The following is a 246,439-nucleotide window of genomic DNA, read 5'->3' on the forward strand; positions in this document are numbered from 1 at the left end:
TGTTGTAGCGACTCTAGTGTTTATGTCACCAGGAAACTTCTGCAATACATTCAATGAGCCAAATAAATGTCATTTTGTGAAAATGTAAGTATAGTAACGTGATGCTATGAGACCAGGATGATATTTTTGGTCCAAGAAACCTTTACTAACATTATACCTAGACTACTAAATGTGTATAATATGGCTTCTTTAAATCAATCTTCTGTTCACGAGGCAAATAAATGTAATAATAAAGTTAAGAACCCAATAAACTCCAACACACATATTACAGCTGTGAATATTGATATGATATTTCCTCCGTCTCGACTCATTCTTGCATTAGATTGAGTGCAGTTATTTAGGTGAAGATGTTTGCTGTGTTTATGAGCCCTTGCTGTAGTCATCGCTTCTAATGACTGTCATAGCGCCGCAGTCCGCCTACTCTCCCTGCCTCGTTAGGGCCCGACATTGACAAAATAGGTCATTGTAATTCAGTATATGCTAAAGGACACAGGGTCGCTGGAGCGAGACAAAAGGAACCCATGAGAGAGAAAAAGAGAAAGAGAGAAATAAGGATCACTGCAGGATGCTGGTTCATGTTAGATTTTAAATTCATCTAGAGCAGTGCGTCTGAAAACCAAGCATTTATATTGTACTTAATTAAACAAAAATAATCCTTGAACTGCATAGGCACAATAAAATACAAATGATTAACATAACAGGATGAACAGGATGATCGAACATTTTGGTTTCTAAATGGTTTTAAAAGCCAGAAATGACCACAAACCATACTTTTTCTCAAGAGAACTTGTATTAAATGCAGTCTGGTTTGTATTTTCTTTCAAGTTACACGAGGATGAGGACAGGTTATGCAACCTGTCCATGTTGGTATCTGCCTAATTTAGCTAGTTCTACCAAGTGACATGCATTTGCACAATGCATGTCACAACATTTGACGCAAACAACAAAAAAATGGGAAACATTTTCTCTTATTTGGTTGTTTTTGTTCACTGTTGGTGACCCAAACAGACCTGCGACTCATTTTTGGGTCAAGACTGATCTAAAGTTTGACTATGCAGAGAATAAGATTTTCTTAAAGCAGTCTCCTTTTCTTGTCCCTTCCCCTCTCCACTCTCATTTTGGATGTACATAGGAAAAGGTCATTGCATAAGTGGCACAGGAAAGTATGACTGCAGAGCGGGAGTATTATACCTCTTGTGAAAGCGATATTCAGACTCTAATTAGGCTTGCTGTCTCAGGCTTTTCAGAGACCTGCTCGAAAATGACAGATTAATTATAACAGGATGAGCAATTTAAAAGAGATTTTTAAATTAATATGTCAAGCAAATTTACATGTCATCATTCATCACCATTACAATTTAACTGGGTATACAGAATTAAACAAATTCTAAGTTTTCCTTTTATTACGACCTAAATATCATGATATATCAATATACAATATATATATATATATATATCGGTCCCTCACTTTCAGCTGTGCTGTCAAATTTCCCCCTTTGGTTTCATTTTTCTGACAACAAAAGTTTTGACCACAAGTTTCAAAAAGAAATACGTTTTTATTACAGTATCATTATTTCACTGTTTAAACTAGAATCCCTACTTTTTCATTCATGGTTCCGGAAGTATTTTTCCCATTTCCCATTTCATAAAATGCTTCATAAAAGCGTGTACAGTAAGCCATGAACCAAACCATCCCGCTCTGAGGTGAATCACAACATTAAAAACTTTGATTTGAAGCAAAAATCTGTTTGAAAATCAGACAAAAGTATATCAAGTATGTACAAAGGTATAAGATTGTGTACTCAAAGGAAGTTCACCCCCAAATTTTCATTTTCTCATCATTTACTCACTCTCATGCCAATCAATATGCGTATGACTTTCCTTCTTCTGCAGAGCACAATTTAAGATTTTTAGAAGAATATCTCAACTCTGTAGGTTCATACAATGCAAATTAATGGGTGCCAAAATGTTGACACTCCAAAAAGCACATAAAGGCAGCATAAAAGTAATCCATGACTCTAGTGGTTAAATCCATATCTTCAGAAGTGATATGACAGGTGTGGGTGAGAAAAAGGTCAATATTTCAGTCAGTTTTGCTAGAAATTCTTCACCCTGCCAGTAAAAAAAAAAAGAAAAGATCACCAAAAACACAAGAACAAGACTAAGAATAAGAAAATGAAAGTTAAAGTGGGGATTATAGTAAAGATGGACTTAAATACGGATTCGTTTCTAACCCACACTTATCATATCACCTTTGAAGACATTGATTTAATCACTAGAGACATGGATTACTTTTATGCTGATTTATGCGATTTTTGGAGCTTCAAATTTTTGGTACCCATTATTTCCATTGTGAGGACCACAAGATCTGAGATATTCTTCTAAAAATCTTTGTTTGTGTTCTGCTGAAGAAAGAAAGTCATATACATCTGGGATGGCACATGGGTCAAACTTTTCTGAGCTTGCTTTTCCCCTGCAGTTTAGTGCCGCCTCAACGTGGGTGGGATTATAGGCTGATCGTCATAGTTTTCAACTGCCGTGACATCATCTTAAACGCGACACAAAACAAGCTGCATAAAGCAGTTGTTGCATGGTGATTTTACACAGTTAAATTGGCCTGGTTGTTTTCGAAGCAACCTTCCAGTAGCTGGTCAACTAAATAAAGTTAAGCTTTCAAGCAGAATATCAATGTAGAGTTAATGTAACGAAACGTACCATCCCCCACCGTGGACTCCAACAACGCCGTGGCCGAGTTCAGGGCACTCTTGCTCCCATTGCTCACCGGTCTATTACCATAGATAGCGTCCATTTGGTAGAACCACTTCCACTTTCCTCTGTTTGAACCACTCCGGCTGTTGTGGTCCTTGATGGTTCTGTAGTCACTTTTAATTTTTTATTTTTTTTACTTTTCCCTACTCTGTTGGTAGGCCCAGTGGTAGCTGTGTGCAGCCAAGAGCTGAGACGCTTCCTGAAAGACTTTTTCGTTTTGCGTCGTTTTGTTTGTCGCTAACGAGAGGAACGTCTGCACCTCGTTTATTGACCATGGCGTGGTTTTGCGCACAGCCATTTCTTTTTACATTCCGAAAGCCACGTGAACAAATGATACTGCTATCGCTAACTTTAAAACTAGCGGGTTGATGTCCAGTGTCGCAAATCCAGTTAAGTTGGTAGTGACGATTCTCTCTGACCAATCACTATTCGTCAGGGTTTTGACGTCACATATAGTATCGGCTCGGCTCGCTTGGAACCTCGACCGAGGTGGTACTAAAAAAAGTACCAGGTACCAGGTACAATCCACAGTGAAAAACCCCAAAAAGTGAGCCGAGTCGAGCTGTACCGTGCAGTGGAAATTCCCACGAGCAGACAGAGAAATAAGTTTGAAGTATGTTTGGAGCAGCAGAAATAGAAATAAACCTTGTGTATAATGTTAAGTGAAAATTTGCCTTAGCTTTATGCTAAGCTAAACATGCTATTTCTTGCCATTTTACAAGAAACTCCACGTTGGATCATATTTTTTTTGTCTTTATATTAAGACCTTTGAAATTAGGGCAAAAATCTTATTCTTGATGAACATTTTTTTATTGTTTTCTGTAAAAATATAAAAAAGAAATCCTTAAAACAAGATACATTTAATTAATCTTGTTTTAGAAACAACACTGCATAAGATATTTAGGTTTTTCAGAGAATGTGTTTTTAACATGTGTATTTTGTCTTACTGTACTGCAAGAGTTTTTATAGTCAAAACAAGTGAAAAAATCTACCAGTGCTGAAGAAGTAATCCAAAGTATTTAGATTACATTACTGACCTTGAGTAATCTAACAAAATACATTAAAAATTACATTTTACAGCATGTATCCTGTAATCTGTAGTGGAATACTTTTTAAAAGTAACCCTCACAACCCTGCTCAATAATTATTCAAGCTGGGAACACCAGATTTGAAAAGTTAATTAAAATGTACTTATTTTATTTACCAGTGAAATTTACTCAAATTAGCGAATAAATATGACAACGTACTTTAGGAATAATACATGATGACGCATTGTATAAAAAAACAAAAAAAAAACAATGATGAATAATATTTACGTTAAAGCATTTATTTTTACATGTTTGGAGTGACGTTCCAATGCAGAATTTGCGTAATATTTTCAAGTTCACGTTTAAACTAACTTCATATTTTCTACTATATTTACTTCACAAAATATTTGTATCAATTCTTGTAAATTGAATAAGTATAGTGAGCTATCTTTACAGCTTTGACTGAAGTTTTTATAAACTAAACATCAACAGTTAGCAAACCAAAAATAAGTCATGAATCCAGTCCCTTTGTACTAACAAACACACAGAGTACACTTTTACGTCCACTTTGTTGTGTGCCCAGTTAATCTACAGGATTGTTGTTGCTGTAGTTGTGAATCCATGTTGAACAGACATAAGGCGTAACAGAGCGAGTGCTTACAGGTGGTGTTGTTAACAGACGGTTAATTGGGAGTTAATGAGCCTTACTAAATATCTCCATCAGTGGGACCCTGGATGAGGTGCAATTATGGCAAACCTGCAGTACAGAGCTACTGAAGTCCATTCTGTGCAATAAAAACCAGCGACCCGATGCACAGGTCTCTTATGTGCCATCTGCAGCTGTGCCCAAGGCAACAAAACAATAAAACAGGGCCTTATGCTCTCAAACAGCCCTTATTCAACTAAAACAACAGTCTGTGGTTTGTTATTTGATACTGTGGAGAGAATACTACAATTTTTGACCCTACACTTGATTATATGTTATGGTGTACTGTGAAGCGATTGGCTATACTAGTGTACTGCGTAATGCGTACTGCACAAAATATATATTATATACTGCGGAAATATTGAGAATAGTACAGTTCATGAACTAAAAAGTTCCCAAACTTTCTAAATAATGCTGGTTTAGAAGGTTATTTCAGTTTTGTGTCCCGGAATCCAGTCAGTGTCTGCATCTGTTCATAATATCAACAGTTCTCTCCCCGAACGTCTCTTCGTAGCTTACGGGGGCAACATCCTCAGCAGCATGTTAAAGGAAGTGTGCAGCTTTCATCATTCTTTCTGTATTTATTTAAACTCTCATTCATGAGAACTGAAAGAGGGTTTGAGGAGCATTCAGTGTTTTTGGGTTGGAGTCTTAACCTAGCTTTAATTAATATCTCTGCTCTCATCCCGGAGGGCTGCCTTCCTGGAAGAGGGTTGACACACAAGACAAGAGTACCTCAGGGATTTGGTTTTGGAATATTTATTTTGTTAATTTTCATGTTCCTCCACAAGGAAGAGGCATTTATTTTATGAATACGTTTTTAGATTGAGGAAAAGAGGATATGCAAGGGTTATTTACGGATGTCTTGCTTTACTTTAAAGAATGTAGAATTATGACCCGCTCATTGCTGATGTAAGATCAGGTGTTGTTTTAGGCTGTTTGTAGAGAACCTTTTATTATTTGTGTCTATACAAGTTAAAGACCGATATATCAGCGAATATCTGCCCATTTTGAGATTATCGGCATCGACAGCTAAATAAAAGGAATGTTCCGGGTTCAATACAAGTTAAGCTCAATCGACAGCATTTGTGGCATAATGTTGATCACCACATCAAATAATTTTGCCTTGGCCTTCATTTGTTAAAAAATAACAGTAAGGCACTTACAATGGGATTGTAGGCACAAGATGTAAATATTATAATTGTTTACATTATTTTAATGTGATATAATCTCTATTCGGCATGATTTCAGTGTAATAAAAATCACTTACCTGCGTAATGTATAATAATTATAGGGTTAATCGGCGTTATGTTGTCATGACAACAAAGTTGTAATATTAGATTTTGCCAATACAAGTGATTTTGTCACACAAATCATGTTAACACAGTGTTTACATCTTGTGGCAATACAACATTGTAAAACAAATTAAAGCAAAATAACTGTTCATTTAAATTCAGCAAATTTGCTGATTTTATTTGCTATCATTAAATTGTATAACAAACATCAGCCACCTTGCTCACTAGATACTGGTATCAGAATTGGCATTAAAAAAACTTGCTTATAATCATGCATATCCTTACTACTAGAGCACAAAGTTGTTAATTGATCGAGCCTCTTAATTTTGCTCTCAAAGTGCACCAGATTGATGCATTTGAATTTAAATTGTACAAATTTTCAGTGTCAAAAACTGGACCTTGGAGCATTGGAAGAAGGTCACCTGGTCCGGTGAATCCCATTTTCTTTTACATCACTCGGACAGCTGTGTACATGTACACTGTTTACCTGGGGAAATTATGGCACCAGGATGCTCTGTGGGAAGACGACAAGGAGGAGGGAGTGTGATGCTCTGAGCAATGTTTTGCTGGGAAACCCTGGGTCCGGCAATTCACGTGGATGTCGGTTTGAATCATGCCACTTACCTAAACATTGTTGCAGCCCAGGTACACCCCTTCATGGCAATGGTTTTCCCTGATGACAGTGGCCTCTTTAAGCAGGATAATGTGCCCCTGCCACACAGGAAAAATTGTTCAGGAATGGTTTGATGAACATGACAAAGAGTTCAATGTGTTCCCTTGGCCTCCAAATTCCCCAGATCTCAATCCGATTAAGCATCTGTGGGATAAGCTAGGGTGACCATATGTCCTCTTTTTTGGACCTTAAAAAAGCATCCGGCTGGGAAATTTGTGAAAATATCCGGGATTCTGCTTTAGTTACATTATGACGTGCATCTGGTCAAATACTTCATTGTGCGCGCACACATTTTTGCATTGCTTTAACGTCCCGCCTTTTTGCACACCAATTGGTCGATTTACAAGAGGCTTGCAGCAACTATTGGCCAAGTTTCCTGCCTGTCAATCTCTTTGTGAACACACAAAGTGCTGTTGTGTTCAGCATCAAACAGTTGCTTGACAGTAGCAGCAAATGACAGCTGAGTGTAAACAATGCCCAAACGAAAGTGCAAATTTACAGAAGACTTGCACAAAATATTCCCATGCTTTTGTCCAGGTTGAGATCCGTGGAAAGCAGCATGCATGACATGTAAAGATGGCATGTGTCAGTTGTTAATAAAAGTGCAAGTGATTTAGAGGCACACATTAGCTCTGCGAAGCATAAAGGGTCAGCAAAAGGTGAAAGTTCATCAGGTAAAATAACGGACTACTTTTTGCAACCAGGTAAAATCGTTATTGCATTGCTTCATTTTTCATGGCCATTAAAAATAATAGTAATAGTAAATGAAGGTATGGCATCAAATATTTTATTTTAATACATTACATTCAAAAGAACATTGGAAATTTGTATTTATTTATATATATATTTGCTCAGTCCCTCCTACAGCAAAGCACCCATGCAACATGATGCTGCCACCCCTATGCTTCATGGTTGTGATGTTGTTCTTCGGCTTGCGAGCCTCAACCTTTTTCCTCCAAACATAACAATGGTCATTATGGCCAAACAGTTACATTTCTGTTTCATTAGACCAGAGGACATTTCTACAAATAGTAAAATATTTGTCCCTATGTGCACTTGCAAACTGTATTCTGTCTTTTTTATGGTGGTTTTGGAGTAGTGGCTTCTTCCTCGCTGAGCAGCCTTACAGGTTATTTCGATAAAGGACACGTTTTACTGTGGATATAGATACTAGTCTACCCGTTTCCTCCAGCAACTTCACAAGGTCCTTTGCTGTTTTTCTGGGATTGATTTGCACTTTTCACACCAAACTACATTCATTTCTAGGAAACATAATGTGTCTCCTTCCTGAGTGGTATGATGGCTGCGTGGTCTCATGGTGTTTATACTTGAGTGCTACTATAGAGTACTATACTTGGAAATTGCTCCCAAGGATGAACCAGACTTGTAGTGGTCCAAAATAATTTTTATGAGGTCTTGGCTGATTACGTTTGGTTTCCCTATGATGTTAAGCAAAAAGGCACAGAGTTTGAAGGTAGGCCTTAAATTACATCCACAGGTACACCTCCAATTAGCCAATCAGAAGCTAATTGTCTAAAGGCTTGACATCATTTTCCTAGCTGCTTAAAGGCACAGTTAACTTAGTGTATGTAAACTTCTGCCCCACTGGAATTGTTACTATAGTCAATTAAAAGTGAAACAATCTGTCTGTAAACAATTGTTGAAAAACAATTGAACAAATGAAAAATGATCTGTGTCATGCACAAAGTAGGTGTCATAAACAACTTGCCAAAACCATAGTAGTTTTAATGACTTCAACCTAAGTGTATGTAAACTTCTGACTTCAATTATACATATACACATCCACATACATATATATACACATACACACATACACACACACACACCCCCCGATCAGCCACAACATTAAAACAACTTGCCTAATGTTGCGTAGGTCCCCCTCGTGCCACCAAAACTGCACCAATTCGCATCTCAGAATTCTTCTCACCTCAATTGTACAGAGTGGTTATCTGAGTTACTGTAGACTTTGTCAGTTCGAACCAGTCTGGCCATTCTCTGTTGACCTCTCTCATCAACAAGGCATTTCCATCAGCTGAACTGCTTCTCACTTGATGTTTTTTGTTTTGGCACAATTCAGATTCATTTTAGAGACTGTTGTGTGTGAAAATCCCAGGAGATCAGCACTTACAGAAATACTTAAACCAGCCCGTCTGGCACTAACAATAATACATGTGATTATCTAATCAGCCAATTTTGTGGCAGCAGTGCATAAAATCATGCAAATACAGGTCAGGAGCTTCAGTTAATGTTCACATCAACCATCAGAATGGGGAAAAAAGTGATCTCGGTGCTTTGGAATTGGTTTGAGTATTTCTGTAACTGCTGATCTCCTGTGATTTTCACACTCAACAGTCTCTAGAATTTACTCTGAATGGTGCCAAAAACAAATAACGTCCAGTGAGCGACAGTTCTGTAAACGCCTTGTTAGGTCAACAGATCTAGCTCAGATAACTGCTCTGTACAATTGTGGTGAGAAGAATAGTGTCATAATGCTATTCTGAGATGCGGATCGGCGCTGTTTAGAGGGATTTTGGTGGCACCTACACAATATTAGGCAGGTGGTTATTAATATTGTGGCTGACCGGTGTGTATATAGATACTGTTTAATGACTGTTGACATAAGACTGTTGCATGATTAAATTCATTTTAAAGTCATACATATGATTCATAAATAACTATTCTTTTTTTTTTTGCCAAAATTTTTCATTTTGAATTAACAATTAAAGCTGATGTAACTTTTTCAGTGTTAAAATATTTTTTCCATCCCAGGTTAATATGCAGAGAGAACTATTAGTAAGACATTCATAGGATCATTCTAACTTTATGGTGTATAATGCATTAAAACACATGATCACCCCAAATGTCATGTTATATCACGTTATAATGCATTAAACATATTGAAGGTATAGCCATGTATTCAAACGTATTATAGTTATGGATACAATATTTACTGCCTGTATAAAAAGATACAATACATTTCAATGTTTATTAAAAGGCATTATGAATACCTTAATAATACATTATTTTTACAGCCTTCATGCAAAGTCTTTTCTTATTTTACAGGTTATGTACAATAAGCTGTGTCTGTCCCACAGCTGTTACTGCTAAACTCGGATAACCAGGCAATAATGCTGACGTCTAATTTGGCCCCGTTTTGATTGCAATAAATACATTGAAAGACATAAAGAACAAAATAGCATTTATTTACTTTTCCTAGGAGTTCCAGGTCTCTTTTGTCTTTAGAAAACAAGATTAATATCTATCACATACACAAAGTAGAATGTGCAGATGAAAAATAGTTTAGTCTCTCTTTCCAGTACATATAATATAGTATTTAGACAGTTCAGAAAAATAAAAGCCTCTCCGTCCCTTTACGAAATAAACCCCCAGAGAGTTATTCTCATCCAGGGAAAAGGGAGCTCAGGCCACAAAGACCTGCTTCCCAACAGTCCAAGAGTCCGTGGGTCGAACAGGGCTGTATGCTTTCTTCACACTAATAGTGGACAGTTTTTACACAAATATACGCATAGCGCAAAATTTCCCAACACGTTATTGAATATAGAGTTATACAACACATAACTGTTCCCACGTAACATTTCAAAGAGAAAAACAAGTGAAACGACTTATTACAGCATCTGACAGGGCAGATGTTCAAATTCACTAACTTCAATAACTAAAGCAAAATGAGGCAAATATGTCTTAACAGTTTTGAGCCACAATGGTTTCAACTCCATCATCTCAAGTTTGGTGCTTGGGTTTGTTACTACATAAGCAGATAACAAGCATTTAACAGGCTTTTCTCAATAAGAAATATTGATAACTCTTACAATGGCAACTTTTACATTAGCGGCAAGAAATGCTGGTATTTTGAAATAATTGTCACAAAAACATTCCTTCACAATGGAAACACTGTGCCAATGGTCACATCAATGATTCAAGGTTTCAGTAACTAGAACAATTACTACATGCTGGTCACCACAATTTTTTTGCACAATTAAAACTTGCACAAATACAGTTTTTGCACAATTCTGATAGGGAAAATGAGATCAATTCAATTAATATTATTTTCATTAAAAAGAGCTTTTCTTGTAATAAGCACAATAAATATGACCGATGTCCACATCCCAGAAAATAATATTCTGGGAGGTCTTTTGAACAAAGAACAAAGTTAGGAATTTGTAATTGGATGAGCACATAATCAGGAATCCAACTTTAAGGCTTATTTTAATGTGGTATAAGGATACCCAAACAGTCTTTGTAGGTTCAGAGACATGCAGCATTAGTTTTATCATCTGAAAAGAGGCAGCTATTTCATCAACATGACAAAAGCTCATTAGAATTACAATATTAAACCTCTTTTTCTTCTCAGACAACAGCAAAAATGTCTTAAGTCAGAGCATAACCCATCTTTAACACTATTCTAATGTCTTCAAAACATACATATTTATGAATAATACATTTTAGATCATATCTATATTCTATCTTTTTCAAAAACAGAAAAGGTTTTAAACACATATGGCTTGCCATTTTAATCTTTTGAAGTTATTAAGGGTACTTGCTTTGTAAACATCCCTTGTTTAGGTATAAATGAAGTCATCACTATCTAATAGTTGAATTCAGGGAATTGTGCACAGTATATTGATCTGTTCTGATGTACAGTAAAGGTAACAGAAGCAACAACATCATCATCATCATAATGGGAAAGGAGGAGTCAAGCTCAAAGACATCAGCTGTTAAAACGCATTTGCAGTGCATTACAGAGCATTGGAATGAATCAGACATTCTCAGGCACAATCAGTCCGATCCACTTCCCGGAATTCCGGACAAGCTTAAGAGAAGAAGTGACAGATGGCTGACAGCAGACATTATATTTCAGTACTGCAGGCTTACCACACCACACTAAAGATTAAGAATGGGGAAAATTATTACTCGCAAATCACTAAATTCTAATCACAGTGAGCTATTTGATATTGCAGGCTTAGTTATTATTTTGCCTAATATATATATATTACAAAGGAACCACAAGTAAATTAACTATGAAAATCAATGTGTGTAATTCGATCCAACTTAACCGAAATACTGATACTAGGGCCTGGCTGCTCAGTGGATATAAAGGGATAGCAAAACCAAAACTTATGTCATCATTTACTCACCCATATGTCATTCCAAACCAATATGACTTTCTTCTGTGGGACATAAAAGGAGACGTTAGGCACAACATTAGACTCATTCACTTTCATTGTATTGAAAAAGATGCAATGAAAGTGAATGGTGACTAAGGGTAACATTCCGCCTAATTTCTCCTTTAGTGTTCTATGGAATGAAAAAAGCCACATTGCTTTTGGATCAACATGAGGGTGATTAAATGTTGACAGAATTGAAATTTTGGGGCAAACTATTCCTATAAAAGCAATGTTCATTGTTCAATACAAGTTAAGCTTAATTGACAGAATTGGTAGCATACCGTTTTAACTCGTCCCTTGCTTAATTTTTTTAATGATTATTGTGGTTATAGGAGTGGAAATGATTTGGGAAAGTCCATAAACGTTAAATACCCCAAATAAAAAGCTTATAACTTGCACAAAAAATGTAAATCAAGGAGAGTGTTTGGTTAAAGAAAACTAAATTTTTTTCATGATATAGATTATGATCATTTCTGAGACTCAGTCTAAGAAACTGCTGAAACTTATTTTACCCCCTCTTATTTTTCTTATTTGACATTCAATATTTCTGGGTTTAAATAAGGTAGCTCAGAAAAACTGATTTTGTTTTTCCAATCATGTCAACTGTATTTGAGAAAATGTTTGTGTTGAAAAGCAATCAAAAGTTTTAGCACTAATTTATAAGTGAAATTGCATCATATAAGCAACACAAACATAATTATCAACGACATATACTTATGGCTGGTTATATTTGACTCTTTTAGAGCTTTCAAAAACATATGACACATGGCTATTTGATCAGTTTGATACTTTTACTGATTGCAATAATATGCATAGTGCAAAATTATTAATAAATGATCAAAACGGAAAACTTCACATTTGTCTGCAAATTTCAAAGCATTTGTTCAGTTTTGGTGGTAATGCCTTCATGCTTTGTAAAATACAGCTTCTAATCTTTAAAACCATACTTGTTTTGTTTTGGTCAAGACTGTAGTATTTTGAGCATTATTTTTCTAGCTTAAAGAATTAACATGATTTTAGTGTGATAAAAATAGCTTACAAGGTTTACCGGCATTGCGTTGTTATGGTGACGAAGATGTAATATTTGAAGATGTAATTATATATATATATATATATATAGACTCGAAAGCGATTTTATCACACTAAAATCATGTTAAAATGTATAATGTTTAACTCTTGTGGCTATACTTTTGAAACTGTATTTTATTGTTTATGGATTGACCCAATTAACTTCCATTGTGAACAACTTACTGAAACTGCAATTTTTATCAGAGCCCACCAAGATCTGCGGTGAACAATCAGTGATCTACATACTGATTCTTCAAAACTCTTCTCAAGAGCTTTGCTTAAAGCAAACAGTCATCATCTGAAATTAATTCAGTTTGAATTGGTTTAAAATGTAACAAATCAGTCATGGGGTGTATCATGCTTAAGAAATACATACTTGTACCCCAAGAAGAGCAAAAAACACAATCTAAGAACTTGAAGAGGAGGCACATGAGAGCGAAAGCTCCATACAATGAGCAAAACCTCCCAATTCATTACAATTACGCAGATATCAAACAAGAAGTCCCTTTAAAACAATTAAAGTACAGATATAAATAGCGTAAATGTTCCAAAATGCAAAGACACTGATGGTTTAAATCTAAAATAAGGATGACAGTGTGAGCTAGGCAGAATCAGGCTGCATGGCATGGAGGCAGTTATTGTCCATAAATAATACAGCTTTCTATAGAATTCTATATATAACATCATGATTTCCTACCAGGAAACTTGAGCTTAAAGGAAACCTATTATGCCCCTTTTTACAAGATGTATTCAAGTCTCAGGTGTCCCCAGAATGTGTCTGAAGTTTCAGCTCAAAATACCCCACGGATCATTTATTATACCATGTTGTGAATGCCTCTTTTTGGGTGGAATCAAAAACACGTTTGTTATTGTTTTTCTCCGTGTGTGTCTCTTTAAATGCAAATGATCTGCTGCATCCCGCCCCCAACATAGCTCTGGTCTCCGTGAATATGATCAGAGAAAATTGTAAATTTAGCTGCATTAGACGTGGAATCAGCTAACAAGCACATTCACAGGTGATTTGCAAACATCCTGCTTTATACTGACACTCATTCACAAAGCAGTCCGGTGTAAAATGATTTGCACAAACATACACTAATTTTTGTTTGTTTTGGGGCACATTTCCTTCAAAAACAACACTTGTTCATAGCGTCTTCAGTGGCTCTGATGCCGGGAGTACATGAAGAATCTTATGTTCACTTTTACAGCCAACAACAGAACACTTATTACGCTTATGAAGCTGAGACATTATTCTTCTCTCTGTATTTGCTCCAGTGTGGAAAAAAATGGCAGACTGTGTGTAGATCACTCAGGGGAGGATCTAGGATAATAGGGTGGAGTCCGTCACCAGTCGTGGGCGAGGCCTGCTCTAATGTGATGTCATGTTAGAGCAGAAACGAAAACCACTAATTTTGACACACTGTTTTTGATTAATAGAAATATAAGAAAAAGGAGTGGGTAGACTTTTAACAATGTAGGGTGGCTGTGTACACACACTGCTGACTCACATGTATGTACAAACACCCTGTAAAAGTGAATTTTGCATAATAGATCCCCTTTAACACACTTGAAAACTACAAGCACAAAAATATATGCAAATAATTGTTGGCTTGCTTTGTGAGTAAAAAAAGTCATTTGCGTGCCTGCCTCGACTTTCACTTTGACACATCGAGCTGTTGACAGCTTTGAAGTGACAACCGTACGTGTGATTTTAACACATTAGACAAACATAGCATAAGAGGCACCCACAGTTAACACAAAATTACTAACAATATCAAAAGCAGTAGAAGCTACAAACCTCTCATTCTGCCATAAATTACTTAAAATATTTACAAAGAGCATTACACATGTAGCTGGCGTGTCAGATGTATAAGCTATATATACAATGTTTGTTTGAACGAGAGTTTTGTTAGCATGAAGGTTATAGCCCTTTGATGCGGCTGGTTAAAAATAGAATGACAGCAAGATGGAGAGCGAGAGAGACTGAGAAAGAACAAAGAGAAACATTTTGACAAAAAGAAAAAGATGCGGAGATGGATTGTATATAAACAGCTGGTCTTTGGTCTCCTCTGGTGTTTTCGTAAAATAACGAAACTGCAAACGTTTTGACGTGACACTTTTAAAACTTTGTCTTTTTAGATGCTGCCAGAGAAAGGGCTCCTTTATAAAATTATTTAAAAAAAACAACAAAAACAAAATCGTTCAAAACTTGGAATGGGTGCAAAGTGTATTTACAAGACGAAAGTTTTGAAATAAAGGAATGATCTAAGAAGAAATAGATAATATCAATACATTCCAGATCTTTATATTTGAGCAATCATTCTGTATCTTTTTCTCCCTGGTTCCGCCTCTTCAAATGCTGGGAATGGCCATGACATTCCTTGGGCATTTTCAATGCCTCTTCAGCAAAAGGACTCCTCTGTCCATGGAAAAACAATACAGAATGTATAAAACAACATTGTTGCTTCTTGTGCAAATTGAGTTTCTGTAATGGCAAAGAATGAACTGAACTTGCAATAACCCGTGCGAGTGAATGTCTTCTGTCAGACTTCAAATGCATGCTTTCCATTTTCACAAAATAAAGAAAAGGTTTTTGAGAAAGCAATGTGCCATCTGTAAAATATTCCCTTTTTCAGTGAAAGGTTACCTTGTCTGGTCCATAACTCACTATGCTATGGTGAAAAAATATATTTAAAAAACGAGACCGCCAAAGTTCTCGATTCAAAATGTCTTTCAGAAAAGTGCATCTCAAGATGCACTAGAATCATACTGTCTTGAGACAACAAAAATAAATAAATATATTATAAAATGAGAAATAAAAAGAGCAAATACTCTTTAGAAACACCACCAACAAGCCCAGAACCAGGCTGCTCCGTCAACCAATCGTGAAGGACAGCTGAGAGTGCACTCCTCTTGCAGAGTCATCATTGGAGCAGATGCTCCGCCCAACATCAAGCAGAACTTGTTATGGAGTGTTCCATCTTTTCATCACTGGTCCTCAGCATCTCACTGGCTGGGAAGGGAGCAAATAGCATCAATAGAATTTAAGGGAATTAATCCCATGTTATGGTTTCTGTGGTCCAGGGGAGAGAACGACAGGCGTGGACAGGCCATCCACACTCAGTGCTGGGATCTGGATCTGATTGCTTCCGTTGGAAGGGAACTGTAAGAATAACCAAAAGTTAATAAATAGGACTGAAATTCTACTCAAACAAATATACAGAGTTACTTGCAACCAAATGCCTTTGTACTGCAAGTGTGGCATGCTGTTGATTACCACAGACTTAAAAGTGTCTATAAACAAACAGGATGCGTATTTACAGTAAAACACTTACAACGTAAGCTTGACAGGAAAACATGCAGCACTACAAATAAATTAGACAAAGTGTATAACACTTAACATTACTTGTGTTAGCATAAGACTGGTGTGATGAAATCGCTTATCAATTTATAAAAGGTTAAACCTGGTACTTATTGCTTGGGTGTCTGTGCAGGAAGGGACATAATCATTTAAACTATCCATTCACCATCAGTAACGTTGAAACAAAATTTACTCCACCCTCAAAACGGAAAATGTAGACAACTCAAAAATCAAACAACCCAGAATACTAAACAATATCAGGGTGATTCTCATGAAACCAGTCAAGAACATTTCTTATTTATGTCATATTTAACCCCAAATCAATACCAAAAAATGAATACAAATAATAATAAATAAATAAATTACTATTTGCATAAAGAAAATGATTGATTTGATGATTGGAGTAAAATAGGACCAGCACCTTTTGCTATTATACATATGCAAAACTAGTCAATCGCTTGACTATGAAGACAAGATATCACCCATGTTGAGTTGTTTAATTCACCTGTTCATGTAAAACTAACAACATATGTGCATTCAAAACTCTGCACTGCGGTCACTGTCCACCAGAGGATGCTCACATGCTTTTCTGAGAAGCAGTCCAGCTAAACAAAACAGAACAATCACAGAGACTCTTTGGTAAGATATCAGCTACCATAATGATCAGAAAGTTTGAAAAACAAAAATGGAGCAATATATCAGATATTTGTAACTGTGTATGTTGAGATGCTTTTGAAGGTTTTGAATGGTGCAGGCAGAGAGGAATATCTCAGTCATGTGATGAGCAGAGTGTGCGTGAGGAGACAGATGGTTTGCTGCTGCCATGCTGTGGATAGAAACTGTGTGGACAGGATGTCTCACCTGGAAGGAGAGCTTTGCAGGGCTGCGTGGAGCGATTGGACTGAGTGTGCTCCAGAAGTGAATGGTTGATGGGAGAGGGCTTGGTGTCAACATCACTGGAGTCTAAGAGAGAGTGTATGTAAACCATTTTACAAGGTCATTGTGTTGTATCTCTTTGTTCTTGGTTATCTGGTAACACAAGCACTTATATCGGTCTGCTTTGCCCATGGAAACCTTTGTTAAATCATATTGAGACTATGTGATCATGAGCTTGTATGCAAGTATGAACCATACAAAGAGTGTGAATGATGAGTGAATCAAAGGCCAGTGTAATAAGTTCTCCAGATCTTAGCATTATCTCACCAGGGCATGCGAGGTGATCACTGTGGGTGTTAAGGTGTTAGTGGCACTGCCAGGGGCCAGCAGACTGTTCACCGCTGCATTGACTTTGTCCAGTGAGAGTCCAGGAGGCAGCAGCATGGACGAGGATGGCAGCTCCAGTACACGTGGCTTCTTTGATTTTGGAGGCTGAACTTCCTGTTGGGTTGCTGGGAGGGATATTGATGCAGTGTTGGTGTCCTCTGAAAACAAAGTTTTTAACATTGAGTTGAAATCAGCTGTAGAAGGTTTTCCCAAGGGGTTCAATTATGTTATAAGCCACCTAAGGTAGGCTGAGCATTAGGGGTGAAATGGTTTATCGTGGCATGATACAAAGGCATTAAAAGATGATTTTAGTGTCTGTTCTATCAAATATGTGCAACGTCCTATGCCTATGTAATGCAGGCATACAAATGGAAATCGCTTCATTGCACACAAGGAGCTCTTAAACACGATTGCACACTAGCAGCCACAGATGTTGAAGGATGAGTTCATCTAAAACCAGGAACGGGAACTTTTAGCGTGAGAGATTGAATGTCTGTTTTTATAAATACATTATTACATTATTATTAGTGCTGTCAATAGATTGAAAATGTGTATTAAATGAATTACCGGTACACAATATAATGATCAAGTTAATTGACATCAATCATACATATCAATATTTACTTTGAAAAGCCCAAAATAAAGTTCATTCAAAAACATTACATTTTTGTGTCAGACAAGTCAATAATTGAATAGAAATGACAATAAGTGGCTTTATAAGTCAGGTATATAATATGTTGTCATATATAATTTTTTTGTTTTTTATTTGTCCATATAGCCGAACAGAGGCCAACTGACCTACAGTCCACAGCAATATATGTTCTGGATTGAAAGGCTTTTTTAGTGCAGATACAAGGAGTACATTGGACTAACCAAGGAGTTCAGGCTTCTCTTTCACCTCTCCTTCCCAGACGGGCTGGGCTGAAGGCTCCACACAGGGTGATGGGGTGTCTACATGGATCGGGGCGTCTGTAACTCCAGGCACAGGTACTGTTGAAACTGGCTGAGCCTGGCACAAAAAAAGAGAGATGCTGTCTCATGAATATAAGCTAAACTAGTTGATCACTTGTTTTACTATTCACTCAATGCACTTCTCCTGTGCCAGTATTTAATTAAAATAAAACACGATTTATATATATAAAACTGACTGTGACACATCTGTTCACCTCAACATCTGATTTTTCTTCCAGATTGACAATCTCCAGCTGGTCAGGTGGGGAGCTGGACAATTTGGGCAGCCCTACAGAAGGTTTAATAACCACAAACACAGGCTGAGAGGGGTTGACCACACACTCTCCATGAGCCAGAGGAATGAGGGAAGTCAGAGAGCTGGGATCAGACAGGAAAATCTGTGGTGGATCACCCAAACTCTGGCTCTTCTGTGCTTGAGCATTCGGTGGAATGGAGAGCTGAATTCAAAACAGAGTTTAGAATTATGACACGACCAAATTTCAAGACCTAACCCTAACAGTTCACGCTAATCTCGTTGCAAGATGTGTCTGGGTTCATGTATTTGCGTGGAGTATCTTTCGGCCCGAACTCTTAACACGCAGTGAAAGGATCCTAAACTTCTCCACTACTAATCAATCACTGGTGAGTGAAACCTGAACATTTAACAGCCAAGAGCTAAATCACAGAAATTTCTAGTCGCCTAGCACAAAATTTGGTCTCATTTGCAAGAGATTTACTCGCTTTGTAGAGTTGCACATAAAGTAAAAGATCTATCTTGAAGAATCCATATCGAAAACACAATGCATCGGAAAACCGAAATTTTTACCCAGTCCTAGTATATATATGGCTGGTGTAATTTCCAGGAATCAGGGTGCATGCAGGGTTTTTATACAGTACTGTGCAAAGGTTTTAGGTACTTAAGATGTTTCACGAAAACATTTGTCTTAAGATGGTTATTTATATCTTCAGCTTTAGTGTTTCAATAGCAAATATACATGTAAGACTCCCAAACATTCCTTTTGCCAATAGAATAGATTGGAATAGAAGAACAGGGAGCCCTGCAACAGATGGCATGGTCCCCACAGAGCCCACCACTGAACATCGAGTCAGTCTGGGATTACATGAAGAGACAGAAGCAAGACCAATCCTTTGGCAATGTCACCGCTTGTGTCACACACGGAAGTGGTGGCAGAAACCATCTGCAAACAGTCAACTTTTATTAAATTCCATTGTTGAAAAAATATTTCAAGGGTTCTTGTAGACAGCTGCGGCTTCAAGTCATCAACAAAGCTGACTGGACTGAGGAGATCATTTCAACTCACTGCTTTGCAGCAAACATATAAAGCGAACATTATTACATACATGTTATTTCCTCATAGCATTATAATATTTGTATGGCTAAGAATTTGTGTGTATTTACGATGGTTTTGTGCTGTACTTTCTTTGAATCATCTAATCTGTCAAATCTAACACAACAGTCTATCGGCTTTCTACCACCACTTACTGCGCATGCGCAGAACTTTTTGTAAACAATAGAATTGATCTATTGAAACAGCAAAAATAAAAGAAGCTTGGAACATCCACCTGTATCTGCCAACAAACAAGAAAATCTGTGTCCAGGTATACCTAGGTGAATTGGCGTTGTTTAGAAAGCAACGGTGGTCACGCCAAATATACATTTATTTTTATTTTTTTTATGTTTACTGGAAGTTGTATGAAGTTAATTGATAATTTTAAACTATCTATAACTTTTGCACAGTACTGTATATCCACCGGAAAACAATGTCATGTCTATAAGGTGGCTAAAATCAGCAAAGAATAAGAACTAGTTTATGGAAGTTTGTAAAGTTCATGGCACTGAAAATTAACATGACAGTCTTCGCCGACCATTTTTTCGTCGACCATATCTATTGACATTTGACTGGAAACGTGGTCTCTATATGACAGGTGGTTGGTGGGGGAGGGGTCTTTTCAAAAGCGAAACTATCAAGACATTTTGATAAAAGATTATGAGGACAATTGTTTTCTTTGGAATAAAATCCATCAATGAATCACTACCAGTAAGAACAGGAACACATTTTAAGAAAGTACATATGGTCGATTTTGATTTTATGTTGACTTGTTTGAAGTCTGTTGTTCCATTATTTTAATTAGCTCCCAGTTTGTTTATTGTCTATTACTGAGGTTTTATTTAAGATTTACAGAAACTTAAACTTCACATAAAGCAGCAAACTGTGGTTGGCCATTTTACAAATTGGTCAAGCACTCATGTCTATGTGCGTTAGTGTTGACAGAACAAGTTGCAAAGTGGACCAGACTTTTTTTATAGTATGGCTCTGCAAGACCATACACTAGTCTACACCATTAATAGCAGCATGTCAAGACTCCCTCTAGATGAGTGTTAATGATCAAATTCATACCGTGGTTGCAGTGGTAGTGCTGGAGGGTGTCTGAGGGCTGAGGGCAGGTGTAGCGCATGGAGATGGGTGGGTGACGATCACCTGCAGGCTACTGTTTTCTACAGTTGACTGGGCCTGAATACTACCCTGCTGTCCTTCTGTCTGACAGACACGCACCTGCAACATACACATAACGCACATAATAACAGTGATTCAAATACACAGCAGCAACACACACTGTGTGCCTCACACTAATGCACTGACACACATGAGCCTCTGAAGGTGATAACCTCAGTCAATCACTAATTTAACTAATGACCAACATCATCTGAAAGGACTTATCACAGAATTAAAATCAACAGCTCAGAGACATAATGGATCATTTTAAAGCAGTATTCATACTGCAAATAGAACTTCCATAATGTGACATCTTTCTGAGAGAAACAGAAACCAATTTCTTTAGAATATTGTGCATTGATAATTGTACTCAGAAAGATGTTTTTAAAACAATGTTCATTGTTGCAATTCTGTTTGGTGGCACAGAAATTCCCCTCTTTGGCTTTAAAGGAATATTTCTGGTTTAATCCAAGTTAATGGGATAGTTAAATGTAAAAAAGTTTTTTAAATGCTTTCATTATTTACTCACCATAATGCTATCCCCGATATGTACGACTTTAATCTGCTGAACACAAACAAAGATTCTTAAAATAATATTTTAGCTCTGTAGTGAGAAACAGATAAATATTTAAGTCGTTTTTTTACTATGAATCTCCACGTTCACTTTTGTTTTTGGTGATTTGCATTCTTCGTGCATATCACCACCTACTGGGCAGGGAGGAGAATTTATGGCAAAAAAGGACTTCAATATTGATTTGTTTCTCACTCATTGTATCGCTTCTGAATATATGGATTGAACTACTGGTGTCTTATGGATTCATTTTATGCTGCCTTTATGTACATTTTGGAGTTTCAAAATGTTGGTACAGATTCACTTGCACTGTGTGGACCTACAGAGCTGAGATATTTGTCTAAAAATATTTTTTGTGTTGAGCAGAAGTCATACACATTTGAGATGGCATGATGAAATGAGAGAATTTACATTTTGGGTGAACTATCCCTTTAAGCTCAATTAAAAGTTAAAGGTGCTATGAGCCGCTTTAGATGTGCTGGAACTTCCACGACTGAGCCGTTAATTAGACAGACCCCCTCTTTTCAAAACGCTGCCTTCTAAACATAGCGTTGAGACTGTCACCAAACAATAAAGCAGTGCATCTTCTCACAATTGTAAAACACAACAGTAGTAAAATAGCACACTCAGCTGATAACTATTTTCAATTTTAATATGATATCAAACCTGAATGCTCTGCTTCAACTACTACACTATGAGAATGTGGAAAATGATTGAAAGGCAGAAAGCAATAAGTCTTATATCTGGCTGATCAAAGAACGTCTCTGCAGCCTATGGTCAGATTTTTTGTTTGCTGTTTACACAGTTTAGTGCCGTTACAGAGATCAGTGAGATTTGACAGTTATTTTAGTGATAACATTCAGCAAGAAGGAACATTTTCTGCACAGCATTCCATAAAAATAGAAACCTTTAAGCATTTGTGGCATAATGCTGATTTCCCAAAAAATTATTTGGACCCGCCCTTCGTTTATTAAAAAACCAAAAATGAACCAAAATCTTAGTTTCATTAAGGTTGTTTTCAGTGACATATAGCCACAAGACATATATATAAAACATGTTAACATGGTTTTTGTGTGATAAAATCACTTACTAACCAAATTAATTTCCAATATTGCTACTGCGTTGTCATGAGAAAGAAACCATGTAGCCCAGTTATTGGATCTAAATTTACTCATATAAATTAAGCAATTTTATCACAATAAAATCATGTTATGTATAATGTTTACAATGTGTATTTTAGCATTTATAGTCTGGCCCCATTCACTTCTATTTTAAGTGCCTTACTGTAACCACTGTTTAATAAACGAGGGTCAATTCGAAATAATTTATTACAGTAATAAACTTAATGCCATAAATGCTGTTGTTGTTGTTGCATTTCTTTTATAGGAATATTTATAGGTATGTCGTCTTAGCGTTAACATTTACTACATCCCACATTTGAACACACAGAAAAAAGTCCTTTTCCTTCTCGACCAATGATATACTAAAAGAGGCTGACCTCGTGTACTGTCCGGTCCAGATGGGTAGCTTTGGGGCTGCCATCACTCAGTATATGCTCAGTTTTGATGGGTTTGGATGTGTCTTTGCAAGGCATTTGCAGGGACTGGATAGTAAAGGTGGAGTAGAGGCCAGACTTCATGTAATCGTTGCGGGAGCTGCGCTGCACTGAGCTGGGGGAGGAGCGCTGTACCTGCAGGTTCTTGCTCAGACAAGTGGTGGTGGTGTTTGTGCCATCTACAGATTTGGTCTGGATGGACAGCTCCAATTTTTCCCCTGCAGTGGCCTTCTGGGCATCCTCAGTCCCTTTCTGCCCATCAGTGGAGTTGGGGTCGGGAAAGGTCACAAACTTGTAGACGAACTTCTGTCCACTAACCTTCTTGATAATATTCTGTGGGTTTATGAAAGCTTGATGAACAGTGGCTAAGCAAAAATATGCACATGACATTAGACAGTAATACAAGCACTTCTTTTACTCCCATTCTAATGTCAGTACTAAGACGATTAAATCAATTACTAATATAATACTGCTGAACACACCTTCATAAAACTAGACCAATATATTGCCCAGGCCCATATTCTGTCATTTGTTTTAGCCAACATTTCTGAGTCATAGGAAAACTATTTTACAGTACACACCTTGTCGTAGTAGTAACGAAGTGCCCTGCTAAGCTTATCATAGTTCATATTGGTTTTATTCTTGCGCAGCCCCCAGAGTCTGGCCACCTCCTCAGCGTCCAGCAGCTTGAATTCCCCATCCCCAGACGTCCAGGAGATCAGGTGCTTCTGACTCTGATCATCCAGCAGGTGTAGCAGGAACTGCCACAATGTAATGGATGGGTCCATCGCTGTAGGAGACATAAAACGTAGTCAACTTATTAGGATAACATTTCTTACTCATTTGGTTTCCTCACACAAAGCTATTATGGCTACAGAAGACTAGCACACTAGTCATACAGGCTACATATGTGTTTATTTTTGTTTTTTGGAGCTTAATAAGCTGCATCACTTTCATTACAAGAGTGGCCATTACATTTCTCAATTTCTTCTTTTGTTCTCCACGTAAGACAAAATGTCATACAGGATTGTAACAACATGGGAGCGAGTCACCAAATGCTGACATCATTATTTTAATTTTGGGGTGTGATGTTCGAATTATCTAATTTGAGTTTTTAAATGCATCTATTTTGTGCAAACTAGGTAAAATGTTCCTTGAGGGTCTGAGCAAGATACAAAACCTCAGGTTACTACAAGCAATGGAAAATTTCTTCTAAATGGCAACATTTAAAAAAAAAAAAAAAACACCTGCATTCAGTAATATTCTTTTACTGAAATACATTTAAAAACATAGTCTAAAATCTCTCTATTTGCTGTGATGCTTGCCAAATATTGAACACAAGTTGATAAGTGCTGTAAAAAAAGAGATATGAGCTTTCACTGAGGAAAGTCAGTGCAATATGTAAAGAAAAGAAGCTGCTGGTAAAACATTAAAGCTTTACTTTTTCATAAGATCAAACAATGTTTAACCCTGTAAAGCCTGACTTGAGAATATGAGATTCTATATTTTTTTTACATTAAACTGTTTTTAGTACCATTAGAAAAACAATTTATTTGATACATTGAGCTTTAAAGGTCATTATCCCAGGTCATGAGGCCATGCAATTAATTTTTGTGTAGGACATTTGTGTGGGACAAGTTTTTATTAGCCCATACATGCTACAGTGGTAAATCTTGGGGTATTTTCAAGAGGACTCCCTGAGCTTTTCAGAGAGACCAAATGTTTGAGTTTGGTCATGACATCTTCCTTAAATATGGATTGAAATGTATCACAGTTCAATTAAGCACATCAAATAAAATATGAATAAAACATCATTCTTTCAATAAACAATTTTTATCATATGTATTTTATGCAACAAACACTCTACTGACATTTTAAAAAGGGAAATTGTAAAACTTTTTTTCCTGGGTTATCAGGTACTTAAGGTAAGATGACATCATAACAGCTATTAATGTAAAATAATGAGATCTTTATAATGACAGAGCAGACTGCATATATGAAAATACACAGAAATATTAGTTCACACTTGAAATCTTATAAAAAGTATGATAGAATTTTCAAAGCTCTGTGATAGTTTTTTTTATTTTGGGGCATGAATGTAATGGTGATTGAGAGAGACCTCAAAAGACTGTATTTTAAAGTGGAGCTTTCAATAAAATAAAGTACACAAGTTGCTTATATTCAGCAAATACTCATTTTAAAACATCAGTAATAGGGGGGCGCTATTGAAAGCTAAAAGTTAAGTGGAGAGGTTGTATTATTTTGCTGAAAATACTGCATGAAAAAATACCTAGGTTTAGTTGTAACTAGGACTGGGTGATAGGTTTACAAAAATTATATTATTTTTCAGCCTATTGACAATATTCAATATATATCTTTTTTTACAACCATTGTAGCCAAGTAGATATAATATTGTAAAACCTTGAATATAAATTCATTTAAAAATAATGAAGACATAATTTTTCCAAATATTTTCCACTAAATAAACACAAGGGAGAATGAGATTTTAATTTTTTCTTTGATATGCACTTTTATATTTAGATAAATTGTAGCTTAATATAAGCATTATTGACCTTCATATATTTTTACTAAAAAATATCTGTGAATTAACAAGATGTGAAAAAATTACTTCACTTAATTTTTGGAACCAAGTTGACTATTATGGTGCATCCTGAAAGTATTCACAGCGCTTCACTTTTTCCACATTTTGTTAAGTTACAGCCTTATTCCAAAATTTATTAAATTCATTATTTTCCTCAAAATTCTACAAACAATACCCCATAATGACAACGTGAAAGTAGTTTGTTTGAAATCTTTTTAAATTTATTAAAAACAAAACAAACAACAACAAAAAAGATCACATGTACATTAGTATTCACAGCCTTTGCTCAATACTTTTTGAAGCACCTTTGGCACCAATTTCAACCTCAAGTATTTTTGTGTATGATGCTACAAGCTTGGCAAACCTATATATCCCCACAGCATGATGCTGCCACCACCATGCTTCACTGTAGGGATGGTATTGGCCAGGTGATAAGCGGTGCCTGGTTTCCTCCAGACATGACACTTGACATTCAGGCCAAAGAGTTAAATCTTTGTTTCATCAGAACAGAGAAGTTTGTTTCTCATGGTCAGAGTCCTTCAGGTGCTTTTTGGCAAACACCACGTGGGCTGTCATGTGCCTTTTACTGAGGAGTGGCTTCCGTCTGGCCACTCTACCATACAGGCCTGATTGGTGGAGTGCTGCAGAGATGGCTGTTCTTCTGGAAGGTTCTCCTCTCTCCACAGAGAAACGCTGGAGCTCTGTCAGAGTGACCATCGGGTTCTTGGTCACCTCCCTGACTAAGGCCCTTCTCCCCAATCGCTCAGTTTGGCCGGGCGGCCAGCTCTAGGAAGAGTCCTGGTGGTTCCAAACGTCTTCCATTTACGGATGATGGATGTCACTGTGCTCATTGGGACCTTCAATGCTGCAGAAATGTTTCTGTACCCTTCCCCAGATCTGTGCCTCAATACAATCCTGTCTCGGAGGTCTACAGACAATTCCTTGGACTTCATGGCTTGGTTTGGTTTGTGCTCTGACATGCACCGTTAACTGTGGGACCTTATATAGACCTGTGTGTGTTTTTCCAAATCATGTCCAATCAACTGAATTTACTACAGGTGGACTCCAAACAAGTTGTAGAAACAGGAAACAGGATGCACCTGAGCTCAATTTTGAGTGTCATGGCAAAGGCTGTGAATACTAATGTACATGTGACTTTTTTTTTTTTTTTTTATAAATTTGCAAAGATTTCAAACAAACTTCTTTCATGTTGTCATTATGGGATATTGTTTGTAGAATTTTGAGGAAAATAATGAATTTAATCAATTTTGGAATAAGGCTGTAACATAACAAAATGTGGAAAAAGTGAAGCGCTGTGAATACTTTCTGGATGCAATGTATATAATACTAAATTATTACTGTGGGATCCAGTCAAGTTTATTATAATAATATAATATTGAATTATCAGTATTATTTTGAGGATTATATTTGTTTTATTTACAAGTAATATATTTTCTGTCCTATTTACTAGTATTTTTCTTTCATTATGCCCGCGAACTGCCCTAAAAGCACTAAAACTCAAGCCCATAAGCCCCGCACGTGCACAGAACAGCACGTCACCTTTTTAATCTGAAGCGCACACAGACATGTTTATCTGTCTTTAATTAAAGCCTTTTGCTCTTTCACATATGACCATATAACAATATTTTGTTATTTTGATTAATTGTGCAGCCCTAATGGATAGTGAAACTCTTTATGAAACTTAATAGCCAAATTAAAAGCACATTTAAATCATCGCGATATGCTTGATTTTGTATCGTCATCGCTATTAGTCACAGGATTTGTTTGTCTAAAACTGAAGCAATGCTGAAAAATCCATAGAGATTTAAACATTTCCAACAGACTTTGAATCTCATTCTTAGTAAAGTAAATTAAATCCTCTTTCTACAGACAGTCTTTAGTGCTGGACTGCTTAAACAGAGGAACACTTTCACATGTGCAGTGAAATCAAGGGAAAACAGGGAAGAATAAATGGTGCTACAGTCAGCAGAGGACTTCTATCACAAGTTCAGGAAGAACATGTTGAGAATGCAAATTAATCGTATCCCCCCCCAACCCCCCCTTCATTTACGCAACTCATAAGCAAAACCTTAGAAACCATCACCATGGTAAAAACGTTTAAGCAGCAGCTTCTAAGGAATAGAAAGACCCTACCCCCACTCTAAGCACACTGACCCAAAGAAATTGCAGGGAATTGCTGATGACAATTAAAGTAATTTTTTTCCAATTCAAGTAACCTGTGCATACAAACTCTTTAATTAATAATCACCATTAAAATTAGCTGAAATCAAATTAATTAACAGAAAAAAATCTTCAATAAATGGTGTTGCCAAAATCTAATACTTTTGGGTCAATTCTAAACTAAACACTTACTGTTTTTAAATGTCATATTCTCCTGTAAGCCCATCATTAACACTCTCTCATTAAATCAACATCCCACAGCAAGACCCTATAAGACTGCTGAAATTTCGGTAACATTTCCATTACGGTTTCCATAATTACTATCAGCTCTGTAACAAACATTTGTATTAATTACAAGTAATTTACTTGGATTTTAAGGACTGCAATTTTTGCAAAAACACAAAAGAAAAAGAACACTAAACAGTGACAAAAATGACTTTGTTTTTATTAAAAAGTATGAGCAAAAAAAAAACAAAAAAGGGGGAGAGAACCAGCTCCTATTCGGAATCGGAACTGGTTCCATGTTTTTAAAAATACAGGAACCATATCATTTTCATGACTTTCAGTTCTGCTAAAGGTTCTTGAATGTGCATTTCTCCACTTATGGACAAAAAATGCAACAAAAAGAAGTAAGCTAGAAGTACCAGGATGATGTATTTCTTGAACCTTCAAAACGGAGTGTGGAATGTTGGACACTTCATGAACGTAGTGGAAAGGGTGGAGTTACCTGGTTGCTGAAATTAACTTTTTAACCCACCAGCCAAGGTGGCTGGTATAGATGAAATCATTTACCAGCCAGTTCGATTTCTAACTGGCCATTTTTATAAAAAAAATAAAAAATATTGCATTTTACAAAAGGATTTTACAAACTTGAGACAAATAAACAATACTGTATGTTTAAAAGAATTGTATAGTTTTATTATTTATGAAATATTTAATTGCCAGATGGTCCATTTAGCATTATTTTTCAGATTATTCACTTCTTACAACAAAACTACATTTCTATTAATCACTAGCAGTTTACTTGGATTTTAAGGACTGCAAATTTTGCAAAAACATCTACGACCAGTAAGTAACTCTCATGAGTCTCATGAGACTTAATTACACATAACATAGATGGAACTGACTGAATTAATTGACTCACTTCCTGTTACTGATTCATAAGTCTTTTTGATCCAGTAAAAAGAGCCAGCTCATAGATTTACTGCTCACTAGGATGTCCTCATACCATTTTTGTTTAGAACAAGTACAGATACTTCCTTTTCAGTACTCGCCGATGCCTGTTTGTTGTTTTATTTTTTTCTGAAATCCATATCAACAGTTTATTTCAGTGATATCCTTAAAATTAAGTTAATTTAATTCAAACTTTAATAAAAAATAAAAAAAATAGAACAACAAATTTAATCAAATGCTATATTTTTATCATGAGGTGGTTTTATTCAGAACCTCACAGCACAATCCAAAATATGGGGATGTGTGGTAATGTAATAATTATTAGACCTTCCAGTTCTCAGTCATTTTAATCTTGTGTGAATCGGACATGTCAGAAATTTTCCTGGGCATTTTACGGAATGCACGTTCCCGTGCTAGTAAAAATTACAGCATGTTTTACCAACTACAAAATGGCCTGTATAAATAATCCCTGGTAATATTAATCCAGTGCAAACTGACATGTTAAAAAAAGCCAGTAAATCAGCACTTTCCAGCACTTGAGCGCTTTAAATATTGTTGTTTCTCAAGTGCTCCGAGTGTCTGAACTGGATGTTGGTCAAGAGAAGACGCCAGAAAATATTAGACCCGTTTCACAGCTTTGCGTTTGGACTGATGCATGTTTTTCTCAAGCTCTATATGCTGTTGAGTGTTTATTTACCCATGCAAAAGAGAAATGAGCAGCTTTTAAGCAGAGTGCGGGAAATTGTGTTGAGCCCCATGTTTCAAAACATAAAATTACATAATGTGAAGAGATTGTCCATATTTTTAATTCAAGGGTAATATAAGATTACAGGCTCGTTAATGTCACCAGTTATGTTGTATTGAGCCAGATATTCCAATCAATTCCTTCTAATTATCACAGATATACAGTATATGCTCATGTTTAATATTTCATGCATAATTAATTAGCATAGTATTTTCTAATATGTCAGTCACACGTGACAGCAGTTTAAATGCTGTAGACACACCCTACATAAGTTTTCACCTCTGGAAAAGCCGGTTGCTATGTGTGCTCAAAGTGATTTTTAAACTGCAAATGGCTGCTATTTAATGAAATAAATATGTAGTCTGAAGTGAATTAAAGCTCTGCTTGCAGTAATCGGCTACAAACAGAGCGTGAGTGTGAGCCAAGGAGTTCGTAAGAGCAGCCGGATTCAACACAACACCGGCTCCACACATACAAGTACATGAGCGCAGCATCCCTACTGCTAACTCAGACTTTCGATAAGCAGCGGAACTAGCTAATGAGAGCTGACTGAAGACCTACAGAACCCTCCTTGATGACAAAACTGGAACATGTTACATTATTTTACAAGCTGACACAAACTGACAAAAAAAGCATCCGCCAAAGTGGTGTATGACAACGTGAAATTCACCAGCCAAATAGAAAATTTCCCCGCATTTGGCTATTGGCGGTTGTTAAATTCATTGTAAATAATGGAGAATATAGCCACCAGTGAAATTTCAGTGAAGACAGCACATTACAACTGTAAGTTGAATGCTTTACCATCACCCCACGTTGTGTGAATATGTACAATGTTTGAGACACAAGTGTTAAATTGAGGATGGCTAATGTGCTAAAGCTAGCTGCAACATATCACATACTATTTAAATGTCACTTCCGTCAGCTTGTAAATTGGTGAATGCTTCTGTGCGGTAGAAAAATAAAATGTTAAGTGTTCCATTTGGGACTATACTACACTTTGAAAAATCATACACTACATGGCCAGTGTAACGCAGTTCCTGAACAAATGACGTTTAAGCCCCTTTCCCACATACAGTCCTGGTACTTTCTAGATGAGAACTATTAAGAGGAACGGGAGACTTTACCCTCTATTGCGTTCATGCGCACACAAAGAAACCCACGTAGTGAAGTGTTGACCATTTTTCTTCTGAAGTGTTTTAACTCGTGATTAAACAACAACAACAACAACAACACAAATTGACGGATGACAGGCTCGGAGCTACAATTATGTTAGGGGTGTTTTACACAAACTGTGTCTTCAGGTTACCGAATAGTCGTTTGATCTCATTTAACGTAACATGAGATCACATTAAACTCTAATGATAACATGCAAGAAGAGCACTGCAGCTCGCGCCTGACTGAGGAGAGGAAGAATTACATAGTCCAGAGGCACACCAAACTTTCCAAAAAGCTTCAGGTGATGTAGATCGCAAAGTATGAGGGAATAATACAATTCCAGAAGCACAGAATACAGAAGCACTCTTGTTATGGAATAAGCCGAGCCAGAGCTTTTTAAAGGAAACAAAAATGTTTCTTAAAATGCAGTTATATTTAATGAGTTGCAAGAATGTCCCAATCTAATGGGGGAGAGATTGAAACTGCACCCGGCTGATGCACACTCTGGCGTGGGGAGGCTCATCCCTCGAGCATGCACGCTTAATGCAGCTAGATTATAACATGATGGCTTGTGACTTATTGAATCATAATATACTGTATGTCACTGTGCATTTTTTATTGTAAAGGAAATTGGCAATGTGCAGCTTTATTAATAAGAGCAAGTTTTTTTTGAGAATTAAAGATGGATTGAAGTGAACAGAAAAGTGAGAGAGGAAGTCTTCGCCCCATTATACACTGCAACAAAATACGTTTTTGATTTGTTTTGTTTTGGCTTGTTTTCCAATATAAATATCTAAAACTCCTTTAAAACAACGTACATTTTCTTTAACAGCTATACTACAGAAGAAAAAATTGTTATATGAGAATTTTGAATATAATGTTAAAAATACAAATATTTAAAAATACCTAAAAATCCTTAAATAAAATGCATTCACCTGAGAAGCAGCATATAAGATATTTATACTTGCTTTTAGAGAATAGATCTTGAATACAAGTATATTTTGTAGGCACTCGCAGAAGTATGGACAAGTGAAAAAATATACTTACATACAAAATACACTTAATGTATATTTAAGATACATTCTCCGACAGCAATTCTTAACATCTTATATGTTGCTTCTCAAGTAAATGTATCTTGTTTTAAGGATTAGACTATTTTTAGACTATTTTAAATGGAAAACAAGACAAAAACACTTGATAACAATAGGATTTTTTGCAGTGAATATCTTTACTGAATTAAACTTAATAAAAAGTATTTTTCCTTTAATTCAGTGAATGTTATTTAGAGGCATTTTTAAAAGATGATTTTGTCCTCATTATTGTTAGTAAGCACATTTAATAGAACCATTTAAATAGGGACACAAGCAGAATAATCGGTTAAGAGCTAATGATGAATCATTGCAATAATCACAGAATAGTCAAATAATCGTTCTAATAATCGTTAGATTAATCAATTATCAAAATAATCGTTAGTTGCAGCCCTACCCCATATTTAAACCTAACCATAAAATCTGTAAGGATGATTTGAAGCATAAAGAGTATGTTTTGTTTGATGGAATAAAAGTAATTGTCACATTTTAGAAGGAGACGAGGGAGAGTCACCTGATTGGCTGTTGCAAAAGTCGTAAGAATTTGTATGACCCTACTCGTACAACTTCATACAATTTAGCCAACTTGTAGCCAACTCATACGAATCTGTATGATTTCTATGTGAGAGTGTGTTGTATGTTGAAAAATTCCCAGTGGCCAGTGTTTCAGCAATTACATGCTGAACCCCTATAAGACAGGATGCTGAACACTACACATCTAGAGCATCATTAACAATGTTGGCTTGAGAACAGAACACAAAAGGAGAAATCACCAGAGGGCTACCAGAAATAAAAATATTCGCTAAAGTGCAGCCAGAACCAAAAGACCAGATGTACATTTGTGTAATTTACACTTTAATTATTCCCTAATTTTCCTTGCAGAGTTACATTCTAGCTGAAGAGCTATAGCATGACTAATCAAGGGACTAACACACCACAGCTTGCCTTGGTCTAATGCATCATAAATCACAGCCTGTACAGCTGAGAAAGGCAAACAAAGACAGGCACTGAACAAGGAAAAACACAAGATCTGTTTTCTCCCCGTCAGACCTTATTGCCTTAAGACTGTTTGGGGACCTCAATGCTCAATAGTCAATTATCTTGAGTTCTCAGGCTTCACGGCCTACGATGACTTATAGCCCATGAATGAATTGCCTTCCCACAGGAGGAAAGAGCCAGACAGGGCTGGGATGTGAGGAGAATTAATTCAAAAGGTAAAATACCACATAAATCCCTAATAAACACATCCACATCCAGGCCATCCATTTGAAATATGCAAATTATAGCTTGTAAGTAGTGCTCTCAATAGTTCCTAGTGCAGGGGTCGGCAACCTTTTTGACATGGAGTGCCATTTTTTATTTTCCTGGTCAATGGCTGTGTGTTTCCCTAATTACATCATGTGTTGTTCTGAAAGCAAAAAGAAACAAATGAAACACAGAATGTAGGCTGTCATCCTACAGTCAACATGCATGGAGTGCTGGTGGCGTAGTGGGCTAAAGCACATAACTGTTAATCAGAAGGTTGCTGGTTTGATCCCCACAGCCACCATCATTGTGTCCTTGAGCAAGGCACTTAACTCCAGGTAGCTCCAGGGGGATTATCCCTGTAATAAGTGCATTGTAAGTCGCTTTGGATAAAAGTGTCTGCCAAATGCATAAATGTAAATGTCATCCGCGCAGACTGACCAATGCAAAGTGGGTGCGTTTACTCGCGCAATTAACTGAAAGTGAAGCGCTGCCAGCTTGTGAATGTGTGAATGGATTGCACACGCTGCACGAGTCTGTTGGGTATACAGCAGTCTCGTCACATTTTTACTTTTGTTTAGCCTCCCATTCAGCTCATGAAAACATGCTGCATGATCATGAGGAAGGATTACATCAAGATGTATCCTGTAATGGTGCGGAATTTCATTTGAATAAAATGGTCTACTCTCTCGCCGTTGCTGGGGTGCCAGTGATTACCCCTCCGTGTGCCAATTCTGGCACGTGTGCCATAGGTTGCCGACCCCTGTCCTGATGGTTAATCAACAAGGTGCCCGCCCTATCTCTTCAGGTTGGCTACTGTCTGCTGATTAATCTCAGTGGTTTGGTTTGATTTACACACACAAATAAACAGACAGCTCAAGGGGAGCAAATGCTGACAAAAGCATTGCAGATACTGCATTGGGCAAGTATTTTCAATCACATCTTCAATATTCAATTGTGATCACTGCACAATTGTAAAGCAGAATCACTTACCTTATCATAACAGTGAAAATGTTTTACTTTTATTTTCTAGTAACCCTGTCCTCAGAGCAAACATATAGTCTAGGACTTGTACTTTTGAGTACAAAAGGTATTAAAAAACAAAGGAACAAACAAGTGGCTTTGACTAGTAAAGACTATAATTCTTTCATAATTTTGTCATTGTAAACATAGATATGTCTTTCTTTCTTAAGTCCCGTTTACAACGCCAGAGATATTAAAACTAAGATATCATTATAATATGACAAGGAATCAGTGCCTCTAAAAATTTACATTTTACATGGAAGAGTGTTTTTGTATAACCTGCAGTAGTGCTCAATGCATCATATCATGAACAAGACAAACAATCTATCAATGTATGAATCAAACTCAAACTTGAAAGTAGACATGATTTTCCACACATCATTTTTATTAGGCTATATCCATGTATGTAGGTACAGACAAAAGATATATAACAGTGAAACCTTTTAACGACTCCATCTTGCCTGCACTCATCTCCAGTATCTCGCACAATCACTGGAGATGGATGGGGTGAGCTCCACTGTCTTCAATTTCATTGGTAATCGCTCCCTCAAAGTCACTCGTCATTTGCATAAAGTTAAAATTTTCTCAACTTTGTCTTGTCATTGCCAGGCGACCTCTGTCACCAACGATCACTGCAGCTCATGTCACCGGAAGTCTGGCAGTGTGAACGAGGCTTTGTGCAGAACACAAAAGAAAATGTTTTTATTAATATCCAGGTCTGTCTTTTAAATTACAATGGCAGCTGATAGTTACTCACTTTAAAGATTAATAAATGTCAAAAAAGTGTCACAAACGGGGTCCGAAACAACCAAAATGTCTCTTTGGCGAGTGAATTTTGTGGTCAAATTGGACAGATAACTTATTCTATTTATTAAGAGGATATAAAAATATTGAATATTTTAGAGCCAACTATAGAGGAAATCTTGTATTGTTTGATGCTCCACAACTCAACTCTGAAGTCATGTAGACCTTATTCATAGCACCGCCATCTTTGATTTTAGGCGTGAATGTAAACAAGGCTGTGAGGGATAGACTTACAATGACAATTTAATCAAATAAAAATCTTGATATGGCCAAGTGTGATCATTAAACAGTGGAAGGATGTAATATTTAAGCAATATCACATGAGCAAGAGTGCGTTATGGCCCTATACCAGCACTGCTGTGATTCGGCCTTAGGTAATTACAGCAGTGCTGATGTAGGGCCATATAGCACGATTGCGAGTGTGATATTGCTTATATACAACAGTTCAATGAACAAGAACATTTTCTAAAATTAGGAAAAACTGAGTACGGTCATAAAAACGCATTTGTGCATGGAACTACTTTATTACCCGACCGATCAGAATCTGCCGTTGCTGGTTCAAAACAAAAGATGCGTCCAAGCCTCCGTTAGTAATTCAAAATGTTCACTTAAGAAATAGTATCAGGGCTTGTGCTGTTTCTAACAAGTCATTGGATAAACAAAGACAGACGGATGGATATGTGTGTGTGTGTGTGTGTGTGTGAGAGAGAGAGAGAGAGAGTTATGGAGCGTGTGTGATCACGTTGCCACACCCAATCAGAGATGCTTACAGCTTTCTGAAGGTCAGCTTTCTCAGTGGAATATAGATGTCCAAGCGGGATATTCCTCTCTATTTCGGGGTAGCCAGTGCGCAAATGTCATTCACTATAGAAACAGCGATGTCCTCCGCCATTTTAAAAAGTATGTATCCAATGTGGAAACTCACAGAGCGCTCTTCTATGTAAACAATGACTAACGGATTCACTTTACGTCACCAACTGGCTCATAATACACACAAAAATTATCTTTTGCCACCACCTGCTGGCTAACATATGTAATTTAAAAACTAAAGACAGTAACTCTTAACACATATGCACTGTGCAGCACGAACACAAGCAGAGTGATGCACACAGTGAAGCGTCCGAGTGCTGATGCTGTCACACCATTAGTGCTCATGGAACGTCTCTCGTCCAATCAGATTCGAGGACCGGAAATAACTGTGGTATATAATTAAATAATATGCAGTTTACATGCACTGCATGCTTCAGAATGAATGAGATGTGCTGCTGTTGTCACACACACACACACACAGATTGCACGTGATGCACATAATGCTATTGTGTATTTCAGCATTTCATTTAGAATGTGGACCTTATTAAAAATACAACCCACTGGAGTCACTGAAAGGTGCATCAAAATAAAAGCTCTATTTAACTGGATACATGAAATTTAAGATATTACGACAGAAAAAACACTACTATTGTATAGAAAATCTTTATAATAAAAGTAACAATAATAATATAATAATAAATGTTTTTATTATTATCATCGTAATTTTATAATAATTATTATTATTTATAAAATTATTATTAAAATGTAAGCAATATCCCAAAAACAAGTGTACTGAACATCAGCACACTGTGATTCAGCCATTGCAGCCTTGTGCAAAAGTTCATTAATTTCAGTAATTCAACTTAAAAGGTGAAACTAATGTATTATATAGACTCATTACAAGCAAAGTAAGATATTTCAAGCCTTTATTTGATATAATTTTGATGATTATGGCTTACAGCTTATGAAAACCCCAAATTCAGAATCTCAGAAAATTAGAATATTGTGAAAAGGTTCAGTATTGTAGTCTTAAAGTGTCACACTCTAATCAGCTAAACACCTGCAAAGGGTTCCTGAGCCTTTAAATGGTCTCTCAGTCTGGTTCAGTTGAATTCACAATCATGGGGAAGACTGCTGACCTGACAGTTGTGCAGAAAACCATCATTGACACCCTCCACAAGGAGGGAAAGCCTCAAAAGGTAATTGCAAAAGAAGTTGGATGTTCTCAAAGTGCTGTATCAAAGCACATTAATAGAAAGTTAAGTGGAAGGGAAAAGTGTGGAAGAAAAAGGTGCACAAGCAGCAGGGATGACCGTAGCCTGGAGAGGATTGTCAGGAAAAGGCCATTCAAATGTGTGGGGAGCTTCACAAGGAGTGGACTGAGGCTGGAGTTACTGCATCAAGAGCCACCACACACAGACGGGTCCTGGACATGGGCTTCAAATGTCAAACGTCTTACCTGGGCTAAAGAAAAAAAGAACTGGTCTGTTGCTCAGTGGTCCAAAGTCCTCTTTTCTGATGAGAGCAAATTTTGCATCTCATTTGGAAACCAAGGTCCCAGAGTCTGGAGGAAGAATGGAGAGGCACACAATCCAAGATGCTTGAAGTCCAGTGTGAAGTTTCCACAGTCTGTGTTGGTTTGGGGAGCCATGTCATCGGCTGGTGTTGGTCCACTGTGCTTTATTAAGTCCAGAGTCAACGCAGCCGTCTACCGGGACATTTTAGAGCACTTCATGCTTCCTTCAGCAGACAAGCTTTATGGAGATGCTGACTTCATTTTCCAGCAGGACTTGGCACCTGCCCACACTGCCAAAAGTACCAAAACCTGGTTCAATGACCATGGTATTACTGTGCTTGATTGGCCAGCAAACTCGCCTGACCTGAACCCCATAGAGAATCTATGGGGCATTGTCAAGAGAAAGATGAGAGACATGAGACCAAACAATGCAGAAGAGCTGAAGGCCGCTATTGAAGCATCTTGGTCTTCCATAACACCTCAGCAGCGCCACAGGCTGATAGCATCCATGCCACGCCGCATTGAGGCAGTAATTAATGCAAAAGGGGCCCAAACCAGGTACTGAGTACATATGCATGATTATACTTTTCAGAGGGCCGACATTTCTGTATTTAAAATCCTTTTTTTTATTGATTTCATGTAATATTCTAATTTTCTGAGATTCTGAATTTGGGGTTTTCATAAGCTGTAAGCCATAATCATCAAAATTATATAAAATAAAGGCTTGAAATATCCTACTTTGCTTGTAATGAGTCAATATAATATATTAGTTTCACCTTTTAAGTTGAATTACTGAAATTAATGAACTTTTGCACGATATTCTAATTTTTCGAGTTTCACCTATATATACTGTGAAGCTCTGTTGTGCAGCATTTTATTTCAGAAAAAAATTGCTTTTTTTTCTGCTGAAAATTATTATATTTTATATTAAAGCCTTCATATAATATATTATATGAAAGCTTTATTAATTTGATGAAACAATGTTTTGATGATAACATTCAATTAAAAGGCTATTTATTTGTTGCCAAAGTATCAATATCAAGGTTCTAGGGCTGGTAACCCTATTCTGAACACACAGTAAGGGATGAAATGGTTACCGGTTTCATGGTAAACCACGATAAAATTATCTGACGGTTAATATTACCGTTTCAAATTTAATTATCATTAAAACCAGCTCGATTATCGTGATTTGTAAAACTGCCGGTAAATGCTTTTCTCACTCACTCACTCTCACACACACACACACACAGCATGATTTTGACGCATGGGCACAGCATGCAATATTGTTATTGTTGTAGTTTTTTTTGCGTGAAAACATGGCGTAAGGCAATGACAGTGCTCGAGAGAATTTCCAACCTTCCAAGAAGACCAAATCAGAAGTGTGGTCATATTTTGGATTTAATAAGAATGCTGAGAGAAAATTAGTAGAAGATGTAATTTTCTGCAGAGCTTACAAGAGGAAAGTCGCTGCGAAACGGGGCAACGCATATTTCAAATAATTACGGGGACATGAAATAGTGATTTGAGATGAAAGTTTTAAAAACGTTCCTGTTAATTATTAAAAAAAAAATGTATCATCTGTGCGGTCTACAAAACAATCGTCCAATAGAAATACTTAAGTCCTCCAATTTCATTTTCAATACAATCAATAACTATAACAGAGATGCACGATGGCACCCGTTGTGTTTGTATGAAAAGAGAGCATGTGAGACATGAAAGAATCCAGAATTTCAGGATGAGCGACCAGAATCAAGATTTTCAGAGAGATATGTAATAACATGTTGTGTAGTTTAGTTATCCAACCAACATATTTTGATCATTTAAAATGTAAGTTCCTAATAATAAAACCACACAAATAATAATAATATTATTATTATTATACTTCATTTGATATTCCCTTGTTTACTAATTGTATTTGTAGTTTGTTGATTTTCAAATATAAAACCTGTTTAAATTATTTACATGTATGCATTTGGCATATGTATTTCAGTTTGTGTATCTGTACTTTTTGTACATTTTCAGTATATTTTCACAATACCGTAATAATACATCTCAAAATGCAGTGTATGTGCATGCGTCTGAATTTATTTATGTCTCATGACATATACAACATGTAGTTTTTAATTAAATGTTTTATTTTATCCCCCTTTCTCTCAATTTGCAATGCCCAATTCCCACTACTTAGTAGGTCCTTGTGATGATGCGGTTACTCACCTCAATCCGGGTGGTGGAGGACAAGTCTCAGTTGCCTCCACTTCTGAGACCGACAAGCTGTGCATTTTATCACGTGGCTAGCTGTGCATTACACCGCTGAGAATCCCAGCACATGGAGGGTCATGCTACTCTCCACGATACACACACAACTTACCACATGCCCCATTAAGAGCGAGATCCCCTAATCATGACGACGAGGAGGTTACCCCAAGTAACTCTACCCTCCCTAGCAACCGGGCCAATTTGGTTGCTTAGGAGACCTGGCTGGAGTCACTCAGCACGCCCTGGATTCAAACTCGTGACTCCAGGGGTGTTAGTCAGCATCAATACTCACTGAGCCACCCAGGCCCCAACAAAATATAGTTTTAAATATGCATTTAGTTTTGCCGTAATAAGTAAACAATCTAAAAATTAAAATGTAAAAATTTAAAAAAAGTCTAAATTGACTTCCAGGCTAAAATAATAAAATTCTTTAAAAAAAAAAAAACATGTGTACAGTATTGTATATTTGTCTCTCATGTCGGTCAAATCCACTTGTGAAATGCTTGTAAATGTATTCATCTAAAAGCCTGAAAGGTTAATTTCGGACCATGATCATCAAAAGTAATCCATACGGCTCATGCATCATTTTTCAAATCTTCTGAAAGTATCTTATCCAAAATACTTCTAATCCAAGGTTTGGAACGACGTGAAGCTGAGCAAAATATGACAGAATTTTCATTTGTAAAACACACACTCCAAGTCCAAATATTTTGTGTGAAACAAATGCAAAATCTAATACACTTTCCAAATTGCACAGCTTCGGTGATTGATTAGAAGTGCTGCTAAGGAATAACCATGAGACATGCAATATTATGATACATTGTTGCTGATGCAGAGGCATAATCTCAGACATTTGGATTGCAAAACACACAGACACGCATGCAAACACAGTTTAGGTGCATCGAGTTTCCAACAGGTAGGAGTCACGTCAACCAAACGTAAATAAGAAGAGCAAGGTGTGAATACCACTCATTTTCAGTTACTTCCTACTTAAGGGCAATCATATGGATTTGAACAAAATGTTCTTTTTAAATATCATCCAGCTCATTTACAAACCAATAGTAAATGAACAGCAAGCTGTGAATGTATTTACATTTTATTCTACAAGCATAAATCAGTCCAAAACTCTGCATTCACTAATTACTAATACAATCACCTACATGGCCAAGCTCCTTCAACAGGAATAAACTTACCACTGATGAGCGAGTTGGACTCCATCTCTCCCTAAAACAAGATGTGTTTGCGAATATGTTACTCTTTGGCGATTAAATCACATCCATAACTGTGCTTCAGGGGTGTCAAAAGTCGATGATAAAATTGCGGTTTGATGTTATGTAACACATGCACCTCTCCTTCCATGATTTAGTTGACATTAGCGGCTAAGTCGATAGCTTGCGCGCTAGCTCTGCCTGCCTGCGCATGCATTCACAATTGGAAAGTCCAATAAAATGACGTTAAGTTATGGTTCATTCCTTTGTGGTGAGCGGCCAGGGGGAGTAAATAAACCGAGCCCCCTTATCTGGTTGCCGTTCGTCCGTCCACTTCAGCGCGAGCGGGTGTCCAGGCAACGGACGGAAAGTCCTCGCGCTCTAAACAACCGCGAGTGCGGCGGCTGCAGTGTTGACAGCGTTCAGAGCTTTACAGTAACGACCGAATTGTCCCTTTCTGAAAGTTTTTCACCTGCTTGGCGTCATCCACTCTTTGCTTCCTGTTTCTACAAGCGCCTCGACTACTTCTGTTACACTTTCTTTTCTTTTTCTTTTTTTCACCTCTCTTTGGTCTGAGAGTCCCTGTGCGTCCGTGATGTCACCGCACAGGCATGACGTGGGTCGGCTGTGGAGGAAAATGAATGAAAACACTAACTTTTGTGAGGATTTTTATTTATTTATTTATGTGTGCTGCTTTTTTCCTTTGAAAAGAGGACCAAGGCCGAATGAAAATCTTTGCACAGATAATGGGCCTACTAAATTAATTATTAAATTAAATTATCACACACACACACACACACACACACGAGAGAGAGAGAGAGAGAGAGACAGTGAGGAGCGCAATCCACAGGTTCTTGGTGCGGGAATGTGTCTTAAATGTTGCTTTCCATGCACATACTGTAAGTGGCATGATATGTAGCAGGGCCAAAATTATGTCAAGCATCTTTAAAGGTGCACTCAGTCATTTTTTCCCTCATTAAAACAGTTTAATTACTAAAGACATGAATTGTAATTTTGCAATATATGCAGGAAATCATGAACACTCATATTAAAATGAATCCTCCAGTCATATCAGTAACCTTATAAAAGCTGTTTTAATCTACATGGAGACCAGCCGAATACTACTCACTTAATCTCAGTAACCGTTGTGTTATTTGAATCTTTCACTTACGGATTAATGCAATCATGTCTGACTGTGAATACTAAATATCTACAATAGATTCTGAAACTGAAAACTATTGATTTTAAATTATGCTGCATCCAAGCCACTAGGTGTCAGCCTAAGTCCAAGATGACACAAAGACAAAAGTTACTGAGTGCACCTTTAATTCCATAATATTGGAAGCATAAAAGCTCTGCAGACATTTTTCTTAACCATTAAATTCCCTCTAAATCCTGAATTCTTGAAGTTTAAAACTCCAATCCGTAATTTCAGATCCAGTGCTGACAACGTAACATTATAATGATTGTATTGTGTGTCATTGTGCCCAAATGCGGCAGTGAGTCTTTCTACAAAGAAACATAATCTATTTCAGGGAGCAAGTCTAACACTGCTGCCACAATTCAACATCCAGTTTCCATGGCAACTGTTACTAGTGTGACAGGGTAGCCGTCACATGGATGCTGCAGAAACTTCAAATTAACCAGAGTCTTCATCGATAAGAAGAACTAAAATAGAAGTTAAATTAATGATCAGTCAATTAAGCATCACTTTAATCCCAATGGCAGCACCACGGCAGATTAAAACTGGTTTGAAAGCATTTCACATATGTCATAGATAGGTTGAAGAACTGGACATGAAGACAAATTATTCTATAGTTTTGCTCTTTTTATTTGTAGATATAAGATAATGTTAAATACATTTTGAATTACAGTAGAATTTTTGCTCAAATTCATTTAATATACTTAATTCACAAAGACAAATTCTCAAATCTCACATCTTTAATTTTAGATCTACAAATAATGGTGTTGTAGTATTATCTTAAAGGTGCACTCAGTAACTTTTGCCTTTGTGTCATCTTGGACTTACACTGGCACCTAATGACTAATGGATGCGGCATAATTTTAAATCAATAGTTTTAAGTTTCAGTTGCCATTGTAGATATTAAGTATCATGTCAGACATGATTAATGTAATCAATGAGTGAAAGTATACCGCAACAGGATGGTCACTGAGATTAAGCGAGTAGTATTCAGCTGGTCATGTGATTCTAACATGGCAGCCCCCATATGTGGACCCTCTCCATGTAGAATAAAACAGCTTTTATAAGGTTACTGATATGACTGGAGTCTTCATTTTAATATGAGTGTTCATGATTTCAAACATATATTGCAAAATTACAATTCATGTCTTTAGGAGTTAAAATTTTTTCAATGAGGAAAAAATTACTGAGTGCATCATTAACATAGAAAAAACAGCATATATGTAAATAGTAATATATAACTATGAATGTCATGTCATTATCCATTAATATGCATGATTTAAATTGTCTGCCTTTAAATATACAGTTGTGGCCAACAATATTGGCCCCCTTTGTGAATATGAGCAAAGAAGGCTGTGAAAAAAATCTGCATTGTTTGTCCTTTTGAAATTTTATTACAAAAATTCCCAAAAATCAAATCTTTAATTGAAGTAAAACATTTGAAAGGGGGGAAAAATCTATTTTTTTCTCCAAAATGCATTGGCACCCTTTTATTCAAAACTATTTGCAACCTCTCTTTGTCAAGACAACAGCTCTGAGTCTTCTCTTATAATGCCTAATGAGGTTGAAGAACACCTGGCAAGTGATCTGAGACCATTCCTCCATACAGAATCTCTCCAGATCCTTCAAATTCCAATGTCCATGCTGGTGGACACCCCACACATTTTCTAAGTGGTTCAGGTCAGGGGACTGGGATGGCCATGGCTGAACTTTGATATTTTAGTCAGTGAACCATTTTTGTGCTGATTTTGATGTTTGGTTTAGATCATTGTCCTGCTGGAAGATCCAACCAGGGCCCATTTTAAGCTTTCTGACAGAGGCAGCCAGGTTTAGATTTCTATCTGTTGGTATTTGATAGAGTCCATGATGCCATGTATCCAAACAAGATGTCCAGGACCTCTGGCAGAAAGACAGCACCACATTTAACCGTGGGCATTGGGTACTTCTTCATCTCTGTGTACGCCAAACCCATCTCTGGTGTTTGTTGCCAAAATGGTCTTTTTTTGTTTCATCTAACCATAGAACCCGGTTGCATTTGATGTTCCAGTAGTGTCTGGCAAACTGAAGATGCTCGAGTTAGTTGTTGCATGACCAGAGAGGCTTTTTTCCCTTGAAACCCTCCCAAACAGCTTGAGGTTATGTAGGTGATGTCTGATATTTTTTTTTAGACTTTCTGACCCCAAGACCCAATTAATTTCTGCAGTTCTCCAGTTGTGATCCTTGGAGATTCTTTGGCCACTTGAACCATCCTCCTCACTGTGCATGGAGACAATATAGACACACGTCCTTTTCCAGGCCGATTCTTAAGATCTCCAGTTTATCGGAACTTCTTAATAATTGCCCTGATGGTGGAATTGGGCATTTTCAATACTTTGGCTATTTTCTTACAGCCACTTCCCATATTGTGAAGCTCAACATCCTTTTGCAGCACATCAGAACTATATTCTTTAGTCTAACTCATTATGATTAAGGGAATTTGGCCTGTAGGTTACCCCTGTGAAACAGGAAGTCAATTACAATTTCATGTTCCTAGTCACCCAGGTGCACTTAAAATGCACTTTTGCTTTTTTTTAAAAAATATGAATGGGAAAATACTTCAGATATATTTTACTCGTAAGAATTTCTAAGGGTGCCAATAATTGTGGCCAATGTGTTCTAGAGAAAAATATTTAATAATAAAAAGTTTCCCCTCTTTCATTAGTTATACTTCAATTAAATAGTAAATGGTCTGCAATTATATAGCGCCTTTTTAACCTTAGCGGTATTCAAAGTGCTTCACACTGCTTCTCATTCACACACACACACTAATGACAGCAGAGTTGCCATGCAAGGCGCTATTTTGCCATTGGGAGCAACTTGGGGTTCAGTGTCTTGCCCAAGGACACTTCGGCATGTGGAGTCATGTGGGCCGGGAATCAAACCGCCAACCCTGCGATTAGTGGACAACCCGGTCTACCACCTGAGCCACAGCCGCCACAATTAAAGGCTAGATTTTTGTGAATTTTTAGAATGAAATATCAAAGGCGTAAACAATGCAGATTTTTTTTCATAGACTTCTTTGCACATATTTACAACGGGTGCCAATATTTCTGGCCACCACTGCACTATAGAATGACACATGATAATCTCACGGTCTGCATTTAATATAATTCTCTTAACAGATTTCTAAACCTTTTTAAGCAGTATCCTTGTGCTTTAGATATGAAAAGAGGCCTCGTACATGTTCACATTTCTATGCAGAAACATCTGCATCCATATAAACTACATGATCTAAAAGGGGTTTAAGTAATAAAATGAGTAAGTGTATTGCATGCACAAATAGTGGCATAGCTAAAATGATTAACAAATGGCACAGAGGTGTTCTGAAAATGTTGCAATTTATTCAGCTGACTTTTTTTTTTTTTTTTTTTTTAAACAACAGTATAACCTGTTAAAAGGCAAGATTCATCTTAACCTAATTGCCATAATGTTTACATCGTTTGAAACAAACATCAAGTCATATGCACAAAAAGAATACACCATGCTTTTATGAGTTTTATTATACTAAAACACCTCTCTCCTTCTGGTCTCTGGAAGATCTTTCAGACCATGCAATTCCCTTAATCCCTATAAAAGCAGAATGATTTTGTATGTCACCATGCATAGTAAATATAAGATATAAATAGTGCATCATAATAATTGTACCTCCAGAACCATCCGAATATTGGCCTTTATCTTTGCTGCATCTTTGGTAAGAACCTCAGTATATCTGAAAAAATTCAAATAGTAATAAACATCTCAAGGTGAATAAAAAGGACACACACAAAGATATTTGAAAGTTAAAGACAAACGCTCACTCTGTTAGCTGATTCGTCTTCTTTTCTAAGAACTTCAAAGCCTCAGTGTGTGTGAATTCGACAAAGAATCCATAACCAACTGACACAAATATTTTTGATGTATCAGGCCTAAAGAGGAACAAATCCTTTATGAGACTTCTCTTTTAAGAAGCACTGACACACATTTGTTTGCTGAGGCATCAGATTTGCGTTACTTACACATGAGCTTGAACATAGAAATTGCAGCCAAGGTCAACATCTGTTTTGAGTTCTTTACTGTCAGATTCCTAAAGATGCGTAAAGGGAATACAGTGAAGCAACATCTCATTATCGCTTCTGAAGATTGGTGGAGAAATGCTGCAAATCTCCTACCTGAATGCTTTTAATTGTGTTCTTCAGCTGAAGGTATTGTGATATTTTCTCATAAACACCATCTCTTTGCTCCAACACCCTCCTGTCAGAACAAACACAAGAGAGAAATGATAGTAGTAGACCACCCTTAAAGATATATACCATGGTATGGAAATATTACAGAATACATTTATAATGGCATTTAAATGGTACTCCAAGGAATATTTTAGTATTACCATTGTATTTGTTTAAAAAAAAAAAACACCAGATTTCCATGATACCATGGCAACACGTCATAAATATCAAGTTATACTTACTGTAAGTCTCGCCTCAATACATCATTGATGAAAGTCTCATACTGCAAAGCTTTTTCGTTAATATTGGATGCCTCGGAAGTCATGATATGTAGGGAAAATATGGTTGCAGATCGACTATAATGAGATAAATACACAGCGTCAGAAACGTTCTTAAAAAAGAGGTCAATATTTAGAATATTAACTCGCAGTAAACATCGCCAGTTAACTGCTGGGAATATGCGGCGATTAAAGTCTGACACTTTTTTAGCGCAATAACTTTGTTTTTAACTGAAAAACCTATACTTTTCCCTCAGTGCGTCACGTGGTTTCTTCTTCTTCTTCTGTTGTTTTATGGCGGTTGGCAATTCAACTTAAATGGTGCATTCCCGCCACCTACTGGATTGAAGCGTGGAGCGCTAAATAGTTGGAAAGTTAAAAAAAATCTTATATTCTATTGATCAATCATGTATCTTTTAAGAAATTAAATAATTCTTGATTCATTCTTGATTGCTTTGGGCCATTTCCTAACAAAACCTGAAGTGACACATAATTTACTCTCAGAGATCTTAAAGCTCGAGTTAGATCGAGTTCTTGCTCTTTCATATGCATCACATTTTATAATTACATGTTCTACAAGACCACATTTATCACATTTACCATTCTCATGTTTCCCTATTCTGTACAAACACTTATTTAATGCACAATGTCCAATACACATTCTAGAAATTAAAACATCCTCTTTCCTGTTTCCAAATTTTCTTCTTTCTAGTCCAACTATTTCTTGAATGTGATGCAAGCGTCTACCTTTAGTTCCACTGTCCCACTCTTTCTGCCATATCTTTCTTATTTCACTCGCTATAAATCCTTTAACTTCTTTTTTACTTAATGACACTTTTATGTCAATTTGTGAACGTTTCAAAACCTGTTTAGCCAGATGGTCTGCCTCCTCGTTTCCTTTTACACCCACATGTGATGGTACCCACAAAAACTTTACAATAAGTCCAGATTGTCTTATTCTAAATTTATCACTTCATATAATCAAATCTTGACTTGCTACCGATACTCCACTTGACAAGCTATTGATAGCTGAATGTGAATCTGTGCTGACACAGATATCTCACTGACCTAGTAGGTTGTATTTCTTCTAGCCATTGAAGTGCTAGTAAATACAGAAATATGATCAGATATTCTCTATGAAATGTTAACTTTAAAAACAGGTATGTAATCTTCTGCTGCTGTAAATCCAGAATCTGGATCCTTTGATCCATCTGTATAAATTTGCACTGCATTATAATATATTTTATCAATATATTGTTGTATTGTTAAACTTTCCAACAAATTTATTTCCTTGTTACGTTTATCTTCATACAACTAAATGTCCACTAGAGGCATAGGGAAAAGCCAAGGAGGTTTTGCTGACATAGCGACAGAAGTGGCAATGTTGATATCACTTATTCCTATGTTTTGTGCCTCCTTATTGGCTGTCCATCCAAAGCTTGTTGATTTTTTATACTCATATTCTCAGCAATCATTCAAGACTTTCTTAACTGGATGACTATCCGAATGACCTTTAATATTAGTCTAATATCTCATCTTTAATTTCCATCCATCCATCTTCAACCACTTATCCGAAGTCGGGTCGCAGGGGGCAGCCGCTCCAGCAGAGGGCCCCAAACTTCCCTATCATCTTTAATTTGAGCCTTCTAATTTCTAGAGGCATTTTATCCATCTTTACTTGTACTGCTGTTACTGGAGATGATCTTATTGCTCCACAACATATTCTCAATGCTTGTGATTGCCATGCCTCAACTTTTAAAAATACATTTACATATTTACATTTATGCATTTGGCAGATGCTTTTATCCAAAGTGACTTACAGTGCACTTATTACAGGGACAATCCCCCCCGGAGCAACCTGGAGTTAAGTGCCTTACTCAAGGACACAATGGTGGTGGCTGTGGGGTTTGAACCAGTAACCTTCTGATGACCAGTTATGTGCTTAAGCCCACTACGCCACCACCACCACAAAGTAGCATTTTAGATGCAGGACTGTACACCATACATCCATACTCAATAGCAGCTCTTATTAGTGCACAATATATACTTTTAAGAGACTGACGGCATGCTCCCAATTCAATTCCTGCCAAACACCTCATTATATTTATTGCTTTTTTGCAATAAAATAAAAATCAATTTTGAACTCATCCACATTCCCAGGAATCTAACTACTGATGTTTGCTCCAATTGTTGTCCATACATATTAATATTTATTGTTGGGTTAATTTTTCTTTTTGTAAAACAGATCACTGGAGTTTTTGCCACTGAAAAATGAAAACCCCATTCAAAAGCCCAATTCTCTACCTTTCTTACAGCAGTTTGAATACACCTCTCCACATGCCCAACATTGCGTCCTCTCTTCCACAGTGCCCCATCATCTGCATATAAAGACCTCCCTATGCCTGAATCTATCTGTGAAAAATGTAATTGATTATTATGTTAAACAGAATTGGACTGCTAACACTTCCCTGTGGTGTTCCGTTCTCTACTTGATATACCTGAGAAAAAGCAGACCATACTCTCACTTGTATTGTTCTTTTAAACAAAAAATTCATAATCCAGATATACATTTTACCTTTTACTTCCATTCTATCCAGTTTAATTAAAAGTCCCTCTTTCCACATCATATCGTAAGCTTTTTCAACGTCAAAACATACTCCTACTAACACCTCCTTGTTTACTTGGGCCTTTCTAATTTCAGCTTCCAGGCATAAAACAGAATTGTGCTTCTCCCTTTTCTGAAACCACTTTGGGATGCAGAGATAAGGTTTTTCTTTTCAATAACATATATCAATCTGTTCATGACCATATGCTCCATTAGTTTGCATAAATTCGACGTTAATGTTATGGGCCTGTAGTTAGTGGGCTACGAACAATCCTTCCCTGGCTTTGCAATTGGCACTATGATCCCATGCTTCCAGTCACCTGGTAATTTCCCTGATTCCCACACCTTATTAAAAAGACTCAATATAATATTTAGAGATGTTTCTGATAGGTGTTTTACCATCTCATAACAGATGTCACCCCAGCAAGCGCTTTCTTCAGTTCAAACAGTGTAAACTCTAAATCTAATGTAGATTTAGCAATCGAGCTCAGATCCCTATATCTCCTCATTTCTTCTGTTATATTTGAATTACTACATTAGCAAATGTTTCTGCTAACACCTCTGCTTTTTCACTGTCTGATATTACTGATCTATTGTTATATACGAAGACAGGAATGTTACTGTTTCTTTGTCTCCCTCCCATCTTTCTTATCATACTCCATACTTCATTAATTTAAATTTCTTCTCCAATATTATTACAAAATTCCCTCCAATATCTTTTCTTAGATGTCCGTATGACTCTTCTCACTATAGCCTGTGCTCTTTTATAATTAATAAAATCATTAGTAATTGAATGATCTTCGTACTCTCTTAAGTGCTTTATTTATTTTTTTAATTGCCTCATTGCATTCCTCATTCCACCATGGGACATCTTTTCTCCTGCTTCCTGTCCTCTTCTTACCAATTACTTCTTCAGCTGTACTCCGAAGAACTTCACTTACATTATAATTAAAAGCTTCTACATCCTTTATAGAATTACTAATTTCTGCCATTTTATTTTGACATAATTCCTTATATTTATCCCAGTCGGCTGTTTTAAATGTCCACCTTGGTAATCTTTCCACCACTGTTTGAGCTATGTCCACACTGATTTCACTACTGATAGGAAAATGATCACTACCTATTGTACTTTGATTTAAAACTTTCCAATCACATTTTCCTGCTACATTTTCAGAAACAAGTGTCAAGTCTAACATTGAATTTTTTCCCTGTGTCAAATCAATTGCGTCACGTGGCTCTCCACTTGTTTACAAGATACCCGGAAACGCTGCGATGGGAAATGACGTCAAAGCAAACGTTTTAAAAAATAATATTTTTTATTTTAAAATAAATATATTAATTTATGTTTGAGATATATACAAATATTTTATATAACATAATGACAGAGAAGAGAGCTGTAATAAAATACGAATGTATTTTAAAATATGTAATTAGGTTCAAAGGTTAAACAGCAGCTGCGCAGATGGTACGTGTCCATGCAGCAATGTGCTTTTACTGTCACATGAAGTGTATTACTCTAAGCATAGTTTGACTTTTAAGCAAGACAGACACCGATACATATTAAAGCGTTATAATTAGCTTTAAAAGTGTCTCGTGTTTAGTTTCTAGGGTTACAGTTTCGTTTGTTTATTAGAAATGCTTGTTTAAATTTGTTATTTGACTTCAGACAGTTGTTGGACGGAAATGGCAGGTCCAGAGCTGTTGTTGGACTCCAGTATTCGCCTGTGGGTTGTTCTGCCCATAGTTTTCATCACTTTCTTCGTTGGGGTTCTTCGGCATTACGTTACTCAAATTATTCACACGGATAAAAAAGTTGATCTGCAGCAGGTATCAGACAGGTGAGATGAATGACACTTGTTTACTCTAAAAATTATGGAATAATAACTGATGATCCATTTCTTATATTTGATGTTATTAGTATTTTTTAGTAGTACTCTTTTTGTTTTGTTTTTCACAGCCAGGTGTTGCTGCGCAGCCGTATACTGAGAGAAAATGGAAAGTATATTCCCAAACAGGTATGCATTTTTTTTAAATTATTTTGCACAGCATGTTTACAAGAAATCCCTGATCACCAATTCTGTCCATTTTCAGTCATTTGCCATGAGAAAACAATATTTCAACAACCCTGAGACTGGATTCTTCAAGAAAGTTAAGAGAAAGGTTATCCCCAAAAACCCCATGACAGGTAAATGCCACTTAAACATGTAGTGCAATTCCTTGACATCAAATAAATCACCTGTAACATGCCTTCTTTATAATGTCTGTCTGTTATGAATTTCCAACCTGTCCCTTTTTCACTCTCAGACACCAGCATGTTAACGGACATGATGAAAGGCAATCTGACCAATGTGCTACCAATGATCCTGATTGGAGGATGGATCAACTGGGCCTTTTCTGGTTTTGTCACAAGTAAGGGCAGCTGGACGTGCCCTGCCCACCTAGAGTTAAAAGTTCATCCTAAAATGAAAATCCTCTCATCATTAACTCAGTCTCATGTCATCCCAGATGTGTATGACTTTCTTTCTTCTGCTGAACACAAATGAAGATTTTTAGAAGAATGTATCAGCTTTCTAGGTCCATACAATGCAAGTGAATGGTGGCCAAAACTTTGAAGCTCCAAAAATCACATAAAGACCACATAAAAGGAATCCATAAGTGGTTTAATCCATGTTGTCTGAATCGATCCAATTGGTTTTGGGTGAGAACAGACCAAAATGTAATTCCTTTTTACTATAAATCTTGACATCTGCAGTCTCCTTGCGATCATGATTACACTTCCTAGTGCTCTGCGTGATGCGTCAAGCACTAGGAAGTGTAATCAAGCTTGAAATCATGATCGTGCCTAGATACACAAGTAAAATTTTGGTCTGTTCTCACCCAAAACCAACTGGATCTCTTCTGAAGATATGAATTTAACCACTGGAGTCATGTGGATTACTTTTATGCTGCATGTATGTGCTTTTTGGAGCTACAAAGTTTTGGACCCCATTCACTTGCATTGTATGGACCTACAGAGCTGAAAAATTATTTTAAAAGTCTTTGTTTTCAGCAGAAGAAAGTCATCACATCTGGGATGGCATGAGGGTGAATAAATGATAAGATGCATTTTATTGGGTGAACTATCCCTTTAAAGAGCATTCAGAAAGCTAGTGGAAGGTTTTTACCTGTATCTCACCATACAAGGGCTGCACCTTGTGATGTGTCTAATAATTTTAACACGGGTGAAATATTCAATAACAAGTAGGACTCAACATTTTCATAAACTAAGAGAGAGAAAGAGGGGTTTGTGTTAAATGACCATCACACAATAATTTGTATATGTGAGTAGATTACATGTAGGCTTGTTTCATTGAATTTAACTTTGTGATACATGTTTCCCATGCAGCTAAGGTTCCGTTTCCGCTGACGCTCCGATTCAAACCCATGTTACAGAGAGGAATTGAACTGCTCTCTCTGGACGCTTCATGGTACAGTATTGACACATCTGCTTGTATCTGCTTTTCCTATTGTTTATCTGCTAGGCGGCACGTGATGTACTCCTATTGGGAATATCTTTTTTTATCTACATGCCTTTAATTAGGTAATGTGCCCGATGTTGTCTTCTGCTGTTTTAGCCCAACTGCCTCAAGTTTCGACGTTTTGTGCATTCTGAGACGCTATTCTGCTCACTACAATTGTACAGAGCGGTTATCTGAGTTACCATTGTCTTTCTGTCAGTTCAAACCAGTCTGGCCATTCTCTGTTGACCTCTCTCATCTACAACGTGTTTCCGTCCACAGAACTGCTGCTCACTAGATGTTTTTTTGGTTTTGGCACCATTCTGAGTAAACTCCAGAGACTGTTGTGTGTGAAAATCCCAGGAGATCACAGTTACAGAAATGCTCAAACCAGCCCATCTGGCACCAACAATCATGCCACAGTCGAAATCACTGAGATCACATTTTTCCACATTGTAATGGTCGATGTGAACATTAACTGAAGCTCCTGAGCTGTATCTGCATTATTTTATGCATTGCACTGCTGCCACACAATTGGCTGATTAGATAATCGCATGACTATGTAGGTGTACAGGTGTTCCTAAGGTGCTCAGTGAGTGTATGTTGCTCTTCTAGGGTGAGTTCAGCTTCATGGTATTTCCTAAATGTCTTTGGGCTCCGAAGCATGTACACCCTCATCCTAGGACAAGATAATGGTTGGTTTATTTTTTCCATTACTTTTTACCAAAGTTTGAGTAACTATTTGTGGCTATGTGTTTTTATGCAGATAAACAATTGTTATGTTTGTGTTTTAGCTGTATTCGCAGCCATTTAAATCTTGCTAAAAAAAAAATTGTTTATTTTTAGCTGCGGATCAGTCAAGAATTATGCAGGATCAAATGACGGGGGCAGCGATGGCTATGCCCCCTGATCCTAATAAAGCATTTAAGGTGAGTATAATGTGAACTCCACCTGTCTTTTTTTGTGATATTTTTCTACTTATGTATTATCTTAATGATTAGAAGAGGCTTATTTTCTTAACATAATATGAATCTCTTCCATGATAAACATATATAGGGAAACAAATTTTTTAACAGAAGTTTTAAGTTAGAAATGCACTTCAGTTGCATTTATTTATGATGTGAAAATGCCGTTTTGAAGTACAAATGAAGTCGATGAAAACTCCACAGACTGAAATAAACACCCTTGGTTTGCCATAATTTCATTAAAATCCCAAAATACATTTTTTCCAAACCAATATGTCAGATTAGGACTGGACGTTATGACCAAAATCTTATATCCAGTTTGACACATTTTTTATCGCAATGTGGTTATTTTTGCTTTTTGAAAGTCAACCCAAAATGTTTTGTAATAATGCCTACTTTTTTAATACAGTAATTTAAAGGGATAGTCCACCCAAAAATGAAAATTCTTTCATCAATTACTCGCCCTTATGTCATCCAGATGTGGATGACTTTCTTTCTTCTGCTAAACACGAAGATTTTTAGAACAATTTCTCAGTTCTGTTGGTCCATACAATGCAAGTCAATGGGTACCAAAACTTTTAAGCTCCAGAGCACATAAAGGCAGCATAAAAGTAATCCATAAGACTCCAGTGGTTAAATCCATGTCTTCAGAAGTGATGTGACAGATGTAGGTGAGAAACAGATCAATATTTAAGTCCTTTTTCCACAATCAATCTAAACTTTCACTTATACATTCTTCACAGGGAGGAGAATCTATAGTAAAAGGAGTTAAATATTGACCTGTTTCTCACCCACACCTATCATATCACTTCTGAAGACATGGATTTAGTCTCACAGACCACTGGAGACTTACTTTAATGCTGCCTTTATACAGTATGCATTTTGGACCTTCAAAGTTCTGGTCAGCATTCACTTTCATTGTATGGACCTTCATAGCGGAAATATTCTTCTAAAAATCTTATTTTGTGTTCAGTAGTAGAATAAAAGTCACACATCTGGGATGCCATGAAGGTTAGTAAATGATAAAAGAGAATTTAAATTTTTGGGTGAACTATTCCTTTACCTTACAGTTGGAAAAATAAACTTCCATCTCATTTGATTATTTTCTATTTTTAATGGGAACTGCTAGACAAGTTTATTCATAACAAATGAACTAGTCTGTCATCAGTGCAAAATCAGCTACTTCATGTAACACTTGATGGATATTTCAGAGCGAGTGGGAAGCCCTGGAGATTGTGGAGCACAAATGGGCCCTGGAGAACGTTGAAGACGAACTAATGTCTCAGGATCTGAACTTCAGAGAAATCTTCAGCCAAGAAATTAAATCAAACCTGTTCTGATGTCTCTCTGATTGCTGAAAGATTGTAAGCTGATTTCAGCCAGTGCATTTAAGATTATACATGTTACAAGAAGCTGTGATTCTTAACATGACTTGGTACTTCAAAGCTATTTATTTCAATGATCCTAAAATGAGTTTTTGAATGTTTAATACTACGTGAATGTCTTGAGAAGTATTATGAAGAAACTGCATGCACATATATTTGCACAGTATGATTGAAATGAAGCATAGTTGAACTGTGAGGACAGTATATGAACATGGAATTTAATATAAGCACAGTAGAGATCTAAATTGATGATTGATTTGTGTCTTGGTATCTGTGCCTTGAATTTGAGTACTTTCTGGCCAGTTCTTAAAGCAACAATGTTTTGTTAGTGCTTTGATTGTGCCAGTCAATATATGGTTGTGAAACTGCAGGTATTTTATTCTTTTGTGGTTTGTTATTTTCATGCACAATTCTTTAACAAGCCACCCTGTCAGCAGCAGAGATATTATAACAGCTAATTGAATGCAGCGAACAGGTACTCTTTTTCAACACTGTGCAAGAGCTGGAGATGTCAATGAGAATTGTAATAATTTAATAAACATTGCAGTGAGAAGGTTGTTATCTTGCTTCTCTGATTGTATCTGAAAATTATCAAGTCGGAAGATGGTTTGTGAATCACACATTTAACACTTAAATGGACTAGACATCTAAAACAGCTGAACATACATTTTCAATGTTTGCATGGGACTATAAGTGGAGAAGATATTACACACACAATTCAAATAATCTTTTATTTGATTACGTATTTACAATGTTTTATTTCTATACAGAAAGTGCTCCCACACTGTAAAATCATAAATATGAAATTTGACTCAAGGTGGGATATACTCTGGCAGTGAAATGGGCTTTAAAATATTGTTACAAAAACAAATCATTAACAGACTATTTTTGAGATCAAGAAAAATGAATTGTTCTGATATTTGCAATTATTCATATACAGCCAAACATCCCCTTATGAATATCACTGAAATAAATGAAACCATTGGAAGTTACATTCACAGAGGCTCTTAGACATATTTAAATTTCTATTTTAAATGCTCTGCATTGGCATTTGTCATAAAACTAAAACTCTATATAAAAAGTAAAGTTTTTATTAGGTGGATTGTTGCATTATGTAAACCTTGTACAAAATGGAAGACTTTAGATGTGAAATGAATTTGCTGTTCATTTTGAGGTTTCATCTTAGGAACTGTTTTATAAAAAATAAAATAAACTGTCTCTGTAAAGTGTAAAGGACAGACGTATCAAAGCAAGTCTTCATCACAAATGTGTGGATGAATCTCATGTAACCTGTCAAGAACATGTACAGGTCATATTTCACCCCAACTTAAAAATAAATTCAATGTGGTTTTATTTTTGTGACAATTTGAAGCCCAGCAACCTTCTCATTACAGCAAATTGTACAGTTGTTTTACTTTGAGTTTTCACTTCTCACAGTTCAGTCATTTCTACGGTTTATTTTCCACTGTATTACAGTAGAATTACAGTAATGATTTTGCTTAAATCATTGTAATTGAATTATTTTAATTAATGATTTTCAGTTGGTCAGCATAAATTAATGGCAGAACAACAAAAAAGGAGATATTTGCACATTACTGTAATTAGAATTCTGGGAAGAACATAAGCTTAATTGTCATAAAATTATTTTGAATACGCAAAATAAGCACAATATAATTTCTGCTTTGTTCCGCTTTGATTTTGGAAAGAAATATGGCCAGTATTTTCTTGACAGGTTTTGTAAGATTTACCCATGTTTCCTGTAGGTGAGAGCATTTGAAAAGCACTGCCTAAAAGACTTGCATTTTACTGGGCAGGCCAAATAAAATACAATACTGCAAACAGCCGAGAAACATTTGCAGCTGCCCCTACATGCCCCTTTATTCAGAGGTTAAACAATGCAATGAAAGCCAAATGTGTCCAAAGTGTAAAATCCTTAACTTTATAGTCATCATTTATTCATATCAAAAGATGTGTATACAATTATATATTCAATTTAGAATTCCTAATAAAATAAAATGAAAGCTCCCCCATTCCCAGCATCTGATCCAGATGATCAAAGATAATACAACATATTACAATACAAAAATACTGTACAGAGGCACCTTAAAAAAGAACACAATAAAGAGCTCTATCCAGAAAGCACTTTGCTGAAATATTCTCATTGCTCCAAAGAGTTCAGTATTAATTGCACACAATTAGTCCAATAGAATGAGATATTAAAATCCTACTGTTTATTTTCCTTTTGTTTACAAAAAAATTTAAATTCTCGCCTCCGTTTGTGTCCCGCAACAGAGGGCCATCACCAGTCTTTACGACAGCAGAATAAAAACCATCACAAGAATGAAAAATAAAAATGGAAGATCTTTAGAAGCCTTTAGACACCACTCTTCAGAATTAGAATTACAGCTCCATATTAGCATCAAGCATTTATAAAAATAAATATTTCACCAGTGAGTGGATAGAAAGCCTTTTTTTTTTTTTTTTTAACCTCCACCTTATTTCCGACATTTTACAAGAAGACTGCAGAAATCAAATATCAAATTGCAATAGCTGGATTTCTGACTATGATGTCCCTGATTGAGAAACGAGGCTCCTCCATCCCTGCTAATAACTACCGCACTAAATGTTGCTGCTCGGAACAACTAGAAATTCTGTTAGACCACCCAAAAGGTCTGATGGAAAAACCAAACTTTTTAATGGACCAACTAAAGTTTCTGATGAAAGAATAGTTTCTGATGGAAAACCACAAGTTCTAATGGAACAACAAGAAGTCTTGAAAGAAAACCCAGTTGGAATACATAGCAAACTGGTTCTTGATGCTAAATTCAACAAAAGCAGTAGAGCAGTGGAACTTGGCCCAGGTTTGTGCATGTAGATCAAACAGCACTGTAGACAGTAGCTTAGCTAGATCAGAAATGCAAGCTTATGAAAAAAAACAACAAGGAAATGCATTGATGTTAGCATGTTATGATGAACTCCAGTGCAAACGACAATATGGGTGACCACAAACTCTGCTGCGGCGCAACGTCATTCACCAGATTCTCATCATTGTTGGAGCAATTCAAACAAATCAGCGTGTAATCTCTAAATTCGGCCACAAGCCTAACCTGTTTCCTTGAGTTTGTCGTTAAGAAAACAAAATAATCTGCATTCCCACCCCATGATGCTCTCGCACCAGCCTGAGAAAGTAGCCCCTGCCACCCTCTTCCTGTAGGAGTCAGAGCACAGGCAGAGGTTCAAGTTTCTGTTAAGTAAGATTAAATTAAACAAAAGAGGGTGATCAAAAAATGTGAAGGAGGAAGTGACAAGCGATTGAAAGACAGAAGTGGAGTAAGAAAGCAGAGGAAAGGATGGACGAAATTAGTCAGTCTCCATGCTGACACAGGAAGTGGCTCCATCCTCTCCATCATGGCTCTGGAATTTGGTGTGGTTCTCTGGTTGGGTGGAAGATGGTACAGGTGGAGGGGCGGTGGGTTGGCGGATCTTGTCTTGGCGCTGATAGAACAGGAGGTAGGCGGCATTTGTCTAAAAGAAAAGAGGGTACCTGAATGTTTTTATGGTCTTATCAGCTTCAATGACCCGCACTATGAACAAGACCAACAATTAGGGTCAGAATTTATCTTTTTTTTTATAAATATATTTATATTTTATTTTCTGTTTTCATGAAAGGATCTTCCCACATAAAATAATAAATGATGACAACCTTTTAAGTCATAAAGCTCAGCATTAAAAACACTGTTCAGGCTGAAATTGGTATCTGGGACACTGCTTATATTAGGTTTTATATTTAGATGAAAGACTGAATTTTTCTTTTGAATAACACAATGCTGTATTCTGCATGTGTAAATATTCATTTTGAAGCTCAATTATGTAATTTATGAGTGATTGTGTCATTTTTAAACAGCTGAATACTCTCTCCATCTGCCATTAGTAAAAAAAACAGATATCCCAAATTGGGTGAGCCAATGTAGGCTGGTTGGGATGCTAACCTAAATACAGCCACGTGTTTACACTTTTCAAGGAACTCAACCTACAAATGGTTTGCTTACAGTTGCATTATAAGCTGGGACAGGAGAAAGTATTTTAACATCAAAAAAATATATACATGAGCTTTAACAAACCAAACCACATAAATATGCAATAATCTTACCACAATTTGTTCCTCCCTTGCATAGGTCACCTTGCTGTCATCAAAGTAATACCACTGGCAGTTGTCCTTGTTCCTGGCATAACTAGTATCTAGTTTGTAGGAGAAAAAAACTGAAATTAAAACAGTTTATGCTCAATCGTAAAACAGTCATTTATAGAAAAGAAATAATTTTTACAATGTCCGTCACGGAGTCCGCCATAGTGGTTGGACACAGAAATGAGGTCGTATCTGCAGGGAGGTTCAGCACTGTTCACCGTCTTCTTCAAGAGAAAATCTGAGAAGTCCAAATTCCTGCAAACATACAATGAGAGCTACTTTTCACAAATACTGTAACCACATATGCAGGACCAAATGTACTGTAATAGTTTAAGGGTGCTTTCACACTTGCACTTTTGGTGTGCACCCTGGTTCGTTTTATGTCAAAGTTCAGTTCGTTTGGATGATGTGAACGCTGTTTTCTGAACCCACGAAATGAGTCCGCTTGAAAGGGTGGTCTGGGGTACAGTTCTTATGGCACCTGCTTGTCTCCAAATAAAATCGCCTTCAAAGAGCACCTTACATTCTTAACATTTACATTTATGCATTTGGCAGACGCATTTATCCAAAGCGACTTACAGTGCACTTATTACAGGGAAAATCCCGCCGGAGCAACCTGGAGTTAAGTGCCTTGCTCAAGGACTCAATGGTGGTGGCTGAGGATCGAACAGACAACCTTCTGCTTAACAGTTAAGTGCTTTAGCCCACTATGCCGCCACCACTCACACGTTTTCCAAAGCATCTGCAGGCTTGCGGCAGACAAACGCTAACATTCGTCACGTCATTGCACATTCAGTGCATCAGTGACGGACAAACATAAATGTAATTCCGTGCATGTAATGTTTTGGTGGTAAATCCAAAGAAATTCATAATTCAATAACACAGTGAAGCTGATGTCTTTTTAAATTGTTGTTACCTAGTTACAGTGGTAAACAGCTTCCAGCTTCAGGGGAAGTGAGGATGAAACAAACTCTGGTTTGGACCAAGCAATCGAAGACCATTGATAATGGTCAACCACTAATCTGAGTATTATTAGGTATAATAGTTCATCTTACCGAAGAGGAAAATCCACAATTGTGTCCAGTTTCTCTCGAGAGTACTTGGTGTAGGAGAAACGCTTTAAATGGATGATAATAACTTCTGGCAAAGACCACAGATCCAATTTCTTAGTGGCAAGCTGATGCTTCTTACATGTAGGACAATACCTAAAGACAACATAAACAAAAACTTGCTTAAATTCTATTTGCAACACTGTGTATCGATTGCTTCACTAGAAATTATACAACAGATAGTTACGGCCAGTGTTGGTGGAATCTAATTACAAAGTAATTAATTACTGTAATCTAATAACTTTTTTAAATAAAAAACAAATAGTGAAATGCATTACATTTTTAATTATTTTAATCAGATTACAGTTACTGACTATCAATTAATTGAATTACTTTTAAATACATTATAGGGTTATGCTTATTTCTAATATATTATTAATGTAGATTACATGAATTATGACCCCGTAATGAGTCATTGTGAAGGAGAAATGTGAGGTGCTGAGTGAATGTATGGCTTGTGTGAAACAGTGAACCAGAAAGAAATATAGACATTATTTTGAATTTGTTGAGCAGGAAAGTGTTTCAGAAAGTAACAAAAGTGAAGTCATTAGTAATCTGATTACTTTTACAATTACAGAAAATTGTTAAACACATCCTCTCATTGCTTGGCACTTTAAAAAAACAACATAAGCCATATGTTTCCCTTCATCAATTCAAGCAGTAAATGAAAGACATGAATATGTGATAGTTACCAGGGGTTTTCCTCTTCCAGTGTCTCTACCGTGGTAAAGAGTGCTATACATTCTTGCAGTTGTACTGTTGTCTGCTGGTGAGGGACGTCCATGCTCTGATGCTTTATATATTTCTGCATAAACACACAAGCAACATGTTTGTAATAGGGATGCTTAGATATGAAATGAGTACGTAAATACTATAATGAAATTTACCAAAATCATCTTAATTATTTTTATGCTATGGACCATAACCGATAAACCAAAATAATAAACGTATAGTGTTTTGTCTGTCATCAAGTGTTCACAGTTCAGTCTAAAGCTTCAATCAAGAATGCACATGCTTCAAATGAAATCAAACCATTATATAAATGTGCAAAAGAAAAGAGAGGGGGACTTTATGTACTTCCATTATTGTCCAATTTATACTGAAAATTGGTAGACAGAGCCAGTACCATGAAAGATATAAAGAGAAATAAAAATAAGAAATAATAGAAAAGGTTACATTTAAAAAGCTTTAAAATATTGTTAGCAAAGAGTTTTAGTGATAGAGACAAATTAATAAAGATACATTTTAATAAAATACTTTTCTGGGTAAGACATATAACGCATCTAAATCAGATCAAATATTTCCATATTCACTACAGTGACACAGTCTAGAGCTATACTTAAAATGAACGCAAAATAAACCTCTGATTGAATAGCCTCAGAAATGCCTTATTTGAAAGAATACATTCATATCTTGAACAACAGACAAAACAATTTCTTAAAGAGCTCATTAGCGCTTACCTCAGCCTCGTTCTCATTGTAGTATTTCTTCTTCATGTCAGGGTCCCAGTCGATGGCAATGTATTGCTGAGCTGAACACAAACAGTGAGTCACACCATTAAGACCTGGAACATTTACGCTCATATACACTCTGAATTAAAACACAATGCAACAGCCGCTGCTCAGATATGAATAGATGTGAATTGAGTTTCCAGAGAACATAAAGGAGACCCAGACTTGCTTTATAATGACCCTCACTTGTGCGTACAAGCGACATTGAGTAAAATCTCCTGATGCAAAAGTTTAGAGAGGTCTGTCATATGTGGGATTTCTCATTAGCGTGTAACAGCCTCAGAAATGTTTTTATTAGAAGGTAATTTTGCAATTTTTTATACCCTGCCTTCATAATGGCATACTGTTCTACCTAATAGCCAATGTAGATGCTGATAACTAGATATTTGCAAAAACTATTTAATTGTATAGTTTAAAATATGCAATAGAAACTTTCACTACAGGAGCATTGGGGCACCCAACATCTGGGGTGTTTTTGTCACTTTCTGCAGCATTTGTACTCAAGTCCTAGTTAAAGGAATATTCCAGGTTCAATACAAATTCAATTGACAGCATTTGTGGCATAATACTGATTAACACAAAAATTTATTTTTTAACTACAAAACAAATCCCAGATGTGTATGAATTTCTTTCCTCTGCAGGAAACAAACAACATTTTTTAGACGAATAGAGCTGAGATATAGGTCCATACAAAGTCAACAGAGTCCAAAATATTGAATCTCCAAAAAGCACATAAAGGAAGCATAAAAGTAATCCATAAGTGGTTTAATCCATGTCTTCTGAAGTGATCTAATCTGTTCTGGGTGAGAAGAGATGAAAGTGTAACTCTTTTTTCACAGTATAACTTCCAATTGCATTCTTGAGGAACAATCATGATTTCAAGCTTGATTACACTTCCTAGTAGAGTTCATGATTGCCAAGGAGAAATGGAGTTAAATTTTGCACCCACACCTCACATCATATAGCTTCTGAAGACATGGATTAAACCACTGGAGTCGTATGGATTACTTTTATGCTGCATTTATGTGCTTTTTGGAGCTTCAAAGTTCTGGTCACCGTTCACTTGCATTGTATGGCCCTACAGAGCTGAGATATTCTTTTAAAAATCATTGTTTCTGTTCAGCAGAAGAAAGAAATTCATATACATCTGGGACGGCATGAGGGTATAAATGATGAGATAATAAAAATATTTGGGCGAACAATCCCTTTAATTGTTAACTCCCCAAACCAACACAGATTGTAGTAATTACTTCATACTGGATTTCAAGGCAATACTATGGATACAATGTGCATCTCGCTTCAATGTCCTTCAGTCACTCTGGGACTCATGGTTTCACACATGAGATCCAACCTATTTGTTCTCATCAGAACAGAGGACTGTGGTTCACTGAGCAACAGACCAGTTCTTTTCTACTTTAGCTCCAGGTAAGACATTTGACACTTGAAGCCCATGTCAGGACTCGTCTGTGTGTGGTGGCTCTTGATGCAATGACTTCAGCCTCATTACACTCCTTGTAAAAGATTTCCACACACATTTGAATGGCCTTATTACTGACAATCGGCTCCAGACCAAGTCATCCCTGCGTACATGTGCACCTGTTCTACTACACTTTTCCTTCCACGTAACGTTCTATTAATGTGCTTTGATACAGCACTTTGAGAACATCCTTCTTTTTATTGATTTCATGTAATATTCTACTTCTTGTGGAGAGTGTCTGAATTTGGTGGTTTCTGCACAAGCTGTCAGGTCAGCAGTCTTCCCCATGATTGTGAATTCAACTGAACCAGACTTGAGAGATCTCACTTTAAAGGCTCAGGAACCCTTTGCAGGTGTTTAGCTGATTAGAGTGTGACACTTTGAGCCTGACAATTACTGAACCTTTTCACAATATTCTAATTTTCTGAGATTCTGAATTTGGGGTTTTCATAAGCTGTAAGCCATAATCATCAAAATTATATCAAATAAAGGCTTGAAATATCTTACTTTGCTTGTAATGAGTCTATATAATACATTAGTTTCACCTTTTAAGTTGAATTACTGAAATTAATGAACTTTTGCACGATATTCTAATTTTTCGAGTTTCACCTGTACATATATGCATTTAGCAGATGCTTTTATCCAAAGCGACTTACAGTGCACTTATTACAGGGACAATCCCCCCAGAGCAACCTGGAGTTAAGTGCCTTGCTCAAGGACACAATGGTGTTGGCTGTGGGGATCGAACCAGCGACCTTCTGATTAACAGTTATGTGCTTTAGCCCACTACGCCACCACTACTCCACTACTCTTGTCTAGATGACAAGAAGCCGATGGTCCAGGTTAGTTACCTTGAAATAATTAATTATTCCGAGTTGTTATGACAACTGGTGAAATTAATTTATACACCAAGTAACACTTAAATGATTGTTGTTCTTCTCTAGATCACTAGTTTTGGCAGTTTTTACTTGGCGTCTTGAGACCAGAAATAGAAAACAGGCAATTAGAATCATCACGGCGGCCAGTCTGTTGCTCCGGAAAACTGAGCAAACTTTTTTTTTGCAACATTAACTATCCACATTAGACATGGAAAAAAATAAATAACTGAAACTACAAATCATTGAGAAAACTAAACTAAAACCAATAGACAAATTGTGAAAACTAACAAAAACTAAACAAAATTGTAATGACAAATTGAATATAAAATATAAATAAAAAACTAAATTATTGTAGTTCATAATAATAAATGTCAAGAAACCCTAAAAACCTAAAACAACGATTTCAACAACTTTACAGCTCTAATAAATTAATACACAAGTTTTAAATGTTTTTTAAAAATTATCCTCCAAAAAATGGTCCCATTCACTTCCATTGTAAGTGCCTCAGAGAAACCCAGATTTTTGCTTTTTTAAAGAAAAGGATGAACAAGTCAAACAAATAATTTGTGGTAATCAACATTAATCCACAAATGCTGTCCATTGAGATTAATTTGAGATTACTGAACCTGGAATATTCCATTCATTTCTGACCTTTGTGTGTACTCACAGCTGAAAGAGAAGTTGCTGCCTGCCTCGCCCATCCCTCGCTCTGAAGTGCCATTAGAATTCACAGACTGAATCGTAAAGAGGGATTTTTTTCGCCTTTGTGTGAAGTGCCGTCTTCCTGGATGCTTCTTATTAGCCTGTGCACAAAGTGTGGCCTCTTCTCCATCTTCCTCCTCATCTTCTTCCTCTTTTCCCGAAGGCTCTGCGCCGGCACTCTGGTCCCCATCAGTGGCATCTTGTGAATTTGTGTCAGTGCTGCCGCCTGCTGATTGGCCCTCTTCTGTACTGCTGCCTCGGTCTGGTTCACTGCTTGACTCCTCCTCAGCTCTCTCCTTCCTCTCGCTGCTCTTCTTGGCTTCTGACTGGCCGTTGTTCGGTCCATCAACTTGACTGTTCTCCTGTGACTGCTCTTCCTCTTTCTTGGATGGCCCTGCCTCTACAGAGTCTTCCTGACCCTCATCTGTATTAAAAAATGAAACATTATGTATTGTATTGTAACATATTATACAGGTAGGTGTTTGGGTTATTTTGACTTTGATAAAGGAAATGGAAACATACCATCACTAACTCCATTGGTCTGAGCTTTGTACAACTCTTCCTCCTCTTCTTCCTCTCCTCCATCCTCAACCTCCTCTTCTTCCTCTACTTCTTCTGAGGGGTCTTGGGGATGGACGTATCGCCTGTGCAGTAAACACGACCCCATATAAGTTAGAAAGTAGTCATTTAGCAGATGGTTTTATCTTAAGCAAGACTACTGGTTCGATACAGTTAAGCTCTATGAATATTATAGGAATATTCCAGGTTCAATACAAGTTAAAGTCAATCGGCAGCATTAGGCATATTTTTTGAGAATTTAAAGGCAGAAATGTGAAGCTTATAATAAAAAAAAAAAAACACATTCATTCTTCTGTTAAACTTTGTGTATTATTTGATCAGTAAAGTTGTTTAAATAATTGTTTTTACGGTTTCTTTAGGGTTTTTAGGTTATATATTTACATTGTCATGGCATAGAAATTTACAAAGAAAAGGTAGGTGATTTTTATCACATTAAAATCATGTTCAATGCATTTTGTTTATGTCTTGTTGCTATACTTTTGAAACAGTGAGTATTTTATCATTTACGGATTAGCCCCATTCACTTCCATTGTAAGTGCCTCACTGTAACCTGTACATTTTTGCTTTTTTTTTTTTTTTTTTAAGAAAATTAGGGACAAGTCAAAATAAATGTTTGTGGTAATCAATCGAGAGTGAGAACCACTAATCGTGACCACAATGAGGTTACCCCATGTGACTCTACCCTCCCTAGCAACCGGGCCAATTTGGTTGCTTAGGAGACCTGGCTGGAGTCACTCAGCATGCCCTGGATTCGAACTCATGACTCCAGTGGTGGTAGTCAGCGTCAATACTCGCAGAGATACCCAGGCACCCGCAAAAGCTATTTTTGCTTGTTTTTACAACTAATGTTGTCCATGGAGCTTAACTGGTATTGAATCAAGTGAATTCCTTTAAATGTCTTAAAGAGCTCAATGTTGAGCCAGCCTGTAGCAACTAAAATAACAGATCAGTTAGACGTACGCCAGTCTTTTCAGTAGGAGCTGGTAAAGCTCTTCCTGTATGCACTGACCGCGCGGCACAGACATCAGCAGCGGGTGACCGAACAGACAGGTGCCATAACTGTTACTTCCCGAACCGTAATCTCTGTAGTGAGAGCGTTCACGCATGTAGATGGCCAGAACCACCTCCTCACCATCCTGATCCACAGAGCCACTGCTCAGCTGATACCTGCATCAACACACCCAAAACACACAATCAGAAACCAATATACAAGATTAATTAAATGTCTGGTGCCATTAAATGTATTTAACACAGCAAACACAGTTACCTAATTTAACATTGGAATTCGTGTTCAATGCACACAAAACAAATTTTCCGACTCTTGTTTATCAGAAAATGATGACAAAAGGCTTTCTTACCAGCAAAGTTATTCATAAATAAAATACGTTTTAACAAAGGTAAAGTCTTTGTGTGGAGGAATTTAATGATTATCAAAGTTCAATAGGTCTAAATTATCATCTATGAGCAAAGTAAACCAAATTACATTGTTTTGTTTTTTCTTAAAAAGAGATGTATGAATTAAAACTGAATACACGGTGTGAAAGGAAGAAATAAATGTAGAGGCAAATTTGAGATTGAGTTAACAAAAAAAATAAACCCATGAGATTAATTGTGATTAATTTAACAGCCCTAGTTATAACAGCACAGATACCTTAAAATGTCCCAATAATATTTGTTTATTGAACATTTGTTTAATGTTAATGATTATAGTTATATTTTATAGTTATCATGAATTAGTACAGTACTGTTATGAGCCAATTTACAGGAAAAGTTAGAAAAGGGAACATTGGAATATTTATGTACGTGTGTGCATGTGCTTGTTAAGTCTCTTACACAAATATGTCATCCCGGTCCAGTATACAGCTTAAGGACTCTTCAGCTTGATATATCTTATAGAATCTGTGATTGAACACATCAGCCACCATCATCTGTACAGAGCAGAGCAAATCCATTATTAGCTATGCACAAATACAAGACTTTTTCCATGACTAATTCAAAGATTACATTCATATGTGAATTGTCAATGTGTTTTTATAGTTGGCCAAAGTGTGTTTGAACCTGGTTAGGTGGGATGTCTATTGCCTGAGAGAGGGCAGTGCACAAGTCAAACACTTGGCCAGCTTTAGGGACAATCAACCGATACTGCAAGAGGGAGAGAAAACTGGATTTATCAGTCAACAGTAAAAAAACAAAAATCACAGTAACACAGTGCATCTTAAAGGAGAGAGAGGATTTATTGCTTGTCACTTTATTGCCTTCAAATGTCTGCGTCGGGTTATTATTAAGGTAACTAGCTCTATGGTTCTGATCAGGCAAATGGCCTAGGACTAGTTTGTTTGCCGAAATTTTGCTAAATGTGCTAAATGTTTTGAATTTAAATGTTCACAGCTTAAATATACACTCCTATGAAATCGCATCCCCATTTTGAAACCAAATTATTTTGTTAACTCAAAATAAACCCAGACAAGGTGATCAGGACCCAATTGCAAAGCCTCTTGTCCCACACTGAAGGGGGTTATTTTGCAATAACAACCAGCTGACTGTACATTTTGATGCTTATTACATGGATTCTAACCAGCTGGTTTTGCACTTACTGCCCCCTGACGCCCGAGAATCATAAAAACATGAAGGTGAACATTCCTTATTATGGTCCAGTGGAATGATTAATTGCATTAATTTTTATACACAGTATTTTTTTTCTTTACATAATTAATCACACTGAATTTGCCCTAGTTCTGAAACTTTCCCAAATGCAACAAGTGAAATCGAGCTAGTGTAGCTAGAAGCATTGGTGTTCATTCTATGTTAAGTATGTTTTGGACCTAAGGCTTGTGAATTTCTTCATGTGATTCCACAAGCGCAGAATACTATCTACATCAATACAAAGTGCTGTGCTAAAAACTGTTCAACAAATCTGTAAGATTACTTGGCCCTAAGCAAAACAGGTCCTGATGACATCATCACAAGCCACCAGCTGTCTTCCTGTTAACAGTCATGAACCGAATACATAATTCACATCTGCTGAACTTTTGGGCATGAGCTTACTCTCTAATTATTAGTAAGTCTGTTGAAATATACTCATAATCTGCATTTTTTTTCCAGAAATGACTGCACATTATGATATTTTTGCAGTTATTTAGTGTATATGGCATAACACACCTGGGTTGGTTTGGCTGTAGGATCGAGGGAAACATAGAAAACCTCCATGACTCTCTCTTTACTGACTGGTAAGGGCACGCTCAAGTAGCAGAAGGGGTCAAAGGTTACAGAGACCTTGTAACACTCTGGGCACACCAGGGTTGACTTGAACAACCCATGGAATGTGTCAACGATGACCGAATCGTTCCGCCGCAGATGGTTGCGCCACGCTTCCTCAGCCACTTCCTATAAACAAATTGAAATAGAAAAAGATGCTTTGGAATTCCTCTAGTGACACTTTTAGCAGGTTGATGCATGAATCATATATATGCAGCATTGGGAATTTTTGACACAATTTACACCTGGTATTTATATCTGTTTCGGGTGATCCAATCACAAGTGACCAGTGCTAAATAAAGTTGTAAACGGTGTCCAAAATTTTGATCAAATCACTCAAAAAACATTCAGAGGTAGTCAGAAACGCATGTGACCACACTACGTTTGTAGTGAAATTTGTATTTGTCCTGAAACTTGACAAAAAAAAAAAAACAGTTAAGGACAGCCTCCTCACCCGTCAACCAACCACTGTGCTGTAACAAGGTTTTAACGATTACGCGCTGCTCTAGAAAATAAACTTTCGATTGAAAAAATAGGAAAAGTATATATATATAGACTTCAAAGTATGCATGAAGCGTATCTTCAGTATTTATGTAGTGACAGATAATTTGCTTTGGATTAAAGTATCGGCTAAATGAATAAATGGTGTAGCAACTTTTTTTCAGCTTCTTATTTGCTTTTACACGGTGGCATAGTGAGCAATGTACTTATATGTAGTCCCCCCAATCACAACTGATCACAGAAGACGCATTTCAGCATGCAATATCAGGCGTTTCAGCTGACCACTTATGATCGGATCGCTCTAGATGGATGTCGATTACACAGGAAGTTTGGGAATGTAAAGAAAGTATTACAGTTTGTATGTTTGGAAAAGTATCTGGAGTTGTGTGGTCACCTGGTCTGGTCTACCGTCTGCATCCCTGAGTTCAATATACTCCTTCTTCTTGACTCGGTTAAGGTCTTCATGAAGACCGTCCAGCAGGAAGGACAGCAGCTCCTGAGAGTCATGTTGCTGGTATCCCAGAAATTGTGATGCAAAGTGGCCAACCTTAGTCTGCATACAGATGCAAGAAATGTTGGTCATTGTTAAGGGGGAACAAGTAAAAATATCAAGAAATCTTTTTTATTCATATGAAAGAAATGCCACACGAGCACCACTGATATGTGTGCTAACAGTCACAGTGCCAGCATCAACAAGAATCTTGATATCTTTGTTTATCTAAAGGAATAATTCACCCAAAAATGAAAGTTGTAATAATTTACTCAACCTCATTTTGTTCCAAACCTGGGTGACTTTCTACCATGGAATCCAAAAGATGTTAGGCAGAATGTTAGACTCAGTCACTCTTCACTTGCATAGGATCTTTATACAAACAATGAAAGCGAATGGTGACTGAGGCCGACATTCTTCCAAACATCTCCTTATTTATTTTTTTTATGGAAAAAAGGAAGTCATATGTGTTTGGAACAACATGAGTGTGAGTAAATAATGACAACTTTCATTTTTGGGTGAACTATCCCTTTAAGCGTTGTTATAAATGTAAACAGCATTTTTAAAAACTTAAACCAGCTCTATTGTCATCAAGTATTTTCCACATCCAAACCAAAAAAATGGATCACAACAAATTTACATTACCTTAAAGACACGGGGAACCACAGAATAGTGCCTCCCTGACCACATCTGTTTGATGACATCGGCGTAGGCTTCCGCAATTTCACCCTTCATGCCCAGAGGGTTGGAGAAGTTCAGTTCCTCCAGATACAAGCTCTTTAGGAAGTACTCAGTCAGTGGTGGCGTGTTACTCAGACACTGCAATATAACGGATCCCCCCCAAAAAACAGAATAATTTAATTTTAAAAGCGCTTTATAATAAATAAACATGATACGGAATGCCAACAAACAATATATATTTACAGGAACAGTATTCACCTAACATAAAATTATAGGTGACACTTTACAATAAGGTTACATTCATTAGCATTAGGTATTATGAAAAAACAATTAACAATATATTGTTTACAGCATTTATTAATCTTTGTTAATGTTAGTTAATAAAAATACAATTGTTCATTGTTAGTTCACAGTGCATTAACTAATGTTAGCAAACACAGCTTTTGATTTTAAAAATGTATTACTATATTTTGAAATTAACATTAACCAAGATTAATAAATGCTGTAAAAGTATATTTAATTGTGATACCAAATTATATTCCTTGCATGCAATCTGTTGACCACAACAGCATAATCTTTTCCTTAAGTTCCTTAAACATCTTATTTTGTGACCTCTGACCTGTAAGGCCGAATTCATGAAGCAGGTGTTGCCGAGGTTTGTAAGGCCACACACTCCCGGAGGACCTCGATACGAGTCCTGATCATCAGCAGAGTTCCGCCTGGAGACATAGAATACCACATTAATTCCCACATATCCAGATATGTAATAAAACCATGAGTGATGAGGAGGAGGGCGTGGCCGGGCCGTGAGGGTGCACAGCCAGTGCTGAGTCTTGTAATCAGTGGGAGAGAGAGAGATAAAGGGGAGACGGAGATGCCAGTTCGAGAGAAAGAGAGAGAGAGAGAAAAAGAGAGACATGCGGTCGCTGTGTGTGTGTATGTTTGTTTTATGTTGTTTTAAGTTCAGCTCCGTAATTAAAGTTATGTTGACTGTTCTGCCGGTTCCCACCTCCTCCTTGCCCATCCTGAACCTGTTACACTATGACTGACTGTGTTTGAAACCCTTGTGAAAAATATCTGCTTTTGGATGAGTGTAAAAATATAGATATTTTTTCGATTAATAGAATTAACATTAAAATACTTATTTTGTGTGGGCATTTGCATGCCATATTTTTATGTAGGCTATGCATCAAAACAACTTGAGAACTGTGTTCCAGAATTACTTTAATATTTTAATTGCATGAAAAACAAAAAGTGTTAATCACATTTTTTATAAATTGTACAAAGTATAATTAAGATCGTGAGGATTACTGAAATGCTTTCAGACTAATTTAAACGTGTTAGATTTTCCTTTGCATTAATGCACACAACAGCCCACAAAATTGAGGCACAAGGTGAGTACACCTAAACGGAATGCTGTACTTGTCAGTTGTAATTGTAATCTCGATTATTTTTTGATGAATTGTGTAGCCCTATCAGACAGGTATCTGATATTTTGCAATGCGAATTCAGTGTGAACACTCAGATAAGAATTCATGCAATCTTTATGTACATCAAACAATGCACTTCATTTATCCTTTACACACAAAATTATTTCCAAAATATATAAATACAAAAGAATGGGGCTGATGACACATATTTTATATGGACGTTTTTGAGTGTTTTGTGCTCTAGACACGTGACTTTCCATTTGCCTAAACAAAAACAGAAATGGGAAACTTTTGCTAGTGCATAAGAAAGGGAAGCTGTTGTCTCCACACTCACATGATCTGAGGCCTGGATGTGGGCCATGTACCATCTGCATTCCTGATCTCCATTATCACTGTCTGCAGAGTGAGAAGAGCATGTTAGAACACAACCAATCAAAATAACAAACTTTGTCCATGTTCCTAACCTGATGGGTGAGGTTGCTGGCAGTGCTTACATCACTAAACGATTACATAATATGATAAATGACCATATTTGACTCGTGCATATGAATGAGGAGGTGTTTATCATTGTTTGTTGCAACTCTAAAAAAACTCTAATTTTACCAGTGTAGTGAGTTTGCAGTCTGAATCAAATGAAATAAACTAAGGGTCAAGTCCTGCAAAATAAAACAAAGACAACACATTTTCTACTACATTACTGACTGTGCAAAAAAAAAACAAAAAAACAAACAAACAGCGTGACCAATGCAGTCCAAGTCATGAACAAATGATTCTGACAAACCAGTTCTTTTAAGGAATCAGACAAACAGACTCACAAACTCCTGAAGAATTGGTTTGAATAATCTTAACATATGATGTTCCATATTCTAACAGATATCACCATCACTTAAAGGCCCAGATATACATCCTATGAAATCGAAGAATGAACGAGTGTAATGTCATTTCAAACAAAATCTGGACAAAAAGTTGTTTTTGCATTTATTTCTGTGGTTCGTTACAGCTCACAGGGGTAAACGTTTAGGAAATATTCTTACCGGCTTCTAAGCTCCTTACTGCCATTGGTCCACATTATCAGTAGTCATTGATGACACATTTTAATGTCACAATAGTTAGGGTTTTACTATGCATCCTCATATTTAAATGTACATCTAAGCACCTCCCACAGTGGTGTGGCAGTTGTCTGAATGTTCGGAAACAGTATACTGTTGCTCGGCTGTTTAGAACTTCTTTTTACCCCTGAAAGAAGAATGAATAAGAACTTCTATGGAAGTATATCGGGGACTTTACGATTCTTTCACTACTATCCATCTTTCGGATGAAACGTTAAACCGAGATCCTGACTCTCTGTGGCCATAAAAAAATCCCAGGGCACCTCTCGTAGAGAGCAGGGACATAACACAGGTGTCCTGACCAAATGCCCCCTATTGGCCCCTATCTATCATGGCCTCCTAATAAACTCCATCCCTGAATTGGCTACATCACTCTCCTCTCCACCAATAGCTAGTGTGTGGTCGGCATTCTGGCGCACTATGGTTGCCGTTGCATCATCCAGGTGGATGCTGCACACCGGTGATGGTTGAGGAGATTCCCCTATACTACATGGAGTGCTTTGAGTGCCTAGAAAAAGCGCTATATAATATGCAAGTCGTTTCTTATAAATGAAGAATTATTATTGCATTTACTGCACTCAGCAGCCAGTTTATTTAATACAATTATTTTAACAAATATACAAATAATTTTAGAGACATAAATGCAATCCAATAATTGATCCTAACCTATATTAAATAAAAATATTAAACGAGAACATTTATATTATTTTATGTGAAATTTCATTCATTCATTTATTTATACAATTTCACTGCTTACAAAAAAAGCCACTTTAACTGCACATTGTCATTTGAACAAACAACTCGTAACTGAACCGCCTAATTGAAGTCTCACAGGACTGAAGTACAATTAAATAAACACAGGAACAATTTCAGAGACTGTTTAGACCGTGTTACGTAGCCTAAAGCCTTTATGCTTGTGACACTTTAACAGTTCTTATTTCAATTTGAGTTGGACATTTATAACTTGCGCATCAGTATAAGATCAATTCCATAACCGCTTTGACTGATGTACAGTATACCTATTTTTATTCACTAAAAAGAACCGGCTCATAAGAGTCATTCGTTTGGGAATAAGAATACACTGTGTATTTCACACTGCAGATTCAGTAGGGGCTAGAGCTGCCACTGAAATGTGCTGCAGTAAACACTGATAGAGTATTGTAATACAGTGTTCAATCTGCATGCGAGAACCGGAAACGGAAGTCATAAAAATCATATGATCCCAGTGTTCTGGACAAAAACCAGTTCTCGGTTCCCAACCCTCATAACCTACTTTAACCGAAAAAATGAAATGATTAAATATTAAACATTTTATACAAAACAGAACTGTTTTGTATGGAATTTAGATAGGACCTATTATTTGGAGGAGGCAGCGGGGGGTCTCTCCCCACTGTGGTGTGTTTTTACCATGCCGGAGCTGAGACAGGCATCCAGTACAGTCATGTTAAGGTTGCGTAGCCTCTCAGAGCTTCCATCTGTACTCCTCATCCACATTCGGCTTTCAGCAGTATCTGACACTTCAAATTGCTGCCGTATCTTCTGATGTATGGCATCTGTCAAACACAGACACACATTAGACATTTACACACCTACCAGACAGAGATCTGAAGCTCAGATACACCAGTCAAGACTTCCCGAAGGGGCAAAGCCTTTGTTTTACAAAACATAATTACATGGCAAACATAAAAGAGATCCTTTAAAATAACATTCTGTATATCAAACAGCAATCCAGAGTTGGATAGCATCTAAACCCTGATGCTTCACCTCATAGAAAACATGTGTAAAATGCTTTATCAGGCATAAATCACTGATTGTAGTTTTCAGTAGCTATGAGCAGAAATTACAGTATGATGTTTGAAAGCTACTTTCAGTTTGTTTGAGAGATAATTTTTAAAATCTTCATGAAATGTACTTAATGCAATAAATGTAATACATTTAAAAGCATGGCTTAAGAGTCAAAAACTTTGGGCCACTGTATACATTACAAGCCAATACTCACGAATCTTGTCTGCCCGACTGAACCATGCCTGAAAAGTATTATCCAAGTTGCTAGAAAGACAGAGGTAGATCTCCACAGTGTAGACCTCGACTTTAACAGTGCTGGGAAGGTCAATGACCTGAAAAGGAGATTTTCACATTATTCTCAATTAATTAAACTTTGATAACAAATAACTAGTGTCATTTGTAAACTTTAGAAGCAACACAGGCATATACTGCATAAATACAATCACTGAGCACCTACTTAATCATGCGATTATCTAATCAGCCAATCGTCTGGCAGCGGTGCAATGCATAAAATCATGCAGATACGGGTCAGGAGCTTCAGTTAATATTCACATCAAACATCAGAATAGGGAAAAATTATCTCTCAGTGATTTGGCCAATGGTTTGATTAGTTCTGTAACTGCTGATCTCCTGGGATTTTCATTCACAACAGTCTCTAGAGTTTACACAGAAGGTTGCCAAAAACATCCAGTGAGCGACAGTTCTGCGGACGGAAATGCTTTGTTGATGAGAGGTCAATGAAGAATAGACAGACTGGTTCGAGCTAACAGAAAGGCTACGGTAACTCAGATAACCACTCTATACAAGTGTTTGTACAATATAAATTTGAACTCCACATGAAAAGTGCTTGCAGACAAAAACTTCTCATTCTGCGTTATGGTGATAGTTAAGACTTGCAGTGCTTTTTGCTAATTAAAATGAGCCTTACTTAGGCTGAAAAATACTTTCTATCACAAGTCCTATATGGAATTTTTGTATATCAAATAGCATTATGAGCCCTTTTCCTCATCATTTTATCGCTGACATGGAATCACTGCTGTGTGCGTACAAGCGGATACACCGCAAAGGTTTCACCCTTCCTATCAGTGTTTATGCTGGTTTATGCTTTACTAATGGTAAACGCGTTAAACGCGACCAAGAAAAATTACGTGTTAAACGTTTAAATTAATCACATGCATTAACACGTTGACAGCTCTAATACGTACACATGCACGTATATATATACACATACACACATCACAAAAATGTATACAAATAATAGTTCAATTAGAAAATGGTAAGAGATAGTAAAACATAAAGTAGGCAAAGCAGTCTCCATAAGACTGATGGTATTTTACAATTATTTTCTATACAGTATAGAATAAACTAGTACTTTGACTTGGTCCAGAACAAAGCAGCAGTCTTGGAGAGACAATTTTGACTATTTAGTATGTATTATTTGCTGTTATGGCTGCTAACTTGAAAATGTACAGTGAGAATTGTCCAGTACTTCACAATGCTTATTTAATTTCATAGCCAAACAACATATTAGCTTCTGTTTGTTTGGACATTTGCTGGGAAAGAATTTCAGAGAATGGACCTCTTGGAACTTCAATTAACACCCCTGACATATAACTTCATGGTTTCTATTAACTTTCATACAAGTGTTAAGTTAAAACACTGGATTTTGGAACTCAACAGCTTAATATTTATTAACATGAATGCAGAATGTTCAATAGTCAGCAGTCTGGTTATCAATACCTTTCTCTCCAATGGAGGCTGATCATCCATCATATCATACCACAACAAGAGTTTGTGCCAGGCTTCTGCTGGGACCAGGACAAAGTCCTCATTTTCCACCAACCTCTCTTTCAGATGGTAAGAATCCAGATCTGCAGAATGCACATTAAATAACTTAAAACAGCTTCTGCACCCACATAGTTTGAAATTATTAATGGACAGATTAATGAGCTCAACGAAGAGACACATTATATAGACATTCAAGGTTTTATTGGGAAAATTGCAAACATTCTTGTGCATTGAATCATTATAACTAGACTCAATCACCCTCAAAGAGTTCTGTGTTATCAATCTTCCCAGGATAAGAGGAGGAATTTTGGTCCCCGGTCTCCACATACTCTTTCCATTGATCAAACCATCTTTTGTCCAACAAATACCTGCAATAAAGTTAGTAATCAAGATGTCACTGATGGTTAATTTAATGCAGATAAAAAAAGGTCAATACAATTCTGATATTTGCCATAATAGTCAGCAAATGAGATTGCAAATCTATTACAAAGGCAGCCAGTATATTTTGAAACTGACACTAGGTGGAATGACTGCTTCTGTTTTTTGGACAGCGTTACAAACCAAAAATATCAAATATCGCCCGCTTAATCGATATTGGTATATCGTTACTTATCATATTCAGCCCTCAACTAACTATCTTGCCATCTTAACAGATGTAAAAGATTACTGGTCAGTCTAACTTTGTTTTCTTTAAAGATAATGAGCTTTAGCACAAATCTGTTTAATGTAAACTGCGCTGGGTGTCAGGGATAGACATGCATTAAGACACCAGATGCCTGTCAACTGCCTTCAAAAAGGAAAGGAATTTAAACCAGCACTGCCTTTCCTGTCCAAGGAAGGAGCACAAACCGAAAGTAACTCATCACAGAATGACACACCTTCCAATTGTGTAAATTAAACTTATGAGAAATGTATGCTATTTTAAAACTAAGAAACAATAAAATCATCTCATGTGCAAATCTGTTCAATGAAAACAGACATAAAAAGACACTTTAAAGCAGGTACTGTTGGGGATTTTGGAATGTGACTAGACAAACAAACTGACAAAACTTTATGATGCTGAAACTGACTTAATAAGTATTAATTAAGCAGACCTGAACCACCACCTGTGTGCTTATTTTACTCAATTATTTTATTTCTCCAAATTATTTGTAACTCTATTTCACATTGGCAAGGCTGCTAATAAACTTCAAACCCACAAATAAAAATACATTTGTCAGATTTATAGTGTTAAATCACTAACGTCACTCATGAGAGCTCCCGTCGTTGTTACTGTTTACTCTTGTTTGGTTGTTTGTTTATTATTTTGGGGCTGAAGTTTCTCTCACCAACTGTCCCCGGCCCGGAGTTGATGGTTCTGGTTGAGGTTGTCTATCTCCCGCCGCTGGGTCTCCAGTCCCGGAGGCTCGGTGGCCGAACCGGTGCTGCTGTTCGCAGCCATAATCACTCACACAGCTCGGGAAAGCGCCGTTAAAGCCCACCGCCGCATAGAAACACCGGAATATTTTGACGCAGGAAGTAGGAAACGGTTGATATGACAACTTCCGCCCTAAGAGAGCGATGGAGCGTGGGCTGGGTCTAGAAGGTAACCCCAGCAGCCTAAGGATCGCGAGAGTCTAATTCGCTTTTACTAAGTATAGGTTGTTTGGAGTTAGATTTTGCGGTATGATTAATCTTATGATAATATTTAGGTTTACGGGTAGGTATAGGGGTTATGAACGACTCCAAATAAATACAGTGTGAACGACGCTTGCAGATCTCGCGAAACTTTCGACAATCTGAGGGTTACCTTCAAGACACGTCCGAAAGATGTGGTGGCGTGGCTTAAAGGAATAGTTCGCCCTAAAATGAAAATTCACTCATCATTTACTCACCCTCATGCCATCCCAATTGTGTATGACTTTCGTTTTTCTGAAGAACACAAACGAAGAGTTTTAGAAGAATATCTCATCTCTGTTGATCAATATGATGCAAGTGAACGGTGACTAAAATGTTTTAGCTCATAAAAGCACACTAAGACAGCATAAAAGTAATCCATATTGCTCTAGTGGTTTATTTCATGTCTTCTGAAGCAATCTAATCGGTTTAAGGTGAGAATAGACCAAGATTCAACTCCTTTTCTCTGCACATCTTGCCATTGCAGTCTCTAGTCTAGGCAGGATCATGATTTCAAGCTCAGTTACACTTCCTAGTCCTTAACACATGCACAAAGTGCTAGATGGTGCTTAAGTAATAGTGTTTAAAATCGTGATTGCAAATGAGACTGCAGATGTCAAGAGTTAGAGTGAAAAGGTATTTTATATTTTGGTATGTTCTCACTCAAAACCGATTGGATCACTTCAAAGGACATGGATTAATACACTGGAGTCGTATGAATTAGATTTATGCTGCCTTTGTGTGCTTTTTAGAGCGTAAACATTTTGGTACACTTTAACTTGTATTGCATGGACCTACAGACATGAGATATTCTTCTAAAAATCTTCGTTTGTGTTCGGCAAAATAAAGTACGTCATACACATATGGGATGGCATGAGGATATGTAAATGATCAGAGAATTTTCATTTTTGGGTGAACTATTCCTTTAAGGCTAGTGATAAATTGGCACATTTCGCGCAACACACATCATTGCAAAGCAGCTTTACAGAAAATTATGCTTCAACAGAAAAAAACAGTAATATAGATAAAATTAAGTAACTCAAGTTTGGAACAACATGAGCCTGAGCAAATTATGACAGAATTTAAAATGTTCTGTGAATGATCCCTTTAATTAGGCTATAATGTACCAATATTGAATTAGTTTGAATATGACCTGCATTTAGAGGCAAACATTTTTAAACTACTATATATGCATTCAGGGTTCTCAATTTTAAATTATTGAAAATGTCAAAGTGCGAAGTCATGTTTTGACTGTATGACAATGCTTAAACCACAAGGTGGCAGTGTTTGTCAATAACAGCTACTCCTAGACCACAGATTAAAATAACCAAAATCAAGCAATAAATTGACTGAACTATTGATCACTATTGGGTCTAATAACAAAGCTTAAAACTAAACGTATATGGGAAACTGCACTTTATAAATGTGCATTAAACACTACAGATTTTTTACTAATAAAAAAAAGAAACATTACATTCTGATCCTGATTATCCTGTAGATTTTAAACTAGACTGATGATGCTCCTTTGGTCCTTTTGACAGTACAGATGATGTGTAGACTAGACTGATATGTAATGGGTTATTACTGTGCAGTAGATTTTCATGTCCCCGTCATGCATGTCTAAAAACTATTTTTTAAAGCATAAAGACGTATGAATTATGTGATGTGTTGGTGGTAGTTATTAGTTTGTGCAACTCTCACTCCCTCACTGAGCAATGGCTTTAGCTGTATATAATAGCTATATATATATATATATATTGCTGTTTCTTTCCAGTCTGTTAGGTTCCATCCTGTTAATTTTCTTGCCATTGTGTAAATAATCAAGTTATACCTTTCTGATAGTCTTGCATACCCTTTTTGAGAATTAACCTCCTTAAATGACATTAAAATAAATCACAAACAGATACAGAGTTTAAAAGGTACTGCATAACAGGAGTGACATTAATATATGTCTTCACTGATTTCAGACATTTGTAGAGTCTCAAACTTAATGGAATGGAAACACTTCATTTCTAGTCTTTTATTCTATTTCCTTCCCCAAAAAGAACTTGACCACAAAATGTGTCACTATGATAACTCCATATTTCTCCTGATTGTGAGTGCTCAGCAGGACTGATGTGCAAACAGCTGATCATTTGCACCGGCTGAATGTATACACCGTGGAGTCTTTCAGTCTTTCGGTAGCAGCTGTTTGTGTTTCAACTCTTATTCCCTCATAATCAGTTGCCATTATTTCCTTACCTCCAGCGCACACGTCTGTCATCTGCATTTAGTGTTTTGGAGTTCTGACTTGAGTTGAACATACACTGAGTAAGATGTGCTGGCAATAGACTGGTTCCCCAATGGTTTCAACACAGATAAGAAGATTATATATTATAACAAGAAGAGAGGTCATATGTTGTAAAACAATTAATACAAAAAAAGGCTAATAAAATCCACTGTACTTGCGCCATCGTAATTTTTTTAACTCAACACTTTCACTCGTGATTTGGGCTCTAAAGTAAATAGAGCAGAATGATTATCTTTACTACACATTAATATTTATATCTTAGTAAAGTGATTTGTGCATTGCATTATGGGTCTACTTTTGTATGATGCATTAGAACATGGACCCTTGTGTTTTAGCATTCACTTTAAAAAGTTATAGTCATAAGAGAGAACAATATGATTTATATCTATAAATGTATATATATATATATATATATATATATATATATATATATATATATATATATATATATCTTCAAACATAATTCAAACAAAATAACATAAAATAAATAGTTTTCATTTATTCATTTATCAATTAACCTCATACAAAGTCCATACAAAGCTCATCGACGTGTTGTATGTTCAGAAATGCTTTTCTGCATAGCTCTGTTGTAACTGTTGCCTTCCTGTCAGCTTGGACCAGTCTGGCCGTTCATCTCTGACCTCTGTCATTAACAAGCCATTTTCATCCACAGAACTGCCTGATATGTATATATATATATATATATATATATATACATACAACACGTCGATGAGCTACAGCAGCAGAAGACCCTTCCAGGAACCACTACTGTCATCTTAGAACAAGAAACTGAGACTGCAGTGGGCACAGGCTCACCAAAACTGGACAGTAGACGATTTGAAAAACATCGCCTGGTCTGACAAATCTGGATATGCTGAGGCACACAAATGGTAGGCCCACAGTAGCCTCAGTTTTCTGTTCTTGGCTGACAGAAGTGGAACCCAACGTGGTCTTCTGCTGTTGTATCCCATCCGCCTCAATGTTCGACATGTTGTCCATTCTGAGATGGTATTCTGCTCACTACAACTGTACACAATTACCGTAACCTTTCTGGCAGCTCGAACCAGTCTGGCCATTCTCTGTTGACCTCTCTCATCAACAAGGAGTTTTCGTCTACAGAACTGCCGTTCACTGGTTGTTTTTTGTTTTTAGCACCATTCTCTATACACTCTAGAGTCTGTTGTGTGTGAAAATCCCAGGAGATCAGCAGTTACAGAAATACTCAAACCAGCCTGGCTTGCACCAACAATCATGTCACAGAATATATCACTGAGATCACATTTTTTCCCCATTCTGATGGTTGATGTGAACATGAACTGAAGCTCCTGACCCATATCTGCATGGTTTTAGACATTACACTACTGCCACATGATCAGCTGATTAGATAATCGCATGAATAAGTAGATACACAGATGTACCTAATAAAGTGGCCAGTGAGTGTATATATATATATATATATATATATATATACATATATGTATATATATATGATATTATATATATATATATATATATGTATATGATATTATATGATATATATATATATATATATATATATATATATATATATATATATATATATATATATATATTAAGATGAGTAAGATGAGACAAGAAAACAAGAGACAACGTATTAAAACATTTATTTTTTTCTCTGGCATGCTTGAAAAGCACACACTGACCAATAACTATTTGCTATGAATCATTTTATGAATAATTTTCAACTATTTGCTGTAGGTTTTTTTTTTAATGATAAATGAGACCATAAACACTGAACTAAGAAAATGTAATCTGCAAGATTCAGAAAACAATGAGGCTTCCTCATGTTCCTCTGTTTTAATCTAAGGACATTTAATGGCAAAGCCTCATGACCAACAGCATCCATTTATTTTCTTTGATTTAAATAACAATTGAATTGCATCACATTTGCTTGGTCTGTTAGTGACTATACCATTCAACAAACAATCCATCTTCATAGAGACAATGCCAGCGCTGTAGTGCATTTACTTATGCAATGTAGAGTATGGACTCTGGATATCCTAAACACTGATTTTTTTAAATAGCAGTCAAAAGATGTAAACTGACTAGAGATCGACCGATATATCGGTTTTACCAAATAATCGGTGCTGATAGTTGCTGTTTGGAACTATCGGTTATGGGTAGAATAGTTGCCGCTAGTAGCTGATTGTTTTTTTTATTATTATTATTCCTCCATGTTCCTCAGGAAATTATTGCTCATGCAGTATTTATAGCCCATATGACAATGTTTACATTATTTTCTTTCTATTGTAATACATTGTATATGATTGCAAGTGTCCTTGTCTTGTTTCACATATGTGTTTGTGTTAGCTAAAAGCACAGACTTTTCAAAATAAGGGTTGTTGGTGTATTTTGGGCTTGTTTAAAGTTAAAAGTAAATTATTTAACAATAAACTACATCTGGATTGGTTTTTTTTTCAATTTTCAAATGCCTGTGTCCATCACAGTAATGAAAGACTAAGAAAATTAGTTTTTACATTCAATAAATCGTTTTTTTTTTTTTAACTATCGGCCGATTAATCGGTTACCAGCATTTTTCATCACCTTAGTTATCATACCAGCAAAATCCACTATCGGTCGACCTCTAAAACTGACATATCTTTAAAGTGATATCATGGGCAAACACACAGCAGTCATGTTACTCATCATAACAAAGTAACATAACATAATGTAACATAATAAGACCTTTTATAATAAGAGTTTCCCATGCAAACCATCAGTCAAACACAGGATACTTGCCTTAGAACACACAAAATAAAACTTCCATTTCCCCTTTCTTTTACAGTCTTCTATTTACAAAGTATTATCTTTACTATGGTGCATTCTGGATCCTAAATATTGATATTTTGATATACACCTTTCCTACAGGTTTCTTTATAAAAGCACCAACATATCTTTGGCCATGGAGATCAATCTTTTAAAAACTATCAACACTAAATTCATATATTATCTGGAAAAAATGGAATTAAACAAGCTAATTAATAAATTCTTGTTGGAATAATTTAAATAAATATTAGATATACGAGATGCACACAGCTAAAATACACAATTCAAAATTTTTTGTGGTTAAAATATAAAATAAATTAGAGTATTATGAGACAATTTAAGCTAATCTGAAAAGCAGTACTTTTGCTGTATGGTTCATTCACCAGCCAAGACCTGTATTTTTATCAAAACTGGCGGTCTTTCATTGGGTTTTACTCAGTCAGTGCAAAATTCAAAACTGCACCAATGTAAACATCTCATGCTAACACCTTAACAAATCAACCACATAAATGCAAAAAATCTTTTCTGAGGTAAAAAAGTGAGAGAAAAAGAGAGATATTTCCAAACTGTGTTGTGTTATCCGCAAAAAACGTCTGGACATCTATTAAGCATGTCAACTGTTCAACAAATATGCTCAATAAACAATTTTCTGTTCGCAGTGTTTGCAGTTTGTTTACAGTCAGTGACGTTGGCTTTATTATCATCCTCATCTGGAATAAGCAAAAGTCTCTATAATGTAGTTCTTCTGTGATTTGAGTTCAACACAGCTGCTCCAAGTGTCATCTGTAAGTACACAGACAGAGTTGTAAATGTGACAAACTCAGCAACACTCAGCAATAAAATGTAGGTTGGCACTTTATGAGTGTGTGTAGTTAAAAATGAGACATGATTTTCTATGTGACATGGGTTCTATTTCCGTGGAAACCAGGAAGTAATCACATTTGTATTGACTGTTCTATATCATTTACAACTAAAATTACAACTCGCCTTTGGAGCAACTCAATGGACATTTCACCTCAACGACACTTCCAACTTCGGCCACTTGTGGCAGCAGCAGAACTTTCAAACTACTGTTACTGAATTCACAATTTCTGCATCCCAATTTGCCTACTTATACTATGCCCTTAAAGTGTGTACTCTTTTTGTGATGGAAAAGTGTCTAATGTTTAGCAAAATAGTGTGTAAGTATTTGGACATCATTAAATAGCGTCCTGAAACCAATGACCCCTTAGTCGGATTGTTACATGCATCCTGTCATCGTATCCCAACCTGTCAACTTCAGAAGCAATATGATATGTTTGGTTGAGAAACATATCAATATTTAAGTCTTTTTTTAACTTTCAATCTCCAGTTTCACTTTCTGAATCTTCCTCTTTTGATTTTGGCGATTTGCATTCTTTGAGTATATCGCCACCTACTGGCAGGGAGGAGAATTTATAGTAAAAACGGTCTTAAATATTCATCTGTTTCTCACCCACACTTATCATATCACTTATGAAGTTATAGATTTAACTATTAGTCTAATGGATTACTTTATTACTGCTTTATGTGATATTTGGAGCTACAGAGCTGAAATATTCTTTTGAGAGAGAATGTTCATTTTGAGTGAACTATTCTTTTAAGAATACACAAAAGCATCCACAATAAGCAGTACAAATACTGTAGATGGACATAAAAGAATGCATGATGGTAAGATGAGGATTATTTATCACTCATAAATATTTCTGATCACTGGATAATAATAAAACATAAATGGAGCCGCTTGATCATTTGCAATTTAATGAGCTGATCAGCATCTTCCTCCTACAGAGAGAAAGTAGCTTTTCTTCACAGCATTAAATCAAATTAATGTAATGTTTAATGATGATTTTATGTTGATGTCAAAATATGAATTTATGATGCGGCATTGGTTTCATCACCATGTTTTTAGTTTTTCCACGTATGACAATTGTAGTTCTGAAGCAAACCATTCTGGAAATAGTAGACCATCAGGGCAACTTTGGGACACTCATTTCAACATACAATGATTTGGGGCACCCTAATTCTAATCTCGAATACTATTTAGAGTGGATAGGGTGCAATTTGTGACATGAAGTGTGTGATCAGTCTGTAGCTTTTACTGTGGAAAGAGAATTCTTTTGTGGCAATTTTTTTAGCTCGAGTGTGGGCACAAAAGGTCACACAACAAAGTAAATATTGTATGACAAAGCGTAAGGGATATGGCCTTTGGACATGAAAAGTGTGATATTCTGACACATTGTTTATCTCTTCTAACAACATTCTCGTGTGAGCAACACCCACAAATGACTGATTGGGAGAGAAAGCATGATATGCCATCACATCCAGTGTGTCTGCTCTGAATAGATCCGTGCTTTTTATATATCCTGCTATTGAACGCTCCTTTGACAAAACGTGGAGTCAGTTGTTGTTGATGTGGGTGTTTTTCTTTTATAACTGAGGGATCTAAAAATTTTACATGAGTGCAACATGAATTTTTCTTGTACTTCATTTGTTTCTTTATTTCTTTCATATTATTTTCTTATATATTTTCACATTTCTTTATATTCTTTATATAACTCTGCTATTTGGATATCTTCTGACAAAGAGAGATGTCTTGTGGGAGACTGGAGCTAACATTCCTGGCACTGTCAGTCAGGATAGATTATTTAACATTCATTCGGTAGGGCTGATGATCTAACATTTCAGAAGTGTGTCATGGATGGTTTGGTCATATTTCCCATGGCTTCAGCATTTTCAGTCAAATACAGTCATCTTGTGGATACATTTCTTATCAATGTAAACTGCAGTTATAATAGCCATCTTTCATAAAGTGAAGGAATATCATAGAAAATATTGTCTTAGAGAGGGGGTGTGTCATGTGTGATAGCCATTCTTTGCAATCATATTGGATACTTTGTAAATGTCCACAGTTTGTAATATGCGTATGTAATTTGTTTTACATTTTGAAAATAATGCATGCCAAATTCTATTTTGAAAGGGTATGAAACAGCATCTATCTATCTATCTATCTATCTATCTATCTATCTATCTATCTATCTATCTATCTATCTATCTATCTATCTATCTATCTATCTATCTATCTATCTATCTATCTATCTATCTATCTATCTGACAGTCTATCTATCAAGCCAAAATAATTGTTTTGACAAACTTTATACATCTATTCATTTTTTGAGATCAGTTGTTGGAGGTAGCCACGACATTACTATCCAGCTGCTTTTTAGCAACTGGATATGCAGTTGCTAGGTCATTGCGAGGTGGTGGCTCACTGGCCCAAATCAAAAGAGCCCACCTCCAAGTTTCTTTATTCTGGTCCCTATATGACACGGGTCCTTCCTTCAATGTAAGTCTATACTTGCAAAAACATAAGCAGCCTCTCAAGACTGTACATTGCCATTCATTTGAGGTCAATAGTTCTATAGATGCCTCATTGTATACATTGATTTGTCCTATACTGTCATCAGAAACTATCTCTGTGTAGTAGCCAGGGGTAAAATCCCTTGTTTAAGTGTAGAGGATTGAAAGGGCAAGTGTAAGACCGCAGTAACTCTCCTCTTCAGGGATCAACACAACTAACAACACATATCATTGCTCATAATTGTCAATCAGCTGTCAAGTTGATGATCAGAATTAGCATTTGCTTCTTCAAAGACAGAATCGTATACTTCAGCACTACGTATGAAAATTATATTCAGTTGAACAATGTATTGCAAAAGAAACTGCGGTTAAACTTAACAGTAAGGTTGTATATTCTAACAATTGTTAACACAATCTTAAATTACACTAACAATGAACTATCTTTTATAGCATTTATTGGTAAGAGTTTACAATAAGGTTCCACTTGTTAACATTAGTTAATACTTTAGGTATCACAAACTTACAACGAAAACAATATTTTTTTAAAGCATTTATTAATCATGGTTAATGTTAACTGAATGAAACCGATTGTTCATTGTTACTTCATGTTAGTAACTATTGCATTAACTAATGCTAACAAAACATTAACCAAAATTAACAAATGCTGTAAAATTATTGTTCTTTGTTTATTTATGTTAACAAATGGAACCTTATTGTAACCTTATTGTGTTACCCATTTGTTACACTTTTAAGATTTACAGTTGTATATGTTAACATTAGATAACACATTATGAGCTAACATGAACATTTAAACTATCCAGTTTGAAAAATGAAGGTATGAAATCAGCAATCTGTGAAGCTGCATCCATGTTGTAATCTAATAATCAAAATATTACATTATACACCATGACCAAAAATATGAATGAGAGAAATATGAATTATTTATTCATATTATTAAGAGCCATTGTTTTATTAATTATTTAATAAATGCATTAAACTTCATAAATTAATTGCAGAATCAGCCTTCCTCTATGTACCTCTATGCACATAATTAATGTTCTGCACTTAACTCCATTGTTTTGCATCCAAATATCATTGCGCCACAGAGCAATATCCAAATCAACAAGCATCATTACAGTAATTTCATGCAGGCTTAGTGATTTTTGCTTCCAAAAGCTCAGTAATAGGGATGTAATGAGATGGGCTGCATCAAACTCTGTGTGTTGAAGAAGCAAAAGTCTGCTGCAGAGATAGAGAATAATAAAGTGCAAAATAACCCCAAAAGCATTTTACTGTACATTTAAAGAGAATTAGTAAGCAAGTGGAGAGAGAGAGAGAGAGAGAGAGAGAGAGAGAGAGAGAGAGAGAGAGAGAGAGAGAGCGAGAGAGAAAGGGTGTGTGCTCACTGTACGACAGGTGAGGTTGAGGCAGAGGTGCACTTTCTCCTTCACTGCCCAAAATTGAAAGATACAAGGGACATTTACATAGATACATTTACAAACAGCATAGACAAATTTATAACTATGACAGAACAAGAAAAAGTTAATATAATATTTGGAGAAGGACACACAGCAGCACTGGCCGCAAGATACACTTTAACATGTCACAGCCTGAGAGACAGTAAGTGAATATGTGTTATGTGTTATGAGAGAGAGAGAGAGAGAGAGAGAGAGAGAGAGAGAGAGAGAGAGAGAGAGATGCTACAGGTATAAAAATTGAGGGGGCGCTCAATACAGCTTACTTAGAATGATTTAAGGCACCTTAAATATTGATTTTAAAGCAATGAATTCCCTAACAATCCCATCTTGGAAGCTCTGCAGACAGTTTATAGCAACAAAATATATTACTGTGCAGTATTTCTCGGTTTATCCCCTTTATAAGTCCTTTGACAGCATCATGCTGTAAACCATAAGAGTTCTTTAGAGTAAGTGGTGCTTGCCTATGCAAAACATGCCGCCACAATGCTAGAAAGCTATAGGTGGTTGCCAGGCGTTGTAATTGTGGACTACCAAGTGGTTGGGCCAATGTGAACTTGGCAGACAATCTTAGTTAACTTGGTTAGGGCTTGTAGGCCATGGCTAAGCTTGTGAAACTTGGCTTATCTGGTTGTTAACCATATTCCAAAACACAGCTCTAAGCTAACTGGTTGACCAGTTTGTCCACTGTAATCTGATATGACCTGGTTTGTCCATGGGTATGTGAGTGGATGATACCTGCTACTGCGTCCTGTCTGGCTCAATCTTAGTCTCTCCATTCTGTTTTTCATTGATGGATTTCTGCGAGAGGCGTGTGGACATGGTTGCAGCTTGCACCGCAGCCTTGAAGCTGCGCTTGCGTTTCTGTACATTCTGCTCCGGGTGGAAGATAATGACGTAGACTTTCGGTATGTAGAGCATTCCTAGAGACACGGAAGCACTCAGACTCATTGACACAGTCAGCGTAGTCGTCTGAATAAACATCTAGATCAAACACAGAGATGATAAATCAAGGGTTAGAGACCACAGGATCATCTAAACACTGAGATTTATGCTTTCTTGGTGAACAGGTTACTTTTAGTTTGGTAGTTGCCTAAAAATTAGGATGAAATGCACTGATGTTTGTTTTCGTTCGGGGCTATTTCTGCTGTTTGACCACATCCCTGAAATTCTTGACCCTGGAGAACTCGGCTAGTTGAAAAGCATTGATGGTTTAGATGTGACCAACGTCATGAGTAGTAGAAACGCAAGCTTTGTTCGCCTTGAGTGTTTTAGTTCATTCAGGAGAAAAAAGACGTTTGTTTTTTCTATTGTAAAAACTAGGCTCAAGAAAAAAAGATCACAAATTAGATCTATTTAAAGACCCCATGATATAAAATGTGGAATTTTGAGTTTTTTAGTTCATGTCTTTTCGCTTTGAGGCCATTTATATTCTAGTGCATGGGTTTTCAAACTGGGGTCCAGTGACCGCCAGGGGGCCGCAAGGCAGTGTTGGGTGGTCCACAAAAATCCACTCAAATCAATAATTAAATATAGCCTATAGTATGCATGCACAGTGTGTTACAGTGAATCCATGCTGCTTTGTTGACACACACTCATAGCACATGCAGGGCTATCATGATGCGCAGCTGTTTTTAGCTCTCAGAGCAGCTCGCAATATGTGAGCGCTCCACATAAACTACTTTCACCAGATTTTTAATAAGAAACGTATTAAACTACTGTGAACTACAGTAGGCTAGATACACATATACTACTCCCTGAGATATTTTTTTTTTTACTGAAATAAGTGTTGCAAGACATCTCACCTGTCTCTGTGACAGCTCTAGACTCTGTAAACAGCAAACAAAAATGTGTCCGCACAATACGGACAATGCCGCTTTCGACCTGTCAATCATTTTGCACGTTCTCATAGTGTAGTAGTTGCAGCGAATTATTGAGACTTACTGCCATTTTAATGCCATCTTCTTTATATACGTTGTCAGTCGAGAACACCATTTTGCTGCTGTTGTTTTTAACAACCTTTTCTGCACAATTTCAGTCTAATTAAAGCTCATTTGGATCTTTGGAGTTCAGGGTTTTGGAAAGTGGGGCCGTGGCTAATCCAATGGCTCAGTCTCGTGGAAGTTAAACAGCTAAAATCACTTACAACACCTTCAATTCTTCTGTTAAAACTCATGTATTATTTGAGCTGCAAAGTTGTTTATATTGTTGTTTTTACAGTCATTTCAGGGCAAATACACCATGGCAATGAAATTGGCTATAATTTTACACGGAAAAGGCTAGTATGCGATTTACTCAATAAAATCATGTTTATACATATATTGTTTATATTTTCTGGCAATTCTATTGAAACGGTGAGTATTTTCATGTTTATTGATAGGCCCCCATTCACTTCCATTGTGAGTGCCTCACTGGAACCCAGATTTGTGCTTTTTTTAAAGAAAAGGAGGGACAAAAGTCCAAAGTATTTTTTGTGGTAATCAATATTACGGCACAATTGCTGTCGAATGAGCTTAACTTTTATCGAACCAGGAATATTCCTTTAATTTTGCTAGTGCATTTTCAAGCAGATTAGCTAACAATAAAGAATTTCTTAATAGGCTACACATTTGTATTGAAATAGTGTGTAGTTGGCTTGTGTCTCTTTTCATACCCCCAATAAGATCTGCACAGTGATGTATAGATATTTAACTGATTAAGAAAAAAACAACCCTGTTGCATCGGTATCGGCTGATACGGAGAGTTCAGGTATCGAAATCGGATTGGGAGAGAAAAAGTGGTATCGGTGCATCCCTAATATTATTTGACATTATTACTGTTTCATTCTAAAATCATGAGATTATACAGAATTATTTTATTCTATTGACAGCCATAATTCTATTGACAGGCAACCATAAATATAAAAGCAAATCTGCATTTAACTTAATATATAGTGAATAAATATTTCTTGATAGTAAGCTGCTTTTGGAACAATATTTACTGTGAAAGCGCTGTCCAAATAAATTTAACATTTTAAAAATGTTTCTCATTTGGCTTCAGTACAATGTCAATATAAAAGCCACTTATTACATTTTGAAAACATGTCTTTACAATTTTACATTGACTATTTTTCTCCCTCGCAAGGAGATCCTCCTATTTGGGGGTCATCTGAATTAAAAAGTTTGAAAACATTTGTGCTAGTGCACTCCTAAACGTTCATTTATAAAATGTAAAGTCCATCTCTTCCAGGAAAACTACCCAAAATTATTGATGACTCATTGTACACTAACTAATTGCCCAATAAAATGCTCTCTAGAACGAGAATTCCCTCTCATGGTTCATGGCTGTTATTGTAAACTAAAGATTAATTAATAAAGGGGATGAGCCCTTCGATATGTCCCACTCTAACTTTCAGGTTTCAATCTGAGACGCATCTAAACTAATGCTAATACTTGAGATGTTTCTGGGAAATTCTAGAGCCTCTTGAGCAATGAAAGAGCAACCTTTGAACAACAACATTTGCCTTTGGAAGGATAAGCCATGGCAATGCATCAAAAGAGACATAAATCACAGTCAAAATGCTCATATGTAGAATCCAAAACAAAATAAAGGAACATCTGCACACAAAATGGTGCACAGCAGGAGATAGCACATAATGTATTAGCTGCATGAAATAAACTGCACTCCAAGTGTGAAGCTACCTGGGTTGTTTAATCTATGCAGAAATACCTAATGCCCCAATTCGCTAATTCCCGCTGACAAGGCTTCTGTCTTTATTAAGATGGGTAGACATTGTCTTTCAGGCCTCCAAACATTCCTGTTATCAGCCTCCCTCCCACAGTCAAACCCCCGGAACCTCAATGGTGGGCGAAAGAGCCTTTGTCTCTGTGTCATGGTGTGTCTTTGGGAGATAAAAGGTAGAAGTGAAATGTTGGGGTTTTTTCTCATCTCATCCTGCCATATCAAAGGCCTCTACAAAACAGAATATGTGAGCAAAACAACTTGGAATAGTTATCATGAGGCTGGCAGGTTGTTGCTTACTTCAATACCTTCATATTTAAATGACTTCATTTCCCATTATTTTCTACTTAAGGACTGGAACGTTGACTAAGCTCTACTCTTTTGTTTATGGATTGGAGCCAAACTGTAAGAATATATTGTGGTGTAAATACTGGGAGTTGTTTCACTGTGAAGATGGTGTTGCATTGCTTTTAAGACGGGGAATGCAATATCTAAAACTCTAATGTGTAATATTGCTCTGTGTGCTCATGTACAGTATATGCATGAAAAAGCATGAAAAGCTTTGCCAAATTCACTCTCAGAGAATGTGGTATTCGTTACAGTTTTTATACATGGAAAGTAATAAAGAAATAACTACTAATGCCAGCAAAGAATGCAAAATACATGACATTAAATCAAAACAAAAGATGTTATGAAGAATGTTACGGCCTGACACCTTAAGTCACAATTTACTTTCAATGTATGGTAAAAGAAGCAATGAAAGTGTTAATGCAATGAATTCTTACTAACATCTACTTTTGTGTTATGCAGAAGAAAGTTATTTTAACTGTTCCAACAATGAAAGTGCTCCTGAATTGTGTCCAACTTGATCACGTTGTGTGCATAGAAAAACCAAGTTAATATAATGCACATCTAACCTTCTCTGTGGACTGTGCTGTGCCAAAGAAAATAGGCACGAATGCCAGCCAGACGATGCATGTGGTATACATGGTGAAGCCGATTGGTTTAGCTTCGTTGAAGGTCTCGGGTACGCCGCGGCTCTTGACAGCGTAGACTGTGCACGTGACCATCAACAGGATACTGTAGCTCAAACAACAAATGAGTGACAAATCAGACATGTCACACTTCAGGATTCCACGCGCCAGATCTGGATTTGGTGGCCGCAATTCTTCATAGTCCACAATGGTGTGTGGCGGCATCACGCCAAACCAGACAAACACACCCACCACCTGCAGAGAAAGAGAAATGGGAGGAAGCTCAAATTTACGCTGAAAGTTGAGGCTCAAACAGAAGAGCAGACTTGTTTGTCAAAAGCTGCTGTTAGATCTCATTCTTTTGATGAGACTTTAGACCGAGATCCTGACTCTCTGTGGTCATTAAAAAATCCAGGACACATCTCGAAAATAGTAGGGGTGTAACCCTGGTATCCTGGCCAAATTCCCCCCATTGGCCCTTCTCAATCATGGTCTCCTAATAATCCCCATCCATTAATTGGCTCTGTCACTCCACTCTCTCCTCTCCACCAATAGCTGGTGTGTGGGGAGCGTACTGCCGCACTATGGCTGCCATCGCATCATCCAGGTGGATGCAGCACACTGGTGGTGGTTGAGGAGAGTCCCCTGTGCACTGTGTAAAGCACTTTGAGTGTAGTGTCAAAAAAGCGCTATATAAATATAACATTCAGTCAGTCATTCATTCATTCATTCATTCATTAGTGTACTGTAGAGCAATCGTTTTTAACTGGTGTGTCGTGACTCGGGACCCAAAAATGGGTTGCAGGTCTGTTCAGATAGGGTTGTGGACTACAGGGTAACACCAAAGCTAAATGCAATTATGCAAATAATAAAAATAACAAACATATAATTATATTTATTAAACTAAATAAGTATTTAAACTTTTAAAAGGGAGAAAAAATTGTTTGCTGTCATCAAATACTGTATGTCCAATTGGACTGTACTGTATTTTGGTTCAAATTCATCTGTCACTTGGTAGAAGCTGGCCAAATTAGGCAGATGTCAACATGGACAGGTTGTGTGACATGCCCTAATCTTCAAAGACCATGAACAAAGTTAGACAAGGAAAGAGAAAACAAGACCCTGACCCAGAGGCGGACTAGCCATTGGGAGAATTGGGACATTTCCTGGTGGGCTAAGTGATAAGCTGAAGGGGGCCACAACCTAGTTACGTTATATAGTTAAAAAGTTATATTAACCCTTTAATGTATACAGCTTCCATAAATCATATTTATATGATTAATTCATATCTTTAAAAGTTTACTATCACAGGATATATATTTATTTGTATATTATAATGATTTAATGATTACTCAAGGATAAGGTGTTGAAGTGATGGCTGCTAGAATTAGGGCCTATCTAGATTTGATCAAAAATGACATTTTTCAAATACTGATGGTGCTGTTTTTACATCAATAATGTTCTGACTATACTTTGTGATCAGTTGAATGTCACTTTGGTAAATTAAAGTACCAATTTCCTTCCGAAACAGCAAAATATGTGCATAATTTTAGTTGATGTTGATACTACAGAAATTCTACCACAGAGCGATGACATCTCAGATCATTACCTCCTCTTTTGTTTGCTGCCATCAGCTAATGTCACTCAATCTACACCATGTTATCGTTCAGGTAGAACTATTCTTTCGACCATAAAGATAGTGTCACTAATAATCTTCCAGAATAGTCTAGAAGAACTTGATGTAATAACAGAAAATATAAATAGTCTTCTCAAGCACTCTTGATATTGTCACACCCCTTCAATTAAAGAAAATTAAAGAAAAAAGCCCCACATCATGGTACAATGATCACACTCATGCTCTCAAGAGAGCAGCTCGAAAAAATGGAGCACAAAACTAGAGGTATTTTGCAGTGCATGGATGGATAGTGTCTCTAGATACAGACCTTGCTATCCTTAGGACATGTCCCAAGAAACTTTAAAATGGCAGTTATCAAACCGCTTTTTAAAATGCCACAGCTTGATCCTGGCCAATTGGCTAAATATAGACCGATTTCAAATCTCCCATTTATGTCGAAAATACTAGAAAATGTAGTGTTCTCCCAACTACTCTTCACTTCTACAGAGAAACTGTATATATGAACAATTTCAGTCAGGATTTAGTCCTCATCATGGCTGCATTTCTCTTCTAGTGCTTTTAGATCTTAGTGCTGCCTTCGATACCATAGATCACGACATCCTCTTGAATAGGCTGGAGAACTATGTTGGCATTAGTGGACTTGCATTAACATGGTTCAGGTACTATTTATCAGACCGCTACCACATAGTATGTGTAAATGAAGAATTGTCAAATCAAACAAAAGTTAAGTATGGAGTGCCACAGGGGTCAGTTTTAGGACCTCTGCTTCTCTCTTTATATATGCTTCCACTGGGAGGGAATCGTGGAATAAGTTTCCACTGTTATGCCCATGATACCCAAATTACATTTCTTCTAAACCTGACAAAATCTCACAATTCTCCAAATGTACAGAATGTTTCAATGAAATCAAAGATTGGATGGCCAGAGATTTCCTTCTACTCAATTGTGACAAAACAGAGATACTAATTACTGGACCAAAAACCTCTTTCTATAATTTGACTCTCGATGGACATACTTTTACGTCGTCTTCTACAGTAAAGAACTTAGGTGTTATATTTGATACCAATCTGTCCTTTGAAAGTCTAATTTCCAGTGTTTGTAGAACAGTATACTTCCACCTCAGAAATATTAAGACACATACTCTCTGTTGCTGATGCCAAAAAACTAATTCATGCATTCATGACCTCGAGACTAGATTGTTGTAATGCATTACTGGGAGGATGTACTGCAAGTTCAAGAAATAAACTTAAATTGGTTCAAAATACAGCTGCCATAGAGCTGATTAGAACCAAGAAATATGATCATATTAGCCCAATTTTATCGTTGTTACATTGGCTACCTGTTAAATGTCATATTCATTTTAAAATTCTGTTAACTACATACAAAGATTTGAATGGTTTAGCTCCACAGTACTTAAGTGACCTTCTACCATGCTATATTCCATCACGGTCAATAAGATCACAAAATCCTGGACTGTTAATAGTTCTTAGAATATCAAAATCCACAAAAGGAGATCTTTCCTATTTGGCTCCAAAACTGTGGAATACTCTCCCTAACACTGTTCGGGATGCAGACACACACACTCAGTGTAAGTCTAGAATAAAGACTCCTCTATTTAGCCAGTCATACACCTAATTTATCCATCAACAGTTGCTTTAGTTAGGTCTGCCAGAACCAGAAACATTTCTCATAATCTTTAACTCTGCAATAAATTGAATGATATCTATGCTAATATAATTTTTTTGATTCCCTGTCTCAACCTCGGGATTCATATCCGGCAGATATCAGTTCATGAACACTTTTCACTCTTTTCCTCACACAATGCTATCTTAAGACATCTAAACACTTTTAATACAGTGCATGACTTGTAAGGTGATACATTTTGAATTAAAAGCTTGTGTAGTCGTGACCAATAGCGCAGTTGCTCAGCTGACATAGCGCTGAACTTGTGATGCAAAGGGCCAAAGTATGAGTTCTGAAGAGCTCGCAAGATGTTGCTTCAGCAATTGCGTATTTCATATCACATTTGCTTTTATGACAGTGTCAATTAGGTTTAGGTTTTGTTGATTTAAAACTCGATAGAGCATTAAGCTACAAAACCTTATCTGTTTGAGAGAAAATGTTACTTTATAGGCACCACACAGTGGACATTTCACCTTAGGAACTGCTGCGATGCCTGTAATGAACCACATAATATAATTTTATAAAAATGACGCTACAGTCAATTTTCATGATATCAGGCTGGCATTTTTTGTACAGTAAACCATCTGGAGTTTTGGGTCAACATATGATGTCCAATGTATCACCAGTTGAGAACCACTGATATAGAATAACGTAATGTAAGAAAGGTTGTATTTTAGCCAGTCTTCTCCAGGCACGAATGCATACTAAGCTATACAATGTCCTACTTGCTTTATAATGCAGCAAAGTCATTCATCGTGTAAGTGCAGAGGGTCAATGCTGGAACGTTCTTTGCACCTGTTTACAACAAGAACATTAACACTAGACAGTGACTCATCCTGATTGAAGGTGCTCATCAAATAATGTGCAAAAATTTCAGAGAAACTTCTATGGCAGGGAGGAGAACGGAACAGGAGCCGGGCAGCCGGCGTGTTGCCACAGAGACAGATGTTGCTGTCAGAATGCTCGGTGGAGTTCCGCTCTCCACACAGCATCAGTGACACATCTGCCAAACACACGCCGGAGGAGGTGCTGAAAAATGTCCTGCTGTCAATCATTCTCGTGCTAACGTCCTGTTAATCTCTTCTCCACTGCACGCTGTTTCCAGTGAGTCATACACATAATTCTGGGGTTTGCTCGAACTACAAAGGCTTTTTAAATATTCTCTTGTAAAAGTTAAAATCAGCAGTTTATATCACAGAAAAGGGTGTTTTTCAGCGGATTAAATTTATAATGCAGGAGTGGGGCTTTCTTTTCACCCGTAAATTGCTAAAACATTTATAGCCATGACTGAAGCTGAAATGGGTTGCTTTTGCACATTAGCGTGGCTGCTGTGTTTGTTGGTACAAGCGGAGTGAATTCGAGCACTCAACATGATGAGGTTTGCAGGGAGCTTATAAGCTTCCACACTGTGTCCAATCACTGGAGAATCTGCCTGCCTGGAAAACTGCTTTTGACAAAACCTCAAAAGTCACCCACATTATAGTAGCTTTAGTTACCTTAACTAGAGGCTCTATACTGCTTATGAACCTAAAAAAACAGCATAGCTGGGATGCGGGTGTGCTGGTGTTCCAACAACTATCTTAACCTGCAGGACTTCCTTTATTAGTGAGCATTACCACAAAAACCATATTGGTTACAAACTTACCATTAATTGATTTCAGGGTACAGTACTCATGTTGACAGTACCATTAGTATGTAATAGAGAAGTAAGGAACAATTGTGTTTGTAATTCTCACAAAATATTGATTTTGTTCAGATCACACTCTATTTTTTTTTTTTTTAAGTGAACAATTTTTATTCTTTTGGAACATGAAAAGAGAGGTCTGAAATCATTGTAAACTGAAGGGATGTCCCAACACCCATACTGGTATTGGCATCGGGTCCGATACCATGCTCATGTACTCTTGCTCGTAAAAATGCTAACAAAACCAATACCATTTCATGTACGAATGTCATTCTGTAAACATTCAGTGCACAAATTAAAATTACGTTATGCCCTAGTGTGATAATTAAACTGCAAAGGCTGCAATTAATGAGATAAATATATAGTTTGCATTTGCTGCGTGCTTCATAGCTGTTTTTTTTCCGACAATGTCTGCTCATACATTTTAGAGCTCCTTGGCTCTAAAATGTGCAAAAATAATGAGTATTGCATGTTCTGTTTGTAGCAGATTTCTACTTCACTTTGTAGCATGAGGCATATACAGACTACATATTTATTTAATTATATAGCAGCCTTTTACAGTTTGATAATCACACTTGGTCACGTAGTGACCTGCTTTTCAGGAATTGAGAAGCTACCATAAAAACACACAGAAACAGAAAGGGCTTCAAAATAAAAGCTTCAAACAAAATTAAAGCTCAATTTAAATGGAAAACAGTATGACAGAAATAGATCACTTCTGTAGTAACGGTTTGTAATATTTACTGTAATAATACTACTACAGATAATAATAATTATAACAATAAATCAGTTGTAATTGTATTATATTTAAGCTATATCTCACATCGTTATGCAGCACTTTTTTTCATAAAAATAATCCCAAAGCTGCATTTTGGATTGTGCTGTGAGGTTCTGTATAAAAGCACTTAATTTGATAAAAAATGATTGTTCTATTTTCATTTGATTCAAGTTTTAATGATTTAATTTATTTCAACACCATTTGGATGAATTGTTATTAAATAAAATATTGATATGAATATAGAAAAAAAAAACAGGTATCAGACTCGGTATTAGCAAAAATGGAAGTATCGGTACTTGTACTCCTTCTAAATAAAAAAGATAACGGGACATCCCTAGTAAACAGTTTAATCAAGACATATTTTAACATTTTCAACATTTTATAAAACATTTTCAAGAGCATGTTCAGAAAGATTCTCATTGCTGCAACACACAAAACCCAGGCCAAAAATCTTGAATATTTTGAAAAATAATTCAAATTGACTCTCAACTTTACATGTCAACATTAATTGTAAAATTGCTAATTACTCACCAAATTTGTTTAAAAATAAAGACACTTTTGTATTGTGCATTTTTCTGTTTATTCTTATATTTCTAATGGCTGATATAGTGTAAGAATTAATAATACGATTTTATTGTTAATATTTTCTTCTATATCTAATTTCTTAAGGTATTCGTACATGTTTCAGTAAGCTGCGATAATGAGAATTATTTATATTTTATGACTAAAAACCTACTCAAAAAATGTAAGACCATCTCTACTCTTTCTCTCACACATACCTGTATAACTAATCAAACCTCTTACACAATTATATTAATAATCTAAGATAAAACATGAAATACGTTTGTAATCTTTATGCGCACTGTGAAGTTTCAAAATAACTTTAATATAGGAATCCTCACTGCCATGGCACAAATTTCGTTTCATGACTTATGTTAACAGGTGTAATCGTGATCAAGTTAAGCTTTTTGATTTCTGATTTGCAATTTCCGCAGTTTATAAATTGTTCCTACGTACTTTAAAAATGTCTTTTGCGAAATACACCTGATAAAAATGCTTTGCAATGTCATGCCTCATTCAAGTTTTACCACTTGATTTATGCAAATGTTTCACACAAATCACATAATTCACGGATATCTCAGATTCAGATTCCTTCAGTAATGCTTGTCTGAGTGAGCAACAGTGGCCAAGGGGCACTAGGGATAGAATGGATCATGCAGGAAACATGATGGCTTAAAATAAAAAATAAATGGCTTCAAGCCTTTAATAAACAGCTATTCCATACTCACCTGTACTGAGATTAGTACGAAGGTAATTGCAAGTTGCGAAGTGGGGCTGATAAATTTCGGCGGTGTGACGGACTTCTTGCCTTGCTCGAAGATGCGGTAAATGCGATTGGTCTTGGTGAGCATGGCGGAGTACGTAATGCTCATTCCCAAACCGAGCAACATCCTTCGAAACGCACACACCACCGTTCCCGGCTCTGCGATCATGAGGAAGGTGATGAGGTAGATAAGGAAGATACCCGTTAGGAGTACGTAGCTAAGCTCACGTCCTGCAGCTCTCACTATGGGCGTATCGTTGAAGCGGATGAAGGTGATGATTATGGACAGGGTGGCCAGGATGCCCAGAATGGCTAGGAACAGAGGGATAATGGCCCAGGGCGAATGCCACTCCAGTTTGATGATGGGAGTGGGTCGGCAGGCCGTGCGGTTGGGTGTTGGCCGCATGTTGAAAGGGCACATCTCACAGTTGAACTCATCGGCTTGAAACTGATACCCGTCACAGAGCTCACAGTGCCAACAGCACGGAACACCCTTCACCATCTTCTTTCTCTCGCCCGAGTGGCACGGAAAGCTGCACACGGAATCTGGAATCACGCGGGAGCCACCGGTCCACTGCATCTCTTCCACCTGATGAAACAGGACAAATATAAAAAAAAGGCCCACAAACTCAGAGATATTCGAAATTAGCTTCAAACAGCTAATGAACATTAGAAGGGACCAAATATTTGAGGCCACTAGTGATAACACTGTGTAACAAGTGGTTCCTGGGTATTAAGTGTTATTTCCTAATTGCTTATGCCTCAGAAGTATAGAAAATGGCTATTATTCCCCACAAACTTTGCTTTTGTGACAAGGACAGAGATTTTTTTAAATGAACCTATTTCCAATGAGAAAACGGGCAAATTTGTGTCTTTTCGTTCACATAAAGTCAGAAAAAAACAACATATGCATCCAAATTATTATGTATTTATACTATAGTAATACACAAATGACTACAAAAGATTTAGAAGTGAGTAGTATGATTATACTGTAAATCACTTTCACGAATCAGCCCCTAAATGTAGTCTCCCATCATGCTCTCGTTATACTGTCCTTGGTAGCGGTGTTCAAAGTCTAGTATATCCTGATGGAAGCGCTCGCCTTGCTCCTCCAAGTACGCTCGCATATTCTCAAGTTGAGCATCAAGGATATTGACTTTGAGGGATTTCAGAGGTGGAGCTGAGGAGAGAAACCCATACTACCCCAACCAAAAAGACCTCAATGACTTGATTAGTGATCTTGGTCTCACCAAGTCCAATGCCAAGCTTTTGACATCTAGGCTCAAGCGGTGCAACTAGTTGGATGAAATTGTGCAAGTCGCAGATCAGGAAGTGTCACCAACTTTTTTCCAGCTTCTTCACCCGTCAAGATGGGCTCTGCTTCTGCCACAATGAGACCAGTCTGTTTGAGGCAATCGGAATCACCTGTAACCAGAATGAGTGGCACCTCTTCACTGACAGCTCATCCAGGAGCCTCAAAGCCGTGCTGCTCCATGATGGTAACAAGTAACTGTCTCTTCCCCTGGCTCACCCAGTGCCTCAAAGAGTATTACAACAGCATCAAGACCTTGCTGGACACCTTGAAGTATGATGCGAATGGCTGGGAGGTCATAGAAGACTTAAAAATGGTGGCATTCCTGATGGGTCTCCAAGGCGGTTTTACCAAGTTTCCCTGCTATCTTTGCCTTTGGGACAGCAGGGACATTAAGGCGCACTACCACAGGTGGGACTAGCCACAGTGGACCGAGTTCTCTGTGGGGAGGAACAACGTCAAGTGGGAGCCACTGGTGGACCCCCGGGTGGTGCTAATGCCACCACAGCACATCAAATTGGGCCTTATGAAACAATTTGTCAGAGCTCTAGATAAGGAGTCGGCAGCCTTCAAGTACCCTCAAGACTTCTTCCTTAAGAAGAATGTCAAAGCCGGTGTCTTCATCAGACCACAGATAAAGAAGATCCTTGAGTGCAATGAATTCCCCAATAAGCTCACTAGTAAGGAGAAAGAGGTTTGGAACAGATTTGTCGCAGTGGTTCGGGGCTTCCTGGGCAATCACAAAACCGAAAACTATGTGGAGCTGGTAGAGGCTCTGGTGAAGAACTACAGCACAATGGGCTGTAGGATGTCCCTTAAAGTCCATATCATTGATGCTCATCTTGATAAATTCAAGGAGAACATGGGAGCATACTTGGAGGAGCAAGGCGAGCACTTCCAAGCACAACGCCCCTACCAAGGACAGTATAACGAGAGCATGATGGGAGACTACATTTGGGGGCTGATTTGTGAAAGTGATTTAAAGTATTATCGTAAATCTCAAAAAACTGCTCATGTGTAGGTAAGATTATAACAGAGAGCATTTTTCATAGAATTTCATAGCCATAATGCAGAACACACATAAATAAAGGGGTGAGAACATACCACATTCACAATGGAGAACACACACACACAAACACACACACACACACACAGAAATTAAAGGGTGAGACAATAATACTTATCACACACCAAGCATGCTCACACACGCTCACACGCTCACACACACACACACACACACACACACACACACACACACACACACACACACATGTTGTGTTTCCATGTTTTATGGGGACTTTCCATAGACATAATGGTTTTTATACTGTACAAACTTTATATTCTATCCCCTAATCCTAACCCTACCCCTAAACCTAACCCTCACAGAAAACGTTCTGCATTTTTACATTTTCAAAAAACATAATTTAGTATGATTTATAAGCTGTTTTCCTCATGGGAACCGACAAAATGTCCCCACAAGGTCAAAAAGTTCGGGTTTTACTATCCTTATGGGGACATTTGGTCCCCACAAAGTGATAAATACACGCTCACACACACACACACACACACACACACACACACACACACACACACACACACACACACACACACACACACACACACACGGGTGGGAGCTGCACTTTTAGTGTTCATTCTTGTTGTTTTTATTGTCATTTTGTATTAATTTATTCTATTGAGTTATTGAATTGGGATGTTTGAAATAAATGATAGGTAACAAAAATCTTACTCTTAAGTCTTCTATTTGTAACCCATATGCACCCATAATAAACAGAGTATAAGAGTATAAGAGCTCAATAAAAAGTACTAATGTACAATTTAAGTCACTTTACGTTGAGTCGTAGGTTATTGGTCCACTGGCCAATGACTCTGTATCCTGGACTGGTGGTGTTGGTCATCTGGTACTGAAAGATGTCATAGCGACCAGGAGCGTCACCATTTTCATTAAACAGAACCGCAGTGCCAGCGCTACCTGATAATCACAAGAGAAACTGGATTCATATTACATAAGCAAAAAATACGACAACACAATATCATAATTTGCTTAAAACTGTAGTTTAATTTTGAAGCCTTTGCACCTTTATTGAACATTTTAATATGCTTGATAAATAAGCAATCGTAGATTCCCAACTCAAAAAGATTAAACACTGTGGTGCTATCAAAATACTTCTCTGCTAGTTAGAGCAGTGTGACATGTCACATCTGGCATGGCACGAGGGTGAGTAAATGATGAGAGAATTTTCATTTTTGGGTGAATTATCCCTTTAAAAATGTTGTTGACCATAACCATATGTAAATGTGATGTCAGGTTCCCAACATGCAATGCAGCATGAGAGCAAATTGTGAATTGATGTCTTATTGTTTGCTTTTTATTGTGATATTTGCACTGGTGGTGCTGAGTTTGTTGTCCCTTGTGGATCCATGTGGATGCATCTATTTCCATAAATATGATTGTTGAGTGTCACCGTCACTGTGGTTTGTCTGCTGTTCTCTCCTATTTCTGAGACTACAAGCTGAGAGCTTGTTATACTTACAACAACCGCCGTTTGGCAAAAATTCAGACGTGGTCAAAATTAAGTTGTTACAATGTAATTAAATGATGTCTTTGACAAATTATTATCTAGGTGATGTATTTATATCTTGAGATTGCTAAGAGCATGACCACAGTCAGAGGTATCATAAGGAGATGACAGGTGCTTAAAACCCTGATAACCCCTCTTCTTGTCAGCTCTTCTCCATTAGACTCCTCAACATCTTCACTCCGCTCTACAGCCATCTGTCATCAAGACGCCCCATTCATGCATACTTAAACCTGTTGAATATTACATGCTATCTGGTTTTAGTCTATGATTAGATTGTAAAAGGAATATCGCAATGCACTACAGCAGGGGTTCTTAAACTTACTCGGCCAAAAACTCTCAACCTGCAGGTACATGGTCATCTTAAAATGACTCGAAACTTTGAACTTGCCCACATAACGGTGTCTGTCTCTCTATCTGTCTGTGTGTCTGTCTGTCTGTCTATCTATCTGACCATCCGTCTGTCCGTCCGTCTGCCTGTCTGTCTGCCTGTCTGTCTGTCTGTCTGCGTGACATCTCTGGCCACATCAAAATGCAACTGTGTAGCGTGGCTGAATTGGGAATTTCTGTTATCCGACAGCAGAATCATCTGTCAAACTATATATGCCCTCTCAAGACCCCACATCGTCACGACAATTTATAGCGTACATTTTCCTGTGGATGACCGCTCGCTGCACGGGGAAAAAGGTGGCATTCATGGCTATCGAGGGGCTACACAGTGTTTTTATGCTGTATTTAATGCTGTATTGTAGGGTACTTCATTGTACCAACAATGGATGAAGAAATGTTCATCAACCAGGAAAAAATCAATCAATCAATCTGTCTGTCTGTCTGTTTGTCTGTCTGTCTGTCTGTCTGTCTGTCTGTCTGTCTGTCTATCCATCCTTCTGTTTGTCTGTCTGTCTACTATCTATCTATCTATCTATCTATCTATCTATCTATCTATCTATCTATCTATCTATCTATCTATCCTTCTGTTTGTCTGTCTGTCTACTATCTATCTATCTATCTATCTATCTATCTATCTATCTATCTATCTATCTATCTATCTATCTATCTATCTATCTATCTATCCTTCTGTTTGTCTGTCTGTCTACTATCTATCTATCTATCTATCTATCTATCTATCTATCTATCTATCTATCATCTGTCTGTCTGTCCGTCCATCCATCCGTCTGTCTGTCTATCTCTGTCTACCAATCACTGAGGGCAATTTAAAAGAGCACGCTCATAATACATGTCATCCATAGCAACAAGGTCAACTCCGCCTTACTCTTATTTTAAGCTTCTTAGTAAAACTTGCTCCCAGCAGTTTTGTGAGTACGTTTTAAGCAAAAACTCCTAGCTAGGAATGCTTAGGAGAACTCCTAGTGGTAAGATAAAAATCCTTGTGAATACGGGCCTTGGTATAGGAGTACAACAATACTTATCGTATTGTATTTGAGAACTTTCCAATCTGTATGATGTTATGACCATGTGTTTGACAGTACGGTGGAGTAAATAATCATATTTCAAAAGTAATGAAAAATAAACACTTTTGCATTTATCAGCAGCTCTGGGATAGAGAATCAAGGGGGAGACATCTGTATAATATTCAAAAACAGGTTGGTGCTGAGAAGGTTAAATATGGCAACAGACGAAAGGATGTTATTTGTTTGACTGCGTATTGGAAATTCTGGATTAAACCATAATTTGTAGCAAGATTCTAGTGACTATGGAAACTGTGGTCAACCAGAGACAGTAGAGAATGTACTTCTAAACTGCGATGCATATAAAAGAGAACGATTTCAACAAATTCAAGCACAAGATCAATGTGAATCAACAATATTTCAAGAATATTCACTCCAGGTCCTTTTAAGTAATGGCCCAAAGCAATCAAGAATTTCTGATCAATCATTAGAAAGAGACAACACTGGATTTAGGAAATATATATTTTTTGATATTAACAAATTATTGCTTCGAAAACCAGATTACACAAACAGAACATACACACACAGAATGAAATGATAACATTATATGTCCCTCCCCCTGAACATACACCCCACAATCCTGCATAACCTGGAGGGTGTCCAATAGAAACGTTGTAATATCTTAAATGACATAAGGCGAACCCTTGCATCTCTGGACATGATCATAAAATTTTTCATAATCCTTCCCCACACCTCATCTTCCAATATCAAATATTTTTCCCATAAACTCTTAAGAGATGTTAACACCCTATCCCCAAGACTCTGGATCAATAAGGAATAATACGCTAAAGCTTCATGACCTTTTCTAAAAGCAGCAAGCACCACCTCAAGGGTATCTACCTCTTTAGGGGGCTGCGTACTACTCCCAAAGGTGGTACAGAATAGATGGCACAACTGTAAGTACCTGAAGAATCGAGATCTGGTAAAATGTTTGCATAAAACTTTGAACCATATTTTCAAAGGATCACAACACTCCACTCTCATATAAGTCACCAAGCGTATTAACCCCCCTCACAATCCACTCTGTCCAGCAGAAAGGGGACTTATTAATACCTAATTTTGGGTTCAGCCATATGCTCGAAGTAACATTTAAATAAATGTCCGAATTAAACACTCTGGACACTTTTGTCCATACCGCGTGCAAATGCGAGATAATGGGGTGTAACTTCACTTCTCCGGTTAGTTTGCTAGAAAGGCTTTGCAATGGGGGGCAAGAACTTCCTGTTTAATACAAAACCAGGGAGGGGCTCTCTCAGGAGGAAGTGACCAATGAGCCAAATGTCTGAGACCGAATGCATAATAATAAAACTAAATCTTGGGTAGGCTTTGCCCACCTTTGTCAATCGCCCTATGTAACTTACTGAAGTGTAATCTGGGAGATTTACCATTCCAAATGAAGGACTTCGCTATGTTATCAAATTGCTTGAAACAAGATAGGGGGACATCTATAGGGAGAGATTGCAGCAGGTAGATGAATTTTGGAATACAATTAATTTTAATAACATTAACCTTCCCAGTCATAGATAAATGTTATGAGGCCCTCCTTCCCACATTGCTCAAGAAACTTTTTATTAAAGGGTTAAAATTAACTCTAGCTAAATCACACAAATGTGCTGGGAATAAAATACCCAAATACTTAATGCCCTGTTTGGGCCACTGGAAGGCGCCTGGTTTAAAAGTTGTTACCAGGCAGTAAGCTGTCAGAGCCAAAGCTTCGGATTAAGACCAATTCACTCTGTATCCTGAGAATTTAGAGAAGGAATTAATAATTATGTGGAGGCAAGGCATAGATCTAGTAGGTTAGAGACAAATAATAAAATATCATCTGCGTAAAGCAAAAGCTTAAGCGCCACACCTCCCACCACCACCCTTGGAAAATCATCCTCCTTCCTTATCATGGCTGCTAATGGTTCAAGGCCAAAACAGAACAATAAGGGGGGAAAAGGGCAATCCTGCAACCCAGGATTCATTCATTTGAACCGCAGCTACCAGATGTCTATAAAGTAACTTAATCCACCCAATAAAAGTATTTCCGAGCAGAGTGAACCCGTGCATCTTAAAAAGATCATCCCATTCTACTATATCAAATGCCTTTTTGGCATCAAGTGAGATGACAGCGACCGGAGACTTATTGTTCGCCACTGCCCACATGACATTAATGAAACACCTAACGTTATCAGAAGAGTTACGGCCCTGAATAAACCCCACCAGATCTATATGTATAAGAGTTGTTAGAAATTAATCGGCTAGCCAAAATTTCGGACAATATTTGAACGTCTAGCTCGATCAGGGAAATTGGACGGTAACCCTTACACTCGCTTGGATCTTGTCCTTTTTAAGAATCAGACTGATCCGGGCTTGTGTCATGGTTGGAGGAAGCTTTCCATTCTTTAATGATTCTGTATAAACTTCTAGCAAAAGTGGAGCCAGATCTGTAGTATAGGATCTAAAATACTGAGCGACAAAGCCATCAAAGCCCCGGAGCCTTGCCTGTAGGCAAGGCCTTAATTACCTAGCCAAGCTCCTCCAAGGTTATCTCAGAATCAAGAGAATTTCTTTGCTCAGTCCTCAGTTTAGGGAGATCTAATGGTTCCACAAAGTTTCTAATGTCCTCTTCAGTAGACAAAGACATGGAACTATAAAGATCAAGATAGGATTCTTTAAAAGCATTATTAATATCAATGGTCGAGGTAAATATTTCACCACTAGCAGAAACCCAGACATCCCCCAGAACCAAACAAACAGAAAAAGGAAAAATGTGTGCATTAACCCCACGCACGACAGCGACAACTGGTGTCCGTGCCTCCAAACACAAACAGTCCATGCAAGCCTACGAGAACCCCTATGACAGCTTTGTAACCAGATTGCTCAAGTCCGGTGTTTCTATACAAATTTTGTGAGACAGAATTTCACAGCAAAAAATTATCTATAAAACAAACTTCAGCCAATAGGCAGAATAAGCACAAAGAGCATATAGATTAATCCATAAAACTGTCCTGAAGGTGTGACACACTACAAAATAAACTCCAGCCACTAGGCAGAACCAGCACAAAAAGAGCGTGCAGATTACTCAAACAGTCAAGCAAATGTTCTGTGAGCCAGTCCACTCAGTTGCAACGTGAGTACAATAAGATGACTGACTCACTCCACTGACTTTATGAAGGACTTTGCTTGCTGTGGGCGTGTGAATGTTTTAAGACCATCCTTAGCATATATTCTCAATTTGGCCAGGAATATCAATGCTAAAGCGACCTTCCATTGATGTAAAAATGTCTTTCATTCCTTGAATCGATCACATTTCTCTCTTCTGGGACCAAGAAAATGCTGTGGTTCTTCCAGGATAGCCTTCCTTTACTCCTCACCTCGCGTAACACAAGATCTTTATCGCATGATCTCAGAAATGTGAAGTTTTGAATTCTTAGACATATGAATAATTCCTAGAACAGTGTGTATCAAATCTCACCGGTTTATGTCATTAAAAGTATTAATACTAGCAAAGTGCACAGAGCTCGCCGTTCACATGTCCGATCCTCGCATTGGTGTCACGTGACCTCCCAGGAAATGTATATTTTACTACTTTCTATACATTTTTTTTTTTTTACGCTGAACAATTTTTACATTTACATTATTGTTACATTGTCTTTCTGCAGCTTCTTTATCCTTTACATATTTTAACATTAATGTAAATATTTCAATATGTCTTATTTCTATGAGGGTTGCAATTGTTGGCTATGTATGACATCTGAGTGTATTAAACCTGAATACAAATTAAACAAAATTTACAACTGCTTTTTTGCCATTTATTTGACAAAATATGACAATATTGCATTACATATAGGGCTTAGTAATGTTAAGGCTGTTATCTGGCTGATATATGAGGATTTTGGCATAGCTGGGGTTTAATTATGGCTGCTTTCTTTGGATGTATGATTGGTATAAGAAAGTTATGGCAGAGTTGTGGTGTGACAGCAGCAAATTGTTTGGCTGTTTTCTGGCTGATGTCTGGGGAATCTGGCACAGTTGTGGTCCAATTATGGCTGCATGCTGGGGGGACAGGAGAAGTGTGACTGAGTTTTGACCTCTTTCTGGGGTGGATACAGCTTGCATTCAGTAAGTAGCTTTTGGGCAATTTTTGACCATCATTCCATCCTGTATGTGGGGCAAACTCACAGGCAGAATGCAGCCAGATCCGGGCCAAGGTAATTTTGCTATCTGGGTAGATCGAACAATATCTAGTGTGGTTTGATATAATTTAAATAAATGGGATAAGATAAATAAACTTAATTTAACATATATTCCCCGAAAACAAGTCTTATTTGTTCATCAGATCACTACTTGCAACACATAATTGTACTTCTGATGAAGGATGAGGATTTTCCCTTTCCTGGTTTCCTCTTTACAGGAAGAAAGCGAACGTCATTTGAAATTCTGGGGTGAAAATAAGGGATTATTTTCAGGAATTGTTTTCCTGCACAATAATGCATATTGCTTGTTCAGCCGAATCCCTCCAGGCCAGCTCTCAACAATTTTTTTTTTAAATGACAAGTTACACTGAAAGAGGTGTGTGTGTGTGTGTGTGTGTGTGTGTGTGTGTGTGTGTGTGTGTGTGTGTGTGTGTGTGTGTGTGTGTGTGTGTGTGTGTGTGTGTGTGTGTTGGGCTTTAATGGGAATTCTTTCATGGAAAGATTCAGAACCTCAGAGCAAAGGTGGATTTACTTGCCAGAGATTTGAATGAGTGGATAAGGCAGAAAGACCAAGAAATTACAAACTATATTTGTACTGAACTACCAGACCACACCTGTAATATCAAGCCAAATTTATAGTCAGCGTGAAATCAAATTTGACCAGATTTACTTTTTTTAGTAGACATTCTTTGTCTTTTCGTGTACAATTCATCTCCACTAAAGCTAACGGAGATGTGCAACATTGCTCAAAGTTAATTAAAAATGTTGCTATGCACTTGTTTTGGTCAGATCATTAAACAGCACATAGTTTTTCTATTATTCAAGAGGATTCGTTAATAGATTTGAAACATTTATTTGTGCTTTTACAAATTAGGTATTTGGCTTCAGGCACACCCATTTACGGCGGAGGGGCAGATCTTAAATGTAAAACGTACATTTTAGTCTTTTCCTCATACAATGCTATTTTTAAAGGTACTTCATGTTTTTTCTTTGAATGAATGTCATGAAGAATGAAAGTCATACAGGTTTGGAATTACACGAGAGTGTCACATCTAGTGTTCATGTTTTGTGTTTATGCCTTTTATTATGAAAAGTAGACACATGAACATGAGGGAACAGGATAAATCACATGACATGGAATTATTTCCTTTGGTCATACCAAATGTTCCTGAGGCAAAACAAAAGCAATCTCTATGGGGCTTGGTTTGATCCTTTGAACTCAGACGACTGGCATCCAACCTGATGCCATTACTGATGCCAGTCAGGTCTTGTGTTTTGGTGATGATGATCTTGTGTGATGTTGACTCACCATTGAAGTTGACGGAGCGGATGTAGTTAAGCAGCAAGCGTCCCTCCACCGGGTCCATCTTTTCACACATGCCTGTGATTCCTGGGCAAAGATCCTGATGCATGTTGTGCAACGCGTGAGCCATGGCATAAACTGCATCAATTACAAACTGCACCTTTCCCTCCTGCTCATAATAGGAATCGCGAATGATCCGTTCTTCTCCTACAAAAGAGAGAAGAAATGGGTAAAATGAATACAAAGAGATAGTTACAAGTTTTTAAAAGAATGGTTCACCAAAAAATGAAAATATCTGTCAAACTACAAAAAGGACAAAAAATTCAAAGAATACAATGAAATTATGATTAAAATAGTCCCCATGACTATATGCTCTATATTCTACACTGATTAGCCAAAACATTATGACCACCTGGCTAATATGCTGTTGGTCCTCCACATGCCGCCAAACAGCGCTGACCCACCAAGGGATGGACTCTACAAGACCCCTGAAAGTGTGGTATCTGGCACCAAGACATAAGCACCAGATCCAGAAGTCATGTAAGTTGCAAGGTGGAGCCACCATGGATTGAACTTGTTGGTCCAGGACATCCCACAGATGCTCGATTGGATTGAGATCTGGGGAATTTGGAGGCCAGGGCAACACCTTGAATCATGTTCTTCAAACCATTCCAGAACAATGTGTGCAGTGTGGCAGGGCGCATTATCCAGCCGAAAGAGGCCACTGCCATCAGGGAATACCATGAAGGGGTGTACCTGGTTTGCAGCGATGTTTAGGTAGGTGGCACGTGTCAAATTGGCATCCCGGACCCAGGGTTTTCCAGCAGAACATTGCCCAGAGCATTAAACTCCATCCACCGACTTGTCATCTTCCCATAGTGCATCCTGGTGCCATCACTTACCCAGGTAAACGGTGCACATGTACACAGCCGTCCACGTGATGTAAAGGAAAATGGGACTCACTGGACCAGGCGACCTTCTTCCACTGCTCCAAGGTCCAGTTCCAATGCTCGCATGCCCATTGTATGCACTTTTGATGGTGGACAGGGGTCACCATGGGCACTCTGACTGGTCTGTGGCCACGCAGCCTCATCCGCAGTAGGGTGCGATTCACTGTGTGTTGTGACACATTTCTATCGTAACCATCATTACATTTTCTGTGACTTGTGCCACAGTAGAGATTATGTCGGTTCATACAAGATGGGATAGCCTTCGTTGCCCTCGTGCATCAATGAGCCTTGGGTGCCCAACACCATGTTGCCGGTTTGTGGTTTGTCCCTCCTCGGACCACTGTTGGTAGGTCTCACCACTGGTGACCGAGAGCACCCCACAAGCCTTGCCTTTTCAGAGATGCTCTGACCCAGTCGTCTGGCCATAACAATTTGGATATGGTCAAAGTCGCTCAAGTCTGTACTCCTGCCCATTTCTCCTGCATTCAACACGTTGACTACGAGAACTGATTGTTCGCTCACCATCTAATCTACCCAGACCATGACATGTTGCCCTGTTAGGAGAAGATCATTGTTATTCACTTCACCTGTGAGTGGTCATAATGTTTTGGCTCATATGATGGGTTTTTTTTAGGAACATGACACAATTAAAGTCGTTATGCACTGAAAATATCTCCTCGGATGCAGCTCTCAAATGCCATTCTCTATTCTGCATTTTACAAGTGACGTGTTACATTTGGTTATGACATATGAAATAAACATTCGCCTTCGGCATTAATGACGTCAAACCTGGTTCGGCGCCTCAATGTTCTACTTTTTAATGTAAACTCGGATATGAATGATATTTCAGAGCTTGGCATCAAAAAACTTGTAAAATTGCATTTATAGCTTGACATACATGGTCACTATGTCATTGTATTGACAAGAGCTGCATGAATATTCATTACAAATTCTAAATAAATTATTGTGTTCTCCACAGAAAAAAATAACAGTAAAAAAAAAAGACAGGATTTAATTTTATGAGTGAATCATCCCTTCTTAACCTGCAAAAGTCTTCTCTCTCTTACCTATCAGAAGCTCTCACCTGTGCACTTCTTCTTTTCCGGATCGATTTTGATACCTGGACGTGTCAGTTTGCACCTAAAGTCGTCCTCCCAGAATTCAGCGAACCAGATATTTCTACGGTTGTTCTCCAGGGATCGAGTGGTGAAGTACTGGTCAAACCCTTAGCAAAAAGTGGAGGAATGGCCCATTTCTCAGAGTTAGAACTCAAGAGTATGATGCGCACAGTTTTTAGGATGTAACTCTATGTATTGCAAACCTTCAATAGATGCTCTTTTGGGTAGGATGGTGACGGCACCCTCAGCCACGTCTTCCTGGTCCAAGATTGGAGAGCTTTTGGCACCCCAGCTGTCTGATCCAACAAACTTGAAGTGACCAGTCAGATTGGAAATCCTTGCAGCCTCCAGAACCTGCCTGGAAAAGCAACAGCAGAATTAGGCTTGGAAACTAAAATGTTGTCATAATTTTCTCACCATCATGTTGTTCCAAACCTGCATGACTCTATTTTTTTATGGAACGTTAAAGGAGATGTTAGGCAGAATGTTTGTGTTCCACAAAAATAAAAACAGTCAGTATGGGTGTGGAACAACACAAAGGTTTGACACAAAGGTTTGATGGCAAAATGTTTACTTTTGGGTGAATATTGTTGACTACAATCTACTGTATGTAAAAGGTTCTATAAGTGATTTTTCACCATTTTGTCTGCTACCATTTTGCTTACTCTATAATATTTATTAGAATATTTCAGCTCTGTCAGTCCATACAATGCAAGTGAATGGTGACCAGAACTTTGAAGGTCCAAAAAGCATATAAAGGCAGCATAAAATTAATCCATATGACTCCAGTGGTTAAATCTGTCTTCAGAAGCGATATGATAGTTGTGGGTGAGAAACAGATCAATATTTACGTACACATTTTTTTTAAACTATAAATCTCCACTTTCGCTTTCACATTTTTAATCTTTTGTTTATGGGCGATTAGCATACTTTGTGGGCAGGGATGTGAATTTATTGTAAAAAAAAAAAAAGGGCTTAGCTAATCTAAATTAGCTTGACAAAAAACAGTGCCTTACAAACCTTCCAGTGAGCAAGCCAAAAGTAACAGTGACAGGATATAAATCTAAAATATAAACATTTTGATTTCCTTGATACATTCATACAAAGTTTTACCTCAAACTGTGATTGTGTAACCTATCCACATACATGAATATATGTACATTTGTTGATGTAATGTACATGTTAAAACGTCTCTAGCAAAAAAGTTCTCACAAATTCTGTTAAAATAGATTTAGTTACAGTGGTGCAAAACTAAGCTATAATGAATCAAGCTTTTAATTTATGCATTTGATTTGAGCCACTGAAGTCACGACTGACAATTCACGCAGTGCTGGCATCAGCTCTTGTTCACAAGAGTTTACTTCCTCAGGAGCATTTCAAAAAGCTTTTCAGCAGGAGCCATATGGATTAGAGACTGTGACACCTAAACACATAGTGGCAAACTGACACACGTCAGTGTAGACGCAGATAGCAAGTATTGTCTCTATTGCAGCTTTTGAATTAATGAGGTCAAATGTGGATGTTGTCAAATAAAATTATGAAAGCAAACATGGTTTTAGGTTAAAAATCACATGAATGTATAGGGTTTTGCTGTGTGAAAAATACATTTTTATAAGTACAAATATCCATGTAGTCTCTCAATTATGAGATATGAGATCATTTAAGTTGTATGCCACCTTTTAAAATCATTTAATGTCAAGTACCCATCTGCTCTTATCATCTATGGAAAGTTTGTCTTTGCTCAAAGACATAAAATACTTGAGACTATGATAAAGAATCAAGTTTATTTTGGGTAGATTTCACACTATAACACATTCGCTCCTCACAGCTGACAATTCCCAGGCAGTTTTAGCACTTCCTAAATATTTTCCCCATGTATTTCACTGTGACCGGTGTCATAATCAAATTAATGTGAAATAATCCCCAGGGGGTAACTGTTTGTTATCGCGATTAGTGGCGGATTTAGGCATGGGCGACATGGGCAGTCGCCCAGGGTGTCATCTTGCGGGGGTCAGTGCAAAGTAGGTTCTAGCTTGTTTGGTGCCCTGGGTGAAATGCACTTCATCGCACCCCCAAAGTTGTTGACCAGGGTGGGGGTGGGGGGTATTGTGCCGCCTCCTCAAAGCTGTTGACCAGGGGAGGGGGTGCCGCCACCTCAAAGTTGTTGACCGGGGGGGCAAGATTGCCAATGTCGCCCATGCCTAAATCCGCCCCTGCTATTATGTGTAACATATTATCTAAAAGTCATTAAATGTTGTATTTACAAAGTTATATTGACAGACATAAAAGGATTTTCTAGGATTTCTACTCAGGCAGTGAATATTGCACTTATTCAAAGTTCTATGAGTCAATGGAATCGCTAGAAATCGCTGTGACGTCAGATACGCACCCATTTTCACAGGTGGACTCATTTGATTATGACACTGGCAGGCAAATGGAAGAATCAGTAGAAAAACAAAGCATATAATGAAGTCTGTACTTCAACATAACATAGTTGCATAGAGATAATAGACATAAATGTTCTTCAATGGTTCTTGGCAACACCTTACAACACAAGTACATAAATCATGTTTTAAACACCAACAAAATGAAAAGGTTCTCCTCTGAAATCATTTTTCCTCTATAGACAATCTAGATTTTCTCTGTAACTCTTTATAATAACTTTCATTTTGAACTTTAACTAACATTACTACATTATATTATGCATATATAATATATACACTAAATTATAATGCTTAAGAGATCATCAATTAATAGTTAAAATGTCTTTAAAAATGTTAAGTTTTATATCTTCTCCATGGACCTTTGGTTGAAAAATCAATCATATTGGAACCCTTTTAATATTGAGGCCATGATTTCCTTTCCTGATTCGTTGGACAACAGCCAATTTCATTTATATGCAAACACGAGAGCATGTGTGTTGCATTGCATATCAAAAGCAAAGGATCCCATTTTGTCTTATCAGTACATCAAAGACTGTTTCCCATAATCTCATTCTGACTAGGTTTACAACACCACAAGATGACCGAGGCTGTTCTCCACTCACATTTTGTGGTTTTGTATTTTGTATTTGATCTATTCTGTTGAACAAATCTTCCCTAAATATCATGAAGAACTAGATGTGCTTGGTGCCGTGGTGTTAACGGGTGTTGGGAGGTTGCAAGAGTGTTGCTAGGTGGTTGCAAAGGTGTTCTGAATGGTTGCTTATTATTTTTATATGTATAGCACTTTTCACAACATACATCGTTTCAAAGCAGCTTTAAAGAAAATCATGCATTAAAAAGAGGGCTCATTGTGTAGTTTGATTAAATATGATTGTAAATTGTGTATACAAATTAAATAATTAATTATTTAGAACCCATGTGAGCAAGCTGGAGGCGACTGTGGCAAGGAACACAAGACCATAAGATGTTGGTTAATGGTGTCACGGCCCTGTCTCTCTGTCAGTCTGGGTTTTGGTCTGACAGCTCATTTGTCTGTTGTGTTTTATGTCTGGAGTATGATGTCTGGGTTCTGACTTCCTGTCTAGTTCGGTTCCGGTCTACGTCGGGACCAGGACATTCATACTCTTTGTCTGTCTCTCGCGGTCGTGAGTTGTCTTCATGTTTGTGCTGAGGTTTGATCACTCCGGTAAGGTGTCGGCTCTGTGTGTGTGTGTGTGTGTGTGTGTGGCCGAACTCTCACTAGTTTCTCGTCTTGTTTGTCAATTGGCATGGGTGTATATCACCTCATTGTCTTGGCTATGTGCACTCATGCCAATCGGATGTTTTACCTGCTTGTGAGAGAACGCGGCTTCGTTATTGTTTCTGTAGCGCCGCGTGCTTCTCGACCTGATGTCACACACCGCCTCCTTATTTGCTCATCATTGTTTCATAAGTTACGCCTGCCCTCGTTTAACCCACTTGTTTTCAATGCCAGTTCATCTTGTTCTCTAGTCAGTTCTGCATGTGTGCTTGTATCCCGTTCACCCTGATTACCTTCCTGTTCCTGTGTGGTCCAGGTGGTCCTGTTTCCCCTCAGCCATTCCCCTATTAATAAGTATTTTTGGTTTTGAACTCTGCGTTTGGGTCCTTACCTCTCCCCAAACCTGTGATAAATGGAGAAAAATAACCTTGGGAGAAACCAGGCTCACTGTGGGGGCCAGTTCCCCTCTGGCTAACCAGCATCAATATTATGCCAATACTAGTTATTTATATGCAGTGCAGGCCATGGTTTAAGATTAGTAAAGTGTAAAGGTCCAGTGTTTAAAAAAAAAAAAAAAAAAAAATTATGAACTGGAATATTAATGACTAATGTCTTTTAAGTCAATCGTTGTGTCCGATGTCGTACGTCTTACTGTTAAAAAGTAATAGACTTGCATCTTTAACAAGCTGCATGATTTGAGGTATCAGATTTCTCATTTTATGCAAAAAGTAAAATATCTCATAACAGTTTGTGAGTAAAGCAGTGTTTCCATCCCTTGTGCTTAATCCCTTGTACTTCCATGGAAAATTATGCCAATGGAATCCACTGCTCTTTAATTTAATGTAATAAATTAACTCTGGTTAAGAATGAACAGACAAAACACACAGAACTAATAGTAGGGAATCTTTTTGATGACAGGCATTGGCTCCAGCTCAACTGAGATGCATTGTAATGATGTTCGCCCAAAGGTTAGTGCAGTTATGGTAAGTGAATTATTCAGTCACATGACTTGAGAAAAATTTGCTTAAATTTTTTGATGCGCAAGAAATATATTCGGAACTTATACAATGTTACCATTGTAGTTTAAGTGCAAGCTTTCTTACCGAAAATAAAAAATGTATGCACCTCAAGCAAACATATTCGTTTTGACAGCAGATATTTGCACTGTGCAAGTAGTAAAAGATGCTATTTACACTAATTCACTACTGTTTTCCTGAGAAATAGGTCTTTTAAGACATTTAAGACAGGTCTTTAAGACATTTCACAACCACGTCTTTTTTCAGAGCAAAGTGTAAAAGTCTAAATTTAGTTTCTGCATTTGCAGTTTGGATATTCCACCAGCAGATGGCAATGAAATTCATATCCAAACTCTAAAATATCGTGGAACATCTAATTATGTCCGAGAAATTTTCTGAAACATACATTTATTAGAGTTGTGTTAGACTAAAAATGGCATGGTTTATATTTCTATTATTAATGTTTATATTTACAATTGTATTTATCTAATTTGTATTGGTATTTTTCCACTTGTTGTCATAGAGTGATTAAGTCATTGCAAAAGGGGCCGGTGGAAGATGTTGAAGAGTTAAATTTTGGGATTTGGTATGATTTTTTTTAACCTCTTCGTTATTTTGATTAGATTTTGTTTAGTGTCATTTGAATTTAGAAATATTATTGGTTAAATTTTTTTTGTTAATTACATTTTTAAATATCTAAATCGACCGGTAAAAGTGTGTTCGGATAAAATCACTGTTAATACTAGCCATGATTTGTGTGTCATTAGATGAAAATGAATAATAATACTTGCATTCTCTAATTTAATGTAGAATAAATCCAATCACTGTCATAGAAATATGCCTGCAATACTTTTGTTACTGCACAAAAGAGGTAATTACATTTTCTATTCCTCTAATTTATTGCATACAGTCAGTTTTTACACTACAAACTTCTTATGAATGTTCTGTCTTTATTTATATCGCTGGTGGTTGAGGGAATGGAATATATAATAGAATGCAGACGCTGCAATTACCGGAGAAGAACCTGAGCTAATTAAATTGCACTTGACCCAGCCCAATTAGCATTTTGCGCACATAATTTCACCAAACTCACATACGCCTAGACTTAGCCAGGCTTGCACGAAAATACCAAAGCTTTATGGCCATGCCTACTGACTTTGTGTTTGTGACTTACTGCATACCGCTGTGTTTAGTGCTAACACCTTTAAAATAAGGCCCATGCAGCATATTTAGAGTCCCATAGACATCCTACACCAAACCCTACCCCAAAACATTCCCTTACAAAAGTTACCATGGATTTACTACAGTAACCATAGTATCACCATGGTATTTTGTTGAAAAATCATAGTAACCAAAACATTAAACATGGTTACTATGCTAAGACCATATTACTATTGTAACCCCATGGTTAACTGCATTAATAAATATGGCTTCTGCCAAAAAGCATGGTTACCACAATATTACTATATTAAAACCATGTTTAATCTTATCCGGATCATCTCCCCGACCTGCACCATGAGGAATTCAACCTTTATATTTTTTGTATCCTGTTCACCCTGATCACTCTCCTGTTCCTGTGTGGTCTGGGTGGTCCTGTTTCCCCTCTGACATTCCCCTCTGGGTTTTCCCTCTCAAGATTAATTTTAGTTTTAAGTTTAATTAAAGGGAAATATTAAGAATGGAGACAGAAAACAGGATGGGAAAAAGTGGGTCAAAAGGGGGAATTGAACCTGAGTCTTCACAAAAAACACATTTCCACACAGTCATTACACCCCTCGCCACTGCAGCATCACCAGGGTTGCCGTGTGGCAGGTGCTATTTACACCTAGTGTAATAATTTGGGAGTATTATTCACATCTTGATGTTTCCATCCAGAATTATGCGATATCCCAAAATGTGCTAATGATGTCAGTAGAACCAATGAGAGCTCTGCACTGAAGTTTAATAGTTAGGAGTAGGGATTTTAGTGATACAACACTTTGTGAACACTACTAATAAAAGTTAGGTCAATTATATAAAATAATCCACATGTGCCCTTTTTGCAGTGAACCATTATCGATTCTGTGACAACATCAGTCTGTGCACAGCCACACATGGAATAAGCATTGTTCCAGACAAAAGTATTAATAACGAAAGAAAGAAATATGAAAAAAAAAAAGGCAAAAGCCGTTAGTGCACACCTATTTTGTATCTTTTACAAGACAAAACCTCAAAATCCAGAATCTAAATATAAAACTGCTTAGAGCATATAACACCACATATAAACAGCTGTTTCAGCGATTTATTCATTTTTTCTTTTCATCTTATGGGAATACTCTGGGTTAAATACAACTGCCACATCTGTGGCCTACCATCAGTTACAATGATGTTGTAATAATGTATCAGGGTTCCTAGAAAATTCCAGACTTGTAAAAGTCATGAAAATAAGATAAATCTAAATTTCTATAGTGAATAAGATGTTTTCTAGCTATGCTCTGTGCTACAACACTTCATTAGCTAGAAATTGCTCTCTGTGAGTGCAATCTCTATTAATGTTCTTTTAAAAAACCTAATGCAGTAATCCTAATGACTTTAAAACATCATGGAAATTCCTTGGTCAAAAGGTGTGGGAACCCTGCGGTCCACTTTCACTGTATGGGAAAGAGCAGCATCGACATTCTGCTAAACCTCTGCTAAAAAAGAACATCCTACAGGTTTAAAACAACATGAGGGGGGTGTAAAGTTCTTTATTTTTTATTTGGTGAACTATCCCTTAAAAGATTAATTTAACCCGAGATATTCACGAGAGATCTTCATTATCAAACATACATTAAGCTATATAATTCACTTACTTGATGTCATCCTCGTGGGCGAAGATGATAACCCCTCGGGCGTTAGGGGTCTCCATTAATCTCTTAATGATCTTGTCAAACTCTCCTGGTTTGGGCTCTCGTGGGATCTTCAAAGACTGTGCGATGCACAGACCGCCTTTGTCAGAGACAAGAGACAGACAGAAATTTTTCTCTCCCCGAATGTGACTCACTTTCTCTTTATATTAATGACCACCATGAAGTTTTGGCAGCAGATGGGTATAAATGCATACAGCTGTCCCAGTCATATTCATCTTTGGAACTTTTTGAAATATAGAATATTAATGGAACGTCTATATAATTGTCATACTGTATGCAGTGCTGCTTAAAAAAGACTGCTTTACATCGAAATGCTTTCGAGCCATGCCCACACTAATACATTTTCGGTTTCCTAGCATAATAGTTTTCTAAAGTATGTGGTACTAGAGAGCGTGTTTTGGGTGGAGGAAAATGCAGTTGCAGTGTAGATGGGAGGTGTAAATGTAGCGAAATCAATACATGTTCAATCGAAAATGCATTGGTGTGGAAGTGGCCTCAGAACATCATAATCCAAAGTTTTTGAAACTGTACGGTGACTGTACCTGCCTCTCGAGAGATCTGAACGAAAGCATCTACTCCGCTTTCCCCATAATTCCCCTCTGATGCTAAAGTGGACACATAGTTCCAGCCCATCGCCTTGACAATGTCCACCATAGCTTGGGCCTGGTAGGAGTCTGGTGGTACCACCCGTGAAAAGAAGTCATATCGGTTGTTGTCGCTTAACTCAGGCGCTGTGGAAGCATAACTGATCTGAGGGATCTGAAAGGAAAAGAGAGGAGATTGAGACAAAAACCTCTTTAATACAAGTCCCTCCACATGCCAGCCAACTTGGTAACACACCTGGGCATCTATTTCCAGTCACGCAAGTAAAGCTCCAATTAGGAAACATTTTAATTTCCAAAACTGTTTGCCAAGCTTACATTTCAACATTTTAAATTACCAATACAATTTGGAAAAACATTATGTCATAAAATATACTTTATTTTTTAGATCAAATCAAAAACTTGAACGTGAATGGTGACCAACATTTTTAACTTTCAAAAAGCAAATGAAGGCAGCATTAAATTAATCCATAATCCCTGTCTTCTGGAGCAATCCAATTGGTTTTGGGATAAATCTTGGCATCATCAGTCTCCTTGTCGATCATGATTTCAAGCTTGATTACACCTCCAAGCACCATCTAGCACTCTGCGCATCCGTCAAGCACTAGGAAGTGTAATTGAGCTTGAAATAATGATCCACAAGGAGTCGTAGAGATATATATTGGAAAATGAGTTACATTTTGGAGGGTTTTTCTCACCCAAAACCGATTGGATCGCTTTTGAAGACATGGATTAAACCTGGAGTTTTATGGATTACTTTTGTGCTGCCCATATGTGCTTTTTGGAGCTTCAAAGTTTTGGTCACATTCACTTGCATTGTATGGACCTACAGAGCTGAGATATTCTTCTAAAAATATTTGTTTGTGTTCAGCAGATGTAAGAAAGTCATACACATCTGGGATGGCATGAGGATGAGTAGATGATGAGAGAATTATCATTTTTGGGTGAACTATCCCTTTAAGGGTCAGATCAAGTAGAAATGGCACCTTTAAGTAACAACCGTATTTAGTACGATTCACCCAGTACTTATTTCCATGTAATATGGCTTCAGAAGACTCTATATAGTCTACAATCATATAGACCACTTCTTATAGCTTGACAGACATGGTCGCTATGAATTGAATTTCTCTTTTTTTTTTTTTTTTTTTTTTTATGTAAGAATAAAAGAATATGGGTTTGGAACAACATGAGTAAATAAAGACAGAATTTTTGTTTTTGTTTTTGTTTTGGAAACTATCCCTTTAAATAATACAAAGAACAGTGACATTCAATTTACAGCCATGGACTAATAATAACACCTGCTTCAACAATGCAGTGTGAGCTGGAACCGCTGTATATTTCTACAAATAACACATTACAAAAAGGCCCACGGAAGCTGTAACAGAACTGTCACGCTGAATTTATAGAGTAAACTGTGGTACATTTTACTGCACCCCCTTTGGGGGAACAGTTCTGATTCATCACTTGTCTGATTCCCCAGCTGGACAGGATACAGGATCAGACAGAGGTATTTAATATTCTGCACTAGTTCATGCACATCAGGACTCTATAACAGGAATGTTCATTACCACTCCACAGAGACGACACGATCCAAATCCAATCTTTTAATCACAGTAATGGCTCCTGTCTGCCCCTGATCTGTGTCCATGCATGTAACAGAAGCCCTAATTTCTTTTACACGCATGTAGTAAGTAATACGAGTTTGTGTGTGAATATTGATATTTGTGTGCATGTCCATCCCAAAAAAAAAACTCAACATCAATTATTACTTTTTAATAATTATTTTTAATATTATTTTTTCTCCTTCACACAAATTAATTTAAATGGAAAACACATTTTTATTAAGTATCCTTCTCAGATGTTTCTCCACACAAAATCGATCTCTTTAATTTCACGTGTCTGAGTTTCAGAAGGAATCTCAAATATATCTCAAACTGTGCTCAGATTTGAAATATCAATATGAAAGCAAATATTATTGATAAAATTCTTCCAAAACCAAATTATCGGAGTTATGCTACCCACATTAATTCATATCTCTAAACACTTACTGTGTGTCAACTATTTTGTCATTGGTGTCTGTTTATTTATTTACGGAGTATAAGCGAAAACATCTGAGACAATGTCAATACTTCAATGAAACATAATTGAGAACTCCATTAAGTCCCCGGAGCTATAAAAGAGGAACCTCTGAAGAATAAAATGTTCCTCTGGGTGTCTATCTACTGCCTGTCCTTTTCTCCAGCAACCAATCAATTCTGAAATCACTATTAGTTTTCCTTAAATGACCTGAGTACAGTTCAAATGAAGTTTGAGTCAACTAACTCCCAGATGTACTCCTTGCCAAAGGCATATATATGAATCATTGGTTAAGGCCTACGGCCACAGTTTTCTTGATTAATTAGCACAGAGCAATTCATTAGAAGCTTTGAGCCAAGGCGGCTGCTCACCAGACAAATAATTGATAAAGAATAAATTAATCAACCAAAAAAAAAATGTTTCCTTACATATTAATCTTGAACCAAAATCTTGTGAAATGTACAAAAAAATGTTTTATATAATTTAAACTCATTGTTAGTGAGGCCTTAATTGCTTTAAATAGCATGAAATGAAAGTATAGATAAAACTCTAAAATATGATTATGTCACATAGTATTATGTGTGGACAATGTTTTTGTATATCATAAGGAAGTATGTTTGTCCCCTGTATACACCTTATTAGTTGTCCTTGCTAATGCACAGTTTACTATTGCTCAAACTTATGGTTAAAGTTGGCATAAAATCAAAATGTATCCTTATTTATTTTCTTGCATGCATGTTAATGGTCTTATAGTGAAGGATTCATCCATGCATATATTTATTTTAATACTTTTTTGTTTACCTTGTTAACTTTAATTACAATTTTATAAATTGCTATTCTGCTAATATGACAGACTCTTCTCTGCTGACATATGTGAGACCATAGATAAAGAGGTGTATTTTTGGCTGTTCCCGAAACCCTGTTCAGTTTCCCAAAAATGTAATTTTAGAGCAAAAATGCTACTTCTGAATTTATCCTTGTTTATGTGAACACAATTACTTTTTGGTTCCAATAGGAAGATCTCAAAGGTTGCTCGTGCAACATGCTATCAGTCGAGCTAGAATGATGCAAAAATGACTGATGGGAGATGGTGCTTGTCAGTAATTCAGCAGAATGGGGTTGATTTCAGGGTACATGAACATTCATAAGTATGTAACGATACACAAATTTCACTATACATTTACATTTCTGCATTTGGAAGACGCTTTTATCCAAAGTGACTTACAGTGCAATTATTACAGGGACAATCCCCCCAGAACAACCTGGAGTTAAGTGCCTTGCTCAAGGACACAATGGTGGTGGCTGTGCGGATCGAACCAGCGACCTTCTGATTACATGATTACCAGTTATGTGCTTTAGACCACTACACCACCACCACCCCGATATGATATGATGCATAGCCTCATGATACAAAAGATATGAGCACGCACAAATGTTTCGCTTAAATGTATTCAAGGATTCTACAAAAAGGTGTCTGACATTGGCAACAAAAACCAGAGCTCTAAGTAACTAATAACTCACAATTTTCATGTTTTACTTGAGAAATAAGTTTGTCTACCCTCTGTTCATTGATATTTGAATAGCACTTTTCACAATACATACAGTTTCAAAGCAGCTTTATAGAAAATCATGCCTTGTTGTCTGAATGCCCCTTGTGAACAAGCTGAAGTGACTGTAGCAAGGAAAAATCTGCTTTCAATGTTATTTAGTGGTGGAAAAAAACTTGAGAGGAACCTGACCTCTGGTTTTATTGACCGATTTGCACGGTGATGTCTGCATAAATAAAACGACATGTTTGATGAACTGTAGCACCAGGACGACACCATTGTTTGGCAAATTCGACAAGCTGTACCACAACAGTACAGTCTACTTGCCGTTTGGCATCGATCTTCTCGTCTATGGGCTGTAAGTGTATTGCTCTGTTTTCCTGTGAGTGATCAACGCCGCCTCTCTGAGGAGGAGATTGTTCCGCAGCTCTCAATATCGCACGGTTTTAATTACACTATAATGTGTTTCTTTCTGTATCGTATGATACAGATGGTATTGTATAGTGAGTGTTTTATTGTATGATGCAATACGATACAGTATTTCTTTACAGCCCTAATTCGAAAGCAACATGTCATTTTCCCATGTAATCATGTTGTAGGATTAGTAAAGCAAATAATGCAAGGAAGATATTTCACTCAAATCTATCTTCCTATAAGTTAGAGAGACCAATGCACTTCACACAGAAGTGAAAACTGTAGCGCAAACTGACAGATAATGTGTCAAAATGCATAATAAAAGCCACTGACACAAGAGCGTTCACATAAAAGCATTCTCTCAAGTTCAACGATAAATAGCCACAATTTTTGCACTTAAATTAAAAGCTACAGACATTAGTGCAATTACTGGCCATTTACCTTACAATAACGGCAATTAGAAAAAACTCTGATGGTCAAATTACCTGTGGAAGCTCAAGATCTTTGGAACAGCAAATGTCCTGATTATTTATTCACAAAGAAACTGGGAATCTTTAATCAAAATAAAATACCTCCTTTGACCCTTTGCATTTTTACATGGCCAATTCTCATGAACATCGTAAAGTGATTTCAGTCATCAATAAGCTCTGGCTGTCAAACCTTTGTCATGGCAATTTGAAAAGACTTTCTCTTTCTTGCACTTTCTTTATCACTTTCTAATACAGACTCAAAAGTTTGTTTAATTCTGCATCTAAAAGCTGACTGATGTGCTTCCTAGAGCTCCTGACTTGCTTTAATGGCTCACGGTGAAGAAAGTGTTATTAAGTCATTAATCTACACAAGTACTGTATGTGAACCATAGTCATTGCTGTACCCTATTTACCTGGCTTTCACCTCATCCCCTCTAAAAATCTGTAATAATGTCCTACTCTTGAGTTTTTATTGTTTCCACCATGCAAAAATGACTCGTTTTGAAACCAGCCCCTTAGTGATGTAGGAAAGGGATGTTCATTTGCATATCCCCACCTCCACAACATACATAATCGTCGCGGTGAACTGATAGAGTGGCTGAGATACTTTGAAGGCTATTGTTACTGTATTTTGCTATTAAGCAACGAAAAGGTTGAGATGTCAAGCAAGGTCCTCAGACATTGTTGTGTTCCTGGTTGTGTAAAATCTGCATCTCTGCATAGCCTTCTAAAGCACTTTAAAGAAGTTAGCCAATCATAACACAGTGGTCGTGTATATTAAATATTTAAAGGATTAGTTCACCCAAAAATGAAAATTCTCTCATGATTTACTCGCCTTTAAGCCATCCCAGATGTGTACATCTTTCCTTCTTCAGCAGAACTGAAATGAAGATTTTTATAAGCACATTTCAGCTCTGTATGTCCATACAATGCCAGTGAATGGGTGCCATCAGGCTGCTGGCTGTTTGATGGTCCAAAAAGCATATTCAGGCAGCATAAAAGTAATCTACACGACTCCAGTTGATCAATTAATGTCTTTTGAAGGAAATCGATAGGTTTGTTTAAGAAATTGATTACGAATAAATCAATAATTAAAACATTATTAACTTTAAATTGTTACTTCCCTCCAGTACTATGATGCTGTTTGAAATTACCTAACTCTCACGTGACCTTTCTTTTCTCTGTTGTAAACAAAGCATGTGCTTCCGACTTCTCATGTGAACGCGCCATCATGCTTACATCACCCGACAGCTCCGTAATGCGGCGACTGCTAGCAGGAAGCGTTTTTTAAACGTTAATAAAGTTTTAATTATCTATTTATCTTTTAACACAAACCTATCGATTTGCTTCAGAAGACATTCATTGATCGACTGGATTCTTGTGGATTAATTATATGCTGCCTAAATATGCCTTTTGGACCATCAAACAGACAGCAGCCTGATGGCACCCATTCACTTGCATTGTATGGAAATACAGAGTTGAAACGTGCTTTTAAAAATCTTCATTTCGGTTCTGCTGAAAAAGGAAAGTCAAACCATAAAGGCAACAGCACAGAAAGCTGAGCGTTTCAGACAGTGGGACAGAGACAGTGTAGAAAAGGTCATTTAATACTATATTATGACTGTTTTTAGGAGTTTGGGTTAGGGTTAGGGTGTAGGGTTAATAAATGATGCATTCCTTTTGACTGTACTGCATCATTTACAACTAAAAATACAACTCACTTTTGGTGCCACTTTGTGGACTTCTCACAAGGAGGTCACACTTGACTGATACGTTTAACAAAACTTACAGTTTTGGCCACTGTGGGCAGCATTTCGGTAACTACAGATCGATTAAAGCAAATAAAACCTTCAAACTACTGTCATCAAATTCACGGTGTGATCAGTCTGTTTGTTTTAAGTATGTACAATGGGACTGCACTATTGGAATTTATTGGCTAAATGTAATGTTACAGAGCAGGCAGGACAGGCTGAAGACAGGACGAGACAAAAATGTGCGAGAACCCAAGTGCAGTTTTATTTAGAGTGCTGGTATCTAAAAGTGAATTCAAAACGAAGGACTTAACTTGACTGTTACAATCAATATTACACCAATTCAATACTGAACCAAGGACAATGGCAAACATGAGGGCTTAAATACACAGACTTGGGTTTACAAGCTAACAAAACAACCAATGACAAGCCTGCATTTATAACAAGATAATGAGACTAATAAACATGAACCAATGAAAAGATAAGACTAGCAAACCAAGAACCAATAAAAACAAAACATATGAAGCAATATGGTCACACGACTAATCACTTTAGGGGAACAGGAAATCACATGACAAAGACACATGACCAGACAATTTCTAAATAAAAGGCATGAATACATTATAGTGACATTGAAGATTCGCATGAGTTTGTGTACATGTGTAGAGTACGTTTCTAGCCTAAGCCAGAACATCCCAAATCTTTTCAATTTTAGCAAAACCACAAACTCACAAGTTCTTTATTATATTTCAATGAGATTTGTAAAAATGCTGACTTTAAATAGTTTGTGTTGGGTTTTAGACAGATTTGTTTTTTAATTGCCTCTCCATGGTGTCCAGGAATAAACGTTTAATATTAATGATGTTCGGATTTTGAACCGCAGGTCCTCTTAAAAACATTTCCTTGCTTGGTTCAGCTCATTAGCCAAGAGATTCAGAGAAACCGACTTTAAATTATCTATAAAAAAGATGTCTCTTCCACATATGAGCTAGAGTGACTGTAACTTTTCTATCATTCTTTTATGCCATTTGATCTTTTTGGTGAAAGGCAATAAAAGAGTAACATCTCAGTAATCAAACAGTAACATCTCAGTATGCCTCATAAAACTAGGAGTCAGATAGGATTATCTACAAAGTTTTATACCACATAAAGACTAGAAGTTAAAAAATTAAGCACCTGCAACTGTTTCATGAACCTCAGCTCTAAGTCATATCATTAAAAAAACATGTTGTTTGCTACCGGATCCCATCCAACCAGAGCAACAACAGAGATTATGCAACTGCTAACCTGCTAAAGTGCTCATTTTTACCACAGTTCATGCAGCCTGTGTTTTTTTTTTTTTTTGGTCACTGCAGTTCGTAATTCCCATAATTCATTGTGTTATTTCATTGTTTTGATTACTTGACTATTATTACAAAATGTGGAAATATCAACTAATAAGTACAGGCAGGGATGTCCAAACTAAAAACTAGCTCAGCTATTTTCACAATATAGTTTTTCCAGCAACTTGTGACATTTTCTAACGGGTAGCGGTGTAGCTTCACAAAATACTACATCATTCAAAATTAATTGTGAACGCAGCCATAGAGCTGAGGAGGTAATAAAATGTGCTTACCTTTAATTTAGTGCTCGAAAATCTAAATAATTTTAAACTGATGTAATTTCTGAGGCACTAGCGCCACCAAACGGAATTGCAAAATTAACATTGTTTTAAAGCAGCTTTCTGAATACGTCCCCGTCTGCCACTGATCAAACAAACAGATAGTCCCACCCCCAATTCACGCCATTGGTCGAGTCAATGTTATTGCGTCAGTATAGGTGGATCGCTCAAAACAAACAGATGAATTTTCATAGAGCCACAGAGATACAGTGTTTACAATTTTCAAGAAAATGAACCTATGCATGGCTTACTCATACTTTATTTGTCTCTGCACACTAAGCTGGGATAGGAGAAAGTATTTTAACACTGAAAACGTTACATTCTTTAGTTCACACAAAAATGAAAATTCAAACATGCCTGAAGAGTTTGAAGTCAAAGAATTTATGGATTTATATGCCCAGCCTTATTACATTTTTACATTACGTTTTTGGGCCAGTGCCAGTTCACAGTGGACAGCGTTACCATGTGATTCCGAAAATAGAAAACAATCAATCGATAGCATTTTCCATCGCGCATCACTGATTAACATAGAAAATATAAATTTTATCACATGTAGTTTGCCATCAGGTCAGGACCTGGTGTGACTGTGGCTGCCTGTAGCCTCCTCTATGTTTGTGTTTGATTTCCGAGTACTCCGTTAAAAAAATTAAGGCTGGGCATAGAAATGTATCAATTCTTCAACTATAAACTCTTCAGAGATGTTTAGTAAGTTCTGTTCTCTGTTTTGTGTGCAGCTGTGTTGTGTTCTGTTGTCACTATTGCTGTGGCAGACCTGTTTTTAGATAAACAAAACGTTTTCGCTTGAATGCCCCAATGTCGTAAGGGTGCTGCGTGAACTGTTGCTCTCGTGCCCTATCATGAACGTGCATAGATCAACATTAAGTGAATATTTTCAATGAATAATACGCTAGATTTTGGTTTGTTTCTCACCAAACCTTATAGTATGCTTTCATAACAATCATGAGTCTCATGGAATTATTTATTAGACTTCTGAATTAAATTTTTGCGTTCTTTTGAAGCTTTAAGAGGTGCTTACCATAAACTGACATTGAATGCCTCACAAAAAATGTTCACAATTTCTCCCTTTGCTTTAAGAAAAAGAAAGAAAGTCCTATAGGGTTCTTACAACACTGGGGTGAGTAAACAATGACTGGATGAACTTTCCATTTAAGCCTTAAGTGAATCGAATTCTTTGTGTTTAACTGTTGTTAAGCCAATATTTAAATGTAACCATAATTTTATTTATAACTACAAAGTGATATTATTTTATTCTACAATCAGAACATCTTTAATAAGTAAATAATATCATCTGATTGTTATCAGTTAAAAATATTTTCTTCAAGTAGCTTCAATGTAGTTAGTTTTATTAGTTTATATTTGGTATTAATTAATATTTTCAATTCAATGTTGTCACACTCATTATTTTAATTGGGCAATCAGAACTTCTGATTGCTTAAGTAAATAATATCATTAATATAACATTTATAATATAACAATTAAACATACATTCTTTTTGGAATAGTTTCAATACTTGATTGGAGTCCACCTGTGGTAAATTCAGTTGATTGGACATGATTTGGAAAGGCACACACACCTGTCTATATAAGGTCCCACAGTTAACAGTGCATGTCAGAGCACAAACCAAACCAAGCCATGAAGTCCACGGAATTGTCTGTAGACCTCCGAGACAGGATTGTATCGAGGCACAGATCTGGGGAAGGGTACAGAAACATTTCTGCAGCATTGAAGGTCCCAATGAGCACAGAGACATCCATCATCTGTAAATGGAAGATGTTTGGAACCACCAGGACTGTTCCTAGAGCTGGCCAGGGCCAAACTGTGCGATCGGGGGAGAAGGGCCTTAGTCAGGGAGGTGACCAAGAACCGATGGTCACTCTGACAGAGCTACAGCGTTTCTCTGTGGCGAGAGGAGAACCTTCCAGAAGAACAACCATCTCTGCAGCAGTCCACCAATCAGGCCTGTATGGTAGAGTGGCCAGACGGAAGCCACTCCTCAGTAAAAGGCACATGACAGCCCACCTGGAGTTTGCCAAAAGGCACCTGAAGGACTCTCAGACCATGAGAAACAAAATTCTCTGGTCTGATGAAACAAAGATTGAACTCTTTGGCCTGAATGTCAAGTGTCATGTCTGGAGGAAACCAGGCACCGCTCATCACCTGGCCAATACCATCCCTACAGTGAAGCATGGTGGTGGCAGCATTATGCTGTGGGGATGTGTTTCAGCGGCAGGAATTGGGGGACTAGTCAGGATCGAGGGAAAGATGAACGCAGCAATGTACAGAGACATCCTTGATGAAAACCTGCTGCAGGGCGCTCTGGACCTCAGACTGGGGTGAAGGTTCATCTTCAAACAGGACAATGATCCGAAGCACACAGCCAAGATAACAAAGGAGTGGCTACGGGACAACTCTGTGAATGTCCTTGAGTGGCCCAGCCAGAGCACAGACTTGAACCCGATTGAACATCTCTGGAGAGATCTGAAAATGGCTGTGCACCGACGCTTCCCATCCAACCTGATGGAGCTTGAGAGGTCCTGCAAAGGAGAATGGGAGAAACTGCCCAAAAATAGGTGTGCCAAGCTTGTAGCATCGTACTCAAAAAGTAATACATTTGCAAAGATTTCAAACAAACTTCATTCATGTTGTCATTATGGGGTATTGTTTTTAGAATTTAGAATTTAGAAAATAATGAATTTAATCCATTTTGGAATAAGGCTGTAACATAACAAAATCTGGAAAAAAGTGAAGCGCTGTGAATACTTTCCGGATGCAATGTATGTTTAGTTATTAGTAGCTTGTTGCTTGGAAAGTTACAGTTTCAAAGTAGCTTCACCAACACTGACTTCTCCATCAACAGAGAAGTGAATATATTTAGTGCTAGTAGAATATGCAAGTTGTGATGCAGCCACAGAATCATAATTTCTAAAATAAAGACTTGAATAAACAAAGAGCCATAAAGACCCATCGACAGGTGTTTGAACACCTCTTAATTATCTACTTCGTAAAAAATATCAGCAAAACAACAGCCTTTTCATATGCAAAACAAGGGCTAAATGAATATTTCGAGGCTGTTTGAAACTGTCCCAAGCATATTTAAACAACAAAAACACACAATTGGAAAGAGGTTGCCGTCGAACCTTTGTCTATGCTTCAGCGAGCAATCCGTAGAGTGGAATAATCACTCTCAGTGGTTCAGCACTCTTCATCGTACAAATGCAGATCTGTCTATTTCATGAAGATACACGGTGCTGGATCCACTGAACCTTTGCTATTGTTCCATGTCCATTCAGACTATATTCTACATGTGTTTAATTAGAGGTCGGCTACAGACAGCTGTCCCCACATTCAATGTCTATTGTTTAACACCTTTCTGTCATTTACAACAACACAATGGGATAACTTCCTGTGAAATTGAAATGCACTTCACGTTGTGTGTGTGTGTGTGTGTGTGTGTGTGTGTGTGTGTGTGTGTGTGAGCGTGTATTTATCAATTTGTGGGGACCAAATGTCCCCATAAGGATAGTAAAACCCGAAATTTTTGACCTTATGGGGACATTTTGTCGGTCCCCATGAGGAAAACAGCTTATAAATCATTCTAAATTATGTTTTTTGAAAATGTAAAAATGCAGAAAGTTTTCTGGTGAGGGTTAGGTTTAGGGGTAGGGTTAGGTTTAGGGGATAGAATATAAAGTTTGTACAGTATAAAAACCATTATGTCTATGGAAAGTCCCCATAAAACATGGAAACCAAACGTGTGTGTGTGTGTGTGTGTGTGTGTGTGTGTGTGTGTGTGTGTGTGTGTGTGTGTGTGTGTGTGTGTGTGTGTGTGTGTGTGCGCTTAAATGAAATAAAAACACAAGTATCTTTTGTAAGGGCGATTTTTCTGATTTGATCTGTATGACTGTATGATCTGAATTTCTGATTTTCATGTTCATTTGTTTCAAGCACCTTACAGGGACATTTGAAAATACACAAAGATGCCTTTGATATTTTCTCATAATACCAGGCCACTTATGCATGCCTAGTAGGAGTAAAGCACAAAAAAGATGCATTTGACATGGGTACAAATCAACTGAAGGGCTTAGCAATGGCCCTGTTAATGAGATTACAGAATTTCCATGACAACTGTGAACCGGAAATGCTGGATTTATGAACAATAAAGCCATGTTTTCTCCTCTTTTCTTTCTTTGATCTATCACAAATAAATTTGAAGGCCTTAAAAATGAGAATTTTATAGCTAAGGAGACTTGAAGATCTCAGTTTTATTTAAGAAACGTCATCTCTGATGTTTCTCTTAAAATTCCTTTGAAATATTAAAAATAAACATAAAAGCATCAGTTGCTGGAATACAGTACAATTATAGAGCACTAAAATGAATGTGGATAGCATAGCTTAGATCATTTGGACTTGCAAAAATTATGAGAAATGTTTGATTTCATATTACAATCTTAAGATATTTGATGGCAGACCCTGGGCAATCAAAGCATAGTTTTACACTTTGTTGATGTGAGACACATGCAATATCACTGGTGTCTTTTTCTCAACAGAAAAACCTAAGAAGTCAATCTAAGAAGTTTAATCTCACTGATGTCTAAAAGAAACAATTGAGATATTAAGAAGATATCATTTGGGATTGTTTTTTGCCATGGTCTTTCAACCATTTTTGTTTCATCGTAGCAGATCTATCATGACAAGGGATGTGCATGGTAACCGATAATATTAGGATAACCGCAAGGGTTCGTGAATGATTATTCATAGGGAGCCGGGACTCTGAAATCAAGAATGCTGAAAATAAAGTGTGCAGTGAGCTATGAGCCTAAACAGCACAATACATAGATTTTCAAATGAAAAATTCACTCACATTAAAGCGCAAAACAAAAAACTGTCACTGACTATAATACAGTATTCTTCACCAACAGAAAATCCAAAAGTTAAAGGAATAGTATTGTAATTCTGTCATCATTTACTCACTTTCATTTATGACTTTCTTTTATTTTTCTGAACACCAATAAAGATTTTTAGATGAATATCTCATCTCTGAAGGTCCATTCAATGCAAGTGAACAGTGGTCAGAAACGTGTAGCTCCAAAAAGCAAATAAATGCAGCATAAAAGTAATCCATATGACTCCAGTGGTTGAATCTATATCTTTATAAGTTATATGATAGGTGTGGGTGAGAAACAGATCAATATTTAAGTCCTCTATATTCTATAAATTCTCCTCCCTGACCAGTAGGGCAAAATGCACGAAGAATGTGAATTGCTAAAAACAAAAGAAGAATAATCTAAAAGTGGAGATTGATAGTAAAAAAAGTACTTTTTGCTTTTTGAGCTAAAATGTTCTGGTCACCATTCATTTGCACTGTATGGACCTTCAGAGCTGAGATATCTTTCTAAAAATCTTCAATTGTGTTCTGCAGAATAAAGAAAGTCATACACAACTGGGATGGCATGAGGGTGAGTAAATGATGAGAGAATTTCATTTTTGGGTAAACTAATCTTTAAAGTGCCAAACCTAATATGTGCTCAGCCCGGGCAGGTTCACATTTCCGTGAGGCAGTGAATGCTAGTAAAGTCATGTGCGTGGAGTTTCACTGATCCTAAAACCCCTCCTGCCCTGTTGTCTTGATCCATTAGGGCAGAATGAAATAAAAGCTTTATTAGTCTGCCACTCGGTCAGCTCTCATAAAATTAATTTCCCATTTCTCTACAAAAAAAGGGGGGGAAAGCCCTATACATGCACTCAGAACAATATGGCTGCTTCTCATTTCGCTCCAAACATAAGTACCATGTAGGAAGGGATTTGAGTCTTGTGGAACCAGAGGACATATGGAATGAGATAGCCCTTTCAAAGCATTTACACTGGGGAGCAAATCGTATAATTCACCACAGAGATTCCCAATTTTCCTCGTCCAATGCCAGCATGTTATGTTTTCTCACACGGTGAAGAGCAAAAATACTGCGCTATGTGACAGAGCCACCAAATACGGCCACTCTGGAGAAATTTGTAGCTGTTTCAGAATGAATAAAGAATAATTGTTGACTCTTTATTAACCCTCATGTTGTTCCAAACTACATGACTTTCTTTCTTCCATGGAACTGTTTAAAGACTGTACAGGCCACTCTTTTTCAAGCAATAACAATGAATTGGGACTGGAGCTTGAAAGCTTCACTGAGCGAGGAAACACATTTTAAGGTGCTTTGCTTCCTTTTAGAATCTCTTGAATCCTTTTGTGTTTCACAAAAGAAAGAGACATTAGTTTGGAACAACATGAGGATGAATTGGTGAACTTTCTTTTAAACTGTACTCTACTATTGTTTGCTAAAAAAGGAAAAAAATGGGGACTGCTTATTTGGTAGGGTTGTGGGTAAAATTCTGGTCACACATCAGAAAATAAATGGCTCTGGTTGCCAAAAATGCCTAGTTGAACCCATTCTGTGCCAAGCTTTTCAGTTCTCACCATGATTGCTCTGTGCTTCTGTTGTAGCAAACAAAAAACTTGAAGTGCATGAATCTGCTCTCTAATTTTAGTCCAAACTGAGTTTGATCCAACAACAATAGCTCTCACCAATGTTTCAGTCAAATTGGACAGTCTGAGTCACAAGTTCACTCATGCATATGCAAGATTTACATACATAAAATGATCAATCAGTGTTTAGCATGTATAATTATACTGAGATGCTAGAATAAAGCATTCTGAGCTCATATGATTCATGATCATTATGTGTCTGACAAGTAAACATAAAAAGTAGTTGAGGCAATATTGATAAAGTATGTTGAGTTAAAAGGAATGTTCTGGGTTCAGTACATGCTAAGCTCAATTGACAGTATTGAACTAAAAATTATTTCGTTTAATTAACCCTTTAAGTTCGGAATGGCCAGCCGGGATTGCAGAGAAAGGAATGATTATCAAAATATTAACAACTACAGTCGTGACCAATGCAAAATAGGTATTGTTTTAAAGTTTAGAAGCTGTATTTTACAATGCATATAGGCATTATGACCAATACTGAACTTCACAAAAAAATAAACAGAACCTAAAATAGCACATAGCATTACTTAGAGGAGGTGATTATCTTTAAAACGAGCCCACACACAACATAATCAGAGGCAAAGATCATTAGATAATCCACAATAAGCATTATGTGCACACATCTGGCTAAAAACTAGTTATTTTTGTAATGCTATGATTTTGATGGCTTTGTCAACCCAAAATGTTTTCTCAGTTACAGGTGGCATGACAGGGAACAAAACAAAGAAATAGATGAAAACATAAAAAGCTGTTTTTTTCAGAGCTACCTTATTTGCAACCTGAGATATTTAATGTCAGATCAGAAAAATAAGTAAAAAGTACATTTTTGGCTCAAGTTGTTTCTTAGACTGAGAGTCTCATCATTTTTCGTAATCAATATCATAAAAAAAAAAAGAGAGCGTTTTAAACCTTTCATTTTAGACATGCCACTGAAACAGGAAATCTTTAAAAACACCTTCAGAGCTTAAAGGGTTAAAAAATTAAATAAAAATGGTGGTAAGCACTTATTATGGAAGTGAATGGGAACAATCTGTAAATGCTAAAATACACATCGTTTGACAAGAATACCCGCAAGACATACACATTATACATGTTAACATGATGTTAGTGTAACCTTTCAGTGTAACGTTATATCCAATATTACAACTTTGTTGCGATGAGGACAAATGCCTGTTAACCTGTATGTGATTTTATTACATTAAATCATGTTGAAATGTATAATGTTTGTCTTGTGGCTATGTTTATGGACTGGACCCATTTAATTCCATTGTAAACACCTTACTGTAAATGACATTTTTTACATTTTTGGGTGAACTATCCCTTTAATTAAATTTAAACAGCTGAGGGGTTTCAAGCTCTAGGTATTTGAATGAGGATCACTAAAATTGATCACTGTTCAGCGTGGCTATCACCATGAATATGGTATGAGATTTTCCCACACTATGGAACGCATCAAAGGATATTAACATTTTGAAATGCAGATAAAACATTTGTCACAACATGTAGCGCTTTGTGCCACCTGCTGTAGTCCAGTTTCAAGTTCTCAAAGACTTCTTATTTAAATTCCACACCATCATTAGACAAACTTAGCCTTGATATTTAATGACTGCAGCACAAATCTTCAAAAACTAGCACAGCATTATCATTTAACGATTGAACGTTTGTTTAGTAAAGTACTTCACAGAAGGAAAACAGAGAGCTGTAGGGAATCAAATTAAGCCTAAGCATTGCTGGATTTAAGACAAAACAGGGCTCAAAGGCCTAGGATCGCAGAAAGTCAATGGCAGATAGCTTGATTAGTTGCTCCCTCTAAATCTTCCTTGTCAGTTAGCTTCGGGCCCTGGCCTGCAAGCATCAAGATGCTGTCAAGTGTTCATTTTGAAACCGATTGCCTGGTATGGTGGGGCAGATGCACAGTAAGGGGATAAAAAATGTAGGGTCAATGTGAACCCCATACAGAAATTCCCTCAGGTGTTATAGCAGAGTAACAGGTCTAGTTCATTAAATGAACAACGGACATGTTATATTAACAACTGACAACCAAAAAGTGTCCAAATCCCATGTTCATATTAAATAGTATATCTACTGTTATTCATTTTAAACAACAACAACAACAAAAAAAGTGTGTTTGTGCTATGTTTCCTTAAAGGAATATTCAGAGTTCAATGCAAGTTTAGCTCAGTCAGCAGCATTTGTGGCATAATATTGAGTACAACAACAACAACAACAAAAAATGTCTTTAAAAAAAAGTTACAATTTAAGTTGCAGTGAGGCACTTACAATGGAAGTGAATGGGGACAATTTTTGGAGGGTTTAAAGGCAGAAATGTGAAGCTTATAATTATATAAAACTCATGTATTAATAGAAATGAAAAGTTGTTTAAAGCATTGTTTTTGATACAGATTTGGGATGTGGGATTTACGGTTTAAGTCATGGTAATGAAATTGTACATAGAAAAGGTTAATAAACAATTTTATCACATTAAAATCATGTTAACACACATATTGCTTATGTCTTGTGGCTATAGTTTTGAAATAATGAGTATTATAACATTTACGGACTGGCCACATTCACTTATGTGCCTCAATGTAATCCAGATTTTGGCTTTTTTTTTTTTTATAAGAAAAGGATGACCAAGTCGAAATAATTTATGAGGCAATCATCATTATGCCACAAATGCTGTCAATTCGAAATATTGCTTTGAAAAATAAATCCCACCTAGTGTAACATGTTATTTTATCCACGCAATGACATTCACACTTTTGTAAATGTAGCTTAATTCGAGATTTCTAGTAGGATATCTCAGCTCTATAGGTCCATAAAAGGCAAATGAATGGTGATCAGACCTTTGAAGCTCCAAAACGCACATAAAGGAAGCATAAAAGTAATCCATAAAACTCCAGTGGTTTAATCCATGTCTTCTGAAGTTTTCTGATTCCTTTGGGTAAGAACGGACCAAAATTTAACTTCTTTTTCACTGTACACTTTGCCACTGCAGTCTCTAGACACGATCATGATTTCAAGCTTGATTACACTTCCTGGTGCTTTAGGAAGTGTAATCGAGTTTGAAATCATGATCGTACCTACAGACTGCAGTGGCAAAGTGTACAGTGAAAAAGAAGTTAAATTTTGGTCCGTTCTTACCCAAAAACAAATGGATCGCTGGATTCAACACAAGAAAGAAAGTCATACACATCTTAGATGGCATGAGGGTGAGTAAATTATGAGAGAAGTAAACTTTTTGGGTGAACCATCTCTTTAAGTGGACAAATACTTTCTGGTGCCGCTGTATTTACATACTGCATATATAATCACTCATTAACATGCATTTAAAATGTGTTCTTACCTCAAACAATCGCAGCACATTGGCGACCATGATGGACACCGAACTGCCCGACGCCCCGATCACGCCCACCACACGCTCAGGCTTGCGTATTATTGGCTGTTCCCCATTAGAGCAGCGGATGTCGGATGTGTCTTTCTGAATGAGAGCCTGGACAAAAGTCAGAGACTGCTCCAGAGCGTAAGTGTCCCTGGAACACGTGTCAAGAATCCGGGCCCCAAGAGTGATGTTGGGTAGCAGTTCTGGGTCACTGTTAATCTGGTCAAGGGCATACAGCATAGCCTCCAAACGGTGGATTCCTTTCTCCTTTTTTATTTCTCCACACGCGACCCCTGCGGGGCCCCTGGCATGGACTGGAAAAAGGCCCCCCAAGGTGATGTCCCCAGAAATTTTGATGGAATGTGGGTGTGAGTGTTGGTGAGCAAAGATACATGGGTTTAGCCACACCCACAGCATCCATAGAATGTGTGGCCATGTGGCTGAGTGACAGCTGCTCCAACCAAAAGTCCAAATCATTCTGAACTGATGGTCCAATGACAATGGAGGAGGGTGTGATGTCATAATTACCACGTCACAAACACTCAAGTGTTCATCCACTATCTGAGAAACCTGGAAGAGATAAAAAAAAGAAAAGAAAAGAAAATGTACTGCGGTGACTACTCAAATGGGTGCAATTATTAGTGTTATTAGTGATTTGTTAATGGTCATATTTACGATTCAGTCTTTCAAAAGTCCTAAAACAAAATGTTGAACTAAGGTGCATAACTGGTCCTGCACCATGTGTGGTTTGGACCATGTGGCTATTACGTTTATAAGTGATCAGACCTACAATTTTCACCTGTCAAGGGATGAAACAGGCAAAGATAATAATAATCCCACAGATTTGAAGGTGAGACCCGAGCCATACCTAGGGATCAGAAACTTGGGGGTGAGATCTTTTGGCAGTAATTAACTACCTAGCAAACACCTAGAACACCCAACCACACAACAACCAGATACAGCGTAATTGGGTCATATATATATATATATATATACTGTATATACTTAATGACTTTAAAAATGTAATGTGATATAACCATCAATAAAAAGCTATTAAAAAATGTCCTTGCACCTTGAATACATGAGAGTGCACACAACTTCATCTTTAATTTTCAAACATGTTTTTCCAGATATCTAAATATATCAAAATATCTTATACATTTTTTTTACATTTCACCCACAGTCATGAAGGCCTAAAGTCTCTGTTTTATTTATTTATTTATTTATTGTCACTTGACAGCTAAATTGCAACCTATATGTTGGCTATAATCAGATTACTTTGATTTAACAGACAAAAGCTTTTCAAATATGAATAATATTGCAATCTGCATGTTGTTTACACCAACTGACATTGATTTAACAGACAAACATTTTACAAAACTGTCTAACTGCTTAATAAAAATAATTAAAGATTATTCTGCATTACTCATGCCAATGCCAACATTTATTTTTTTTCAAAAATTTCAGCATTTAGATTTAGATTTTTTTTACCATCTCTGGTCGGTTACAACACATGACATGTTTCACTTTAAGCCCCAGATAAAAAATATTTTAAAAAGTCCTTGAACTCAGCAATTGCAAACATTTCCATCATAGTAGAGGTGTATTCATGAAATAGTTTTACATTTTTTATGTATTTTTGTATAACTTATGTAACAGAAAAAATAACCATTTCATCACTGACCAAAAACACCTTAGCAACAACATAGCAACACCTGCCATTAAAGTGGTGAGTTTACACAGGCAAGCACCACTCACATTTTATTCAGAAATCAAATTATTTGATAGTCATCCTATTTCAATGAAACTGTAAAGCATGCTGCAATTTCCTTGCAAAACCTGATAGCAAATGACTCATTTATGCTTCCTTGTTCATTAATTGTTTATGACAATAATTGTACAAAGAAACTACAAATTTCTAAATCATTATTTCTTCTCAACTACCGGTACATATCTATTGTGCATAATACATCATAAAGAATTCCAAAAACAATTTGCTTGAAAGAATACAGGTTTCACTCTCAGGGTGTTTGCCGGGAGCGGAGCTGCATTCAGTTGGAGTGAATGGAGAGTTCAATGAGCTGATGTGTGCTGAAGCTCCAGGGAATGAAGAGGAACTGCTCTGATATTGTAAGACCAGCTGTGGAATGAACGCCTCTCAAAAGATACAAGGGTCAGAGGATAGACTGAATTTGTTCAGAGAACAGTGAGAGTACAAAAGAGAGAGCAAAATGAGAAGCAAGTGTGGCTAGTAGCTAAAACTCTAATTCAAGAAAAGTTCACATTGATGTTTGGGGTGCAAAATAACGCTTTGTTCAGTGGTATGATTATGGCATTGAGAGAAATGTATGGGCAGTGATAGGGACCTTTCACGGCGAATGCGTTTTTGTGTCCATTTTCACTGTTTTTCAATTATGTTTCTATGTAAAAACGTTTTTTGCCATCTGCGCGTACCCTTTTACAAATAAGTAGCGGTGTAGCACAACAAATGGTTTGCTGTGGTTTGATATGTAGCATGATGCACGTGATTCCGTGTTTTTCTGAGTGTTATACTTCCATTGTTTTGTTGAATTTGTTACGCTCCACTTCACAAAACTAGTGTTTTGTTCATGAACAAATCAGCATTTTAATGATATGATGATTATCTCTAAGAAACTAATCATTCTAGTTAACTTCAACTGTTTTGGTAATGAACGATTCGGTGTTTAACGAATCAGTTGAATCATTGTTGACTCACTCATAGCATATAAAAGACATTCATTTGGCTGCACATTTTGCAATGGAGATGTAAATTAAATTTTTTAGTGAATGGATTAAAACGATATTTAACTTACTAGGTTAAAATTTCCATAAAACACAATAATATGTGTCCTTCTTGACAGGTGTCCAAGTTCTACACACCAAGATTTTTAAAATCATCTTCTTGACTTATTATTTATAACTGAAAGCATCTTGCTAAATTAAACATGCAGTGTAGTGAGGTCATGTGAAACAATGTGGCATACAACCGATTCAAATGTTTATTGTTGGATTATGCATACTGTTTTAGTATTAATAGAACAGAAAATAGTACACACTGTACATGCAGTAAGCAGTGAGCAGCTAGTGAGGAAGTATTTCATTTCATGCATTGCCATGGTGCATGTTCAAAAGAAGTAGAATGAATCATTTGGGCTGCATCTTACAAAACCTCTTAGTAGAGAAGTTTTACATTTTTACATAATTTTACACTCTAAAACATGTTACTGTACCAGTAACAACATAACAGTTGCAATGTGTTGGTGTTTACTTGCGACTATAGATATGGAATAAATGCCTCAGTCCACTGAATTCTGCAAGTTCCTTATGTGCAGCCTTTATTGCATTTACAATAAGAACTGGAAAGTGAATTTGGTCGAAAAATCTAATCTAAACCGTTCACATCACTCCCTCCCTGCCAAAGGCCTTCCCTTTAAATTAATTTGGCAATCAGATTGAATATCAAGTGTGAAGAAATATATCTCCCTTACTGTATCAACAATATTTCCATATATATTAGCTCATGGAGTACTGTATGCATGTGAGTGTGTATGTGTATTTACAAGCTCTGTAAAATGTCACAAGCCATTGCTTAAGAAAATTAAAGATATATTTAATATTGCAAACTAATTGTTTTGAAAGAGGTGGTGTAATTTGATTCTGAGCAGGCAGTAAAGTAGCAGAGGAAAAGCTTTGGGCAGTAATCAGAGGAGACAAGCTCTCCCTGGCACTCTCTCTGGTAAATATCATTTTCGTGGTGATAAAACATCATTTGAAGCTGTTAAACATAATGGGATGCTTCAATAATCCATGGTGGCATCCAGTCATCACAGTAATCACGGTTTGTGCAGGGCTGCGTGTGGATGGTTCTTATAGGGCATCGGACAAAGGCAGCACATGCAGTAATGTGACTTCAAAATAAAGCCAAACACCTGCTTGTGATGTATTGTGAATGATAAAAATATATATAAAATATATATAAAGCTATATAAAGCTTAATTTGGTAAATATTAAAAAATAAAGTATTATAATGGAGCCAAGTCTCCTTCATTTCAAAATAAGAGTCTTGAGTTTGAGACTTGTTTAGTGTTAAAAGTCCTAGGTTGTGCACCCAATCTTTTAATTGGGATTTTGGTTGAAAATAAACTAAATCTGGGATCGAATTCATTTTGTACACTGGCCTCTTTGTCTGTGCTAACTAAGATAATGTTGTAACATTCTATGAATCGACTTTAAAATCAATCGGTCAATTAATCATTATCCGCCTCATCCCCCATCTTAACAATCAGTACGGGGAAAATCCACTATCGGTCGATCTCTAATGTATATTGCTAAAATCAGTTGACTTCAGCAACATTCTGGTTCAGAACACACGTTTCTTTTGATATCTTGATTACAAAAAGGCCCCTGAAAACGATTCACATAATTATGCATCTACAATGCTAGGAATCCTGGCAACATAAACAGTTTTGTCTGGCTTCTGGGTACGTGTGAGCTAAATTCTTTTGGGTAAAATGTCCACAGAGGGGCGTCAAATGTGAGTTGTAAAATGAGTTTTCACCTGTCACTCTTAGAAAAAAAATATCTTTTGGGTTCTATATAGAACTGTAGTGTTCTTTACTCAGAACCTTTTTTTGGCATAAATTTGGAGCTATTTACAAAGATTTACAGAAAAATTACACAAATATTGCACAAACCGATGATCAAATCAAATGTCCTTTCTTTTTTATAAGACAGGTTTATCTTAATTCTAAAAAATGTTGTTTATCATGAACAGTAAAAAACTTGAGTGTGTAGCATTGTTGTTTCCCCTCTTGTCTACACAGTGCAAAGGCGCATTTAAGCCGTGCACTCGCAGACGCGCAACTCGCTAGTGATCAAAACTGGCAAGAGTCTTATTTCAGATTTTAATGGTCACCGAAAATTGGTTGAGCTGAAAGCTTGAGGGCGACATTACCCAGGCAAATAAGAGAAATAAATAAATGTGTTAATTGTATGCAATATTTATTTATTTTGACCTAACTCCTTGTTATTTATGACTTACACGTTTATTTCAGCAAGCATAAACAATAAATGTTTCATAACAAAACTGTTTCGTCCATGCCTGCGATATTCTCTGCCAGGAGGTTAGTAATTTCACAATTGAATCACTAAAATATCTGTTGTGGATTGACTAGTAATCCTGATACCAGGTTATGTTATCATTTTATTTTATTTGCATCTAGAAACAAGGGGCATAGCCAGATAATTACTTTTGGGTGGGCCTCACTAAAAATGGATGGGCCCCAGTTTTTGCACCAATATTTTTTATTTTTTTTATCTTTAACAACAGAGAAGCAGCATATTCAAACAGTTCTTTCACACTCTCAGATATCAGAATTTATGCATTTTAAACTACTTTAGAAATATATATTTGAAGTCAGAGAATAAGCTCTCATATTCTGGGTGGGCCTGGGTCTAATTTGGGTGGGCCCAGGCACAAGTTTCCAGGAGCACATTTTCAGCATTGAATTAAGACAACTGCTCTGATATAAAGAGATGAATCAAGCACTATTCATATGAATATGTCAAATGTCAAAAGTCAAATAGAGGAAGTGATGGAATATAGAACCTTTTCACCTGGCTCAAAGAACTCTTAAAAAGGGTTCCAAATATGAAGCGAGCGATAGAACCCTTTATATGGAACCTTTTCTTCTAAGAGTGCCGGCTGTAGACTTTAGTGGAGTAAATATTTTATTTTAGTGGGAAAAACTGCAAACTCCAAATCGTGCTTGACAATAGCTGGGTTACCATTGCAATGTTTCGCATTTTTAAGAGGATTCGACTAAAGAAAATACAGATCATGCACATTATCTTGATGAAGCAGCTGAATGACTTCCTTGCTTTGGGAAGAGTTGTATTTGCAGAATTGGAGCTATTGTACCTCGTTTTATTTTAATTTAATTTTTTCTCCCCAATTTGGAATGCCCAATTGCCAATGCACTCCAAGTCCTCGTGGTGGCATAGTGACACGTCTCAATCCGGGTGGTGGAGGATGAATCTCAGTTGCCTCCGCATCTGAGACCGTCAACCTGTGCATCTTATCACATGGCTTGTTGAACACGTTACCGCAGAGACACCGGCATCCACACACAATGCACCACACGCCCCACGAGAGCGAACCACATTATAGCGACCACAAAGAGGTTACCCCATGTGACTCTACACACCCTAGCAACTGGACCAATTTGGTTGCTTAGGAGACCTGGCAGGAGTCACTCAACACACCCTGGGATTCGAACTTGTGAGCTCCAGGGGTGGTAGTCAGCGTTTTTACTCACCCAGGTTAGCTACCCAGTCCTGTACCATCATTTTATTAAATGCTGCCATAAACCATAAACCAGTAAACAAGCAATAATAGCCACAGACGAGAAAGCCAACCCTCTACCCAAAAAAAGAATGAATGATAAAAGCTTCATGTTAATGAGGCATTTCAAAGGGAGAAGAAAACACTTTCTAAATCATCATTTACACATCAGAGGCAGCAAATAGGACTAGCAGTAACAGTCAAAAGCATCTACAGGCTATTACAGTGGACTATGGATTATATTTCTGTCTGTCACAATGAATTCCTCCTTTTCTCCCCACATATGAGCAATTAACTTAAGAATTATAGTCCTATAATTATAGTCCGAAGGACTTGAATTAAAGCAGAAAACAAATTATAAGGAAAGGCCTCTGCTAAAATTGGTTAGAAATTATTTAATTCACCTTTTTCTGATATTTTCATTTAATGTTTAACCAAAATCCCAATTCCATTTTCTAAGTCTGTGAACAGAGGTCTTGTTAATGCTTTTTAAAATTGATCAGCTGAAACTATTTCATGCTTATTCGGGTGTCTGGGCTGATGACAAATTGTGAGTTAATTCCCTGGATGACATAGATAGATAATGTGATCGCTCTTCAGAATAAAGGGCCGGAATAATGGATATTACAACAAATCATTGGATTTTTTTGTCTTCATATGAGACCTAAATCTTGCAGCTGATATCCATTATAAATTGTTGGAGAGAAGTTAAAGAGAACTCATTCTGAAATGATAGAGCAGCAGGAGTCAATGTGACCCAGCAGAAAAAGGTGTCTCATACAAGAAATGTTCCTGGACTAAGATGGACTACTCTGGTGTAATGAGGTCGGCAGTTCGGCTATAAACCCACCGTCTTTGCAATAGACTGTCCAGCACAGAGAGTCTTTTGAAACCACATCGATCTCCTTGTTACCAGGATATGAGGGTGTATTTAGGATATAATGGGCAGGAGCATATAAAACTAAAGCTAAAGCTGTAAGCCAAAAAGATTCTGTCTCACACTCGCACCAAATATTTACTTACCCTCATGTTTTCTAAACCCATATGTCTCACTTTGTAAAGAACATACATCTTTTTGAAAAACACCCAGAATGCTCTTTATAATCAAAGTGAATGTGGACTGGGTCTTTCAAGCTCCAAAACAGTGGCATAGCCACAGGTGTGCCAGGGTTTGCAAATGCCACCCAAAACGTCAACTTGCACACCCAAATGAAATACGTTCTTTTATGCTTAACCATAGTAGGGATGTAAAAATCCATCCATGCAATGATGAACATTCTACACGTTTATTATGAAATGTAATAATCGATTATAGTGACTATAATAATACTTGTTTTAAAGGGGCCATCTCAGAATACATGCATGCTTTGGTAACAAACGCAAAATGCATGAATGAGAAAGCAAGCACATTTGTTTATGCTATACTGAGATCATGACTTTTTTCATCATCATTCTCCAAATAGCGCATTTCTACAATGGCATTGGTAAATTTTGGTCTTGCGTGATGCTGCATCTTCGCCTCTATTGTATGTGTCAGTGCAACACAAACAATTTTTAAAAAGAAAATACTGAGTCGACCTGTTGTATTAGACTTTGCATCAACACTAGCAAAATGAGTTAGATGTTGATCTTTTGTTCCTTGATTACAATATGCATATTATGAAATATATGTTCATAACATTTGTTCATACGCCATTAGGTTGTTAACTCTGTGACCATGCTTGATTTAATTTGTGAGCCACTATCTGCCTATTTAGGTGACGGATTTCATATATCCTCCTGAGACCCGAGCGTGACTGCTGTTTGCACTTTCCATTTACCTTTTTAATTTGTTACTAGAAGCACCTAATAAACATGCAAAAAAAAAAAAAATCTAAATAATGCCAAGCTATAGCTCAGATTTAATCAAATTGTTTATTATGTTTCCAGGAGTGTTGGTTGTTCATGTTTTTTTAGACATTACAGACATTAAATTAGCATAATTAATTCTGATTCAAAGTAATGGTCAGCATCATCCAATCACTGCCAAACATGCTAAAATAAATTCTGAATCTATGTAATTATTAACATTGTCCCATGTCTGCCTAACATGTTGAGTGGTTCAGACATCATCTGCAGCCTGAAACTGAACTTTTTCTCGGATTTTAGGATTGAATGCACTTAGCTGATGCTCCATTGCTCTCTATTTAGTGAATAACTTAACCTCCAGTGTGCTGTCTGTCTGCACTGGTCTCAGAACAGTTCAAAATGCACCTGATTTTCATCCTAACTCCATATAAAGCCTATGAAAGCAAACATTTTTAGCTTTTGGATGAACTTTTTGGATGGATGTGATAATAAAACAGTAAATATAGGATTTCAAAGGGAAAAATGCATCAATGTTTACATTAGTGTACATTGTGTTTAGCAGAGTGGAGATTTGGGTTTCGAGATTCGGTATAAATCGCTCAAATCTTTTAAATGGCATATCGGATGAAACTAGAGACTCAAACAGGTTTCAATGTAAAAAACAAAATTAGTTTTCTTACCAGATGTAGATTTGCCATTTCTTCCAAAGACAAACTTCGATGTGATCTGCGCCATGTTGTATTGTCACATGACTCTGTTTGTCGACTGACAGACCAGAGTCTTCTGAACTGAGATCATTCAGTTTTAATTAATTTATATTATGTGTGGCAAAGCGAAGTCAAAATGCAACGTCCACACATGTGTACACGGGGTCGCACAAGGATATAGTTCAGTTATTGGCTCAGTAGGCTAAACATTCTCATTAGATGCACAGGCAAGTACATTTTGTCTCTTCGGCATATTTTAGAAAATAATTATGAATCATTTCAAAATAATCTAATTTGGATACATTAAAATGCCTGCCTTCCTCATTGACAAAAGTAGTATTCATTTTTACAAATTTTAAAATAGGCCTACATTATGTCATTTAAATAATTTAGAGCTAAAAAAAGACATTAATGCAAATGGTACATGTCACTTTACTGTGCATCAATTTCTTGCGCACCCTGTTTTCCCATGGCACACCCAGAGCCTTGTTTCTGGCTACGCCACTGCTCCAAAATGACAAAAAGCACCAAAAAGTGCCATAATTGTGGTTCATATGACTCATGCACTATATTCCAAGTTATATGGAAGCTTTCATAATATCAAAAAGAGCTGCCAGGATATTTGACAAAAAAAAATCAATTTTGTGTTCCACAGTAAATAGACAATCATACAGGTTTGGAACAATATAAGGGTGAGTAAATGATGACAGAATTTTAATTTCATTATGAGAACTATTCCTTTAACATTTCTGCCCAAATTCAGAATGTTTTAACCTCTCATAATAAAACTGTAAGGATGAGTAATATTTAGCTTTTTCTGAATCCTGCCTATAGCCCAAACCTCAATATAATAGAGGCTTATGTAAATGGATGGAAAAGATGGCAGTTTTAGGGCTTTAAGAGAGATAACAGTTCCTGACTGTTGTTTATATGTGCATACAAACCACTGCTGTATTGAAGGAGCTCATCTCTAAGATATTTCCCAAGAACTCTTTCTGATCTAGGGCCATATACTTTAGGGCACATACACTATCAAATAAAAACCACACACACCATGAATTCTTGACATTATCTGAGAGGGCATTCAGAGCGGATACAACACATTTGCAAGCATCTTTGATGACATATGACATTGTTCACACAAACTGAACCATTTTAAATGCTGACCTCCCTTCCACAGAAGCGTGACACAGCTGTCAGGGGCTTCACTATAGCAATGATAATTTAAAGAGACTCAACAGACCTCACAGCATGGATTAAGATGCTAGGAATTCATCCTACAGGACATAGAGAGCAGATAAAATGGTAGGAGCTTCAAGGCAAATGCATGAAGGAGCACAAAGGTCATCTATATTGCAATGGATGTCAAACTCATACAGAGCTACTTAACTGGCTCCCATTTTACTATTACCGTGATGGATTATTTAAATCAATGTATATCACAATCCATATTATGAAATTAAACATGCATAAGGGTTAATTCAGGGAAATGTGCTTTTGAATGTTTATAAACATCATGTGATCACTGCCATCTAAATTTTGCTTATGAAGATTCCCCAAATACATGACAGCCATGCAGGAGTGAAGCTGCACTGATGAATCACCCACCAGTAAATGTGGACAAAAAAAAAAGACTAGAATTGCTTTCTCAAAAAGACACGTATAACTTATGATATATTAGACACTTTCAATTTCACCACTACTTCATGAATGATGGTTTTCTTTGTAGTCTATTAAGACATACAGTAACTAAATACAAAACAATACATTTGTAACTGTGAAGGGAATTGTTGAATAAACAGTTGCAATTTATAATACATTTCAAAAGCATTAATCTACTGTATATTCAGATATACAGCAACTTTGGTTCATATATGTTCATGTACTCAAATTTGAATGCACAAAAACGAATCTGTTATGCACCATTTACAAAAAGTACTATGGTGCAGTGATGATATCAGATGGTAATACCATAATACATTGATATATAACATTGCACTGTTTGATTACCATACACTTGTACATTAATTGCGTTTGCATGGTACTAAATATATTAGATTGATATAAGTATACCATAATATTACCAGCATAGTAATGTCCAAAAATTATGGTATTACAATGGGACAGCAATGGTATCAGATGGTAATACCACTGCACGTTGATAAATACCATGTTACTTAAAGATGATCATTAATATACTATGGTATTTACATACATCATGGAATAATAATACCATATATTACAATTATGGAAGTGTCCTAAAAGAAGTGTGTGTGTGTGTGTGTGTGTGTGTGTGTGTGTGTGTGTGTGTGTGTGTGTGTGTGTGTGTGTGTGTGTGTGTGTGTGTGAGCGTGTATTTATCACTTTGTGGGGACCAAATGTCCCCATAAGGATAGTAAAACCCAAAATTTTTGACCTTGTGGGGACATTTTGTCGGTCCCCATGAGGAAAACAGCTTATAAATCATACTAAATTATGTTTTTTGAAAATGTAAAAATGCAGAAAGTTTTCTGTGAGGTTTAGGTTTAGGGGTAGGGTTAGGTTTAGGGGATAGAATATAAAGTTTGTACAGTATAAAAACCATTATGTCTATGGAAAGTCCCCATAAAACATGGAATCACTACGTGTGTGTGTGTGTGTGTGTGTGTGTGTGTGTGTGTGTGTGTGTGTGTGTGTGTATGTGTGAGCGTGTATTTATCACTTTGTGGGGACCAAATGTCCCCATAAGGATAGTAAAACCCAAAATTTTTGACCTTGTGGGGACATTTTGTCGGTCCCCATGAGGAAAACAGCTTATAAATCATACTAAATTATGTTTTTTGAAAATGTAAAAATGCAGAAAGTTTTCTGTGAGGGTTAGGTTTAGGGGTAGGGTTAGGTTTAGGGGATAGAATATAAAGTTTGTACAGTATAAAAACCATTATGTCTATGGAAAGTCCCCATAAAACATGGAAACACAACATGTGTGTGTGTGTGTGTGTGTGTGTGTGTGTGTGTGTGTGTGTGTGTGTGTGTGTGTGTGTGTGTGTGTGTGTGTGTGTGTGTGTAAATAAAAACATGTTATTACATGCTACCCCAAGGTAGGTTTCTTAGAAAAATGTCATGGTGGTACCTTGGTACATAAAAAAAATGAATAATAAAAAAAACCTGGTAATTCCATGGTATTCTTTGTTCGTGCATAATATAATGTCTTTAATGACGTATTAATAAAAGTTAATGTAAAGTGTTTCCGGATGATGAAGTCTCGTGAAAGCAGACGGCAGATGTGCAGAGTATTGGAAACATATACAGAATTATAATAGTAAAACAACGGAGGAGAAGGTAAGAAAATACTAAACATTATTGCCTAATTACTCACCTATTCATTCTGATGTTGAACTTTCTCCAAAAGACGTGAAGACTGCCGACACATCCAGGATTTTTATCAAACCCTCGTTGACATTACGACTCATTCAAATCATCTGTTTAGATCACCTGTTTAAAGAGCGCACGGAACTCTTCATTGTTGCAGTGGATTGTTACAATAGTGCACTGCATTCAATTTTCTGTCCTCGTGCGCGTGCGCTCTCTCTCTCTCTCTCTCTCTCTCTCTCTCTCTCTCTCTCTCGCGCTGTGTTTCAGAATGAAATGAGATTCATATCGAACACGCAATATTTCTGAACACTGTTGCGCTTCTAATCTCTATCAAATCTCTTAAAAGCTCACTTTCCACCTCTCTCTCTCTCTCTCTCTCTCTCTCTCTCTCTCTCTCTCTCTCTCTCTCTCTCTCTCTCCGCTTTAAATGCTGCAAATTATTTTATTGTTTTTATTAGTTGGTTATTAGGTATTTGTTCATTATACTATGAAAAAGATAGATAACCACTCCTTGCTTAGAGAAAATGTAATTTTAATGGGTCAAATTCCTGTCAGAAAAATTATGCATTGCTAATGGGATTTATGTAATAATTTCAATTGAAGAAAACTTAAAGAGATCAAATAGCTGGATCAACTGAATTCATATCTTAGGTTTGTTATTCAGATTTTAAGATTGTTCAGTAGGATACCATATTTAATCATTTACAGTGCTAAGAAAAAGTATTTGAACCCTTAGGGATTACCTGCATTTATGTATAAAATGTGTCTTAAAATCTGGTTTGATCTTCTTGTAAGTTATAATAATTAACACAATATGTTTTAACTAATAACACACAAATTATTGTATTGTTCTTTTACATATTGAATACATAATTAAAACATTCACAGTGTAGGTTGGAAAAAGTATGTGAACCCCTAGTCTAAGCTAATTAATGAAAGGAGATTGGAGGTGTGGGTTAGAGCTACTTTGACTTATAAAAAGCACTCAGACATTTTGAGTTTGATATTCACAAGAAGCAACTGCTGATGTGGACCATGCCTCGCAAAGAAGAGATCTCAGAAGACCTACGATCAAGAATATTTGTTGGAAAGGGTTACAAAGTTATCTCAAAGAGCTCAGATATTCATCTGTCTACAAATGGAGACGATTTATTACTGAGGCTACTCTCCCTAGATGTGGCCGTCCAGCCAAGATGACTCAAAGGACACACCACAGAATGCTCAATGAGTTAAAAAAAAAAATAAAAACCTAGAGCGACAGCTTAAGACTTGAAGGAATCATTGTAACTGGTTCACATCTCTGTTCATGAGTCTACTATATGGAAAACACTAAACTGGCATGGTGTGCATGACAAGACACCACAAAGGAAGCCGTTGCTTTCTAATAACACCATTGCTGCACTCCTGAAGTTTGCCAAAGACCACTTTGACACTCCACAACGCTACTGGGAAACTATTTTGTGGACTGATGAAAGCAAGGTTCAATTGTTTGAGAATAACACACAGCACTACGTATGGTGTAAAAAGGGCACCAACATGAAAACATCTTAACGGTGCAGTATGGTGTCATGATTAGGGGCTGCTTTGCTGCTTCGGGTCCGCTTGCCATCAATGAGGGAAACATGAAGTCCCAAGTTTATCAAGATATCCTACAGAAAATGTCAGCTCAGTAGAAGTTGGGTGATGCAGCAGGATAATGACCCTAAACATCTAAGTAAATCCATTACAGTATGGCTTCAAAAAAAGAAAATCCACCTTTTGAAGTGGTCCAGTCAGAGCCCAGAACTAAACCCAATAGAGATGCTGTGGAATGACCTCAGGAGACCCGTTCACGCCAGACATCCCAAGAATATTGATAAACTGAAGCAGTTCTGTAAGGAAGAATGGTCCAAAATTCCTTGTGAACATTGTGCAGATCTAATTTGCAGTTACCGGAAATGCTTGGTTGGGGTTATTGTTGCCAAAGGAGGATCGACCAGTTATTTAAAGGGCTCATTTACTTTTTCACAGCACTTTGAATGTTTAATGGGATGTGCTCAATAAAGACATGAAATATTATAATTGTTTGTGTGTTGTTAGATTAAGCTCATTGTGTTTGTCTATACTTGTGACATTGATGAAGATGAAATCACATTTTATGACCAATTAATTCAGAAACCAGCTTATTGTAAAGGGTTCACATACCTTTCTTGTGCTATATGATGAGCATTATTAATATTGTGTAACTAGACAATATTTGGCATACATGTACAGGAGGAAGGTCTCTCCTGGTTGAGTTTGGTTCCTCCAAAGGTTTCTCCTTCCTCTACCAAAACATCTTGTGGAGGTCTTTCCCCACCACAGTCCCTTTGGTTTGCTCACTGAGGCATTAAATGCTATTTTCTTTAAAGCTGCTATGAAATAATCTGTATTGTGAAAGGCACTACAATGCAATTGACTTCACTTTACTAGACAAATTATGATAGTAATTTCATTAGCAAACCATTTGCATTCCTTTGATACTTTTGGCAAGGCATCTCAGAATTCAGTACCTTTAACAACACATTCTGTTAACCACAGATGTGACATCCCATCAAAGCCAACGAAAATCCATCTGTTTTTGTGTCTAAATGTCTCATTGTTTAACTTTAATCTAATGCACTGCATTGTCAGCCAGGAAAACATGGATCTGTCATCCAAAAACTAATGCGAGGTCCAAATGTTGCTGCAATAATTAAAAATCATTAAGAAATGTCTATACGTAATTTCATATATATAGATTTCAAATGGAAAATTAAATAATCATTTTTGACCCACATTAGGAAACTAGGGGTATTACTGTAATACGAACTCTGTGAAGAATAAAGCAAACTAAATGTTAAAACAATTAGCTCACATGATCAAAGAAAATTTACATTTCTTTTTATGCATTTGGCAGACACTTTTATCCAAAGCGACTTACAGAGCCCTTATTACAGGGACAATCCCCCTGGAGCAACCTGGAGTTAAGTGCCTTGCTCAAGGGCACAATGGTGGTGGCTGTGGGGCTCGAACCAGCAACCTTCTGATTACCTGATTACCAGTTATGTGCTTAGACCACTACACCACCACCACTCCATTCAAAATATAGCAAAGAAAATGCAGCTCGGGTCACATATGCATTTTAGGTTCAAAAGAGATACCGGCATTCATTTGTGAGACCATGCATAACTAATTTCAGCGTATTTTTAAAGCAATGGGGCAGCATTGCAAGGTCTTAAATCATTAAAGTTGCATCAACTCTAGTGAGATATTCCAAGCCTTGGAACAGACGGCTTAACATGAAAGCAGCCTATCACAGTTTTCTGGTGAATACAATTTGTTAGTAGGCAGGTTTCTCCATTTGGACCATTTGGTTAACCATTCAAGGGATAGTTCACCCAAAAACATTTAAATGCTGTCATCATTTACTCCTCTCCATGTCTTAAAAAACATTTTTGAAAGAAGATGGGCTTTCCTTTTTTGACTTTCTCTCTTCAGTGGAGCAGCATAATGAGTTATTTAAATATATATATATATATATATATATATATATATATATATATATATATATATATATATATATATATATATATATATTGTATTTATGTCCAAGCTGCTCTGTTACATACAATGAAAGTGAATAATGTGCATGGTTGTCAAGAAAGATTTTCAGTGAATAACAACATACATTACGGTCTGTTCCACACATAAAGTAATTGTATGGCTTAAGATTTGTTCATATACCACATGAGTCATATGGTCTACTTCTATTGTGCTTTTTCATCCTTTTCAGAGCTTTGCCATTTGCTTTCTTGTGTGGAAAAAAAACAGCATGAACATTCTTAAAACTTCTCCTTTTGTGTTAAGAAGAAAGAAAGTCATATGGAATGGTGTGAGGGGGAGTAAATTATGACATATATTTTTATTTTCAGGTGAACTATTCTATTAACCATAAACATATGGTTGTATTCCTTGAATTTTTCATACAAGTTCTGTGTTTCAGTAAAGCAAGTCAAGTCATCAAGTCAACAGCATCTGCTGTTCTATCTTTATCTCTAATGAAATGGAAGCTCCATATATTAATGTTGCATTATCCCCTCGTTGATTGAAATTAAAGAGTCGGGTCTATGTTCACATATTCCGTTTTCTGCCACTCTTAAACTAGTCAAAAGTATCTGGACACATAAGTCACATTTAAAATGGTATCAATGTCAACAAAAATATAGAACGTCTCAGGATGTTTGTGGCTTTCAGTTAGCTATGTATTATTATATGCTAGTGTGCTCCTAAAAATATATAGATATACATATACAGGTCCTCTTTATGTTAACAAATCAAGAAATTCATAATAATAAAAATACTGAAAAAGTAAAATCTAAAAGGGAATGTGCATCCTCAGGGTATTTATTACTTATATTTTAAAATAATGTATACGTTTTTTTAAATGCATGCTCTGTACTTGGAAGCACTTGTAAATTAACCTGTCATAAGTAAGAGGTCACAATGTTAAACTACCAAACAATGTTTATAAATGCAACAAATTCATATAAATATCAACTGAAAACAAAACAAAGCAAATCAAATTTTCGTCCTCACTTTTTGTCAACATTTTTTTTAATTTATTTTCTTTATAATACTGAATAAATCGGACAATATCATGGTCAGTTGAGTACCCCTTTCCCACTTCCTGCTTATGGTGGATGCAACAGTAGGACACGTGGTCTGGTAATTTATATATTTTCATATATTTCAAACAAACAATGTTTAAGTCTCTGTGGAGTTTAAGTCTCTGTGGTCACAGCTTCAACATGTCAACACTGTCATCCAGTTGTGATCATTTCTGTTAAGACTTACAGAATAATTTTGCCATTTTAGTTTATGTTATAGTGGCAGCTTCAATTAAGGAAAAAAATTATAGAATATATATAACTCCTTTACTGCACACCATTATTAGATCATTAAAGACTTTTGTTGGATTGAGCAAATTAAAATAGCATTCTTTTAGTGTGTCTGACAGAGTTTTGTTTCGTCCCTTATTTCCAGAATCAGTGATGTTATATGTTATCTCATATATATATATATATGGAGCTGCCCACACAAACCTCAACACTTGGTGCACAAAACACGATGATGGTAACAATTACCAGTTAATTGTTTTGATTATGAATGGGATAAAGAGTAGAAAATGTATTTCAGACTTCACAAAACAAGAAGTTACCAATCTTAACAACAAAAATCAACAATAAAAACTGTGTAAATAAACTTGCAAACAGTGAAACCATTCAGACTCATTAATTATACAAGCCCAGTTCATGCTGGGAAGAACAGCTTCGAAAAATTTACTTATTGTAATTACCAGTGACATTTACTCAAATTAGTGAATAAATATGACAAGGTGTTCTTCTTTAGGAATAATACACAATGACACATTGTAAAAATAACTAATAATCATAAATAAGATTAACACACAAGCTAAAGCATTTTACATATTTGAATAAAAAAATAAATGTATAATTTTTCATATTTAATATTAAACTAACATTTTCGATAAAGTACTTAATCTTTTCTGCTATATTAACTTTTTTTCAGTGTATTATTGAATTGATTATTAATTATATACAATTTTTTTCAGTGTATTATTGCCTGAAGGCTTACCCCAACTTTTCTCCAAAAACTGAAAGATGTCATTACACACGTCTTTGATGTCACACACAATATCAAAGATCCTAACTATCACACATTATACAAAAAATGCCATGGTCACAGGACAGGTGTTAAATGTTTTAACTGAATATATGAAACATATTCTGAAGCAGTATATATATATATATATATATATAATTTTTTTTTAAGATTTCAGGTAGTCAATTGTGGGACCAACTGAAGATTCACACAAACACTGAAGGAATGAAATGTAGAATAATGTTAACATAGAGATGAATGGCACAAGATTCACAAGAGTAGCCTGCATTTGCTGCATTTGTTGGTTTTATTGCTGTTGGTCACCGTGTGGTTACATTCAACTATGTAAATGGTGAATAACGTTTGCATTTAAGAAACAACATTATAGAAATCACGATCCATAAAGAAGCAACTCATATTTATAACTTGTGACTGTTTAAAAATGCATAGCTTGTCTGGCCTGCGATCAGCAGTCTTTTTAAGTAAGCAAGTTTGACACACACTGAGATGAAACTTTGTGCCGTGGAACATTTCACATTTATCTCAGAATGAACAGTACCTCCCGCAGCTCAATTTCACATTTGCTTTCCCTCCCCCTCCTGATCAATATTTAAATGTTTAAAGAAATCATTAATGCATGAAGCCCCTGCAGGTTCCAGAGAGTTCATTTAGTGATGGGCATTTGTGGTATTGTTGCATCTTCACCTTAGCATGCATGTTTGAAAGGTCAGTGCACTTAATGCCATTTGCAGTTTAGTTGTGTGTGTGTGTGTGTGTGTGTGTGTCTGGTGTTGTCACTAGGGTCCAGACAGATGGCTATGTTTTTATTCTCTGTGGTTCTGGCTGCAGTTATGCATTCTGTTTGAAGTTTGCGGTAACAAAGTGGTAGCTTGCAGTCCCGTTTTATCATCCTCTCCCATTCTTTCCACTAAATGACATGTGCTCTGCTTTGCCTTCTTTTTGGGGTTTTTTGTTTAGTTTTGTGGGTTTTGAGATTATAAAAGAGTAAGTATTCTTTTCAAAATTAAGACAAAACATTTTTGGACACTTTCTGATTGTCAAATGTTAGTGGAACATGTCACATATAGTTAATGTGATGAATCAAACCTGTTGTTACTCTGCTAGGGCACCTGGAGGGGAACTGACTTCATAAATCACTAAAAAAGGAACAAGTGTTTTGTTATATTTTTCATGATCCCTATAGGGACAGCAAACAAAAAAGGGAATTTCTTGCTTATGATGTATCAAACAAATGCACTGGAAGGAACAAACTACAAATAATGTTGGCTGGGTTGTCTGTGTTCATCTGCATCGCTCCAGCATCATTTTTACTGCAGTTGGTTGTCGCAGTCTATTCACACCAGACCGAATCATAAGCTGTTTGGTGTGCCTATAAATTTGGTGGACAGTGCACTGTCAAAAACATGTTTAGTTGTCAGTCACCCTCAACATGAATCAAACACACTCCACAAAGGATTTCACATCTGTCAAGAGGTTCTTGTGTTGCAGCTGGCCATGACCCAAATGGACTTTATCCATGAAGATTGCTCATTATAGTAACTCAAACTTGTTTTAAAATGTCACATTAGGTTATATAGTCACCCCATGATGTCTCCTCTGTCTTTTAAGTTCCCTTCTTCTGTAGTGATTGTCATGTTAGTGGTAATTTCCCTTTTGATGACACCATGTGATTTTGCTCAATAAGATAATGCGGCTACAGACTCTACCTATATGTCCAAAATATTCTGGTTTGTTTCTAGATACAGTATATTTTTGTATTGAAAATACGGACCACAACGGTTTTCTGTTTTGTCAGGCACATGCACTCACTTGTGGTAGGCTAGTTTTAGCAGAACACTTTTACATAGAAGAGCCTAAAAGCTTGGCATAAAATAGATATAACGGAGTAGTGGTGGCGTAGTGGGTTAGGGTTCTAAAACACATAATTGTTAATCAGAAGGATGCTGGTTCGATCCCCACAGCCACCACCATTGTGTCCTTGAGCAAGGCACTTAACTCCAGGTTGCTCCGGGGGGATTGTCCCTGTAATAAGTGCACTGTAAGTCGCTTTGGATAAAAGCGTCTGCCAAAGGCATAAATGTAAATGTAAACAGCATAACGCAGCGGTCCCATAGACATTCACTGGTGAGGAGACAAGAGGCCATTTTTTTAATGGATGTCTATGGAGAAGATGCTTCAGGACACTGAATAAACTGTGAGAACACAGCTCATCACTTAATGAATTGACTGCCTGTCTACCAATCTTCAACATGTTTTACACTAAAAAAAAATCCTTTTGAAATTAGCTATGTGTGGAGTTTATTATGATAAATTTGCTGTTTTAAAAGAGATGTCATGGACGATTTTTTTTATTTTGCTCCCCATTCATTTGTATGGTATCCGCAAACAGTGACTTACTGTCGTAACGCTCTCGTTGACCGTTACGCTCTCTTCAATGGTAAAAGCATGGTTGTTATCTAGGTAAATAGCCACACACACAGCGGCTTCCAAATTCATGTTTTAGGTATCCAAGTATCTTCATGTAATGTTTAAAACAGAACTTATTTTACTCATACATTTAAAAATTCATTTCAGAGGGACCCCATGGCGAATAGCTTTCTGAGTTCGCCTACAAATGCATGGCATAACAGCTCTATAATGCAATGTATTCAAATTTCTTGGGTTGTCATATTTTTTGAGTAAGTACATTTTTGGTAGTTATCAGCATATTAGTGTGCATGAAAACACACTATTGTGGCATTCCCTATCGATTCAGTTCACTTGACATGCAATGAATGCTACGCGTAAATCCTTTTCCACAACCTAGTTGAAGCCCTTTTATTTGAGCCCCATCACTTTAGGCGCGCATTTGCTTCCTCTGTGTTAAGTCTCGAGGGACCACATGAGGAAACATGGCGGGGCCATGAGGTAGAGATGAAAGAACCAGAGGAGGAACTCGCACCGGCACAAACACCACGGGCCCCTTGGTCTTCCCACATAGCATCTTCGCCAGTGCAGTACGCACTTGACGACCTCCGGCCCTCTGTGAATGAGCATGGAGTTGTTTTTTTGCGGGTCTGACGATGATAATGGTGTACTTAGCGGCATTGGACATGGAAGAATGGTCCCTGGAGGATGCTGCAGCCCCTTCTCCCAGCGAGGGTGAGGAGTGTGCACTGGCCATTGATAGAGAGCTTCTTCTCGTCCTCACATGGGCAGTTGAGGAACTCAGTCTCAAGTGGTCCCCTCCAGAGGAGCCAGTCAAATCTTGCCTATATGAGTGGTTCCTACAGACTGGCCACCAGCAGGCTGTGGCCCGGAAAACTGCACCGTTCTTTCTGGAAGTCCACGATGATGTCACAAAGACCTGGCACGCGCCCAATTCATCTCAAATCCAGATCGGAGGAGCTGTGGACCTCACAAAAGTGGACCATGCTGAGGATAAGGGATATGCTAAGCTTCCCCTTATAGAAGAGGCGGTTCCAGCTCATCTCTGTCTTTCTACAGCTGTGGGATGGAAATTCACACTGGCTGGAAGAGCTTACAAAGCAGCAGGCCAGACTGGTTCGGTGCTCCATAACATGGCAGTGCTTCAAGTCTTCAGGCCAAGCTCCTCAAAGATGTGGATGAGCAAGGCTCAAACTCTGATGTGGTTAAAGAGCTCCACACCACCACAGATCTGGCGCTGCAAGCTAAATTTACCACGCAGGCCATAGGAAAGGTGATGGGCAATTTGGTAGTTTTGGACCGGCATGTCAGGTTAACACTCACGGAGATGCATGACACTGAGAAAGCCGCCCTGATTGACACACCTGTCTCCCCTGACAGCCTTTTCAGAAACACAGTGGAAGACTTTTCTGATCGATTCATCATGACACAAAAGCAGTCAAGCGATGAAGCACTTTTTGTCTAAGAAAAGTGTTCCCTTTCATCCACCCTGCTCAAGCTCTGCTTCGAGCCACCACGTGGCGAAACACCCCACTCCTGCCACCTCAGCGCCGCCAAGAGCTGCCACTGAGCCATTGGCAAGGCCATGTAAACTTGCCATGTAAAATTTCCCCCGGGCAGCAGGCGAGTTCCTGTCTGGAGGCTTGGCCCAGCTCCAAAGAAAGCCTGGCTCGACACACATGCTGTTCTGCTTCCCGCAGTTCACCAGGACCGGAGTGTTATACAAAATGTTGTTCATGTGTGTTGTTTGCAAATAAAGAATGTATTAAAAATGAAAACGAAAAGTGCTTATTGCCATCACACTACACGCTCACACATTCTTAAAAAGGGATACATTTTTCTATACATTTCTCACACCCAACACATTATGATCAAACGCTTCCCTATGGCGAGAAGACATGTGGTGAGCTCTCACGGGTATGTCAGACTGGGAGCAAAAACAATCGAGCACGGCTACAGGCCTACGCTCCAATTTGCACACCCGTCACCTCGATTCAACGGCATTATACCTTCCACGGTTCCGTCATGAGACTCGCCGTTGTTACAGGCAGAGATTCACAATCTCCTCGCGAAAGCCACTTGGACAAGTGCGAAACGGGTATGGCACATCAACTGCTTGGAAATGCTAGCCTTATTCTTTGCAGTGAAAGCTTTCCATTCTGACATAGTGAATCATCATGTTCTGATTTGGTCAGAAAATATGTCAGTGGTAGCATACATAAATCAGCCAGGGCGGCACTCGATCACTACCAGTGTAGAGCGCACAGCATCTCCTCTTCCTGCATGCGACATATGTTCTGGGCCATCTGAACTGCAGAGCGGACATGCTGTCACACCAGGGACCTAAGGCCATGGAATGGAGACTTCATCCTCAGATGATTCTGAGGATTTGGGAAATGTTCAACAAAGCGGAAATTGACCTATTTGCCTCTGCAGAGACAGACCACTGCCCTCTATGGTACTCCATGTCAAAAGCCCTACTGGGAGTGGACGCCTTGGCACACAAGTGGCCAGCGAAACGCAAATACACATTTCTCCGGTGTGTCTCCTTCACTCTGTCATCAGCAAAGTTCGAGAGGACAAGGAAATGGTTCTGTTAGTTGGGCCACAATTTCCCAACCAGCCATGGTTTTTGTAAATGATGGAGATATTAGGCAGTCCTCCATTGGAAATACAGCTGAGGATGGATCTACTTTCTCAAGTGCAGGGCATGATATGGCATCCCCAGTCGGAGCTATGAAACCTACAACCAAGGCCCCTGAACAGAGCACAGCAGGCTCACTAACTGGATCGTTGATGCAATTGCCCTCGCTTATGAGTCACAGGGCATTAGATGCCCTATTGGCATAAAGGCGCATTCAACTAGAAGCACGTCTTCCTCATGGGCATGGAGAAATGGTATATCCCTACAGAATATATGCTTTGAAGCTGGATGGTCTTCGCAGAACATGTTTGTGAGGTTTTATAGCCTAGACGTGGCGTCCGTCACTTCGCAAGTCCTCTCTGTCTAAAGAGCTTACTATTCCATCACCCAGCTGGTGAGCTTGAGCTCCTTATTACCGGCAGTTTCCTTTTTATGATTTTAATACAGCCGCATATGTAGGCCGCTACCCAATTTACTCCCAATAGAAGTCACAAGCACTTCCAATAGAATAAAACCTCCCTCCCTACCTCTGGTTATAAAGGGGTTAATTATTCTGTGTGTATTATATGACTCATATATATCCTCAGATTAAGATATACTTTCCATCTGGTTTTCACCATGTGGGATTATTCATTTTCATACACGCTTGAATAAATATATGTCACCTCCCGAAGGGCCCATGACATCATACATATACTTCTAAGTGTTTCTACCCTGGTACATCTTAGGGTATGATGCTACGTAGTGCAGCATGATAGGACCCTGTTCCCATAGAGTTCATTGCAATGCCTTGGTTCCCTGAGATTAAGGGAATGAGACATTGCAAAACCTGGCCGCACTGCTACTTCAAAGTTTCGAGGAATGAGCAATGCGTTCTTGTGCAGGGGTGATAATGGTGAATTTCCTCCCTTTGAATGCTTATAGACACCCTTTTTCAGAGCCATTGTCTTTTAATTGTCATTTTACTCTATTTATGATGATTATGTGGCTCATTGCAGAACTGCTGGCAAAGAGTTTGCTTTGCTTTTTTTTTTTCCTTATCCCATCACTAGGGCCATTTCTGAGCATATGCCAGAATTGATTTTAATTTTTTATTGAAGACCTTGCTTTGGGGTTCTGGGTAGCTCAGCGTGTACCACCTCTGGAGTCTTGAGTTCGAATCAAGGTGTGCTGAATGTGTGCTGAATGATCCAGCCAGGTCTCCTAAGCAACCAAATTGGCCCGGTTGCTAGGGAGGGTAGTGTCAGATGGGGTTAACTCTTTGTGGTTGCGATCAGCGGTTCTCACTCTCAGTGGGGCGCATGGTAAGTTGTGTGTGGATCACGGAGAGAAGCATGAGCCTCCACATACAGAGTCTCCACGGTGTCATGCACAACGAGCCACATAATAAGATGAGTGGATTGACGGTCTCAGAAGCGGAGGCAACTGAGACTTATCCTCTGCCACTCGGATTGAGGTGAGTACCTACTAAGTAGTGGGAATTGGGCATTCCAAATTGTGAGAAAAGGGGATAAAAAAATTACTTGTTTGAGGGGCCCCCCAGTTGCTTGGGGGCCCTAAGCAGCCATTTATACTACTTATAGTTAGAAATGGCTATGCTCATAACTCAGAGTACTAAGTCTATGCCATCTTTTGGTATAAGACATATACTTCCCAACAGATTTATTATTAAACTTTATTAACTTTTTAAAAAACACTTCCTGCTTTACCGTCGCATGACGTAAGCATGATGGCGCATTCACGCGAGAAGTCGGAAGCTCGTGCTTTGTTTATAACAGAGGAACTAACGCCACGCGAGAGTTAGGTCATTTCATAACGCATCCCAGCGCTGGCCGGAAGTAATAATTTAAAGTTAAAAACATTTTAATTATTGATTTGTTTCTTACAAAACCCTATCGATTGGCTTCAGAAGTGTCAGAATAATAGTAGAGAGAATGATTTATTTCAGCTTTTATGTCTTTCAACACATTTCCAGTTGGTCAGAAGTTTCCATACAATTGGTTAGTATTTGGCAGCATTGTCTTAAAATAGTTTAACTTGGGTCAAACATTTTGTGTAGCCTTCCACAAGCTTCTCACAATAAGTTGATGGAATTTTGGCCCATTCCTCTGGACAGAACTGGTGTAAATGAGTCAGGTTTGTAGGCCTCCTTGTTCGCACACGATTTTTCAGTTCTGCCCACAAATTTTCTATCAGATTGAGGTCAGGGCTTTGTGATGGCCACTCCAATACCTTTATTGTCCTTAAGCCATTTTGCCACAACATTAGAGGTATGCTTGGGGTCATTGTCCATTTGGAAGACCCATTTGCGACCGAGCTTTAACTTTCTGGCTGATGTCTTGAGATGTTGCTTCAATATATCCACATAATTTTCCTTCCTCGTGATGCCATCTATTTTGTGAAGTGCACCAGTCCCTCCTGCAGCAAAGCACCCACATGACATGATGCTGCCACCCCCATGCTTCACGATTGGGATGGTGTTCTTCGGCTTGCAAGCCTCACTCTATTTCCTCCAAACATAACAATGGTGATTTTGGTCAAATAGTTACAAAAAATTCATTAGACCAGAGGAAATTTCTTCAAAAAGTAAGATATTTGTCCCCATGTGCACTTGCAAACTCTAGTCTGACTTTTTTTCTGTCGCTTTTGGAGCAGTGGCTTCTTCCTGGCTGAGCAGCCTTTCAGGTTATTTCGATATAGGACTAGTTTTACTGTGGATATAGATAATTGTCTACCTGCTTCCTCCAGCATCTTCGCAAGGTCTTTTGCTGTTGTTCTGGAATTGATTTGCACTTTTCGCACCAAAATACGTTCATCTCTAGGAGACAGAATGAGTCTCCTTCCTGAGTGGTATGATATCTGCATTGTCTCATGGTGTTTATACTTGCATACTGTTGTATGTACAGATGAACATGGTACTTTCTGGCATTTGGAAATTGCTCCCAAGCATGATCCAGACTTGTGGAGGTCCACAATTTATTTCTGAGGTCTTGGTTGATTACTTTTTATTTGATCTCATGATGTCAAGCAAAGAGGCCCTGAGTTTGAAGGTAGTCCTTAAAATACACACGTACACCTCCAATTCGTACATCTCCTATCAGAAGCAAATTGGCTAATTGGCTAAAGGCTTGACATAATTTTCTGGAATATTTCAAGCTGCTTAAAGGCACAGTTAACTTAGTGTATGTAAACTTCTGACCCACTGGAATTGTGATATATTCAATTAAAAGTCAAACAATCTGTCTGTAAACAATTGTTGGAAAAATTACTCATATTAAATGCACAAAGTAGATGTCCTAAACGACTTTCCAAAACTATAGTTTGCTAATATTAAATCTGTGGCGTGGTTAAAAAAATTCGTTTTAATGACTTCAACCTAAGTGTATGTAAACTTCTGACTTCAACTGTAGCCTATGTGGAACTTATTATTTTAGCTGTCAGGAATAATATGCATTTAAAGCAAAGGTTGTGATACCTACATTTTCATTATTTGAAAATGCTATTTAAATCCTTTTACTGAAATATATTGATCAGCTGATATGAAAAAAGTGCTTAAACGTGTTTAAGCGACATTTGAATGACTCTCACTGGTTACAAATAAATGCGTTGGCCCAAACATTGTCTAGTATTTTGTCTCCCTCTATTGTTTAATATAATAACTACAACAAGTGCCGACATTAAATAATAGTCTATTTACCCAAGTAATGTCTGAGATATATGGAAAGGAAATAGATACAAAATAGATATAAAATATGTTTATTCGGTTATTTTCACATTTATGGTAAAATTACATCTAAAAGAAACTGTATTAGTGGACTCGTTAAAAAAATAGCACTGTCTCTTTAAGAAAGAGCAGCGTATTCCTTTGGACGCTTGATTATGACGCCAGAGCTGCTTTCTGTTCCACGCGTGTTTGAAAAGTGTCGATTTGGAGATTTTATTTAAAACACGCAGGAACTTAAACATATCTTTATGGATAAATGTTATGTTTTATATTTAAATATAATTACCTCTTTTTCACGGTAATAATTACAGCGATCAAAACTATACATTTGCTGTTGTTCGTTAAAACAGTAGGTGAGCAGATGTCTGTGTTACTGTACACTTAAAGATGTTTGTTTAAAACTGTTATTATTATTCAAAAAAGTATTTTTAGTTGTTTAAAAATTTTGACAGTAATATTGATTGTAGACGTTAAACGTATAGACGTCAACTATACGTTTTTTGTCTTTCTCGTCCCCAGATTGTAATTTGTGTCAAACCTAGTTATGGCCCTACTGGAAAAGACTGAAGTTAAAACAGACCAGGATACACAAACCATGATCACTACTGAAGAGTTAAATGACCCTAAACCAGAGGAAGAGGAGGATGGTGATGATGATGAGAAAGCAGAAATCAATGAAGATGCTGACCAGGAGATGAACAGTGAAAATGGTAATGAAACTCTAGAACTGGAGACTAATAAAGAAGATGGTCTTGAGAAACAAAAAGGCAAGAAGTTTGTTCCAGGAATAGTGTATTTGGCACACATTCCTCCTAGAATGAGACCAAAACATGTTCGGAACATGCTGGGTTTGTACGGAGAGGTTGGAAGAATATTCCTACAGCCTGAAGGTAAGACCAGTCTTTGAGAAAATATGTAAATAATGTAGATATATTTGTTGATATATTCAGTGATCTGTTAGGAGTTGAGACATAAAAGAATTGTAAATAATGAAAGAATTTTCATTTTTGATGAACATACATACATACATGCTGTTCCAAATCCTTATGAATTGTTTGTTCTGCAGAGCACAGAAGGATGTATTTTAAAGGATGTAATCACTAATGTCCATACAATATGTGTTGATGGTGATTTAATTTTAAGTTTGAAATCCACGCAAATGTGTCAAAAGTGGTTAATGTGACTCGTACAACCTAAACCAAGTCTTCTGAAGGCACTGAAGCAGATGCGTTTATCCAAAGTGACTTTAAAAACGAGGAAGTATACAACATAAGCAATTTATCTTAAGGAGACAAAGTGCAGGATGTTATCAAATAAAATAATGAATCACTTTATATCACAGATAAAATATGTCAGGTCATGTAAATAACATCAACAAAGACTTGGAATATGGCACACGAGTCACATGTACTAATTTATGACACTTTTGGGTACTTTTTTAAGTTTTAAAGCTGAAGTGTGTAACTTATTCTGTGTTAAAATACAGAACTATAAGTAATCCACTCATAGGTTAATATTCTATTAAACACTGTCTCAAAAAAATTCCTCTGATTGTTTTGAGCGATCCATCCACACTGACACTATTACGTTGACACAACCAATGGTGTTAGCCATTGTTTCCGGATCAATGGCAGAAGGGGGGTTTATTTTAGAAATTTTGTTCAGTGGTGCAGAAATAACACACTTCAGCTTTAAAGTTAGTCACTCACTATCAAATGCTATAGTATGGAAATCAGTTGTTGCTGCATTTTTTAACATAATATATTTATGTACAAAGAAGAAAGTCATACGGGTTGGAATGTCATGAGGGTGAGTTTTCATATAGAGTGAACTATTCATTTAAATGAAGACATTGATGATAGTACTTGTCTTCCCAATTTTCGTAGATATTTAACATTCTCTTTAAGGGATAGTTCGCCCCAAAATTTAAGTTCTCTCATCACCATCCTAGATGTGTATGACTTCCTTTACTGAACACAAACCAAGATTTTTTTAGAAGAATATTTCAGCTCTATAGGTCCTTACAACAGGGTAAAAAAAAAACTCCAAGAAGCACATAATGGCAGCATAAAAGTAATCCATGTGACTCCAGTGTTTAAATCCATGTCTGCAGAAGCTATATAATAATTGTTAAGACTTAAATATTGATCTGTTTCTCATCCACACTTATTATATAGCTTCTGCAGACATTGATTTAAACACTGGAGTCATATGGATTACCTTTGTGCTTTTTGGGGCTTCAAAGTTTTGGACCATGTTTACTTGCATTGTATGGACCTACAGATCTGAGATGATCTTCTAAAAATCTTAATTAGTGTTCAGCAGAAGAAAGTCATACACATCTGGGATGGCATGAGGGTGAGTAAATGATGAGAATTATTGGGTTAAATATTCCTTTAAGCAACTTTGTGAGGTGCAGCCAAGTTTCCCATGTATGTTGGGCATTAGTTGACTAGTTTTCCTTAACTATCCAGTCCAACTCATCCATTTTAAAAAGATATTTTAAAGATGTAACAAAATTCTTAGTTTTCGTGATCAGGGAGGAAGCGGGAGATGCAAGATCCAACTCAAAAGGGCTTTATTTCCCACAGCTTTAGTCAATATATATAATATATATATATGTGTGTGTGTATGTTCTCCACTTTTCAGTGGTCACACTCAAATTAATGCTTCTCAGCACAATACAAATCGCACTCTGGAACATTCTGTGCAGCTCTGCCTCACTGGCATCTGGCTCACTCTTAAAAGCCCATCTCCACTCTCATTGCAATGACAAACAGCTGTTAGAGACAACCATTGCCAGGTGATGATCCTTACCTGATCTCCATTCACAAACCGGCACATAATCACGCCCCCACCACCACATACCCCCATCGCCCGATTCAGGCCTGGGACTCAAGAACGTATTGAATTTCATTTTTATTCTTTGAAGGTCCCTCCTCACAATTTTCCCTCACGTCATCTCAGACACCACGAGGCACCTTACCTTTCCCCTTGTGATTAGCACCCAAAGTCTCGTCTTGAACCAGGCATTGATGGATGGATGTTTGGCTGCAATCCGAATATACTCCCAGGTATGCGGTGTGTCCCAGCTCAATCGGGGGCGGCATGCAGCGTGTCCGGAAGTCCTCTCGGAAATCGAGCGATGAACTGCTCCAGTACCATCAGATCGATGACTACTCCGTGGTGTTGTTAGCCAGCAACTACCTCTGGCAGGAATCCCGGAGCTGTTGGGTGAAGGCGAATGGGCGGCCATGCTCACCAATGGTCATAGAACAGAAGCATTGGTGCTGCTGGTCTGGTGTCCAGCCGACCCATTGCAAGATGGCTTTTCTCAAGTCAGCGTACACCAGGAGGTTCTCTGCTGGTAACTGTTGCTCCATGAGTTGGGCTGCCATCTGCTCAAAGAGCTCCAAGGAGCCCTCCGGATCAGAACCTGGGGCGGGGCGGTCACGGGGTCTGGGGTCATGGCGGCAGCACCCTCCTGCTGCAGAAAGGTCTAGAACATCCTAGAGCCTAGGACATCCTATGGGCCTAGAGGAGTGCAATGAAGCTGTTCCTGCTCAGTGTGCAGCTTGAGAGGGCTTGGTGTTGCATCTGGTGGATGCTGGCAAGGGTCTTGACCACGTCCTCCAGAGGTGAGGGATCCATGATGACATTCTTTCTCCCTTAATTCCTGGGTTTCGGCACCAGTGTAACAAAGCTCTTAGTTTTCGTGAATATATATATATTCCACTTTTCAGTGGTCGCACTCTAATTCATGTTTTTCAGCACAATACAAATTGCACTCTGGAACACTCTGCTCCATGCAGCTCTCTCTTTGCCTCACTGTCTCCACTCACTGCAATGACAAACAGCTGTAGTGACAGTCATTGCCAGGTGATGATCCTTACCGTTCTCATCTCCTGATCTCGCTCTCCATTCACAAACCTGCGCTTAACCACGCCTCCACTACCACAGTTTAGTAAAAGTAATTTCATGTGTTTAAGCACGGCCTTTAGATCAATAACCTTTGACTGGATGTGTACTAAAAAGAGTGGTGGTGGTGTAGTGGTCTAAGCACCATAACTGGTAATCTGGTAATCAGAAGGATGCTGGTTCGAGCCCCACAGCCACCACCATTGTGCCCTTGAGCAAGGCACTTAACTCCAGGTTGCTCCGGGGGGATTGTCCCTGTAATAAGGGCTCTGTAAGTCGCTTTGGATAAAAGCGTCTGCCAAATGCATAAATGTAAATGTAAAAATTATTAATTTTACGAAAGTGCATGAAAAAAAGAAATCCTACAAACTGATCTTTTTGACTTTTCTAGATCATTGTGTTAAAAGGAAGAAAAAAAAGGCAGGAAATAATTCATCCAGTTTCACAGAGGGTTGGGTGGAGTTCAGAGACAAGCGCATTGCTAAGAGAGTCGCAGCTAGTCTCCACAGCACACCAATGTCCAACAGGAAAAGGAGCCGGTTCATCAGTGACTTGTGGTCCATAAAGGTATATAACACTAGAAATGCTCTGCACACTCACTACTGTGATTATTACCAAGAGATAACGGTTAAAGTCAAGATATTAAATGGTTCAGTACCTATGTAGCAGTAATATCCAAAAATGTGTTTGCCATCTTTAAAGGGGCCCTAACCTACTATTTAACTTAAAATGTTTGCTGAGGTTTCTTGCACCAAAAACAGTCTAAATTTAGTTTTACATGCCCATTTTCCACCCTCTCTTTGAGCGTTAGAATTAAACAGGCTGTTTTTGTTACTGTTCCTTTTAGAGGTCGACCGATTGTGGATTTTATAGATACTGATAACTAAGCTGGTGGAAATGGCCTATAACTGATTAATTGGCGATATGTTTTAAAATTGAGTCATAGAAAGTAATATTAGATATATTAGATATAGATTTATTATATTATATAGAGTGGTGGTGTAGTGGTCTAAGCACATAACTGGTAATCTGGTAATCAGAAGGATGCTGGTTCGAGCCCCATAGCCACCACCATTGTGTCCTTGAGCAAGGCACTTAACTCCAGGTTGCTCCGGGGGGATTGTCCCTGTAATAAGGACTCTGTAAGTCGCTTTGGATAAAAGCGTCTGCCAAATGCATAAATGTAAATGTAGAAAAAAGATTGGGTTCATAATGTGGGACCTTAACACTAAACAAGCCTGAAACATGTTGGGGACTCTTATTTTGAAGTGATGGTGACTCTTGTTACAATTTTATTTATATTTACCAAATTAAGCTATTTATAGTCTATATACTGTATATTATTATTATTCACAATATATGAAGTGCCAGTTTCCATATAGTTGCTTTTTTTTTTTAATGCCCTTGTTTCAATTAAAAAAACTTAATTATCAGAGGAGCATGGAGGAATACAAAAAAACTATAGGCAACTATTAGCATAAATAAGCATCTAGTTCCTTTATGATTTCCATATATAAAAGACCTTTGTTATGATTGGCTAACACTTTTGCACCACAAAATTCTGCCAAGTTAGTGAATCATGAATAGGCACTGATATGTACATGTGGGCAGCTTATTAGCTTGTAGTTGTGATGTCAAAACCATGCTGCATATTTGAAGATTTGTGTTTGAATACTCTTACTTTAGGAGAGCAGACAAAAACCCTGTTTTCCACGATATCAACCATTTAAAGTACTTTTTTATGCTTATTGAAGGTGTTGAAATATATGAATAATTTCATAAAGTCTAATATTTTTTTTTACTGTTCAATCAAGTATCTGCATAGGTTCCAGTGGTGTCATCTCAGTGAGCGATTGGCTTATGAACGGACTGTCTATCACCAGCGTATGAGGACAGAAATCTCCCAGGCAAAGAGGGAAACTAACTTCTACCTGGCTAGTGTGGAGAAGAGCCAGAACATGGCGAAACTCAAGAAGAAGAAGGAGAAGAAGGGCGAGGTTGTTGAGGAGAAGACCTGGGACTTCAAGCAGCATCCTACAGAGGACGAGATCCAGATGAAACGCATGAAGAAGAAAGGATTATCCAAGAAGAACCTCCAGAAGGCTCAAGAGCAGAACAAAGCCATCCAGGAGAAAGCTCAATCGAATGTTTCCCTGCTGGCGAAGATCTTCAACAGTGGCAGTGCTCAGAACTGACAATATAAGAAGTTTTAAAGGAATAGTTCACCCATAAATGAAAAATCTATCATCGTTTACTCACCCTCATGTTTTCTATACCTGTATGACTTGCTTTCTTAAAAATGTCCGGGCTGTTTGTTTTTAGTACAATGAAAGTGAATGGGAACTGTACATTCATTTTGGTCTGATCCACACGCAAAGCTATTACATGTCTTCAGAATACTTGGAATATAGCGCAAAGGTTGTATGAATTATTTTATGGCGCTTTTTGTCTTTTCTGGAGTTTGACAGCTCCTGGTCATTGTATGCTTTTGTTGTATGGAACATTCTGCAAAACATGGAATGGAAGAATGTATTACGGATTTGGAACGACATGAGGGTGAGTAAAAGATGATAGAATTTTCATTTATGGGTACATTATCTGCTACAGTGACACCTAACAATAATGATAAGTGGGATTAATAATAAAGTGGTATTTGTTATACACAGTGGTATTGGTGTTTTTCTTTTTATTTCAGACTCTTATTTCATGCATTTTGTTTTGTATTTGTTACATACAATGTTTGAATAGATGTTCTTGCTTTATTTTTGGCACGGGATGGGTGTAAACTGTATGCACATTGCTCTGATACTTATTAGTAGGCATCTGAATGGAACTGTTTTTATATTTTCAGAGTAATACACTATCACTCACAAGAATGACCCATCATAATGGCCTTATAAACGGTGCTCCATTTTCCCACAAAAAGAGGCTTAACCTCTTCTGAAAGCATAATACATTAATCATCCATGGCATTGTGGTCTATTTCCATTCCTTGCATATTTCAAAATCTTGCAAAGTCATTCTTTTATAACTTTTTAGTCATTTGAAAGAACAGCATTTTTTGGGGGGGGGGCCCTCAAATCACTTGTAATATTACTAATATAATAGGATTTCATAAAGTGTCCTAACTAATGAATTTTGATTTAAATACAATCACATCAATATGAAGGACTTTGGTGACATTTGTTTGCTCAGGAAAAACAAGAATATTTAAGGGGTGAAATGTTTATTAAACATTACAATCACTTAGCTGAAAAATTGTACAAGAAATAAACAGGCCATATTCTACATTTTCTCAGGGAGATTTCAAAGCATTGAAATGTAAGTGCACTGAGGAAAAGACAAAGAGACCAGTTTGGCTGATCCTAGCATTACTGTACTGGGATCACAAGAATCAAACATTCTTGGCCATTTAAAGAATTACATTTTTCTCCCCTTGTGCACAGACCTTCCCAGTTGTACTTTACAAATATGGCCAATGAATAAAACTTGTAAATTCATGCACATCTGCTTGTAATATAAGACCATTCTCATCCTAAGAAAACCGATTTCTCCAGGCCATCTTCCACTTTGGTGTACTCCAAATGGGAACGGTAGTATCGGCTTTCATACTGTGGGCTGTTCCGCACATATGCCAAATATTCCGGGGTTCCAGGACAAATTACATTGTCGGCCAGCAGTACAGTGCCTTTTTTGAGTAGATTACATTCCTGAAATGTTAGAAAATAATGGTAATTGTTATAAAAAAAAGAATTTTGATATCCCTAAAGAGAGTATATTCTGGGGCTTCTTACCTCCAGGAGTTTAATATCTGGAAGGTAACGGTCTTTCCAGTGGTCCAAAAAGACAAAGTCAAAAGATGTTATTCCAAATCGTTCTTTAATTTTGGGGATCAAGTCACCAGAGGGACCCTCCACAAGAGTAACCTTTAAAAAAAACAGAGAAAAGGAGACTGAGTAGAGGTAGACCAATATATCGGTTTTTACCAATGAATCGGTGCCAATAGTTTCTTTTGGGAACTATCGGTTATCTGCAAAAATCTATGTCGTTGCAGACAAATAATTTCGTCATTTCAAAATGAGTGTCCCTTGTGTGTTTTGGACTTGTTTATAAATGTCCTGGGGTATGCACCAAATCTTTTTGGTTGGAAAACAAAATGCATCTGGGATTTTATTCAGTCTTTGCATGCCATAGCATAGAAAGAATAGGATTTATTTATTAATTTTACATTTTATTCATAGATTTTTAAATACTATTGGCCGATTAATCGGTTATCTGCCTTTCCCACCACCTTAGGTATCGGCAAAATCCACTATCGGTCGACCTCTACAACAGAGCAAACTGCAATACTGTATCCCAAAATGCAATGTTCTCAACTTGACCTTCAATTTCCAGTGTATTAAATGAATCAGAAGTAACAGCATCTGCATCTCTTTTCTGACTATTTGATCACTACGCCAAAGCTTTAGACAATTTTTGCAAAAACTTTATTTTAAATTATTTATTTATTTATTTTTTTGTATAAAATGCAAAATAACCTTCTTTCTGAGATAAAATTAAACATGCAATGTAAAATTGCAGAACAGTTTGGTTCCCATTAAAAATACCATTAATTTCCTCCATTGCCATATTGATTAATAATTATAACTTATAAACCTTTTAAGGCAGATTGGAAGGAATTTCTGTTAAAGAACTGCACTATCCATGTTCCTGCTGTTTGAAACCTTTACTGTGGCACACTTAACTCTTTAATGCATACCTCGGGTCTTAAGTGACCCGGGACCTCATTCCACCCCTGTACCTCTTCCATTGTTTTTAAGTTATGCTCACACCTCTTTAGTATTCCTCAACCGTTCTCTTCTGACCAAAAAGCAAATTGCAAAAAAAACTAAAAATGTTATAACTGCTTAATCACCAAAAGTGCACAGGGTCATTAAAGACCCGAGATATTTACTAGTGTCAGAGTTTTTCTTCCATAAGCAATATTTGTATTATTATTTAATATCTATATAAGTTTAGTTACACAGTATAGATATATTTATTTGTTTATTACAAGATAAATTAGTTCTATATAACTACAAATAAATACTCTCTCACGTTGATTTTCTGTGTGACAACGGTAAATTATCAGTTTTTCATATGCTTGTACACATACAAAATATTCATGCTATTTCTTACTCAAGGTGGCGGTGATGTTTCCGTGATTGACTTGATTTTCATTTGACTTTTCTATTTGACTAAGAAGCAACATGGAAGTAAACTATCACAAGTGTAACACATGAACAGTATATGACCATTTTCATTTGAGAGTACTACTGAAATTGTCAATTGTGCATCTATTTATACTCAAAAAGCAGTGATGGGCAGTAGCTTCGCTACAAATAGCTAAGCTAATAGCTTAACTAAATTTCTGAGTGGCGAGACGGTAGCTACACTAGTTATTAAATCAAGTAGCTTTTCAGTAGCAAAACTATATTTTTGACAAAGTAACGGCATAGCGTTGACAAAAGCTACACAGCTACATCATCCCTTGTACCCGGTGTTTACTAATGCCAGTTTTGAATCCGAAATTAAGATGCGCAATCACAAATTAATCACTCATTTGAGTCGGTTCTTTACAATGAATTGGTCAAACGTGATAGAAAAGAAGTCTGAATCAGTTCGCGATTCAATCTGAATGACTCAGAAACCTTGCGCTCACACTGCGGAGTCATTTGGCACGCGCTCTCGATTGTCAACAAGCTCATGGAATATTTTATATCAAGGCAAATAAAGATAACCATAGCTTTGATAAACATCATGTGAATATGTCTTTTAGGTGATTTGTCTATGACAGTATGCTCTGTGCATCTGCAATTGGAAAAATAATATGAAGTAGCTTGATTGTAGCAAACTACTTTTGGCATGTTCAAGCTAATTTTTCTGTTGAGTGGTTGGTAGCTTGCCCAAGACTGTCAAAAAAATGCCTGAGGAAATACATGCGTGTAGCTTACGTGTTGTTCAGTATGTGTTTGACAGCCAGTTGCGTGTCATGACATTTCAATGTGGAAGTAATTAATCCTGTTCTAGATTTGTTGCATCATCACTTTGATAAACGGAACATCAAAATATATCAGAAAATATGATATTCTATTATTTTCTAATTGTCTTAAATTAACATTTTTACACTATCTGGGATTTACGAGCCGTGTCACTAAAGACCAGAGTATGTAATAATGATTAGCAAACAACCCATGCATTTAAGGGTTAAAAAATAAGTATGCAGTAAGATGACTGTATCTACCAGCTGTTCCGCTTACCTTGTCTTGAAGGCTGGCGTGGGCGATGATCTGGCGGGCGATTGCTGCGTAGGCCGGGTTAAATTCAACAGTAATGAGTTTAGATCCAGGGGACAAGAGCCGAGCAATACGAACGGTGGAATAGCCGCAGTATGTGCCGAGCTCCAGAACTGTTCTGGGATTAACCTCACTCAACACTGAATCCAATATGGGCCCTTCAAGGAAGAGACACAGATGAATTTAGAACGGAACCAGAAGATAATCGAGGCTGCTAATCAATGAGGTGGCTAATGGTGCAGTCGAAACGTCATTATGGACTTTCTGCTTCATTAACAGCTCAGTGCCATCACTTCATGTGTGCCTGTCGTCACACATGAAACTGAATTGCCCCAAAATAAAATAAAGATGTCTGAATGTCATTGCATTAACTAAATATCAAACCAAGTGCAAACTACATTTTCTGAGCCATTTTTTATATTAACCAACTGGTCTCAAAGTTATTTTATTGGATGCATTTGTCCCAGCAGAGTAACCACAGGTGTAGTACAGCAGATTAACTATGTTCAACTAATGTTCAAAAATGTTTGTCTTAATTCTGAACAGTATATACGGGTGTTCGACTACAACTTTTCACTTTGGGCACTTGTAGCACTGCAGACTTCCCGGTTAAACATTTTCACTCTGTGTTTTGTAGAATTCTGTGTTGGCCAACTCATTGATCTTGCTTTGCTAATTTTAACATTTTCTGTATCTTAAATACACAACATAAATAATGTTTTCACACTTTTTGAATAATTTGGCAAAACTACATCCTGACGGCAAATACAAATATTCTGCTTACATGTTTACCTTTTATTTATTTATTTCTCCATCTTAAGCATGCTTTTCACTAACACTTTTGTTAACTTGGTAACTTTTGAGGAAAAAAAACTTTATTAGGGATGAAATGTTTTGGTGTGGTGGAAATGAGGAAACTGTGGGACAGTCTTAATTTATTAAAAATGGATAGAAATTATTTCTACACAAATATTTTAATGGTTTATATTTATTTTCACCCTTTGTTTAGATCATTATACTTTTAAACATGTCATTTGTATTTTTATGTATTTGTATAGTTTAATATTGAAAGTCTGGGGCTGAGATAAGGCTAAAACAGTTAAATAAAAGGCTTTTGAAAAGAACAAAAATGAATAATGAAGGCCTAGGGGAAACAAATCAAATTACATTTAGAATGTGACCTTTATATAACAAAATATATATAGATATATATTTTTTTAATCTGTTTGTTTTAATAAAAATCAACCCCTGGGACAAGTGCCTGAACTTAAAGAAACACCCAAATATTGTTTTTTAATTTATAAAAAAAAAAAAAAAACTTTATTTTGTGAATTTGTATTTTAGTTTAAAGTGTGCTTGTGCTATTTCTCTTTATAGTCGGCATGAAAGCATAACTGACCCTGTACTTACTTATTACATGGTCTTGGTCTTATTGTTCATGATACATCGGTGCACATTATTTCAAAGAAATGTGTTTTTCTTTGTAATCATTTAATGTAATAACTTGCCTCTCAAATGACTTTCCTAGCTGACATTACCAATTCCTCTTATTTGATTTTTTTTATTCTTTCTTTCCAACCTCCCAATGCCACTCTTAACAATTGAATTAATTACCGATGAATAAAATCAAGTCTTACCTTTTTCCCCTCATTAAGTATAAGGTTTCACCCCTTAAATATGTCTGATTACGGAAGTAAAATGGGTTCCGAAGGTGCGTTTCAAGTTGACTTTAAAATAAATGCCACTTGCTTTCTTGCATATTTTGTACTATATACAGTATATCAGACATTTTTAAGTGCTCAGGAGTGTCTGAATACGTTTGGGGCACTGTTAGTACATTAGTGAAATGTAAATATACAAGTGCAGAAATTAATATTGAGCTAATATTGAGCAGTGAAGTAAATAAATTAATCCTCAGTCCCATAATGTATCACTGCTCCTGCTGATTGTGTTGCGCATAATGGGTGCACACTGTGCGCAGGCGCACAACTGACTGGCGCGCAGCAGTGCGGAAGAGCGCATTGACACAGCAGACAGGAGAGCGCCATCACTTCTCATTCAAAAAAACGGCTGTGAGCAGCCCCGAGGTCATACACATACACGAGCGTAGGAGAGGAAAAGAGAAAATGGAAGGAAAAATATCAAGCAAATTATGAGAGAATTTGAAAGGGAACAGATAAGGAGGCACGAGGGATTCAAGACAGGTTGTTACCTTTTTCGTCACCCACATTCATGGCCCACTCTTTGTGTCTGCAATAGTAGTCGATGGCTGCTATGACACTCTGGGGGTCGCCTTTGGTGGCGTTCTGCTGAACGGCTTTCAGCATGCGCTGCATGGATGGAAATCAGCTTTGATCAACAGTGTTTTTTATAACAAAGAAAAACTAGAGAACAATACTTCGAAATCAGAAGTCCATAAATTATTAAAATCTTGATTTCAAAAGACTCTTAAGCCATTTTAACACTCTACGCGCCCTTTTCACTTAGCTATATACAGTAATGTCACACACATATATCTCACCAACTTTCATGTGTTTGATAGGTATCATTTTGTTTTCCTATTTCAATAAGTTACTTTTAGAAATGTATTGTTACTAATAAGAAAGCCTTTTAATACATATTTAATTAATCTTCAAATACATGTCCAGATATTTGAAATATAAAATATATCATGTCAAAATAAATGTACAGAATTAGCATTTTTACTAGTTGTCATTCAATTGTTTATATCAGGAATGGATATTTGCACTGGTAAAAATGTAATTATTGATATAACAAATGTAATTTTTACTAGTAAGTACATTGCTGATGTGCATTACCCCATCCCACCCATTCTGTTCTATTTATTTATTTAAAAATGTACATACTGTAATTACACCTATACAGCCATTTTCTACTGCTCTTCATACTAAACATCCTGCACATACACTTATTCTTACTGCTCTTATAATGTTACCACACTGCACATAGCTGTACATATCTGTCTATATGGTTCATACAGAATAGACATATTTACTCTGTTTTTCTTATTATATATTCTGCTAATACACTGCATACATCTATATTATTCTTACTACTTTTAATGTCACTGCTACTACATTGCACATATCTGTACATGTTGTTCATACACTGTTCATATTACATAGCCATATTTATTCTGCTCTTATAACACTGCAATATATTTCTTGTCCTGCCTTTGCACCACCTGTCTACACTTGAATATCACATTGCACCTTACTGCTTTTTTTGCACTTCTGGTTGGATGCAAACTGCATTTCGTTGTCTTTGTACTTGTACTCTGCACAATGACAATAAAGTTGAATCTAATCTAACGCCACTGATAAGCACTCATCATAATAGTGTTGTCACGATACCAAAATTTCAATAGTCGGTACCGACTATTGTGAAATTTTACAGTTCTCAATACCAATTTTGATACCACAGCAACAATATGCTGATAAGGTAATGTGCTAATGAACACACTCCTTTAGCCTATTTAAAGTTTAATTTCAATGTAAATAATAAATCAATAGAAGTGTATGTTTCCTCCAAGTGTTTCTCACTGAAGATTGCATTGCTTAAGTGGTTTTAAGTAGGTCACTATACTGAAATCGGTTTTATTTTTCCAAATATTTTTGAAAATATTTGTTTCAATTCATTTCTTAATCAAAAAGGTATCAAATCAAATTAATTCTTAATATTTAACAAGTGAAAATAGAAAAATTACTTAAAAAAAAATACTTTTCAACATACAGTACCATTGCTTTTTTAACAAACTTTTATTCAGTACAGCAGCACACTTATTGTGATATAGACATATAGTGCTTAAAGGTGCAGTGTGTAAGATTCAGAAACCCTTGTTATTAATGACACCTGTGGCCATTAAGTGAACTGCAGCCAGCTACCTGTTGCTCGTGCTCACACTCCATAGGGATGCGAGCATCGGCCAAAACAATGACATAATGTACAAAGAGACAATGTGATAGATGAGGTAGCATAACTAAAATTACACAGTTATGATTGTTTTACTACAAACTTTTAGACTGCATATTATATTTGACTCTCCAGTGCTGGAACAGGGCTAAAACAAAGTGTGGAGATAGGTCTGACTATGCGAGACTGTAGTTTAAAGTAATATACACTAACGAACGGGTCTTTTGCATTATCTTGAACATTGTTAAGCATTCATTTAATGTACTATTGTAGTTTACTTTGCTGAATAACTACAGATTATCATTGACATTAATCTGACTTTGACAAAATCGAACAAAGGTCCCTCCAAGAATCAAATACCCTACCAACGTTCACTCTAGTTTTTGCTCGACCACGGACATTTGCTGGATTTCATCTCTAAGATAACGTAACTTAGTGTTGCAGACTGTCTCTTGACACTGTTGAATAGCGGAAGCACTGAGGCAAGGCTCTCGGGAGCGTGCATAAATGTCACTTCCTGTGGATTTTCCCGGCAAAAGCAACCCGCTCCCTTCGCATGAAAATCAGTCTACAGGCTTTTTTAGGCAACTTAGGAAGTCCAGGAAGGGCTTATTTTTTAAGTTGCGTTACAAGCTGTTCACACATTGGCAAAAAAAAAGGTGAATATTACAAACAAATTTACATAGTGCACCTTTAATTATTATTTTTATTTATTAGTCATTATTGTTATTAATATTACTACAGTGAATATTAACTGTAACTATACAGTTGCAATATATTTCTGTTACAATTTTTTCAGTTTCAATCATCTGGCTTTTATTTTGAATTGTGATTTTATTTTGACTTGTGTTTTTGATGGAAGTTTTAGTACTCTAGATAAACAGTTCGCTACATAGCCCAGTGTGATCATTAAAGTTTAGATGCTGTGATTATAATTATGTAAATATAAATGTAGTTACATAAATACATTGTTTACGTGGGCTGGTCACTTCACAGTGGGTTATTGCTCTGTTCTGTCATCTCATAAAACACAAATGATTCTCAGTGTCTGTGGATTTTCCATTTAATGAGTGGTCTGTTTCACACACTTATGTGCAGCTCTAATGCAGACTAAGATTGCAGCCTTTTGCAGTTTAGTAATCACACTAGGATATTTCATCATTTTAATTTTATTAATTGTGCATTTCAGTGTTAAGGGAGTAACAGAGCACACGCTCAGATTTGTGTGTGAGCATTTAAAAGCAGTCGTGTGTCAGATAGAGTAAGGATTTCGGATTGAGTCGGTGCTCGGTACTACCGGTACTGCAGAAACACTGGTATTGTTTCATCTTATTTATTTTAGTATCAACTTGGTACCGAATACAGGTACTTTTGACAACACTACATCATAACATTAAAAATAACAAACTTCATCACAGGATTGCCAATTATTATAAGGAGAGCTATTTAAAACAGGACAAAATTGGCGAAGGTAAAAAGTGGTAGGGACATATCCCACCCATAAATTACACCTATGTATGCCTGTAATGTCAAACAGGAGTGAATGACAGATCATTGTGAAATTCTAATAGTGAAAACAAGTGAAAATTTAATTATAGATTAAATGTAAAAAAGGCTTGTGATAGTAAGCCCAGTTTTCTTACATTGTCAGATTTTTTTAAGAAGCTAGTTTTTAGTAGTTACTTAGTTATCAGTGTACCGGTGTGCAAATAAACACGCTCATTGACATTTGAGATATAAAAACGTCATATAACAAGCCTCAAATTTATTTGGATTGATTTAGTTTGACACATCAGTTAATTTTGGTTTAAACTTATTTGTAAATGTATTAAATATTGGGTTAAAGTGTTTCTACTTTACAAATATTCTGTTGGATTTACACTTCACAGCAAAGGAGAGGTAAAAGTGTGCATGTCAACAAGGGTCACCTGAGGTCGTGAGGATCCCGTCAGGGTGTTCAGGAACCGCTCTTTGATTACATCGTGCCAGATAAGTGCCAGCCAACCGTTGCTTTGCACAGCTGCGGGGATGAGCCAGTGATACAGAATATACAGGACAGCTGCTGAAACCACAGTCACTGCCAACACACTCAAAAGCATCCTGGGAGAGTGAAAAAAGGCACATAAAGAGAATAGATGAGTAAGGTTAGCAAAGAAATGTATATGTGTCACAAACGCCCACGAAGGCGCCTCCTCGATCGGCCACCGGAGATCCGATTCACCTGAGTTCTAATTACCCACATACCGGGCTTAATTAATCCACAGCTGATCCCCATTCATCTCCCTCTATTTAAGCTACACGCAGTCACATATGGAATGATATTCCGGACATTATTCAAAAGGAATTGCAAATTGTATTTGCAATTGCGTTTGGAGTCTTGTTTGACTACCTGAACCTTGCCTGTCTCTTCGTGATTGCCCATTGCTGCCTTCCCTGACATCCTGCTTCCCTCACTACGCTCCTACTCTGCCTACGTTTGCCCTGATCCCCCATTGCCTGACCATTGCCTGCATATATTCTGAGTTTCAATAAAACACTGCTTATGGATCCCAGCCTACCTGAGTCTTTGTTACAATATGAACATCCATGAACATTTTTTAAAAGCAGAGTGAATCTCATGGAGACTGTTGACAACATGTCATATCTTACACTAAAAAAAGGTTTGGTCATAAAAATTGTCTAGTTTCTTATTTTGTCTTATGATTTTGGCATGAAATATGACCTAAAAATGAAGGGTTTTCTGAGGTTCACCCCAAAACTATTGGACCTAAATTATTGATTAACTTGTTTATGCTTACGACATACAGCCACACTTGTGTAAATTCCCACTGCTCTAGCCTCTATCTGTAATGTTGCAAAATCACATAATTTGAATGCATTACCATATTTAACACTGTTTAAAGGGGTAGTTCACACAAAAAAATAATCATTTTGTGTTCCATGGAAGAAAGAAAGTCATAACGGTTTTTAACAACACAAGGTCAAGTACATGATGACAGTGTGGAGGTGGGGGTGTGCCGATCTGTGGAGAGTAAGATCCAGGAGGCTGAGTGGTTAAAGATTACACTTGTGTCTGAGTTGTGGTGCAAGTGGGCGAGATAAATAAGAGCTGTTTGCTCACGGGGACCCAGGTTTGAGTCTGACCTGGGTCATATCCTGATCCAACTCCCACTCTCTCAACTCTACTTTCCTGTCAAACTCTACTGAAAAGGATTTACACTTAGCTGTGACATGGAGATAAAAGGGGAGGGAGCAGACCTTACAGTATTAAGTGTGTTAACCAAAGTGTGTTCTGCTGAAAAGTAAACCTTGAGTCTGTAGAAATACTGAAAAGTCATTATTCCTATCAAAATAAATGGATTTGTTACAGAGGCTCTAAAAAATGATGAAAACTCTCTCTCCATGCTGACTGTCCCACAACTGTGTGAGATTTGGCCACATGTCCAAGGGAAGGAAATTAATTTGCATAGCTTATTCCCCACGGCTGATTTACTACTTCCACAAAGTTTGCCTTGTAATGGCTTTCAAAATGATGATTCTGATGTTTTTATGTGCAAATTCACAGCCAACATTTTATGGCTTGATATTTATGGTTAACCCTTGCATTCTTTTGACAGTCATCCAAACCCCACCCATTATAGTATAGTATTAACATCAGCTTTTCTTGAAGTCCCAAGACATCATTGGGTAAAGTTATGACTACCTGATTTTTTTGAGTAGTTAAAGTTTTATGTAGTTTTATGTTCTACCCTGAAAAGCCCTATTCTTTCTGGTTCTGTATCTGGTGGGTTATAGCCATGTTGTTCACCAGCAAACAAGCATGGTCTTTCTGGTGAAACTGCTTGACCAAGGAAGTCTTACTGGTTAAGCTAGTTAAGTAAAGCACAACATATGAGGGTGACCAGTCCTTTCAACTGGGATACACTGAAAACTAAAGGTTCCAGTTAGAACAAAAAGGGTTTTAAAGACTGATTAGAGACAATATAAGGGTATGAGATGGTCCACTAGTATACACACGTCAGAGAGCGAGACAGAGACCCAAGAGCAGAGGAACATTCAAAGGATTTATTTACAGTTCAAATAGTAATTTAAGCAGAGTTATGAGGAATCCTCTGTGAAGGTTTCTCCCGCTGGAGATCGCACGTGCAGTGATGGCAAGGAGCAGAGCTGCGAGGAAACCTCTGCTGAAGCCTCTTGCGTACAACAAACTGGAAGGTAAACACTCTCCCGACATTCAAAGTACTAGCAGAAATGTCATGCTCTATGCTCAGAAGCCCAGCCTACCGGCCTCAGATGCCCACCCTTCAACCAAGTCATGCTAGATTAGAAAGGTTCTCCCCGTACTTGTTTTCCACCGCTAAATTCATGAGGTTTGGTATGGCTAAATATACACTCAAAGCTTATGATTCTGCCTGGGCTTATTTTCTTTTTTGCTGGTTTCTCTGTTCCTGTTCTTCCAATAAATCTGTCCATCATATTTGCTTTCATAGCGCACTGCTTTATCTCCCATAAATTACAACCCGACTCTATTAAAGCCAATATAGCAGGCATCCAATTTCACCTGCGACTGAAGGACCCCAACATGTCTCCTTGGCCATCCCTCAAAAGGCAAATATAAATGCCTACCTCTCGCTCTACCATTTTTAGATCTGCAACATCTTGCAGATGTGGAGTGGTGGTTGCGTAGTGGCTAAAGCACAGGGCTGTTAATCAGAAGGTCACAGGTTCTAACCCCATGACCACCACCATTGTGTCCTTGAGCAAGGCACTTAACTCCAGGTTGTTCCAGGGGGATTGTCCCTGTAATAATTGCACTGTAAGTCGCTTTGGATAAAAGCGTCTGCCAAATGCATAAATGTAAATGTAAGATCTGGGGTTTATGATACATAAGCAAATGATCTTTTACGGTGCGTTTTACTCGCAGCATTTTAAGGGTTTTTAAGGCCTGAAGAATTCAAATTTAAAACACTCTCCTTCAATCCTTCACTAGATCTCACAATATCAGATATTTCTATTGATCACCACATATTCACAATCTTTTTGGACATGTTTAACATAGGTACACACATTACTATAGCCCAAACTAATACAGTTTTTTGTCCTCTCTCTGCCATAACCCGATAATTGTGAGTACGGAACTCGACCCTACCCTCTGACCCGCTCTTCCTTATGGCTGAGGGGAAGCCTATGACTAGTTTGTGGTTTGCCTCCAAGTTTAAGCAACTCTGCGTACTCACCAGACTAGACCCACAAGCATACACCAGCCTTTCCCCAGGATTGGTGCAGCCACCACTGCAGTGCCCAGAGTTCCTTACAGGACGCCCAAAAATGTATGAGTCTCGACTCTTCATGTAAATGCTCTGGGGGGGGCATAGTAGCTTATTTATGTCGGAAACGGGATATCGGCAGGCCCAAGTCTGCTTCAATTAGTGGCTTTATAAAAAATAAAAAATTAAAAGCCTTGCATGCACCGGTAATTAGGTCAAGCAATGCTTAGATTAGTGGCTTTAAAAAAACAGCCTTGCACGCACTGGTAATTAGGTCAAGTAGAGTACATCCTGTTTACACATAGTCTTTAGGTCACTAGATTTAAACCCAACATTAATATAAAAGAAATGTTGTGGTGGGGTACACATTTTTAGTGCACAAAATAGGGCTACACTGCTAGCTTCACGCATCTAATATCATGTCACTGTAGCCCACATGTCTGGCGGCTAGATCTGGGGGATGGGGGGGCATCATTTCCTCAGGCTTCAGTTAATCGATATTCAAGAATACAATTTTGGAACCTGAAAAAAAAAATTGTGTGATTTGAGATTAAAAAAGAAAAACAAACTATGATATTATTGTTGTCAGAATTGATTGCTGATTCGAAATGTGACTTCGTTCTGGAACCATTAAAGTAGATAGTAGCTGTTTTGAATTTGGCCACTGAGTAAACTGACTTAAAGGGGACTTTGAGCCTGATGCCATAGGAGAACCTTTTTAAATTCCACTAACATCTTTATATTCTAATATTCTAGTTCTTTAGAAAACCATCTATATATCTATATATACTAGTGCTTTAAAGAAACCACAAACCAATAGGCAGATCTAAAGATCCTATAATGTAAAGTCCAGAACTTTTTTTAATCTCCAAAGAACTATATAGTCAACTCAGTAACCCTGTCTCTTAAAATGGTTCTTGATAAGACAAGAATTATTTGCTAAACCTTGATGCACCTTTAAGTGTAGTGCAGGGCTCTTCAACTAGTTTCTTGCTGGCCCAGATTATCCAGATGAAAATTTGGCAGGGACCAAAATTTTTTTGTTTTCATTTTAGTTAGCACATTCATCGCAAGTATAATGTTATTTAAAAAACACCCTTTATACTGTGTTTTTTTTTAATTATTAAAATAGCCACTGGTACTGTATATTGAATTATAATTTTTTAAGATCTTACCATAAATTCCTTCATTAGATCTGTCTGAAGAACAAACATGACTTTACTTACAAACTAACAAACCATTTTTGATCAAATTTACTTGAAAAAATAAAAAAATAAAAAAAATAAACAAAAACATAATGGTCATTTAAAAGTTTTAGGGCTATTGTTTACAAATAATGAAATCCGAGGAGTAACATCTATATCTGCTAAAGTCCTTTAGCAACATTCATTTTCTTTTTGGTATTTCTCTACAATACCGTTTAATTTTATTCAGTGAGGAGGAAAATTAGTCTTGCAAATATTGTGAGACATGCAGTTTGACACTTCAAGAAAAGTGAATAAAAGCAAACTCTTCGATAGTGTCCTCGCTGCAGACTGTAGCGTGATGACGTAATGGATCTACTCCTCTGCGTAGTGGATTTTGATGACGTAGTGGATGTTTTGGTTTTTATGCGTTTGTCAAGATTCTCTGTTGTGTGCCTTGTCTTTCTCCTCTGTCGTCTGTTCCTCCGGACTACACTTCCCATAATTCCCTACTCTGATCACCTCCGGCTGTTCCTCATTGTTCCTCACCCATTACCTCGTTAGTGTTTTTGTATATAATGCCCTGATTTCTGTTCAGTCCTTGTCAGTTGTTAAGTGTTTTGACCTCCTGTTTATTGACCCGGTCCTTTCATAGATGTTTTGCTCGTTTCTGTGCCCCCCATCGTGGTTGTTCCTTTTGTTCCTGTGTTTACCCCGTTAATCTGTACTTTGTTGATTTTATTAAATAGGCCTACGGTTTCGCTGCACCTGGATAGCTCGCGTGACTTCCTTCTTTACGTTACAGCGTTACACTGAGTACGTTATTACTTAGTACTAAAGTAATACTCTGGGACATTTGTTTAATATAGCTTAGCATTTAAAAATGGTCATAACATGGATTTTGTAAGTTACTTTTCCTTGTTTTGCTCTTCACTCACAGAAAACATATATATAAATTAAGCAATAGACTCATACTACTCACTATAATGTGCATTTTGACATCTACTGTGCTGTACATAAATGCCATGGGGTGAATTATTTGTAATTGTTTATTAACATGTATTGATCAAGCATACTTGAAAGTATGACAAAATGGGAGTATATCGGGAGTGCTTTAAAAATGATGTGCTCAGCACACGAAACCGAATGGAGCACATCTATTTCTCTGAACACGAGATTTGATTTTTTATTTTATTTAATTTAATTTGTTTTACTCTGAGCACGAGATGGAGTTGTGGAGTACAGAACCCCTCTGAATACTCTGTAATAATACTTATACACAATATAGACAGGGCACAGCAACGTGCATAGACTTTTACGCAAACAGCTTGATTTATTTATTAATTTAATTAAATCGTCTCAGCCCCTTGCGGTTTAATAATCGCACAATGTCATATCGCAATCGTATTTTAATTAATTGTGCAGCCTTAGTATATAAACGTGTGTGTTATATGAATATATACTATATGAATGACCGTTAAATACGCTATAGTAATAAAACAAAACTATATGTATAGTAAAACGGTAAAGAAACAAGAATACGCACGCATGCGCATTAAAACGTCCACTACGTCACTAAAATCCACCGCATGGGATTAGATCCACTACATCATCGCGCTACAGTCTGCAGCGAGGAGCACTTGGACTCTTTGAACGTTCAGTTTTCATAATCGATTTCTCTTTTGTTGACTAATGTTGCCAATGTGAATATGCACCGACAACATTTATGTAACAACTGCTATGATAATTTTTTACATCTACAGGTTTGACTGCACTTCACACAACTAGCTAATCAATTTCTATAAATACATTTGACTTAAAAAGATGCGATCAAATGCTCACTCTAAATGGTGCGATCATTGTTTAGTAAAGCAGTGTAACTAAACTATCGCCAGAAAAGCTAAAACAAGAGCTCCGGTCTGGACAACTGATGATGGCGAATGCTGTTGCATGCGCCATAGAGCGATGGTAAACTCGCTGCTGATTGCTGAGGCTCGTGCCTATGAACGCTGAGTTTGCCCCAGAGAGCATTCTGGTATTTCAGACGGCGAGGCGATTTTATAAAAAAAATTGGTAAGAGGGTCAGGTAAATATGACTGACGGGCCGGATTTGGCCCGCGGGCCGCCAGTTGACTAGCCCTGGTGTAGAATATATAGATGTTCTCACTAATATAACCTCACGCTTAGAAGATAAAGTGAACCTGTAATTAAACTCATATTAATAAACCTTAGAACAGGGCTTCTGGCGGTGCCCTGGCTTTCAGCAGACACAGTGGGGTGCTTATAAAAACTCAAAGCACAATCCGCTGGAGGCTTATATTGACATCCAGTGGTGACAGTATAGGAGCCTGTGTGCTGTCAGTGCATACTTTAATTAAAGATGGTATCATTGTTCAGACCTGCAGCTGAAAAACCCTAAAAGTGGAAAAGATGGACTGAAAGACTGCAATATCTCTCTTAAAGTAATATTACACCCAAAAATTGCAAATTATGTCATCAATAGCCACCTCGATGAAATGTTGTTTCAAACCTGTATGATTTTCTTTCTGTGTCCAAATGGCTCCTTTTCATACAATTGAATGAATGGTGACCACGGCTGTCAGTCAAGATTTTCATTGCATAACAACTTATATTTCAGTCTGTTCCTTATCCTATCATATGGCTTCAGAAGAGTTGGAATATGTTAATTTTATGATACATTTATAGAGCTTGACAGCCCTATCCACTTTCAATGTGTGGAAGCGTACAGCTCGGACATTCTGCTAAACTTCTCCTTTGGTGTTCCATGGAAAAAAGAAAGTAATTTGGGTTTGGAACAACACGAAAGTGAGTAAATTACATTTTTGAGCAAACTGTCCTTTAAGAAACCTGTTTTACAGCTTCTCGCACGTGCTGGTAGAGCAGGTGCTATTGATCGCATGGCCTGCCAATGACCTGGAAACTTTAAGCAGGACTGAGTAGTGATTACTAGGCCACATGAATATTTAACTCTTGATCTGATATTTATAAACTGCTGCTAGACTTCAGTAATCAAAAGTGTTAATTAAATGTGCTGTTAACACCAAGGCATCATATTTACATGCTAAGATGTTGTGTGTGGAATGTATCATATCTGGTTCAATCACCATCTTGCTTAAGAATAAATATTGAAGTGAGAACAACATTGGCTGATTTGATGTATAGCTGGTTCACGTGTGAATTTACATAAACATAACATGTTATGGCAGCGTGGACATAATGCACAAGACAACATATTCACTGCATGCATTTCCTGGAATTTTACTGGCAAACAAAGAACAAACTGTTGCAATATCATGCCAAACAGAATTTCCATAACTGTATCTTACTTTCTGTAGCAGCTGTCTTCATACACACAAACAGAGAGATGAGCTTCTCTTGCCCTTCTATTCCGATGTCTTTCTGCCTTTTAAAGTCTTTCTTTACACACCGAGTGCTTGCTGGCCTTTCCCTCTGTCCTACCCACTCCCACTTTCCCCTCCCTCTTGTGTTTGCTCTTTCTAACCCGTTCTCCTGGTGAGCCTTGACATGTGCTGAAAGTAATGTACAGCCATGGGTCATACAGGAGAATGAGGAACGTGGTGCGCACACACACATTTATGGGCTATAACATATAGGTTTCCATTCACAGACGCTTAAGCACATGCATACACACAATGGCGGTGTTGAACCTTGGCCAAATGGGCTTCGTTTTTTAATCCTCCTTTAGCCAATCATGCTGTAATCCTTCACTTTCTTTCTTCCACCCCCTTTTCTCCTCCCTCTCCTTCTTTTCCCCCATGTCTCCTCTTTCTCGCTCATCCACATTACTCTCCCCTTTCACACATTGAGACACAATGATAATAAAGACATAAAGAGAGGGGCCTCAAAATCACCACATTAAAGGAAGAGTGGAGTATGGCACGTCTTCTGCAAAAACACAAGTAATTTGCTCAATGTGAGATTCTTTGAGACAACCGAATACATAATTACATCTATCTATCTATCTATCTATCTATCTATCTATCTATCTATCTATCTATCTATCTATCTATCTATCTATCTATCTATCTATCTATCTATCTATCTGTCTATCTATCTATCTGTCTATATATCTATCTATCTATCTATCTATCTGTCTGTCTGTCTGTCTATATATCTATCTATCTGTCTATCTATCTATATATCTGTCTGTCTGTCTGTCTGTTTGTCAGATGTCTGAACACATGTTTCAGGCTTAAATTTGCATGTGATACTATTTCACCACATTTGAACATTGGGAGCACGTGTGAAATGTTACAAAACCCCGTAAAAATCACATGTTTGAAATTCATGTGTTGTTTTGTAAGTGTGGTAAATCTGAGAACATGTATAATCACACTGACATCAGCTCTACATGATGCTCATGAAAAAACAGAGACAGCGAGCAAGCGAGAATGAGAGCGAGGGGGGGTTTCATGTACCAAATGTTTTCTCCTCATATGTCATTCCCAATCTAAATCTTCCACACACAAGCTTGCATTTGCTGCATCCAAATACCAGAGCTGCAGCATTCTGATGTTCTGTGTTAATTCACCAAATCTTTGAACCTCTGTTACTGCATAATGATGCTGCTCTTGAAATGTTAAGCACTAGACTGTACTGTATGAGCTGACTGCATGAATTCTGCTCAATACAGCATGTATCAGTGGGTTTGTTTTTTGGTATTACATCATCCACTTAACTCCATTTATCTATATATTTTTCACCAGAATGAGGACAATAATGTCCATGTTTCTAATTAAAGCACAATCATATATGGTCATTATCAAGTCTTAATAAGTGTGAGATATCAAATTCCAGAAGTCACGTGATTCGGTTGAACAGTGGCTACTGGTGGACAAAAGAGGCATTTTCAACACATGGTCAAGCACACATGTCTTGCCTTGCCAGTGGCTAATGTTACATATAATTTAGGGCTCTTGAGCATGTCTGAAAATTAACAGAATTTTGTGCTGCTATATTTGAGGCTTTTTGAACTGCATGGATACATTTACCGGTAACAAAGAACACTTTGTCATATAAATATAAAGAACAAATTTCTGGTGCATTGTTTACATTTATTATTGATAGTTGCTAGGCTGGTGGTATGATGAATATGGCAACACTGAATGCGTTTAGTTTTGAGATCAAGTCCTGGTGTGCACAGAATACAAAACTGTCCTGCAGTAATCCCCCAAATGCTATTTCTTCACTGGTGAGGTGAATTGATGTAAAGTAAAAAATTAACAAAAGAAATGTTCATTTGCATCCAAGGCACATTGACGCAACCCCATTCAGTTGGTTTCCAGGACTAACGTAACTGCAGGGGCTCTGATGCATGCCAGAGTGGTGACTAACTTCTCACTGGGGCTCCTCTGTGTTCCTCTGCACACTTTAGGGCACTCCAGGTTAGGTTCCCCCCAGCTCTCCTAATCCATCCCATTTAATTATCATATAAATTAATGTTGTTATTGCAATTATGAATTTTGCAAAATATATTAAAAACAAATGCTCTAACAGGGTTAAAGTCTGTGAGGTTTTTATTTTGGGGATATATTATTGAACCATTTATATTATTTAAATATTATATATATTCAATTTCAAATATAAATATATGTATTGTCTAAGATTATCTATGTATTTTTCTTTTATTAATTTAAAATATGATATACATATATAATGTGTGTGTATATATATTCTAGCTGTCAGTTTGTCATTTGACATTTCACCCTACATTTCCTGTAGCACTTGCCATAGATGTGACTTCTGTCCAGCTGATCCAACAAAAGCTCAATGTTGTTAAGATCCATAACACTCTTTTCCAATTATCTCTTGTCCACTCTAACCTTATATTTTTCTGTTTCAAAAGTGTCTTTTTCTTTGCAATTCTTCCCATAAGGCCTGCACCCCTGAGTCTTCTCTTTACTGTTGTACATGAAACTGGTGTTGAGCGGGTAGAATTAAATGAAGGTATCTATTTCTCAATCTAGAGACTTTCTGTCCTTGTTAGAGCCCGTTGTCTTTGAAGATTGTAGTGTACACCTCTGTATGAAATCTTGAGTTATATTTTTTGGGCAATTTCAAGCATTGTATAGCCTTCTTTCCTCAAAACATATGATTGACTGATGAGTTTCTAGAGAAAGCTGTTTCTTTTTTTGCCATTATGGACCTAATATTGACCTTAAGACATGTCAGTCTATTGCATAATGTGGCAACTCAAAATCAAACACAAAGACAATTTTAAGCTTCATTTAATGCACCAAATAGCTTTCAGCAGTGTTTGATGTAATGGCAAGTGATTTTCTAGTTCCAAATTAGCAATTCAGCATGATAACTCAAGGATAAGGTGTTGGAGTGATGGCTGCTGGAAATGGGGCCTATCTAGATATGATAAAAAACTTTTTTCAAATAGTGATGGTGCCATTTTTTTACATCAGTAATGTCCTGACTATACTTTGTGATCAGTTGAATGCCACTTTGTTGAATAAAAGTACCAAATTCATTCCGAAACAGCAAAATGTTTTAAATTGTTCTGAACTTTTGGCCACCAGTGTGTGTGTAATATATGTATACATACAGTATATATAGCCTATATATAACTAGACACTAATAATTAATTACATTTATTGTAGATTTTCATAAGATTTACATACATGTGTATGTAAAAAGCTAAATGGATTTTGGGATATTTTAATTTTGAAAATAAATAAACTCTGCTATATGCATCATTCTACAATAATTATTTATTTAGATTTTAAGATGGTGTGAACAAACGTAGATTTAAACAATTTAAATGCCTTTAGTTGTCAAAAGAGCAAGTATAATAAATAACTGCAAATAAACGTTATTTTTATAAACTACGTGCTCTGATGACATGTCAAAAATCTAACAGCTCAGCATTACATACATTCGCTCAGCAGCATTCTGCATTCAAGAGGCACTTCAGCTGTCACTCCCCTGCGCATTCCGCACGAATGGTACAGTCTTTCTTGCTTGAATGGAATTTGGGTCAGCCCACTGTAGGTCAGATGTAATATATTAGGGGTGGATGCTTTCAGTTTACATCCATAATTTAGTGCTACAAGGAACGCATGATATATATAACTAGCTTAATCAAGTATTTAACACGATAAAACATCGATATAACACAAAAATGTACTATTCACAGTACAATTCGTTGCCTTGACATCTTTAACCATCCAATCGGTCCTGGCGGTTGAGTGAGTGATTCCTGAATCTATTCACAGCTGCTCGGTCGCTTCCATGAGCCACTACGCTCCGGATTTGGAAAGGAAAGGAACAGCTGTTGTAACGTTTTAGCAATTTCAATAGAGAAGACACAAACAGTAGTGGGACATGAGGGGTGTACAGGAGTCCCAGCAGCATTGGAAACCGCGAGAGCAGATGCCGTAGTGGATCATGGCCGAGGACTATTGGGAGCGCGCGGCGGCTTTGGGATATCATTACTGCTGTTAAGATTATACGAGCAACACACATTTATTCACTCACACACGGGATTTCAAGTCCACCGGTAAGAAAACCACACCCCACATATCAACCTGTCCCGCTCAGATATTGCATTGTAAATTCTAAAAACATAATAACATGTCAGATAAAGTGGATTTAGGCCGTTTTGTGTGAGTTTATTCGAGCCGGGCATCCTGACTGCAATCCTGTTTGGGTCGGTTTGGGCTCTCTGAATGAAAACGGAGAGGTTGCTTTATAATATATGCGAGGGGATAAAAGAAAAGAGGGAATAATAGAGAGGAAACATTCACACATTCCTCTGTATATTTAGCAAACAATGGCCGTTTAATGACGCTCTTTAAAGCCAGCTAACTAGCTAACCTGGCTAACGTGTTTATTTGTGCTTTACTGTGGATTAATCAGCAGTCTGACTGCAGTAAATGTTTTATTTCAACAGGAGTATTATTATCTTTTATTTATGGCTTGCTTTGAGAATAATCTCATCCTGAAGGAGGCGTGCGTTTTTATTCAGTCAAGTTGTGCTCTCTAATAATGTCATATTTAAATAACCTCAGGGAAAGTGATATATTTATTTAGAGTTGATGATAATTATAGCCACTTTCTTAAACGCTTTCTAATAATCAGACATGGAATATTAGCTAAATATTTCTTTACTAGAAGCATTATCGATAACGTATTGTACTCTGGTAATGTAACTTGTGGTGACAGCGTGACGTCACCCATTGAAAATATGATGTGCTGTTATGTAAGGCACGTTGCAGTTGAGAATCTATATCATTGTATTTATGGTATCCAGGGGTAAGGCTGGACTTTAGTCCAAATGTTGGGTCCATTTCGCATGTAGTCAAAGAGACCATGAGGATGTTTCCAAGCTTACCTTGATTTTCCAGAGGGTACTCAAGGTAAAACCACGTTTGGTGCACATGTTGAGTCAAACTGAAGGAATGTGGAAGGAGGAAGAGATATCCATTCAAACACTATCACAATATTGTGCAAGAAGCAAAATATTGTGTCATTCAGGGGACTGTCATTTGTTTTGTCTTGTCAGATGGGCCAGAATGTTTGACAGTTGTCAAGAAGAGCTGGTCTGACTCAGCATGGCATGTTTTGGAGATGTGGGTGATTTGTAGAAAATGATCAAGTTAAACATAAGAGTGACTGATGTCTTAGGAAAGAGTCTTTAACTTTGCTTTTATAACCCAACTAGCACTAGGCCTATACTAATGTACTCTAATCTGATTGGCTGGTGCTATGCAATTTCTGGGACTAAGACATGTTTACAAAGTACCAGGTTGATACAGTGCTTTTAAGGAAGATCTAATTGCTAGATTTGCCAAAGTTTGCCATCTTAGTGGCATCAACTCTTTGAAAATTACTCTTAATAGTAGCTAAGTTATTTCAGAGACTGCAAAATGTTATTTTTAGTGATCGACCAATATATCGTTGGGGCTGATAAATCGGCCGGTATTCTGACTTATTTAATTATCCCTTCGGACGATACATTTTCCTGTTTATCCTGTTTATTTAAGGACACGAGTGTGCAGAGAATGGCCTGCTTTCATGTGAAGCATAGTTTTTTGTTTCGTGCCATTTTACTACAATAACAGACCAGTGTGCAACACAGTCTCATTTAAACGGACCACATATCAGAGCCGCGATAGTCGGCTCATAATCTTAATGTTAAAGTGCTGCCGTGTTTCACTCTCCCTCTCTCTTCTCATCAGTTCCCTGTCTCGTATTATGATAAATAGGCAAGTATCAATAAAACAAATATCATATGCCGTCTTCAAATATGCAAATTCATCATTTAAGCAGCCTTAATAAACAAACCTCACAAAACTTGAGCAAATCCTTTGTCCTATGAGAGCTCATATTTCTTCCTTTTTTATCACTTCTTCTTTCAGACTCTCATCAGCATTTCCCTGTATCTTTTAACTTTCTTATCTAATGCTAAAAAGGCAACTATCATACTTCTCTCATGTACCGTTTGCAAATATGCAGATTTCTTGTTTAAACAGATGTAATTCACAAACCTCTCGAAAATCCAGCCATTTCTTACCATTGAGCACTCATCTGATAATATCTTCCACTGAAGCGCATATACTATGAGCCAGAATTAAAACTTCCAGATCAAAAGTTCTTCTGATACAAAAATCATGATAATCCGAGCAGGTGATCCAGACCGTTTAAACTGTCAGGAGAGTGCTGCTCGTGCTGGATCTGCACCAGTGCATAGGTGCAAATTCAAAGTAAAAGCACTTCATGTGGGCTATGAGTAAATGTCATATTCACGGCGCGCTGTATGTACAATTAGTTTGATACAGTCTTTTGTAAGAAAATGCGATTACTAATGCACACATGCCACCCATTGTTGCTGGACTAGTGTGTAAACTGTTATATCCTTCTGCCTAATATATTAACAATTTATTTGTGCAAACAAATAAACAAAATTTGATGACTAAACAGAAATCAGAACAAACCGCTATCTACCTTTTAAAATGCAATCTTATTTTTTTTAAAGAGATTTTTTTTTTACAAAGTTTAAGTTTTGTGTGAAGTTTATGCTAAATAAGAGTCTATTAATATGTAGCAGTTTTATATTTGTTATTTAATATATTAAATTGTATGATATATCAGTCACCCTGCTCTCTGGATATCGGCATCGGCCATTAAAAATCCAATGTCTGTTGACCACTAGTTTTTTAAAATAAATGTTTTACTTGCCAGTCAATTACTGGGGTATAATTAATTTAATAAAAACCCACCCCTAAACATTGCACAAAAAAAGCTAATTGTGTTTGGTCGCTTTATAGATGGTTACTTCCAGTCTAAGTGGGTGGTTCTTGGCCAGAACTAACTGCAATGTGGATCACACTTGGGTTTGCCATCTGTACTGTATTAGCCTGGGAATCCTGTATTTCAGGGGTGACATCCTCAAGGGGGGCCCCTTCCCCCGTCACATGGTGGCGTCCCGTATTTAAGCACTGAAAATGCTCAAAACGTCCCGTATTGAAGGCATCATGTCCTGTAGTTAAAGGAATCTGATTCCGGGTTCAATAGAAGTTAGTTTTCCTTTTTAAGTGCCTCACTATAACTTCAATTTTATTTTATTTTTTATGAGGGACAAGTCACAATAATTTTTTATGGTAATCAACACTGTGCCACAAATACTGTCAACTGAGCATAACTTGTACTGAACCCAGAATATTCCTTTAAGTGCTAAAAATTCTCGTTTCCCATATTAGTGTGGCGCAAAGTTAGCAACCCTAGCCAGACTTTATATCATAGTCAAAAGTCTGGCTATGCAAGGTATGGTTTTCTATAGATTGCTTGTTTAGGAGAATTAGGGAGAGTGCTTGACCTTTTGACTTCTGTGATGAGAGTAATTGGCTTTGAAGCAGGACTTGAATAATTCCTGGGAATGTGGATTGCTTGCAGAATTTGTCTATAGGCAAGTATTTTGCCTACATGATCTTATACCTCACTGTAGCTGTTGGCTCTTTTGCCAAAAGATTTACCGGCCCAAGGCTGGTTGTTGATTATGAAATGAACCATTTTTTCTGAGTAAGATAGCTCATGCACCTATCTGATAATGTGAGCAAGCCCATAATGCCCCAATGAAAGATAGTGTCCAATTAGAAAGGAACCTGGAAGAGCAGGGGGATTTTCGAGCCCTGGCATGTGTCACTGGTATAATAATATTGATGAAGTGCTTCTGGATTACTTGTCAACCACCACAGAAAAATAACAACAATACACACATAGTTGTGCTCCGAGGCTGGCTGATGCGGTGCTGTCTGGACCTGGTGTTCCAGAATCAGTCTCTATGAAGGTCACCACCGTCAGTCTGTCAACTTGTGTTTGGATGCGTGTCAACCTGGTTGGAGGAGGATGGCGGGGTCTGCAGCTAGCACGAACTGGTGCATTGTTTAAGCCTCTCACACGGTCTGGCTCATCCAACTGGAGACTTATATCTTTAACAAATTGGGAATTAAAGATGATGTTTTACAGGAAACAGGCTGCCTTCTACCACTTGGCTGGGCAGGTTTGGAAACTTGTCCACTTGAGTTTGGAATTTTGTGCTCGCTGTGGATTCAATCAAGCTGTCACTGTTAGTTGTCCGATCCACACAAAGCTCGTATTGACCCGGGGGAGTAAATAAATGACCCTCATCCTGTGCTGTATTGATATGGGTCAATTAAAGAAACATTGTGTTTCTGAAACCACACCCTGCCAGTCTTTTTGTTTTATAGTGGAGTTCCAGTTAACACTGGCCAAAGTATACTTCAGTTTTCCGCATGCCGGTATGTCTTGTGCAGTGCGCGTGCCAAAAATAGTTTGAAAAACCAGCACATTATGTGTGGACTGTCCACATGCAGCCTTGTTTTTCTGGACAGTCTGCATCTTTGCGCCTGCCGCTAACTGTACAAAGTATCACAAAGCAGTCGTAGTGTGCATGCGTCAAACGTGGGTGTACGGTGAAAATAGTATACTTTGAAAGGCTGACAGTGGGCGAGCAGGAACAACACATGGAAAAATAACGTTTATCCTGTCTTTTAGAAGGCAAGCCCAGAGTCTGTTCACTAACAGTTTAATCAATACTGCACACAAAACTGGAAAGTATTTTCTCAATCTGGCAAGCTCTTTATACAGAGATGTGTTTGAGGCACTTGGTAGCTTGTTAGCAGAACTGTATATTCTGCTGTGTTTTGAGTTATGTCTATGTAATAATCAGTATTTAAATTCTTTTGGATCTGCACAAAATCAGATTACAAAGTCTGCACACTTTATCTGAAATTTGTTTTCATTTCATGGAGACTGCTGCGCCATTACTTGATGACATTTTTTTTCTTCAGTCTATTATTGTGCTATCCACTACCTTATATAAACCCACTCCTATACGTCAGGTCAAACCGAAATGAACTGTAGTTGATTGCTTTATATGTTGCCAGATAGTCTCTCTCTTTCTTAAAGGGATAGTTCACCCAAAAATGAATATCCTCTCATCATTTACTCACCTTCATGCCACCCCAGATGTGAATTACTTCTTCTGCTGAACACAAACAAAGATGTTTAGAAGAATTACTCAGATCTGAGGGCCATACAATTCAAGTAAATTGTGGCCAGACATTTGAAGCTCCAAAAATCACATAAAGGAAACATAAAAGTAATCCCAATGACTTTAATGATTAAATGTATATCTTCAGAAGCGCTAAGATCGGTGTGGGTGAGAAACAGATAAACATTTAACTACCTTTATTTTTAACTCTAAATTTCCACTTTAACTTTTACATCTGAAAGTCAAATGTGGTGCCTGTTTAGATTCACGTTCAAATCTGATAATGAAAGGCTAGGTTTAGAGTAAAAAAGTACTTAAATATTGATCTGTTTCTCACCCACACCTATCATATTACTTCTGAAGACATGGATTAAACCACTGGAGTCATATGGATTGCTTTTATGTGGCCTTTATGGGATTATTGGAGCATCAAAGGTCTGATCCCCATTCACTTGCATTGTATGGACCTACAGAGCTGAAATATTTTTCTACAAATATTGGTTTGTGTTCAGCAGAAGACAGTAAGTCATGCACATCTTAGATGGCATGAGGGTGAGTATATGATCAGAGAATTTAAGTTTTTGGGTGAATGAAACCTTTAAGCGGGTGGTTCATGGCCAGAATAAACTGCAATTTGAACCAGACTTTTTGCAATATTCAAACATCTATGAACAGACACATTACAGACACATTGTAATAATAATTTGCCATTGACAAATAAAAAAGCCATACTATTGACATTACTTACATTGGCATACTTGCATGCTCATGCAACTGAAAACTGTTAAAGATACTAAGCAAAAGTTACTTTTTGTAAATTAATCTTTCACCTACCTACAGTTGAAGTCGGAAGTTTACATACACTTAGGTTGAAGTCATTAAAACAAATTTTTTTAGCCACTCCACAGATTTAATATTGCCAAACTATAGATTTGGCAAGTCGTTTAAGACATCTACTTTGACACGACACAACACATTTTTCCAACAATTGTTTACAGAGAGATTGTTTCACTTTTAATTGACTATATCACAATTCCAGTGGTTCAGAAGTTAACATACACCAAGTTAACTGTGCCTTTAAGCAGCTAGGAAAATTCAAGCCTTTAGACCTTTAGCCGATTAGCTTCTGATAGGAGGTGTTCCTGTTGGTGTATTTTAAGGCTACCTTCAAACTCCGTGCCTCTTTGCTTGACATCATGGAAAAATCAAAAGAAATCAGCCAAGACCTCAGAAAAAATTGTGGACTGAAGGTACCATGCTCATCTTTACAAACAATAATATGCAAGTATAAACCCCATAGGACCACGCACCATCATACAGCTCAGGAAAGAGACACATTCAGTCTCCTAGAGATGAACAGTGTTTGGTGTTAAAAGTACAAATCATTCCCAGAACAACAGCAAGGACCTTGTGATGATTCTAGAGGAAACAGGTAGACAAGTATCTATATCCACAGTTTAACAAGTCCTATATCGACATAACCTGAAAGGGTGCTCAGCAAAGAAGCCGCCACTGGTCCAAAACCACCATAAAATGACAGACTACAGTTTGCAAGTGCACATGGGACAAAGATCTTACTTTTTGGAGAAATTTCCTCTGGTGTAATGAAACTAAAATTTTACTGTTTGACCATAATGACCATTGTTATGTTTAGAGGAAAAAGGGTTAGGATTGCAAGCCGAATAATGGCAGCAAAATGTAATGTGGGTGCTTTGCTGCAGGAGTGACTGGTGCACTTCACATAATAGATGGCATCATGAGGAAAGAAAATTATGTGGAAATATTGAAGCAATATGGGTCGCAAATGGTTCTTCCAAATGGACAATGACCCCAAGCATACCTCCAAAGTTGTGGCAAAATAGCTTAAGGACATTAAAGTCAAGGTATTGGAGTGGCCATCACAAAGTCCTGACCTCAGTCCGAAAGAAAATTTGTGGGCAGAACTAAAAAAGCATGTGCAAGCAAGGAGGCCTACAAACCTGACTCATTTACAACAGCTCTGTCTGGAGGAATGGGAAAAAATTCCAGCAACATATTGTGAGAAGCTTGTGGAAGGCAAAACATTTGCCCCAAGTTAAACAATTTAAAGGCAATGCTACCAAATCCTAACAAAGTAGAGACAGGAAGGACAGCTGATTGTCCTCGCAGTGGCAGACCACGTGTAACAACACCTACACAGGATCGGTACATCCGAATATCACACCTGTAGGACAGGTACAAGATAGCAACAACAATTGCCCAAGTTACACCAGGAACACACAATCCCTCCATCAGTGCTCATGCTGTCTGCAATATGCTGAGAAAGGCTGGACTGTGGGCTTGTAGGCCTGTTGTAAGGCAGGTTTTTACCAGACATCACCAGCAACAACGTTGCATATGGACACAAACCCACATTCTCTGGACCAGACAGGACTGGCAAAAAGTGCTCTTCACTGACGAGTTGCGGTTTTGTCTCACCAGGGGTGATGGTCTGACTCACGTTTGTTGTCGAAGGAATGTGTGTTACACCGAGGCCTGTACTCTGGAGTGGGATCGATTTGGAGGTGGAGGGTCCATCATGGTCTGGAGCGGTATGTCACAGCATCATCATACTCAGCTTGTTGTCATTGCAGGCAATCTCAACAAGGTGCGTTACGGGGAAGACATCCTCCTCCCTCATGTGGTACCCTTCCTGCAGGCTCATCCTGATATGACCCTCCAGCATGACAATGCCACCAGTCATACTGCTTGTTCTGTGTGTGATTTCCTGCAAGACAGGAATGTCAGTGTTCTGCCATGGCCTGCGAAGAGCCCGGATCTCAATCCCATTGAGCACGTCTGGAACCTGTTGGATCGGAGGGTGAGGGCTAGGGCCATTCCCCCCAGAAATGTCCAGGAACTTGCAAGTTCCTTGGTGGAACAGTGGGGTAACATTTTTCAGCAAGAACTGGCAAATCTGGTGCAGTCCATAAGGAGGAGGTGCACTGCAGTACTACCACACCAGATACTGTCTCTTGATTTTGACCCCCTTTTGTTCAGGGAGACAGTGTCCCATTTTTATTAGTCACATGTCTGTGAAACTTTTTCAGTTTATGTCTTAGTTGTTGAAACTTTTTATGTTCATACAAATATTTACTTATGTTAAATTTGATATATAATATAATCATTGCTAAATATAATCAGTTGAAAGTGAGAGGAACTTTTTTTTTTTTGCTGAGTTTGTTAATAGTGATTTATTTGCATTGTAGAGGGCTGGTACTATGTGAGACTAGCACTGTGTTGACCTAGAAGGGGCCCATAGACTGCTGTCCTTCAGACTGCTATCCTGCAATTCTGTCTTGATGGTCGACCACTGTGGGCAGTAATGAAGACATATAGAAAGAGTCTTTAAGAGTCATCATCAACTCTGTTTTAAGTACCATTAAGATTCTCTCAAGAGCAAGAAACCGCCCATAACCCAACCCAGACCGCTGCAGCATGACTCTAGGGCCACAATCACTCACCAGGTCATGAATGGAGCCAGTGTGGTGTGCAATATTGATGCAAGGTAAACAGGTTATGCTCACGTATACGTAGCAGTGTCTTGTTTGTCTTTGATTACTGTGCTGATAGAAGAATATCTACTAGATTCATCTAGCAATTGGTGCAGCTGATATAACATGCTGCCTGGTCAGCTGCTCAGCCACAGTGCAATATATGACCATGGTTTCCTATTCCAGTTAATGAAATTGATTGTTATTCAAAATTATGAGTCATGTTGACATCTGACAAGGAGTTACGTTAATGGAAAATTCTCTATTTACTTTTTTCTTTTTTAACAATGACTAATAATTCCAAAAGCTGTCTATGACCATCATTTTGATTGAAAAAGAAACAAGAAATCAGTTTAAATTTAGTGCATCAGTCTCTCTCGCTCTCACTCCTCTCTCTCTCTCTGTGTGTGCGTGCGTGCGCGCGCCCTGTTTATTGCCTAGATGTGTTTGAGGCGATCTGATCACAAGTTGACAGGGTCATCGACATTTACACCTGGTAATATACGTCTCTTTTGAGCACTTGTGTTGAGATTTTGAGTAGAGGGTTTCTGATTTCATGACTATATACTTCAGTCATATATGTCGTTGTGATACTGCATGATAATACATTTAAAAAACAAAAAGAAAGCTAAAGTTAGCTTTCTTTTTGTTTTTTAAATGTATTGTCATGCAGTATCACAAATAAAACTGATATCACATTGGCATAAACTAAGTACTTAGTTGAAGCACCTTTGGCAGCGATTACAGCCTTTTTGGGTATGATGCAACAAGCTTTGCACACCTGAATTTGGGGATTTTCTTACATTTTGTCTGCAGATCCTCTCAAGCTCTGTCAGGTTGGATGGGGACCATTGGTTGACCACGATTTTAAGGTCTCTCCAAAGATGTTCGATTGGGTTCAAGTCCGGTTTCTGGCTGGGCCACTCAAGGACATTCACAGAGTTGTCCCTAAGCCACTGCTGGCTGTTTCCTTAGGGTCGTTATCCTGTTGGAAGTTGAACCTTCTGCCCAGTCTGAGTTCCTGAGCGCTCTCGACCAGGTTTTCATTAATGGTATCTGTATTTTGCTGCATTCAGCTTTCCTTCAATCCTGACCACTCCCCCAGTCCCTGCTGCTGAATAACACACCCACAGCATGATGCTACCATCAACATGCTTCATCGTTGGGATGGTATTGCTCAGGTGATGAGCGGTGCCTGGTTTCTTCTAGACATGACGCTTGGAATTCAGGCCAAACTGTTCATTTCATCAGACCAGAGAATCTTGTTTCTCACAGTCTGAAGGTCCTTTTGGTGCTTTGGTATGTGCTACAGTATGAAGAGAGGCTTCTGTCTGGCCACTCTGCCATAAAGCCCAGATCAGTAAGTTCTGCAAGTTTCTCCCATCTCCACACATGATCTGTTTAATCTTTATTTATGTTATGTTGTTTTTCCGGAAATAAAGTTGCAACTGAATATGTCTTGACAATCACGTTGCTCTAAGAAAAAAAAACACGAAGTCACATCTCTGTATAAATCGCACTGACAGAGATTGTTTTCGCCTGGGAGCAGGCGCCACAGTCCCAACTTTCCTTCATCTACTCAAAATAAGACACAATCAGAAATGCAGATCTCTATGCTTTGTAACTCTATGCTTTATACAAATAAACAGTATGCCTGTTGTATTCATTCATTAATGTTAGAGACTGTCTATCGGTGGACATTTCTGATATTTGAACCCTCTATACTGTGCTTTAATTATCCGGTTCAATGACTGAATGTTTTTCCTACGAATGTGGTGAAACGTAGAGTTTGTTGGAAAAATAATGTTATTATTTATTTTAAAATGTATGTTTAAACTGGTTGAATAAAGTAAAGGCAAAATATTTGAAATTGGCCTCTTAAAAATGCTTCTACCATCTCTATGACTGATGTTTTCATCAGTTTGAGTGTAAGCATATGTGCTTTAGTGTGTATTTGCATTTGAATGGCTGATATTATTTGCGTATAAATCATAATTCGCAGGACCAGATGATGAAAAAAACGTGACTTAATCAGGAAAACACAGGTAGTCATAGAAATCTTGTATATGTGGGAGTGCTATGAAAAGGAGTTTATAATTTCATTTCATGCATTCACACTGGCAGTTTAGTTCGAAACAGAGCATGGTTCGCATGAAAATTGTACACAAAAAAATAATGACACCACAATGACATACAAGTACAATCAACACTATAAATACTGTCTGTCTATCCATCTATACACCTTATAAAGACTATTATAAGTTATAAATATAGGATATAATAGGAGATGACTGTGGCGATAACTTCACCTTGGACACAAGCGTAAGTAAGCATGCAGTGTAAATAAAGATGCAAATGAATTCCTTGCTGTCAGCTGTCTACACAAAAAAACACAGTTTGCGAGCAGCATCAAGCCATCTTCCCCTGGACATCTGATGAGTTACGCCATGAATCGCACATATATGCAGTTGTCGCACACTCTGTTGTGCATAATGGGAACAAAATAACAAAGCAAAAAGTATGATGAGTGGGGTTGTGTTCTCCATGCATGTTTGTGATGACATAAGATGAACGCAAATGGTCCGGGGTTTGATAGAATCAAGTGAATGTGAATCCAGACCCAGGCTGCGGGGGGCACCGGGAACAATTGCACTCGGAATCGGACCACCAGTGTGAAAGCCCCCTAAAATATCCTAAATATTCCCACACCCCAGACTTCAGCTGTTGGCGGGGGAAAATTAAGTTTCAGGCTTTGACATTTCTCTCTCTGACGTGCAGTACATGCGTTTAGCTTTTTAAAATGAAGTGACGATTGAGTGAAACAGCAGGATGTAGAAAGTTAAACATTTATTTGATCAAGTTTATATGATGCTGTGTAAATGTAGCCGATTATCTCTTAATTTAACTGATATTTACAATGGAAACTTTTATTCCTTTACTTGGATTTTCGACAATAAAAAGTAATGCGTTAATGATTTAAGTTATCTCTATAGAGAATATCTGAAGATGAACATGTCCAGTTTGTTTCCTAATATCTAACATCATCCAAACAGAATTTTAGTAAGTCTGAAAATGTTTAGTTTAAAAAAACCTTTATTTTGACTAGCTGTTGGTTAGAAAGTTGGGCTTAAATGTCTTTAAGAAGTTTGACTTCCGAGTTAGCACTTTAAGGTAAAACTAAAGAACTCAATCTAGAATTAAAATGTATGTTTTGTGGACTGTGCCATGATTTTGAGGATCGAGAAGCCTGTTGGACTTGCGCACATGCGACAGTCCCGTGAGACACAAATGCACGTGTCAGATGAGAAGCATATTTAAAGCTTCTAAAACGCCAAACACAAGATGAATATCATTGAATTTATATCATTGATATTTTCAATGCCGCAAATCCCACTCCATGTCTGTAAAATTCTCACGTGAAGCCCTGCCTACTGATAAATACACACACACACACCATGCACATGGATACTTACATATCGCGATATACACAATATGGCAAAATCTCTATCGATTCACACGTTATATCGTCGTCATATCGCCTAGCCCTAATTTTAGTTGTTCTCATTTAGCTGTATTCTCATCTGTGCCAGTTTATGTTGATATCAGGCACACTGAAAAAGTTGTGTAAACCTGTGCATGTGTACATACACTTTTTAAAATTTTCTGACTGGATGTAACTGACAAAATTTCTAAATCTTGTTTTAGTGCAGCTGTTGATAGAGAGGTAGAACTTTCACCCTAGAACTCCTTGGTTTCCCCACATTTGCTTGGTGAGTTAAAAATCTGTTATACATCCACTGTCACGTGGATACATGAATGTAGCCCTTGTACTTATAAAATGAAAACCGTATGATGTATAAATAGTTCATTATGTAATTTTGAATCTTTGTCCATCAGAGTAACAATAATTTCTTGTGTAACATCTGCACCTGATGTCAAGACATGCGGAAGTTCTTTCTTTCAGTCCATAAGATTTACCTGTAATGCAAAACTGTGAATACTGAGCAAAGTGTCCTTTTAACAGTCAAAGTTCCTTCTCAGTGCTGCAAGTCATGTAATTTTACTGTATACAAAGCAAATGGATGTTTATTGTCCTGTATTTCCTGTCATGGTTAAAATTCTGATGTCCAACCTTTCTGATTTTAAGGCTGGCTGGCTCGCTCATCTTGATAAATTAGCATTGGTTTTATGAGTAACATAAATCATAAAGGCTTCAAATGCCCTGTATTGCCCTGATTACCATTGGCTCTATCCTTGTTTATTTGATCAAACTAAATAGCAGTACGAAAAGCAAAGGATCTGTATCTCTGTCCTCTTGAATTTATGATGTGTGTTTTTGTGCCATACACCCCTCAGGGGGGAAAGAAAACACAGATCTCACTATTTCAAGAATGTCAACTATTTGTAGGATTTTTGGTGTTTACATTCCAACAGTTTGCCTTTTGAGTAACCTAAAACCTTTGGACTTTTCACTATACCATGGTAAGCTTTAGATAAATATAACAAGACTGGATGATTTTGAAGGGGGTAAAGACAGGCAAGATCACCAGATCGCCATCCCAGATCTGTATGACTGACTTCTGCTGAACACAAGCAAAGATTTTTAGAAGACTAATTCAACTCAGGATAAAAGTCACACATCTGGGTTTGCATGGAGATTAGTAAATCATGCTAGAATTGTAATTTTTGGGTGAACCATTCCTTCAATTATTCAGCGTCTCATGCAAAATGTATGTATTTTTGAACTTCAACCTTTAAGAATACTCGACACCTGGATTCTGTTAAACTGTAGGCTGTTTGTTGCACTGCATCTAGCCTTTTAGCACAAGAAAGCAATCGGTCTGAAGTCATCATCAGTGCTTGGCATACATCCAAAGTTCAAATGCACAGTTTAATATTTGAATGTGCATTTTAAGCTTACATTTGATGAAAATTTGAATTTCGAATCTTAATTTGACATTCTTAATAGCAATGCTTTGCCAACCTCTCACTCACCTTAGAAGTATAACAATGAGTTATGGAAAGCAACACATATTGTTTATTGAAAAAAATTACAATAAAGAAAAATGTAGTTTTTCCATATACTGAAATATCAGTGTGATGTAATTTTCTAGTACTGTCAGTTGATAATTTTTTTGCAATTAATTGCATTATTTTTCATAGTTTATTGCGATTAATCGTAGCTTTTGAAAGTGTTTAAATTTGACTGTATATATACTTATTTTCCTGTCAAAATACATTTATTTCCTTCTTGGGAAAGAAAACAAAACAAAATGTAGCAATAATGTTTTATTTTTATTTTATTTTCTCAATTTGGAACGCCCAATTTCCAATGGGCTCCAAGTCCTCGTGGTTGCGTAGTGACTTCGATCTGGGTGGCGGAGGACAAATCTGAGTTGCCTCTGCATCTCTGACCACCAATCCGAGCATCTTATCACGTGGCTTGTTGAGCGCGTTACCGCAAAAACCTGGCGCATGTGGAGGCTTCATGCTATTCTCCGCGACATCCATGCACAACTCGCTAAGCACCCCAAAAAGAGTGAACCACATTATAGTGACCACGAGGAGCTTACCCCATGTGACTCTACCCTCCCTAGCAACCGGGCCAATTTGGTTGCTTAGGAGACCTGGCTGGAGTCACTCAGCACTTCCTGGATTCAAACTCATGACTCCAGGGGTGGTAGTCAGCATCTTTACTCGCTGAGCTACCCAGGCCCCCTGCAATAATGCTTTATTAACATTTTCCAAACAAAGCTTACCACTGTGGCTGCATCTGAAAACGTAGACAGCTGACTTGCTGCCAATTTAATAAAAATGAAACGGCTTAACCGACAGAGTTTAAATTAATGGAACTCTTAAGGGAACAGGTCTCAGAACAGTTTGAAAATCACCTTATTTTCATCCTGCCTCTGTATACAGTCTCCGAAAGCTGTATATTCCAGTTTTCAGCTGCAGCCAGTATAAAGATAGAAATGCACTAAAATAGCACCAATGCAAGTAACATTAAACGCTTCCCAAAATCTTAAGTGGGAGGTTAACTAAAGAACTAGTCCCCATAGGTTGCGTATTCATTGCAATAATGTGCATTCAATCTCTTAAACCTCTTAAACCATCCTCCACAATAAAAAAACATCAGGCAGGTTATGGCAATCCACTTTGGATATGGAATTCAAGTGATTCGCGTCAAGGTGTCAAGCGCCACTTTGGTAGGATGCCATTCCGAAAACGACAATCATCTGTTTCTGCTTTTACCACTAGCACTGACCATGTAATGATACTTTAGAATTGTACAGTAATCATTAGCTGACACATTGAAAGCTCATGAGCAAATGGTACAAATTTTAAATAAATTAGCTTTGAGCAGAGCGTCGCCAGACTGTCCACGGGAGAGCTCCAACAAGCTGTGCAGCGGTCCCTCATCAGTGCTGTGTATATATCGTGTTTGGCTTGTAGGTGATGGCTAAGATTTGATGCACTTCTGTGGTAAAATTCTGACTTACAGAGGACGCAAAATACTTTATTTTTTTACAGTTCCCATCTGGGTTTGTTTCTCCATCCCTTGATCATTGCACCGAATAACGGTTGTGTGTCTGGTGTGTATATCAGTCGCCCTATTCCAACCAGTGTTTAGAACTCACACACAGCCCTTTTCCACCCAAATTTTGATGGTTCTCATGCCGAGGCAATCTGGAGCCTATCGTAACCAGCTTTTCCACTGACCTGAGAGCCGAACAGTGACGTAATGGGTTTCTGTTTAATGTGGTTGTTTCACGTTACTACCTCAAACATAATCAAACATGGCGCATCACAGTGTGTTTGTATACAGCTTTTAATATTGTTTTTGAATACATATTTAAACATACAGATTAATGCAATCCATCATTATTACATTGCTCAACATGATTGTCAGAGATGACATCTACGCTAAAGACGATGCTAAAGTAATTGCATTATATTGTATGAACTATAGCTTAACTTGCTAAGTTCTGTAAACTGTTACAGTGGAATCATTATTAACATTGGTGTAGCAGATGGTTTTATATGGATTTTTGCCATAGCATATAATATTATTGATTTAGAATCCCACTGTTTTACTTAACAGATAGCCACAATCTTCCAAACTTAAGTAGTAGCTGGTCAAATATCCCCTTACAGAAAACAATGCACAAATTAAGATGACAACAGTGTAAGAAAAGATAACAAAGTTGTCATATATAACAACTTTCTGAGATCAGCTCGAGAGGACACATGTACATTGCCCTTGTTAGTTAGCAGGCTGGTCTGTGTCCGAGTTCAAAACATCATTGCTCTATCCACTGTCGCTTTTTCCTATGTCTCCTGTACCTTAAGTGTTTTTCAATTTGTTAATGATTTGGTCAGTTGTCTGAATGAAGGCGGCGTGCATCATTTTGTGCTGTACAGAGTATTTATTTCCTTTGCAATCTCTCTCTAGTTTATCTCGGATCTTCATAAATACCATTTCGCAAGTAGAGCTTTTGTTTTGTCATGTTACCCGAACGCTTATGATGTCTGATAACTTTGTGGGTTTTTTATTGTTGTTAGGGCTGGGCGATATGGCAAAAATTGTTGTCACGATAATCTTTTTCATATTGTTCGATATCGATATTTATCACAATATACATTTACACATTGCACTTTCTTTTTTTTATTTCAAAGTTGACAGAAGAAAAGAAGAAAAAATGTATTCTAAACCGTCAAAATAGTCTCTACAAAACTGCACAGGGGTCCAGAGATGGCCAAAGCAGTGGGGTCTGCGGGATCTTTTCCAATTTTACCATCCAAGGCAGCTAGCATTAGCAAGTTAATCCAGTCTGACACTACGTTACCACTGGCGCATTGAGCGAAGCTGAGAGTGTATTCAATTCATTCCTATGAAAGCCGAGTCTGAGCGCCGAACTGCTCGTGTTTTAGAGACAGTAAATATTGAAAATTCCTCAAAAGCGTATCATGGATTTTCTTTATCGTAATATATATCGATATCGTTTTATCGCCCAGCCCTAAATGTTGTTATAGAGTGAAGAAATACTCCTTGCTGCAGACGGTAGCTACTGTTATTGTTTGAGAAAACTTTATCATGGTGACGAAAGATTATCCCACCCTCTGTCCCCTGACATAATCTGTTTCTGCATAGACAACAGCATGCTTTTTGGGCAGGTGTGGAATCAGGTTTTCAGCCCCGGAACATCCTTTTCTGCGGTGGAAATGCGTGTTCGAGAATTAGCACTGGCCCGGGAACCTGAACCCAAACCATGCTGGTGGAAAAGGGCTAACAAAGCTATATAAGATGTAAGATTATAATGTGAAAATTGGTAAATGCTTTAATCATTATTAAGAAAAATGTAATGCCCTAAACATTTTAAAAGCTCTTAGATTTTCTTATCTTAAATACATTACTGGGAGTAAATTAAGAATTAAGAGTACGAGTGGTTTATCAACATAGTCATGATGACTAACTGATGTTCAAACAACTCCACCTCAAACCTATTTGGACTCCATAACAAATATTTGAATTAAGAGCATGTGGTCTGCTGCTTGTTTAACATTCTAAATCTCTTGTAGTGTGGCCCATGTTATCTGCCTGCACAGCAGTAAAGTGTTTGAAATTTTGTGCTTATGTAGAATCCCATCCTGAAGCAACTTGTTTAGTGGGTCATTTTAAGTCCAGAGTCCCAAAGCTTGGATTTGTTGCTCTTCTTTGTGCCAAAGCATGTGATTACTCTGAAGGAAAAGCACAGCCTTTTGGCATTTTGGCTATTCCTAAAGAGAAGCCCCTGTGTTTCCCACAAGCATTGAGGACAAGTGTTTTTGAGTCTGGTTTTCTCTAAGGCCATGTTCGGAATCGGATACTAGCATACTACTTACTGATCTGTATATACTGTATACTGTGTACTGTTGTTTAAAAATAGCATATTAAACACTATGCAGTATGCTACTTGGGATGTACCGATTTATCACCACCAATATTTATCGGCCAATTATTGACCAAATTAAAGGATAATTCACCCAAAAATGAAAATTCAGTTTTTCACCCAAACCTATAATATTGATTCTGAAGAAATGGATTTAACCACAGGATTCTTTTGGATTACTTTTAACTCCCTTTATATACTTTTGGAGCTTAAACATTGTGGTACCCGTTCACTTGCATTGTGAGGACCTGCAGAGGTGAGATATTCTTCTAAAAATCCTTTTTTGTGTTCTGGAGAAGAAAGAAAGCCATCTGGGATGGCATTTGGGGTAGTAAATTATATGAAATGATAATTTTCATTTATGGATTAACTATCCCTTTAAAACCATCAACACTTTGTAAAAACTCAAACTCAAATGCAGAATACAGAAATAATGAGAGTCACAGAATGTAGAAGGGTTGGCACTCCTTAGAACATTTATTTTATTCTTTATCGTTCTCTCATTAATGATGTGAAACCGTTGTTAAAGACGTGATGGATCTGACAGTGGCTCTTACCTTTACATGATGTACAACCATCCAAAATGCTTTGAAACCTGCAAACTTTGATTTGAGACACTGGTGTGGTATCCATTAAGGCTGCATGATTGATTGAGTTAAGATTGAAATTGCAATATGGTCTTTTGCGATTTACAAAAGCTTGAAAGCTGCATTTAAAAATAGACCGCAATTAGCGCTTCAGTCAGCATTGTGTGAGCAAGCTGCACCCTCTAGCGGTCTGGACGGCATTTTCTATTATCCATTACACCATGATAGAACTTAAAAGGGCATTTTGTTCCTTTTGGGAACTTTATTTTTTCATGATGTGGTTGATATTTCCGTGAAATTTCCCAACATACGCGAAAATTCCCAATATGACATTCTTTTATATACAGTAAAATATGTCAAATGTGAGTTCTCTTGTTTTGAACTGCAAAAACAGAAGTGCAAATATGTTTTAGAAATACAAAATAATCTTATATCAATCATTGTTATCATATTTAGTTATCATTTTATTTTTAAGTTTATCTTTCATTGTGTTTTTGGCCTGTTGTGTGAACAATCCATGTTCAGTTGAAATGATTTATTGTTGGAGTAAAAGCATTTTTAAAATATAATTCCTGAGCAAAACTGTGATCTGATGACAAATTAAGGTAAGTGGCAAAATATCAGTATCGACATTGGTATCGGACGGACCAATAGTTTTCATATCGGTTAATCCCTATATGCAACCATAAACTTTTCAAACAGTAGTATCCTTCATTGATGTCACAGAACCTCAAGTGGTGTCCAGTTATCTTTTCAGAAATAAATGTGGATATTTAAAATTTGGATCCAGAGTTGTGGAATAGTTGACCCAAAAATATCTTCATTTACTCACTCTCTATGCCTATCCAAACCTGTATAACGTTCTTCTGTAGAAAACAAAAAATACGAACCTTTTAAGAATATACAGGCCATTCTCGTCCATATAAGTGGAAAGGTATGTGTCTGTCAAGCTCCAAAATGGCAAAGAAAAACGTAAAAATACCACAAAAGTGGTGCACACAACTAGTGCACTATAGTCCGAGTCTTTCAAAGCCAAACAACAGTTGTGTGTGAAGGAAAACAAAAAGTAATTATTCATTCTTAATCATCTCCTCAAAATCTTTGAAATGTTCTACCAAATTCTTATGGACTTCAAATTCTGCAATAAAAAAAAGAAAAGAAAACGTGTAGTATGGTAGTATTCCATTCCCAACAACACTCTCTCTCTCTCTCTGAAATTCGCTGAACTGATGTGACTTTTCATGCTGAAAGTCTGTTGCACCATGATTATTAACATGTGTTTTGTGCTTTCTCTCTTCATGTAGACACTCAGGCTCTTCATAAGTGTCTTAATGGAACTCATTTTGCAATTACTAGTCTCTCAGAGAGTCTCCCAGTTGGATTCCTTGCATTTCCGGCCTAAGATGCTTGAATTTGAAATATCTGCAATCCTTCAAGCTTAATTTATGTTAGAAAACAATCACACATAGAATGATGAGTGTGAAAACTGTGTTGCTAATCATTACTTATGTGAGCAATTACAGTTGGCTGTGTGCTTTGTTTATTTTAGGTGCTCTCTCTTGCTGTGAAACTTACCCAGTAATATTTCTCACTTTGATGTCCTCTCCGTAGAGCGCCATGCCTATGAAATATACAGATTTGTCCTCTGAATCACTCCCCTGCCTTAGACCTGCTCCAAGTTTGTCATAGAGAGTGTTTTCACAATTTTTAAGCTGATATTTATCATGTTATTGTTTAAAAACTTTACAGTCTTGGGGGCTGTTCGCATCGGATGCGTTCTTGCGTCAAAAACAGATAAAGGCTGCACAATTGAATTTAACAAAATGCAGGTATCTTGACACAGTTTCTTAAGAGTTAAAGTACTTTTAACTTGACTCTGCATATTAAAAACATGTTGCAACATCAAAGACATCCATCTAGCATATGTTTATAAACACCAGCAATTATTAAAACGGCAAATTTGTTCCGTCTATAAAAATGAATGACTTCTGCTTTGTCCAGTAACCATGGAAGATATTGGGTTTATCAGAAAGCAGTATGTAACAAAGTAGTTGTATGTTTTCTGTCTCTGACAGGGCGGTTGAACAGTGGCAGCCCCTCCACCCTCCACATCTCAGCCCCCCCTTCCCCCACTGATGGACCGCATGAGGAAGATCAAACGGCAGCTGTCCCTGACGCTGCGGGGGGGTAATAGCGGGGACAAGACCATGAGCGAGACCATCAGCTCTCAGGACACAGGAGCGCACAGTGATTCCGGTACAGTATCGTTTACTTTCTCGCAACTGGACACGGATGCCACACCTGATTTTTAACACAGAAATGTGCAACTCGTTGTGCAGTAGAAAGCTGAGTGCAGTGTGGTTTGCGGACTGTAAGCACTGTTGCATATAACCAGCTAAGCATAGAAACATACCAGTGCTTTATTGCATTATTAGCTTATCAGTAAGTATGCATGGGATCTGTGCCGGCAGAATTCCACAGAAAGCTCCACAGCTTTCCACTGAATTTGAATGCTTATCATTAATAGAAATCTTCCCTTGTGTGTTTAATAAAAATTTTCATAACGGTCTATATCAAATTAGCAAATGCACTCGGCTGCTCTCTGCTCAGTTCAGCACATTTTACCATAATTAAATCCATTGTTCATAATTCTGCATTTTCCTCAATAATAAATGCAAAAACATTTAAACTTGAGAATAATTCAGTATAAATTATCCCGTATGATACAGTTTTATCTAAGCTAATCTTTAGTGAGGTTAAAGGGATAATTTGCTAAAAAATGTATATTCTGTTATCATTTACTCGCCCTCATATTGTTCCAAACCAGTATGATTTTCTTCCTTGCATAAAACAAAAAAGGAGAAGTTAGGCAGAAAATACAAGCTGCTGTTTTACATGCGATGAAAGTGCATGATGACTGTGACTGTCAAGCTTGGAAAAAGGACAAAAAGCACCATGAAAGTAGTCCATAAGACTCTTGCACTATAGTCCAAGTATTGTGTGACGATAGCTTTGTGTGAGGAACAGGCCAAAATTTAAGTTGAAAATCTTGCTTCACGGTCTTCTCTCCATTTCAACTGTACGGAAAAGAGCAGCTTGTACATTCTGCTATGAATAACTATTTATGTGTTCCACAGAAGAAAAAGCCATACAGGTTTCGAAACAACATGGGGATGAGTGGATGATGACAGAATTTACGTTTCATCTGCATTGACAATAAAACAGTCGACAGACACTCTTATGTCAGTCCTTCTTTTGTAAAATTGGGATGTGCATGAAAACTCTTGTGGCATGTAATATTTCAAACACTCATAACGTGTGTGTGTGTGTGTGTGTGTGTGTGTGTGTGTGTGTGTTCGTGTGAGAGAGAGCATCCTTACCGGAGGGGATGAAAAGAGCTCAAATTCAACGCCATCTGTACAATCTGTTCCAGGGTTTTTATATAATGACAGCCAGAAAGTTGCCAGAATTGTTGCTAATGCCCAGACTTCAAAAAGAGCATTATTATTTGAATAGCTAATTTCCTCTACAGTATGGTTTAACATAACATCTTTAGTTCAACTATGTCTGGCTGTAAATTTTGAACAGAGTAGCTTTGAGCTTTACTGTGATGTATTTGCTTTACATGCATAATGTAAATCTAAATGGGAGTTTAACAACATGGAATGGCATTTGCAACGTATTTAACTTCCATAATGTGACATTTCAGTGTGAAACTGAATATCAAGCAAGAAATAATGTAGGATAGACCATAAAAAGGATTTTTTTTTTTTTTTAACTGTGAAAATTTGACTATGATATTATTGGTTAATATTTATTTTCCCTTCCCATGTGGCATTTATTGCATGAGCAGAAAAGTTGATACAGGAGCAGATTCTTTTTAGAATAACATGAACTGATGAATTGTGCACAATAAGATCAGGCACATTTATTTAAGAACGAATGAGCTAGAATGTGCAAAGCAAGTTCAATCCATGTGACTTGAAGGTCTTAAGACATGGTCACATTTACATTGCACGGCGAAATTTTGCGGGTGAAGAAGGTGTTGGCGGTTGTTGAACACGTGAAACCAGCAAAAAAAATATTCCAAGCAGCCTTTTTTTTTTTTAAACGCTGCACTTTATACTATAGCATAGAAAACATGATGCTAAAATTATATCTTTGTCCATTGTGAATATTCAGTTTAGCTGTGTACGAAGCACCGCCCACACAGAGGTCACTTCCAAACCAAGCAACTTACTATTAGTTAATGCAGCAGATTCAGTTGTCAAAGTTCTCCAAACTAGAACTCCAGGCGAAATCTGCTAGGGGAAATTCTTCGCCACCGGATGTCGATCGCGTGGAATTTACAATTTTGCGGATTCCCGTTGAGATGACCATATTTTGCCTGCAGAATTTCGCTGTGCAAAGGTACATTTGACCATGCCTTTATCCAGATCTTCCCACCCAACATTGAAAGTGTTAATAATTTAAATACATACATTCATCATTTAATGCATACATTCACCGCTGCCTCCTTCCGTGTTGCCTGCCAATGTGATACGTGTATTCAGATAGAACATTAAAGCATTGCATTAAAACAAATGCCAGCGAAGGGAGTTTTAAAGCCAATGTGTCCATCAGATCCAAGTGCTGGCTATGGTTCTGTGTGTGGAAGAGCTCGGCTACTGTTTCCTGCCTGCTGTTCACCCCCTCTGATTTATCAGCATGTGTCTTCCAGCATGGCTTCCTATCTCAGGCTAACTGCACTGATAGATTCATCTCACAAATCCGACAGTTTCAATGAAACGGCTTCAGTTTTGCATAACCGTCTCATCCAAGCTGGTGCTAATAATATGTATAGCCTACATTATACATCCTAATTACCATATGCAAATATATCAACATACTGACTCCGAAATTCCATCTTTTCTTTCCTTTGTAGTGTGTTTTGGCATTTTCCCAAACCCTGCACAAAATTTCAGTGTATTTGGCTTTCATATGCTGATGAATCGATGCCTTGTGCATAAATTTTATTGCCACCACAGCGCAGTGTCATTAGAAACAATTAATGGCAGCCAGATTTAGCAGTGTCATTGCTCAATCGTTGTGGCCTTTGTACTGAATTTACTAACACTGAAGATGTTCCTTTGTAAATTGATCCTTTTAATAACATTTTTGTTTTTAAAAACAAAACAAAGAATGCATGCTCTAAAATGTTTCCCTGTAGATTTCTGTTTTTAATTTGATATTTCCTCTTTTTTTCTTCTTCTCTGATCTCCCTCCCCCACCTTGTTTATCTTCATTTTCTTCATCCCTATTAATTGCAAACAATCGCCATCCAACATTTCTCATTTCGTTCCAACTATAACACTTATTCTCCACCAATGTTCATTTCCTTTTTCTTTTCCTTTCCAATTTCCCCCATTTGTTTCCTTTTCTTTCTTTTCCCGTTCCCCCCTTTCCTTTGTTTCATTCCCCTTTCCTTTTTTTCCATTTTCCCATCATTTCCTTTTTTTCCCCTTCATTTCTTTTCCCTTTCCCCCTTTTATTTATTTTCCTTTCCTGTTTTTGCCCTTTGTTTCCTTTTATTTTCCCTTTTTCTTTGTTTCCTTTTTTCTCTTTCTTGTTTTCCCTTTTCCCATCATTCACATTTCCCCCTTTCCTTTTATTTCCCTTTTATTTCCCTTTCTTTCCTGTTTTCCCTCAACTTCCTTTTTTCTTTCATATTTTTCTCCTTTGTTTCCTCTTATTTTCCCATTTCCCCCTTTTTCCTTCTTTCCTTTTTCTTTCTTGTTTTCCCTTTTCCAATCATTTCCTTTTTACATTTTCCCATCATTCTTTTTTTCCCCCATTTCCTTTTCTTTCCTGTTTTCCTTCAACTTCCTTTTTCCTTTCACATTTTTCCACTTTGTTTCCTTTTCTTTTTTTCACCTTTCCTTATTTTCTTTTTTCCTTTCCCCTTTCATTTTCATTTCCTTTTTTCCCCTTTTCCCTTCATTTCCTTTTTCCTTTCTTTCCTTTCCAATTTTCTCTTTGTTTCCTTTTCCGTCCTATTTTTCCTTTCCTGTTTTCCCTTTGCCTTCATCACATATTTTTGCCCTTTTCTGTCCCTGCATCCATGGTTCCATTCTTTTCCTTAATCCTACTCATAATGCTCTATACCATTATGTGTCCCTCCATATCTACATCTTCTCTGCCTCTCCTCCATCCTCCTCCCCTCTCCCTCCTCCCAGAGGCCATGCCAGTTGGGGGCAGTGGTGGTCTGCGGGGTTCAGTGAGAGGTTCGGGGGGTTCCTTCAGCATGCACTCCCTCCTGCAGTCCTACAGCAGTGCTCTGCGCAGACCACGCAGCCTGGGCCGCAGTCTCAGCTCCTATCTCAACCACACCACGCGCCTCGGTACATGCACACGCACATGCATGCACACAGAGGGAGAGAGTGTGACTTGATGTGTGTGAGGTTGCACAATAGGGGTGGACATTGTAAGGAATTTAATTATTCTGATTCCATTTAATGATTCCTGTTCCATGACAATTATTTTAGTGATTCTTTCTGCCTTAAAATGACTAAAGCAGTGGACAATCTATGTTTGGAAAGCAATTCTTGCATTCTAGAGATTTGCCCATATGTATTTTACATTTTACATTTACATTTATGCATTTGGCAGACGCTTTTATCCAAAGCGACTTACAATGCACTTATTACAGGGACAATCCCCCCGGAGCAACCTGGAGTTAAGTGCCTTGCTCAAGGACACAATGGTGGTGGCCGTGGGGTTAGAACCTGTGACCTTCTGATTGTGCTTTAGTTTTTTTAATTATTGTGTTATTTTGTATTCGCACATTGATTTAATGTCATTATTGGGTGATATTCTATTCGGCACTTATTGGTAGATGTTACGGTATGGAAAATTACAGTGAAGAACCAGTAATTTAGTAAAAAAGGGTTCATATCAGCAACAAATCGCTATTTTATTCACTACCCTCAAAAGTTTGTCATCAATTGACGTTTCTCAAAATGTTAATACCAAATAAAAAATTTGCTATATACAGTTCTTTGGGGGGGGAATCTAGTTAGCAACTTTGCAATGTCTTTATAATTTTCCGAAGAGGCATATATACTATGAAAGTTTTCATTTTCTCAGTCTTTAAGTCACTAACTGATTATATTGCTATTTGATTTTCAAATTGCTTATATTGTATATTTATAATGGAGATTTGTCTCCATCGGCAGAAGAATGCAGACATTCCAGAACAGTTAACAGAACAAAATACCATGCAAATGATTCAGTTCTAGTATTTCTTTATTTTAAAAGAATAATAATAATTAAAAATGAAAACTCTTCTGAATAAGAACCACTTCTCGATTCCCAAACCTATTTCACAGCCTCGGCTCTCATATTATTCATCATAGACATGTACACTATTATACATGTAGAGACAGGCTGAATGTGTGTGTGTGTGTGTGTGTGTGTGTGGAGAGAGAGTGAGCACGTGGGAGATTGTGTTTTGGGGGAAGGGAGCAGTGAGTGAATAAATGTGAGAGGAAGATGACTTCTAATTTTTTTTTACCATTTTGTGTGGGTACGTGACAGATCTCCTTTCAGAGCAGCTAAGTAGTTCCTCACATGAGATCAGCACTTGTGTGGTTGGATTCTCTGGCTCATATAAAACCATCAGATGAGAGAGAGAGATAAATGTGTAAGAGAAACATATAGGAAGAGTTGCAGGCTCACAGATCATCATCATTTTTGTGTTTTAAAATAGAATGATGGATAGATGTAGTAACATATTTGATTTATTAGGTAAATTGTGTTGGTATCATCTCAGTACTGGTGTCAGCAAAGCATGCCAGTTGATACGTGTGTGTGTGTGTGTGTGTGTGTGTGTGTGTGTGTGTGTGTGTGTGTGTGTAAATGCAGAGATAGTCCATGAAGACGTAAAGATAGGTTCAGATGGAGAAAGCGATCAGGCTTCGGTCACGTCCTCCGATGAGGTGCACAGCCCCGTCAGAGTTCGTCTGAGAAACAACCCCGGCCGCAAAATTTCCACAGAGGTAATTTCATGTTTCTGAAAAATATATTTTTAGATCTGGACACTACATAATAAATTAGATGTAGGAAAACAAAAACATGCAAAAAAATAAACAAAAGTTTTCCATACAGTAGTGCTTGCTGTTTGTGACCTTTGTTTTGTTTTGTTTATTTGAATTAAATTGTGTACAACAAAATAACCATTAGTTTGTTTGTTGCTATTGAAGATTCGTCAGTTTTGCGTGACTAATGGTGCATTGTGGGTACTGAAAATACTGCGCAGCATGGTACCCATCAGTTAGATAGCTAGCCTGAGGGCCAAATGGGTTATTACTGCTGTGGAGTGTAATAGAACCTTTAGGCCTTAACTAATAATGCTTTTCTCCTCCACTCTCAGGACATAAATAAGCGTCTGTCTCTGCCAGCTGATATAAGACTTCCTGATGGCTACCTGGAGAAATTCAGCCTCAACAGTCCACTGTTTGACAAACCACTCAGCCGAAGATTACGCAGAGTATCGCTGGTAATGCCTCTCCCTTGTGATTAATTTGGGATGCCTCTTATTTTAAGATCTCTTTGTCTTTCTCTCTCTACATTGCTCTCTGTACACATCGTTTGGACTCATCTATTTTTTTTGTCATTCTCCTGTATGTCTTACCACCAGTTGTTTTGCTCAGTCTCTCGTTCTCTCTCTCTCTCTTTGAGTGTCTTTGCTTTCCCTAGACTTGTCTTATTTGTTCAGGGTCATGTTATCAGTCCTTTGAAACCATTACAAATGCTTTGTCTGTGAATGCACAGACAAGACAAACATTCACTACTGAGATCATTCGCCAAAAATTATTCGCACTTCTTACAGTGTTATTAAAGGGTTGGTGAATATCAAGATAGTACTTGAATTTGACTTTTTTCAAATATCAAGATTTTCACCCCAAAATCAAGAGGAAAAAACTATGTTATAAATGTTAATGTTATTATTATTAATTTTATTATTATCTTATGTTAAAATTATTAACTATTATTAAATATATAATTATTATGGCTGTCGATTTTAAGCATTAATTCTATGCGATTAATCATTAATTAAACAATGCATTATAAAAAAGTTGATGCAATTTCCCTGGACTGTATTCCCTGTGAACATTCCTACTATAGGACCAATTTAAAGTTGCAGTCAGTAAGTTTTTGCATAAAGATTATAATAATACTTTTGAGAAATATGTTTAAAATGATTTACACGCATGCGATGAAGACTCCAGTCTTATCAGTAACCCAATTAAATCTGTTTAATTTTATATTGAGGGGGTCACACCCTCATGGGTGCTGCCATGTTGACATCATGTGCAGGGTTCGTACAAGGTGCTTGAAGTACTTGAAGTGCCTTTTTTCAAATTTAAGTCCTGGAAAACCCTTGAAAATAGCAATTTTTGCTTAAAAAGTTGCACAAGCTGAAGCCGGCAGCGTGTCACATGGCACCTCAGGCAAGGCCGTAACCAGGACCCCCCCAACACACACACAAAAAACACTAGAGAAATAAGTTTGGATGACAACATAATTATTTTCAATAACAACACGTGTGTGTGTGTGTGTGTGTTTGTTTTCCTTTATCGGAAACGGTGGAGCTCCATTTGTAGTGTATGCATCCTCTGAAATGGACTTGGGTTCTCACATACTAACTGTAATTGATAGAAAAATATTTCCATTATCAGTTCAGTTGACTCAACTGTTAGTTGACACAACACCTGTACTTCAATGCCATGCATACAATAATAAAGAATACCTTTAGCGTTTTTCCAGTCCCTAAATCCATCCCTCTGGAATGTGGTGTTAGACCCTTTCTGACTGTTGAACAGTATACACACACACACACACACAACAATATGCTGCATCCTCAGATGGAGAGTACTGTAGCCAGGGGTATTTATTTTCCCACTCCACACTATACCTCAACAGCCTTTTCCCAAATTGCCTTTGGGGATATATATACTGGTCCCTGCTCCATTTGTTTTGAAGGATGCTCTACCTCTCGTCATCAGAGTAGTGGCTTCTGCATTTATATATTGCAGGGTCATTGGCTGCAAAGCTTGAACCTTCTGACACAGTGAGTGTCACATCTTGACTGTCTTGGGAGGGCCCTTCACCTATTATTTCCCTCTTTTCTCCTTTTAACTCTTTCTCCTCCTCAACTGCCTGACTTCTCTCTCTACTGTCTCCTCTGTTTAATTTAACATAATAATAATAATGATAATAATAAAACAAGTCTAAATAACTGACCAATAAGTTATTTTATTATTATAATACTGGCAATAACTGACCATAATATCATTCAACAATAGGTTATGTTTGGGCCATGCTTATTAAAAGGATAATATCCATCACTTCAGAACACATTAATTATCCATATAATATTTAGCTTAATTGTCAGTGCAGATTAGCAATCTGCAACTCCACTGGATTTCAGCATTTCAGTAGGATATAGGTTTGAATCTCATTGGTAGCCCTATTGCATCTCATATTGTAGGCTATTTGCTGCATAACCATTAACTTTCTCACCTTCCCTCTTTCTCTTTGTCTGCTCATCTTCTGCTGGCTTTCCAAACGATAATTTAGTTTGTTGCAGCCTTTTCATTTTCGGTCATTTGAATGAAAATCACAGGCAGAAATTAACATGGCGTCAAGTTTATTTTGAACAATGGATTTGTGGGTATTGGAGTTTATGTGAGCTGTGTGAGACACTGCGTTGCCTTCTTTAATTGGTTTAGGAAACACTCCGCTACAGCAGACTACTTTCGTTTTGACATGACAGCGGTATTTGCAAGTATGTGTCACGTGACGGTCCGTTGATGCAAGAATAATTGTCTCATCGGCTATTTTCACTTCACAATGAAACAACACTTCAAGAAAAAAATACAGAGGACATGACCTCGGTGTCCTCAATGGTAGTTACGGCCATGGGCACTGATACTTTTGGCAGCGCTGTTCAGAATGGGCCAATCACAATCAGTTGTTAAGTTTAAAAAATACATTTTATAGATTAATTAAAAATTACTCTCCAAAGTGAAAATATTTTATGAGATGTAAAACGATCTGACATTTGAATACAGATCAATGAAAGATTCAGTTTTGTGAGCCTTCTAGCATCCCCTAAAGACAGCTTTGTGTCTCAAAAAATAGATTATTTCAGGTTGTTTTCAAATAAATTATATAATTCTATAACCTAACCTTTAATGATATGAAATGGCTTGACTCTGTTTTGCAATTTTTTTTAGAAGATATATTTGAAATTGTTAGTTGCCTGAAAAAAAAATCCTTGTCCCCTTCATCTGGTACACCACTTCTGTGACATTTAAAGATATTTATGTATTTATTTTGTTCTTTTTTTTTTTAATACAAGCATTAGTGCAAGGCCGAACAGTGTGTAAAAAAAGCAAAACAAAATTATTATTAACAATTAAAATATTTAAAAAAGAATGTTTGTCCCTTGATTTCATGGCATTGTTGTTGTTATCAACCTTAAACCTTTTTTTTATGTTTTGGTGGTGGTGTAACCCATTTAACCCTCATTAGTGTTAACTTGGTGTTAACTTGGCTCGTTCATGAAACAAAATTAAATAATAAAAGAAAGAACAACAGCCAAGTTGTCCTCAATGAATAAAAATGTATGTCAACGTGTTACTAAATGTTTACCCTCAGCCTTTTTGTAAGTTGGAAATTTACTTTTTGTTACATTTTTTGTAAGTTGGAAATGTTTTGAGAATGACCCATTTGCAATTTCAGTCAGTTCCTCACATAAATCTGTTGTGTGTCTTTAGAAAACATGGGACATTGCACATGAATCATATGCACTAATGTTTATGGACCCAGTTATTCACTTTTGTTGGAAAGCGAAGTCAATTTCATCATGAATGAACCAAGAATTGTCACTGTGAGAATATGTAGTTAAAGATGCACATCGAGATATGTTGTACTTGTAATAAGTAGTGTTTTATCAAAATAAATTTACTTAAAATTATTTTTATTTAAAATTTAATCATTAAAGAATTCGTTTTAATGACATCTCGAGCATAGTCCTTGAAAACAAATAAAAATGTGCGTGAAAAATTAATGAATGTCCTTGAGTTTAACTTTGTAGCATCTGTATGAACCCTGTATGGCAACCTGTGTCATGCAATTGAATGAGTTACTACTGCCTATAATAATATCTATAACAATTGTATTTTATAGAGAACTAGTATGATATGGAGATAATGGCTTCTGCATGAAACAGCAGCTGTTAGTAAACAAATGTAATGCATCCATGAAGACGGGTGTCAGTATGGAGTCCAAAACCACTGGTAATATTGGGACATGTAAGAGGCAGCTAAAACTTAAGAGCACCATTAAGCTTGAAGTACCAGCTGTTTTCAGTAGGGGGCAGTAAGCGAAACTCCAGCTGTATAGGCAAGGCGCAGCTGTAAAGCTGGCAAGCCTCACCCTTTTTCCTCCAAACTTAAGGATGGTCCTTATGGCCAAACAGTTCAATTAAACAATTGTTGGAAAATTACTTTTGTTATGCACAAAGCAGATGTCCTAAACGACTTGCATAAATTATAGTTTGCTAATATGAAATCTGTGGAGTGATTAAAAAAAAAATAGAACTTCTGACTTCAACTGTATATTTGACAGCCCTAGTAATTATAAATAATTTGTATTTGAAATATAATAATAATTGTTAATATAATATTTAAAATTATTTATTTAAAATTGATATCAAAAAGTAGATACAGTACAACAAATACTACCAATATGTACAAATGTTACAATTTAAATATGTCATTATTCTTTTTTCCTTGCATTATTCTTTTCTTGCATAATGAGAATTGTGCTTTACTGTTGCAATGCAAAAAAAACAAACCTTTGTTCATTTTCTATATGCAAAACATGTTCTTGACAGTCTTTGTGATATTCACCCAGAATATCAAAGGAATGTTCTCACTAAAATATTGATAATAAAATGTCTTGAGCTATGCTTGACATGATAGGTCAAATCATGTTTCCTACTTACCTGTGCTGCTAAAACAGGCTTGATTTGTGATGCATTTAAAAACTTGATGTGCTATGCTTTTATTGTTCCCAATTTATTTTGAGGAAGGATATTTTAGCTCATGGGTTGTATTAACCTCTGTTACCAGAGAGCACAGCCTTCTGAAAATAGGGGCAGTGTAATTTGGGCATATTCTAATGAGTTCACATGTATGCCTTTTGAAATTGTCTGCCCTGTATTCTTGTGTTTGTGGTCAATTAAGTGTAGCTTTTTAGTAGTTTGTAGTAACATTGTTTTTGTCTTTGTGTGTTTGCAGTCTGAGATTGGATTTGGAAAGCTGGAGACTTATGTGAAACTGGATAAACTGGGGGAGGTAACTTCACAGTCAATTCTTCCTTTACATATGAGCACTGTTCCAAAAATTAGTGAGCTGACTTTCTAAGCCACATTTTAAAAATGCTTTGCGGCAAGGTCAGTGAAAAGCTTGTCTCAAGATCGTGGACTTCTATAAATGTATATACCATAAATTAAATTCATTCAATACCGACAACATTTTAATAAAAACTTCAAATTTGTATGTATTATTTTTTTATAATTAATTAAAATTTTACTTAATTTATCCAACATTTACCCATGTTTTAGAATATTGTGTTATTAGCTTAGCTACATGTTAACGTCAAGCTCGTATTGGAATTAATTGCGAGTTACGTCTCCTATGCACTCCATGTGAGAAGCGCTATTTGTAGAATGTTCCAAGTTAGTAATTTAGGTTACATCACAGTGCTGCTTTAAAAGGGAACTACCAATGAAGACATTAGACTGCAATGCATCTCATTGGTTTTCAAACCGAACCATTTGAAACGTCACCTAGAAATATACATATTTTTTTTACATAAATATTTGTCTCATTGGTGTTTTTAAATATTTGTCTCATTTGTTCTTGTTATATGTACTCTGTCAATGTCTGTCTCTCTCAGGGCACCTACGCTACAGTATATAAGGGCCGCAGTAAGTTGACCGATAACCTGGTGGCCCTGAAGGAGATACGTTTAGAGCATGAAGAAGGAGCCCCATGCACTGCCATTAGAGAAGGTGAGTTACAAGCCTGCTGTAGTGAATCAGCACTAAAATTAGATCACCAAACTACTGCCCCAAATCTCCCACATGCTTCTGCCGCCACACACTTATATGTAGGGTGTTCTAGATGAACCTGTGAATCCTTAAATTCAGTGCCAATGGAGTTTACTTGTTTAATCAGCTGTGTACATTTTTGTTGTACTGTTTAGACATACTTTAATGTTCACAAAAAAGCTTCCTCCTCAGTCAACTCAGACCGTTTCTTGAAACTCAGCTGCAAAAAAAATCTCATTAAGGCTGCTTTCACACTTGGTTCGATTGCTTGGTCCGAAACGGAGTTTGTTTCCTCCCCCCTGACCCCGCTGGTCTCTGTTCACATCATATTACTGGTGTCCGAACTACGGTCCGATTGCGTTATCAATGTGAGGCAAACAGCAGCTGTTTACCACTGGAACTAGGTAACAAATCAAGAAGACATCAGCATTACTTTGTTGTTAAATTATTAGTTTATTTGGATTATACGTCATCACTGGTGGTTCACTTCCTTGATTTAGGACGATTGTATTCATATCAGCATACCCAGACCACCTGTCCTTTCATTCATGTCTCATTGAATGCTCAGAAAGTTATGTGGAGTTACAGAGACTACATGTTTACAGAATGATCTGTCTCTTTCTGTTTTTTTAGTGTCTCTTTTGAAGGACCTGAAACATGCCAACATTGTGACACTTCATGACATCATCCATACTCAGAAGTCTCTTACTCTTGTGTTCGAGTACCTGGTGAGTCACTTAGATGTGTGGTAGAGTAATTTAAACTTGCACGGTACTCATGATCTCTCACCCACTCATATGCACTCAATCATCTACAAAACAGTGTAAAAAAAATACTTTCAAACTGTAGCACACCTAACTATAAGCATAATTTGGCTAGGCTTCATAACATAAGGCAATAAAAGCTCTTCAATGTAAATCTGAGTTTTTGTCCGTACTGGTGGTTTGACAAGCAAAAGGACATTTTGTTGATCGTTAACCTCGTTAACCACCAAAAATCTTGGTATGTTAAAGGGAAAGTTCACCTTAATATGAAAATTCTCTAATCCTCATGCCACCCAGATGTGTATGACTGACTTTCTTCTGTTGAACACAAAGATTTTTAGAAGAATATCTCAGTTCTGTAGGTCTGTTCAATGCAAGTGAATGGTGGCCATAACTTTGAAGGTCTAAAAAGCACATAATGGCAGCATAAAGGTAATCCATACTTCTCCAGTGGTTAAATTCAATTTTCAGAAGCGATATAATAGGTGTGGGTGAGAAATAGGTCAATTAATTTGGTGCTTCAAAGTTCTGGCCACCATTCACTTGAATTGAATAAACCTAATGAGCTGAAATATTCTTCTAAAAAGCTTTGTTTGTGTTCAGCAGACCTGGGATGGCATTAGGGATGAGATCATTTAAATTTTTTGCTGAATTATACCTTTAAATATCAAATATGTTTTGATTGGCTCTGTTTGCATGTTCACATTCAGTGCAGACCGACATGCTTTGCACTTGGTTACAAGTGTACACAGCTCACACACATGCGCAATCTTCTCCATACAATCCATCAATTCAAGTTTCAGTGAATTGATTAATTAATTTGTATCTCCAGCTCTGCAGTCTTTCTTTACCTTTGTTTCATTTTCTCTGTTCCCAGATGTTCTTATGAATTTAATTAAGTTTCAATAATTCAGTTCATTTTCTTCTCCATCTATTTCTACCCTCTGTTATTCTAGGATAAAGACCTGAAACAGTACCTAGATGACTGTGGAAACTGCATTCATATGCACAATGTCAGGGTACTGCACAAATGTCTTTTTGACAAATGTCTTTCATTTCCGTTCATTTCTGTGTGGCAATGAGAGATGGTATTCTTACCCATCTGTGTTTGTGTCTCTCTCATAGCTCTTCCTGTTTCAGCTGTTGCGAGGTCTGAACTACTGTCACAGACGCAAAGTCCTTCATCGAGACCTCAAGCCCCAAAATCTCCTGATCAACGATCGTGGGGAGCTAAAACTGGCCGACTTTGGTCTGTAACAAACAAATGATTTGTTCGGAATCAAATACTGACATACTACTCTTACCATTTCGGCATTATATGTGTGCCGGTAGAGGGTACAGTATAAGATCAGTATTATGTGTAATCCGATTACAAAGTATTTAGTTACTGTAATACAATTACTTTTTAGTCAAAAATGAGTGGAATGCATTTCATTTTCAATTCTTTCAATTGGACTACAGCTACAGACTTAATTTAATTACTTTTAGTTCTAATGTATTATTTATTTATAATACATTATTTATGGCTCCATATCAAGTCATTGTGAAGGAAAAATGTGAGGTGCTGAGTGTATGGCTTGAGTGTAATGATGAACAAGAAAGAAATAGACATTTTGAATTTGAGCGGAAAAGTGTAGTAATTGGTCATTTGATTACTTTTCCTATGAAGTAATTAGTAAAGTAATCTGATTACAAATTATTAGTCATTTGTAGTGGATTACTATTAAGTAACTTTGCTAACACTGTATAAGATGCCATTTGCAATTTGAAATGATGCCTACTGTTTTGTGTACTAATTTAAAAAAACAGTAGTCAGTATACTGCACAGTATTCAGCAAGCTAGTATTCCATTCCAAACATAGCCAAACATACTTCAGATCAAGTGTACTGTACTAGTGGATGAATGTCTTTTAAAAGTGTTCTAAAGCTGAAGTATGTAATTTTTGTGACACCAGCACCACCTAATGGAATTGCAAAAACAATGTTTTCAAAACAACTTTCTAAATACCCCTCTGGTCTGCTGCTCATCAAACAAAGAGATTGTCCTGCCCCCTACTCACACCATTGGTTGAGTATCGTTGTTTGGTTTTCATAGCACCACCAAGATGCAGTGTTTACCTTTTTCAAGAAAATGTACCTATGAATGTCTTACTTTTTGTTGTCTCTGCATATTAAGTTTGGATAGAAGAAGGTATTTTAACACTGAAAATATTATATACTTCAGCTTTAAATTTTGCGTAAGCTGTAAACTTCAAATCGTTGTTAATATTGAGTTTTTAATTGATCTGCAGGTCTTGCACGAGCTAAGTCGATTCCCACTAAGACCTACTCCAATGAGGTGGTAACACTTTGGTACCGCCCCCCTGACATCTTATTGGGCAGCACAGACTATTCCACTCAGATTGACATGTGGTGAGCTTCCTCCTCCCTGTGCACTAATATTTATGTACCTTCACACATAAAAAATGCATGAATGTTACTGCATATTTGACTAAATATTAAACCAAGTGACATTTATTTAAAAAAAAAAAAAAAAAGGAAAAATGTTTGCACAGGCACACTTTTTCAAAGCTTTTCAAAAAATATTGTTTGGTTAAAATGACAAACCAAAGATATACTTTTCAAAATGAAGATGAAAAGTATTTTGACACTCTCTGGTAGTTAACATTAGTGGAATATGTTCATAGTTAATGTGCTGAACTACGCCTGTGTGAATTTGATCCGAACAGACTTCATGCATCCATTAAAAATGAGGATGAATTTGAATGGAGTTTGAATGTGTGTCCATCTTTGCAGGGGTGTTGGCTGTATCTTCTACGAGATGTCGACGGGTCGGCCCTTGTTCCCGGGCTCCACAGTGGAGGAGGAGCTGCACTTTATCTTCAAACTGCTCGGTAGCGCTCTCCCCCACTCTCTCCTCCTCTCACATTCTGCTCTTTCTGGCTCTAGATCTGACAGTTTGTGTCTGTGTGTGTCACTGTAATATTAATAAACCCTCCTGCGCCTTTTCATAGGTACGCCCACAGAGGAGACCTGGCCTGGAATAACCTCCAATGAGGAATTCATCTCCTATAACTACCCCCGATACCGCGCAGACTGTCTCCATAACCACACTCCACGGTAACAACAGCTGTCCTCTGGGCCTGATGCCAGAAACCATCTCTGTTCCTGTCGTAAAAAAGAGTGATACACTATTGGAGTTCATTCAACAATTTGTCATTTTTCTCTCCTACAGATTGGACAATGATGGAGTTGAACTTCTGTCTAAACTGCTGCAGGTGATCTGAATATTATTTCAATAGAAGTGTTAGTATGTCACTTCTCTTTTCCAGAGTTCAGTTCTCTGGTTATTTCTGTCAAGCTATATGTATGCATTAATGTGTGTATAAAGATAACTAGTGCTGCTCACATTTACCAAATAAATATTCCTTGAAGTCAACATGAAATCCGATTTGACACTATTTACTTTCTTAATACACGTTCCTGGTCTTATCGTGCACAATTCATCAGTGCATGTTATTATAAAGAAACAAATGTTAGTCTTTACAATCTTTCCTCAACTTGCTCCGCCACTGTAGCAGATTTGTTTTATGTTGCCATCACTGAGGCAGAGCAAGCTATTTGTTAATGCTAACAGGTATTTTGCCATTGTTTCGGCTACTGTTTTTCTAAAATCTTGTAAACAGTGAATGCATAAAATTAATTGTGGTCAGTAATAAAGAATATGGCAATACAAGCTAATAATTCTAGGTTTGAAGAAGTAGAACTATCTTTGGGATATGTTGAGATGCACTTGCCTTTCACACTTGCCCTTTATTTTTGAACAAGAATATCCTGTTTCACTCAGTAATATGTCAAATTACAAAAATGTGACGAGAATGTAATTTAGTGTTTTTAATGAGCATAATAAGAGTTGTTATTGTTCATTACTTGGGTATGTGTGCTTGTCTAAAGCTAATCTGTCTTTCAGTTTGAGGGGAAGAAACGCACCGCGGCAGATGAAGCCATGAGAAGTCTATACTTCCACTGCCTAGGCGAGAGGATTCTCACACTGCCAGACAGTGAGTTTACACACAAACACACATTTCTCCCACCACCAAGGAAAATTACAATGCCAGATAACAGATGCATACACACAAACGCACACCTTCCCACTGACTGAGTTAAGGTACCAGACAGTAATCTCGCACATATAGGCCCTGTTTCCAACTGGTATTAAGATGTGGTCAGCCCTAAATACAGGTCCAAACAGGGTCTAAAATGTTTTGTTGTCAGATCACAAAAACCACATACAAATTTGGTCTAAAATACATGTGACCAGATCGCAATTGAGGTATAAATGTTAATCCGTCCTGTATGCGTCTCAGCAGCAGTGAACACCACACCTTCCTGTCAGTCAACTGCTGCATTAAAACAAGAGTTTAAACTTTGCCTTTACGAGCGGATTGAAAGGAAATTACCGTCCAATCAGGAAATTGAAAAAAGTGGTTACATACACGATCACAAGAACTTCACGGATATTCTTTAGTGTGTCTGATATCAACACAGATGACAAGCACGGACACCTGAACCTCTTTTAATACAGGTAATCCATTAAAATAACGAATAATTCTGCTTGACATGTTGTGTTTGTGCTTGGATTAAATTTCAACCGCATCTGGGAGAAACAGCGCTCCATTTTTCCCAAGCTTTCTTTGTCTTTTTTTAATTCATTACGCTTTAATATCGTGCAGTAACAGACTGACATAATGATAGATGTATGTCGTCATGAAACGGAGACACTCCCCTCCAAATCCAAACACAAGTGGTCACAGGAGATGCATTTAAGTGACCGGGTGTAAAGAGCGACGTGTCACCTGAAAACATGTGATCAAATCACCTGAGACACCTTGTAATACCAGGTGGAAATGGGGCCATACAAACATACATACTTTCTAGCTTGAAAGACATTTAATTCCAGCCAGCCTGTATGAGCTGGTCTAGTCTTTCACTGAATCAATTCAGTATCAAATGTATAAAAAAAGCTTACACAAATACTCACAACTGTTAAATTCTTCTCTGCCAGCTACATCTATATTTGCACTTCAAGATATTCAGCTGGAGAAGGAGCCAGGAATGAGGACGAGCGCGCTGTCAGAATCAGGTAAAATGACAGGGCACATGAATGATGATGATAGCAGTCAGCTTCATTCTTTCAGCATGTCTTGCACTTTTGCTTCCATGTGAGACAATGAAAGTGAATGTTAGTAAGGCACATCTATGATGACAACGACAATAAGTTAGACATTCTCAGAAGGATGTTCTTGTTATTCAGGTCATTCGGTGCTAACTTTGTTCTATACTGTCTTTCCCCACTCCCTTTCTTTTCTCTACCTTCCTGTTTGTATATTCTTTGTTGTGTATTTCTCCACACGCTTTTCAATTTAAACCACTGCGTTCCAGAGCTTTTGCAAAGATGTCTAAGGTTCCGACACACCTTAGGTACATACAGTATTTGTCACCCTCTGCTCAAGGCAGGAGGTCACAAATGACAACTGCATTTCTTCCCCTAAACTGCGTTTCCTCTTTGTCTGTGATTTACTGTCCTGTTTTACCCCGTATGAATTACACAACAACATCTTATTCACTTAAAATGATATTTTCTCTTTATAGTCATTGGCAGATCTAAGGCATTATTATTCAGTCAGCTTTGGTGTGCATTATAAAAAAAAATTCAAAGAATAAAGAACATGGAAAGCATTAATTAGTAGATAGTTGGATTAGTTAAAATCATCTTTTGCATGCATCACTCAAAAAAACAACAAAAAAAAAGGACATGTGGTAATGCCTCTAATCAACAAACATTTAATCACAACATCAATACACACAGATTGGACAATCAACTCATACTTACCATTTGTTTCATTGGTTATTGTTTAATTTACTGAAATCAATCCTCCCCATCTGTCACCTTTTTTCTTTTTGTGTATCTTCTATTCAGCACATCATAATTAAAATGTGCTTTTGAATTTCCACTGTCCCCTTTAACAATCTGCATGAAGTGCATGTGAAAGCCAGGGCTTCCAGGTTGTTGTTTTTTAACAAATGGTTACAACGATGGCTGAACAAGGGTTTTACCAGGTTTTTTAATGTTACATAATTGAGAAACATTTCTGTTTATTGACATCCATCCTCCTTAAACATCCATGATCATAGACTGGTTAGAATAACATCACCATTCATGATATATAATTTGAGAAAAAAAACCCCACTATTTTCAACTAAGAAAATTATAAGACATTATTAGAGTTAAATTTACTCCCAAACAGATGTTTTTTTTTTAAGGTTAATGCTCTTAAATTTGAAATAATCTAAACTAGAGATGCACGAATGTATCGCTGCCAATATTTATCGGCCAAGTATTTACCAAATTAAATCCACTGATGTATTGGTTATTAACATGAAAACGGCGGTATGAAAAAACTATAGTTTATTTCTAAGTAATTAGTAACAAACTTTGTAAAAACTCTGAGGATTCAAATGTACAATCCAGAAATTATCATCTATTTCTTTTATCTTCTATTTATCTTTCTTTGTGTCTTTCTTTAAAATATTGTCCTGTATTCAACAAATCCAATCCATGTTCAATGGAAATTATTTATTGTTAGAACAGTAAATAAAATTAAAAAAAGCTTTTGTACCTCTTTGTACATTTTTAAAGCATAATTCCTATGTAAAACATGATCTGATGACAAAATAAGGTAAGTGGCAAAATATTGGCCTATTATGTTTTGTTAAAATCGGTGTTGTACCGGCCAAAAATGTGGCACATCCCTAAATTAAACATCACGACCCTAAACTTTAAACCTAACCAATCGTATCATAAAAGCAAATGTGACATGAAAAATTTTGTAATTTTGTGGTGCTTCTGTGACAATTATGGCTTTAGTGTCTCTTCAGTACTTGTACACCAGTCCTTTGCATCACTAGTGCAACGCTCTATCATTGATCAGGCAATTGATCAGGCTCGAACAAGCTTGTAAATGTAGTTGGTTTTGTAAAAGAAAAGTTCAAATGTATCGCCTTTCAAGTCATGCACTATAGTGAAAGAGTTTAGATGACATACTGTAAAATAGCATTGTGAAAGAACAGGACTAAAAGTAATGTTAATGAACTGATAATCTGCTATTTTAATCCAGATTTTTGTGAAAGTCAATAAACGTTATTGTTGCTGTAATGTTTATTTCACTTGGAAACTGCTGTAATACACCAAACCAACAAAAATATTTGAGTAAAAATGTAGGTGGTGTAATGTGATTCTTTGAGATGAGGTATGTTTTCCAATAAGAACATAGATTAAAAATACACAAACTCAGTCTAATTTGATTTTAGAATTTGGAATGAGATGAGTAAATTAGTTTTTCAGTTCATTCATTTCCTCATTACATACTTTTTTGCTCTCTAACAAATGTTGTAAAATTGTGATTCTTCTTCCGGAACCCAGGCAGTTAATAAAGTGGGTGATAAATATTGTGCTCCGATCAAGTGGGCGATGTGCTAAAAACAGACTCTTCTGTTGTCTTGCTACACTTATTTACAGTAAAACAAGAGTTGAAGACATACAATCAGAACTAGGGACCAAAATGAAGAGGAATATGGGTAATTTCTCTGCAATGATTCCCAGAAGTCAGGGTTGACCTCACATTTCAAATGTGCCGACAAGTTTTGGTGTAACTCTGCCATGCACGTTTTCTGGTCTTTCACTGAGCTTGATGTCAAAGCTAATGCATAAAGAGTATTGGGCATGTTTGAGACAACATCGCCCATGCACCGAAGCACTAATGCTAATGTGGCCTTTTAGCCCACAGCTCTGGTTAAAACACTAACAGAGAATTGCTCCCTGTGTGAATACCCCCTTCTCTTGCCAAATAAGAAAACAGCCCAGGCTTCTCTAGACCCAAAACTGGGCATGCATAACTGCATGTGAAAGTGGATGGGTGTTTTGGGGCTTGTTAATATGTGTCTGTGTGGCTTTCGATTTGTTAACCTCACCCCCACTGCTCATGCCCAGTTCTCTAAATGAATTGTGCGCTGATTTTATTTTTTTTATCAATTCTGGTGACCCTTTATAGCCTCTGACAGCCCTTATCAATGCATTTGTTTTTCTTTTTAAGTGTGTATAATGCTGTATGCAACATTTAGGGTGCTTGCACGCTAGAAAAAAGTCTGATAGATTGGATACGTTAGAGGCATTTTGAGCATTTTTTTTTTTAGCATCTCTGTCATGAGCGTTTCATCTTTAAAGGCTTAAGTATACTTTGCACAGTGAAGACACAGATTTTGTATGCATGTTTAGAAATGCGTTTAATTGTGACTAATTTGATTAATTAATCAGGATATCATGTAATTAATTCCATAAAAGTTTTAATCAATTGACAGATCTCGTTTTTACGCATACACTAGCGAATGTGTACAGTCGAGTGCTCTAGCATTTCAAAGTATACTTTAATTTCATTTTATTTTCATTTCTGCATTTGGCAGATGCTTTTATCCAAAGCGACTTACAGTGCACTTATTACAGCGACAGTCCCCCGGAGCAACCTGGAGTTAAGTGCCTTGCTCAAAGACATAATGGTGGTGGCTGTGGGCATTGAACCAGCAACCTTCTGATTAACAGTTATGTGCTTTAGCCCACTACGCCACCACTACTCCAATGGAGTATACTCCATTTGACCATGCGTGTGTACACAGGCCGTCGACACGTACACTACGACTGCTATGTGAAACTGGACTATTTCTCTTCAGAAATAGAAGAGTCTCTTGCTTACAGTTACTTGTTACAGTACTTTGTGAAAACAACAGCCCAGCTTTTTAAGTGTTGCAACCTTGTGGACCCACTAATTGGTGCAAACAATTCTAGGCACATGCACAGACTATGCGAACAGTTTATGCATTTTATGGTTAAAAAAAAAATCTGGCTCTACATGTTAGGCTTTGATACAACTGTGTATGGTTCCATTCTGTTGTGGTAGATCCAACTACTTTTGAAAGCAAGAACATGTTTTATGGGAAGGCCCCCTAAACTATGTGTCCGATCAGTGTTAGTTGAAGCTAAAACTAGCCTAATTATACAGGGTTTCCCTGTATATGCCATCCCAGATGTTTATGACTTGCTTTTTCTGCAAAACACAAATGAAGATTTTTAGAAGAATATCTCTGCTCTGTGGGTCCATACAATGCAAGTGAACTGTGACCAGACATTTCAAGCTCCAAAAATCACATGAATGCAGCTTTAAAGTAATCCATATGACTTCAGTGGTTAAATCCATTTCTTCAGAAAATATAATAGGTGTGACTTTCAGAATGTGAAAGCGAAAGTGGAGATTTATAGTAAAAAGTAATTGATCTGTTTTTCACCTAATGTAATTGCAAAGCTTCAGAAGACATTGATTTAACATCTGGAGTCTTGTGGATTACTTTTATGCTGCATTTATGTGAATTTTGGAACTTGAATGTTCTGGTCTCCATTCACTTGCATTGTATGAACCTACAGAGCTGAAATATTCTTCTAAAAATCTTTCGTGTTCAACAGATGAGAGAAAATCATACGCATCTGGGATGGCATGAGGGTTAGTAATTGAGAGAATTTTCATTTTTGGCTGAACTATCCCTTAAAGACCGATTAGTTGACTAGTTGTTCAGACAACCCACCAACATTTTTATTTATTTTTTTAAATGTAGTTTGTGCATTCCGGATTTTGAAAGTTTGGACATTTTTTGGTCAGTTTGAAATCAAGTTGGGAATACAGCAAATTGGCCAACAGATGTCCAGTTTCTTTCAGAAAAAGTAAATATTCTCAACTTTTGTTTGCATGATGTAGCACCACTCTAGTGTGTAAGCACCGTTATCCACTGTACCCTGCCGTACACTTAAGTAAATTACTTTTTTCCTTTTTCTTAGACAACAGCATATCTCAACGACAGAGCCTGCTCTTCTGAGGGTGTGTTGGGTATCTCGGCTCAGGATGGGACGGGGAAACCGAAGATATACGTCAAGACGCGTCGAGACATTTCCTGTTGTAAAGATAAAGGGATATCTGTTTTTTATTTCTGTGAATGAGTCATTGCTAGTCCTGTGGCATTATGTGTTTAGAAGGGGTCACTGTAGCTGTTTACATGGAGATGCAGAGGACAATGTCATCATGTTTGTTTGATTTGTGTACGTGTTTTCTGTTCAAATTATGATGCATTCTCATTTCCCATGTTCTTCCTGTTCATAGTATCTTCTCAACACTGTTGTCCTTCAAACCACTGCAATCAATGTCATTGGATATCAGATGACCTGCTTAAATTTCAAGTGCTCTGGCTCTGCATCCTTTGACTTAAACAAATCAATGTTTTTTGCAATACTTTTCAATTGTAATCTATGTAGAAGGAAGGCCATTTAATGAAGGAAAATGTCAATTAGAGCATGAATGCTCTTAATATCAGTCAACAACAAGCCAAGTCAATGAAGGTGATCACTCCAGTCTTCCAGAATAACAGTCCCCTTTATTACTGAATTCAGCCGTCCCATCCAAAGACTAACATTTAGAACTATGCCAACACAGTGGTTCTGTAATCATCAACAATAATCTGTGTTGTTTGTATTCATCAGAACATTGAAGTCAAGCTGTATGTCAGACTTAACTTTAACGGTCCATGTTCCTAATGTTTTCAATTGTGTTTTTGTTTGAAAAATCATTTCACCCTCTGTTCTTGTTTTATTTTTTTGCCAATACATTTTTCTAATCTAGAAAATGGTTTCACCAAAGACCCCATGGCTCTCTCTCTCTCCCACTTGGTTTGACCTGGATTGAGCTTCCAATTTTCATTATGTTCAAGTTGAAACCTCTAATAACCCACTGAAGAAACGGATACACTGTGTCAAGGACAAATGCTGGCAAGGATTTTCTGTATAAAGCATGAAAGCCTCCAATATTCTTTTTTTTCTGCGGTTACCAAATTCATGCTATGCTTATAATTCCACCATTACTGCAGCACTGGAGCCAAATTCAAAGGCAGATCTGTCAATGAACTCATACTGGCATGCCCGGGTGTGTGTGGAGAACAAGTTGACTCAGGTTTCTGTCACTCTGCAGAACAGCTGAGTGCGGGCAGATAATGTTTCGCATTTCGCCTCGGTTGTTCATACTCCACAGGTTTTGGAGTGCATTGGTGTCGTGTAACACCACAAATCCATCCCCGGTACAAACCAAGGCCTTTGCGCACAATGCTTGTCGACAACAGTCAAACAAATTATTATTGGGTGAATCTCACAAAAAAACCTGTAAAGAACAGGTCTGAGTTCTATTTCAGCCCCAAATCAACCGTAAGAAATTCTATTTTGCTTAGAAAATGATGCCTATTTATAGGACCATTTAAGCTAAACACATTTGACATTTTATTTGGTATATTATTAAAAAAAAACAATGCATTGTATACTGCATTTTAAAGTATATAAACACATGGTAGTTGTTCTCACTTCAGTATGTGCTGATGTAAGTTTAAAACATTTAATACAGTATTAAATCCAGTAAAAGTGCTGTATTACATTACTAATTGAAAGTAATTGAATATATATATATATATATATATATATATATATATATATTAGGCAAATTTTTCAGATTTTTGCCTTTATTGCTTTGTGACATTTGTTTTCATGACTATTAAGCACATTTCCTCTCAAATTTGAAATACTGTAATTAAAAAAAAATGGTGATATGAAGAAAATAAAAAAAAAGTACTTTTGAAGTTGCATTTTAATATGTATTGTATTTAAAATATATATTCAATACTTAATTCAAATAATGAAATTAATATTTACGGTAGACTATTGTATTAATGAGAATTACAGTTAAGGAGAACTACAAAAATGCTCAAAAGTAAGCCCATGTGAATGAGAATTTAAGAGGGCAATGTGCTTAATTTTCATGAAAATAACATAATGAAAAAAATCTCAGTGGTCCTTAATATAGTAGTCATTTTCTTTACGCAAAATCGAAATTATTTTTAGTTTCATTTTATTTTTTATGAAAATTACCTATTTTGTTAAATTCACCCTATTAGAATTGAACACCAAGTTTCACTGAGTGGATTTTTTTTTACTATATTGTATTTTTATTTGTTATTTGAAGCAATCCCAAAAACATTGGTCTACTGGTGATGGATTGTGATTTTCCTTCCTCTCTGCTGAAGAATACCTGTGTGCATATATGCGTGTGTATGAGCGGGATGCTCTCATTAAGGGATATGCAGACTTGCATGGCAGTGTTGTATAGTTTAAGACTGCGGTACATTGTAAATAGCCTTAGAATGTTTTTTTGGCAAATCAGAAGAGTGCAATGAAAAATCCTCCTAACAATGTATCATTTTTAAAAGAATATCATTTTTGTTATACATATCATTGTTGACGTTGTTATTGTGTTCTCATTTTTTTAAAGAGATGTAGTAACCAAAAGATGTTGTTACTACCTTAGAAGACTTGTATGTTGTAGATATTTGGTTTTGATGTTTGTTAGTTCATAAGAATGAATTTTGGCTCGTCTAATTTAAAGCTGTCATCTGAAATGTGGATAGATTACGGCTAAAGGGCTTCAATGGCTGTATGTGGTTGTGTGGTAGACACCTGTTTATTACTGCGCAATAATTGCAAATATACGCAATAATTATTAGTATTTTTTTTTTTTTTACATAATCCTTTCAAATAGCTATAATATTGATTTCTGCAAACAGTGTAGTGTATATATATATACAATTTCTGGTGCTATTTGTTTATATATATATATATCACACATAATAGCACCAGAAATTGTCATGCATTGTATTGAGGGTGAAAGGCTTTTATAAATGGATACATTCTGAGCCAATATATACTTTACACATATTTCAGTATGGGTGAAAGGTTTTGATGTTTATTTTGTAGGATTCAGTTGCTAAAAGAATCTTGATTACTTATCAGTACAGTATTATTATCTTTTCATATTTTATTTTGCAGTTGTACACAACAAGAGCCCAAGGTTTCTGGATTTTCAGCAGGTTTAACTGGTGTTTTCTGGTTGACATTTGTCCATATGTAAAGGCATGAGAAAGATGCAGTCAGCTGTAATACTGTACCTATATGTTAAAAGCAGTATAGAGAAACACATTAAGCAATACTCACTGCAGATTCACAGATCTTTAATGCAGGAAATCCTCTCAGATAGCCATAGTATATTTTCTGATTGACAATGAGTTGAAATAATTATGCATATATGAATGGTCACACTTTCTGTACGAGTTAAGCCAATTGTTAACCCAAATAACAATTGTATATGCTTTGATGCAATGCTGGAAATCTATTTTCCTGTCTTTTATATCTATCTATCTATCTCTCTCTCTCTATATATACATACACACACACACACACAAGATCAGCCACAATATTGTGTAGGTCCCCCCTCGTGCCGCCAAAACAGCACCAACCCGCATCTCAGAATAGCATTCAGAGATGCTAATATTCTCACCACGACTGTACAGAGTGGTTATCTGAGTTACTGTAGTCTTTGTCAGTTTGAACCAGTCTGGCCATTCTCTGTTGACCTTTCCATCTGCAGAACTGACGCTTATTGGATGTTTCTTGTTTTTGGCACAATTCAGAGTAAATTCTAGAGACGTGTGTGTGAAAATCCCAGAAGATCAGCAGTTACAGAAATACTCAAACCAGCCTGTCTGGCACAAACAATCTCTGATAAAGTCTACGGTAACTCAGATAACCTCTCTGTACAATTGTGGTGAGAAGAATATCATCTCAGAATGCTAATCTGAAATGCGAGTTGGCACTGTCATGGTGGCACGAGGGGGACCTACACAATATTAGGCAATGTTGTGGCTGATCAGTGTGTGTGTGTGTATATATATATATATATATATATATATATATATATATATATATATATATATATATATATATATATACACACACACACACTACCGGTCAAAAGACAGTTTTTTTTTTCACATTTTAGAATAATAGTAAAGTCATCAAAACTATGGAATAACATAAATTGATTATGCCTTGAATTTGCAGAAATGTACTCTTGACATTTTCTCAAGCAGCTTCTTGAGGTATCACCCTGGGATGCTTTTAAACAGATATTGAAGGAGTTTCCATCAATTTTGGGCACTTATTGGCTGCTTTTCTTTATTATTTGGTCCAAGTCTTCAATTTTTATTTTTATTATTATGATTATTATTACATTTTAATTTAATAATGAAATAAATTAATATGGTGGCATCATTTTATGTTTGTCTACAAAACTAATTTCAAACATTTAAGCATACACCTTCAGATCAAAAGATTTTAAAGATCATGAGAAACATTTCAGTCAAGTGTTTCAAAAGTTTTCACTGGTAGTGTGTGTGTATATATATATATAAGAGAGAAAGAGAGAATATATATAATATCTTTTTCAGTAATAGTCCTTTACCAAAGGATATGTGGTTCAGGAATATGTGGGTTTTAGTTTATTGAAATGAAAAATCTCTGTATCAGTAATTACAAAGTACTAGACCAGTAGTTTGTAAACTGGGAGTGCCCAGTTTAATTCTTTTATTTTAAATACCATCACTGTCAAATTATTAAATCTCTTCAATGGTTTGGGAAAGAAGCACAAAAAATATGTCATTAGAAAGTTGAGACCTTTCTTTTTACTTTGGTGCATAATACAATTCTGGGTCAATGCAACTCAAAATGATGGAGCAGGTCACATAATATTTATAATTATTTATTTATCGTGAAAAGGTGACTATAATTATTCAGGCAACATATCATAAAATTCATTTTGGACTCAATAATTAATATTTACAAAATGATTATAAGGATCCAGATAAAAATAACACAGTTTGTTTGGATGTATTGGAGTCTGTCAGCTCTTAATCTCGAGCAGCAGCTTTCATCCACAGACACCTGCAATAGCAGTTTGTCTATCTACAACATGGATGTATTTGTCACTCATGAAAAGAGGAGTGTTTGTAGCGTTGACCCATCTATATCTTCAAATAAGCCAGTTCATGTAGTGCCTCTCTGGGGAGCCTGACTTAAGTTTGAGAACCCCTAGACTAGACAATGCAGAAATATGTCTGACTGTTAATTCATGATGCATGTATGATTGCTGAACTTTTTGCCAACAAACTTGATCCATCTCTGTCAATTATAAACCAATAAGTCGACTCAGAATATTGGCGCCAACAAGCTGTAAAATATTCAGGCGGAGAACAAATGTGAATTATATTTTCTGATGGTGTTCATTCTCCCAAACTTGAGCTGTTTTTATTTTGTTAATCTCCTAGTTTAAGAACAACAATAACCTCAAATGTAATTGGTTTTAATTATGCAATGTAAATGTAAACTGAATCTATGAATATTACCTTTCCCAATTTATACATTGAATCTACAAATCCACACATATTCAGATCTGTCACCATAATCACCAGAACAAATATTGATATTGATGGATGGAGGACCAAAGATGCCATAATTCAAAGTAAATAAATAAAAGTATTTGTAAAAAATTAAAATGTAAGATGTAAAATGTAACCCCATAAGAAATAGTTAATGGAGAGAAGAAAAAAACCTTGGGAGAATCCAGGCTCAGCTGGGGGAGCCATTTCCCCTCTTGCTAAACAGCATGAATATCAGTTATCCACGTGTAACTCAAGTCATTCATTAAGTAAACTGTATAAATGTTGGTGGGCAATGCTTAAAACTAACAATATGGACTACACTGTAGGATTACTTACAAATAATTACATGCAGAGATAAATATATATACAATAATATAATATATAAATAAGGAAATACATTTTAAGGAATAAGGAAATAAATAATATTTGAACATTTAAAACTTTTAAATTTCTTTGCAAATGTATTGATAATATATATTTAATTTGGCAGCTTTGGTCCTCTGTGGAAACCTGCAAAAAAAAAAAACATACACAAATAAATTCACATATTCGTGCATTAATAACTAACAAATAATTAAATAAATGCACCTGTTAATGCAAAAGTAGTACAATATAAAAACATAAATAAACAGTTAGAGAAATTAATTTTTTTTTTTTAAAGGAAATGCAAAATAAAGCAGATTTTTTTTATTCTATGTTTCTTAAATCATTCAATCATTTCGGAACGTAGTTCCGTATTTATTTGTCTTTCACGCAGCATGCTAATGAGAGGATGCCAACAGCCCTCCTGGCATCACAGTCAAACTATGGAGTGACTCCCAAAGAGACACTCAAGTGCAACGGTTTACGGGTACAGCTCCACAAGACAGTGAATCATTTGGAGAATCGTTAGAGCGAGACCCTTTGCTCAACTTTTTAAAATTAATTGATCATGAAAATTGGGTAACGACAGAATTAATTAATGCCACAGTCAAGCGCAGCACTTTTCCAATGATCAGCCAATGATGTCATATATTCCACATACTGATGTTTGATTGACATCCTCTCATTATCATGTTGCGCAAAGGAAAAATGTATACTGAATTACATACAGAAATGCATGAATGATTAAAGAAATATAGATTTAAAAGTCAACTTTCAATGTTGCATTTTCTTTAAGAATTTTGCATTTCCCCAACCAAATTATTTGTTTTATATTGTATTATTTTTGCACTGATGGTTGCATTTATTTATTTATGTATTTATTTGATTATTTGTATATCTCCTCACCGTTGTTGGGTAGCGTTACTTTCAAAAGTAACTCGTTAGAATAGTGCGTTACTCCTTAAAAAAGTAACTTAAGTAATTTTTAATGGAAAGTAAAACATTACTTTTGCGTTACTTGTTTTTAAACAGCCATTTTCTCTTCTGATATACTATGCATGCATTGCAAACAAGAGACATTACAGGTCATGCTAGCTACTGTACAACACTCTTGTCAAAACAAAATAGTAAACAAACAGATACAGTATTTAGAAAGTAGGCCTTCATGTCATATTTCTAATAAAGTACATAAATATGCATGATATGTTTTTCCATCGACATGGCAGCCAACATGAATAATGAAGAATAAACACTGACTTACCTTAAAGTCCAGCACTTGAACCTGCATCATATATGTCATCATATACGGTGCCTATTGACAACGCCAGAGTCAACTTGAGATGTTTTTCAGAAGTCAGCATAAAATTCAGTGGGGGATGCCAACTTAACGTGTTTAAGGAATAAGTCTGATTTGATAAATATTAAGTCAATTCAGTGCAGGCTGCATACTACTGACATCCTACTGCAAACCCGCATGTTGATACAATTTGATTGGGATCGTTTTTAATGACACCAAAACGTCATAAAAACTAATTGTTTATTAGAAAACAAAAATGTAGAATCTTTTTAGGAACTAAGACATTTTCTCTGCATACACAATCGATGTAGAACATTGCTCGGAGTCACTGATCCAGAGTCAGATTTTCTCATCCCTTTCTCCAAGTTACAGGGATCTCTAACATGGAGCAGTTCGGCTGCATAAGTCCATGAATTGAGCGAGTATTTCACCCAGTGTATCATGTCGCGGTCAGCGGAAGACTAGTCTCATAATCGCTCTGCCTATACACGTTTACTGATTTTTATAATGCAATGAGTATTAACACATGAATCAACCGCACTGCACTCAATCGAATGTTGACCTCATATTACTCTAAAACACGAGCGAGTTGACTGAAAGGCGATGTCTGTATCTTAAAAGTGATTGTCTCTTTTACCTGCAAGGCGGGACTTCCTTTCTACATCCATTGACTGTTGTGTGCTAGAGCTTCTTGGTTGGGCGTTCCAGTTTTTCCCATTAATTTAAATAAAAGTGACTCAGTGTCTCAATCTGCTAAATAGTCTCTGACCTCACACTCTATATATAGAACAACAATGCCAATCATGCACTACGTCTCCTGCCAGACGTTTGCACACTTTTCCTCCTTATTCATCGCAATACAGGGAAAGTAGAGGTGTACAAAAGCAACGCGTTACTTTATTTAAAAAGTAACTCTAAAATAAAAAATATTGTGTTTCTTTACTCGTTACTCAAAAAGTTACCCCAAAACTCCTCACACATTTAATTATTTATGTATTTTTGTATGTACATATATGTAGATTTATTTATTATTTTTGTAGGTTTGTCCTCCATAAAAAAAATGAGCCGGAAAACCTGACAAGCAAAATCTTCCGAACAAATCACAAAGTTTGATTCATTCATATCCTACTTCTAAAGATGGCCAATGTTATGCATTAAAGCACTGGTTAGTGTGTAGGCAACCTCTGCAACATTTATGTGCAAATCATAGTGGAATAAGAGACTTAATATGCCTTGCAAATTCAATACAAATATATTACAGTTTTGATAAGATTTTGCTAGCAGTCTGAAACATGGTTTTCAAACAACCAATGGCACCAAATTGACACCAATATGACATGAGTCATGACCCATCAATTATAACACCTCTTCAGTCTTAACATATAAAATCATTTATGGTTTAGAGAGTGTTTATATTTTCAACAGTGTTATTCTGAAGTAATGAGATTAGGATTACATCACAGCTCACAGTAACTGGAACTGGACATAGACTGACCCATAGGCTTTATTTCATAAAATTATATAAATACCTTGATGTCCCTTCACTACATTAACATGTGACCTTTTAACTGCTATATATTAAATGAGGATTTCAAACTTGTTGATCTGTGTTTATTAGTATAAATAAATTCAGTTCTATATATTTTAATTGATTTCTAAAATAGTAAACATGTGCCTCAACGTGTATTAAAAAGCAACTTGGTTTGTTGACTGCTTTTTATATTTTGCTATTGGTTAATACCAAAGTTATCCAAAGCCTTGCATGGGTTATTGTTTCATTTTTCCAAGGAATGTTATAATGCTGACACCCTGCTTTGTGTTTCTTGTACGGAGCCAGTTTTTCTGCAGAGTAAAACCACATCATTAAAACCCAATGTTCTAAGACACATCTTCAAAAATGCTTAATGATACTGTTCATTTATTGTATCAAAGATATTCTGTATGATAATTCAATAAAGGTATGTAGATTTCTGAATAATAATATGTACCAAGCCCTGTCATTTTATTGCCATCATTGCAAACTGATTAGCAATCTTAAATAAAAACTATGGAAAAAAATTCATTTATTAGAATTTGCATACAATGCTATTTGTTAACATTAGTAAATGCACTAGGTTTCATGAACTATCAATAAACAATTAATATTTTATTAAGCATTTATTAATGTTGGTTAATGTTAATGTAATCAGTTGTTCATTGTTTGTTCATGTTAGCTCATATTGCATTAACTAATGTTAACATATACACATTTTAATATTAAAAATATATGTAAATGTTGAAATGACAATTATTACATTAAATTAAAGTATTGTAACTAATGTAGTTAACTCATGTTAATGTATACAATCTTATTATAATGTGTTACACCCTAACAGCATTTTTTTTATATTTTTGATTGTTTTTTGAATTATTCAATATAACATTTTATAAAAAATTGTAAGCTATAAAGTTATTATTTTTTTAAATGTATAAGTAAACATAAATTTGCATGAAAGTTTTATGCATTAAGACCTTTATGCATGTTTCATGAGAGGTAAACATTAACATTTATGAGAATTACAGTATTAGTTATCGTCACCTTCCTAA

The 246,439-nt window shown here is 37.0% G+C and overlaps 8 protein-coding genes across 11 annotated transcripts; 3 read left to right on the plus strand and 5 right to left on the minus strand.

The window, feature by feature from the left end:
• Nucleotides 1–9,530: 9,530 nt before the first annotated feature.
• Nucleotides 9,531–41,275, minus strand: LOC127621504 (ETS domain-containing protein Elk-1-like). The gene is made up of 9 exons (XM_052095143.1): nt 40,752–41,275; nt 23,542–23,750; nt 22,904–23,293; nt 20,739–20,894; nt 18,534–18,776; nt 18,241–18,376; nt 17,308–17,525; nt 16,966–17,067; nt 9,531–15,906 (listed from the first exon to the last, which is right to left on the minus strand). The coding sequence occupies exons 1-9, from the start codon at nt 40,774–40,776 to the stop codon at nt 15,808–15,810; spliced, it is 1,578 nt and encodes a 525-aa protein (XP_051951103.1). The 5' UTR covers nt 40,777–41,275; the 3' UTR covers nt 9,531–15,807.
• A 1,318-nt stretch (nt 41,276–42,593) lies between these two features.
• uxt (ubiquitously-expressed, prefoldin-like chaperone) lies at nt 42,594–46,757 on the minus strand. The gene is made up of 6 exons (XM_052094512.1): nt 46,451–46,757; nt 46,155–46,236; nt 46,002–46,069; nt 45,804–45,911; nt 45,652–45,715; nt 42,594–45,573 (listed from the first exon to the last, which is right to left on the minus strand). Exons 1-6 carry the CDS (start codon nt 46,531–46,533, stop codon nt 45,511–45,513), a joined length of 468 nt encoding a protein of 155 aa, XP_051950472.1. The 5' UTR covers nt 46,534–46,757; the 3' UTR covers nt 42,594–45,510.
• Nucleotides 46,758–50,561: 3,804 nt separating this feature from the next.
• zgc:86609 (ER membrane protein complex subunit 3-like) lies at nt 50,562–55,487 on the plus strand. Its single transcript, XM_052094398.1, has 8 exons — nt 50,562–50,929; nt 51,049–51,106; nt 51,183–51,276; nt 51,396–51,500; nt 52,477–52,558; nt 53,204–53,283; nt 53,435–53,517; nt 54,765–55,487. The coding sequence occupies exons 1-8, from the start codon at nt 50,775–50,777 to the stop codon at nt 54,891–54,893; spliced, it is 786 nt and encodes a 261-aa protein (XP_051950358.1). The 5' UTR covers nt 50,562–50,774; the 3' UTR covers nt 54,894–55,487.
• Nucleotides 55,488–55,688: 201 nt separating this feature from the next.
• On the minus strand, nt 55,689–77,924 carry LOC127620876 (ubiquitin carboxyl-terminal hydrolase 11-like). 2 transcript variants are annotated; one of them, XM_052094210.1, is made up of 21 exons: nt 77,748–77,924; nt 76,678–76,787; nt 76,372–76,502; nt 74,846–74,963; nt 74,254–74,399; nt 72,072–72,133; nt 70,927–71,026; nt 70,272–70,445; nt 69,531–69,689; nt 68,540–68,764; nt 67,439–67,522; nt 67,214–67,308; nt 66,341–66,547; nt 65,324–65,445; nt 64,767–65,225; nt 61,694–61,764; nt 60,926–61,038; nt 60,180–60,329; nt 59,264–59,379; nt 59,089–59,177; nt 55,689–58,463 (listed from the first exon to the last, which is right to left on the minus strand). In XM_052094210.1, exons 1-21 carry the CDS (start codon nt 77,858–77,860, stop codon nt 58,299–58,301), a joined length of 3,009 nt encoding a protein of 1,002 aa, XP_051950170.1. In that variant the 5' UTR covers nt 77,861–77,924; the 3' UTR covers nt 55,689–58,298. The 2 variants fall into 2 exon arrangements, with proteins under 2 accessions (XP_051950170.1, XP_051950171.1); XM_052094211.1 differs by having other exon boundaries at nt 77,663–77,794.
• Nucleotides 77,925–83,915: 5,991 nt separating this feature from the next.
• grm6a (glutamate receptor, metabotropic 6a) lies at nt 83,916–151,220 on the minus strand. Its single transcript, XM_052094377.1, has 12 exons — nt 151,076–151,220; nt 138,763–139,368; nt 120,886–121,102; nt 120,287–120,422; nt 112,959–113,113; nt 112,722–112,862; nt 110,694–110,894; nt 102,985–103,124; nt 99,788–100,411; nt 92,661–92,972; nt 88,762–89,007; nt 83,916–83,953 (listed from the first exon to the last, which is right to left on the minus strand). The coding sequence occupies exons 2-11, from the start codon at nt 139,318–139,320 to the stop codon at nt 88,765–88,767; spliced, it is 2,727 nt and encodes a 908-aa protein (XP_051950337.1). The 5' UTR covers nt 139,321–139,368; nt 151,076–151,220; the 3' UTR covers nt 83,916–83,953; nt 88,762–88,764.
• Nucleotides 151,221–165,723: 14,503 nt separating this feature from the next.
• Nucleotides 165,724–172,162, plus strand: abt1 (activator of basal transcription 1). 2 transcript variants are annotated; one of them, XM_052094632.1, is made up of 4 exons: nt 165,724–165,922; nt 166,052–166,459; nt 169,879–170,054; nt 171,302–172,162. In XM_052094632.1, the coding sequence occupies exons 2-4, from the start codon at nt 166,114–166,116 to the stop codon at nt 171,680–171,682; spliced, it is 903 nt and encodes a 300-aa protein (XP_051950592.1). In that variant the 5' UTR covers nt 165,724–165,922; nt 166,052–166,113; the 3' UTR covers nt 171,683–172,162. The 2 variants fall into 2 exon arrangements, with proteins under 2 accessions (XP_051950592.1, XP_051950591.1); XM_052094631.1 differs by having other exon boundaries at nt 166,089–166,459.
• A 543-nt stretch (nt 172,163–172,705) lies between these two features.
• On the minus strand, nt 172,706–189,688 carry comta (catechol-O-methyltransferase a). The gene is made up of 6 exons (XM_052094556.1): nt 189,554–189,688; nt 181,684–181,855; nt 178,035–178,152; nt 175,787–175,980; nt 173,282–173,413; nt 172,706–173,197 (listed from the first exon to the last, which is right to left on the minus strand). Exons 2-6 carry the CDS (start codon nt 181,852–181,854, stop codon nt 173,018–173,020), a joined length of 795 nt encoding a protein of 264 aa, XP_051950516.1. The 5' UTR covers nt 181,855; nt 189,554–189,688; the 3' UTR covers nt 172,706–173,017.
• A 3,619-nt stretch (nt 189,689–193,307) lies between these two features.
• On the plus strand, nt 193,308–240,201 carry cdk16 (cyclin-dependent kinase 16). Of its 2 annotated transcripts, XM_052094450.1 has the most exons (17): nt 193,308–193,755; nt 213,876–214,056; nt 218,016–218,180; nt 219,703–219,836; nt 220,211–220,336; nt 225,150–225,206; nt 225,811–225,925; nt 226,598–226,692; nt 227,685–227,747; nt 227,854–227,977; nt 229,020–229,140; nt 229,525–229,622; nt 229,743–229,848; nt 229,964–230,006; nt 230,699–230,789; nt 231,794–231,871; nt 236,669–240,201. In XM_052094450.1, the coding sequence occupies exons 2-17, from the start codon at nt 213,936–213,938 to the stop codon at nt 236,704–236,706; spliced, it is 1,575 nt and encodes a 524-aa protein (XP_051950410.1). In that variant the 5' UTR covers nt 193,308–193,755; nt 213,876–213,935; the 3' UTR covers nt 236,707–240,201. The 2 variants fall into 2 exon arrangements, with proteins under 2 accessions (XP_051950410.1, XP_051950411.1); XM_052094451.1 differs by lacking the exon at nt 218,016–218,180.
• Nucleotides 240,202–246,439: the final 6,238 nt, after the last annotated feature.

This window comes from Xyrauchen texanus, chromosome 27 (genome assembly GCF_025860055.1).
Source record: "Xyrauchen texanus isolate HMW12.3.18 chromosome 27, RBS_HiC_50CHRs, whole genome shotgun sequence".
In the NCBI taxonomy this organism is placed as follows: Eukaryota; Metazoa; Chordata; class Actinopteri; order Cypriniformes; family Catostomidae; genus Xyrauchen; species Xyrauchen texanus.

Coding starts and splice junctions, on each gene's coding strand:
- grm6a (XM_052094377.1), bottom strand. CDS start 139,320: ATGACATCACACCCTCCTCCATTGTCATTGGACCATCAGTTCAGAATG. Junction 103,125..110,693: donor CCGCTCCGTCAACTTCAATG/GTGAGTCAACAT, acceptor TGTGATTATCAG/GTAGCGCTGGCACTGCGGTT. Junction 92,973..99,787: donor TCGTACTAATCTCAGTACAG/GTGAGTATGGAA, acceptor CTTTCTCTGCAG/GTGGTGGGTGTGTTTGTCTG.
- zgc:86609 (XM_052094398.1), top strand. CDS start 50,775: ATGGCAGGTCCAGAGCTGTTGTTGGACTCCAGTATTCGCCTGTGGGTT. Junction 53,284..53,434: donor CATCCTAGGACAAGATAATG/GTTGGTTTATTT, acceptor GTTTATTTTTAG/CTGCGGATCAGTCAAGAATT. Junction 53,518..54,764: donor ATCCTAATAAAGCATTTAAG/GTGAGTATAATG, acceptor TGGATATTTCAG/AGCGAGTGGGAAGCCCTGGA.
- uxt (XM_052094512.1), bottom strand. CDS start 46,533: ATGACTTCCGAGGCATCCAATATTAACGAAAAAGCTTTGCAGTATGAG. Junction 46,237..46,450: donor GTATTGAGGCGAGACTTACA/GTAAGTATAACT, acceptor TTGTTCTGACAG/GAGGGTGTTGGAGCAAAGAG. Junction 46,070..46,154: donor ACACAATTAAAAGCATTCAG/GTAGGAGATTTG, acceptor ACGCATCTTTAG/GAATCTGACAGTAAAGAACT.
- LOC127621504 (XM_052095143.1), bottom strand. CDS start 40,776: ATGGAGTCCAACTCGCTCATCAGTG. Junction 20,895..22,903: donor TGGACCGGACAGTACACGAG/GTCAGCCTCTTT, acceptor TGTATGTTGCAG/GTGCGTGTCTGTCAGACAGA. Junction 18,777..20,738: donor GCACTACCACTGCAACCACG/GTATGAATTTGA, acceptor TTTTGAATTCAG/CTCTCCATTCCACCGAATGC.
- LOC127620876 (XM_052094210.1), bottom strand. CDS start 77,860: ATGGCTGCGAACAGCAGCACCGGTTCGGCCACCGAGCCTCCGGGACTG. Junction 67,523..68,539: donor CTACAGCCAAACCAACCCAG/GTGTGTTATGCC, acceptor TCCCTCTTGCAG/TATCGGTTGATTGTCCCTAA. Junction 67,309..67,438: donor TAGACATCCCACCTAACCAG/GTTCAAACACAC, acceptor TGCTCTGTACAG/ATGATGGTGGCTGATGTGTT.
- comta (XM_052094556.1), bottom strand. CDS start 181,854: ATGCTTTTGAGTGTGTTGGCAGTGACTGTGGTTTCAGCAGCTGTCCTG. Junction 175,981..178,034: donor GAATGTGGGTGACGAAAAAG/GTAACAACCTGT, acceptor TCTTCCTTGAAG/GGCCCATATTGGATTCAGTG. Junction 173,198..173,281: donor CAGATATTAAACTCCTGGAG/GTAAGAAGCCCC, acceptor CTAACATTTCAG/GAATGTAATCTACTCAAAAA.
- abt1 (XM_052094632.1), top strand. CDS start 166,114: ATGGCCCTACTGGAAAAGACTGAAGTTAAAACAGACCAGGATACACAA. Junction 166,460..169,878: donor AATATTCCTACAGCCTGAAG/GTAAGACCAGTC, acceptor TGACTTTTCTAG/ATCATTGTGTTAAAAGGAAG. Junction 170,055..171,301: donor GTGACTTGTGGTCCATAAAG/GTATATAACACT, acceptor TGTTCAATCAAG/TATCTGCATAGGTTCCAGTG.
- cdk16 (XM_052094450.1), top strand. CDS start 213,936: ATGGACCGCATGAGGAAGATCAAACGGCAGCTGTCCCTGACGCTGCGG. Junction 229,623..229,742: donor CTTTATCTTCAAACTGCTCG/GTAGCGCTCTCC, acceptor GCCTTTTCATAG/GTACGCCCACAGAGGAGACC. Junction 229,849..229,963: donor CTCCATAACCACACTCCACG/GTAACAACAGCT, acceptor TCTCTCCTACAG/ATTGGACAATGATGGAGTTG.